The 232,459-nt window shown below is 48.3% G+C and overlaps 10 protein-coding genes, 1 long non-coding RNA gene and 1 other non-coding gene across 27 annotated transcripts; 7 read left to right on the plus strand and 5 right to left on the minus strand.

The window, feature by feature from the left end:
- Positions 1-15,832: 15,832 nt before the first annotated feature.
- Positions 15,833-15,939, minus strand: LOC111766668 (U6 spliceosomal RNA). The gene has a single exon (XR_002798643.1). It is a non-coding gene; the product is annotated as a U6 spliceosomal RNA (small nuclear RNA).
- Positions 15,940-34,355: 18,416 nt separating this feature from the next.
- SEMA4B (semaphorin 4B) lies at positions 34,356-58,028 on the plus strand. 2 transcript variants are annotated; one of them, XM_058294694.2, is made up of 14 exons: positions 34,356-34,559; positions 47,847-48,010; positions 48,155-48,217; positions 49,771-49,869; positions 50,439-50,550; positions 50,779-50,892; positions 51,021-51,172; positions 52,458-52,639; positions 52,737-52,887; positions 53,814-54,024; positions 54,110-54,225; positions 54,426-54,592; positions 56,044-56,129; positions 56,337-58,028. In XM_058294694.2, the coding sequence occupies exons 1-14, from the start codon at positions 34,463-34,465 to the stop codon at positions 57,077-57,079; spliced, it is 2,457 nt and encodes an 818-aa protein (XP_058150677.1). In that variant the 5' UTR covers positions 34,356-34,462; the 3' UTR covers positions 57,080-58,028. The 2 variants fall into 2 exon arrangements, with proteins under 2 accessions (XP_058150677.1, XP_058150680.1); XM_058294697.2 differs by lacking the exon at positions 34,356-34,559 and adding an exon at positions 42,850-42,959.
- A 508-nt stretch (positions 58,029-58,536) lies between these two features.
- Positions 58,537-62,148, minus strand: CIB1 (calcium and integrin binding 1). Its single transcript, XM_004468895.5, has 7 exons — positions 61,991-62,148; positions 61,869-61,903; positions 60,293-60,401; positions 59,493-59,643; positions 59,231-59,349; positions 59,061-59,149; positions 58,537-58,794 (listed from the first exon to the last, which is right to left on the minus strand). The coding sequence occupies exons 1-7, from the start codon at positions 62,039-62,041 to the stop codon at positions 58,773-58,775; spliced, it is 576 nt and encodes a 191-aa protein (XP_004468952.1). The 5' UTR covers positions 62,042-62,148; the 3' UTR covers positions 58,537-58,772.
- A 227-nt stretch (positions 62,149-62,375) lies between these two features.
- Positions 62,376-71,557, plus strand: GDPGP1 (GDP-D-glucose phosphorylase 1). 2 transcript variants are annotated; one of them, XR_009185220.2, is made up of 3 exons: positions 62,376-62,653; positions 69,518-70,811; positions 70,904-71,557. XR_009185220.2 is itself a non-coding variant. In XM_058294698.2 (2 exons), the coding sequence occupies exon 2, from the start codon at positions 69,527-69,529 to the stop codon at positions 70,682-70,684; it is 1,158 nt and encodes a 385-aa protein (XP_058150681.1). In that variant the 5' UTR covers positions 62,376-62,653; positions 69,518-69,526; the 3' UTR covers positions 70,685-70,863. The 2 variants fall into 2 exon arrangements, 1 of the variants encoding a protein (XP_058150681.1); XM_058294698.2 differs by lacking the exon at positions 70,904-71,557 and having other exon boundaries at positions 69,518-70,863.
- A 1,970-nt stretch (positions 71,558-73,527) lies between these two features.
- Positions 73,528-84,937, plus strand: TTLL13 (tubulin tyrosine ligase like 13). 4 transcript variants are annotated; one of them, XM_058294699.2, is made up of 15 exons: positions 73,528-73,721; positions 74,199-74,469; positions 75,267-75,307; positions 76,036-76,154; positions 77,453-77,583; positions 77,861-78,017; positions 78,351-78,494; positions 78,855-78,940; positions 79,242-79,473; positions 79,883-80,067; positions 81,316-81,501; positions 81,806-81,983; positions 82,712-82,891; positions 83,473-83,791; positions 84,152-84,937. In XM_058294699.2, exons 2-15 carry the CDS (start codon positions 74,207-74,209, stop codon positions 84,406-84,408), a joined length of 2,478 nt encoding a protein of 825 aa, XP_058150682.1. In that variant the 5' UTR covers positions 73,528-73,721; positions 74,199-74,206; the 3' UTR covers positions 84,409-84,937. The 4 variants fall into 4 exon arrangements, with proteins under 4 accessions (XP_058150682.1, XP_058150683.1, XP_012384603.1 ...); XM_058294700.2 differs by having other exon boundaries at positions 74,385-74,469; XM_012529149.3 differs by lacking the exon at positions 73,528-73,721 and having other exon boundaries at positions 73,733-74,469.
- A 195-nt stretch (positions 84,938-85,132) lies between these two features.
- On the plus strand, positions 85,133-89,986 carry NGRN (neugrin, neurite outgrowth associated). The gene is made up of 3 exons (XM_058294703.2): positions 85,133-85,366; positions 85,777-85,887; positions 88,886-89,986. Exons 1-3 carry the CDS (start codon positions 85,203-85,205, stop codon positions 89,496-89,498), a joined length of 888 nt encoding a protein of 295 aa, XP_058150686.1. The 5' UTR covers positions 85,133-85,202; the 3' UTR covers positions 89,499-89,986.
- A 6,442-nt stretch (positions 89,987-96,428) lies between these two features.
- VPS33B (VPS33B late endosome and lysosome associated) lies at positions 96,429-118,407 on the plus strand. 2 transcript variants are annotated; one of them, XM_058294704.1, is made up of 23 exons: positions 96,429-96,878; positions 101,465-101,545; positions 102,280-102,341; positions 103,603-103,652; positions 105,574-105,641; positions 108,476-108,521; positions 109,528-109,622; positions 109,925-110,029; positions 110,445-110,541; positions 110,748-110,825; positions 111,038-111,111; positions 111,377-111,463; positions 111,645-111,735; positions 112,211-112,285; positions 112,525-112,589; positions 112,717-112,771; positions 113,755-113,801; positions 114,714-114,846; positions 115,957-116,030; positions 117,216-117,317; positions 117,508-117,583; positions 117,677-117,793; positions 118,060-118,407. In XM_058294704.1, exons 1-23 carry the CDS (start codon positions 96,783-96,785, stop codon positions 118,137-118,139), a joined length of 1,854 nt encoding a protein of 617 aa, XP_058150687.1. In that variant the 5' UTR covers positions 96,429-96,782; the 3' UTR covers positions 118,140-118,407. The 2 variants fall into 2 exon arrangements, with proteins under 2 accessions (XP_058150687.1, XP_058150688.1); XM_058294705.2 differs by lacking the exon at positions 96,429-96,878 and having other exon boundaries at positions 108,476-108,537.
- On the minus strand, positions 112,733-131,768 carry LOC131278058 (uncharacterized). Its single transcript, XR_009185222.2, has 3 exons — positions 131,541-131,768; positions 128,666-128,796; positions 112,733-112,813 (listed from the first exon to the last, which is right to left on the minus strand). It is a non-coding gene; the product is annotated as an uncharacterized lncRNA (long non-coding RNA).
- A 226-nt stretch (positions 131,769-131,994) lies between these two features.
- PRC1 (protein regulator of cytokinesis 1) lies at positions 131,995-177,909 on the plus strand. Of its 5 annotated transcripts, none has more exons than XM_023584957.3 (15): positions 132,134-132,256; positions 136,774-136,906; positions 140,103-140,225; positions 141,713-141,946; positions 142,029-142,199; positions 148,764-148,913; positions 150,482-150,629; positions 161,704-161,840; positions 163,707-163,802; positions 164,939-165,085; positions 165,301-165,411; positions 171,481-171,591; positions 172,347-172,446; positions 172,852-172,893; positions 174,480-177,909. In XM_023584957.3, exons 1-14 carry the CDS (start codon positions 132,246-132,248, stop codon positions 172,869-172,871), a joined length of 1,692 nt encoding a protein of 563 aa, XP_023440725.2. In that variant the 5' UTR covers positions 132,134-132,245; the 3' UTR covers positions 172,872-172,893; positions 174,480-177,909. The 5 variants fall into 5 exon arrangements, with proteins under 5 accessions (XP_004479687.2, XP_023440725.2, XP_004479684.2 ...); XM_004479627.5 differs by having other exon boundaries at positions 132,143-132,256; positions 172,347-172,523; positions 174,480-177,407; XM_004479630.5 differs by lacking the exon at positions 172,852-172,893 and having other exon boundaries at positions 131,995-132,256.
- Positions 177,910-202,263: 24,354 nt separating this feature from the next.
- RCCD1 (RCC1 domain containing 1) lies at positions 202,264-208,465 on the minus strand. Of its 3 annotated transcripts, none has more exons than XR_009185223.2 (9): positions 207,821-208,465; positions 206,756-207,062; positions 206,248-206,614; positions 206,043-206,164; positions 204,560-204,658; positions 204,067-204,237; positions 203,546-203,575; positions 202,722-203,186; positions 202,264-202,609 (listed from the first exon to the last, which is right to left on the minus strand). XR_009185223.2 is itself a non-coding variant. In XM_004479624.4 (9 exons), exons 2-8 carry the CDS (start codon positions 206,928-206,930, stop codon positions 202,993-202,995), a joined length of 1,158 nt encoding a protein of 385 aa, XP_004479681.2. In that variant the 5' UTR covers positions 206,931-207,062; positions 207,821-208,465; the 3' UTR covers positions 202,264-202,881; positions 202,969-202,992. The 3 variants fall into 3 exon arrangements, 2 of the variants coding, with proteins under 2 accessions (XP_004479681.2, XP_012375535.2); XM_004479624.4 differs by having other exon boundaries at positions 202,264-202,881; positions 202,969-203,186; XM_012520081.4 differs by having other exon boundaries at positions 202,264-203,186.
- Positions 208,466-208,895: 430 nt separating this feature from the next.
- UNC45A (unc-45 myosin chaperone A) lies at positions 208,896-223,075 on the minus strand. Of its 4 annotated transcripts, none has more exons than XM_004479622.5 (23): positions 222,939-223,075; positions 221,962-222,112; positions 221,534-221,744; positions 220,817-221,152; positions 220,433-220,594; positions 220,172-220,208; positions 219,720-219,895; positions 218,005-218,097; positions 217,336-217,503; positions 216,388-216,556; positions 215,916-216,086; positions 215,008-215,179; positions 214,104-214,404; positions 213,165-213,259; positions 212,752-212,893; positions 212,226-212,366; positions 211,894-212,021; positions 211,640-211,706; positions 211,174-211,287; positions 210,845-210,960; positions 209,913-210,030; positions 209,646-209,801; positions 208,896-209,503 (listed from the first exon to the last, which is right to left on the minus strand). In XM_004479622.5, exons 4-23 carry the CDS (start codon positions 220,820-220,822, stop codon positions 209,246-209,248), a joined length of 2,790 nt encoding a protein of 929 aa, XP_004479679.2. In that variant the 5' UTR covers positions 220,823-221,152; positions 221,534-221,744; positions 221,962-222,112; positions 222,939-223,075; the 3' UTR covers positions 208,896-209,245. The 4 variants fall into 4 exon arrangements, with proteins under 4 accessions (XP_004479679.2, XP_071070475.1, XP_004479678.2 ...); XM_071214374.1 differs by having other exon boundaries at positions 219,720-220,038; XM_004479621.5 differs by lacking the exons at positions 221,534-221,744; positions 221,962-222,112; positions 222,939-223,075 and having other exon boundaries at positions 220,772-220,856.
- Positions 223,076-223,698: 623 nt separating this feature from the next.
- Positions 223,699-225,520, plus strand: HDDC3 (HD domain containing 3). The gene is made up of 4 exons (XM_004479619.5): positions 223,699-223,829; positions 224,128-224,183; positions 224,296-224,536; positions 225,236-225,520. The coding sequence occupies exons 1-4, from the start codon at positions 223,718-223,720 to the stop codon at positions 225,364-225,366; spliced, it is 540 nt and encodes a 179-aa protein (XP_004479676.1). The 5' UTR covers positions 223,699-223,717; the 3' UTR covers positions 225,367-225,520.
- Positions 225,521-232,459: the final 6,939 nt, after the last annotated feature.

A 232,459-nucleotide genomic window follows, 5' to 3' on the forward strand; every position in this document is an offset into this window, starting at 1 on the left:
GTTCCTGGGCACGTAGCCTTTTCAAAAGAGGAGGCGTTCCTCTAAATGAGCTCCAGAGCTCCGGCAGGAGGTAACATTGTGCCTACTTAGCGAATGAGGAAACGGAGGCTCACAGGTGGTTACCTGCCCAAGGTCACAGAGCTACAGCAGGTGGGGAGGAGATCGCGAGGCATCCGTGCTTTGGCATCCATGTGCCAGAGGCTCTGCGGGCGAAGACTTGCAGCCCTTTGAGGTCAGAATTGGAAGACAAGCTCACTGAGGTTAAATGCCTTGCCCAAGGTCCCTGGGGCCAGCAGGGCTGGGATCTGTTGTTTTCAAGACCCGTGCTGTTTCCCCTTCTTCACACCATGTGCCCTGCTCGCTTGACCTCTTGGGGCCTCCATTTCGTCACCTGTAAAATGGGAAGGATAATGCCACCCAGCTCAGGTGTCTGTCTGGAGGGCTAAATGACAGGACACCTGGTACCGGGAAGTAAGAGCCCCCGAGTGGGCGCTATTGTCGTTGTTGTTGTCATCATAACACCACGAGACCTCCCTCGGGGCCACTCCCCTGCTGCAGGAGAACCAGATCCCGTGGGAGCGCCTTCCTGGCCCAGGCGCGGGAGGCCGCAGGGGCCTGGGAAAGTTGGGGAGGAGGATAAAGCGAACAAAGGCTCCAGGTGCTGGGCCCGGCTTTGCCTGGCGAGAGGCCCGTTTCCTGCTCGATCAGGTTGCTCTTGGCTGCTGGGCTGGGGGAGCTGCCCCCTCCCTGCCCCTGCTGGGCGAGGGCTGAGGCCTGGGCCTGGTGACAGTTTCCTCTCCAGAGCCCAGTGTGAGGGTCTCCCTGGCTGAAGCAGGGAGCCCTGGGACCCTGGGAAGAGCCCGTCCTGGGCTCTGCGGGGCAGCGAGCCACCTCCCACCCGCCTCTGGCGACTGATGAGTAAAACCCTGGCCAGGTCTGGAAATTCTCTGGAGCCCCCGACGCGGCCTGCGGGAGACGCAACTGCAGAGCCAGCGGCGGGTGGTCTGCATCGCGCTCCCCGGATTCCGCCTCCCCTCCAAGCCCGCCTGCCCTGCCCACCCGCCTCTCCCACAGCTCCTTTCGGTGGCTTGAACCTGAGTTTCACCTCAGGGCTGTCGCCTTGTCCTGAAGCACGTCCCTCCGGGTCTTCTCATGATGGCTCCTCGTCGTTCTTGTCAGTGTTCAGGTGCTGCCTTCTCTGGCCCCCTCTAAACCAGCCCTCGTCCTGCTCCACCAGCTCGTTTCATTTCACTCAGGGCTCTTCCCGCTCTCGGAAGCTGGCTTATTTGTCTCCCTTTCACTCATCTGCCTCCCTCGGCCCGAATCTAGGTGCCCTAAGGACAGGGCCCTCCTCTGTCTCTTCCCTCAGTTTCCCCAGAACCTCAGGGGCTCTCTCTAGGTCTCCCACCCTACACGACCCACCTCTGATGGAGGGTCTCCGAGGTCGTCTCCCATCATGCCTTTCTGCAGCCGGCTGGAGCTGCCACGAGGCGGCTTGGCGGGTGTGAGACACTTTCCTTTCCAAAGCACTTTCACACGTGGGGCCTCGTCTGAGCCTCTTGCTAACCTGGTGTGACAGGTAGGACGGGGTGAAAAGCTCTGTTTTATAGATGAGAAATTGAGGCACCCGGAAGTGCTAGCAGCCTGCCTAAGGTCATCGGCGTCATAGGTACAGAACCAGGACTAGGACTAGAGTTTTAGGAAGCGGTTTCCAGAACTATGTCGGACATGTGAATGTCTGAGAGAAAACCCACATATCAAACCCATTTTTCGACCCTTGGGTCCTGTTAGAGACTTGCAGATATTGAGAAGCTTTGCTGTGGCCACCAGCCACCCATGGACATTTCAGCTGTGGCTGTGATTACTCAAGAGACTACAGGTTATTTTCAAAAGTTGGGGGCAGTAGAAGGAAATGAGGGAATGGACTTCTGATGTCTGACGTTCTTTTCTGCTCTACGTTTTTCCAGGGCTCTCTGATGTGCTACTTTAAGTCTCCTCCAGGAAAACTCAAGTTCTTGCCCCCTTTGAGGACTGGGAAGGGTGGGTTTCCAGCGGTGCCTCTCCATCGCACAGCACTTTGCTCTTTTCATGAATATTCACCTGCAGGTGAGGCCCGGACATGCAAAAGGAGCCGCCCACCCAGGGAGGGGGCAGAGGCAGGTGTAGGGCTCATCTGGTCCGACTCAAGCAGGGGGCCCTGGATGTGACATCCCTTGCACCTGCACGAAAGATGGAGCTCTGCATGGCCTAAGTGTTAAAACCGTAATGCCATCTTCCCGTGCTCTTATTAAACACATTAGGAGCTCGGTAAGCCCTTGCCACAGTCTTCTGCTAGACCTTTCAGCAGGAGAGGGAGAGCGCGGCTATGGACTGCACCCATGTGAGGCCAGGGCCCCTCCTAATGGGCGCACAAACCTGTATTTGCTGATAACTTGGTAAATATGCCTGCGGGTGGGTGCAGGCGTGTGCAGGGCAAGTCTGCAAGCACAGATTCCAGCGCCAACAGTGGCCTATGGGTGGATGGCCTAGGGGGTCATTTCTACTCTCCTCTGTTTACTCTGAGGTGGTATCTGAATTTTTCCTTTATAATCAGAAAAAAAAAAAAAGAAACCATTTTCCTTTTGAAAAGGAATCGAGGAGCAGTTATTTCTGAATAGAACTAAGAGAGTGGCCAGAGATCCTGATACATATATGAGACCAGAACCTTCAGCCAAATCGCTCTGGGGCTGTCAGTCAAGTGGACCGGGTCAGCCCCCCCGGGCCCTCTCCTTGGGGGCATACAAACTGTCAAGGCCACGGAGGACTAAGTCGACATCTTCCAGTGAGTCAAGGCCAAAATTACCATCCTCTTGGCACCCTCTTTGAACCACTCTCGTCTTTCCCAGGATCCTAGCAATTAGGGTCACGAGCCCCTCCCTAAGATTGTGTGGTGCGGGCAGGAAACCGAGAAGTGAAATGCCCTGTTCATGGGTGACGGCGAGTGAGTCAGAATTAACTCAGGGCCCTGCATTCGATCTGCCCGAAGCCCGAGAGTCAGGCTCGTCCAGCCCGGAGCTGCGTGTGTCGTCGCGCTTCCTCGCCCGCTCTTCCGGGGCCCGGCTCCAGCCGAGGGGCTCACACGCGCAGACACAAGCCTCCTCATCCGTGTATCCTGGGAAGGGTTCGGGCGGGCTTGGCTTAGTCATCCATCCACGGGGGAGTGCACAGCGCTCTGGCGTGTAAGCTCAGGCTGTAATTTCCTAGTTATGGACCCAAACAGGGAAAATAAATACCCGTGCTTCCTTTCCCGTAAATGTGTCACTAGACTGGCCGTAGCTGAGAGCGGTGACCCGATATACTACCCAGAAACAGCTGACACGCCTGTCAAGAGTGGTCCGTGTCGTACATTATGGTATATCCAGAGAACAGACTACTCTGCAGCTGTTAAAAAGAAAGGAGCGCATCTACGTAAAGTAACATAAGAAATTGTCAGCTTTAAGAGGAGGAGGGAAGTTGTGTAGCAGCATATCTATTGTGCTCCCAATTGTGTGAATGCGTGACTTTTATTTTAACAATTAAAAAATAAATTTTGGGAAGCGGACTTGGCCCAGTGGTCAGGGCGTCCGTCTACCACATGGGAGGTCCACGGTTCAAATCCGGGCCTCCTTGACCCATGTGGACCTGGCCCACGGGCAGTGCTGATGTGTGCAAGGAGTGCCGTGCCACGCAGGGGTGTCCCCCGCATAGGGGACCCCCACGCGCAAGGAGCGTGCCCCGTAAGGAGAGCCGCACAGCGCGAGAGAAAGTGCAGCCTGAGGCCCAGGAATGGCGCCGCACACACGGAGAGCTGACACAGGAAGATGACGCAACAAAATGAGACACAGATTCCAGGTGCCACTGACAACAATACAAGTGGACACAGAAGAACATACACAGTGAATGGACACAGAGAGCAGACGACGGGGTGGGGGAAGGGAAGAGAAATAAATAAAAACTAAATCTCAAAAACAAAAACAAAAACATAAGAGGCTCCCATATACCACACTCCCCAACCCCACTCCTCTGTTTGTTTTGTTTTGTTTTCTCTGTTTGTTTTCATTGTTGTTTTTAGGAGGCACTGGGAACTGAACCCAGGACCTCCCATGTAGAAGCAGGTGCTCAACCGCTTGAGCCACATCCGCTTCCTTCCCAATAATGCACTCCTTGCACGCAGCAGTACTGCACTGGGCCAGCTCACCACACGGGTCAGGACCTCCTATATGGTAAGCAGATGCTCTATCCATTGAGCCAAATCTGCTTCCCTCAATAATGTTCTGATATCGGCTTTGGAATAAGGGAGACCTAGGTTTGAATCCCAAATAGGTTATTTATCTACTGTGTTCCCCAAGACTCCCCAACTCTTGGTTTCCTCAACTGTAAAATGAGGCAAATATTAATCCTACTTCTTGGATATGGGAATTAAATAATATAACATAAGGGAAATATTCAGTAAGCAGTAGCTTATAAGAACAATCAACAATAATGCAAAAATACAAAAATACTGACATCTAACTAGGAAATAAAGAGTGCTCGAGGGTAGTTATTTAGAGGGATGGAGGTTGGAGTATACGAAGAAATAGCCCTCTCCATCAATCAGAGTTTTCTAGGCAATTTCCGGCCCATTCTCTCGTCTGCCAGAGCCCAGGGTGTAACGTGGGGTGAGAGAAAGGGTCCTGCCAACGGCAGGCAATAGCTGCCTGCTGAGGTGAAGCTGGGTGGGTAGGAAGCAACCTTTTCAGCAGAGCCCGGCCCCCTCCACCCCTCCCTCTGTCTTCCAGAGCTGAGTGTCCTGTGGAGGAGAAGCTTCCCGGTAAGGAAGGACCAGTCTGCAAAGATGAGTATGTTTTGTTGTTTTTTAGGAAGTACTGGAGATTGAACCCAGGACCTCGTACATGGGAAGCAGGTGCTCAACCACTTGAGCTCTATCCCTCCAGTATGTTTTAAGATGGCAGTCATCACGGCCTTTCTAGAGGACAATCTGGCAGTATGGGTCAAAAGCCTTAGAAATGTGCACACCCTTTGATCAACATTTTCGGGATATTCAGGGTTTTATCCTATGAAAATAATAGAAGAAGTAAAAAAACACATATTTTTATTGCTCAAAATAATGGAAAAATTGAAAACCTAAATGTCCAGCCATAGGCAGTTAAACAAACAACTCTAGATGTGAAAGGATATAAATTGTTTATTGAAACTTTAAATAGAAAAGAGCAATATGTATGTAAAAGCATATCTATCCTATGACCTCGCTGTTGAAAAGGTATATAAGTATTTACTTTATATACCCTGAAAGTATGGCAGGATAAACACCAGCATATTAGCCGCTTATTAACACCAAGGGGTAGGAATATGAATTTTTTTCCTTTGTACCTACCAGAATTTTCAAATATTTCTACAAAGAACATGATTGAGTAATAAAACACAAAGGTGGTTTAAATGTCTTCTACTACCTTTTACTATCTTTTTAAAAATGGATTGTATGCTTTATCAAAATGTATCAATAAAATGGATTTGTTGGGAAGCAGCTGTGACTCAATCAATTGGGCTCCCGTCTACCATATGGGAGGCCCTGGGTTCACGTCCCAGGGCCTCCTTGTGAAGGCAGGCTCGCCCGCAAGTGCTACGGAGAGCGGACTTAGCAAGGTGACGCAACAAAAAGGGAGACAAGTAAAAACACAGAAGAGTGCCCAGTGAATGGACACAGAGAACAGACAACAAGCAAGCTGAAGGGAGGGCAGGAATAAATAAAAAAGTAAAAATAAAACGCATACACATAGAAGAACACACAGTGAATGGACACAGAGATCAGACAGCAAGCAAACCGTAAGGGCGGGAATAAAAAATAATAATAGGGAAACGGACTTTGGCCCAGTGGTTAGGGCGTCCGTCTACCATATGGGAGGTCCGCGGTTCAAACCCCGGGCCTCCTCGACCCGTGTGGAGCTGGCCATGCGCAGCGCTGATGCGCGCAAGGAGTGCTGTGCCACGCAAGGGTGTCCCCCGCGTGGGGGAGCCCCCATGCGCAAGGAGTGTGCCCGTGAGGAGAGCCGCCCAGCGTGAAAAGAGGGTGCAGCCTGCCCAGGAATGGCGCCGCCCACACTTCCCGTGCCGCTGTCGACAACAGAAGCGGACAAAGAAACAAAAGCAGACAAAGAAACAAGACGCAACAAATAGACACCAAGAACAGACAACCGGGGGGGGGGGGGGGAATTAAATAAATAAATCTTTAAAAATAATAATAATAATAATAATAAAATGGATTTGTTTTTTAAAAAAAATCCTGCAACACAAGATTGATGCTTAAGTTTGTTCTCTGTTTGGTGTTGAAAGGCAGCTCCTTTTCTCACCTCCAGCCTGCTATGCTTTTTACTGTCTTACCCATCCGCATTATAAGTGCTTATCTACCGGCAAGTAGAGGGGTCTGGGCTGGAGACTAAGAATCAGGAAATCCTGGTTTGTGCTGTGACCTTGGGCCGGCACCCAGGGTGAAGTGTTTGCACCCACTTTTCAAGGATGGAAACAAAAGCCCAGCAGAGACCCCTGAGTGCCCAAGACCCCCGCTCACAGAGCCAGGGCCGGGTGTACGTGGCTTTCCCGAACCCAGGTCCACGGGTTCCGCACCGTGGCAGAGCCTCATCTCGAGGACAGGGTTGGCCTGCAGCCCCTTCCAGCTGTTCCCCGTGTCCCCAGGAAGTGTCCCCCCACCCCCACCCGCCCCATGTGCGTCGCTGGTGCGCCCGCAGGCCCCGGCAGTTGGCGCGTGCACCCCATCTGTGGGCCGCCAGCCTCCCCCGGGGCCGCTGGGGCTCCGGGCTTGGGGTTCTGAGAAGTCGGGCCTGCTCCCGGCCATCAGGCAAGCGGGGCTGGGGGTGCGCTTTGGCCGGGCCTCTGGCCGGGTGCCTGCAGAACCAGGCGAGAACTGCCCACGAGAGCTGGCCGGGTGCCGAGAACGCCTTGTCTTTCCTTGAAACAGACACAGGCTGTCTGTTGAGATTCTGGAAACATCTGACCTTTCGCAGAGCATCTCAAGTGCGGTTGGGGAGGGCCAGAGGACGCTCCCAGCCTTCTGTGAATGGTTTAACCCCTTCCACGCACCCCTGAACCAAGAGATGGTCCCTTCCCAAGCATCTAGCAAGGTCTGTTTTAACCTGCCAGTTAGCGGGAGAGGTTATGTCCTGCCTGGAGGCGGCTACAGACACTGAGAGCAGAGACCTCCTGCATCGTTTTCTCTGAACCCCGTCTCTTGGGCAGCAGGCCCCCAGCAGCCGGGTGGGGGACCTGAGAGGAGGGGAGGGGCTGAAAGGAGAAAGAAGAGGCCAGCTCGGCCGGGCCTGCCCCTGAAGGACTGAGTCTGCTGCAGGGTCGGGGACTGGCTCCTTGGATCCAGTAATTCCTTCCTTCAGTCGTTCAACAGATGCTTCCAGGACACCTCCTCAGTGCCAGGCATGGTGCCAGTGAAGTCTGATGGGGGAGCAGACTCTGATGAAATAATTACAAGCATAAATGTAAAATTACCGCAGGGCCGAGGGCTGTGGAGGAGGGCGGAGCGAGCCCCTAGGGGTGCTTCGAATTAGTTAAATTGGATTTTAAATTTGGGTGGAGGTCAGGTGCTCCACAAAGGGGAGGTGAGACCCTAAGGTGGGAGATGGCAGTGGTGAGCTTATCGCAGGGGAGTAGCTGTGGGTTTGGGTGAGGAGTGTGGGTGGTGTGGGTGCTGGCGGTTTCCCGTTTGGGTTCTGGGGGAGTTGATGCCCCAGGGCTGGAAAGCTGCTTATTAACTAGGCCAAAGTTCAGCGTTGAGGCAAGTGGCTTGGCCCAAGCAAGATGGATGCTGAGGCAGCACAAAAAATGTTTTGTCATAACAGGGGATTTAATTTAGAAGAGTCAGGGAAGGAGAGCGGATGTTTGAGCTGGAACCTAAAGCTTTGCGACTCAGACATGGAGGGCAGCACCTGTACTGGGTAGAAGCTTGTGAGAAATGCAGATTCTTAGGCCCCACTCCAGACTTGCTACATCTAAATCACTCTCAGGTGATTGCACATTAACACGTAATGGGGGGAAGCGGACTTGGCCCAGTGGTTAGAGTGTCCGCTTACCACATGGGAGGTCTGCGGTTCAAACCCGGGGCCTCCTGACCCGGTGCTGCCAATAAGGATAGAAGCGGTCACAGAAGAACACCCAGCGAGTGGACACAGAGAGCAGACAACTGGGGAGGGGGGAAGGGGAGAGAAATAAATAATAAATAAATCTTTAAAAAAAACCCAAAAACTTGTAATGGGGAAGTGGATTTGTCATTTCCGCCTACCATATGGGAGGTCCAGGGTTCAAACCCGGGGCCTCCTTGACCCGCGAGGAGCTGGCCCACGCGCAGTGCTGCTGCGCGCAAGGAGTGCCCTGCCACGCAGGGGTGTCCCCGCGTAGGGGAGCCCCACGCGCAAGGAGTGCACCCCGTAAGGAGAGCCGCCCAGCGCGAAAGAAAGTGCAGCCTGTGCAGGAATGGCGCTGCACACACGGAGACCTGATGCAGCAAGAAGCCGCAACGAAAAGAGACACAGATCCCCAGTGCCGCTGACAAGAATGCAGGCAGACACAGAAGAACACGCAGTGAATGGACACAGAGAGCAGACAATGGCGGGGAGGGGAGAGATAAATAAAAAATAAAAATAAACATGTAATGGATGCACTTGAAGGTTTGAGAAGTAGTGCTAAGGATCTAACCAGGAGCAATCAACCCAGCAGAAGCTTCAAATTGGAAGAGAGCATTCCAGGCAAGAACCCTGGGTAGGAAGGCGCTTGGATCAGGATGGGGAGTCAAGGAATATGTATTTGTGCAAGTGTGTGCATATGTGAGTGTGTGCGTATGGGTTAATTTTCATTTGTTTTTATTTTTTGAGGTACTGGGGTCGGGGGTTGAACCCAGGATCTCATATGGGGGAAGCCAGGACTCAGCCACCGAACCACATTGGCTCCCTCTATGTTTAAATGGGAGACATGAGCTTGCTTAAAAATCTTCTAGGTATATTTTTTAATGTAATATTTTGTGTGATCTATGCAACTTAAAAAAAAAAAGACAATTTTAAAAATTTGCAAAAAAAAGAAAATTTGCTATAAAAAAAAGGCAAAGAACAAAGATTAAAATGCCAAATATAGACAGAAAAAGAAAAAAAAGCTTCTAGGAATAAGGAAGGCAAGAGTGAGTGGGTGTTTGGAAACAGATGTGGCTCCACTAATTGGGCTCCCGTCTACCATATAGGAGGTCCAAGGTTTGATGCCCAGGACCTCCTGGTGAGGGCAAGCTGGCCCACACGGAGTGCTGGTCCACGCAGGAATGCCGCCCTGAGCAGGAGCGCCACCCTGCGTGGGAATGCCGCCCAGCATGGAAAAGTCGCCCCGTGCAGGGCAATGCAGAGAGCTGGTGCAGCAAGATGATGCAGCAAGAGACACAGAAGAGAGAAAATAAGAAGACATAGCAGAACAGAGAGCAGAGGTGGCACAAGAGAGTAATTGCCTCTCCCATTCAGGAAGCTCCCAGGATCGGTTCCCAGAGCCACCTAATGAGAATACAAGCAGACACAGAAGAACACACAGCGAATGGACACAGAGAGCCGATGATGGCGGGAATGGGGGGGGGCGGTAAATTTAAAAAAAAAAAAGATTGAGTGGGTGCCACGGCACACACGCCAATACCACCACTACCTTTCCTATGGACTACACTGGGTCTCTCACAGAGCAGGTAGGAAAAGATAAGAAAGGCCCATCTGAAGGCTTCCGTTAACTGTGCAAAGAAAAGGGAGGGGCGGTAGACCTGGGGAGAAAGGACGAATCTTAAGAGATCTGTTGCAGAGAGGGGTAGAGAGAGGGGACCAGTGGAACGAGGACAGCCAGGTGGTGTTGAGGGAACTTCAGAGGCTGCTGACATGGATCTGCTGTGGAACCTTCTGCTTTCAGTGACTTCCAGCCACTGCTCTGGGGTCACTGAGCTCATCCAGAGCTTTTGCCAGAGGGTGAAAACACAGCAGAAAGTTGAGGAAACTGAGGACTCAGATTGTTGAAATGATGAGTCCTGGAGTCTAAGTTGGGTAAGGAGAGAATGAGGAAAGGAGAAGGCTAATGGATTGGGAGAAGGTGGAGTGGTCAGTGAGCTGGAGATACTGGTGAGGTCCACGGAGGGTCAGAGGGAGCATGTGAATGAGGCGGCTGGAAGGAGGGGAGATGGTGGGCAGAGAGCGGTGCCTGAATTAGGGGCTTGGAGACCCAGCTGTTCCTGGTACTAAAATGGGGGTGGAGGAGGTCATCGGAGTTCCTCGAGGCCCGAAGCTGGCCATACCCTCCACATGGACAGTGCCAGGGCTGCGGATGGAAAGAAACACTGCAAGGCGCAGGCCAGACACTCTCGTCAATACAGGGCTTTGGCCAGGAGGTGGGTGGACAACCTCGGGTTTTCAGAAGAGGATGAAGGAGTAACGATTCCAAGAGATACTGGGGACGTGACCATAAAGTGGGTGGAAGAGCCCCGCGTCCAGGGAGACTTGAGGAAGGCAAGGAAGGGTGGGCCAGAAGCAAGGAAGTTCAGGGTGTCAAGGCCAAGGTCAGTGGGGTAGAGCATAAAATCAAGAAGGGTGAAGGGTTTCGGCATACGGCAGATGTTCTCTAAGTGTGGTCCTCTGATCACACTGGGAATTTGTCAGAAATGCAGATCCTCAGTCCTCACCCCTGACCTACTGAATCAAGGGCAGGGCCCAGCAATCTGCTTTAACAAGGCTTTCAGGTGATCCTAATGACATTTTTAAATTTAAGATTTATTTATTTATTCCCTCACCACCTTGTTTTGTACTCGCTGTCTGCCCTCTGTGTCCATTCGCTGCATGTTCTTCTGTGTCTGCTTGTCTTCTATTTAGGTGACCAATCCTGGGACCTTCTGGAGTGGGAGAGAGGCACTCAATCTCTTGTGCCACCTCAGCTCCCTGGTCTGCTGCATCTCTTATTGTCTCTTTGCTGTGTCTCTTTTTGTTGCATCATTGCACTGTGCCAGCTTTCCATGCAGGCCAGCACATCCCACAGGCCAGCACTCCTGCATGGGCAGCTCACCATGAGGGCCAGCTTGCCTTCACCAGGAGGCCCTGGGAATCAAACCCTGGACCTCTCATATGGTAGATGGAAGCCCAATTGCTTGAGCCACATCCACTTCCTGAAATGATCTTTTATATAGCAAATCACAAAGAATCCACAAGAAAGCTACTAGAATTAATAAACAAATTCAGCAATGTTACAGGTCCAAGATAAACACACAGAAGACACTTGGATTGCTATACATCAATAATGAACAATCTGAAAAGGAAATCAAGAAAATAATTCCATTTATATAGCATCTAAAAGAATAAAATACCTAAGAATAAATTTACCCAAAGAGGTGAAAGTGTTGTACACTTTCTACAAAGTATTGCTGAAAGAAATTAAAGACTTAAATAAGTGGCAATACATTCTGTGTTAATGGATTGGAAGACTTAAAATTGTTTAGATGTTAATACTACCTAAATTCAATGTAATCCCTAGAAAAATTCCATCAGTCTTTGGTGCAGACACAGAAAAACTGATCCTCAAAATCATATGGAATTGCAAGGGTCCCCAAATAGCCAAATTAATTCTTGAAGAAGAAGAACAATTAGGGGGAGAGGAGGTGGCTCAAGTGATTGGCTACTTCCACACGGGATGGTCCTGGGTTTGGTTCCCGGTGACTCCTGAGGAGGAGATGAGACACAGAGAGCACATAGGGAGCACAAACAATGAGGAGGGGGAATAAATAATAAAAACAAAAAGGCATCTTTCATAAAAAAAGAACAATTGGGGGACTCACACTTCCTGTAGTAAATTCAAATTTTACTACAAAGCTACAGTAATTAAAACACTGTGGTGGAAGTGGACTTGGCCCAATGGCTAGGACCTCCGTCTACCACATGGGAGGTCCGTGGTTCAAACCCCGGGCCTCCTTGACCCGTGTGGAGCTGGCCCATGCACAGTGCTGATGCGCGTAAGGAGTGCCCTGCCACACAGGGGTAGGCGCGTATGGGAGCCCCACACGCAAGGAGTGCTCCCCATAAGGAGAGCCGCCCAGCGCGAAAGAAAGTGCAGCCTGCCCAGGAATGGCGCCGCACACACGGAGAGCTGACACAACAAGATGATGCAACAAAAAGAGACACAGATTCCCAGTGCTGCTGATAAGGATAGAAGCAGTCACAGAAGAACACGCAGGGAATGGACACAGAGAGGACAACTGGGGGCGGGGGGAGAAATTAAAAAAAAAAAAACACTGTGGAAAAAGATTTTTTTTTTAAACTAAAAAGAAAAAAAGAAAAAAACACTGTGAGGAGGCAGATGTGCCTCAAGCAATTGAGCTCCTGCCTACCACATGAGAGGTCCGTGGTTCAGTTCCCAATGCCTCCTAAAGAAGTCAGCGAGCTGGTGCGAAGGGCAGGCGCAGCAAGCTGATGCAGCAAGAGACACAGGAAGAAGAACATGAGAGCGACAATAAAGCAGGGAATGGAGGTGGCTCAAGGGATTAGGCATCTCCCTCCCATATTGGATGGATCCAGGTTCAGTTCCTGATACCTCCTAAAAATGAAACACAAACAGACACAGCAAGTGCAAACAACAAGGGGATGGAGAGAAACAATAAAATAAATGACTCTTTAATGAAACAAAACAAAGCACTGTGGTACTGGCATAAAGATAGACATATAGACCAATGGAATAGAACTGAGAGTCCAGAGTTAAATCCGCACATTTGGAGCCAGTTGATTTCCCTTTTTTTTTTTTTTCATAATGCATGCATTTAGAAATCATTTTTACAAAAAACAAAGATGATTTTTTTTTTTAGAAAAAATGCCATATTTTAATACAAAATCACCAAAAAAATCATGATGAGAGGAGACTTGATACGCCACACCTCTGGGGGCAGGCCCCAGGCTAATTGGAAATAAACACAGACCTCCCTGTGACCTGTCCCCACAAAGACAGGGCCAGCTTATGTAAGGCAAGGATGAACACACACATGTATACACGCACATGCTGTCGAACAAGCATTTAACGTGGTTTTCCTGTGTTTTCCTCAGCTCAAAGAAATCTCACCTCACCACCCCAAGACGGTTGTCAGCTCCTTGCTGTTTTGCTTTTTTTTTTCTTCTCTCATTGTTGGTTTTTTCTTTAGGAGGCACCAAGAACCAAACCCAGAACCTCCTACGTGGGGCTTAACTGCTTGAGCCACGTCCGCTCCCAAAGAAATTCTGGTTCTAAAAGTATTTCATGTTTAACATCCTACATAGGGAATATCATGAAGCAGGAGTTTAAATTTTCCTGGGAGCTGTTAATTGAAAGTATAAAATACATTTTGTAATTTTTTGTGTAAAATCCACATATACACAGAAGTTGTTATAAAGTGCTTACTGTTTAATTGTAATATTACAATTATTTTTCCAAGAAGCTTTATACAGCATATTTACATTATGAGAGAGGACTATAAACTTTTGCTTACTCATGGGAGCTCTAGAGTACGCTATCTGTAGATTTTGAGTTTTCTTTTCACTGTGAAAGTGCTCCCTGACTAAAGAAAAGCCCCAGCAGGTACACTGTTATCCATTCAGCCAGATGATTTTCAACAAGGTACCAAGTCCATTCAATGGGGAAAGAATAGCTTCTTCAACAAAAGGTGCTGGGACACCTGGAAATCCACATGCAAAAGAATGAACACAGTCCCTATAGGCAAAATATAATTTTGTAACCATATACAAAACTTAATTGAAAATGGATCAACAACCTAAATATAAGAGCTAATACTATAAAACTCTTACAAGAAAACATAGGGAAATACCTGCAGGATCTCATAGTAGGCAATGGATTTTTAGATTTTATAACAAAGGCATAAGCAACAAAGAAAAAATAGATAAAATAAATTTCATCAAAATAAAAAACCTTGTGCATCAAAGGACATTATCAAGAAAGTGAAAAGACAACCTATAGAATGGGAGAAAATATTTGGGAACCATATATATGATAAGCATTTAATATCCAGAATATGTAAAGAATTCCTACAACTCAACATCAAAAAGACAGCCCCCCCCCCAAAAAAAATGGGCCAAGTATTTAATGGATATTTCTGCAAATAAGATATTCAAATGGCTAATAATTACATGTAAACATGCTGAACATCATCCATTAAGGAAATTCAAATTAAAACTACAATGAGGGGAAGTGGCTGTGGCTCAATCAGTTGGGCTCCCACCTACCATATGGGAGGCCCTGGGTTCGCGTCCCGGGGCCTCCTTGTGAAGGCAGGATGGCCTGCACACCATGGAGAGCTGCCGGCCCAGGCACTGCGGAGTCCTACCTGGCCCACAAGTGCCACAGAGAACCTTTTCAGCAAGGTGACACAACAAAAAGGGAGACAAGCAAAACACGCAGAAGAGCGTGCAGTGAACAGACACAGAGAGCAAACAGCAAGCAAGCTGCAAGGGGGTGGGGGAAATAAATTTAAAAAATAAAAATACAGACACAGAAGAATGCATAGAGAATGGACACAGAGAGCAGACAGCATGCAAAAAAGCCACAAGGGGGGGATAAAAAAAAAACCTACAATGAGATACCACTTCATGCCTACTAGGATGGCTATTATTAGCAAAACTGAAAACAGCAGGTGTTGGTGAGGATGTAGAGAAAGAGCAACCCTCACACATTGTCGGTGGCAAGCAAAAATGGTACAGCCACTGTGAAAAAGTTTGGTGGCTCCTCAGAAATAGAATTACCATATGACCAGGCACTTCCATTCCTAAGTATATGTGAAAGAATTGAAAGCAGGGACTCAGGCAGATATCTGTACACCAATGTTCATCACAGCATTATTCACAGCAGCCAAAAGGTGGCAGCAACAGCCCAAGTGCCATTCATCAAGTGGTGGATGGATAAACAAAATGTGGTATATCCATACAGTGGAATGTTACTCAGCTGTAAAAAGAAGGGAAGTGCTACAGCACAGATGAACTTTGATGACTTCCCATCGAGTGAAAGAAGCCAGACACAAAAGGACAAATATTGCATGATTTCTCTTGTATGAAATTCTTAGAATAAGCAAATTTAGGGAGACAGAAAGCAGAATAGTGCTTACCAAGGGTGGGAGGGAGGGGGAGATGGGGAATGATTGTCAAATGATATGAGGTTCGTTTCAAGATGATGAAAATAGTCTGCAAATAGTGGTGAAAGTTGCACAGTATTGTCAACGTAATTAATATCAGAGAATCGTCTGCTTAAAATGGTTAAAATGATGTTTATGTTATATATATATTTTTTACCACAATTAAGAATAAATAATTACTTTTTGAAAAGGAATGGTTGACTCTCAACTCTCAAAAACATGCTTTTAAAAAAACATTGTGCTTTGTGAAAGAAGTGAGACACAGAGTACATATTGTATGATTCCATGTATAAGAATTTTTAGAACAGGCAAAAGTAATCTGTAGGGACAGAAATCACTGGTGATTGAAGGGGGGTCAAGAGATGCCTGAAACTGACTGCAAAGGGCACGGGGATTTTCTTGGGGGGAATGGAAATGTTTTTATCTTGATTGGGATTGAATTTTTTTGCAATTTTTTTTTATTTTTAAAGAAGATTTAGATTACGTAAATGTTACATAAAAAATGTAGGGGATTCCCATATCCCCACTCCCTCCTCCTCCCACCCTTTCCCACATTAACAACATCCTTCATTAGTGTGGTACATTTGTTACAATTGATAAACCCATATTGAAGCACTGCCACTAACCGTGGACTACAGTGTACATTACTTCACGAATTTGCGTGTCATCCTTGCGCAGGGGCCATGCTAATCTTCTTTGAATCATTCCAATTTTAGTATATGTGCTGCCGGAGCGAGCACTACAGTTTACATTATAGTTTACACTTTGTCCCACACAATTTTGTAAATTATGACAAAGTATACAATGGTCTATATCTGTCAGAGTCGCAGGCCCGAAGGGTATCGGGAATGAAAGACAAAGAGAGATTGGGATCAGGGGATCTGAGAGCACTGAAGCCTGAAGCTCATCAGACAACTTTACTGTTTACAAAAGGCTCTTTATAGACCCCAGGGTACGTGCCTACAAGCAGGACCACTGTAGCCTACTGTACCATTAAGCATAAACATAGCGAACCTACGTGACATTAAGGAGCAACCCATATTAACTATTAGCATTACCCATAGTTTAAGGAATTTAAAAAATCTTATCTTAAGGTACAAAAATCTTATCTTATCTAAGTGTTCTATCCACTACAAAAGGTATGTGCTCATCTTTTCTTTCAGCCTTGAACAACTTCATCCCGTTTGCCCAGAACTCTTAATTACCACATTCCTTAGGTTGCAAGCATAGCCATGGAGACAGCATGTCTCTCTTTGACAGGCCACTGTGCCTCAGTTTCCAACATATATCCATCACTGCAATGTCATGCAGGACAAATCCAATGTCCCAAAAATGCCCCCATATTACACCTATTCTTCCCTCTTCCTTCCCTCAGAACTTCTGGTGCCACTGCCTCCACGTCAATGATAAGGGTTCTTCCATTGCTAGAATAATAATAAGTTTATAGTGGAATAATAGTAAATCTACTTTAGTCCACTGCTCATACCCCAATCTTGAGGATTTTGGGATGGTGACACCCACTCTGCTTCTAACTGAGGGGGAGCTTAGATCTCATGGGGCAGATGGATGGACTATCTTGCTTGCTGTTGCAGACTCTCTGTTCCTTGGGATGGGTGTTGTCCATCATCATCTCCTTGTCCTGGGTGAGGCCAATGAACTGGAGAGTAGGTGTTGCAACTCTGTTGAGGTTCAGGGCTCAACTGGCACATGGACGGACAAAAAATTTAAGTGTCTGGAACATACAATTATCAAGTATAGTGCTAATTATAGGTTCAAATAAAAGGGGCAGAAGAGCATGTATAGGAATCTATTGTATTTAGAGATGTACGTATTTGTCAAAACCCCTTGAAATGTGCACTTAAAATGTGTTGATACATGTAAAGTGTACCTTGATAAAAATGATTTTAAAAACAACAATTTGTTATAACTATATTAGGTTGGAAAAAGTGACAAATGAGTAATGACAAAGGTTGGCAAGGTACAGGACCCATACCTGGTGAGCATATGGCAGGCTGCCTGCCATCCAGCAATTCATCTCCTGGGAATAATGCAAAGAAATTCTCACACTGGCCCACAGTGGAGAGAGGCATTGCCAGGTTATCTATGGGGAGGAGTTGAAGGCAATTTCAGTGTCCATTCCTGGGGGAGTAGGAGGGTAAAATGTGGTGGCTGCCCTGCTTTGGAGTACCCGGCAGAAGCTGGAAGCAGCAAATTGGATGTATCCAGAACGGCATGGATGGGTCTGTGGAATGAAAAACTAAGAAACAAATTGCCTCTTATGTAAATTAAAAATATAAAACAAACAATCGAATCAGAAAACAAGCCAAAGACATGAACAGACATTTCACCAAAGACATTATATAGATGGCAAACAAGCACATGAAAAAGATGCTCAACCCCATTAGCCATTGGGAAATGCAAATTAAAACCTCAAGAGCTATCACTAGACACCTTTCAGAACAGCTAAAATTTTAAAAAACCAGCAATAATACCAGATGTTGCCAAGGATGCAGAGAAACTAGATCTTGGACACATTGCTGGTGGGATGGAAAATGGTCAGCCACCCTGGAAAATTGTGTGGTGGTTTCTTATAAAACTAAGCATGCACTTACCTTAAGACCCAGCAATTGTAGCCTTGGGGCATACATCCCAAAGAAATGAAAACTTAGGTTCACACCAAAACCTGTCCATAAATGTTCATAGCTTTATTTTTAATAGTGAAAAACCAGAAACAAACTAAATATCCCTCAGTGAATAGTTAAATTCTGCTCTGACCATACGGTGGAATACCATGCAGCTTTAAAAGAGAAAGAACTTTTTTAAAAAAATGTCTGTCCCCCAAGATGGACCCCTGTCTGCTCATCATCTGCTTGTTGTCCACTCGTTGTCTGCTCATCATCTCCTCTCGGAGTCTCCAGGAACAGAACCTGGGGCCTCTCATGTGGGAGGCAGGCACCCAACTGCTTGAGCCATATCTGCTCCCTGAGAAAGAACTATTGATATATACGGAAACCTGGATGTATCTCCAGGGCATTAGCCTTAGTGGAAAAAAAAAAATTTAATTTCAAAAAGTTATATACTGTATGATTCATTTACATAACATTCTGGAAATGACAACTGTGGAGATGGAGAAGAGATTAGTGGTTGCAGGCGACGGGAAGAGGGATGGGGCGGGGAGCATGTGGGGAGCACCTGGGGGTCCCTCTGTGGAGATGGGACAGCTCGATCGTGACAGTGGTGTTACTTACACGAATCTATGCATGGGATCAAGTTCCATAGAACTATACACACACAGAAATGAGTACATGTAAAAACTAGTGAGAATGGAATGCGGTGTGTTAACAGGATTGCACCAGTGTCATTTTCCTGGTTCTGACCCTGTACGACAGTTATAGGAGATGTCTTCGTTGGGAGAAGCTGGGTGAAGGGGCCACAGGACATTATGTACAATTTTTTTTTTTTTTGCAACTTCCTATGAGTACAACTATTTCAAAACCTTAAAAAGTTTAAAATTACATGCATACAATTCTTTTTTTCATTAAAAATTTTTGATGTATATAATTCATACATGAACATACATAAACAATAAGTGCATAGTAAAAGTTGTATATTTACAAAACAAACATACATAACATCATACAGGGCTCCCGCCCTACCACCAATACCTTGCATTGTTCTGAAACATTTGTTACAAATTATGAAAGCATATCAAATGATTACTACTAACTATCGTCTATATCTTCTTACATTTGGTGTCTTTTCCCCCAACCCTCATTATTGTTTGTTGTTATTGTTTATAAACTACACAATTGATCTAAAGCGTACAACCAATGGCATTTGGTATAAATACAGTATTGTGCATTCATCAATTCAATCAATATTAGAGCATTTTCTTTACTATGAAAAAAGGGTAAAAAAGAAACAAACCACTATCATACCCACGTTTGCACTATATGTATACAATTCTGCAATGCACGTTTTACAAGAATGCGTGCGACACAAGCGTGCATATAAAACACCTTAAAAGGGTCGCCTCTGGGGGGAGAGGGAGAATGAGAACAAAAGGAAATAAACTTCTATGTCAGTCAAGACCTGCGCAGACCCACGATGCTAATTTGCTATGAACTGATTAACCGCAACCTCTCTGCACCCAAGGTCTGAAAGAGAGGAAAGGGTGTGTGTGGTGAGGGGTGGGGGTGGGGGTGGGGTCCACATACTGCCGGTTTTTAATGACATGAAAGATTTCTCGTGTTTTCAATAGAGGGCTGGAAGAAGGCTGGAGGCAGGGAGGGAAAGGGGGGTGGGAGAAGAAGGAAGGAAGGAGGACGGAGAGGAAGAAGAGGGGAGAGAAGGCTATGGAGAGCATCCTTCTCCCACGGGCTCTGGGCTGGGGACCAAGTGGGTGACCCTGCCCAGGCCTCTGGAGCTCTGAGGCCTACAGGGCAGGCCTGGGTTCCTGCAGCTAGGAGCAGGCCGCGGGCGGCAGGACACTCTTGTGTTCTTGTGTGCTGGGAACTTGGAAGTGCTGATTTTTAGCCTAACTGCCCCCTCTCCCCACCCACTGGGTCGGGGGGCCTAGGGCTGGGTGACCTTGAGCAAGACCCCTAGTTTAGGTGTCTTCGGTGTCCTTAGCAAGCAATGCCACCCCTTTCCCCTCTCCCCCAGCACTGTTTGGAAGGCAGGGCTAATAAAACCATCGAATGATTTTTCAAGGCATTGTGCAGGTGGAGTGTGCTATCTTAGCTATAACAGCAGTTATACCAACAGTAAATAACAGCAGTAAATACCAACTGGATGACTGTGAGGAGGAAGGAAGAAAACAAGAAACAACATAAAATAATTGAGAAAGTATGCAAGGGTTTGTTGACAAGGATGCTCATCTGGACATTTCTTACGATAATGGACAACTTGAGCGTCCAATAGTAAACACTTGGTTAAAAACAGGTGCTGCCCATCCATTTGCCCTTTGGGATGGAGAGGCATCCCTACCCAATTAGAGGGGGATAATTGGAAGACCCCTCTCTAGGAGAGGTGGAGTGGGCCTTACCATCCCAGGATCCTCGGGACTGGGGAATGAACCATGGACTAAAGTAGACTTACTGGTATTCTACTATAGACTTGTGATTCTATGAATGGAAGAAATTCTATCACTGATGTGGAGGCAGTGGCCCACTGGAGGGTCTGAGAGCAGGGAGAGGGAAAAACAGGTGTAATGCGGGGGCATTTTCAGGACTTGGAATTGACCTGAATGACATTGCAATGACAGATACAGGCCATGATGTATCTTGCAATAACATACAGAATTGGGTGGGAGAGTGTAAACTACAATGTAAACTGTAATCCATGCTTGGTGGCAGTGCTCCAGAATGCGTTCATCAATTGCAATGCATGTACCACATTAATGAGGGATGCCGTTAATGTGGGGAAGCGTGGGAGATGTGGGGTGAGGGGCGTAGGGGAATCCCCTATATTTTTTACGTAACATTTATGTAACCTAAGTATCTTTAAAAAAAAGTTAGAAAAAAAAAAACGGGCACTGCCTTCTGGAATACATTAAAAGTATGTAAGGATTTGTATTATGGAAAAAGTTTTGATAATATTGTCCCAGGTAAAAGTTACATGGGTGTTTTTTGTTTTTTTTTTTTAAAGATTTATTTATTTATTTAATTTCCCCCCCCCTCCCCTGGTTGTCTGTTCTTGGTGTCTATTTGTTGCGTCTTGTTTCTTTGTTTGCTTTTGTTTCTTTGTCCGCTTCTGTTGTCGTCAGCGGCGCGGGAAGTGTGGGCGGCGCCATTCCTGGGCAGGCTGCTCTTTCTTTTCACGCGGGGCGGCTTTCCTCACGGGCGCACTCCTTGCGTGTGGGGCTCCCCTACGCGGGGGACACCCTGCGTGGCAGGGCACTCCTTGCGCGCATCAGCACTGCGCATGGCCAGCTCCACACGGGTCGAGGAGGCCCAGGGTTTGAACCACGGACCTCCCATATGGTAGACGGACACCCTAACCACTGGGCCAAAGTCCGTTTCCCTACATGGGTGTTTTTTTGTAAAATATGTAAGTATATAACTATGCAGAGGGAAGAGACAGGAAGATATTTACCAAAATACTAACACTGGTTTCAGTTTTTGTGAGCTTTACTACCTGTAAATTATATCTCAATAAAAACAAAATTTCAACAAAGATTAACAGGGGTGGTCGGTGGGCAAGAAGAAATTATGGGAATATTTTTCATTGTGGTTTTCTGCGTTTGCCAATTTTTCTGCCATTAACATGCATTACTTCTGTAGGCAGAAAACAAAATGACTTTTTTTTTCCCCTTCTTTTTATGGAGGAGCATTGCCTGGAGGGGCTGCAGGGGAACGCGTGAGCGGTTAGGCCTGGCGGGGTAAAAGGCTGCGCCCTTCGGCTTCTGGCTCCTCCAGCCCCCCCTGACCAGCTCCGGCCAGTTCGGCCAGTTCCACGCCCAGAACCGGTTGTTTCAGGCACCGCCCTGAAAAAGCTGCTTTCCTGGAAGAGAGGAGAGCCCGGACGCCTGGGCGGGAGGCGTGGGCCAAGGTCACTCGATAAACGCGAGTTCTTATCACCGTAGCTCACTCCTCCTGACCCAGGCCTTCTTTTCCTTTTACTCTGGCAGCGCCGCCCGCTGCAGGGTCAGGGACACGGTGAGCGGCGTTGCCGGCGACGGGGCTGTCGTCGCAGCGTGGGCTCTGCTCGGCCCCTTCCCTGGCCTCCTCCCGCGACAACCCATGCACCGTCCCTGGGCGCTGCCCAGGTGCCAGGTGTGGCCTCGCGACTGCGCGTCTCAGCACGACGCCGTGAGGGCCTGGGGCCCGCTCGGCAGAGGCGTGACTCGAGGCTCCCGGAGGCCCAGGCCTGGCGGCGGGCAGCCGGGCGGCCAGGTGGCGGGGCCGCGGAGCTCAGAGGCCGGGGCCCCGCTAGGGGACCCCCCGCGGCGGCGAGGCCGAGCCTCCGAGCCCCCGGGGGGCAGGTCCCCGACTGCCGGGGGGTGGCAGCGCCTTCCCGAGCCGCGGTCGGCGCCCCGGGGGCTGAGGGCGCTCCCGCCGCTTCCCAGAAACGCGGGCAGCGCGGGGCGGGGCTTGGCCGCGGCCCCGCATTTCCGGGGACGTCGCGTCGGGCCGAAGGTGTTCGCGGGGACGCTCGGGTCCCCAGGGAGGGCGCCGGGCCGGCCTCGCCGCGTGGGGGGGGGGGGCGCGCCCGCGGGCCGCGCCAGGAAGCGGGGGCCGCGCGGGGGTGGCCGCGCCGTGGGCGGTGGCCGCGTGCGGGCGGTGACTCAACTCCAGGTAGGCGCGACGCGGGGCGGGAGCCGCGGCGGCGGGAGGCCGAGGAGGCCGCGGGGGCGGACGCCGCCACACCTCCCGCCCGGCCCCTCTCCCGAGGGGGCGCCACCTGCACGCTCCGATGGGCACCGGCGTCCACCACGGGGGGAGCGTGTTGCCATGGCAGCGCCAGGGGCTGGGCCCACGTTCCCATGGCAACCGGGGGCCTGGGTGCCGGATCGTTGGGGCGGCTTCTTCTGTACACTCAGCCCGGGAGCCGAGAGGCTGGAATCTCGCCCCGGAGAGCGCAGTCACTTGGGATTTGGGAAGGGCCTGGGTGCCTTAGAACCGTGGAGTGTATGACCTTGGAGTTGGGCCCTTTGTCATGTTCTCTTTCTTCCCTGTGCGCGACAGCGTGGACGTAGGGGCTGGGAGGGTAAGGAAGCCGGGGGTCCTGGGCGTGAGGTGCTGCTTGCTGGGTGGTGGGAGGCGGCTACTTTTGTCAGAAAGACCCCCAGCCCTTGGTCACTTCGGGAAGGTCATCCACCTCTGCTCACATTCCTCACCTGTAATGTAAGTGTGTCCTTGGCGTAAGAATCATGGGATTCTTGTAAGGGTTGAATGACGTCAAGACTGAGAAAAAAAACTTTTTGCTGTAGATGCTCTGAAACGGGGAGAGATTTAGAAATCACCTGTTTCCCTCTGCTCCCCACCCCCCTCATTTTCATAGATGAGGAAACCGGATCCAGAAAGGTTAAATCACTTCCCAAGGTGACACAGTGAGTGGGTGGGAAGGTCAGGCTTTGAACCTAGTCTCCTGAATCCCGGGCCACCCTCTTTCCTTCGGTGATTATTGTTACTGAAGCTCGGGGACATCTGGGAAATCTCTTTACAGCGGGGTCAAGCTGTCGGTGACAGGTGAAGGCTGGAGCCTTGGGGAGAGCTGAAAGAACCTCTCTCCAGGTTGTGTAGGTCCAGTGCCCTGGGGCCCTTGCTTTAATGAAGTATCTGATAGGATTGCCCTAAACAAATCCCCAGGGGCCAAGCATTCAGCAGCTCTCCAACTTACATCTCTTCTGAAGCCAACAAAGCCACTGAGACTGGAGCTGGGTGATCAGAAGACGGGAGCTGCCCTGGAATAGAGAAGTGTGGCTCCAGTCCTCCTCCTTGGAGTGAGGTCCCTTTTCCTTTGGAAAGGATAAAGGGAAGGTGGGTGCAGTTGGGGGAAAAAAAAGATCCGGAAAGAAACCCTTGAATGAATCATTTGGAAAGGATTTGAGACAGTAAGCTAGATCAGAAAACTCGTTTATTCACTTAGTAAACATTTGCTGGGTATCTGTTGGTTCCCAACTCTGCGCTGGGTGCTGGGAATTACAAACCTGGCCCCTGCCTGCCGTGGAGCTTGAAGAACGGAAGAGGAGAGAGACCTATGGGTAGACAAGTGTTCTTCTACAGTGTAATGAGTGTCTTCGTGGAAGTCTAAGTGCGGAGGGAGCCCAGAGGGGCAGGCCCGGGAATCAGTTGAGAACAGCATGATTCTTGCTGGGGCAGACTGGGAGCATTTCTGGTGCTCTGCCAGGTTGGTCCTGGCCACTGCTTTTTCTGGAGACCAAGGCGTGGGTGCCTGGAAATGTCTAAGGAAAGGCAGGCGAGGATGGGTATTCCCTGGAAAGAAGAGGTCGGGGATCCTGATGCACTGAAAGCTCTGCGAAGCAGGGACCGAGACTGTTTCCTTCAGCTAACACCATGCTTAGCGGGCAGCAAGTGCACAAGAAGTGTTTGTTAAGTGAATGAAAGAAGGATGGGAGGAGGGAAGAAGGGGAGGCAGGGAGGGACGGCAGTTTATACAACTTGAGAAAAAATGCTGGTTGAAATTGACTCTAGGTAGAATAACTGCTTGGGTCCTGGAGTCAGCAGATCTGGCTTCTGGGCCTAGCCCTGACTTGACCTCCTGTGTGACCTTAGCAAGTCCCTGAACCTCTCTCTGTCTTAGTTTCTCACCTATGACGTGGGAGTATAATTCTTTTCTTGCTCTGTTGTGAGAATTAGGATTGAGGATTGATGATTGATGGTAAAAAGCTCAGCATAGTGCTCTGCTTATAGTAAGTGCTCAAAAAACGTTAGTCATGCAAATGTCAACGTCATGGCGTTTGCCAAATAGTTTGTGTCAAGGTTATAAATCTGTTCTAAAATAAGATGTTTCTTTTTACCTGATAAAGGCTAATTTTCCTCCAAGTTACCTGTGTCTACAGACTAACTCATCTTAAAGAAATGGTCTTCACTTTTCTTGGAATCTAGGGTTTTTTTTGTTTGTTTGTTTGTTTTTTTAAGGTACTGGGGATTGAACCCAGGATCTCATATGTGGGAAGATGGCACCAAACCACCGAGCCACACTGGCTCCCCGGAGTTTTTGTTTTTTGTGTTTTTTTTTTCATTTGTTTGCTTTTTTTTTTTCAGAGGCACTGGGAACTTAACCAGGGACCTCCCATGGGAAATAGGTGCTTAACTGCTTGAGCCTCATCTGCACCTTAGGATCTTTTTGAAATCAGATGAAATTCTGCTCTGTCTCTCTAGAAATGACACCTCATTTTTAAAGCCCATTGTGCTCCACTGCTCATAGGCTGTAGTGAAAGAACTAAGGCAGCATTCGGAGAAGAGTCTGGAAGGAGCAAGGTCAGGCAGGCCCAGGGGGGCTGCTCCCTTTCAGGGGGCTTGTGGGGTCCCTGGCGAACCACATGGTAGTGAGAGCTGGAGATGAATCTGTGTAACTGGGTGGGCGAGGCTCGTGTCCAAGCCCCTTAGACCCCCCTGCCCTGCTGGGGTCACGCTGGGGACACTGGGAGCCTCATGGACTCTTAGTGCTCCCGGCGTGACGTCCTCCAGCACAGCCTGCATTCACCGTGCCCAGTGGCGCTGCCAGAGGTCATGGAGCCTGGGTGGCTGGTAGGAGAGACCCTGGCCTGGCTCTCTGTCAGTGTTTCCTCCTGGTGCCACCGCTTTGGGGCGGGATGGGTGGTGCGTTGCTCCCCCCACCCCGGCAAAGCAGGGTGGTAGTGCAGCCTTTGGAGTCACAGTTAGCACTGGCAGCCCATCTACTCCATCCCCTGCCACCTTAGTGGGCACACCCTTCCGAGAACCAAAACCAAGGCTCCTCCTGGGAGAAAGAGTGGCAGCCACCTGGTGACCTGAGGTGACTTGGGAAACTTTCGAGCCAGAGAGCTGCTCTCCCTAGGAGGGGAGAAATAAGGGGAGTCCTTTGGGGCCCTGGAAAGGAGGGCTGGTTTCCTGGGGTGGAGGGGGGCCCTGCCCTGGCCTTCTTTCCCTTCTTGGGGCAATGGCCAGGGGTCTGGGCTCGGAGTGGGATTTAAGGGCAAATGGGTGGCCGATGGCAAGACAGATTTCTGTCGTCTTGGGGTCTTGGGAATGGAGGGGCCTCAAGCTAAACTAGAAGCTCATCCCTGTCTCCTAGACGCCCCCTGCCTCTCCCCTCCCCTAGCTTAGAGCACCTGTGGGTGACTACAGTGGTTTCAGAGCAGGAAAGGGAGGGACTGAGCAGCCGTTGGTGCTCCTTCAGGGACACCGGCTGGGCCAATTGCCCAGGTACCTGTGCCCTTTTCGGCAAGTGGACCTGCAGGCCCAGGGGAGCAGGGAGCCACGGTGGCAACTTCTCCTGCCATGTCGGGGCAGGGCCAGGTTGGGTCCTGCTGTTGCACCACAGCCCTGTGGGGGGGTGGGGGGGTGGGGGGGTGGGATCCGCTCCCAGGGAGCGGCCAGCTCAGGCCCCAACAGGCCCTGGCAGGGGTGGCGCTGGGGTGGGTGGCAGTCTCCTTGCCACAGCGGGCGCACCCGGGGCCTGGGCAGGGCAGTCCCTGCAAGAACTGCCACCTCAGCACCGGGCTTGCAGGAGGCAGCTGAGCCGAGGTGAGACCCCGGAAGGGGGCCCTCTGGGCTGAGCATCTAAAAGATGGTTAGAGCGGCTGAGGCCACGACACGGGGCAGCTTTCCGCCAGGGGAGGTGAACCGCTCGTCATCTAAGGGCATGGCCTGGTTCGTGGCGCATTGACTGCATGGCAGGCGCTGTGCGGCTCCACGGCACCATCTCATTGTTTCTTACAACAGCCCCAATGAGGACTTAGCCTTCCCTTCTCCTGCATCGGGAAGCTGAAGTTAGGAGCCATTGAGGGACTTACTCCCAGGCCACTAAAGAACTGGTGGTGCTAAGATTCCTTTTGAAGAAGCACCCGCGGGAGTAACCACTGGGCTCTCCCCACTGGCAGGAGCAAGAAAAATACGGGAGCACTGGAGGGGATGTGGTGTGAGGGACAGAGGAGGCCACTGGCATTTATTGCCAGTTCTCGGGTCAAAGGTGCCCACAAGCTCCCGAGGCTGTGGTAGTGCTGACTGGGTGAATGCCCTCTGCCACACCGGGCACTGCCCTGTGGGAGCTCCTCGCCCCCAGCACCTGCAGCCATTGGCTGATCTAAAAGTACACACAGGGTGTGCCAGCTGGTGTCACTTCCTCTTTAAAATATCCTGCTGTTGCCCCTGAGCTGCTCCCGCCCCCCCGAGGAGGAGACACCAGCAGCCAGCGTGCCCAGCCAGGGCAGGGTGGGGAGTGCAGCTGCAGCTTGGCATGAGCCAGGGAGGAGGGCTCCGGGCTACGAGGGGATGGTGGCAGGGGGCCAAGGCCTGGGGAGCTGGGCTGGAGCCAGTGCGCGTAGGGAGGCCTGGCTGGGCAGAGTCTGCCTTGGGGAGGAGCTCGGGTCCTATCCCAGGAGGGGGCAGATGGGACCTTTGGTTTCCAGCTCCACTGGGCTTGGCAGGAGGGTGGGGCAGGGGGCCCCTCCCACCGAGCCAGCAGACTAAGCTGCGACTTCCTGGGCAGACTAGTGGGGAGCTGGAGAGCCAGGTCCCCCCAGTGGGAATCAGAGCAGACAGCCTGGCGGGGGGCTGCCCGCTGGGGGCCGTGCCCAAGGCCGCGGCCTGCCTGCCCCTGAGCCAGGCCAGTCCTGGGAATGCCTGATGAGTATTGATTACATCGCACTGGCGGCTGCACTGCGGCACTTGCCCGGCCTTCTCCCTTTGTGCGCATCAGGGCATATGTGTTCATTTGCGGTACAGTCTTAGTGACGCTTTGCTTTATTTCCTCTTTTTCTTGTAGCCTTTCTCTCTCTTCACTCCCTCTTCTGTGGGTCCTCTCATTTCCCCCCCTTTTTCTTCTTCCAGCTGTTCTTTTCCTTTTGACCTTCCCCCCCCCCCCATAATAATGGGTTTATGATATACATTTACATACAGAAAAATACACAGCTGGATAAACCCTAACAACTGTGTGTACCTGGGTGACCCACAGCCAGATCAAGGTAGAGAGATATTCCCATCAGCCCTGAACGTTTCCCCACCTGCCCACAAGGCGTGCACTCACGGGCCTTCCCCTCACCATAGAGCCCTTCCGTTTCGGCCTCTTTGCACTGCATTCCCATGCACCTTTTCCTTCTCATTTTTTTGTTTTCATCCTTCAGCTACATGCGTGTGTGTACGTGAGAGGGGCGCTTTAGAGGGCGGTGAGGATGGGGAGGAAGGGCCAGAGCTGTGTGGCTGGCATAGACGGGAAGGGTTGTGGACTTGAGGCCTGCATCTTGCTGGAGGAAACACTGCTTTTCTCTTTGTCTCTTTTTTGGTACTCTCTTTCTATGCCACTCCCCGAAATCTCCATAAACGCCAGAACCTTCTGGGTGAGAGAGCCTTGCCTCCATCAGAGAGTGGCAGAGGGGAGCAGGAGACTTCACTGGCTTGGTGTTTAGTTTGTCACAGGCTGCCAATGCAATATACCAGAAATGTGCTGGCTGTTAGGGAAATTAATTAGGTTAAATTCCTATTACAGTTCTGAGGCCTGAAAGTGCCCAAATCAAGCCATCATCAAGAGATGCTAAAAAGAGAGAGAGAGATGCTGTCTCACCACGTTGCAGCTGTGAGCAATCTGGCACATTGTGGCTTCTGCAGATGCTTTCTTTCCACCATGGGTAATCAGGCACATGGCAGGGCAAAATGCCGGTGCCCTCGGCCCTCCCTTCTCTTCCGGGCTTCATCTCTTCGGCTTCCAGCTGCCCCGCGGGCCCAGCTCTCAGGGACCCCTTTCTGTGCATCTGTGCGCCACTGATTCCAGCCTCTGGGTGCTGGGACCTCTCCTTCGGTCTCTGAGGCTCTTTTTCTGTGTGTGGCTTTCTGTCCTCCCTTTGTAAAGGACTCCAGTAGGAGGATTAAGACTCACCCTGAATGAGGTGGGTCAGATCTTAACATCCCACTTGCCAAAAGGTCCTCCTTCCAAAGGGGCCACACCTACAAGGCATGGATTAATTTAAGAGCATACTTTTCTGGGGTCTGTACAGGTTCAAACCATCATACTTGGGAACCACACTTTAGCCACAGGAAGCCAGCTCCAATGAGATTTTTTTTCTCTGTTGTCCCCCTTTTTTTTGCCCTCCTCCCTGCTGTGTCCGCCCCCGCCCCCCAGTCTGGGGAAAACAATTTAGCACCCTGAAGGAAGACAGTGAAATGCATGAGGCCGAAGCTACTGTGCTGGGGCAGGGACTGGGTACTCTCTCCAGGTGAACAGTTGGCTCTATTTTGTCAGCCCCCCGGAGCGCCTACTGGAGTGAAGGCGGAAGAGCTGCCACTGCTCCCGAGGGGCTTGCCGCGCAGTTGGCACCCGACACGCTCGAAGCATTTGAGCAGCAGTGAGCAGGATATAATTAACTGCCAAGCAAGGATGCATCAGCCCCTGCCACTTCTCCTCGGGGATGAATCCAGAGTTAGAGACAAGCCAGGGGTTGCCAAGACACGAGGCCAAACCAACCTCACTGCCTTTTTGGGAACTACCCAATGGGAAAATCCATGCACTCTGTAAATACTAATTAATTGAGAATATACTGCACATGCTAGGTGTTCTAGTAGCAGAAGATAGATGGAATTGCTGAAGTTGATGCCTGAATTTCAACAAGATTTATTGCAAAATTTTTCATAATATTATTGATAACAGAGCAGTATAGGCTGAACAGTATTGTTGGGGGGCACATAGGTAGTTCCTCAACTTACAAAGGATATTGATGGGTTTTAACCCTGTCAGAGGTCTCTTGTGGGATACCATCGGGCTCTGTGTATGACCATATTCTTACCCAATCTTTTTTCCCAAGTGAAGAACTGAAAGAATAGTACAGGGAAGCGGATTTGGCTCAACTGGTAGAGCGTCTGCCTACCACATGGGAGGTCCAAGGTTTAAACCCAGGGCCTCCTGACCAGTGTGGTGAGCTGGCCCACATGCAGTGCTGATGCGCACAAGGAGTGCTGTGCCATGCAGGGGTGTCCCCTGCGTAGGGGAGCCCCATGCACAAGGAGTGTGCCCCTCGAGAGCTACCCATGTGAAAACGCAGCCTACCCAGGAGTGGCGCCACACATACAGAGAGCTGATGGAGCAAGATGATACAACAAAAAGAGAGACAGATTCCTGGTGTCGCTGACAAGAATGCACGTGGACACAGAACAACACACCACGAATGGACACAGAGAGCAGACAACTGAGGGGGGAAGGGGAGAGAAATAAATATAAAAAAGAAAGAATAGCACAATAACACACATAACTCTTACCTATATCAACCACTTGTTTAAAATTTCACAGTTGTGGTCACGTGCTTGCTCACTCTCTTTAATAATACATACTTGTGGTTTTTTGTTTTTTTTTTTCTTGAGGTACCAGGGCCAGGGATTGAACCCAGACCTTGTGTGTGGGAAGCCAGCGCTCAAAAACCCCCGAGCCACATCGGTTCCCCTGCATTGTGTTTTTTGTTTGTTTGCTTATATTTTTATTTTTAGGAGGCAGTGGGAACCAAACCTGGGACCTCCTGTGTGTAAAGCAGGTGCTTAACCACTTGCCACATCTTCTCCCCCACACATTGGTTTTAACTGAACCACTTGAAAATAATGTTGTATACACCATGACACTTGACTCTGAAAAACTTAATGGGCATCTCCTTTTAAGGACAAGGGGATACTCCTACAATCACTATACCATTGTCACTTAGTATGTAGTCTATATTTATTTATTTTGCAGGATTCATTCAAGATTCACACATTACGTTTGAGTCTTTTTAGTCTCTTAACCTGTCCCTTTTTGCCTTTCACCACACTGACTCTTGTGACGAGTCCACGACTAGTAGTTTTATAGAATGCTCATCATGCTGGGTACGTCTGATCGTGTCCTCATGATTACCTCTGGTTTCAACACTTACCCCCCCATGGCTCCTTTGCCTGTTTGCTTGTTTTTTGCTTGTTTGTGCTTGTTGTCTGTTATTTTTCACTCATTGTTTTGGCTTCATAACTTTTGACAAGAAAGCCACAAGGGTTGTGATGTTATATACTTCTGCTCACAGTACATCAAGAGGTGAATGATGCCAGGTTGTCCTTTACTGGTGACACTGCTATTGATCACGTGGTTATGATGATGGCCACCAGATCTTCCCCATAGAGAGACATTTTCCCCTCTGACATTACTAGGTCATCTGTGAGTGAGACTTTGAGATCATGTTAAAATCTAAATTTCCTAACACTCTTTTACCCAATGGTTTTAGCATTCATTGATGATCCTTGCTTGGATCTATTATTACATTATGGGTTGGAGAACGGTGATTTTCTTCTATATTTATTAGCCAGAATTTTTCTGTAAAGGAAAAGCTTCCCTACGTCTTCTCTTTCTCTCTCTGAGTTGCACCCTGGACTCATGGATGGTTTTTCATTTGATGCGTTAGAATCTGTTACTTAATCATTCTTTGTGATGCTCAGACTGTCCCAAGCTTGGCCTTTAATCTGGCTCCTATGTCCTTTGACATGACCCCGTTTGTCTTCGATCACTTCCTTGTTTTCTGGTCCGACAATGTGTCCCAGGCAGGCCTTGAACTTTTCCTGCCATTTCCCAAAAGAGTTCTTGTCCGTTTCATTGGAGAGTGCTATTTAGAACCAGCTGCTGGGCTGCTCACCCAATATTTTTAGCAATGACTTGAGTAAAGGCATAAGAAATGTTTATCAAGTTCACAGACTACCGAAGACCTGGAGGGAAGGCCAAATGTATGATAATAGAATCAATATTTAGAATGAACTCAAGGAGATGAAATCTGGACCCAACCGAAAAGATTTAAAAGAGATAAATATGAAGTCCTGTGCTTAGGTTAGAAAAGCTAATTGTATAATTTCAGGTTTGGGTGACCTATTTACTGGAAGATAGGCAAGATTAAAAAAACTAGCTTTGGTTGTCATTGAACATGAGCCAGCATTGTTCTGTGACTGTTAGGCTCTACCCATTCTTTCATTAATTCAGCCAGTACTTGCTGAGGGACTACCATGTACCAGACACTGTTCTAGAGCCTTAAGATATGTAAGTTAGTAAACCAGACATCCCTCTTGTGTAGACATTCTGGCATGTGTTTGTGTGAAGCAGACAATAAAGAAAAATGACGGTAAATGAGCAAATCATATAGTATGTTGGAAGATAAGGAGTGCTTTGAAAAAAAAACAGCTCACGGTAAGGGGACTATTCGGCGTGTTTCATATACTTCAAGAAGGTGGTATTTGAACAGAGATTTGACAGGAGTGAGGGACTCAGCCTTGTGGATAGCTGGTGGAAGAATATTCCAGACAGACCAGTGCAAAACCCTAAAACAAGGGAGTGCTGTTTTCTTTTAATTTATTTAGAAGGTACCAGGGCTGAACCTGGGCCCTTGTATATGAGAGGCAGGCACTCAACCACTGAGCTACACTTGCCTCTCTGTCTTCGAATTATTTTGAGTGTGCCTGGAGTGGAGTGAGGAAGGGGAGAGGAGAGGCTGTGCATGACCAAAGGCATTTAGACCATTACAAGGTCTTTGGCTTTTGTTCTGAGTGAGTTGGGGACCCACTGGAGGGTTTTGAGCAGAGCGCCACAACCTTTCATTCTAAAAGCCCCACTCTGGTTGCTGTGTTGCGAACAGACTGTAGGGCAGCGAGCATGGAAGAGTGCCCTGGCAGTCATCGGGAGGAGGAGGGTGGTGACCGGGTCCTAGGGCCGTAGTAAGTGCTTTGATTCAGACTTGCTGGTGGCCCAGGTTGTAAGGGTTGAGAAGAGAGGAGTCAAGGTTTTCAGCCTGAGCAGTGTAAGGATGGATTTGCCATTAAATGAGATGGGGAAGGCTGTAGATGGAGCATGTTTCCTCCTTCCTCCCCCCCTCCCTCCATCTTTTGCTCCCTCTCTCTCCCTTTCTTTTTGGCGGGGAGCATCAAGGACTCAGTTTTGGACCTGTCGGGTTTGAGATGCCTGTCAGCCAGCCATGGAGAAATGCCGAGGCCGTTGGCAGTTCAAGGACAGAGGTCCCAGCTGCAGGTGGAAGCTTGGGCATCAGCAGCTGCAGGTGGATGGCAACCATCAAAAGAAGTAAAGCCCCCAAGACCTGGGTCATGCTATAGCTATGGGTCCTTGGAGCTGCCTGCCTCGCGGATGGAAATGTGTGGAGGCCTGGAGCCCCTTGAAGAGAGCACGTGCATGGGATGGTGTCAGGATGGCGGGGGTACTGCAGTCATGGGAGCGTGAGGAAGCCTGGCTGGAGAGAGGAAGCCCAGGACCCCAGGCGTGCTGTGCCCGCCCCCTGCGGGGGAGGATGCGGCAGACCCCAGCAGTGGGGAGGGGAGCAAAGGGAAGTTGCTCTGAGGTTGCTGATTGGCCAGGAGGAGGAGAGGGGGAAGAGTAGTGTTCCTGCAACTGGAGCTGGTTCTTGGAGAAGTGGTCCTCACTGTTGTGGAATTGATTACAGAGGTTTTTTTTTTTTTAATTCCAGCTACGGGAGGAATTACATTCACACTTAGGAAAAGTTGAAACAGGTTCCCCAAAATTAACTTATTCTTTTTGTGATCATCGCAATTTCTTTTCTTTCCCCCCTTTTTTTCCTTTTCTTTTCCCTCCCTCCCTTCATCGATGCTGCTGATGATCCATTAAACTGATTTCAGAACCTACTAAAGGGTCCAGTCTGCAATTTGAAATTTCTGGTCTCAGCAGAACCCGGCTTCCCCCCCACCGCCCCTTCCCCGGTGGGGACGTAAGGAACCTTTCTCAGTGCAGGCCTCCAGAATTCCGTCCTGTCCCCTGCTCAGCCACCTGCAGACCTTGGGGAGGGTCTCTTCCTCTTGGCAGTTAACCCCATAGGCTGATCTTGACACCCCCAGGTTCTGCTTGGCTGAGGACCCTGCGGGGTACGTAGATGAGCGCTGAGCCTGTCCTGAACACCCAGCCAAGCTCTGGGTTGGCGTGACCCTGTAGAAATTAGCCTTAGAAGCAAGCAGCTCGAGAGTTCATTTGGTCACCAAGTGGGTGCCAAGTGGGTGGCAGGGGGGGGGGGCTCTACAAAGGGAGGAGAACAAGGCCCCACCTGCACTAGGCGCCCAGTGGAGAGACCCACGCTTGTCCCCCAATGCACGGGCGGACTGAAGGCCCCCGAGGGGCCGGAAGGGACCCTGGCCGGCGGCGGTGGGCGGGCCCGAGGTGGGGGCGGGGAGCTGCGGCTCGGCGTCCCCCTCTCCCCGCGCCCGCCGAGGCTGGCGATTTACGGGCTGAGTGCCCTGCAGGCGCACCCTGCGCCCGGGAAGGGGGAGGGGGCGGGCGCGCAGGGCGGGCGCAGGGCCAGGAGGGGCAGGGCCCAGCCGACTTCCTCCTCCCGCCCCTCCTCGGCCTGCAGAGGGGCCGCCGCGCGGACGAGCCGCAGCCGAGCCAGCGGAGCGGGGCGCCGGAGCGCGGGGCCGGGGGCTGCCATCGCCTCCCACGTGACTGACCGCGCCTCCTGCCCCTCTCCCCCAGGGCCGGAGGCAGAGCCGGGGGCGGGGCCGCAGCCGCAGCCCCGAGGAGAGCGGAGCCACCTGAGCCGCCTGAGCCGCCGCTGGAGGACGCCCCGGGTCGCCGCTGCCGGAGGGGCTCGCCGCGATGGGCCGGGGGAGCGCGGGGCCGCCGCTGCTCCTGCTGCTGCTGCTGCTGCCGCCGCCCGCGCGGGCGCTCGTCCCCCGCATCAGCCTGCCGCTCGGTGAGTGCCGGGGCCACCCCGCGGGCCGGGCTCGGGGGTAGGGAGGGCGGCTGCCGACGCGCGGGTGCCGCGGTGGCGGTGACAAAGGAGGGAGGGGAGGGGGCTTGTCGCAGGCCAAGGGTCCATTAGGACCCTCGGCTTTTCAGAGCGCCGCAAGGAGGGAGGGAGGGAGCCTGCGGGGCCACCGGCCCCTTTCTTCCACTCGCTTTCGGGGCGGGGAGGGGGTCCGCCGCGCCCCCTTGGAGGGTGCCCTTTGGACGGTGGCGGGGCAGCCGGGCGCTGGCCCCCGTGGGCCCGCCCGCCCGTTGCTTGTGTTCGATGCTGATCCGAGCCGGCCCAGTGCGGCCCCCGGGGGCGGCGCGGGCGGCGGGGGCCGTGCCTGCTGCCCCATAAACCCTGGGCTGTTGGTATTCCCGGCAAGTCGCGGCAGGGCCCTGGGAGCCGCGGCAGGGCCACAGCCAGTCCTCCCTCCCGCGCCTCCGCTCTGGCTGGCGCAACCCCAGGCCCCGACACCGCAACCCCAGGCCCCGACACCGCAGGACGCGGCAGGACCTCCAGACGGGCCCCCAGATAGGGCGCCTGGCGCTCACCTCTGCTTGCGCGCACCCCTCCCTTTCCAGCTCCGCTCTCCCCTCTCCTGCCGCCCCTTTCACCTGGTTCCTTATCCGGCCCTTCCCAGGTCCTTCAGCTTTGGAATTAGAGAGGCTTGGATCCCAAGCCCATTTCTCCTCCTGGGCTGATACCTCTTTTCCCCGAGCCTCAGTTTCTTCATCTGCAAAATGGGCAGAGTCACAGATACCTTTCAAGGCTGTCTTGGGATGTGGTGAAACTACACATAAGGTGTGTTACTTGGGCATAAGGTGTACAGGTGCCCAACACACGTACCCAAGCCGGTGGTTGGTTGGTTACGCTGTATGAATTAGGATAAAGGATGGCTAAATTAGAGGTTACAGACGGAAACTGTACCAGACTCCTTTCTTCTTAGAGCATCCCCACCCCTAAAAGCACCCCATTTACAAGAGGAGAGAGGAGCAGAATCAGCATTTTAAGGCAGGGCTCTACTGGAGCCTGAGAACCCCACCTGCAGTATTGCAGGATGGAACTGAAATGACCTGGGTTCAAGTCCTGCCCTGCCGCTTAGTAACTATGTGACCTTGAGCAAGTTATGTAACTTCGCTGGGCCTTGGTTTCCTCCTCTGTAAAAGAGGGGTAATAATAGCACCTCCCTCAAGGATTAAGTGGGTTCGTGTTTGAAAAGTCCCTAGGACAGGACTCCAGGTGCAGAGAGGCTCCTGGTGTCAGCTCTCGCTGTTGTTATGGGCTGAGCACAGGCTTCTCTTCGCCCCTGCTCCCCTCTCCCCTGCACACCTTGCACAGTGCTGGCATGATCCCTCCTTGGCAGGGGCAGTGCCCAGAGCCCCTTGGGCGCTCCGGGAAGGGAGGGTAAACAGGTGTTTCCGGACCCAGGCCTGCTACCTTGCTATTTTTCCTGTTGTGGCCACAGCCCCTTTGCTCTCTGTGTTGGGAGAAGGTGGCACGAGGTGGGGACAGGTGCTCTGTTGGACTCCACTTCGGGCCTGGGAAGCCAGGCTAGCTCATGGGGCTCTGTCAAACAATGGGTTTTGTGCCCAACGCTAGAACTGGATGGGGGCACTCGTGGGGCGCCTGGAAGCGGGGAGCCGGGAGGAGGTCCACATGACAGCTAGAACATTGGGTTGTTGCCCACACAGCTCAAGACCTGGCCCACCCCCAAAGTCATGGCTGTCCCCAGGCCACAGCCCAGGCTTCCGGGTGCACACTAGTCGCCCCGCGCGGGCCACCTGCTTCACCCGTCAGGGCTGCCACGCTCGTCAGAGGTGCCCGGTCAGGGGGGCTGAAAGGGAGTCCATGCTCTGCTTGCTAAGCTGTGCACCCTAGAGAAAAAGGCCCTGCCCGCTCTGTCCTTGGGGCTGGGTCCACTTGGAGGGGACCCCTTTATCCCATCCCATCCCATTGAGGCCCCAACATAGGCTGGCTGCACGTGGACACCTGCACTTGGGAGCACACGTCCACACTTTGCCGAGCTGCCGCACACCCGGGAGTGCTCGCCTCACTGGCTCCCCCAGGCCCCGGTACCCACCTCCCCTCCTTCCGGCTGGCTGGGCGCCCCAGAAGGGAGCGCCGCCGGGCTCACCCTCTGGCACAGCCTAAGGCGGCTTCTTGCCTTTTCCCCAGGGGCTCGTTAGTCGTTCCTGGCAGCGTGCCTACTTTGCTGCCCCGTGGTGGCCCTGGGATGCCGGGACCCTTCCCTCCCAGCACAGGGACAGAGGCGTGGAGTGGGAGACCACGCCCCCTTTCCTGCCACCCTGCCCACCCCTACTAATCTCCCACCCCAGCCTCCCAAGGGCCCAGATGGACAGTGAGCCATGGCTGTGGTTTAAAACAAAATCCCTGGAGGCCTCGGGTCCAGTTTACTTGCCGCCTGGGGTCCTTCACCGGGAAGGTTCCAGTGGATAAGGGGCAGATTCCTGGGGCTCTCAGGAAGGGGTCCCCTACTGTGATGTCACCCAGTGGCCGGTGGGGAAGGGAGGATGGGGAGTCACTGAGGGCTCCACGGTCAGCAGGGCGAGCAGGGTCCTTAAGAAGTTACTAGTCCCTGTCCAAGGACTCCGTCAAAGAGGCCTTCGGGGTTCAGGTTCTGTGCCGCTGGAAACCGGGCTGCCTGGGGTTCCGGGACCGACGTGTCAGCAGGATGGGGCACAACGAGCATGCTGAGTGGAAACCCCGGGCTGGGTGCGTGAGCCCCGAGGCCCAGTGCCCTCCAGCCTGGCCATGCGCAAAGCAGCAAAACAAACCTGCTCCTTTGGCTCACCCGAGTTTTCTACGGGTCCCCTTATTTGGACAAATAAAGGGAGTTATGAATCCCCCCTGCCCCGGGAGTGCCTGGCTGGAAAGCTCTGGACACAGTGTTTCTGAAGCAGATTGGAAATAAATCTGCAGGCCTGCAAACAAAGCCCCGTGGAGTAGAGAGAGCGGGCACGCCCCCGGGGTCCTGGCTGCCCGAGAGGCCACTGGGAATCTCTTCCCACCTGGTTCTTGGCCTCCCTCCTCTACAGAACCTCAGCGGACCTGAGCCCTCGCCCAGCCCTTCTGAGCAGCCTGGGAAGGGCTCGGCCGTGGGGCGCCAGTGGACCTGGCTGCCACAGCCACTCGCCGCACGACCCGGGCAAGCCACCTGCCTCCCCCGAGCCCGTTTCCACGTTGGCAAGAGGGGAGCAAGAGCAGGACCCAGTTCCCAGGGTTTGGGGAGGATTCCTTGGAATAATGTATGCGAGGTGTTTGGCATGGTGCCTGGCACGTGCCCGTCCCCAGAGCCGGGCAGCAGCCTCGGTGCCGCAGTGGTGGAAATTCCCCACCAGCCTTGTTCTGTGAGGTTCTTTGCAGCAGTTTGGTGTGCTGGCTGTATGGGGGCTCTCTGCCAGGTGTGAGGTGTGGGGTGCCAAGACCTGGCCCCTGCCAGCCAGGGCTGCCCACCATGCTCAGCTCCGGGAGGCACCATTCACAGTGTGTGCCAGTGAACGGAGGGGTGCTCAGCCCACCCTGCACTCCGCCAAGGGCTGATTCCAGGGCATCCCCGGGGGTCCTGCTTCATCGAGCCCGTTGTTTTTTTTTTAAAGCTTTCCTGCTGCAGCCCTTTCTTCTGCCCTGAGAACCTCCTCTGCTTGGGGCTGGCCCGTGCCCCTCGCTGCTGCTTCTCTCTGCCCTTTGCATGCCCACATCCAGCTGGGTGTTGAAATGCCAGCCCAGGGAAGCTCTAAGCTTGTACAACCCAGCCCTTCGGGGGTGCATCTGGATGCACCTGCACGCTCCCTTCCAGGCAAGGGAGACGGGGTGGCACGGTGCCTGGGCTCGGGTCATGCCGTCCGCTGCTCCTTCCTGCGTCCCCGTAGGACCTGGGCTCGAATCGGTGGAGAGGCAGGTATGGGGCCCGAGAGGCCTCCCCGGGCCGAGAAGCCCCGGAACCTGCCGCCCGGCAGGTCGGCTCTGGGGGCGGCTGCCCGCTTGGGAGTCCCTCTCCAGCTGCTGTGGCCTGGCTAGCCCTCCCTTCTCTTCTCCGAGCATTCTGACCTCCCTGCCCTGGCAGCACTTCCGGCTGCGCAGGGGAGGCAGTGTCATCCACAGGGGTAGCGGTCTGGGGACAGATACCTGAGGTCCTGTGAGGCCCACCCCACCTCCTGCCGTTCTCGGCACAAGCCTGTCCTCTGCTCCTAGCCCTGCTGGGTCTTGGTCGCTCTTTAGCCACCGCTCCTGGGTGACCATCTCCACCGCAGGGCAGGAGCCAGCCCTCCAGCTCACCAGCGGCACAGCTGGGACCGTCAGGTTTGCTCCCAGCAGTCAGGGGGAAGGCGAGGGGAATTAGCAGGTGAAGCGCTGCGGGAGCAGCAGGCTTTCCACGTGGACCGTCCGCCTGGCGGGTGGAATTACTCCCCAGGACAGATGAGATAGCCGAGGTTCAGAGAGGTCACCTATTTTGTTCAAGTCACACAGCCCCACCTGCCAAGCCTGTGATCTTCCCTCTTCTCCGTGGGAACTCTCTTTGCTACGCTCAGGGGTCCCGAGACCCCCCTCCCGGCAGCCTCGTGGGATTCAGAGGGGTGGGGGTCTGTGGTGAGGGCACAGTAGCTCGTAGACAGAAACCCCTCATTCTACCGTGACTCCCGAAGAGGGGCCCCATCACCTGACCCGCCTCCTCTCGGCCTCCCCTCGCCCTTCTCTGGGGGAGGCGCTAACAGGAAGAGGGACGCAAACCACCCATCACGGATCGTCCCCGGCCCCCCGGGTGCCAGGCGCTGTCCCCGGGTGTGGAGGTGGCCCTGGCCCATTGTGTACAGGAGAGGAACTGAGGCTCCGAGCAGCAGCGAGTGCTCAGGGCCCCACGCTGGAAAGGTCGGGGACCAAGCTCGGGCCCCAGCACCGTGCCTCTAGCCAGCTGCCTCCCGCTACACCCGCGGAATGTCCAAAAGAAGCAAATGGCCACTCGGCCCTGGAATAACTGACAGGCTGCGTGTTTCTCTTTGGTAAAGGAGTCTATCGCCCTGGACAGGGCTAGGATCCAGGCGAGGGCCCTGACGGGGAGGAGAGCAGGATCGTGGGGTACGGGGGACCGAGGGCCAGCACAGGCTTGCAAACCGGGGTCACTGGGCCAGGTCGAGCCTGGAGGTGTATTTATTTGGCCTCCTTGTGTTTTAGAAAGGTTTTAGTTAGCTGCTGCTATGTAGAACTTGAGGAAATTATATGTAAAAATCCAGAGCTTCTGGGCTCTCTCAAGACCTGGCAAGGCCAGGCTCCCATTCCAGGTAGCAGCAGGCGACTGGAGCTAAGCCTTCAGAGGGGCCTCCTGGCTCCCGGCGGCTGCACCCCACCCGCCCTCATCCCTTGCTTCCCTGCAGACTTGGGTTTGTGAGTCAGGCCTGACTGCTGGATATTACGCAGGGAAAGCATGCTGCTCACCTTGCACGTGGACAAGGTCCCGAGCCAGAGCAGGGAGGAAGGGAGGCGAGGGCGAGGTGAGGGCCGTGGCTGGGGGTGAGCAGAGCTCCACGCTGCCTTCTGCTCCATCGTTTGGTCCTCCTGGCAACCCTTCGAGGCCCTGTCTCAGAGAGGGCAGGCAACGTGTCCAGGGTTGCACAGCTGATCGGTGCTAAGTCCCGAGTCCCACACAGGTCTTGTGACTCCCCATCCAGTGCCCTTTCTGGTTCCTCTGGCTTGCCTCCTCTCTCCCTGCAGCGCTTCTTTCCGGGTTTCGCACTTCTGTCTCTGGACCCAGGGATTCCAGCATGGAGCATTGAGCACCTGGGGAGGGCTCGGCGTGGGCACAGTGCCTCACAGACACGCTCTTGCAAGCATGACAGCTTCGGGACCCCCAGACACCCCCTTTGCACCTGGGCCCCTCCCTGGACCTGAAGCAGGGGCTTAGGACTTGGTCATTTATGCAATCAGCAGATGCTTACTGAGCAACTTCTTGAAACTCACCTGACCAGGCGACACAGATATGGATATGGAAAGGAGGCAGAGGGGAGCTCTCATCCTGGTGGCAGAGATGGGTGGGGGGAGCCTGTCCTCTTCAAACAGTGCGGCCAGCGAGAGCTGGGAACTGGGAATAATGGGAGCGCAGAGAAGAGGCCCTCGCCCGGTGGGGATTCAGGAAGGCTTCCTGGAGGAGGCGAAAGCAAGCTGACTCTCCGAGGATGAGTGGGAGTTAGTCAAAAGGAAGGGCATCTGGGCTGGGGAGCTGCCTGAGCAGGGACCTGGAGATGAGGAATAGCATGGTGTGCCCCTCCCGGAGGGGAGGAGGATGTGACAAGGGACGGAGAGCCAGGAGCTTGCACAGTGGGGCGCCATCGAGGCTTTGTAGGGGAGAGGGGCAGTTCCCAGATGGCCCTGTGGCTGCGTGGAGGCAGGGGCCTGCTGGGACGTTCAGGGCTGGGGCGGGGAGAGTGAGGGGATGGGTTTGGAAATACTGAGGAAGGACGTTGGCAGCATTTGGTTATGGGTCGGATGTCTGTGGGTGGGGACGTGTGACCCGCAGGTTTCCAGGTGGGTGAGTGGTACCCCACAGAGACGTGAGACCAGCCAAGGGGTGGGTCGGGGGCGGTGCTGGGGCCTGCCACGCAGGGTTGACTGGTGCGTGGGAGGAAGGCCTGCTCGTGGGGGCCATTGAAGCGATGGGCCAAGGGCAGACCCAGGGGTCAGGAACATTCAAGAGCAAGTCCTTGGGATTCTGAAGCCTGGGCCCGGGTAGCCCAGGTTCACGTCCATGCCCACGCTGGGCGACTGCCCCGGTGCGCTTGCCTGGAAAGTGGGGATGACCCTTAGCCCGTGTAAAGTGCCTCGGAAGCGCTGCGTCCGGTTAGCTTTCAGAGCGGTGGAGGCCCGGAGGGGACTCTGGGGGCACCGAGACCTACAGGACAGAGGACCCCTGCAGGCAGCGATGGAGGCCGCACCCCTGGCGCCTGCGATTTGGCAGTTGGGCGAGTCCCCCGCCATGGCGGAGCTGACCCTGCTGAGCTCGGGGCTGGCGGAGGCACACGCCACCGTTCTCTCCCCGCCCCGTTGTCTGCTCTCCGTGTCCATTCACTGTGTGTTCTTCTGTGTCCACTTGCATTCTTGTCAGTGGCACTGGGAATCTGTGATTCTTTTCGTTGCGTCATCTTGCTGCGTCAGCTCTCCGTGTGTGCGGCGCCACTCCTGGGCAGGCTGCACTTTTTTCACGCAGGGCGGCTCTCCTTTCGGGGAGCACTCCTTGCGCGTGGGGCTCCCCTACGTGGGGGACACCCCTGCGTGGCAGGGCACTCCTTGTGCATGTCAGCACTGCACGTGGGCCAGCTCCACCCGGGTCAGGAGGCCCTGGGTTTGATTTGAACCTTGGACCTCCCATGTGGTAGGCGGACGCTCTATCAGTTGAGCCACGTCCGCTTCCCCCACCGTTCTCTCTGGGAGTTGGATGAGGAAGGGGACGGGGAGGGTGGACGTGAAGGAAAAGGCCGCTTTCTGGGCGGTGGAGAGAGGGCTGACACAGGATTCCAACTCTCAGAATTGGGGGCCGGCGAGAAGTTGAGGCCGCTTATGCCCGATGGCCCTGATTTCCTCAGAGAAAGGGGAGGCCTCTGTTGAGAGGAGAAAGGCCTCAGGAGAGGAGCTGTTGGGGAACAGTCACCCCGAGCAGAGGGACAGAGGACCGTGGTCGTGGGGGGGGGGCGGGCTCGGAGGGGGGCATTCTGCACAGGTTCCCCGCTGGGGGCTCTGTGGGGCGGGGGGCGGCGGGGGGCTCTGGCAGGGCTCTGGCCTGCCCCTGGGGCCGCGGCCAGGTGGGAGGCAGGCTCTCCCCGGTGCGCGCCCTCCGGCCTGGGGTCCTTCGCCCATTCGCTTCTTGGTCACCTCGGTCCAGGGGAAGGCTTTTGGCCCGCAGCCCCACCCTCCTCCACGAGGGCGACCCTTCCCTGCCCGAGGACTCTGCCCCGGCGCTGGCCTGGTGGCAGCAGCGTCTGGCCCGCGGCTCGGTCCTCACGCCGGGCTGGGCTGTAGGAGGGCAGGACGTGCGTCCAGGTCACCGCCCCGCCCCGGTTTGCTGCTGATGACTGCTGAGTCGGCGCTCGGCCCCGGAGGCGGGGCTCTGGCTGGTGACCTGGCACGACAACTGGGGAAGCGCTCAGCAACACCTGGGGAAGCGCTCAGCGGGGTCTCTCGAGGGACCTGCCGGGCCCCAGCCCCGCTCTGGGGACCTGAGTGGAGCTGAGGGACAGAGCGGCTGCCGGCCACCCCTCGGCACCAGGCCACCTAGCCTGCCCTGACTGCTCAGGGTGGCTGGCGTTTCCTGCCCCGTCCTGCTGGGGCCTGCGGAGAGGGGGATGTCCGGGCCAGGTCAGCGTCTCGCGGTGGTGCCCGGAGCCCCGGGGTGGGGAGAAAGGCCGGGTGCGGCCCTGAGTCACGCCTGCCACATCTCCTGCCTGGCCGGGGTGGGGACCGCCTGGGGTGGGGAGAGCCTGAGCCCTGTTCCTGTCTCACCTCAGAGAGCCCCGGCTTCCGGCTGAGTCACAGGGAAGGGGAGAAGGCCTTGAGGCTGGGGGCTGAGTGGTGCCCGCGTCACTTCCTGTCGAAAGCCCCGGGCCTGGGGCTCGGGCTGGGGCCATGGGGCCTGCAGGGGCCCTGGCAGCCTCGCCCGACAGGCCCTGTCCTAGGAGGCCCGGTGCCAGGGCAGCCCCTAGCCGACCCCCACCCCGCCCCCGTGGGGGTCGCTCTGGCCCTCGGGGCGCACTGGCCTGGAGAAACCATGGGTCAGGCCTGTCCGGAGAGGCTGGTTTCATCTCCAGCGGGACATCCGGCCCCAGCCTCAGGCAGGCCCTGCTCTCTCCAACTGACCCTCTGGGGAGCGGCACAGAGAACAAGGTCAAGGCCCCGAGGTTGACCAGCAGTGACAGATGCCGAGTGCAGGGCTCCCCAACTCCCCTGCCTCCAAATGGCAGCAGGAGTGAACATGCAAGCACGGACAAGCCCTGCGGCCTGGCTTGCGCGCACACGTGCACCTCGACAGGCTCGGGCAGGCCTCGGCACAGACGGCCGTGCTCACACTCAGGGTGGGGGTGCCCTGGGCCCCTGGGCCTCCCGGCAGGGCCACCAGGCAGCACAGACCCAACTCCTGCAGGCCTCAAACACACGCCCCTGCCTCTGGCCACGAGACCCCCCTGCGAGCGGGCACAGGGGTAGTTAGAGTCACCCGGAGTAGCCATAAGGACGAGGGAGGCCCGGCTCCTCCGAGCCGCCCTGTTCCACTGACAGCACTCGCCGGGCTGGATTTTCCTGCAGGGCTTTGGGGTTGTTTTTTTATTTTGTTCCACTTGCCCGACTGTTGACTGTGTGCCAGGCAGCACGCGCGCGCTAGAATAATATGTGCACAGTTGTTGGGAGCAAAGCTGCCAGTCTACGTGGGTTATTATGTAAAATATTATTTACATTCTTAATCTCACTTCTCTTGACAGCCAGCTAAGCTGAGGTGCTATCATTACCCCCATTTTGCAGATAAGGAAAGTGAGGAGCAGAGAGGTTGAGTGACTTCTTGTGCCGGGGGCTCACGGCTGGCGAGGGGCAGAGGCAGGACTGGAACCCAGCTCTCTGCTCGCCTCCTCTCTCTCTCTGGCTCACCCAGGGGGAAGGCGGGTCCACCGACCAGGCCCGGGGAAGCGCACGAGGGAGGGCCTTGTGGGCCAGGATGCCATGGCTTTGAATCCGAGGGGACTCTGGGCAGAGGAACGAGGGCATGTGTGGAGGGGGCTGCCCACAGGGAGCACCTGGCCTGCGGAATCCCTGGCACTTCTCGGAGGCCCATGAGCCCCCCTCTTGCCCCCGGCCTAGCAGGAGGAGGCCCCGGGGGTTCCTGACAGCTGGCTTGTTTGGAGGGCTGGTGGGGCGGGGTGGCTCCTGGGCAGGCTTCCGTCCCCTCTCCCAGGCCTGATGGGGCTGGGCTGCCAGCTGGGGCTTACCTCTGACCTTTGGCATCTCTGTATCCGGACAGGTTTCTGGAGCGGCCTCCCTCTCAGACGTACAGAGCCCGCCCAGACAGCAGTGCCCCCTTCCCTGCGGGCAGATAAGCACTGGCACATGGGAGCCAGCCCGCACGCTCAGAAGTTCTCGTGGGAGGGACGCCAAAGCTAAGGAGGGCCTGCGCTGTTGGCCCGGGTCTCCCTGACTGCGCGCAAGGCTCCCGTGGGCTTTTTACTTTATTTTACTGGCCTTGGGGTATGCCGGGGAGAACCGCGGCTCCGCGAGGCGAGGGTCCCCGAGCTGCCCTCAGGAAGGGCTCGGGCTGCACTTCTCAGCGTGGTCTCTGGACCGCCTGCCTCGGAGTCGCCCCGGGAACCTGGGGCACCCCGGCGCCTCCCGTTCCCAGGCCTCCTCTCACACCTGCGGCACCAGGTGTGCTGGCCTCCATGCCAGCTTGTCTGCTCTCTGGAAGTTGCTTAAGCTCGCGGAAGCCCCATTTCCTCAGCTGTGAACTGGGGATAATAATAGCACCCGCTTCCCGGGGTAGCTGCGGGGATGCAAGGAGTTAGGACCATCTCTGACGGCACCATCCCAGGAGAGGGGCTGCCCCGGGCGGTGGCTCCTCCTGGAGCAGCTCACCAGGAGATCAGGCTGCTTGTTCCCGAGGACCCGGTGGCTCACGGCATAAAGTGCAAGCAATGCACTTGGGCCCCATGTTTCGGGGAAATTTCTGGTCTGGACAAAGTGGCGGGTTAGTGCTGGGATTTTCCTTGGGCCTCCGTGTGAGGGGTTAGGAATTGGGGGCAGAAGACCTGGAGGCTGGAGTGGCTCTGAGTTAGGAGTTAAAAGAGGCTCTTTACCTCCTCCAGATCACAGCTGTCCTAGGGAAGTAAGCTCATAAAAAGCCTGGATGTGGGAAGCAGGTGTGGCTCAATTGGTAGAGCGTCCGCCTACCATATAGGAGATCCAGGGTTCAAACCCAGGGCCTCCTGGCCCATGTGGTGAGCTGGCCCACACGCAATGCCGATGTGTGCAAGGAGTGCTGTGCCACACAGGGCTGTCCCCTGTTAGGGGAGCCCTGTGTGAAAAAAGCACAGCCTGCCGAGGAGTGGCATCACACATAGGGAGTGCGCCCCGCAAGGAGAGCCACCCCACACAAAAAAAGTGCAGCCTGCCCAGGAGTGGCGCTGTACACACAGCTGTTGCAGCAAGATGACGCAACAAAAAGAGACACAGATTCCTGGTGCCACTGACAGGAATGAGCAGACAAAGAACACACAGTTAATGGACAGAGAGAGCAGACAATGGCGGAGGCAGGGGAGGAAGGGGAAAGAAATAAATATATCTTAAAAAAAAAAAAAAGCCTAATGTGTTCCTGCTCGCTCAGGTAGTGAAGACAAGGTAACTTCATTTACCTTTTCTCTTTGGCCACTGGGAGGCTCAGAGCTAACTGTGCAGGCAGGCCACCACTAGTGACTATGAGGACCTTATGGCCTGCTTGTGTGAATCTGTTCTTCCTTTCTGGTTTAGATGTTTTCTTCAGATTTGGTTTTATCCCTGCCTCTGATTTCAGTGTTTCTATTTCGTCACTTTCTTTTCTATGTGATTTCCTCGTCCTTTGTGGAACCAGGCTGGGGGTATGTAATCCACTTGACATGTAAACACACATGAAGCTGTCTTTCTAACTGCTTTTTGGCATGTTGCCTTTTTCGCTGCTTCTGCTTCAAGAGGCTGCGCCTGTGCACCTGGTCATCTCCCACTGGTCAGTGAGGATGTGCCTGAGGCTACCGCTGGCGTGGCTGCTTCCTGCTTGATTTTCTTTTCTCATCAGCCGCTTGAAATTTTTAAAATAATGTCTCTCCAAACTCATTCATCACCCAAAGCACCAATAGGGGATCGGTGGACATGTTTCCTTCTTTTTTTGTTCTTCCTTCCAGCTTCTCTCTTTTGCGTTAGACAAGTAGAACCTGCATATTGTGGAAAATCCAAAAATGATGGCAAATGAAAAGGGAAAATTTGTAATTCTCCCAGGGAAAATTGCTTTTCCACATGTCATGGTTCAGCCCTCTGGATTTTTTCCTATGCTTATATTTTCCCAAAGAAAATAGAATCTGTTTTATAAATTTCATTTTCACTTAGCGGTACATAATAAATATCTTTCCTTGTTTTTTCATATTTGACAGCAATAAAAGATTTTAAAAATTTATACCAAAGATCCTGGCACATGGTTAATATTTTTTTTAAGTATATTAAAAAATTGTGCTTACTGTGCAAAGCAGCAACTGCCGCCATCTCCCCCAGCCCCAGGCCTGATTGTTTAAACGGGGAAACTGTCTACTGCTTGGAGTTTTTGTTCTAGAGTGGTTTCCTGCACATAGTTAAATAAAATGCTAAGCCCACTGTTTCTTGGCTTGTCGACTTTAGACATAACTTGACTTGCTGCTGAGAAGAATGAGGCTTTCTACCGCTTACACTGCCCAAATAACGCGCTTCTATTTCTTGTTCCATGACCATGGGCAGTCACTCGTGGCCTTCACTCAGTTGGGGATAATGGAGATTCCACTGTTTTCTTCGCCACCGCCCCCCCATCACCGTGACTGCCTCTTGTACCTGAGCGCTTCCGAGGTGGAGGGTGATAACCTCTCCATTCTGCTTAGTGACCGCAAGGCCTCCATGAGGGACTGGGTGGCGCTAGAAAGGGGAGACCATGCCCGCCGCTGGCACCGCGCTGCCGATGGAAATGGTCCTCACAGCAGGGCCAAGGAACGGGCTGCGCTTACATCTACTTCTCTTTGGTTCTAAAGCCACTCGAAGGAGGGTGTTAAATTTATTTTCCTTTCTTGTATTCTGTTATGTTCTCAAAACCCATCAGGTTTGTTTTTTTTTTTAGTTTGCTTTGTATTTTGACCGTGCCTTTCGTACACAGCTTTGTTTGCTTGTTTTTCTGGAGCTTCTAATGCATTGTCATTTTTACCAGCTGCGCTGTATGCAATCGAATGGAGTATCATCATTTATTTTCACCCAATCCTCTCTGGTTGGGTACCTCATTGGCTTCCAAATTTTCACGAGTACGAACGGCGCTGTAATGAATGTTCTTGCGCCTTCGTTTCTTATATACTGCTTGAGAGGCCAGCGTTTCTGGCCTGTTCCCCCGGCCCCCCAGCCCCTTGTCACCAACCACCTTGCTGACCTCCCCAATTCTAGAGGTTGGTACAAGAGGCTTCTCACGGGCGGATGGCCCCCAGGTGAAGTCCATCTTCCTCTCTCCAGGCTCTGAGGAGCGGCCGTCCCGCAGATTTGAAGCCGAAAACGTCTCCAACTACACGGCCCTTCTGCTGAGCGGGGATGGCAAGACTCTGTATGTGGGCGCCCGAGAGACCCTTTTTGCCCTCAACAGCAGCCTCAGCTTCCTGCCAGGAGGGCAGTACCAGGAGGTGAGCAGGGCGGCCCAGGGCCATCCGGGCTGGGCACAGAAGCAGGAAGCCTGACCCGGACTGAGCCCGACGCGCACGGGGCAGAGAGGCTCGGCGAGGCCTCCACCCCCCTTGCACACGTACCCTCCCCGTTCTCGTTCCCAGCTTCAGTGGCGCGCAGATGCCGACAGGAAGCAGCAGTGCAGCTTCAAGGGCAAGGACCCCCAGGTGAGCACCCCCTGGAGGCCTCCTGGGCCGTGGCAGGGAGGGAGGTGAGGTGGTGGGCCTGGGCCCAGGCTGGAGGCAGGAGGCGGGAGCAGTCGCAGCCAGGTGTGGCGGGAAAGGCACGGGCTTCCGAGGTGGCCAGAGCTGGGTTTGAACCCCAGCCCTGTACTTATCACTCACCCCTGTGACCTTGAGCAAGTGATTCGCCTCTCGGAGCCTTAGTGCCCCTGCCCGAAACCCGGGGGTGATGACACTTGGCTCCAGGACTTGCTGTGAGGGCTAGATGGACCAAGGGGTGTGAGGCACCTGGTGCATATTGAATGCCGAGTCAGTGTCCGCTTCCTGCCTGGGCAGCACGGGGTGGGAAGTTGTGTCCCGCTGCAGAGGGGACTGATGTGGCAGGCCTGGTGGAACCTGGTCAGGTGTTGGTTGGGTCGTGGCCGGTTCTGGTCCAGCCCCGGCTTCCTGAGGACTCTCCACCCTGCGCAGAGGCCTCCAGTCCTGAGCGCAGCAGCTGGCAGCTAAGGGAGGGGGCAGGAGCCCTGGGCTCGGGGTCAGGACTTAGGTTTGCACCCGACTGCCCGATTTGCCATTCCCGGATTCACAAATACTTTTTAAGCCCTAGCTCGGCCCAGATGCTTTTAGGCACCTGAGGTACCGTGTGTGTGGGGGGAACCAGACGGAAACCAGTCGGTTTAAAAGGTGGTCAGGTACACTTCGTCAGAGTGACCCCTGCGCGCAGATGAGGAGGAGAGGGATTGACCACGGGACTTGGAGAAGGAACAGGGCTTTGGGCTCCGTCTGAATGAGGCCCGTGGGGACCGAGCAGAGGGTGACGGGCCTGATCCGGGCTTTGGAAGGACGGCTCTGCTGCAGGGGTGAATGGCCTCCACAGAGGGGGACGGGGGCAGGGGGACCCCCTGAGGACCGGGAGGTGATGGGGGCTCAGGCCAGGGTGGCCTCAATAAAGGGAGCGAGGAATGGTCCGAGTGGGGGGCCGGGCTGAAGAGGGAGCGGCAGGGTCGGGAGGAAGGGGTCCAGGTTTTCCACCCGGGAGCTGAGGGGGTGGAGGGGCTGCGAGGGAAGGCGCAGGAGCAGGCCTGGAAGCTGGGTGGAGGCCAGTCAGACACCCTGGGGGTTGATGCCCGAGGCCAGGAACTGGGGGGGGGCAGGGCTGAGGTGCCCCCACCCCCGGTGCCCCCACCCCATGCTGTGGCATCCTCCCCCAAAGTCGGTTGGGAGGGACCAGGGATTCGGAAGAGGACCCTGGGGGAGCCAAGGCAGCCCGCTGGGTGAGATTGTCCCCTCCCCCCTAGGACCGAAGAAATGTTTGCAAACCACAGAACTGGTTCCTAGGGACCCCCCCGCCCCAGCGCACGGCCTGCGGCCCTCTGTCGACGCTGCCCGGCGGAGGCACCCAGATTCCCCTTTACTGGGTACTTGAAGGCTCCACTGGGCAGCGGCTGCAGGACCAGCTCGGGCCTAGCAGGAGGGCTCGGGGGTGCCCCCTGGTGGCGTGCTCGGACCTGGGCCCTGACGGCCTCTCCTTCCCCCAGCGTGACTGTCAAAACTACGTCAAGATCCTCCTGCCACTCAACAGCAGCCATCTCTTCACCTGTGGCACGGGGGCCTTCAGCCCCGTTTGCACCTACATCGTGAGTGTCTCCCCTGGGAACTGCCCTTCTTCCCGCCCTGGGGTGCTGCTCTCCAGCCCTGAGCATCGGTGGCCGTCAGGGCCAGGGGGCAGCTTCGAGGCGCACTGGGCCTAGAGCCCTGAGGCCATCACTCCAACCCCCAACCCTGGCCGGGCAGTGGGGCCAGTCACAGGGGAAGAGGGCACATGAGATCACCTGGGACAAAGGTCCTAGAGGCCCACGCCCTGCCACCGCCCTCTGCTTCCTCCAGCTGTCCCAGTGCACACACCCTTACAGAGGGTGGCCTTTGGGGGCTGGGCCCCAGAGCACCAGCTCTGGAGTCAGGCGGGCCTGGGTTGGCCTGCCTGGTGGCTCCTGTCACCTTCCTAAGCCTCGCCGCCTCTGTCAGACATGGCTAATGGGGACCCTGCGATGGACACTGGCGGGGAGGAGGGCTGTGGCCGTTGGCTCACGGTCACCTTGCCTGCCCCGGCAGGGCGGCCTCCTCTGGCCCTCCTGTCCCACCTGCGCCCACCCCTCGTTCCCGGGTGTGCCCCTCAGCTCACCTGCTCCCTGTCTGCGCCCTGCAGAACATGGAGAACTTCAGTCTGGCCCAGGACAAGGCGGGGAATGTCCTTCTGGAAGATGGGAAGGGCCGTTGTCCCTTTGACCCAAATTTCAAGTCCACGGCCCTGGTGGTTGGTGAGTGTTGGGAGTAGGGTGGGTGGCAGGGTGGGCCCTGGGCTGGAGCTGGGGGCCTCCACCAGATGCTGATTCCCAGGGCCTGTGTGGCCCCCAGGTCTGGCTTTTCCCATTTCCTGTTCCCTCCCCTCCCCGGGTGAGATGTGGGCAGTGCTAGGGTCGCTCAGGCCCTGAGCGGGGAGAGGGGCCGTGCCACGGGCCACTCCCAAGGGAATGTTCTCCTGGCAGATGGGGAGCTCTATACTGGCACGGTCAGCAGCTTCCAGGGGAACGACCCCGCCATCTCCCGGAGCCACAGCCCCCGGCCCACCAAGACGGAGGGCTCTCTCAACTGGCTGCAAGGTGGAGTCCTCCCCCGGGCAGTGCCCGGCCCGTGCCCTTGGCCGTGACGGGAGCTCTGGGGGAGGGGGCATTCTCCCCCAGACCCGGATGGGACTCCGGGGCTGACTCTGTCCCCCGGGGTCCCGCAGACCCAGCCTTTGTGGCCTCGGCCTACATCCCCGAGAGCCTGGGCAGCCTGCACGGCGACGATGACAAGATCTACTTCTTCTTCAGTGAGACCGGCCAGGAGTTCGAGTTCTTCGAGAACACCATCGTGTCCCGCATTGCGCGCATCTGCAAGGTGAGGGGCGGGCTGCCGCGTGGGCACCCGCAGACACTGGGGGCTGCAGATCCGCACCTCCCCTGCCCTCCCAGGGGAAGAGCTCGGCTGCAGGCTTTGCTCTCTCTCTTTCTAAATGAAAATACCCCTCATTATGTTTTTTTACTTCAAACATGAGAAAATACAGAAGAGCACACACACAAATCACCTACAAGGGGGAAAGGCCGTGTGGCAGCGTGATTAAGGGCCCAGATTCTGGAGGCCTGCTGCACGTGTGACCTTGGGCATTCCCTTTCCCCTCTGCTGAAGAGCTCCCTCATCTGTTACATGGGAAAAACGACGATATTCATCTCGCAGCTTAAATCAGTTCACCCACGTATCGCTTATAGAAATGTAGTAGGCAATACCTAAAAGGTTGACACTTAGTGTGAAAATCCCATTGCAAGAGGTGACCACTTGTTTTATTTTTAATTTTTTAAAGATTTATTCTTTATTTGTATCTCTCCCCTTCCTAGCCCTCCCCGACCCCAGTTGTCTGCTCTCTGTGTCCATTTGCTGTGTGTTCTTCTGTGTCTGTTTATATTCTTGTCAGTGGCACCGGGAATCTGTGTCTCTTTTATTTTGTTGTTGCATCATCTCGCTGCATCAGCTTTCCATGTGTGCGGTGCCATTCCTGGGCAGGCTGCACTTTTTTCGTGCTGGGCGGCTCTCCTTACAGGGCGCACTCCTTGTGCATGGGGCTCCCCTATGCGGGGGACACCCCTGCATGGCAGGGCACTCCTTGTGCGCATCAGCACTGGCGATGGGCCAGCTCACGCCACACAGGTCAGAAGGCCCTGGGTTTGAACCCTGGACCTCCCATGTGGTAGGCAGATGCCCTATCCATTGAGCCAAATCTGCTTCCCACCGCTTGTTTTATATTCCTTGCTTATCTTTTTACATATTTGTATTATTAAAAGTAACACGACAGTAGCTCTATCATTTTTTAATTACTTGCATGCCTGAGTTGTTGTGGGGCTCTCTAGCTTCCCTTCTTCACTCAGCAGTAAGCCATGGACATTCCCTTCTTCACTCAGCAGTAAGCCATGGACACCTCTCCCTGTTGTCCCTGGCCCCTTCAGCCACAGTAAGGAATGTGCTGGCATTTGCTCGCACAGCCTCCTGGGGACCGGCGCTCGCCTCCGCGTTTCCTTGCTTTTCCGTGTCGCTCGGTGCTGACTTTGGCTCGCACTGCATTCCTGAAGTCGCCTCAGCGCCCTCTGAGGACACTGGCTCACGCCTAAGCCCAGCCTCTCGCTCCCTGCAGGGTGATGAGGGCGGCGAGCGGGTGCTGCAGCAGCGCTGGACGTCCTTCCTGAAGGCCCAGCTGCTGTGCTCCCGGCCCGACGACGGCTTCCCGTTCAACGTGCTGCAGGACGTGTTCACCCTGAGCCCCAGCCCCCAGGACTGGCACGACACCCTCTTCTACGGGGTCTTCACTTCCCAGTGGTGGGTCCCCTGGCCCCGCGGGGGCTGGGAGCGAGACGGGTGGCCGGCCGTGGGGGCGCCTCGGGGCTCGCGGGCTGATCCGGCCCTTTCCTGGCAGGCAAAGGGGGGCCACGGAGGGCTCCGCCGTCTGTGTCTTCTCCATGAAGGACGTGCAGAGGGCCTTCGACGGCCTGTACAAGGAGGTGAACCGCGAGACGCAGCAGTGGCACACCATGACGCAGCTGGTGCCTACGCCCCGGCCTGGAGCGGTGGGCATTCCTTTCTGCACCCAGGGGTGGGCGGGAAAGATGGGCCCCCACACCGGGACGGAGGCTGACTGGCCGTGGGCAGGTCACTTGGCTTCTCGGAATCTGTTTTCTCATCTCTCCCGCGGGGCCATGAGCCGGGGCCTGCTTGTCTTGCCGGGCTCGAAGCAACCCTTCCCGCCCGCCTGGGGCCGGGCAGCCCCCGCAGTGTCTGTCCGTGCAGCCCTCTCCCCCACACAACCCCGAGCTCCTTGAGGACAGGGGCTGGGTCTCACCTAACTCCCGAGTCCATGGCCGTCACAGGGTCTTTCCTTCCAGCCTAAGGGGCTCCCCCAAAAGCAGACCTGGAGACAAGGATGGAGTGATCCCCAGAAGTAGTGTGAGGGGACAGAAAAATGCAGGGGGGGAGAAGAGCAAAGAAAGGCGTGGCAACCAGCGCTCAGGCCCGCTCGGGACCCCTGAGACCACGGGGCACATCTCAAAATTGCCCCCTGGGTGTTGTCACCGACTCCCGGCCGAGGGTCACTCAGTTTGTCGCAGCTTCGGCTCCCACAGAGAACTCCCTCAGGCAGACGCAGGAAGCCCCGGGCAGGAGTGGGCCCTCCTGGGGACGGGGCAGCAACAGTGCCCGCCACACCAGGACGCTTCGGTCAGCCAGGCTCCCTGAACATCCGGGGAGAGGGTGCCACGGCAATGGGAAGCGTGCTCTTGGGTCTCCGGGCCGGGGGTGGGGTGAGCACGGAGGAGGCATGGCCAGGAGCCGGGGCAGCTGGAGGCCTAGGCTTGCCCACGTGCCACGCCTTGGCCTTGGGCCTCCAGACGGGCTCCCGAGGGTGGGCACACGCCCCTGCTGTCCAGCGGGAGGCAGGGCCCCCGCCTGCTTGCTGCCCTGGACGGTGCTCCCCTCACACTGCCGCCTTCTCCCTCAGTGCATCACCAACAGCGCTCGGGAGAGGAGGATCAACTCGTCCCTGCAGCTCCCGGACCGCGTGCTGAACTTCCTCAAGAACCACTTCCTGATGGACGGGCAGGTCCGCAGCCACCTGCTGCTCTCCCAGCCGCGGGCCCGCTACCAGCGCGTGGCCGTGCACCGAGTGCGCGGCCTACACCGCACCTACGACGTCCTCTTCCTGGGCACTGGTGGGTGCCGACAGTGGGGCGGGCTTGGGGGCGGCGGGGGTCTGCTGCAGCGTGGGCGGCCTGCTGAGCCCTGTCTGCGCTCCAGGTGATGGCCGGCTGCACAAGGCGGTGGGTGTGGGCTCCAGGGTGCACATCATCGAGGAGCTCCAGATCTTCTCCCCAGGACAGCCCGTGCAGAACCTGCTTCTGGATGCCGACAGGGTGAGCGGGCGGAGGCCAAGCACCGGGTGCCCCTTCGTTATTGCCAAGCAGTCCCCGCTCAGCCCAGCAGGATGGAAAAGCCACAGGCTCTAGGCTCCGTACCCCCATGAGCTATCAGAAAGTGGGGGTGCCTGGGAGTGGGAGCGGTGGCCCGCGAGCAGGTGCTCCGGGCCCCTCAGCCCCGGTGTCTGGCTCTGCAGGGGCTTCTGTATGCCGCCTCGTACTCGGGCATCATCCAGGTGCCTGTGGCCAACTGCAGCCTGTACCAGAGCTGTGGGGACTGCCTCCTCGCCCGGGACCCCTACTGCGCTTGGAGCGGCTCTGGCTGCACCCACGTCAGCCTCTACCAGACTGAGCTGGCCTCCAGGTGAGAGCTCCCCCAGGCCCCCTCCCACCCACCTGTCCCCACGCACGTGGCCCTGGACGCCTTCCCCGGGCCTCCCGGGATCCCCCCAGGCCTCAGTGAGGTCCACGGCCTCGGCTACCTAACGGGCTGCCCTTCTTAAGCTCCAAGGAGAGTGGCTCGGGCTGAGGATAGCGCAGCGTCGTGCACGTGATTAGCACCGCTGAAAGGGTCGGTTTGCCTTACTCATCTGTAAAGCGGGACACGAGGAGGCCAAGGGTGGACTGTCGCAGTTCTGAAATGTGAATGTCTAAGTAACCAAAAGTAAGGGCTTCGGAATAGCCCATTAAAATTGTTTTCAGAATAATCTATTTGAAATGTAAAGTGTTCACATAGAAAACTTAGAAAATAGGCATAAGAAAATAAAAAGGAGCAGGTGTAGCTCAGTGGTTGAGTGCCTGCTTTGCATGTACAAGGTCCTGGGTTCAATCTCTGGTTATCTCCTAAAATAAAACAATAACAACAAAACCCTAATGCTACCATCCAGGGAGAATCACAGATTTTGAGATTTTGGTATACATCATCTCAGATTTTTCTCATGTGTAAAATATATAAAAATATATATATTTTAAATAAAGATGATCTCTGTCCCATTTGTAGTATGCTGGCTTCACTTAAGGATATACCTAGTGCCGATTTTGTATTTCAAAAAACCAGGCATGGGAAGCGGATGTGGCTCAGGCAATTGGGCTCCCACCTACCACATGGGAGGTCCTGGGATCAGTTTCTGGTGCCTCCTGGAGAAGGCAAACTGGTGCGGCACGCAGGTGCGGTGTGCTGATTCAACTAGATGACGCAGCAAAAGAGACACAAAGAGGAAAGAGTGAGAGATCACCTGAGGAGGCTCAGGTGATCAAGCACCTCTCTTCCACATGGGAGGTCCGGGGTTCAGTTCCTGGTGCCTCCTAAAGAAAAGACAGCAGACAGAGAGCACACAGCAAATGGATAGAGAGAGCAGGCAGCAACTACAAAGGAGGGGGGAAGGCTGAAAAAATAAACCTTAAAAAAACACAACAAAACCACGTTTGAGTATACATAGGTATGTCTGGAGAGTTTACCCCAGGAAGCTTCGTTGTGGCGGTCCCTGTGTGGTAGGATTATATGTGGTTTCTGCGGTGGTTTTATCTTTTGTGCTTAGTCGGGTTTTCCAAGATTACTGTGTGCACCAAAACTTTCATTCTTTATTAAACAAATCAGTGCACATGCATGACTTTACACGTATAGATCCAGCAAGCCTTCCAGGCTTTTCTAAGCACACATAGTAACTTTATTTGAAGCCAGAAATGCACAGAGAGAAGAGGTGCCGATTTAAACCCTGCAGGGGTGAGAGAGCAGCCCAGGGCAGCCCCTTGCAGGACTGGTGACTGCGGGCCAGGGGCCTTCCTGGCTTATTCCAGACTCTCTTTGGTCCTCAGGCCGTGGGTCCAGGACATCGAGGGGACCAGTGCCAAGGACCTTTGCAATGTTTCCTCCATCCCACCCCAGATTTTTGTACCAACAGGTAAGGTGCTCATGAAGGCGTGGAGGAGGGGCCTGGGGGTGCATCTGCTTGCAGCGCTTCCGAGCCCGGGTGGGCGTAAATGCGTTTTCTGAAGCAGGGCCCAGGGCAGGGAGCCTCAGGCGGTCCTAGGGGTCCCCAGACAGAGGCGGGCGGCCCCCGGCCCTGGTGGACACTAGCCGCCTTCAGCCATGCTGCTTCCATCCGCAGGGGAGAAACCGTGCGAGCACTTCCAGTTCCACCCCAACACCATGAACACCCTGGCCTGCCCGCTTCTCTCCAACCTGGCGAGCCGCCTCTGGCTGCACAACGGGGCCCCCGTCAATGCCTCGGCCTCCTACCGCGTGCTGCCCACGGGGGACCTGCTGCTGGTGGGCAGCCAGCAGGGCCTGGGGGTGTTCCAGTGCTGGTCCCTGGAGTTTGGCTTCCGGCAGCTGGTGGCCAGCTACTGCCCCGAGGAGGTGGAGGAGGAGGCGGTGGCCAGCGCAGGCCGGGGCGCCAGCGTACCCGTCATCATCAACACGTCGCGTGTGAGCGCGCCGGCCGGCGGCAAGGCCAGCTGGGGCGCCGGCAAGTCCTACTGGAATGAGTTCGTGGTGATGTGTGTGCTGTTTGGGCTCGCCGTGGTGCTTCTGGCTTTATTCTTCCTCTACCGGCACCGGGACGGCATGAAAGTCTTCCTGAAGCAGGGGGAGTGTGCCAGCGTACACCCCAAGACCCGGCCTGTGGTGCTGCCGCCCGAGACCCGGCCGCTCAACGGCGTGAGCCCTGCCAGCGTCCCGCTGGACCACCGAGGCTACCAGGCCCTGTCCGACAGCCCGCCGGGGCCGCGGGTCTTCACCGAGTCAGAGAAGAGGCCGCTCAGCGTCCAGGACAGCTACGTGGAAGTGTCCCCCGTGTGCCCCCGGCCCCGGGTCCGCCTGGGCTCTGAGATTCGGGACTCCGTGGTGTGAGAGCGAATTTCTAGAGGAGGCCACCCTGACTTCAAGGGCTCTGAGTGCTCAGAGGGGCCGCTGGACCTGCGCTCCCCGTCCGATGCCGGCCAGACCTCAGGCGCAACCTGGTGCTCTTGAGCCCACGAGAGGCCCCAGCAAGCCAGGCGACCATGGCTCGGGGGTCCGGGCTGAGGGACGCCTCGGTCTGGGGCCCAGGGGCCTGCCGGGTGGGCAGAACAGTGCTCCTTAGAGAAACTGAGCCCTTTGTTTCAGAACACAAGTAAAATGTGAAATGAGGGACAGTGAAGAGTGCCGCGCAGGCAGCCGCTCCAAGGCATGGGCTCCTGGCCTCTACTCGCGCCCGGGGCGCATGTGGACTTGTCCAGAGTGGTTGCTGCAGACAGAGTTGGAAATCCCTCACCAGCTAGCCTCTTCCACCTCCCATCTTATCCTACTGCCACAGGCAACCCCTCTGCAGAGCCAGAGCCAGCTCGGGCCTCTCGGCTGCTCCTTGGGCCCTGCCAGCTGAGCATGTCCTCGTGGTCATCGTCACACCTCCTCGGAGCGCAGGGCGAGGCTGGCACCACGGCCCTCACCAGGCCTGGGCTTGGGTCTGCCACCTGGATCTCTGCGCCTGTATCAGGCTGTGGCCACAGTGTCTGGGCCTCGTGAGCCCAGGAGGGGCTTTGTGGCATGACGCTCACCTTCCCCCCGGACTGCAGGGAAGACACTGCTGCCTTCCTCAGGCCAGCCCACAGCGGCCCACCTCACCATGCGTCTCCCCCCAGCTCCGCCTGAGAACAGTGCCCTTCCCAGGCCCCATGCACCCTCACCCCTTGGCACCTCCAACCTAAGGGATAGTAACACTGCCCAATGGCCCTGAACTTACATGGGTTTTTATATTGTTTTTTTTAAATAAGATGCACTTTAATTTTTTTTTTTTTTAATAAAATCTGAAGATACGGAATCTAATTGTGGTCCTTCTTTCTAAAGGACTGCTGCTTTCTCCCTTGTCTGTTGGTCTGGCTCTGAATTCTGGGTGGTGCCAAGCCTCCTCTTTCCAGGGGCTTGGGAGCCAGAGCTTGGCCAACTACATCTCCCAGAGGCACCTGATTCTGAAGGTGGGAGGGGTGGCAGGGTCGCGCCCAGGGGATTCCTTGGTCTACCTCAGTCTCCTCTCTCCACCCTTCAGTTCAGCAGGGATAAGAGGACACCTATTTTTTTTTTAACTCTTAAAAACTTTCGTGTTTAAATTGTCATAGAGCAAAACTGACTTTGTTTTCTTTCGGTATACAGTTCTGTAGTCTCTGCACCTGGGGAAGTGCACGGAACCACCCCCGCAGTCAGGATCCAGAGCAGTTCCATCCCACGTGCCATCCCTCTGCTGTCACCCCCGTGGGGCAGTGGGGACCAGCTCCTTTACACCTCACCCCCTGCCAAGATGAGCAACAGTGTTTCCAGTGTCACACACAAGGTCAAAACTTGTCAACCTTTATTACTGATTAGTAGAAACAAACAGCAATGACAATGGCAGCGAGCAGGGGAGAGCCGTGCCACGGAGGGCCCTCCCTGTCCGTGGGCACAACTGCGCGGTGCCAGCTCCAGGCTGGGCCAGCTTGGCCGGCCCTGGCAGGGCAGGCGTAACCTCGGCCACGGCTCAGCAGTGGGACCGTTCCTGGACAGGGTGCTGGGACCACCTGCTGTGGCCCTGTCACAGGACAATCTTAAAAGAGCTGAATGGGAGAAGAGTGGGTTGGGTTTTCTGCTGGAAAAGGGGGTAGGGACTCAACCCAAATGTCCCCGCCTCTCCCCGAAGGCCCTTGTTTGGAATGGGCTTGTTCCTCGACCATCTTCTGGAAGAAGAGCTACCCTGAGACATTCAGAGGAAGCAGGGGGCTTTCCTCTCCTTGGCCTCCACCCCCCAGCAATGTCCTAGACCCAGAGGTAGCAGATGGGGACCTCCAGTAAACGGAGGGATGAAAGGGGCCCACCGTCCTACCTGGCGAAGTCCGGTGACCGGGAGATGACATGCTGGAACTCAGAGAGGTTGATGGTCCCATCCCTATCAATGTCGGACTCTTCCAGGATCTGCTTGGGAGAGGACAGCTTCAGGCCCAGGCCCGGCACCTTCCCACCCAGCCCTCTGCCCGGCCGGGGCCGGCTGCTCACGTTGTCGATGAGCTGCTTCATCTCTGAAGTACTGAGCCGGGTGTCCTCGCCCTCGCCCGTCAGGCAGTTCACCAGCTGGCTCAAGTCCTCTCTGTTCAAGGTTCCGTCGTCATCGAAGTCTAGAGAGCAGGCACAGGAGGCCAAGAAGCACACAGCGGAGGTGAGCTCCGAAGCTGTGCGATGGCCCCTACTTGCCCAGCCGTGTCCCCCACAGGGCCCGTGTGGGAAGGGTGGCGACCCCCAAGCGCCCCCCGGGCCTCACCAAAGATGCGGAAGGCGTAGTGGGACTTGATGTCCGGGGTCGCGGTGTCACTGAACACACTGAGGAGGTCCAGGAAGTCCTCGAAGCTCAGACTGTCTCTGCTTGGGGACGTGGAGAAGACCCTGCAGATTCGCTCCTTGAAGGGGTTGGCCTAGGCGAGGGAGCCTTCTGTGAACCCCGGGGCCCAGGAGGCAGCCTGGGGCACACGTTCATCAGGCCCTACTGGGAACTGGGGGAGCAGGTCACAGTCCCAGCCCGTGAGCGTGAACGATCAGTGCTTTGGCCAGCATGGAGAGCTGGGAGGGCACAGGAGGGCCACCCAACCCAGCTGGCTGACAGGGACGGCTTCCCGAGAGTGTTTAACCCAAAGGCAGGTCACGTGCAGTGTTGGTCAGGGAGGCATCCTGAGCACAGGGAACAAGGGCTGGTTATTTTAAAACATGTTTAACTGAATACCTGTTGCCTTAGAGTTACTGGGCCAGGCCCTTCGCATAGTAATTTTCACAGCAGCCCTATGGAGTGGCAATCGGCCTCCGGACAGCATTTCTCAAACTTTAATCAGGGAAATTGACTCGACTTCAAGGACAAAATTTCTTTGAACCTCTTAGAATGTGTCCTAGAACCCCAGTTTGAGAACAATTCTACCAGGTCATTTGGTAAAGCCCTTGCCCCAGGACGTTTGGGCTAAACAGAAAAAAAAAACAGAATGGCGACCAATGATCTCAAGCAGCAAGTGGCAGGAAAGTATTAGTGGAGCAGAGGGACTGAGGGTGTGCGTGGAGGGGATAGGAGGCCGGCACCTTGAGCTCTGGAAGACTGAGGATCTGCTGGAAGGACACTCGTGCCTGCAGTGACTCCTCCACGCTCCGATGTTCCTGGGGAAGCAGCTCACAAAAGCGCTTGTGGGCTCTGGCAGAGATGGGGGAGTGTTGGCAAGCTCAAGCAATCACAGCCTTTCTGTGCATGTAACAATCCCCGGGCCTTGCCTCGCTACCAAACTATAAACCAGGTCAAGAGCTAGGTCAGGGAAGCGGACGTGGCTCTATGGATAGGGCGTCCACCTACCACACGGGAGTTCCAGGGTTCAAAACCCGGGGCCTCCTTGACCCGTGTGATGAGCTGGTCCACACGCAGCACTGACACACGCAAGGAGTGCCATGCCCTGCGTAGGGGAGCCCCACGTGCAAGGAGTATGCCCCATAAGGAGAAACGCCGGCGTGAAAAAAGTGCAGCCTGCCCAGGAGTGGCGCTGCACACACCGAGGGCTGATGCAACAAGATGACACAACAACAACAAAAAAAGAGACACAGATTCCTGGTGCCGCTGACAAGATTTCGAGCAGACATAGAAGAACACACACCGAATGGACACAGAGAGCAGACAACTGGGGGGCGGGGGGGGGGGAGGGAAATATAAATCTTTAAAAAAAAAAAAAGAGCTAAGTCACATACACAGAACTTTTGAGGGTAACCCAGCAAGGCTGGACGCTTGGTTGGTAGGTGCTTGGTAGAGCAGAAGATGGCACAGGCACTGTGCTGGGCACATCTTTGGTACAAGACGGAAGCCAGTCTTGAGATGGCTATTTACAGAGGGCCTTGTGTTGGCCAGGCGCTGGGCTGGGCACTGGTTCTAGAGATGCCCGAGGGACAGGCAGCCCGGGGTAGCCCAGAATAACAGCAGAAAAGAGCAGAACAGAGACCGACCTCACTGTCGCTTTCACTCGAGGGATCCCTGGCACCTCAAAGCCTTCTTCCCAGCAGCTCCCCTGAACCATCTCCTCCTCAGCCTCCCACCACCTCCTTCCCACTGGGAGTATGTCTGCCAAGGGAACCCCGGGAATCTCATCCCTCAGGTGCCCGGGCCCACATGAAAGCTGACACGAGGCTAGAAAACGGGGTTAGAGACTGAAGCCAACCCCCTTCTCAGTGAAGTCTTCCGCCAGTTACCCAACTTCTCGCTGTCTCCACGTCTCAGTACCTCCCCAGTGGGGACTAAGGTGACACAGGCCACCCCATGGCGCATTTCCCGGCGCTCAACAAGCGTTAACGGTCACTCTACTATTCGGGTGAAGTTGGGGGGAGAAGGAGCCAGGCTCTCCCCAGGCTTCTTCGGTTTCACCAACGGCCCAAGGCGGCTGAAAGCCGGGGCGCCCCCTTCGGGCCGGGCAGGCCGGGAGCCCGGCGCGTGGCGCGCAGGGTCAAAGGACGCGCGGCGGGTCCCGGGGGTGGGGGGGGGAGGGCGTGCCCGGGGCCCCGGTTCCGGCCGCGCGCGCCGCGCCCTCCCTCGCGGGCCCCAGCGCGCCCACCCGGAAGCCCGCGCCCCCGAGCCGTCCCCTTATGTCCCCGAGGCGGGCGCCGCGTCCGGGGCGGCACTTACAGGAGGATCTCCTGCTTGGTCAGGAACGTCAGGTCCTGGAAAGCAAAGCCATGGGGTTCAGCGGCCGCCGCAGGCCGAGGCCGCCCCCGCCGCCCCCCGCCGCCCCCCGCCGCCCCGCGCACCTGGTACTCAGCCAGCAGCTCCTTAGACAGGCGACTGCCCGAGCCCCCCATCGCCGCGCGCCGCGCTCCGCCAACTCGGCTCGGGACTCCGGCAACTTTCTCACTTCCGCCCTCGGGCCGCGTCCCCGCCCCGTCCCCGCGGCAACCGCGCCAGGGGCCTCCGCCCCGGGGCCCGCCCCTCCTGAGAGCGCCCCGGCGCGGGCGGCCGCTTCAGGGGCCGCCTCCCGGCTCCCGGGCGTCCCTGGCGGGCCGGAGGCGGGGCCCGGGGCGGGGCCGGACGCTCCGGGGCGGGGCCCAGGCGGCACGGTCCCGCCTCCAGGGTGGGCGGGGCGGCCCCGCCGCGTGCGTGCGTGCTGCGCATGCGGCCCCGGCGCCGCGTCCTCGCTGCGGACCCGGTAGCGGCGGCCGAGGGGGTCTCGCGGGCCGGCTGCCGGGTCTGCCGCGGGTGGCGGCGGCCCTGGGCAGGCTCGGGTAAGGGGGCACCTGGGAAGGCCCTGGAGCCAGGGGACTCGGGAAACCTCGAGACTCCCCGAGTGGCCGAGCCGCCGTGCCCGCCTCGCCGGGCCTTCGCCTCCTCTTCCTGGAGGACCATCGCTTTGCTGCCGTTTACGAGGCCACTGAAGGCCAAGGGTTGTGCATAGGATCTCACAACAGCTCTGCAAGGTGGGTTGCTACTTCAGAGACTTGGCATTTAGAGAGCGACCCGGCGTTTAGAGACGTCGCCCCGGGGCACGGCTCTCCCCACTCTTCTCCTCAGTCCAGCAGTCTGCTTTCCTCCGAGTCTACCCTACCCTCAGGCCTTGAGCTACCGAGCGGTAGGGACCCAGGCCCACCTGTTTGCCCCTTGGGTTGGCCCAGAGGAGGCGCGCAGTGATTATTTATCGGATGAATAATGAATGAATGGCTTAACAAACGAACCTGCACTACTCCAAAGGCGAGGATGCTAAGGTGCGGAGAGGAAGAGGTGGCAGGTGGAATTATGTTTGGTTCGTCCAATTCATTCTGCTTGATGATCTTTGTAAAATCTAACCCTGTACCTGTCGATCTCAGTTTAAAACCATTAAGTGGTTAAAAACCCAAATCCTGACCCTCTGTTATCTGAATTCTGCACTCTCCCCTGGGTTGTGTTACATCCCCCAGGCGCTCTTCTCTCTTCCTCTTCCTGGCTTTTCTCCAAGCCTCACGCATTTGCGATACCTCGTTCTCCTTTGCCTACGCGTTTTCTTCCCAGACCCTTTTCCCCTCTCCTTAATACTTACCGCCTGTATCCATCCTTAAGTTTAAGCATTTTGTCCTCAGGGAAGCCTGTCCCCACTCCCTAGACTAGATTGGGAATCTAATTTACGCTTTGCAGAGTACCCTGTGCTTCTCATTGACAGCACGTTTCATGTTTGCAATTTATATATATTGGCGTAATGATTAGATTAATGTCTTTCCCCGAGTAACCTGCAAGCCGGACAAGGAGCTATAAGAACCATTATTCCCAGGACCTGATAAGTTGTTGAGCAAACGTTTGCTGAATGACCGAGGTTGTTCCCAGCATTGCTCATAAGGCAGATAGCTGAGAATGACTCCAGGAAGACTCAACTATGTCAGCACACAGTGAGTGCTGCTGGAGAAATAGCCCGCTCTAAGAAAGTGGGGCGATGCAGAGTTCCGGGCACACCAAAACCACTCAAGGTGAAAGGGGCGTTTAGTTCCAGGGAGACATAACCTATTATTTGTCTCGGACAGGAGGCCCTTTCTGTAGAAAAAGGGTGGTCCTCATTTCGTCAAAGGGGAGGCAGAGCGTAAAAAAGCTGTCATGGGACTGAGGAGGGTGTGTGGTGGGCAGTCAAGGCAAAGATCCAGACTGCAGGGTAGCCCATATCCTTCTGATGACCGTGTGGGAACTGGCCTTGTGGCCTGGTTCCCGGCCGTGATGTGGATCTATCGCAGTTGGCTCGAATCCTTTTTCAGAGGACAGCCTTGTGATGGTAATTTTGCTCCTTGGTAGATTTTTGTACAGAGGAAGGTCTGTCCTGACCAGCCAGCAAGAATGTTTTGCACTGTGCGGCACGTTTCTTCATTGTAAATTATTAAATCGGAATTTGGGATCATTTGGCAGTCCCTGGTGAATCTGGTTAGCATATTGTTCCTTCCAGCACCTGATCAACTTTAAGATACAGTGATAAAACTGAGGTTCTGTTCTGCTTTGAAAAATAAGTTCTCAGGCTGTTTGTTGTGAATGTTTTATTTCATGGGTTTGATTTTTTAAATGTTTATTGGTTCTATTTTTGCCAGAGTACCAACTCTTGGATTTGTGAGATAATTCCACTTTTTGTTTGTTTGTTTTCTTAGACAATTTTTTTGCTGCTAGTAATACTATTTCTTCTTGTTTTCCTTGGGACGTTAGATAGATTGATCACACAGATTTCTCTGAGGAGGTAACATTTATCTGAGACCTGAAGGAGCCAGCCAAGTGAAGAAACTCTGGGGAAAGAGTATGTTAGGCAGAAACAACAGAAGGCACCGAGGCTCGGGCAAGAAGAAGCTTAGTAGGAAGCTTAGGAAGAGCGAGGAGCAGAGTGGGCAGGAGAAAGAGTGGGGTTTTAGTCTCCTGGCTGCTCTAGCAGATCCCATGAAAGGGGTTGACTTAAACAAGAGGAATGTATTAGCTTACTGTTTTGAAGCTAAAAGAAAGTCTAAATCAAGCCCTCATCAAAGTGATGCTTTCTCTTCAAAGGCTGTGGCACTCTAGACAGGGGCTGGTGATCCTTGGCTCCTCCGTCACCATGGCACATGGTGGCATCTCCTGGCTTCTCCCATCTCTTCAGGTTCCATTGATGTAGCTTCTGGCTTCCTCTGGCTTTTTCTCTCTGTCTGGATTTCATTCCACTTATAAAGCACTCCAGTAATAGGATTAAGATCCATCCTGAGGTGAGTTACACTTTAAGTAGTCTCATCAAAATAGCCTACTTGGGGAGCAGGTGTAGCTCAGTGGTTGAGCACCTGCTTCACATGTATGAGGTCCTGGGTTCAATCCCCGGTACCCCCTAAAAAAAAAAAAAAAAGACAATGTCCTACTTACAATGGGTTCACACCCACAGGAATGTATTTTTAAAAAAATTTTTTTGGCTTTTATAATGGGGATTTATTAGATTAAAAGCTTATAGTTCTGGGGCTATGAATATGTCCAAATCAAGGCATCAAGGGAAACTCTCTCCCTGAAGGTCAGCTGCTGGATCCTGGACTCCTGCCATGTGGTAGGACACAATGGCAGCTCGGTTGGTGTCTGCCTTCTCATCCGGGATCACGTTCTACCCGAGCTCAGCTGTGGGTGATCAGGCACATGGCAGAGTCCACTCACTCTTTTCTTACCTTTGGTCTCATTATTTCAGCAGTGGGCTGCTCCATCTGTGGCTTTTCCCTCTTCTGAGTTCATCAACATCTGGATGCTTCTCTCTGTCACTGCAGCTTTATTCCTCTATTTATAAAGGATGCCAATAAGAGGATTAAGACCTACTCTGGGTCACACTCTACTGGAGCAGTCTAATCAAATGACTCTGAGCTGATCTAATCTAATCAAAGGTTCACAATAGTTTCAATTTAAGAACATGGTTTTCTGGGGTCCACATAAAAGACTCAAACCAACACAATATTGTTAACCAAACCACCGACTTTCTTTGAATTTCACCAGTTTTTCTACTGAGGTTCTTTGCTCTGGCCAAGGGTCCCATGTTGCATTGAGTTGTCATGTCTCCTCAGGCTCATCCAGTTTGTGAAAGTCTATCAGTCTTTTCTCACTTTTTATGACTGTTTCAGTCTGCTGGGCTGCTGAAATGTAATACATCAGAATGTATTAAATTTAAGAACATGTTTTTCTGGAGCACATAACAGCCTTAAACCACCACAAGTGGTATGAGAGGAGAAGCCTCTCCTGAGACCTCAAAGACATGGTAAATAATTGGACTTTATTCTAAGGTGTCAAAGCCCCACAGCTAGTGACTTTTAGAGCCAGAATTCAAACAGCTTGTCAGCCTCCAAAGCCTAATCTCTCTTCTTTCTCCTGGGATGATGAAACCCACCCCACAGGCCAGTTAGGAGAGTTACCCGAGTGGACTTGGAAAGCACCCAGCCCCTGCCTGGCACAAGGTAGATGTGCAACCCGTGTACTCTTTCTCCTAGTTTTCCTAGGAAGGTTTGTTTCAGTCTGCTAAAAGTTTCTGGGAGCAATATGCCAGAAATGGATTGTCTTTTACAATGGGGATTTATTAGGTTAAAAGCTTACAGTTCTGAGATTATGAAACTATCAAAATCAAGATATCATCAGGAGAGCCTTTCTCCCCAAGCTGCAGCTGTGGGCAGTCAGGCATGTGGTAGCATCTGCTCATCTCTCCCTTCTCGCCTCTCCCCTTTCCCCTTTCTCCTTTCCCCTCTTTCCTTTTTCCTCTCCCCTCTCGATTCTCCCCTCTCCCTCTGCCTCTTTGCTTTCAGCTTCTGGCTAAAGTGGCTTCCTCTCAGCCTCTGGCTCCTGGAGCCTTCTCTCAGCTCTTGTGTTCCTCTCTGCAGCTTTTTTCCTATTTCTATAGCTTTTTATTCCTCCGTTTATAATGAACTCAAATAAGAGGATTAAGACCTACCCTGATTCACACAATCTAATCAGAGGCCCCTATCTGAAGTAATTTAATCAAAAGGTCCCAACTGGGGATTGGATGTGGCTCAAACAGTTGAGTGCCTGCTTCCCACATGGGAACCAGATTCAGTTCTGGTGCCTCCTGAAAAAGCAAAGACAAACAACAAGCAAAAGAAATGGAAAAACAAACGCAGCAGAGCCAATGTGACTCAGTGGTTGAGTGCTAGCTTCTCACATATTGTTGTAGCAGAGAGAAGTCAGGTGATCATGGTACTGAAGGCCCGAAGTGAGGATCTGAGAAGGAAGGAAGAGAAGGAAGAAAGATTTATTAACAGCCGGCGGGGCTCAGCACACTTCTGCCCTAATAAAAACCGAGCCCCAAATAGGATTTTTGAGTTCCTTTTATACAGAGGATGTAGGAGTGGGGAGTCAAATGGTGCTTTTATGCAAAAGGACTTTCTTTGTTAGTTTCTTAGAGTTTTAAGTGTTTGAGTATCAGATAGGTCTTGAATTAACATACACTATCTGCATCCTCCTTGAATATCCAAAGCCTGTAGAGCCTGTATCACTTAATTGGCTTTCCAGGCATACTTGGTTATAGAATAAGTTTGAATTTGTGCGTAGGCCATATTAATGAGGTCCTGGGTTCAGTCCTCAGTCTGGTACCTCAAAAAAAAAAAAAAAAAAAGGAGGGGTCCCACCTACAATAGGTTTACAGTCACAGGACTGGATTAGCTTTAAGAACAGGATTTCTGGGCTCCATAAAAACTTCAACCTGCCACAAGGTTCAATCCGGTTATGTGGTCTCTACTAACTTTTTCACTTTTAAAAAATGCCCTCTTTATTCCTAGGTAATCCTTTTTTGTTTTCTAGTTGACTTTAATATTAATATGACCATACCTACTTTCTATTTATGCTTGTTTGATTGGCACATCTTTGCTCATACTTTTAGCCTTTCTGGTCCTGAGTCCTAATCACCTCATCTAGCCCTTGACTTTAAATATTATTGTTGACTTCCAAATTTGTACCTAGCCCAGACCTGACCCTTGATCTCTAGGCTTGACTATCCAACTGCCGGCACCACCTCTCTTCTTGGATATCCAGAGCATCTCAAATTTAGTAATCAAAATTGAACTCTCGGGAAACGGACTTTGGCCCAGTGGTTAGGGCGTCCGTCTACCACATGGGAGGTCCGCGGTTCAATCCCCGGGCCTCCTTGACCCGTGTGGAGCTGGCCCATGCGCAGTGCTGATGCGCGCAAGGAGTGCCGTGCTACACAGGGGTGTCCCCCGCGTAGGGGAGCCCCACGCGCAAGGAGTGCACCCATAAGGAGAGCCGCCCAGCGCGAAGGAGGGAGCAGCCTGCCCAGGAATGGAGCCGCCCACACTTCCCGTGCCGCTGACGACAATAGAAGCGGACAAAGAAAGAAGACGCAGCAAAAAGACACAGAAAACAGACAACCGGGGGAGGGGAGGGGAATTAAATAAATAAAAATAAATCTTTAAAAAAAAAAAATTGAACTCTCGATTTCCCTTCTCCTCTAGGCCCTTCTGATCCCACCTCCCTGGCTTCCCTATCTTTAATGCCACACCACAGTCCGCCTAGTTCCTAAAGATTAGTCACCTTGAGTTCTCTTTGTCTTCCCTTCAGTCCCTATAGTCATTATGCCAGCGGACCCCCTAAAACATATATTTTGGTTTGGCCTCTAAAACATAACCTGGATCCCCCTGCCCATGGCCACCCCTCCCCCTCCCTCACCACGCCTTCTCCCCCACCCTCCCACTTGCTTGCCTTTGAGGTTTCTATTTCTTGTGCGTGCCTGTGTCCAGCTGGTGTACGACAAAGGTTTCCTTGAGTGCCCAGAGCTCACACACTTAAAAAAAAAAAAAAACAAGAAAAGCAAACACCTTTCTCAGTCTTTGCAGATTGACCTGTGTGAGTGCTCTCCTGCAGGGTTTATGCATACAATGAGTTTAGAGAATAGCTCCAGGCTAAAACCTAGGGGCCTCTCTCAATCTTTCTGCCCTTGCCTCTTGTTTTAAGGATGTGCTTGGAAAGGGATGCAAATGTCCCTTCCTACCTAGGAACAGTTTCCTCATGGCCCCAGGCATTGTCCTGCAGATCCTGCAGTCCCTTGCCCCAGGCAGCCAGGACTTGACTGCTCGCCTATAGCATTCTGTAGCAGAGTTCTGGGAGCTGCCTTCTCTATGCAGGGCAAGTCCTGAGGCATCAAGCCTAAGACTACCTAAAGACTGAACTATCATAGTTCAGGTTCAGTTTTTCAGGCTGCCAGCAGGCAGATGATGCCAAATACACATACTCCCAGGACGAGCACAAGGGTCCATCTGCTCCCTCTGGAACCAGGACCAGGAACCTGCACTGGGAGTACAGGCCAGCTCCATTGTGAGGCAGTGAGAGGTGGGGGCTAAAGGAAAAAAAAAACATGGGTGCAAAGGTGTATTTACAGAATGTTCATCACAACGTTGTGTAGAATAGTATGGAATTGGCAACAACCTATATGTACAACAATTGAAGATTGGCTAAAAAAATCAAGGTTTCTCTATGTATGAAAACGAGACTAAATGTAAATCATGATTTTTCCCCAGGTGCTGGAAGAAGGGTTGTATTTTATCTTTATTTTTTTCCTCCATTAGAAAGTTTATTCAATCAATATATATGTAATTTTTATAAAGAAAACAGACAATATATGTTTTTAAGCCACCAGAAATGTCGTATGCTTATCTGCAGGTGATAGAATTACAAGGAACTTTGTATTTTCTAAATATTTTAACAAAGCCATCTACTACTTTTGTAGTCAGAAAAAAAAGTTAAGGTTATGTGAGAAAAAGATAAATAAAACCTCTAGAAATGGGATAGCCTCGTGTAGTTTTCACCTCTTACCATCATTTCAGGTCAACCCCATGGCCATTCCACATGACACAAGTGAAGCTCCCTATTTGCTACCTCCGGACGAGGACTGGGAAGGGCGAGGCGTTCCTGACTTCATCTATGGGCAGGAGGAGCTCATGGCAGGAGGGGTTCAGTGGCCCAGGACTGCATCGGGCGCCCCGGCGGCCTGCCTGCCACTGTCTCGCTTTGACTCTGCGCTCTGCTCTGCCTGGAGGCAGCGGATGGAGCTGGGACTGTTCCGTTACCGCCTCGGGGACCTGCAGACCCAAACCCTGCCTGGTGCTGTGGGCTTCGTGGCTCAGCTCAATGTGGAGCGAGGTGTGCAGAGGCGGCGCCCCCAGAACATCGGGAGCGTGAGGCAGGCCTTTGACCCGGCACAGTTTAACTTCAACAAGATCCAGCCAGGAGAAGTCCTCTTCCGTTTGCACCGGGAGCCGGGTCTCCCTGGCGCCCTCCAGCAAGAGGACATCCTTGTGGTGATCAACGTCAGCCCCCTGGAGTGGGGACACGTGCTGCTGGTGCCCGAGCCCAGCCACGGGCTCCCCCAGCGCCTGCTGCCAGGTGCGCTGCGGGCGGGAGTCGAGGCCGTGCTGCTGAGCTCACACCCGGGCTTCCGCGTCGGCTTCAACAGCCTGGGTGGCTTGGCCTCAGTGAATCACCTGCACCTGCATGGCTATTACCTGGCCCACAGACTGCCTGTGGAGGGGGCCCCAAGTGAGCCCCTGGACCCTGGGGGCCACCTGCATCTGCTCCGGGCCCTCCCAGCTCCCGGCTTCCTCTTTTACACCAGCGGTCCAGGGCCTGGCTTGGAATCCTTGATAACCAGGGTATGTCGGGCCACTGACTACCTGATCGACCGTGAGATCGCACACAACTTGTTTGTGACCCGGGGGGCCCCACCTGGAAAGGCAGCACCTTCCTCAGCCCTCACAGGGGTCCGAGTCATCCTCTGGGCCCGGAAGTCGAGCTTTGGGATCAAGGAAGGCGAGGCTTTCAATGTTGCCCTCTGCGAGCTCGCCGGCCACCTCCCTGTGAAAACGTCCCATGACTTCAGCACCCTGACAGAGGCGGCTGCCCTGACCCTCATTCGGGACTGTCTGCTGCCTCCCGCCCAGGCAGAAGAGGTGCAGGCAGCCCTGGTGGCTCTGGCGGCCCAGGATGAGCAGTAATCCTTGCAGCAGTATTTATTTTCTAGCTCATCTCAGTCCTTTTCCAGACAGCTGTCCATAATGGTCCTCTGGACATTTTCACGAGTGCCTTCTCATCGGTCTCAGCTTAGAGCGAGGGAGAGAACTGGTAAGTGGTATGTTCATTGGAAAGAGACCTTGGAATAAATGGAATGAATGAACCCTCATGGATGTATTTACTGCTTCTCACCTTTCTTCTAGGACTCACCCTAAGGATGTTAATCCTGGTGTTAAGAGTTCCCTAGGGGGAAACGGACTTTGGCCCAGTGGTTAGGGCGTCCGTCTACCACATGGGAGGCCCGTGGTTCAATCCCCGGGCCTCCTTGACCCGTGTGGAGCTGGCCCATGCGCAGTGCTGATGCGCGCAAGGAGTGCCGCGCCATGCAGAGTGTCCCCCGCGTAGGGGAGCCCCACGCGCAAGGAGTGCGCCCATAAGGAGAGCCGCCCAGCGCGAAGGAGGGAGCAGCCTGCCCAGGAATGGCGCCGCCCACACTTCCCGTGCCGCTGACGACAACAACAGAAGCGAAACAAGAAACAAGACGCAGCAAAAAGACACAGAAAACAGACAACCGGGGGAGGGGAGGGGAATTAAAGAAATAAAAATAAATCTTTAAAAAAAAAAAAAAAAAAAAGAGTTTCCTAGGACTGCTCTAACAAATACCAAGTCCCCCTTTTTGGGGGACACAGTTCAACTCATAACATTGTGAGAATTAGATACTCTTGGCTCTGAAGAATATGGTGTTGAACAGACTTTTTTTCTTCCTTTGATGTCAAGTCCTAGGAAGGGGCTAGTTTATTACATGCCACCGGCATGTGTGCCCCCCTTGCTCTGCTCTCCCTTTGCCCACCACTGCTTTTTATTTTTTTGTCCCTTCCTCACATTCTACCCTGTCCTGTCCCAGGTGCCCTATTTATATCACATTTTTCACCTACCTGACCACCTTGAGTTTTCCTCCAGCCCCCAACACTGAGATGAGTGCTCTTCACCTCATCTCAGGTGAAAACAAGGGAGTCTTCACAACTTTAAAGGTGCAGGGCCTCTTAATACCCCCATTTATCAAATGAGATGGAGGCTGATGATAATCACTGCTCACAGGCTTGGGTCAGAGGGGGCTCTGGGAACTGAATGAGCAGACCCAGAAGTAGGTACTGCCAGCTGAGGAGGCTTTCTTCTCCTCCCACCGTGAGGGCCTTGGCCCTGGCTTAAGCCCCCAGTAGTTGGCACTCTGTGCCCACGCCTGTATGAAGTGTTTATGTAGAATTTTAATCAGAGATTTTTTTTTATCCCAAAGATGTTAACAAAGCCTCATTGGAATTAGGCAGAGTATGCACCTATAATCCACTTTATAAGAAAAGCAGTCTTAACAGTTTATCAGAATTTTTTTGTCACTCTCAAGTTTTTAGCAAGTTGCAGTCATTTTAGCTTAATGTCCCTTCTGGAAGGATTTGTTATATACAAGCTCCAAAAACATGGCTTTATTTTTTGAAGGGAGTGCAGGTGACCATTGCAACATGTGTGTCCAAAGCGATGAGCCTAAATAAGAGGGTCATCTCAGTTTCTCCCTAGGACTCGTTAAGAGGAAAGCCTTCCCTGGCCCAAATAAGTTTTCCCATAACTGAAGAGGAAGAAGTCAAATGGGTTTTCTTCATGGGGGTACTTCTCATCCATTTAGATGTTTTATGGATCTTTTAAGACTGGGATTTGGACTATAGCTTTTTCTAGGCTTATGTATGGAACACTTAGGGAGCCTAAGTGTTCAAAGCTGGCTTTGTTATTGGGGCTCTCAATTGTTATTGAGTAACAATAACAAAGCAGGGTTGGATGTGCTGACCCAACTCAGGGCCTCTCCACCTCTCTTTGCATTGGGATATGGACCTCTTAATAGAGGGCCTCATATGCTAAGAGGTTTAGGACTTGATCTAATGGGAAACCTTGAAGAGTTTTAAGTTTGGGAAAAACAGATTTGCATTTTAGGAAGAGTACTCAAGTTGCAATGGGTGGAGGGTGGATAGATGGATCAAGAAAGGAAAAATAGAATTGAGGGTCCAATTAAGAGGCTGCTGAATGGTGGCAATTCAGGCAAGAAATGATGGCCTGGAACACTAAATATTTGCTGAAAGAATGAAAATTTGAGTATAATACGCTGAAGGAAGTTCAAAAAGGCTATGGATTAGGACATATCCTTTTTGTTTAAAGGAGGGAAATTTTTAAAATGCTCTCCGAACTTGGCCACACAGGATAAGCTTAAGGTGACAAGTTGCGCTGAGTATGGTGAAGGTGAAGAAGAGAAGTCAGGCAAGTGGATGGGTATCAGGAAGAGTAGATAGTAGTAATTAAGGAATGTCTTAGCCCACCAGGGTGAACGCCTGAGACACACGCGTTCTAATTGCGAGTGCAGACTGTGCTCAACGCACGGTTATAGAAAAATTGAAAGGCAATCAGATATTTGTTCCGGACACAGATGTGGCCGAATTCTGGGCGTTGCCCGTGGGTCAAGGAAGCGTGGGGGGTGGGGTGGAACGGGCGTCAGCGCAGAAGGACTACTAGTCCCACCATGCACCGTGTGGACAGTGGAGGACTCCCGCCCCGAGGGCCGACCTGGTTTGCTCTGGCAAGGCCAACCGGGGGAAGCGAATGTTTTCGGGCCCCGCCCAAGATGGCCACCGCGGACGCCTGAGTGGGTGTGGTTCGGGGAGGCCCCTCCCCCAGAACGCTTCCCCAATGGGGGCCGCTCTCGTGTCCATGGCGACGGCGGCGGCGGCGGCTGCCGGCTTGGTTAAGGAGGCGCCGCCGCCGCCGCGGTCTCCAAGCTAGGAGCGAGTCCTGGGGGGAGCGGGCTCCCCCTGGTGATTGGCGGGGACAGCGCGTACTGTGGCGTTAGGAGGCGGTCCCGGACGCCTAGCGACGCCTGGGAAGGAGCAGTAGCTGGCGAAGGGTGGACACGAGCGACGAGATGAGCCCAGCCCCAGGCCGCTAGGGGCGGACCCAGTAGTCCCTCCGCTCTCCTCGGAACCTCCGGTGGGCAGTGTCCACCTTGAGCTCCCACTCTGCTGTCAGAGCCCAAGGGGTCTTAACCATCGGGTGCCTTGCCCCAGTGTGTACACGTGGAGAAATTGAGTCCTGGGACAGGGAAAGGGCCGGCTTAGGGGACCTTTGGCCTTCAGCTCTGTGAAAAGGCTCCCAGCCCTTCCACTTTCCTTTTAGCAACCAAAGTCTTGGTCCCTGCCAGCCCCACCCAGCTCCTGCATGCACCCCAATGTGTCGTATGGAGTGATCCTGGTTTGATGGGGCTCCTGATTTGAAATCCACATCTCAGACAGGCATCCCACAATCCCTCTGTTTGGAAACATCCCATTCTGCAGTGGGATTGTTCTTTTCCCACGGGGCGGCAATATTCCCTTGTAACACCATGAAGGTTGAGAGGATTCCTGCAGACCTCCCCCAGCCCTCGAGGGAACTCTGATACACATTTCACTCCCACCCACTCTCCCTCAGAATCTAAGATGGAGCCGAGTACCTGTAAAACCAGTGAATCAGAAGAAGACTATGTTGAGGAGGAGGAATCTGAGGGGGAGTGTGCTAAAGAGGAAGCTGCCATCCCTTCTACTAATCCTTCTCAGGAGGCAGTCTCAAAGGCTGACTATAAGGCATTTGGGAATGGGGTTCCCTTATTCATTGTAGCCAAGAAAATTCCAAAGAAAATCATCGCCCCAACTGACGCAGAGGACTTAGAAGTTGGGAGGAGAAAGAGAAGGCGGAAACGCAGGTAACCATTCCCTGGACCCCTCACCTGTCTTGCTCCAGAGCGGTGCCTTGACCTCTTTTCAGCAGTTGAGGCGCCTGGTGTCCAAGATCCTCCCTTTATTTTATTTTAGGTGTTTTTTTTTTTAATTCTTTTCTTTTTAAAAGATATATAGATCACACAAAATGTTACATTAAAAAATATGAGGTTCCCATATACCCCACCCCCCACCCCCCTACTCCTCCCACATCAACAACCTCTTTCATCAGTGTGACACATTGATAGCATTTGGTGCACACATTTTGCAGCACTGCTACGCAGCATGGATTATAGTTTACATTGTAGTTTACACTCTCCCCCAGTCCATTCAGTGGGTTATGGCAGGATATATAATGTCCAGCATCTTTCCCTGCAATACTATCCAGGATAACTCCAAGTCCCGCCCCCATATCATAACTCTTCTTTCCTCTCCCTGCCCTTAGCAACTCCCGTGGCCACTGTCTCCACATCAGTGATAGAATTTTTTCCATTGCTAGAGTCAAGATCCTCTCTTTAGCCTACAAAAGAAGGCAGGGACTGTGAGACCTTCGTTAACCTTTTGGTACGACAAAAAATTCAGAACCGTTTGGGTTGTCTCAGTTTGGAATTTTCTTTCAGCCTGTTTATATCGACCTGGTTTTTCAGTGGCTTCTGGAGAAAATGAATTGTGGTATATCGAACTTGCTGGGTGTCTCTTCATCTGAGTGCCTGGCAACTCAGACAACTCCAGAGTTTGTCCTTCCCTCCCACTCTGCCTGATTTCTGCTCTTCCTCCATTCCAGACCCCTGGCCATCAACCTGACCAACTGCAAGTACGAGAGTGGTAAGCACTTAGCTCGACTCCCACACCACCGTGCACAAGGGGCACCTACACCGCCTCTCGCTCAGGATGGCACCCCACTCAGGCTCCCAGACCTGGATCTTGTCCAGCAAACAAGGACCCATAACCTGTACTGACTGAGTGTCCTGGGTGTCCGCTGGATCACCTACTGGCAACTGAGACATCACTGTTCCAGTTAGTCTCAGTGGTAGATAGGGAGTCACCACAGTTAGCTAATAAGAATAAAAAAATTAAGCCGGGAGTCACTGTGCCCCACCCTTCCCATATTTTACCAGAGATGAGGTGAGACCAGGTTAAGTTTTTTTCAAGGAAGCTTTGAGGGGCCTCTGCAGTTTTTTTTTTTTTTTAATCACCACTAACTCAGCCATCTCCTTCCTCTTCTCTTACCTCTACTGGCAACTCTGTAAAGGGCCATGCAGAGTGTGAGCCTTCCCTAGGGGCAGTTCTGCAGGCCAGAAACAGTTCTGATTGAGAGATAGGGAGAAAACCAGAGCTGAGAGAGCCAAGAGCCAGGCTCTAGTTTTCTCTGCCACAGATTTTGGAAGGGCCCCAACAGCCTCGTGAACTTGGAATTAACTGCAGAGCTGAGGTAAGAACTGCCTCCTCCTCAGCCTGCCCTCCCTCAGGTCTGTTCCTTACCTGACCCAGCTGCAGTTCCAGGGCTTGCTGCTGCTGTCCAGGCTGGTCCACTGACCTCCCTGTCTCTACAGTGCGCCGGGCAGCCCAAATGTGTGGCCTGAAGGAGGTGGGAGAGGATGAGGAGTGGACTGTGTACTGGACGGACTGCTCAGTCTCACTGGAACGAGTCATGGAAATGAAGAGGTTTCAGGTACCAGGATCCTAAAGGGCCTAAGGGCACAGAACGACCATTTCCAGCTCTCCTGCCCAGACGCCAAGGCTGCCCCTCAGCACCCCTTTGCAACTCTGTGCAGAGTGGGAGAGCCCACGGTCTTCTGCTCCAATGGAAATCCTTTCCTCTTGGGTCTCAGGAGCTTCTGTTACCTGAAGGAAGTGTCTGGTGGGCAGACCCTATCTCATTACTTGCTCTTTGCCTGGAAGCATCTGTACCCAGTGGGCCCCTCCAAGGCAAGTGGGCCACTAACAGCAGGGCTAGCTCAGTGATCTAGCCTTCTACGCTTGGCCAGCATTCCACATCAAGAGACATTTGGGGTCCTGCCTGGCAGCAAGTCAGGAAATAAGGACCAGGGTCCACAAGAAGACTAGAGCTTCCTCATGTTATTTTATTATCCTCTAATTGGGTCTTTGTGGTGACCAGCAATAAGATAGTTGAAAATGGCCCATAGGCTTCCTTTGGGGGAGGCCAGAAAGGGAGTTGAGATTGTAACCTGTTCCTTTACTAGTCTTGGGAAAGGAGCCTGAGAGAGAAAGCAGGTGCTAGAGATTTCCAAGAGGCTTCAAAGAAGGGGCATGCAGGGAGCAGGTGTAAGATAAGAATAACAGTAAATAACAGCATTTATGGAGTATCTTCCTGAGACACTTAGGTGCTTTTATGCTCTTACCTCATTAAACCCTCAAAAGCAATCCTGAGTGGCAGATAGCTCTTTGCTACAGAAGAGGAAACTGAGGTTCAAAACTGCCAAGTTCACACGATAGCGTGCAGAGAGCCCATGAGAGAGCACCTCCTTATCACATGCCTCCCAGTGAGCTGCATGAGCAGGCTGCCACAGGAATGCCATGCCCTCTGCAGGTGCTAGAGCAGTGCATTCCCTGGCATGGGTTCTGTGTTTCCTTTTCTCTTTTGAATCTTTTGGGAAATGGTCTCTCATTACCTGCTTCATGCTCTCACACACTAGTTACCTCATGGGCACAGGGGTGCTATGAGGTGGTGCTATAAAGTGCTAGAAGGCACAGTCCTGGCTAGCATACACCCCTTCTCGGTGCCTTTCACCTACCCTCAGTGCATGTATGTGCTGGGTAGAGGACAAGGAGGGGGTTCTCACCTGCTTTAGGGAATCCCCCATCTCACCCTTGGCGTCCAGTGCTTACCACCATTGTGGCTTTGACCTTAACCCTCCCAATCTTCCTCCACATCGTGGGATGGATGCCCAGGCTCCAGGAATTGCTACTAACTCTGGGGAGTAGAAAAACCAACTGGCTCTGTTTCAGAAAATCAACCACTTCCCTGGCATGACAGAAATCTGCCGCAAAGATCTGCTGGCTCGGAACCTCAACCGCATGCAGAAACTCTATCCCACTGAGTACAACATCTTCCCCCGCACCTGGTGCCTCCCTGCAGAGTGAGTGAGCCGGGCTCCAGGTGTGAAGATACTTGGGCCCGGGGCGGGGTTCAAGAGAAAGATAGCTACATGAATTTTCTCCAGACTCTGGCCTTGTGATCTAGGAATGTCTCAGAGGGAACGAAGTGGAACAAGAGTATCACCTGCTCAATGAAAAGTGGGTCTGAGATCAAGTGCTCCAGGAAGAGCAAAGAATAGATAGCAGGAGGAACTCCATAGGGCCCTGGGACAACCATGATGCACAGAAACATACTGACCAGCCCTTCTCTGCACATAGCTATGGGGACTTCCAGTCCTATGGTCGTCAGAGAAAAACACGCACTTACATCTGCAAGCCAGACAGCGGCTGTCAGGGACGTGGCATCTTCATCACCCGAAATCCTCGGGACATCAAGCCAGGAGAGCATATGATCTGCCAGCAATACATCTCCAAGGTGAAGGGTGCCTCGGGACATCAGGTCTCTCCCAAAGCCAAGGAGGAAGCTGGCTTTAGACCCCTCCCCTTCTTGCAAACCTCAGAGCCAGCCCACCTGAATTTGAATCTCAGCTTTCTCACTTCCTAGATTCGTGACCTTGGGCAAGCTTCTTCCCCTTCTTGTGCCTCAGTTCCCTCATTTGTTGCATTGGAATAATTGTAACTACTTTATACAGTTATTGTGAAAATTAAGAATTATTATATATTTAAAGCACTACAACAGTGCATGGCACACAGTAAGCACTTCAAGTGTGTTAATACTATTACTCCCTATGGATTTGTGTGGTCCCAGCCCTTCCTCATTGATGGCTTCAAGTTTGACATGCGAATCTATGTCCTGCTCACGTCCTGTGACCCTCTTCGGATCTTCATGTATGAGGAGGGCCTTGCTCGCTTTGCCACCATGCCTTATGTGGAGCCCAGTCATAGTAATCTGGTAAGCAGGCCAGCCGGCGGCCCTGGGGGCAGGGTGACACCCTCTTCTCTCCCATTGCCACGAGAGCTAAGGTTCTATAGAGAGGCTGGTCACTGTCACCTGTGGATGAGGAAAGAAGCCAGTGAGAAAGCCTGAGCACCCGGCAGTGAGGAGAGCACGTGGTGGGTGGTGAATGAGGAAAGGTCATCACCTGGAGAAACCCCGCACATCCTCTTCTCCAGTTATTTCACGGCCGAGAGGGACCGAGAGGGACTGGAGACAAGCAATCCTGGGGAGGGAAGGGTAATGAAAGGGCAACTAAGGGCTGGGGAGCAGTGTGCATGGAAGCAGTCTGAGGCTGCAGGGCCACTCTCTTCTCAGGAGGACGTGTGCATGCACCTGACCAACTATGCGATCAACAAACACAATGAGAATTTTGTCCGCGATGATGCTGTGGGCAGTAAGAGGTACTCCCTACTCTTGCTTCCTCTGTCCTTTGGCCCCACATTCTCAGCAAGCCCATGAGCTGGCTGTTGAGGCTGGTTGCCCAGGGGAACTCACCCTTTACAGACCCTTGTCCTGTGCCTGACCTTCAAATACACTCCCACATCCCACCCTGATGAGTAAACTCTGCTCCAAGCTGCTAGTAGTCCTTGGAAGCACAAGGGCCTGAGGCCCAGAATTAGGATTAGTGTTAGGGAGCCTCCTGCCTTTAGCAGGCCCCGCTGGCATAGAAATTGGTCTTTGTCTGAGCACTGGGCCTCACAGGAAGCTGTCGACACTCAATGCCTGGCTGCGAGAGCATAGCTACGACCCCCGAAATCTGTGGGGGAACATCGAGGACATCATCATCAAAACCATCATCTCAGCCCATTCTGTTCTTCGCCACAACTACCGAACCTGTTTCCCCCAATATCTAAGTGGAGGTACATGTGCCTGTTTTGAGATCCTTGGTTTTGACATCTTGCTGGACCACAAGCTGAAGCCCTGGCTACTGGAGGTGAGGCTTATCTCCTGGGTTTTGCAAAACCAAGGCCTGGAGGCCTCCCTGAGCAGGACACCCAGGATAGGAGTGCGCTTGGGTGGTGGAATAAACAATGGGGCGTGGGAGCCCTGGGGTGGGTGGGCTTGGGGGCTGACCAGCAAAAGGAACAAGATGTCTATGCTTTTGACCTGCTGAGTCAAATCTTGGTGGTCTCGGGGCTTTACCACAGGAATACAGGTGTTGGATCCTGAGTGTTCCTAATGTAAGTGTTGTCTTTTAGGACGCTCTCTCTGCAGCGGCAGGCTGTCTAATTTGCCCTCACCAGCCTGTGCACTGGTGGGCCTTAGAGCATCTCTTCTTGATTCTCCAGTTAGGCCTGCTCAGGTGGTCTAGGCAGGGAGTGGGTAATGACTCCTCCTGGCAGGTAAACCACTCTCCAAGCTTCACCACGGACTCACGCCTCGATCGCGAAGTGAAGGATGCGCTTCTTTGTGATGCCATGACCCTTGTCAACCTCCGGGGCTGTGACAAAAGGAAGGTGATCGAGGAAGACAAGCGGCGAGTAAAGGAGAGGCTATTCCAGTGCCACCAACAGCCACGAGAAGCCAGGTGCTCCTGGCGTCTGACGTGTGTTTAGTTGTGTAACTCTGTCTTTTTCATTATTACTCTCCTGAGAGTAAAAGTTCTCTGGTGGAGGAGAAGGGCTGGATCTGATTGGCTGTTTAAAAAGCTGGGTTTTGTATCTTTTTTGTACACATAATACATTCCCATGGTTCAAAATCAAAAGATACAGGGAATACGTACTCTTCCACCCCTCTCCTCAGCCACCTGTTTTTTTCTCCCTGGAACCAATCAGTGTTCCCAGTGTTATATACATACTTTCAGAAACATCTAATTCACATATATACACCTATTTATAAAAACGATTTTTCTCCCTTTGCCTGCCCCTGCCCCCAGACAGTTGCATAATTTACACATTGTTCTGCACCCTGTTTGGCAATATATTTTAGAACTATTTTCATGTGTGGTTTGATTTGTACAAAAATAGATTAAGTCAGGCATTGATTATTGTTTTCATTGACATGGGTTACAAACATGGTAAAAAAAAAATAATTAGAGTAGATTTAGGACTATGCCTATAACAACATCCCACTTGCATTCTTATATGCAGGGACAGTGTGTATTTGAATCACTATAATAGCCTTAGGGCCTGGCATACAGTTGACACTCAGATGTGTGTGGAATGAATGGGAGTGAAGTATAATTTTAAATACCCTGGGCATTCACATGAGTGTCATGAATAATGTCTTTCAACAGGGGATTAAAAAAAGCTGAAAACTACTGAACTAAAGAAACAAAAATACAATGATACACTAGGATACTAGGCAGTCGTTTAAAAATGCTGTTATGTGATCCCATTTTCATGGAGGGAGGAAGGAAGAGGCAAAGCCGATTTCAGCTCAGGAGGTCCTGCCCTAGGGACCTGGAGCCCATGCGCATAACTAATATGGTATTTATGTACTGAGATTAGGGGAGATTTTTATGTTCTTTTCACTCTTTTAAGTTTTTTGTAATGAATATAGTATGGGCTACTCATAATCAGAAACCTAAAAGAGTGTGATAACCTGGAGTGCTAACTTATTAAAGGACTCTCTGCACTGAAGGTGAAAATCCTATTTCTGGGAGGGAACCCTCTTCTCATAGCTATACACACAGTGGGCTGGCCAAAGATGGGCTTGGCAGCTTTTACCAGGTGGGTGGAGGCCTGGCAGGAGCTTCTCCAGGCCTCATCCAGCCTTCCTTTCCCTACTGAAGTCTCACATCCTCCTCTGACTCACCCTGAGCTTGGTTCTACAGGCGAGAACAAATTGAGTCGTCCCATGCAGCAATGCGGGACCAGGAACGATATGAGGATTCCCATTTGGGGGGATACCGGCGCATCTATCCGGGCCCTGATATGGAGAAGTACACACCCTTCTTCAAGCACAATGGCTCCCTCTTCCAGGAGACTGCCGCTTCCAAGGCCAGAGAGGAGTGTGCCAGGTACTCAGTGCCAGGACCTGGGCTGGGAAACCCTGTATTCTCTCTGGACACTTGGGTGGGGGTGAATCCTGAAGCTGACTTGCTCCCCAGCAGGGTGGAGAGGAAGCAAGACACTTGAGGAAAGAGGACTGGAGTTATAAATTCTGAAATTCTTAATGACTCTTTCAGCTTAGTAGGTTTCCCTTATTCCTCTCCCATGGGCTCCAAGAACAGATCATAATTTCCTCCTCTTTCCCCATTTTCCCTAAACCCCCTTCTCCCCAACACAATTTCTCCAGTGTCTGAAGCTGCTGTGTCTTGCCAGGCAGCAACTGGAAGAGATCCGCCTTAAGCAGGAACAGCAAGAGGCCTCAGGCAATAAGAAGCGAAAGGAAAACAAGGACCAGAACCAGGGTGAATCAGCTGGGGAGAAGAGCCGATGCAGGGCAGTGCCCCGGGGCCTTTCCACCCACTTGGCTTACAGGAACCATCCTGCGAAAGAGGTGTCAGCTTTGCGGCTCTTACCTTCCTGCAAGAAAATGGGTTGGGACCAGGGAAGGGAATCTCTGCTATCCCTTCCTTCCCTTGCACAAGAGAGTGGAGTTGTTTTTTTTTTTAAGATATATTTTTTATTTTTTTCTCTTCCCTCACCCCCCCGCCATTGTCTGCTCTTTCTGTGTCCATTCGCTGTGTATTCTTCTGTGTCCACTTGTATTCTTGTCCGCAGCACTTGGAATCTGTGTCTCTTTTTGTTGCATTATCTTGCTGCATCAGCTCTCCATGTGTGCGTGCCACTCCTGGGCAGGCTGCATTTTTTCACACAGGGTGGCTCTTACAGGGCGCACTCCTTGCGTGCAGGGCTTCCCTACGTGGGGGACACCCCTGCATGGCACTCCTTGCGCGCATCAGCACTGCGCATGGGCCAGCTCATCACACGGGTCAGGAGGCCCTGAGTTTGAACCCTGGACCTCCCATATGGTAGGCAGACACTCTATCATTTGAGCCAAGTCCAATTCCCAAGAGAGGAGTTCTTAATCAGCAGATTGAATCTGACCGTGTAGAAGAGGAGGTGAGTGAATGGCTAACAAAGGGTCAAAAGGAGCAGAGAATGGATGATGTGGAGCCTCACACTAGGGTCAGGGAGCGGATGGAGGTAGAGTGGGTAGAAGTCCTGCAGCCATCCTTGGCTCATTCTTGGAGATCTTGCATTTATTTCTCATGTACCTTGTAGCTGCTACCAGTACACCTGGACACCATGCACCCTCAAGATATTGTGGAAGAGGAGGAGCTGGAGCGGATGAAGGCCCTGCTGCAAAGGGAGAATCTTATCCGCAGCCTGGGCATTGTAGAGCAACTCACTGGCCTGCTGCACCCCAACCACCGGGGCCAGCAAAAACTCCAAGAGTGTCGGGTGAGGATCCTTACACAGCCTCCACAAAACAAGGGAACAAGCTGTGATACCGGCACATGGTGGTGGTCACAGCACAGGAGGCTAATGTGATGGTATCTGGCAGTGGAACCCGGGAAAGTAGTTTATGCTGGGCCTTGGGAGCGGGTCTGTTGGTTCTGTTTGCATCTGATCCCAAGTGCTCTTGTTTTTGGTAATGACATCCAGCAAAGTGCAGCTCCCAACCTTCTCACTTGTAAGAGACTTGCTCTCTATATTCCTGTCTCAGAATAACCCAAAACTCATGACTGACAAATAATAAGGCCACCATTACACAGTGGCTTCTGTGTAATCTCTACCTACCACTGCCAGTGTCCTGCTCTAATGGGAGACAAGCAAACAGTCTTGGGCCAACAAAACAGCTGCAGCATTCACTAATCCCTAAACTAATACTGTTTGGGGTACTCTGTTCTTGTTGAGCCTCAAAGGAGTAACTGGGTTAAATAACAGCTACAGCCTAGAAGAGATTTTTTAATTACCTATTTCTTCCAACACTCCGTCCAGCCTCACAAGAAATATGGTAAGGGACTGCTCTTCTCCTCTAGCCTAGATTTCAACAGGACGGGCTGGGAAGTCAAGAAATGCAATCTGTGAGTCTGGTCCCATTGGTGCTCCTGAGAGGGGCCACCACAGAGCAGGGCCAGCCTACTTTCCTGCATCCAGTTCAGCCCTACGAACTTAGTCCCAGGATCTTAGAGCCACTGCCAAGCATGAATGTCGCAATTCCACATCATTCCGGGTGCCACCTACAGCCCAAGAACTTCAACTGGATAGGAGATTCATCACTCAATGGCCCCTGTTCGCTGTCAATGAAGAAATCTGGGAGGTGCTATTTTTCCAGTGCCAGATTCAGGTTCACTAGCCGTAAGTATACCAAGCCAGCTTTGGTCACTTTGACCTGTATAAATCCCCAGTAACAAATATTGCAGCCAGCACACTCCCAAAAGATAGTGTGACATGTCCAGAAGTGTGGAAAGAGAGGAGGTAGCAGACCCATTTACTTGCCTCCTATGTCCTCGACCCTGGTGACAGAAGCGGGAGAAACAGTCCCAGCACACAACAAACCTAACAGGGAAATGGACAAATAAACCCGCCAATCACAGTACAATGTGGTAAAGATGCTGGAGGGAAGCAAAGCCAGTGCTATTAGTGAGGCCAGACTTGGGGAAGAGGTGAGGCAAATCTGTGAGTACCAACTCAGGGACACCCATGTTTCCACTACAGAAGGCCAAGCCAGGAGAAGACTAGAAGCCATAAACCGAACCCTGGCTGGATCAGTGCCACCCTCTTTAACCCCAAATCAGGGCTATCTTCTGCAGCCAGAAAGATTGGAAAGCGGCTCATGGACTGGCTGCACCTTGCCCTCCATGGTCAACTCTGAGCACAGAGCAGCCAAGGCCCGGGACCTCACCCTCTGCCCTGCCTCTGCACCTCTGCTCCTACGTTCCAGCACGCTCCTCAACATCAGCCACCACAGGTAAAAGGAGGAAGGGGCCCCAGCACTCAACCTCTCCTGTTGAAACCCCTCAGGCTGCAAACGGCCAGGGCCTTCCATCTTTGCTAAATGAAACACTGCCACCAAGCTCCAGTCTGAGAAGCCCTGGCCGGGAACCCTGTTAGTATAAGGCAAGAACACAAAGACACAAGAATTCCTCAACACCCTATGATTATCTGGGGATTGGTAAAGACTAAAAGATGATGAGAAGCCGGGACCGGCCGTGTACTCTTCTCGGCCCTTCAAGACTTAACTCGGGCTTACCGCGAGGTGAGGGGTCTGAAGCCTGATCGGAGACCGGGGCTGGAGCTCATCCCGGCGACAAGGAGTCCCTTTCCAGAGCCGGGTGCTCAAGGCACGGGACTATCGCGGTCTGGAGGAGACCGCCGAGGGGTCGCCCTTGCCCGCCCCTGTAACGGAGACAGGTCAGCCTGGGCGGCCGCTGAGGCGAAAGGGCGGCTCATAGCAATTGAACCCGTCTTTTTATTAAAGTTCTCTTCCGTTTTCTAGCTTAATCCTGTACCTTATTCCGGCCCGCGCATTTCAGAGAAGCCCTCTCCCCACCCAGCGCTGTGAAGTGTGGGCCGCAGAAACTGTTCCAGCGCAGATAATCCGGCGCTCGCGGCGACTCCAGAAACCAGCACGCCGACGCGACTTCCGGGCCCACCCCCGCGCTCCCGGGCCCGCCCCTTCCGCTCCGGCCCCGCCCCTTCCGCTCCGGCCCCGCCCTCGGTCCCTGGCTGCCGCGTTGCGCGCTACAGAAGGCGTATTCTCGGCGTCATGGCGTTTGCTCTGGTCCTGTCTCTGAGTGGGCGTGTTCGGGCTGCTGTCACTCGCTGTGGGGTCGCGACTCGGGGGTTAGCGGGCCCGGGGCCTATAGGCCGCGAGCCGGACCCCGATTCTGACTGGGAGCCGGAGGAGCGGGAGCTGCAGGAAGTGGAGAGGTACCGGCTCCTTCCCGGGCCCTCCGCCTGAAGCGGGGTCTCGCGCCCCGGCGCTCAAGGCCGCGCGCCCCCTTGGCGCCGGGCGTCCTGCCGCCGCATTTCAGCGGCCCTTGTTTCTTCCCATTCGTCGTCGGGGGCGCAGGGACGGTGTTCAGCTCCCTTGGGACCCCAGGTCCCTTCTTTCGTGACGTATTTCATCGCCCGTGTAGAGAGTTCGGCGTGCGTTCGGGTCGCTATTGTTGGTGTTAGATTTCTGGGGGCGGTGTGCAGAGCAAGCCTTCGACTGGCCGACGGGGCCCGAGGGCCTTTGCTAACGAAAAGAGCCTGGGAGCTCTGAGATTTAGCCCGAGGTTCTTCAACCACCCGTCTTGCTTCCACGCATGGCCTTTGCCATTGGTTCTCGCCCCCAGCGCCCTGAAAAGACAGAAAAAAGCAATGCGGTTCCAGAAAATTCGGAGGCAAATGGAGAAGCCTGGTGCCCCGCCCAGGACCCTGACCTGGGAAGCTATGGAGCAGATCCGGTAAGACTCTTGGTACCCCGTGCGGATGTGCCGTGATGAGAAGGGAATACTGGGGCCTAGAATATGGGTTTGATTATCTGGGGATTGGTAAAGACTAAAATTTTTATCGTGGAACTTTTCTGACCGAAAAGTAGAGTAATGTAACGAATCTCCTTAAACCCGCCATCCAGACTTAACATGTTTTTTTTGCATTATAATACGTTTGTTTCATTTTGGCTGGAAAAAAAAATTTTTTTTTTTTTTGAGGTGCCGGGGCCAGTGATTGAACCCGGGAGAAGCCGGACATTAATCGCTGAGCCACATTGTCTCCCCTGATTTGGTTATTCTGTTTGTTTGCTGTTTGTTTTTTTGTTTTTAGGAGGAACCAGGACAACCCAGGACCTCCCATGTGGGGAGCAGGCGCTCAACCTCTTGTGCCATATCTGCTTCCTTGAAATTTTTAAACAGTAAATTATAGACATCCTCTCAATAGTACGTCGTGATGTTCTTAACCTAAGATCTATGGCTGGAGTGAATTTTTCTGAAGAATAGAGCCATAACTTAGAAAATCTTAAGGGATCATTTTTTTAAATTTTGAAGTTTTTTTTTTTTTTTAGTAGATATATGGTTGAAAATAAGCAATATAATATGGCAAACACATTGAGAAGTGTTTACACCCTTCACTCTCCACTATTATTTTTAGTAGTCTTTTCTGTCTTCCAGGTTTCCTTTTACAAATCAGGCATATATGAATATAGATTATAGTCACCTCTTTAATTGCAAACAATAACATACTGTTCTACTTTTTGCTTTTCTCTTTTCCCACTTAATATATCCTATCAATTTTTCCATTTTAGAAGAGAGAGCTCCTCATTCTTTCTTATAGATGTAACCACAGCTTATTTAACCAGTCTTTTATGATGGGAATGTGTTCCCACTCTTTTTTTTTTTAATGTCCCTCTCTACTTCCTCAGGGACCTACATCATCTGTTAACTTAAGGCCATCTCTTAATTTTTTGTTCCCAGTTGACTCCCAGGCTGTCTTATCTGCCTTTTTTTTTTTTTTTTAAGCCACTGCAATAAAACTGCTCTATACACAAATCCGTCAGTGACTTCCTTGGTTTTACACTCAACTGATGCTCTGTGGTCTTATTTTCTTTCCATTTTTAAAAAGATACTTATATTACATCCTTAGTCTTTATCCTCAATATTTCTGTAGCATATGACCTTATAGACTACTTTCTTGAAATTCCTTTGACTCCAGGGTACCTCTCTATTCTGATTTTCCTTCTTCGTAAGGCTGCTTTTCTCAGTCTCCTTCCTGGGCTCCCCTTCTTTCTCCTCTGTCTTAAGTATTGTTTTTAGAGTTGTGTTTTAGAGCTTCTTATCTCACTGAATACTTGACTGTGAAGTGCCAGCCACTCACATGGCTTCAAACCACCCTGTTGGCTTATGGCTTGCATATCTATCATCCTCAATCCACATTTTTCTTCTAAACTCTAGATCTGTATATTAATTTGCATCAGACATTTGTTTGGATATCACACAGGTTCTCAAATTCAGCATTTATTAAAAACAACAACAGAAAACCTCTAAAATCCTGAATGCGGGATTTGAGATTTTGTCCAGCAGTAGAACCTAACAGGTTCTATTATTTGACCTTCCTGAAATTTTTTTTCTTAAAGATTTATTTCTCTCCCCTTCCCCCGTTGTCTGTTCTCTGTGTCCATTTGCTTTGTGTTCTTCTGTGTCCACTTGCACTCTCCAAAGCACCAGGAGTCTGTCTCTTTGTTGCGTCATCTTGCTGCATCAGCTTTCCGTGTATGGGGTGGCTCTCCTTGCAGGCACATTCCTTGTGCATGGGGCTCCCCTCCGTGGGGGACACCCCTGCATGGCCTAGTATTCCTTGTGCCCATCAGCACTGTGCGTGGGCCAGTTCACCACCTGGGTCAGGAGGCCCTGGGTTTGAACCCTGGACCTCCCATATGGTAGGCAGACGCTTTATCAGTTGAGCCAAATCTGCTTCCCTTATTACTTCTTTTCATGCTTTTAGATCAGTTCTAGCTTGGACTTCTCCCCCTCCCCCTCCTACACTCCATTCTTCTCTTGTACATGGGAAGCAGGCACTCAACCACAACTACATCCAGTCTCCTAGCTTGGACTTACTGAAGCAATCTCTCGAAACAAGCTTTTTTTTTTTTTTTTTTTGGTAAGATTTATTTATCCCCTCCTTCCCCTCCCCTGCTGTTTTTGCTGTCTCTGTCCATTCACTGTGTGTTCTTCTGTATCTATTTCTCTTTTTGTCTTGTCTTCTCATCTTTTCTCCTCTAGGATTCACAGGGATTCAATCCCAGGGACCCCTATCGTGGAGGGAAGCTCCCTGTCAGCTGTGCTACCTCAGTTATTGGTTTCTGCTCCACTTCACCTTGACTCTCCCCTTTGCCTCTCTTTTTGTTATGTTGTCATCTTGCTGCATGACTCACTTGCGCAGGCATTGGCTCACTATGTGGGCAGTCGGCTCACTGTGTGGGCACTTGGCTCACCACACAGGCACTGGCTCGCCACGGAGGCACACTTTCTCTTCTTTTTCACCAGGAAGCCCCCGGGATCGAACCCGGGTCCTCCCATGTGGTAAGCAGAAGTCCTATCACTTGAGCCACATCTGCTTCCCTGGACCAAATTTTGAGTGTTGTGATTGCCTGTCCCTGGGTCTCCCTCCTGGGTGCTCTCACAGCTTCACAGTGTCATTGTATGTTAATATACCTGTCTGTACCACCAAATTGTGTGTTCCTTGAAGGGAAGGACAGTCCTCATGCATCTCTGACCTGGTGTACAGCAGGAAGAGTTTAGTTAATGTGACCTGACTGAGTGGTTGGGTGTTGCTGTTGGCCCACAAGAATGGAACATGGCCATTTGGCTGGCACAAGCCCTTTTCTTTTCATTATTTATCACTAGTATTATCTGTTAGCTCTTCTGATACGAGATTTCCTCACCATCTGAAAACCTCCTTTTCCTATAGGTATTTACATAAGGAATTTGCAGAGTCCTGGTCAGTTCCCAGATTGGCTGAAGGCTTTAATGTCAGCACTGATGTGATCCGAAGGGTTTTAAAAAGCAAGTTTCTACCCACGTTGGAGCAGAAACTGAAGCAAGATCAAAAAGTCCTAAAGAAAGCTGGACTCCCCTCTTCATGCCAGCAGCTCCAGGCCTCTGGGAATAACTTGAAGCCGCTGTCTGTGGGCCACTCTGCTTCAGGCTCTTTGGTGATGCCAGGGGATGAAACCTCATCCAAAGGCCAATGTCATAGCACAGCTTTGAAAACGATAGAGTCCAACACTCACAGGAGAAATACATCAATGAGAAAGAAGGGAATGAACAAAGGAATCCAGGGCCTGGAGCAAGAGAGCTTTGTTCCTGTAGCTGCCGCCCCACCTCACCACAGGGAGCTGCAGAAGTACTCCACTGGCAATTGTGAGGGTACTGGAGGAATTAAAAATGTTTTATTGCCAAGTGATGAGAAGCCAGAGGAATTGAGGGCAGGGGAGCCAGGTGACCAGAACTTCAGCAGCAAAGTAGTTCAGAGGGGGCGAGAGTTCTTTGACAGCAACGGGAACTTTCTATACAGAATTTGAGCCAAGGCCTAGCTTGTGAAGGTCCCATATGAAGCACAGCTGGGCAACTATATTTGGAGCTACCTGGATTTCTGCTTATGGATTAGCCACCTTAGAATGGCAAGGATGATGGGCCTGGAATGTGGGAGGGAAGGAGCTACTTGCACTTGAATCTGATAAAGGGCAGTATACTTCACACTGTGAATATGCAAATAGGCAGGCTAAAGGTCAGGCTGGATACATTCTTTTCTTGGAGTTCCCAGAGCACAGCTCAGATCTGACCCACTGTGGATCATCAGCATTCCCCTTTTTGCTTGGACTCTCTGTTGAAAACCAACCCCTGTTGCATGTATTATTGTGAGTTTCTGTGATACTTGCAGTATATTTTTGTGAGGAGATAAAAAGTTTGCTTTTTGACCTCAGTTCCTTCTTGATTAATGAACACCAACAGTTCTTGAACTGCTTAGTCAATTGTTCTCCTTATGTGCAAAATAAAGTATAATGTAGCAGATTGTTGTTTGGTGCTCTCTGGGGTGGGAGGGTTTACCTGTGACCCTGGAGAGTGGGTGGGAAGGGAAGAAGTAGAGGAGTCCTTGTCATTAAACAGTGAAAGAGAAATGGGGCCAGAGGAATCTCCAGCAAACCCCCCTGGAGATCTTCCTGCCCCATGAGGGATTTTGACAACTAAAAACAGGCCTTTTAGTTGCTGGGGCTCTGAAAAAGATTAGAGAGTGGGAATTTGACAAAAAAATTCAGAGCAACACTGCATGGCATTTTAGAGATACTTTTATTAAAACTGGAGCATCTGGTCATGCATAGATATCTAATAGAATGAGATGTATGCAAGCAACAAGGCCCAATAGCAGTTTTCAGCCAACTTTGATTTTAACAACTTACCAGCAAAAGTGGATACTCTGAATTTAAATAAGTGTAGGCTATAAAAACTAATGAAAGCACATTCCAACCTGTCTTTCACACTCTGCTCATTCTTTTACATGTGTGTAGTACATGTAGAACAACTGCCTGGGTAGGATTGACCTTGCCCCCCCTCCCCCCCCCCCCCCCGCCCCCCGCCCCAGGCATTCCTTCCCTGGAACTCTGGAAGCAAACTGAGCTTTCTCTGCTGTAACCTCCAGTGCTGCTGCCCTGAGTGTATCTTGTTTTGAGGAAAGCACATACTTGTATGTTTTCCCAAAATGTGTAAGCAACCTGTGGTATTCAGCCACCTTTGTCCCCCAGCCCTGTCTAATTTAAAGATTGGTTGCCATAGGTGCAGTGAACTTGCTGTCTGACTGATAGGTAGCCACGGCTCTCTGCGAGTTCCCCTAATAGGTGCTGAGACTGATCGCCTTGACATTTAGTGTCTCTGGAATCTCAACAGGCCCCATTGTGGGGTGGTTTGGGGCAGGTCCAAATGGGTCTCCCTGTTTCATTTCTGGGGGAAAATCTTGCTGGTTCAACAGGATGCAACACAAATATTAATAGAAGTTGCAATATTGATTACAGTTAACTTGAGCATTTTGTTAGGTATATAAACGACAAGGCCCTTTCACATGCCAGTCAAAGTTTTAGAAATCTAGATGCTGGTAATAGAATAGTGGAGGCATAAGACTAGGACCCAAGTTCTCACTGCTTGGTAACTATATTGTAGTTTTTATTAAAAGCTTACCAATATATATTTTTATATATTTATGTAATTTGCCATTGAACTTTTTAATTGTTTAAGAGGTATAAGATGATACTTAATGTTTTAAATTCACATTACTAACTCCTGCAAATCATCTGATCATGCCCTACCAGTGGGTTGTGGATGCCTATGTTCTTAAAATTCAGACGTGCTTTCCATACCTACCATCCCATTACTCTCTCAACCTTTTATCCGTTCTTGCAACATATCAACAAAGGTTTTTGCATTTGCTGCTGCTTTGTCCTCAGATTTTCACATGGCTGGCTCCTTGTCATTCAGGTCTCAGATCAAATGTCAGTTCCTTCGAGGCCTTCCTACAGCAGCTCCCTTCATGTTCTTACTATCACTACATCCTGTTTAACTTTCCTGCAGTGTCTGAAGTTATATTATTGTATTGATTCCAAAACCCGCCTGACTCCATGTGAATGTAGAACCCATGTGGCAGGAGACCTGTCTGTTCATTGCTGTCGTCCCAGCGCCTACCATACTTGGTCTCATTATCAGTTAAGAAACGATGGGGAACTGCATACCAGCCATCAGCGATGGCAAAAAGCCCAACACGGTGCTGGCAGAAAGCCCTGCCTTTTACTTTTCCCCCAGTCTCTCATCCAGATCTCCAGCCAACAAGATACCTAAGTTCTCTCCAGGCTGTCCCATTCCTGCTCTATTCTGTAAGTATGTCTCAGATCCTAACCTGCTAGCCTCATGGTGTAGGTGACTGCTCTCCACCCCACCCCTGCCTGGGAGGCTGGAATGAGGGTGGGGGCTTCATCTAGCTCTCTGTTCCACAGGGTTGGGGGCACAGGACTCCACAGGCTCTTCCTCAGGCAGTCTTGTTTCATGACATGATGAAGGACATTTACATCACACTACATGAGGTGGAGCTGCACTTTGTGGCACAGGTGAAGAGTCTGGTGAAGGAGGCAACAAACAATATTCTGCCTAAACTGGAGAGGTAGCAGCTGCAGGTGAAGCAGGGGCCCCAGAACAACCTTGGGGCCAAGTTCAAGAAGCTGGTAAACTGTACAACTAAAGGGACGTAAGTCCCTGTGCCCTGGAGGCGATATGCTTCATTCGTGTGCTTTAGTCAGGGAGGAAAACCCACCATCTCAGGGCAATCTCTATTTCTCGGTGCAGCCACAGTTAAGCTAACTATGGGTGGGGGAAGGTTCAGTACAAAATACTTGATGAATTCTTGAAGCCCAGTAGGAGCACAGGTTTTGTTGTTTGTTTAACCTTGTAGTACAGAATTTTCAACATATAAAAACAGAATATTGTAATGGCAATGAACTGTTTACTCATCTTCCAGTTCTAACAAATAGCCAATTTTTTCATTTATTATCCTGCATACTTGCCCCTCTTCTCCCCACTAGATTATTTTAAAGTAAATTCCAGAAATCATATTAATTCATCAGTAACAACTTAAGTATGTATCTCTTAAGAGGTAACCTTAAGATTTTAACCTTAAGATTTTTAGTAATTTTTAAAAATCAGCTGTGGGAAGCAGACTTGGCCCATTGGATAGGGCATCTGCCTACCACATAGGAGGTCCGTGGTTCAAACCCTGGGCCTCCTTGACCCGTGTGGGGCTGGCCCATGCGCAGTGCTGATGCATGTAAGGAGTGCCCTGCCACATGGGGTGTCCCCTGAGTAGGGAAGCCCCACGCTCAAGGAGTGCACCCTGTAAGGAGAGCCACCCAGCGTGAAAGGAAGTGCAGCCTGCCCAGGAATGGTGCCGCACACACGGAGAGCTGACACAACAAGATGATGCAACAAAAAGAAACACAGATTTCCGGTACTGCTGGTAAGGATAGAAGCAGTCACAGAAGAACACCCAGAGAATGGACACAGAGAGCAGACAACTGGGGGGGGTGAGAAATAAATAAAAAATAAATCTTAAAAAAAAAAAATCAACTCTTGTAGTATTCTCTAGTCATTTCACAAATTTTTTTTTCTTCTTTTTGATTTACTGGGGCTTGAACCCAAGACCTTGTGAGTTGAAGGAAGCTGGTGCTTAACCACTGAACCACATCAGCTCCCAAGTTGGATTTTTGGTTTGTTTGCTTGTTTGTTTTTGTTTTTAGGAGGAACCAGGGACTGAAACTAGGACCACCCGTGTGGGAAGCAGGCGCTCAACCACTTGAGCCACATCTGCTTACCCACAAATGATTCTTATAGATGATTTATTTGAATTGGGATACAAAGTCCACACATTGCATTTCGTTGATACTTCCCTTAAATCTCTTTTATTCTAAAGCAGTTTGCCAGGAAGTGGTTGTGGCTCAAATGATAGAGCATCTGCCTACCATATGGAGGGTCCAGGGTTCGACACCCAGGGCCTCCTGACCCATGTGGAGCTGGCCCACTCGCAGTGCTGCCATGCACGAGGAGTGCCCTGCCATGCAGGGGTGTCCCCTGCATAGGGATGCCCCACGTGCAAGGAGTGTGTCCCGCAAGGAAAGTCGCCCCATGCAAAAAAGCACAGCCTGCCCAGGAGTGGTGCCGTGCACACGGAGAACTCATACAGCAAGATGCTGCAACAACAAAAAAAAGTGACACAGTTTCCTGGTGCTGCATGACAAGAATTCAAGTGGACACAGAAGAACACAGCAAATGGATACAGAGGGCAGACAACGGGGGGAAGGGGAGAGAAATAAAAATAAATCTTTTTTAAAAAAGCTGTTTCCCCTCCTATTTTCCCTTTGTCATTTATTTTTTTAAGAAAAAGTCAGGTCATTTGTCCCATATAATTTCCCACATTTTGGATTTGGCATATTTCTTCTCTGTGATGTCTTTTAACACATCTGTTTTAGTTTGCCAAAGGGCTGCTGATGCCAAGTACCAGAAATCTATTAGCTTTTATAATGGGGACTTATTTGGGGTAAAAGCTTACAGTTCTAAGGCTATGAAATGTCCATATCAAGGCATCAGTGGAGATGCTTTCTCACCAAAGTTAGCTTCGTTGATCCTGGCATTGTTGCCATGTGGTGACCGAGGTCTCAGCCTTCCCCTCCAGAATCTACTGCTGTCTCTTGGAGTTCAGCTGTGAGCATCAGGCATAGGGCTTGTCTCTTTCTGGGCTTCAGTTATTTGAGTCTCAGGGACTTCTGTCTTTCTGCAGTCCTCTCTCTCACATGGTAGAATCACATACAGCAGCTCCCTTTTCTGGTGTCTGTTTCTCTGTGTTTCCCTTTATATCAGTCCCAGCAAAAGGGTGGAGACCCTACTGATATAATCCAGCTAAATGGACCTCTCACCCACAGGAATGGATTAGTTTAAAACATAATCTTTTGCTTTTTGGTATTCACAAAATTCAAACTGTCACCTCCACCTCTGAATCCCAAAAAGATATAGACTTTCCATATGCAAAATACATTAATTACATCACAATATTTCATTTCAGTAGCAACGCTAAGTACAAAATCTCATAGAAATCAATTATAGGGGCTGGGGGGTATATGGAGAATCCATATTTTTTTCATGTAACATTAAATAAAATCAATCAATCAATTATAGTCATGCAGTTTGTCTTGGGGTAACATTCCCCTCTGGCTGTAGACCTATGAAACTTAGAAACAAAAGATCTACTTCCAATATACAAAGGAGGGACATACATAGGATAAACATTTGCATTATCATAAGGAGAATTTGGGAGGGAAAAAGGTGTCATGGATCTGCAACAGTACTGAAAACCTGCAGGGCATGCTCCATTAGATTTTAAAGTCTGAGAGTCATCCTTAAAATGATGTTTTTTCCTTCTCCTTGGGGCTTCATGGGGGCCCACCCTTTCCACCGGGTTGCCCAATGGTCAATTTCTTGGTTCCACCCTTGTCAAGCACCTGGGTGGTGATGGAGCTGAGCTCCAAACTTCACCCTCCAAGAACACTGAACTGATGGCCACATTTTCCCCAGTCTCTGGGGGACAGTATAAACCCTGTTAGTATAGTGAGGTGGTGGCAACATTCTCCTTAATCTCTGACATACAGGCCCAACCTGCTCAGAATAGTGGGGTGGTGACCTGACTCTCCCCAACCTATGGGAAAAGGCCCACCCCTCTCAGAGCAGTGGGGTGGCGACCTAACTCTCCCCAACCACCCAGGAATGCACTTCACTCTCTCTGTAGCCTGGGGTGGCCAGATTCTCTCTGAACAATGGCTGGAAGATCCACCCTTTTCAAATGCCGGGGCAAACTCACCCTTTCTGCACACATAGGTGGGGTCCCTCTCTTGGCCTGAGGAGATGTCTTAATTCCAGACCTCAACTTACACGATTCTCCTCTTGGAGCCATTTTTCCTTTAATTTCTCCCCTCCCTGTCCCTTTTAGTCCGGGCTGACAGTGGTTTAATTCATACAGATCTTGGAAGAAAGCTCTTTATATTTCTTGTAAACTTGTAGTTAGATCTTGAGGTTTGACCAGGTTTTAATTTTTGGTAATGGGTGATGCTCTGTACTTCCTGTTCATCTCACCAGGAGACAATGATGTGATGTTACTATTGATCAGTGATTCAGGTATTGTCAGCCTAAACCATCCAATGTCTCTCACAACCTTTTTTCAAATTTACGAGCTTTTTTTCAAACACAAGGTAGATAGAGATCATTACCACTATCCCCCAAATCTCCTCATTTCTCTTCCCAGTCAATTTCCATCCCATTTTTTTAAATCATAGATTTCCAGTTCTAGAACTTTATATAAAAGGCATCATACTGCATGTACTCCTGTGTTTGGCTTCTTTCATTTATTTGTTGTTTTCATTGTATGAATATGCCACGGTATATCCATTTTCCTGGATCCGAAGGGCATTGATAAGCTACAACTCCTGTATTCTAAGGTAGCAACTGGCCGGACCCAGCTCTCCCATTGGCTCCTTACGTGATCTTCTTCCCTTGTCTCCCACCTCTCCCCCTGCTCCTTTATTTCTAAGTGTCTCTCCTCTCGCCGCTCCGCTCCTGCCTCGAAGCCAGGGAGCACCTAGCTCGTGGTTAATTTGTGGAGATTTGACGGACAGCCAAGATTCCCAGCGATTAGTATCTTCCAGACTCCAACTTGGTTTCGCCCAGTGTTCGAAGTTCTTGGAAGTTGAGCAAGTGCCCACCCTCGCTTCGTTGAGCTAGGAGAATTAGTGTACCGTTAAAAATTAGTTTACTGTGTAATCATTCTACCACAGGAAAACTCCCTTCTGACCAGCAACTGGACTGGAAAGTTGCCGCGTTCCTCCCGTTTAGTAGTGTCCCTTCCAGGACGCCGTCCCCCTTCCCAGTACGCTAAGCGCTGGTCGAGCCAAAGGAACTTCCGGGAGTTCTCGGAAGTCGCTTCTCTTTGTAACAAGAGGTAGGGTCTTTCTTCCCAAACACCGTCAAGTCTCGGAGGGTGTAGACCTGGATCCTGCTGGCTGGCGGAGTGGGTCAGGGCCGCTCCGTTGGGGCATGGTGGCTGCTGATCCGAGACGAGGGTCCCTCCAGGCTGCGGCTGTCTAGCCGGGAAGTGACCATTTACCCCTCGAGTGCAAGAGAGGAGCCCCACCGGAGCCCCACCGGAGGCTCTTCGGAAGTCCTTGCCGGTCCGGAAGAGTGGCCACTCTGCGCGTGTCCTGGACTCTGCAGGCCAGGTGACTGCTGCTATGGCTTTTCCCCATCGGCCAGACGCCCCTGAGCTACCTGATTTCTCCATACTCAAGAGGCTGGCTAGAGACCAGCTCATATATCTGCTGGAGCAGGTCAGTGCCCATAATTCCTGGGATCTTTACTGCAGCAATAATTTTGCACCCACAGGATCCATGTTTCTTCGTTGCCTGTTGCTCTTAATCTTTTTCTTGGCCCTTGTGTTGCTCTTGGAGCTTCTGCGGCAGATCGAAAATGGAGCACTCTGCGTGGAAAACCAGAGAGCAGTAAGAGCTGCTTGGCCCTTGGCCAGAGAGTTAATGGAAATCTCTCTCTCTCTTTTTTTTTTCCTATAGGCAAGAGAAAACACCAGTCATTCATTCAGTGGAGTGCTTAGCACTGTGCAATTCACTGGGGTTGGAACTATGGTAAAGGTGTTTACTTTGCCATTACGGATCTTCTAAGCTAGTAGGAAACATGAAACACAAATTACCACATACAAGATATCATGTAGTGAATCAGTCATGACCAGGGTGCCTGAGAAGTTCAGAATGAGCAATCATTGCTACCTGGGTAATGCAAGAGTTTCAAGGAAATGGAGTGTGAAGAAGAAGCATATTTTCCTTGGAGAGGGGGAGCGTGTTCCAAGTAGAGAGACTGGTGGGAGCAAAGTTGAACCAGGCAAGAACAGGGCATGTTCAGGGAAGAGAGTGGTCAGAAGTTAAATGGTAGGTATTAGACAGCTTCTGAATTCAGCCCCTCCCCATTTGTGACATGATATAATACTTGAAGATGATTTTTAACAGCAATGTGTGACATTGGGGAAATGGGCATCAAGAAGGCCAGATAGGAGATTATAGATCAGACAGCAGTGATGAAGGCCCATACAAAACTGGTGGCAGCTAGAATGGAAAGCAAATGATGGATTTTTAAGGTGTGGTGAAAGAATACTCATAGACTTGGTGATTGGTTGTAAAGGTTTATTGAGCAAAGCAATCCAGACACAAAAGGACAAATACTGTATGGTTGCATTGCTATGAACCAGATATATTGTGTAACATATTGTATGATTTAAAAAATATGTATATGTATCCAGTATTTTTAATGGAGAAACGTATATTTTTATTTCAAGTATGTTTTCTTTTTATTTTTAAATTATTAAATATCTATATTTTCAATTATTAAATGACAAGATAAAGTTTTAAAAAAAGGTTGAGCTAAATGTTAGATTTTTCAACCTGGGTAATTAGGAAAATAATACTGCTACTATAATTATAGTGGATTAATTGTATAGTTATTTGCTTAATGTCCATGTTCCCCATTAGATTGGAAGCTCCATGAGGACAGGGAATGTGTCTGTTTTGATCAACACTGTGTACCCAGCAAGTATGTAGCTTAGAGTCGACATGTGTTCAATAAATATTTGTTGAATGAATACTGAATGGAAATTTAAAAAAAAAATTAGAAAGAGAAATGGGTTTGGTAGAGGAAGTTGATTAGTTTGGGTTTACATAGGGTAAAGTAAAGATGCCAGTGGGAGATGCAATTCATAATATCCAGTGGATAGAAATGTAATACTCTGAAGCTCCATCATTAGGACTAGGATAAAAATGGAGATTAAGAGTTCCTTCAAGGAACCTCACGGGATCAGGAACCATATTTTATTTCTCTTTTATATGCCTCCATTGTCCTTACACAGTGATTTGCACATAAAAAACATTCCACAAATGTCTGAAGAATTGAATAGAGGTGCTTATTAAAGACCCTAAAGCAGGTGAGAGCAACATGAAAGAGAAGAGATGACCCAAGGGACAGAAACTTGATAAATGGAGGTAGATGAGGAGAAGGAGCCAGCAAGGGTGACTTAACATGGACAAAGTGGATTTCAGTGGTTATATCCTCTCCAGACCAACTTGTCTGACTTAATTCTTTTTTTTTTTTTTTTTTTAATTTTTTTATTTTTTATTGACTTTGTAATAATATTACATTAAAAATATATATGTGAGGTCCCATTCAACCCCACCCCCCACCCCCCCTCTCCCCCCCCCCAACAACACTCGTTCCCATCATCATGACACATCCATTGGATTTGGTAAGTACATCTTTGGGCACCTCTGCACCTCATATACATTGGTTCACATCATGGCCTATACTCTCCTCTATTCCATCATGTAGGCCCTGTGAGGATTTACAATGTCCGGTGATTACCTCTGAAGCACCATCCAGGGCAGCTCCATGTCCCGAAGACACCTCCACCTCTCATCTCTTCCTGCCTTTCCCCATACCCTTTGTCCATTATGTCCACTTTTCCCAATCCAATGCCACCTCTTCTATGTGGACACTGGATTGGTTGTGTCCATTGCACCTTTATGTCAAGAGGAGGCTCAGATTCCACCTGGATGCTGGATGCTGACTTAATTCTTGTTATGGGCACTGCTTTTCAGACTTGAAACCTGAGAATATTTGGCGCTCCTGCCATCTCATACTTCACTGGACCAGTTACTAAGCCCTATGGATTCTTCCTTATACGCAATTTAAAAAAACAAGTTATAAAATAACACTTCCCTATTATAAAAAATGTGAAAGATAAAGGAAAGTATAAAGAAAACAAATGACATATAACCCTATCATTAGATATCTAATGATAGGTTATAAGTCATTTCCTTCAGGTATTTTTAAAAATTATATTACAAAATATCCTAAATTTACTAAAAACTCATTGACTTGTATACTTAAAAAAAGTAAATTATATGACTTATAAAATATATCCCAATAAAGTTAGTTAAAAACAAAAAACAATTTGTATTACACATTCCATATATCTCTTATATAATCTACTTTTTTTTCACCCCACTGCCAGTCTATTTCAGGTCCTCATTCATTGTCACATGTTTGGGCTGTTTGGACTGTTGTATTAACCCTATAAGTGGACTTCCTGCCTCCAATTTCTCATGCCTCCAATCCATCTGATCCACAATTGGCCAGGTTCATCTAACTCAAAAATGCACAGCTGGGGAGCAGGTGTAGCTCAGTGGTTGAATGCCTGCTTCCCACGTATGAAGTCCTGGGTTCATTCTCTGGTACCTCCTCAAAAAAAAAGCACAGCTGATTGGGATGCTTCAGCACACAGAAGCACGAAAGCTGTCCAATTTTCCCTGGTCCATAGCAGATCAAGTGCAACCTGAAATTTGGGGTCCTCTACACTCCAATCCTAGCCTACTGTTTCAGCCTTCTTCCCCCATTCTCCTACATCAACGTCGGTACTATTAACAGTTTGAGCCAGACAATTCTTTATTGTACAGGTCTGTTCTGTGTATTATAGGATTTTTAACAGCATCCTTAGCCTCTACCCACTAGATGCCAGTAAAACACACAAACACCCGTTATGACAATCAGAAATAACATATCAGGGAAGTGGATTTGGCTCAACAGATAGAGTGTCCGCCTTCCATATGGGAGGCCCAGGGTTCAAACCCAAGACCTTCTGACCCATGTGGTGAGCTGGCCCACACGCAGTGCTGATGCGCGCAAGGAGTGCCGTGCCACGCAGGGGTGTCCCCCGCATAGGGGAGCCCCACACACAAGGAGTGTACCCTGTAAGGAGAGCCACCCCATGCGAAAAGAGTGCAGCCTGCCCAGGAGTGGCGCCGCACACACACAGAGAGCTGACGCAGCAAGATGATGCAGCAAAAAGACAGATTCCTGGAGCTGCTGACAAGAATCCGAGTGGACACAAAAGAACACACACAGCAAATGGACACAGAGAGCAGACAACTGGGGGAGGGGGTGAAAGGGGAGATAGATAGACAGACAGACAGACAGACAGACAGACAGACAGACAGATAGATAGATAGATAGATAGATAGATAGATAGATAGATCTTAAAAAGAAACATGTTCAGATAATGTCAGATGTCCCCTTGGTGGCAAAATTGCCCCTGGTTGAGAACTACTGCCTTATGCGTACCTCATGTATCAGCCAAACTGAATTGCTTGTTCTTCCCTTACTATTTCGCCTATTCTCTTTCCTTGATTGCCCTTTAAGTATATTCCTGTCCACACCCTATGCATTTGTCAAAGCCTAGTTGAAAGGAAATTTCCAATGGTTTCCCCTTCCCTGCTACTGGATGTGACTTTTCCTTCCTCCAAACAGATAAGAGAGGAATGTTAAGAGTGATGATACAGGAAGCAGATGTCAGGGATTGTGGGGTAGGTGATAGAGAAGGTGAGGGTTGTCCTGGGTTTTCTGTGTTGAGCATATGTTATTTCTGTAATTAGAAGAACAGTGCTATTTTAAAAGCTGTTGAGCAGTTAGTTGAGTTTCATGGTAGAATTTCATTTTGTTTGATTTAGTTAGCAGGAGACCAGGGATTCTTGGGAGGCTGAGAGAAGGAGGCACTGGAGAGGAGGAACAATGATGTAGAACAAGGCCACAAGCAAACTGGAAGATTAAGTGACAGTTACAGGTGGAGGAGTGAACCTTAGAAAGAAGGAGGAAATTTCTTTCCACTGATAAAGAAATGAGAAGACAATAGAGATGAATATACAGAAAAATGTCAACTAGGGATGTGGATAATAAATAAGGTCCTGGGCTTGATGCCTTGTGACCTTCCATCTCAGACACTGTGGTTCTTCTAAATGACTTCCCAGTTGAGGGAGCTTGTGTGACCTCTGACTGATCCTATATACTGTGTATCCTTCAGCTTCCTGGAAAAAAGGACTTGTTCATCGAGGCAGATCTGATGAGCCCTTTGGATCGAATTGCCAATGTCTCTATCCTGAAGGTAACTGCCTCCTTTCCCAGGTGTATTCACACACCTTTTTTCTTTTGATGGACAGCACAGATTACTAGTTAGCTGAATTGGGTGGACAAAAGGGAATTGAGGGAAGCGGACTTGGCCCAATGGATAGGGTGTCCGCCTACCACATGGGAGGTCCACGGTTCAAACCCTGGGCCTCCTTGGCCCGTGTGGAGCTGGCCCATGTGCAGTGCTTATGCGCACAAGGAGTGCCCTGCCACACAGCGGTGTCCCCCGCATAGGGGAGCCCCACGTGCAAGGAGTGCGCCCTGTAAGGAGAGCCGCCCAGTGCGAAAGAAAGTGCAGCCTGCCTAGGAATGGCGCTGCACACACGGAGAGCTGATGCAGCAAGAAGACACAAAAAAAAGAAACACAGATTCCTGGTGCCGCTGATAAGGATAGAAGCGGTCACAGAAGAACACAGCTAATGGACACAGAGAGCACACAGCTGGGGGTGGGAGAAGGGGAGAGAAATAAATAAAAAATAAATCTTAAAAAAAAAAAGAAATTGATGCTGTTGGGGTGATTTTGTGTTGTTTTTATTTTTGGTGTCCCTATTGATAGTTTGAGGAAGATTCAGTGGGTTGGTTGTCAGCGGCAGTTTGATTCCTAGAATTAGTATAAATAGGATGCCTTTATAGAAGCCCCCTATTTTTGTGTCTTGCTTTGTGCTTTTCGTGCACTCTTATGCATATTGTCTTGTTGGAATTTCTCTGTAGCAACACGAAGTGGACAAGCTGTACAAGGTGGAAAACAAGCCAGTCCTTAGCTCCAGTGAACAGTGAGTGTCTGGGAGGTCCCTGCACATTTGCCTTGATCTGTATCTTGGCTCAGATCTGTTTTCACGGTGCTGGTGATGTAGTTTAAGCCCCTGAACTTTACAATTTCCTGCCTACATTATTGCTTTCGCCTCTTAATTGATCTTCCTTTCTGCAGTTTCTTCTACCCTTGTCCTCTTGCCTCTCTAATTTACCATCTATAACCAGATTCATCTTTTTTTATCTTTTTATATTTTTCAAATTCAAATAATATATACCCTCTGTAGCAGTTTGATATGGTTATAAATTCCAAAAATAGATACTGGATTATGTTTGTAATCTGGTCTGTACCTGGGCGTGACTGAGTTATGGGCAACATCATTAGGGCATTGGGTTCCAGCCCCTTGGTGGGTGGGAACTCACGGATGAAAGGCATGGCACAGGACAGAGCGGGGGGTTCTTAATGTTGGAGTTTTGATGTTGGGGTTTGATGCTGAAACTGGAGCCCTGGGGAAAGAGACAGAGCCATTTGCCTGATAGTCTATAGCTGATTTTGTGGAGAGAGGCATAGCCTAGAGAGCCTCATAGTCTACAGCTGACCTTGTGGAGAAAACAAAGCTGAGCCCAGAGGAACCCAGGAAGCCTGAACCCTCGCAATTGTTGGCAGCCATCTTGCTCCAACATGTGAAAATAGACTTTGGTGAGGGAAGTAACTTATGCTTTATGGCCTGGTATCTGTAAGCTCCTACCCCAAGTAAATACCCTTTATAAAAACCAACCAATTTCTGGTATTTTGCATCAGCACCCCTTTGGCCGACTAATACACCCTCTCTTAGAAAAAATTTACCTTTGATACATAGAGCTTACACCCATGAAAAATATATCCATGAACCGTAATTTTAAAATTTTTATTTTACATTACTTTCTTATATTGCTTTTTAACACTCAATTGTTGCTATGTATGTGCATCTTATTTTGTTTATTCGATTATAAATTGTTTGAGAGCAGGGACTTCTGGGACCACCATAGGGCCAATAAACGCTCCCAGCTCACCACTGTATGTCTCTTGCGTTTAAGGAGTGTATTCTGTGGTCTGTATTTGGTAGATCAAGAAAGCTGGCAAAGCTTCAGGTAAGATGAGAACTGTAGACCCTGACATAAAAAGAAAATAGTAAAAGAGTTGGTATTGTTTCACTGTCTTCCAAGCCGCTACCTCTATCAGCAACTGCATGATTTTCACCCCTGGGTTGTTGGTTTTTCTTTTCCTTCTTCTCTGTCCCATAGATTATGTTTCTTGGTCAGACCACGCATCAGGAATATGCGATACATTGCCAGTGAGTATGCCATGGAACTACACTGTAACCTAGGACCTGGGAAAGATGTGTAAGCTTTAAGCATCTTGGCTGTAAGGACTTTTCTTTCCCTCCCTCCCTCTCTCTCTTCCTTCCTTTACATTTTTTTTTCATTAGAGAAGTGTAGGTTTACAGAAGAATCATGTAAAAAATGCACAGTTCCTATATACCTTTCCTATTATTAACACATTTACATTAGTGTGGTATCGTTGTTACAATTGATGAATGAATATTGTACTATAATTATAGCCCATAGTTTTTATTAGGGTATATTTTTCTCCCCAATACCACCCTATTATTAATACCTTGCATTAGTGTGGTACATTTGTTATAATTCATGAAAGAACATTTTTATAACTGTACAATTAACTACAGTCCATTGTTTTTCTTTTAAGATTTATTTATTTATTTAAACCCCCCCCCCGTTGTCTGTTCTCTGTTCTGTGTCTATTTGCTGCGTCTTGTTTCTTTGTCCGTACAGTCCATTGTTTACAATAGGATTCACTGTGTCGTACAGTCCTATGATTATCTTTTAATTTTTATTCTAGTTATATATATATATATATATGACCTAAAATTTCCCTTTTTAGCCACATTTACATATATAATCCAGTGCCGTTAATTACACTCAATGTTGTGCAACCATTACGACCATCCATTTCCAAAACTTTACAATCAACCCAAAAAGAAATTCTGTACAAATTAAGCATTAGCTCCCCATTCCTTATCCTCACCCTAGCCCCTGGTAAACATATTCTAGATTCTGACTCTATGGGTTTGCTTATTCTTTTTTTTTTTTAATAATTTATTTATTCTTTCCTGCCTCCACCCCCACCCCCGCCCTGCTGTTTTTTGCTGTCTGTGTCCATTCACTATGTGATCTTCTGCATCTCTTTCTCTCTTTTTGTCTTCTTTCTTCATCTTTCTCCTCTAGGATTCACTGGGATTCAATCCTGGGGACCTCTGATGTGAAAAAGAGATTCCCTGTCAATTGCACCACCTTAGTTGCTGGTCTCTGCTGCACTTCACCTTGACTCTCCCCTTCTTCTCTCTTTTGTTGCATCATCATCTTACTGTGTGACTCACTTGCGTGGGCACTGGCTCCCCTTGTGGGCACTAGCTCGCTCTGTGGGCACTGGCTCCCCATGCGGGCACGCATGCGAGCACTTGGCTTCCCACGCAGGCACTCATGCAGGCACTCAGCTCGCCACGTGGGCACTGGCTCACCACACGGGCACTCACATGAGCACTTGGCTCACTACGCAGTCACTTGCACGGGCACTCGGATCAGTGCATGGGCACTTGGTTTGCCATGTAGGCACTCGTGGGCACTCGGCACCCACATGGGCACTCAGCTCACTGCGCGGGCACTTGGCTTACCAGGCAGGCACTCAGTTCACCGCGTGGGCACTTGGCTCACCACACAGGCACTGGCTCGCTGTGCAGGCACGCTTTCTCTTCTTCTTTTTCACCAGGAGGCCCCAGGGATCGAACCCGGGTCCTCCCATATGGTAGGCAGAGGCTTTATCACTTGAGCCACATCTGCTTCCCAGTTTGCTTATTCTAATTCTAATTCTTTCATATCAGTGAAATCATATAATTTTTGTCCTTTTGGGTCTAGCTTATTTCACTCAACATTTTGTTATCCAATCATTGGCTGATGGACTTTTGGGTTGCTTCCATCTTTTGGCAATTGTGAATAATGCCACTATGAGCATCAGTGTGAAAAAATCTGTTCAGGTCCCTGCTTTCAATTCTTTTGGGTATATATCTAGAAGCGGGATTGTGGGGTCATATAGTAATTCTATACTTAACTTTCTAAGGAACTGCCAAACTGTCATACCATTCTTAGAGGATAATAAATGGCTTGTGGCTTTTTGGGTTGTATTCCTTCTGTTTATAGATCTTGTCAATGCTGACAAATTGGCTGGCCGTACTCGAAAATACAAAGTGATCTTCAGCCCTCAGAAGGTGAGTATGGATCCTAATGGGAGTGGAATAAGGTAGAACAGGATTGAGGACTGGAAAGGGGTTAGGAATGAACATCTATAACTCCTTTAGAGCAAATTTTATGACTAAAAAAGTATGTCATTATCCTTTCACTAATGTATTCCTGGTTGTTTAGCAGAGAATTTGTCATCACATTGACTCTAGGTAAAAAGGTATTGTGGAATTGTGAAAGGTAGTGAAAAGATTCATATTCTTGAAGTAAAATCGGCTGTGTCCCTTCTAACACAGATTCCTATATACCAGTGTTGTACGATGTTATGGTTTTTCAAGGACTTTCCCCCTGTATAAGGAATTTGTTAATAGTATAATAAATCATCACCACATACACACAACTGTAGTCACTCAGGGATGTGGCTGAGATGCGCCTGGCTTTCTAGAAGCATACCAACATATTTTGGAAAAGCCTTTTCTTAACCAAGAAAGGAACATTAGAGACCATTTTCCTCCACCCCAGCTTTCAGCAGATGAGGAAACTGAAGCCCATGGTAACACAGAGAGTAAGCATAGCCAGTAATTATCTGGTGATCCATTAAAGTGTCTTACTTTCTTTTTTTAAAAAAAAGATTTATTTATTTATTTATCCCCACCCCTGCCCGGGTTGTCTGTTCTCTGTGTCTGTTTGCTGCATCTTCTTTGTCCGCTTCTGTTGTCAGCGGCTTGCAGGATGAATAGGATTCTTGCTGGGTAACAGTCAAGTAAGGAGCACACGGCATTAACCCTGCACATCTCAGAGTTGTTTCATAGTGCCTGAAGCAGGTAATGCTTATAAAACACTAAGCCCAACCACTAGCACATATTAAGTGCCTAATTAACTTTTGTCATCATCAGAAGTAGGTACCTCACCTTTCTTCCTTATTACCTCTAAATAGTTAACCCTTTTCCTCGTTATCTCAAAAGAGGAGAAGATACTGGCCTCCTTTCTAAGATCAGCTGTTTCTCCCATGCTCTTGGTCCATCTCTTCCTACCTTCTCCACTATCTTGCTTCATCAGGTATATTCTTCCTCTTCTGTATTCACCCATGTCTATCCCTTCTAAATGATTTTTCCCCTTTCTTTATCTCTCTCCCTATCAAAGCATCTCCTTTCTTTGATGACCAGGCTTCTGTGAAGAATTATCTGCAATCTCTGCTTCTGCTTCCTCACCTCTACTTCATCTTCTTTATTTATTTAGTTTTATTGTGCTAACATACATATATATAATAACATAAAATTTGCTGTTTTAACCATTTTAAGGGTATTATTCAGAGGAATTAATTACATTTACATATTGTGCTACCATCACCACCATCCCTTACTAAAACTTTTTCATCACCCGAAACAGAAACTCTACACTCATTAAGCAATAGCTCCCCATTGCCCCCTCCCCCCTCAGCCCCTGGTAACCTCTAATCTACTTACAGAAAGTAGATCTACATGTTTATCCTAGATATTTCACATAAGTGGAATCATACAATATTTGTCCTTTTGTGCCTGGCTTATTTCATTCAGCATGTTTTCAGCGTTCATTCATGTTGCAGCATGTATTAGAACATTCCTTTTTAGGGCTGAGTAATATTCCATTGTATGTATTTACCTTTTTTTTTTCTAAGATTTATTTTGTATTTATTTCTCTCCCCTTCCCCCCCCAGTTGTCTGCTCTCTGTGTCCATCTCTGTGTATGTTCTTCTGTGATCGCTTCTATCCTTATCAGTGGCACTGGGAATCTGTTTCTTTTTGTTGCGTCATCTTGTTGTGTCAGCTCTCCGTGTGTGTGGCATCTTTCTTGGGCAGGCTGCACTTTCTTTCGTGCTGGGTGGCTCTCCTTATGGGATGCACTCCTTGCGCGTGGGGCTCCCCTAGGCGGGGGACACCCCTGCGTGGCAGGGCACTTGTTGCGTGCATCAGCACTGCGCATGGGCCAGCCCCACATGGGTCAAGGAGGCCCGGGGTTTGAACCGCTGACCTCCCATGTGGTAGGCGGACGCCCTATCCATTGGGCCAAGTCAGCTTCCCTATTTACCATATTTTGTTTATCCATTCATCTGGTCACCTTCATCCTGTCATCCCATCTCCCTAAGATCTCTGTTGTCAACTCCAGTGATGTTTATTTAACACTTATCTTAACTTCTCAGGTATTTGACAGCATTGTGCATTCCTCCTTGAAACTCTAACCTTCCCTGACATTAGAGGTGCTACTTTCTCCTGCATTTCTAAGTGTTTTCTGTTTTCTTTATCAGGTCTTGCACTGTGTACCCCTTTAGTTTTGGGCTTCCCTGGGGCCCTGTCCTTAGCTTACTTCTTACTCTGTGTTCTTTTCTCTTGGTCACATTATTTACTACAACTATGACATATGCCAAGGACTCTCAGGGCTGTATCTCCTGACCTCCTTCCTGGGACCAGTTTTTCCAGAGGTCCCACAGACATGTCCTAAATGGGACTCATTGTCTCTCCACCACTGCTCTTTACCTCCTTCCTTCCCTTCTCCACTGTTTTCTACAGCACATTTCTGCTCTTCCTCCCATCTCTGTCTGCAAGACTCATCCTTCAAAGACAGCTGAAAGACCTCCTTTTAAAGCTTGTCCAGTTTCTTAGGGAGGAAAAAGCAATTGACTCAGTAAATAAAATGGAAGAAAAGGAAAATAAAATGCTGGGCTAGACACGTCAGGCAGTCCTTTGGAGTGCTAAGAGGCTGGATTCTCTTGTCTTTTCACTGGGTCCAATAATTGTTATGTTCTCATGAGTGACTATAGAGGATGCCAGAGAAATGTACAACATAAAAAGGGGTAGTTACTAATCAGCGTCCTTTTCTCTTTCAGTTTTATGCATGTGAGATGGTGCTTGAGGAAGAGGGAATCTATGGAGGTGAGAGGAGATGAATGTGAGTGGAAAGGGAGAGAAAACATATGGGAAGAAGGAAATCCCTGAGAATGGGGATAGGATTGGAATGCCAAATTAGAACATTAATGGGATAGTAAGAAAAAGATAGCAGAGCCTTATAGTTGGGAATGACCAACTGCTGTGTTCTTACCTTCTAAGACCCCCACAGGAAAGAATTGTGCCTTCCCTCTTCCATGCATTCCTCACTCCATTCCCCATGAAATGGCGCTGATCATGGTACTCCCTGCTCAAAACCCTGGGCATAGAGCTGGACTCCTCATCATGGCCTCCTACAGCTACAGCCTGCCCCTTTCCTATCTCTTTAGCTTCATCATATGCTGCTCCTTTTCCTTGACTCACTACCTTCTAGCTACATGGACTCGGCACATACAATTCCTGCTGCTTGGAATTCCCCCAGCCTACAACTTTTTTGCCTACCCACATCTTATTCAAGTTTTAAGTTTAAATGTCACTTCTTTAGGGAAGTCTTTCCTCTATCCCTATTTGAGTTAGATCCCTATCATATTTGTGCTTACATTTATCATTTTACTTCTTTGGAACATAATTGTAGTTGTTTGTGTAATAATTTGTCTAGTGTGTATCTCCCCCACTAGATTGTAAGCTCCAGGAGAGTGGAAGTGTGTCCATTTTGTTCACCACTGTATCGCCAGTGCTTAGCAGAGTGCCTGCACATATTGGGCATTTGTTACATGTCTGTCGAATAATGAAATAATGAATGAATGATTCCTCAGCACTGTTGGTCAGCCCTCTCATAAAATCGCATCATCTGTCACATTGTGTCAAAGGCTGTTGTGTATACATCTCCTTTCATTGTCAGACTGTGAGCTCCTTAAGAGCATCCAGTGCTTAGTGTAGAACCCGGTGTAATGGCAGGCACTCAAATACTGGTTGCATGACTGTGGGGGACCTTCCCTGTTCGTGTGGAGCCAAGCGCCTTCTGCAGGGAGGCTGATGCTCTCTCGACTTTCAGATGTGAGCTGTGATGAATGGGCCTTCTCCTTGCTGCCTCTTGATGTGGATCTGCTGAGCATGGAGCTACCAGAATTTTTCAGGGACTACTTCCTGGTGAATGCAGGGCCCTTGGGTCTTGGCATCAAGGGAGGGGGAAAAACAAAGTTGACTGGGCTCAGAAATACTGCTTTAACCTTTTTTTCAACACATAGAACTTATCGTGATCAGTTGTGGATTTGGTGATTGAGTGCTACAGATGGATGTTCATGAGACTTCCTTTGGGGCCAATCAAAATGAGTTCTTTCAAATATTCCCCAGACCCTCCCTTCCTGCTCTAGGGCTTCTAAGGCTAGCCACTCTCCAGATGGACCTGTGGGGTTGATCCATGTTCTTTGTGGCCCATGTGGGCCCTGCAGGAAGGAGATCAGCGATGGATCAACACTGTGGCACAGGCCTTGCACCTTCTCAGCACTCTCTATGGATCCTTTCCTAACTGCTATGGAATTGGTAGATGTGCCAAGGTAGGAGCACTAGCAGTTCTCTTGTCCTGATATCTCCCATTTCACCTGCTCTGTGCCTGCCAAAGATTGTCCTTTGTCCACAGGTATATCCTTTATCTTGCCTTTCTTTTTCTAGAAAAGTTCCTCAGAGAGCTAATAGACAAGAGCCAGGCTCTCCTGGGTAGTGTTTCTAAATTTCTCTTTTTTTCCTGAATCTTCCTTGAGATTTGGGAGCAGGATAATGCTGCTGCTTCAATGGAATGGGGGTGGGTGGGGGTAAGAGCAGTAAGAGCAGAGGTGAGTAGAATAGCTGAATAGTGTTATTACCTCTCCTTTTGGGAGCAAGAAGGGTCACATGGATGGGGTTGGCTTTTGTAGACACTAGATTGAAGTAGGGACCTATATACAAGGTTGAGAATTTCTTGGGCCCTGACAGATGTCTTACGAGTTGTGGAGAACACTGGAGGAGGAGGAGGATGGTGAAACCAAGGGCCGAAGGCCAGAAATTGGACATGTCTTTCTCCTGGACAGAGGTAAATTATGCCCAGCACTACTCTCATCTTTGGTCCCTGGAAGTCATGGGAATATGGAAAATAGAATGGCAAAGGTAGGATCCTAAAGTTAGGGTTGCGAATCCTAATGCACTTGGGCCCTGTGGAAGGTACTTGAGCTGATACCGAGCAAGCTGGGTGGAAGGCGGGGCAGGGAGAACCTTCACACATGGGGATTTGGGTTTCAGACATGGACTTTGTGACGGCACTTTGCTCCCAAGTGGTTTATGAGGGCCTGGTGGATGACACCTTCCGCATCAAGTGTGGTAAGTGCCATGGCTTCTCAGCAAGAGGAAAGGCCATCAGCTGGTGGTGCCTCCCGTAGGGAGCAAGGATGGTGGGGGAGACGCAGACTTTTACGTGAGCTGCTGGCTTTTTAGGTAGATAGTTTTGGGGACCTTTAATGGCAGTTCAGGAAAAAATGGGAGAGGAAAGGCCTCACTGGAGATCCTGATAGCCATCCCATCTGCTCTCAAAGGCAGTGTTGACTTTGGCCCAGAAGTCACATCCTCTGAGAAGAGCCTGAAGGTGCTACTCAACGCTGAGGACAAGGTGAGGCTGTGGTGCTAGCTGTGGATTTTCCCAGGGGCGTCCAAGTGGGATGGGAGGGTGAGTCCAGGGGAGACAGCTTTCCTCACCAGTTAATACAGTACCCCAGAGTGCACAGAGAGTACTAGACACATGGTAATATGAGCTCAGCTTTCTTTGTACTTCTGTTAGAACAGGGAGCACTCTTGTACTATTGTATGTGCCAATCAGGTAGGAAAGAGCAAGTTACGGTCCTGATGTCATTTTGCCTGTCTTGTTTCCCTCATAGGTGTTTAATGAGATTCGTAATGAGCACTTCTCCAATGTCTTTAGCTTCTTGAGCCAGAAGGCCCGGAATTTGCAGGCCCAGTATGATGTGAGGCTCCAAGCCCTGGATTCCGTTTTGTTTTTCTCAGTCACTTCCCACGGCGGCTGTCCTTTGGCTTCCCTTCTGATACTATAATAGGCCCTTGTCTCTTCCCTTGGATGGGTGGGAACTGAGGGAGGGTGGTGGTCTCATGTCACAAGGGGCTGACCTTGTGGGGACTTCCGTGCAGCGCCGGAGAGGCATGGACATCAAGCAGATGAAGGACTTCGTGTCCCAGGAGCTCAAGGGCCTGAAGCAGGAGCACCGCTTGCTGAGTCTCCGTAGGTTTCAGCTTGAGGGGAAGGTAAAGGGAATTGAATCTGCCTCCCTTGGGAATGCTACAGACAAACATCGCCTCCGATGAGGAGAGCCCTATTCTTCCTTGGTTTAAAGTGGGAAGGAGCACTTACAGATTTTGCCTTAAGAAATTTTTTTAAAATTAATTAATTTATTTTCTTTTATTTCCTATCTGGTTGTGTCATCGTCTTTCTGGCGTGTCACTTTGCCACGCGGAGGACCTGCACCTCTCCGCGCTGTGGGGGGGCCTGCGCCTCTCTGTGCCACAAAGGTCTGGGACAGCTTTTTTCTTTTTTTTACCAGGAGGTCCCGGGGATTGAACCCTGGTCCTTCATATGGTAAATGGGAGCTCAGTTGCTTAGCCACAGCCACTTTCCGGTTTTCATTCTTCTAAACACAAAAAAGGAACATCCTTCGAGAACCAGAAATATGTCAATTCCCTCTTTGTCCTACCTGCAGATATTGGGGCCTGTGAATCCATCATGAAGAAGAAAACTAAGCAGGATTTCCAGGAGCTAATCAAGACTGAACATGGTATTTCAGCAGTCTTGCTATGCTCTTCAGGCTCTACTTTCCTGGCTCCCAGCACCATCCTACCCTTAGAAGATGCTCTCTGGCTCTTTCTAGCTGCCACTGTGAGAGGTCCTGGGGGTCCCTTATCTTACCTGGTTACCCCAAGGATGGAGAAAGATGCGTAGGCAGACTCCTGCTAGCATAGATGGCAGCAGCTGAGCTGATTCCCCAGTAACAGGCTCCCCTCTGATGACTCACAGCGCTGCTGGAGGGGTTCAGCATCCGGGAGAGCACCAACTACATTGAAGAGCACATCGACCGGCAGGTGAGCCTGTGGGGGGCCAGCGGGGGGTTTGGGGGATGGTGTTGGGAGGTGGTATCCGCCTCAGCAGAAGGAAGAGAAAAGAACATGTGTTACGAACCTTGCATTCTCAGTGACTCTCCCTGTACAGGTGTCACCTATAGAAAGCCTTCGCCTCATGTGCCTTTTGTCCATCACTGAGAACGGTGAGCTCCAGGGATCAAAGATGAGACATTGGGAAATTATATCTTGTGGATAGAAGAAATAATTTTGAGAGACAGGAGCAAATATATTAGCAAACAGAATGTTTTTCTGTAATCTCATTGATTCTTTTCCTTAAAAAATAAGGCAGTTTTTGTTTTGAGTGAAACATCATCAGGTCATAGGGTAATTAATTGTCCCAGCCCTAAGCAGGACCACATCCAAGCCATCCCAGAACAATGCCTGTGAAATCTTAGACTGCAGAGGTGGAGAGCTGAGTGGCATTTTTCTCATCATTTTCCGGCCTCCTATCTTAAACAAGACACATTCCAGGAAAAAGGGACCACCAACTAATTTCATAAGCATTCCTAAAAGCCTAGATTCTGCAGCCTTCTATGGGAACTTGTTTTTACTGTTGAAATCTTCCAGTTGGTGAATATTCTTTAATGTTACCTTCTACTCAGAGAAGTATTTTGTTTTTTCTAAATCCCTTCATTTACTCCAAAGCCCATTTCTTCCTACTCCAATGGAGGAAAACAAACAAACAAACATCTGATTGCACTTTTGAAACTCATTTAGACACTTTTCCTATTGGTTTTCCCCTCCATGGCTGTAAAGCAGTTTCAAGCAGAACAGCCCCTTAGCTGGGAAGAAATGCACAAGAAGTCCCTTCTCCTGCTGCTGCTGCATGCCTCCCACTGCCTCTGTGGTTAGCGTGAGTTTCAGTGTCCCTTGCTCAGCACCCTCGTAGTCAGGGTTCTTCCTTGGAGCTCTCAGGCCCCAGCATTATCTTTCAGTAAGCAAGCCTAAATTTAGGTCTCAGTTTAGAATCACTTGTGTATGATACAAAGTTAACATAATACTAAATCCTTCCTCCTGAGTAAGGGTATTTTTTTGGAGGGGGGTTGTTGGTTGGTTTGGCTGCACATTTTATGGTTCCTCATCTAGCTTCTTTCCCATTAACCCATCCTATTTCCCTCAATCTCAGGCTTGATCCCTAAGGATTATCGATCTCTGAAAACCCAGTATCTGCAGGTAAGGCCTGGAAAATGTATCCTTGAAGGAACGTGGTGGAGAGTGATGATTGGACATTTTTGAAAGTGTCAAAAGAAGAGGTCCCTTTTTCTGTTCTCATCACCATCCTGTTCCCATTCTAGGCCCCCTCTTAGAGAAACGGGCTAGTCACTGTTCAGGATGCCAGAGAGTTCCCATTGCCCTTGTCTCACTCATTCCCCTCTCATGGCAAGTGCTGGTCAGTGCTGAGAGTACTAAACCATTCTGCCCAGCTGTAGGAGTTTTTACCCCTGGGAATCTCCCTCTCATTCTAGAATCTTGTGAGGCTTGATATCTAGGATTCTTTCCTAAAATTTTTTATTGCGGTAACATATATGCAAGATAACATTTCCCATTTTAATGGCTTTTGAGCATACAGTTCAGGGGTGTTAGTCACATTCACAGTGGAGCACTGCCATCACCACCCTCTGTTACCCAAACTTTCCCATCACCCCAAACAGAAACTTGGTGCCATTAAGCACTGACTTCTCTTTCCCTACCCCCACCCTGCCCCTGCTACCCGATGATTTTCTTTCTGCATTTCTTAACCTGCATGTTCTAGTTATTTCATTATTAGTGAGATCACATGATATTTGTCCTGGTGTCTGGCTTATTTCACTCAGCATGACAGCTAGTGTATTGATACAGCTTTCCATCTGGGTCTTTCTCAAGTCTTACTTCATCCATGAAACTTTCCCCACTATCCTTACATCCATGGATTTCTGTATTTAATTTGCTTTTTATTTTTCTTTGGTGTTTGGTTATTCTGGTATGAAAATCTGTCCCCAAAATGTATGAGTGAGCCTAGACAGCATAACCCTCTCCCCTACCTTCACATCACCTCACAGACCCTTAGTGGGTGCCCAGTAAATACCTGAATTGCATTTTCTTCAGAGCTACGGCCCTGAGCACCTGCTAACCTTCTCCAATCTACGGCGAGCTGGGCTTCTAACAGAGCAGGCCCCAGGGGATACCCTCACAGCAGTGGAGAGTAAAGTGAGCAAGCTGGTGACAGACAAGGCTGCAGGTGAGCTGGGAGCACAGGTACTCCCCTTCCCCCAAGTACCTCATTGTTCCCTCTTATCTCAATAAAGGAAGATGAGAAGGAGCTGGGCAAGGAGAATGTGATTCCTTACTTTAGCAGTTTGATATTATTGATGAATTCCAAAAAGAAATATTGGATTTTGTTTGTAAACTGGTCTTTTCTTCTGGGCCTATGAGATTATACTGGATTCAGAAGTTTACTTGATTAAGTAGTCATGTAAACCTCTTGTGCCAGTAGGGCATTCAGTCCCCGCCCCTTTGTGGGTGGGGACTCACAGATAAAAGGCATGACAAAGGACAGAGTTGAGGGTTTTTGATGTTGGAGTTTTGATGTTGGAGTTTGATGCTGGAGCCCCAGGAAGTAAGCACACAGAGGAAAGAGAAGCAAGCCCCAGGAAAAGTAGAACACAGGAAGCCTGAATCCTTGCAGACGTCAGCACCCATCTTGCTCCAAATAGACTTTGGTGAGGGAAGTCACTTATGCTTTATGGCCTGGTGTCTGTAAGCTCCTACCCCAAATAAATACGCTTTATAAAAACCAACCAATTCCTGGTATTTTGCATCAGCACTCCTTTGGCTGACTAATACACTTACTGTTAGTGTCATTATCATTGCTGCTTCTGCCAATAAGAGCAGTTTCCACTTATTGAACACTTACCATGTGCTCAGCCATAAAGGTAGTCCTTTAGATAGTTTCTCATTTAATCCTCACAAAGACTCCCATTTTACAGATGAGGAAACTGAGGCTTAGAGAGCTTAGGTACTTATCCAAGGTCTCTCCAGTAGTAAGTCAGATTTGAACCCAGGTTAGTTAGACTAAGAAGTCCAAACACTTAACCCATAAACTAGTCACTTGGTAGACTGCATTTAGTAGGTAGCTGGTATCCTATGGGGGGAGAAGAGTGTGGGTGGGGAGAGAAGTAGTGAATGTCTTGATCATTCCAGAGAATTGCAGGGGAAGGGTTTTGAGGGTATCTTTAGATGTGACAGGTCCTACGGTTTGAGGATGTCCTCTCATTTCCAATGACTTGCCTATGGCAGTATCACGAATCCATAGACTTCAGATGAAACCTACCACAGATTTCTTCCCCAGGAAAGATTACTGATGCCTTCAGTTCTCTGGCCAAGAGGAGCAATTTTCGTGCCATCAGCAAAAAACTGAATTTGGTATGTGGAACAGGGATGGATAGGGGAGGCAGTGGTTAAAGTTTTTTGTTTTTAAATTTATTTCCCCCCACCCCACCTGCCCCCCCAGTTGTCTGTACTCTGTCCATTTGCTGTGTGTTCTGTGTCTGCTTCTATTATCAGCGGCACAGGGAATCTGTGTCTCTTTTTGTTGCGTCATCTTGTTGCGTCAGCTCTCCGTGTGTGTGGCGTCAATCCTGGCCAGCCTGAACTTTCTTTCGCGTTAGGCGGCTCTCCTTACGGGGCGCACTCCTTGCGTGTGGGGCTCCCCTATGCGGGGAGACACCCCTGCGTGGCAGAGCACTCCTTGCACGCATCAGCACTGTGCATGGGCCAGCTCCACACGGGTCAAGGAGGCCCTGGGTTTGAACCCTGGACCTCCCATGTGGTAGGCTGACGCTCTATCCATTTAGCCAGGTCCACTTCCCTCATTCATTTTATAAACACATCATGAGGGAAGCGGACTTGGCCAGTGGTTAGGGCATCCGCCTACCATATGGGAGTTTGCAGTTCAAACCCAGGGCCTCTTTGACCCGTGTGGAGCTGGCCCATGCACAGTGCTGATGCGTGCAAGGAGTGCCCTGCCACGCAGGGGTGTCCCCCGCGTAGGGGAGCCCCATGCGCAAGGAGTGTGCCCCATAAGGAGAGCCGCCCAGCATGAAAGAAAGTTCAGCCTGCCCAGGAATGGTGCCGCACACACGGAGAGCTGACGCAACAAGATGACGCAGCAAAAAGAAGCAGATTCCCGGTGCCGCTGATAAGGATAGAAACGGTCACAGAAGAACACACACTGAATGGACACAGAGAGCAGACAACTGCGGGGGTGGGAGGGGGGAGGGGAGAAATAAAAAAGAAATCTTAAAAAAAATTTATTAAAAAAAAAACCAAACACATCATGAGCACCTACCAATGCCAGAAAATATGCTAAGTGCTGCCTCAGTGATAGAACTGTTCATATCACTGAAGGATTGGGAGCCCCTTCATAGGAGGCTCAGGGGCTCAATCAAGAGAACCACCAGTACTGAAGAGGAGGTTAATCTTTGGTTATGGATTTTTTTTCAGTGCTATTGCTGGTTCTTTCTTTAATTGAAATAAGAATTTTTCTTGTGGATAAACCACCTGTATCTGTGTTGTCCCTTGCCTAATGTAGCACTGTTCACATTCTAGATCCCACGTGTGGATGGCGAGTATGACCTCAAAGTGCCACGGGACATGGCTTATGTCTTCAGTGGTGCTTATGTTCCTCTCGGGTGCCGAATCATTGAGCAGGTGAGAACAAGTGACCTTGCTCCCATCCATGTTTCACTTTCCATTCTCTTGATCCCTGCGTGGCTGGCCTACCCCAACCTTTTACTACCCTCATAACCAGCAAGAAAAGTGATGGTCTGGTTCCTGCGACCTTTCTTTCCTAAGCCTCATGCTGCCTGTGGACTTGACACTGGTGCTTGCATCTTCCCAGGTGCTGGAGCGACGGAGCTGGCAAGGCCTTGATGAAGTGGTTCGGCTGCTCAACTGCAGTGAGTGTGCATTCACAGGTACGTGGCACTGACAGGTGAGCGCAGGGTGACAAGGAGAGATGGGCTCGATGCATGTCAGTGAAGAGTTGAGCCCAGTCTGATGCCTCACAGACACGACCAAGGAAGTCCCGTCTTCCAGTGAGTCCCTGCGCCTCATCTTGGTGGTGTTCTTGGGTGGTTGCACATTCTCTGAGATCTCCGCCCTCCGGTTCCTGGGCAGAGAGAAAGGTAAGCGAGGACAGAAAGGTGAGCACTAACCTGCCTGGCACTGGGGAGAAGGCTTTCCTCCTGGCCTCTGGGTGCCACTTGTCATAGCCTTGTGTTGGACGGCTGGAGTGGGGATCCCAAAGGCATGACACTGATGGCTGTGTCTGTACCCTGGTCGTCTGGTCCATCAGAGGACTGTGGAACAGGAGGGGCTTGATTTGATTACTGTTGGGGACTTATGATATGCTCTGTCCCTTGTCCTGTTGCGCTTGCGCTTGACCTCATAGGGTACAGGTTCATTTTTCTGACGACGGCAGTCACCAATAGTGCTCGCCTTATGGAGGCCATGAGTGAGGTGAAAGCCTGAAGTTTTTCTGACCAGCGTTGAAGTCTTCCCTCAAACTGGGACACAGAAGTTCAGTATCAACTACCCTGCTATGAGCCGGGGAGCCTGGAACTTATACGGGGTTTGGAGTGTATCTGAGAAGAGTGTTCACCTCCTGCGTCCAGGATATTTCCAGTTTTGTTTTTATGAAGTACAACCCATGCTGATAAGACAAGAGGGAGGAAAAGAGGTAGCTTTGCTAAATTCTGTCTGATATCATTGTAAATAAAGCTTGTACTTTCAAATGTAATGTTTGTAACTCTGGGCATGCACTTTTCCTTTTATCAGGGAAGGCACAGTAGGGATTTACATAGGACTCACATGCTCCATGGCATGCACACTGTAGCGGCTCTGGACCTGGTCTGGCTCTTCTTGTGTAAGTCCCTAAACTGCGCCATACCAGAAGTTCCTTACCATCAAGGGAAAGGGGTAGATTCAATGATCAGCAAGCATTCTTCCAATTCTAAAATTCTATGATTGATGACACTTTAGAGAAAGTGAGTTTGTTATTGTTATTGGAACTTAAGGAGGAACTTTAATTTTAAGCTTTGTGTTTCTTATTGCAGAATGACAGGTTGTGTCCCTGTGAGAACAATTGCCTGCACCTGCAAACAGGCACTTCTGTAAAGACTGCCCATGCCTTTCTGACTGCTGATTCCAGGGTCTTTCTTTTTCTCTACCTTTTTAAAACTTATGAAATATAACCACATATATTCATGGTCTCCTTTTAATCCTAGACTAGTGTGATCTCACTAATGACTGTCTTTTTATTTATGTATTTATTTATTTATTTCGCCCACTCCCTTACTGTTTTTCACTTGCTGAGTCTGTTCATCTTGTTTCTTTAGGAGGCTCTGGGAGCCAAACCCTGAGACCTCTAATGTGGGAGGGAGGTGTCTAATCACTTGAGCCATCTCTGCTTCCTGCTTTGTTGTGTCTCTCATTGTTTTTCCTCTCCACATCCCTTGTTGCATCAGCTTGTTGTGCCTGCCCGTTGCACCAGCTTGCTGTCTTCTTTAGGAGGCATCAGGATCCAATAGCGACCTCCCATGTGGTAGGCCGGAGCCTGGTCACCTGAGCCATGTCTGCTTCCCTGTTTTTTCCTTCTTTACATTCTTTTTTCTTCAGCTTCCACAACACTCTTTTTCTTCCTCTGACATCTCCGTCGTTCTACATTTGTCTCCTTTGAGTACTTCCAATATCTGCTCCTCTTTTCTCTGGGAATAAGCTTAATAAAAAGCACTTATGACCAGTCAGTTTTGTCTAAGTGCAAAACTATATGTATGCATGTATACTGGATAAAAATGTCCTTCACAAAATACTGTCAGATTAACTCGAATGTTTTTAACTGCCTCCTCCAATTAGTAATTGAGACATGCAAACAACCATTACAGTTTTTCCTTCTAGGTTATTTTTTTGTGATAAAATGAACATAACATAAAAATTAACATTTTAACCATTTTTAAGGGTGCAGTTCCGTTGATTAAATACATTCAAAGTGTTGTACGGCCATCACCACTATTTCCAGAACTTTTCCATCACCCCAAGGAGAAATACTGTACATTAGGTAATAACTCCCCAATTCCTCTAGAACTGCCTCCTCCCACCCCCAGCCCCACCCCCAGGTAACCTCTAGTCTACTTTCTGTCCCAACAAATTTGCCTATTCTAGATTTTTTAAGGTTTATTTATTTATTTATCTTCCCATCCCCCCCCCGCCCCAGTTGTCTGTTCTCTGTGTCTATTTGCTGCATGTTCTTCTTTGTCCTCTTCTGTTGTTGTCAGCGGCACGGGAATCTGTGTTTCTTTTTGTTGCATCACCTTGCTGTATTAGCTCTCCTTGTGTGCGGTGCCATTCCTGGGGAGGCTGAACTTTCTTTCGCGCTGGGCAGCTCTCCTTAAGGGGCGCACTCCTTGCGCGTGGGGCTCCCCTACGTGGGGGACACCCCAGCGTGGCACAGCACTCCTTGTGCACTTCAGCTCTGCACATGGGCCAGCTCCACACGGGTCAAGGAGGCCCGGGGTTTAAACTGGACCTACCATGTGGTAGATGGATGCCCTAACTACTGGGCCAATTCCGCTTCCCTATTCTAGATTATTTCATGTAAGTGGAATCATACAAGTATTTGTCCTTTTGTGTCTGGCTTATTCCATTTAGCAGGTTTTCGAGGTTTATCCATGTTATAGCAGAGCCTCATTTCTTTTTGTGGCTGAATAATTTATCTTTGAATGGATATACCACATTTTGTTTACTCATTCATCTGTTGATGAACACTTGAGTTATTGTCACCTTTTGGCTATCGGGCATAATGCTGCTATGGACATTTGTGTACAAGTATCCATTTTACTCCCTGTTTCCAATTCTTTGGGTTATATTCCTAGGGGTGGAATTAATTAATAAGTCATATGATAATTCTGTTTAACTTTTTTAGGAACCACCAAACTATTTTCCATAATCCTGCATCATTTTACGTTCCTACCAGCAATGCCTGAGGGTTCCAGTTTCTCCACGTGCTTACCAATACTTATTTTTGTTTTTTCGTTTTTTTTAATAACCATCTTAGTGAGTGTGAAGTAGTATCTCATTTTCATTTGTATTTCCGTGATGATTGATCATGTTGAGCATCTTTTCATAGGCTTTTTGGTCATTTATATGTCTTCTCTGAACCATTACAATTTTTTTTTTTTTTTGCTTAAACAATGGAAATTTATTGGCTCAGTTTTGAGTCTATGAGAACTCTAAAACTGAGGCATCAAATGACACTTTCTTCTCAAAGACTGTAATATTCTGGTGCTGACTGGCCAGCAATCCTTAGCATTCCTTGGCTTCTGGTCACATGAGATGTCCTCTCTTTTTTCCACTGGGATCCATTGACTTCCAGCTTCTGGCTCCTTCCCTTGGCTCTCTCTCTCTCTGTCTGGCTTCTAGTTTCTTTTCTTCATGAGGACTCCGGTAATCAGAATTAAGACACAACTTCATTCAGTTTAGGCACACCTTAACTTAAAATAGCATCTTCCAAGGAAAGAGGTTCAGTAATGAGGCTTAGTCTTCAAGATTTGTCTTTGTCTCATCAGTGCTTTCCAAAGCCCTTTTAACTGCTGCCATTAAAAGCACCAGTCACCACAGAGTTACCCGAATCCGGGCTCCATGTCAGTAGGAACCTGCCTGGCCTTTGCTGCCTCACCACCTTGATCCTGAACCATTACAATTTGATCTTGCTTGGTTACTGGGATTTTTTTTTTCCATCAGTTAGACTATTTTGCAATGCCTTATGTAACAAAATAGCAGTTCAGATATATTGAAAACAAAATCAAAATGAAAGTCTTTTCTGTTAAAATCTTAGAAAAAAAGAAAATTACTATGGGGCTGACCATTAAAGATTGATAACATTTGAATTACTTCACAAACTTAATCATTTGAAAATGTCAAGGCCTAACCAAGCAAGCAAGCAAACCAAAAAACTCTGTCACAGAAATAATTTTTCAGGTGTATTAAACATTTATGATGTTACCTTTCAAATGTAGTTTAATGACACTTTTAATTATTTTATATAGTATATAAGATGAAAAGGAAAAGTAGATCTTTCTTTTATGTGTGATGCAAACACAATTTTTCATCTTCAGTAGTTCCAATGAAAGGCTGACATGAAAGTAAAGTCTTTCATTTGTAAGCAGAAATAGGTCTATAAAAGAAATATCAGTTTCTGCCCACAATGCAACAGTCTTTCTACTTCTAATTAACCGTAAATAAAACCCATACCCCCAAAATTCTTACCCTTTATTAAAAGTTGTGTGGTATGATCGAGAAGAAATGAAGTTCTTTCAGTCATTTTGTAAAATAATAATCAGTTCACAAAACACTTGCCTCTTGGTAAAACCAGCAACCCTAAGATAAAAACCTTTATTTCAAGTCTCTATGCAGGTTAGTTTGCTATGAGGTATGAAAGAGGAAGGAAAAAAAAATGATTTTTAAAAGTGCAAAGAGGGACCAATATTGGTTGTGTAATAGAAGGGCACATCCAGGCACCTGAAACTTCAGCCCACTTGCTCTTCCAAAGGACAGTCAGTCAGAGCTTTAGTGTGGCCACGGCAGTATGACACTCCTGATCCCTGCAACCCCATGTGTCGGTTTCCTAGAAATCAGGAGATTTGTGCAGATAAAGGGAGCCAGCAAGAGAATGAAAACACTTCTAGTTATTTTTTCTAAAATATGAGTGTCTATGTCACTCTCAAGGATAAAAAGGTTTTGATGCCTCCCTATTGAGCATGTGCCGTATCATGGCCCACAAAGCTTTTACCTGGCCCTAACCTATTCCCCAGCCTGATGCCTCCCTTCCTTTAGGCACTTGTCACATCTTTTCCACCTTATCCCTTTCTTTATTCTGTTTCCCCTCTGGCCTGCCTTTCCTCTCTTTTTCTCCTTGCTGAACTCATACTCCTTTCAAGGCTCAAATCAACTGTCACCCCTAGAAGTTATCTTTTTCCTCCTCCAGATAAGAATTACGTTTTATCTTCTGGACTCTTATTTATTATTATTTCTCTCCCCTCCCCCCCCTCCCCGTTGTCTGCTCTCTGTGTCCATTCACTGTGTGTTCTTCTGTGTCCGCTTGTATTCTTGTCAGAAGCACTGGGAAACTGTCGCTTTTTTTGTTGTTGCATCATCTTGCTGCATCAGCTCTCCATGTGTGCAGCAGCCACTCCTGGGCAGGCTGCAATTTTGTCCTGCAGGGTGCACTCCTTACATGTGGGGCTCCTCTACACAGGGGACACCCCTGCATGGCATGGCACTCCTTGTATGCAGCAGTACTGCGCATGGGCCAGCTCACCACATGGGGTCAGGAGGCCCTAGGTTTCAACCCTGGACCTCCCATGTGTTAGGTGGATGTTCTGTCCATTGAACCAAATCTGCTTCCCTCTTCTGAACTCTTATACCACTTATTATATCCCCTTTATTGTATCATATATCACATGATTTGTCTTTTACCACCACTAGTAGGTGAGCTGCTTCAGAGCAGGGATAAAAACCCACCAGCACAATTCCTGGCATATTATACGCACTCAGAAAACATGTTAAGTGACTAGATGGAGTTAAACTGAGTAAGGACAAGTGGCTTGTGTTAAAACTTAGCTCCCACTGCAGGAAAGTTGGGTGACTGGGAAGTTTTATTACAGTATTTTGGAAAATTTCTGCCTGAAGGGTATCGGGAATGAAACAAAGAGAGAAGGGATCAGGACGTCTATGAGTAGAGACTCATCAGACAACTTTATTAACTACAGGTGGCATTATATATACTTAAGCTACCATGAGAACAAGCAATAACATGTAGCTACACATTAATACTACTCATAAACAAAAGGGGCTTACAGATCGTATCTCTGAGTACAAAGTCTTGGTGTTCTTTTAAGCTATAAAGCGTGTTTGCTCATTTTTCTTTTTGCCTGTGACAGCTTCATCCTGTTTACCCAAAATGCTTAACTGCCGCATTCCTTAGGTTATAAGCGTAGTTGTGGAAACAGCGCGTCTCTACTTGTGAGACCATTATGTTCTTTGTTTCCAACATTTCCCCCCTTTTGTTTTAGTCGAGGTGACTGTGCCTGTCTTAGGTTGCTCTTCTCTAAGAGTCTTACCTGTCATTGACTACCAGCCAAGCTCTTCGACTTGGGGAAATTACTAAAGTGCTTTTGTCAGCACCAGATTATTTGCATGTCCCATAGATGCTACGCTTTGCCATTTTTTTCTAAAACACTGCCCAACACAGGCGAAAATTATGAGCAAAACTATGAATATTATCAACCCTATTCCTAACGCTGACAAGAAATGTTATGATTTCCACATAATTAACTGCGTTAAATTTTGTAATATGTGAAATCATATATGAAAAAATATCTGGGAAGCGGACTTGGCCCAGTGGTTAGGGCATCTGTCTACCACATGGGAGGTCTGTGGTTCAAACCCCGGAACTCCCTGACCCGTGTGGAGCTAGCCTGTGCGCAGTGCTGATGCGCGCAAAGAGTGCCCTGCCACGCAGGGGTGTCCCCCGCGTAGGGGAGCCCCGCGCGCAAGGAGTGCACCCGTAAGGAGAGCCGCCCAGCGCGAAAGAAAGTGCAGCCTGCCCAGGAATGGCGCCGCCCACAGTTCCTGTGCCGCTGAAGACAACAGAAGCGGACAAAGAAACAAGACGCAGCAAATAGACACAGAGAACAGACAACTGTGGGAGGGGGGGGAATTAAATAAATAAATAAATCTTTAAAAAAAAAACTTTATCATTTGCCACATGTATTTGATTGTGAGGCATCTCCAATATTTTCTTTTGTAATTCAATTATTTCTAGAGAAATGTTATTCCTATGGCCTATTAAATGATTTTTAATCTTCTCCCACTTTATAGCTGAAGAATTGTATGCAAGCAGAGTTATACAGAAATTACTCTCATTCCAATCACACCTTAATCCTCTTAACAGATTTAAATTATACATTGATCTCCAATATGCAGCACAGCTGATTCCAAGTCATTTACTCGATTATTTAAAAGTTCGTGTCATCCACGGGTATTCAAGTTCTGCTTCTTCTTGCCATCGTTATTGTTTCTCCATCCTGTAATGCACTTTCTGATAGACAAGTATACAAGGTACCATTTTCGTAAAATAATGAATCATTCTTAAAAGTTATTTACCACTTATGAAAACAAATGGATCTCTAACACAGGCTTTAAAATGATACATTTGATTAATGGTCAAATACTATCCTGTATTATTTTTAATTCCCCACTATATATATGTAGGGGCAATTCCAAGAAATATTTTCCACACATTCTTCTGTATATTATGACTAAAAGTGTCATTAGTTCAAGGAACCGGTATCCATTTTCCTTTGTATTTTCACATAATAGATTTATTAGTAACTATAGTTCGTTCATTTGTAGACCATGAAAAAGGATGTTGCATATTACTGATTACCTGACTTTTATTATTAAGTTCATACTAAGCAAATCTGTTGTTGCTATTACTGGGAGTCCCCATAGGAGCACTGTCCCAAACTATTCCATAGGAATTATTAAAAATGACAGATCCTCTCTCTCTATGCCATTCCTGCCATCTATCTTTCTCTCCAGGTTCGCGGGGGGGGGGGGGGGGGGGCAACTATAATTTTGTGACATGTTTGGAGAAGAATTATATGAAGGAAATATTGTAAACAATTTGGTACCATTAGCTTTCATAATTACCATAGTGTGATTTTGTTTTTACATACAGGGAGGTCTTATTCTTATATACAGTGGTCTGTGATCAAAAGGAAGGGTAAGATTATATATTTTCTTCCTTTCATCAGGTTTTAAAGGTAGTCTATCATCTATAGGTCTAGGAAACATATACGTTTTATTCAAAAATATAGGAAATGATGGATCCCTCCATGTTAGAGCACGTATTAGAGGTGGATTAGGAATGTATGCCCAATAAGTATGGTTTTCACCTGTGTGGTCCAAGGTTACCGTGAGAGGAAGAACCATCATCAAAGCCCTATTCCTTTTCTTCTGTCCATGGTTTAATCCGTCGAGCTGGCAGCCAAGTTCCCCGTTTTGTGTAATGACAAGAGCATATCCTCGCCCCCATATTTTAATTTTCCCTTTTTTCCAAATGTTAGTCAGTATGTCTTTCCAGTATATTGGCTGATATTCAGCTGGATCACACAATGCCTTTTCTTTATTCAAAGCATAGTGCCATTCAGCAGGTGTTATCAAATCATATACATTGAGAAAGTTTAAAGTTAATAGAGCTTTTGCCAATTGGTCCTTTGGTACTATAATACCAGCATCTTCCCCATTTTGTTTTAGTAACATTTGCTTAAGGGTATGATGCCACTGTTTAACTATAGCTTGACCTGTAGGATTATAAGGAATTCCTGTGACATGAACAATGGAATATTTAGAGCAAAATATTGCAAATTGTATGCCTGAATAAGCCAGACCATTATCAGTTTTGATTTGTACAGGGCAATCCCATGACTGTAAAGGAAGACCACAAATGTGAACGAACATGACACAATTTTTCCCCACTGTGCGCTGTAGCTCAGAGCAAATGAGAATAAGTGTCAATACAAACATGAACAAATAATATTGAGAAGCTCTTTAAAAGTTTGCAGGACCATAAGAACAGCTGATAATTCTGTACGTTGTGCAGAAGTATACGGGGTTTGCCAAACCTTTTTTGTAAGGGGAGTGACAAGCCGCTTTACCTTTGCTACTCCCATCTGTGAAAATGTTAAGTGCATTCTCAATTGGAAATGATTTAACTATTTTTGGTAAAATCCAAGTTGTTCTCTGTAAGAATGTTAACAACTTAGAGGTGGGGTAATGGTTATCAGTAATTCCCTGAAAATCGCTAATAGCAATTTGCCATTGTGTATTTGTAGCATAAAGATGTTTAGTTTCATCATTAGACAGGCTGCATTTATTTGATCAGGATCAGTCCCATTAAGTTGCATGAACCGTAGCTGGCCTTTAGGAAGGACAGAAATAAATTTCTGTAAAGATGTTTGCATTTTTAAAATTATTATTAGGAATAAATATCCATTCCAAAATGCCATCTTGCCAAAATAAGGCAGTTGGAGATTGTGGATAGAAAAGATAACCAAATATATAGTTTTCTCAGTCTATTTGCGTTAATTGTCCCTGCAAAATCTGTTCTTCAGTACGATTTAATTCTTCCTCCCACCCTGAGGATAGTTTCTGTGGAAGGTAAGTCAACAGCAGAACTCCCCTGAGTAGCTGCTCTTAATTCGGAAACTGGGATGTATGCTGCTGACCATTGCTGACTGGGTATTTGTCTTATAAGCTTATATTTTTTGTCTGAGGGAGTTGAGGTAGGCCGGTAGAGCGGTTTCCCAAAGGTGAAATAGGAGAGCCATTTTTATGGAATTTTGATTTACATGCATTAGCCCAATGAAAACCTTTCTGACAAACAGGGCATACTTTGGAAGGAGTCTTTCTCCCACCATTCTTTTGTGGCTGGGCGAAATACGCCCTGCAATCCTTTTGAAAATGACTTGTCTTGCCACACTTAAAGCAATTCCTTTTCTTTGCCTGGGGCTTATGAGTGCTTTTCATGGCCGCAGCCAATACTGCCATCTGATGTGTGGTGGAACCTATATACTGACAAGCCTTGATATAGTCCTGTACGGAACCTCCTGCTGCCTTCATAGGTCGAATAGCTTTTTTGCATTCACTATTTGCTTGATCAAAGGCAAGAGGTAACAAAATCAGATTCCGTGCTTCTGGAATTTCAGTAGTTTTCTGGATGATATTAGTTAGTCTGGCAATAAATTCAACATATGGTTCATTCACCCCCTGTATAACCTTCGCAAATGATTGAGTGGGCTTTCCCGGAGCTGTTATTCTCCTCCATGCTGCCAGACATACATTCACACTTGTAAAACTGCAGCATCATCATATTGCATCTGTCTAGCCACTCCAGTCCAAGCCCCTTTTCCTAGCAATTGTTCAGCAGAAATAAGCACAGGTGGATTTTGATTAACATTAAGCCAAGTGATCATATTGGCTTCATCTGTCCACCATGTTTTAAATTGTAAAAATTCTGCCGGATTTATCACAGTGCAAGCCAACATTTCCCAATCCCAAGGAATTAATCTATCTACCTGAGCGATGCCTTGAACTAAACCAAACACATATGGAGAATTAACCCCATATTGAGTACAAGCCTGTTTTAAATATTTCAGTTGTTTAAAAGGTATTGTTTCATGATGAAACTCAACACCTCCTTGAGGATTATTTTTATCTGGTGGTACAGGATGTAATGTTACGGGAAAAGCAGATAATAACTGCATGGCTTCGGGGTCCCCCTGTCGGATCCCTGCAATAAACAGCGCATCAAAGGTGTTTGAGGAGCTGGGTTGGGAACAACAATCTTATTAACATAAGGCAAAGCATTGGAAGCGTCTGAAAACACTCCTAATTTAGGCTCAGGAATAGTAGGTGCAGTGGGTTGTACTGGATACGTATATGACATCTCATTAGGACAAATCATTGATTTTTTTTTCAAGAAAGGGATTGGTGTCCGGATGAGGTAAAAAACCAGAAGGTTCGTCATCATCCTCAGGCTCCTGCTTCTGTTCAGATTCACTTTCTTTCTGCTCTGATTTATTTATTCGTTTAGAGAATATAGTAATTGCATCTTCCTCATCTTCTGTAAAGGGTCTAGAGCTGCTGCTATCTGATGACACAAAGCCCATACTGATAATGGAATAGATTCTCCCTTTTGATATGCTCTATGTAAAGCTTTCATTACACATTTCCACTGTTTCAAATTTAAAACGTTATGATCTCGTGGCTGGAACCAGTAACAGTGTTTCTGAACCAGCTCGGAAGGCTCTGGCAATTCTGAAGTTTTTACAGGCACCACAGTAGTTGTTAGTAAGGTTTTTAGGACCTGAGAATATTCTTCCAAACATCCCGGTTGATTACCCATTACCCTGATGATCCACAGAAATGTTACTTACCAAAAGACTCCAGTCAAACTTCTTTGGACGATATTTACGACTCTTGCCGGGGTCCTTTCCACTGGTTCCTCAATACTGTATGGAAGACACTTCTTCGAGCCCCACGTTGGGTGCCAGATATTGGAAAATTCCTGCCCGAAGGGTATCAGGAATGAAACAGAAGGGGTCAGGGCATCTGTGAGTAGAGACTCATCAGACAACTTTATTAGCTACAGGTGGCATTATATATACTTAAGCTACTGTGAGATCATATCTCTGAGTACAAAGTCTTGGTGTTCTTTTAAGCTATAAAGCGTGTTTGCTCATTTTTCTTTTTGCCTGTGACAGCTTCATCCTGTTTACCCAAAATGCTTAACTGCCGCATTCCTTAGGTTAAAAGCGTAGTTATGGGAACAGCACATCTCTACTTGTAAGACCATTATGTTCTTTGTTTCCAACACAGTAAAAGCTGTAAAAGAGCCAAATACAAAGGGAAAATTTTAGCTTGTATATTTGTTACTAAAATGAGAAAAAAGCTAAACATTGATTTCCAAAAAAGTTTTTAAAAAAGGGTCATATACACACGTTACACAGTTTTACATGTTGAGTATAAGCTCTGAATGGTTATTTTCCAATCGTTCTATGACTTTTTTAAAACAAATCAATTTTATTGATACATAACAATTCATCCAAAGTGCACAACCAGTGGTTTTTGGCACAATCACATAGTTATGCATTCATCACCTCAATCATCATTATAGCATTTTCATTATTTAAATACAATGAAATTTTTAAAAAATGAAGAAAATCCATTACCTCTCAATCTGTCTATGCTTCCCCTGCTCTGCACAGCTCCCTTTTCTGGCTATTCTTTTTTTCAGTTAGGCCAGTAATTTATTAAGGTAGTGGAGGGATGAAAAATGGGAGAAAATAACATCATGGGTCCCAGGAAGAGAGGAAGGGGCTGAAAATTGATAAAGCAGGCTGATTTGCAGTACAGATTATAAATGCCCAGGTTTTACTTGGGTATTGATCCAGGCAGGGACAAAGAAGTCCTTTCAGGCTATTCTTGCACAATTTTTTTTCTCTATATAAATTTATTTATATTGACATATAAATGGAATCATACAATATCTGTAACTTAATATTGTTATTTTTCAGTTGTAATCACAAGTGTGACTCAAACAAAGAAATGCCACTCTTTGCTTGTGAATCAGAGGTTTGAAAGTATCTTGCCGAGGGTAAAATGAGGAAAGTTACTCTTCCTGCGAGTCTTGGTGGAGAAAGTAAATTTATAGGAGCGTTAGAATCATTTCTACTCCATGATTCACTTCTAGGCGTCAACTGTAAGAAAATGCCACACAAAGATTTATGTATGAAGATATTTAGCCTAGCATTATAAACATTACTTTAAAAAAATTACAATCTAAACATCCATCATTAGCAGAATAGTTGAATTATGGGGTATCTACACAGCAGGATATTACACAACCATTAAGTCATGGGGGGGGGAATTGCTACATATAAGCACTCACGAAGGGAGGACAGGCTCAGCGGGAAAAGGAGATGCAAAACTAGTTTGTCACCTGCGAGTTTTAAAAACATTTTGTTATAGACCAGCGATATTGACCAGACTCAGACTCTGAATAAAGTTCCAATTGAGAACTTTATTAGCCACGCAGCGACTGCCTCTCCTACGCAGAGGGGAGAGCAGCCCCGAGTCGCGGGGGGAGTTTGCTTATATAGGTTTCTAGGTTCAGTGTGGGGGTCAATAGTTCAGCAAGCAAGCACGTACAGAAGCAGGCACGTACAGAAGCAGGTGTTTGCAGTTAATCAAGTGCTGGGAATTCTATCAGGGGAGATAAGTGGTTGGGGAGTTTTTTGTTATTTATAAGGGCCTGAGTCAAGTTGGTCTAGGGGCTGACGACACTTTCCACAGGAGGCGGCCTTGAGATAAGGTTTTACAGTCGAGCAAGCTCGTTACAGAAGTGAGATATAGGTGGTTAGGGGGCTGTGGAATTTTCCTCTCGGGTGGGGGTGGTCACAGGCTTCTACTTCTCCACAATTTTTATAACAACTATATAAGCCCACGTAATTTGAAAGAAGACCAAGTCCAGGGGAGCTCTTTCCTTCACATACCAACCGCGTGTGTAAGGGGATTTGAATCTCTGGACTGACAATGTGATAGCCAGATCCTGAGCCTCAACAGACTCCAGCACCTACAATCTGATTTATTGGACTTACCACACTCAGCTAAGATGGAGGTGAAGGACAACCACCACACCATGGAGCCTAGAGTGATTACAACTGAAAATGGGAGGATTGCATCCAGCATCCAGGTGGAATCTGAGCCTCCTCTTGACATAAAGGTGCAATGGACACAACCAATCCAGTGTCCACATAGAAGAGGTGGCATTGGATTGGGAAAAGTGGACATAATGGACAAAGGGTATGGGGAAAGGCAGGAAGAGATGAGAGGTGGAGGCGTCTTCGGGACATGGAGCTGCCCTGGATGGTGCTTCAGAGGTAATCACCGGACATTGTAAATCCTCACAGGGCCTACATGATGGAATAGAGGAGAGTATGGGCCATGATGTGAACCAATGTATATGAGGTGCAGAGGTGCCCAAAGATGTACTTACCAAATCCAATGGATGTGTCATGATGATGGGAACGAGTGTTGTTGGGGGGGGGGGGAGAGGGGGGGTGGGAGGGTGGGGTTGAATGGGACCTCACATATATATTTTTAATGTAATATTATTACAAAGTCAATAAAAAATAAAAAAATTAAAAAAAAAAAAAAAAAAATAGTGATTTGGACAAGCCACCATAAAACGGGGCTAACTCTTAACAGGAATATTGTGATTAAATGGGATGATTTATTTAGAAAAAGTACCAGGCCCGTGAGCAGGTCTCAGTGTTCACTCTCTTCCCATTTAATACTTCGGTTCCTACATCTGAGGAGATTCCCAGGCTCGCTGAAGTTAAAGAATTCCGCCGCTAAGGCTTCTTTTTACTGGCCACTTCCCGCGGCCGCGAGCTGGGAGGGCGTTAGCGCGACCCGTCGCAAAGGCCGGGAGGACCGGCAGCCGTGGCGCTCCAGATTCCTTTCCGGCGGCCTCCAGGCAGCGGCACGCACTTACTACGAAAACTGCGCGCAACCGGCGAGGGCTTCGAGCTCGCCTTGGGATCCGGCGGGACGAGCCCCAGCAGGCGGTAGTAACGGGCGCTACCGGACGCATGCGCAGACGGCTACTCCCAGCCACTGCCCGCGCCCCAGCGCTCGCCCCGCCCCAGCGCTCGCCCGGCCCCGCGCGCTCGCCCCAGCCCCAGCCTGGCGCGCCGGGATCAGACTGCGCACGCGCGGCCCGCCGCCGGCGGGGCGAGGCGAAGGCGGGGCCCGGCGACGAGCGACGGGCCCCGGCACCAATTGCCTGGCTGCTCCGCCTCGGGGCTAGTTTTGAAATTCCGCGGGGCTCAACGGCTCGCGGAGCGGCGGCGGCCGGGAGTGAGATCGTAGGTGTTTGCTGCTGGTCGCTGCGTTCTGGCCCTTGTGGAGTGGGTCGGGGGCCTCGACACCCGGCCGCTTGGAGCGTCAGCCATGAGGAGAAGGTTTGTGTTGCGGGGTCGTGGGAGGCGGCGACGCTGGTCTGCGTGCGGGTCCCGTGCGGGTCCGAGAATCCTCCCTTGGCCCGGGGCACGACTGGGCAGAACCCGAGGCGGCGATGCGGGCGAGCCGGGCGCGGACCTCCCTGCAGGCCCGACGCCGCGTAGGGCCCGAGAGCAGGGGACCCGGAGACGAGGTGGGCTCGGTCTGTCAGGCCGGAGGGCCCCCCGCCCGTGCCCGGCGCTGGACCCCCAGCCCGCAGTCCCCGCCGGCCGTGCCCCAGGTGCTGCTCCTTGGCACTTGCGGTCGTGGCTTCACGTTTGCATTTAGTAGAGCCGTGAGGGTTTTTGTACGTTTGTTTGGAGCTGTTCTGTGTATCTGGGCTGGAGGATTAACATTTTACTTGAACTGGAAAAATGGCTCGGCTTCCGTGCAAAGTTTAAAAAATACTCCAATTATGGAATTCTTTTCCGGCAGTTTAACAGCTCGCGGGGGTAGTGCTGGGAAAGGAGTGTCCGACCTGAAATCCGGCCCGCAGGCGGGGCACTGCTGCTTTCCAGCCTTGTGATTTTAGGCAAGATGTTGAAAGTCAGTTTGCTCACCTCTAAAATAGTATCAGCGCAAAGGACTTTTGTCTTCAGGGCTGTAGATAGAAATGTTAATCTTCTGGAAGTAGCAGGTGAATTATTGTGAAGATTCAATATTAAATGATTTGTAGTTAATAGTCAAATTGGTTGCTTAGAGGCTTCCTAGGTTTTCGTTCCATGATTACTAATTCCCACAGGTCTTTTTCAAATGCTTGCCCTGGGAGCAATGAGAACGGAGTGCAAATTAAATTACTGTGGATTAAGCTAGTAATGCATTCCTAGGACTAGTGAAAACTTCAGTGACTTTGATTGTAAACTCTATTACAAGTCCAATGAGTTTATGGATTGTTAGGCACCTTCTGCTTTCAAGAGCGTGAATGAAGGGGGAGAAAAGCTTTTTAAGAGTTCACTTTAGTTTCAGGTTGACAGAATTATGTCTTTCAAACAGCAACTGGAATTAATGTACCAACATCAGATTTGGGGGTAAGCTGGATTTCAGGTATTCATATTTAGAAAGGACCACGAGAAATAGGCCTCAAAAATATGTTTCTCAGATGGTCACAAAATCTATTATGGCATTGATACATGCAACAGATTGTACAGGAGTTGATTAACAAAGGTTCTTCTCTGGAGGACTGTTTAGGGAACAATAGAATAGGGGATCAGATGAAGCCAGCCTGGAGGTATGAAATAATTTAGAGGACATTTGTGATCTTCTCCAGTCCAGTGACTTACATTCAAGAGACTGAAAGAATTGTGTCGTCCCCCTCTTTTTTTACCTTTGTGTCTTTGGGTGTTATTCTTGTAGGCACCTTCGGTTTTTCAGTGATGATTTGCTCCTTTTACAGAACAACCTGAAAACATTAGCAAGACAGTATATAATTTTACCATGTTTATTGTTCACAGTGATTGCTCTAAGATGTCATAAGATCATACAAATTGGGAAACAGACTTGGCCCAGTGGTTAGGGCGTCCGTCTACCACATGGGAGGTCCGCGGTTCAAACCCTGGGTCTCCTTGACCCGTGTGGAGCTGGCCATGCGCAGTGCTGATGTGCGCAAGGAGTGCCGTGCCACGCAGGGGTGTCGCCCGCGTAGGGGAGCCCCACACGCAAGGAGTGCGCCCCGTAAGGAAAGCCGCCCAGCGCGAAAGAAAGTGCAGCCTGCCCAGGAATGGCGCCGCCCACACTTCCCGTGCTGTTGGTGACAACAGAGGCGGACAAAGAAACAGGACAAAGAAACAAGACGCAGCAGATAGACACAGAGAACAGACAACCAGGGAAGGGGGGGGAATTAAATAAATAAATAAATCTTAAAAAAAAAAGTACAATTCAGTTGTTTAAAAAAAAATCATACAAATTATTTGAAATGCCAGGTTATTCATTCAGAATTCTTGAATGTTTACTATATGTAACGTACCATTCTAAGTGCTGAGGATACAGGACTGAACAATTGACTTCCCTGCCCTCATGGAGTTTACATTTTAAAAGCAAAAGAAAGGTAATAAGTAAATCTTCTATTAAGTGGTGATAAGTGCTATGGAGAGAAATCCAGTAGAGAAGGAGAATAACTGTGCCCATTGTGCCATACATTTTATTTAAAAAATGATCACTTTACTTTTTGGAAGTGTTACAGAGCTACCTATTTGTGAGGATCTGAGAGCACATAAACTCTGAAGACCGCCAGAACTTAGAAGCATAGTGAGCCTTTGGCAGGAATTCAGAACCATTCATTTTGCATTTATTGAACAACTGCTGTGGCCTAGGATCTGGTAAAATGAAGACAGATAAGATGTGGTGATCCCTGCCATTGAGCTTATGGCCTACCTGGGGATGGGTGTGGGGGTTGATGAGTACAGGGTCTTCACAGGAAGTGGTGGCTGAGGGTAGTCCAGGTGGAAGGAACTGAATGTGCAGAAACATGGAATCATCAGAAAATGAGAGCCACACATGGTTTGATGAGGGGCACGAAGTTCAGTTTGACTTGAGTTTTAGGGAGTGAAGTGTGGGAAGGGTTAAGAGACAAACCTAAAATTTGGAGTTTTCTCAGAAAGTTAAATAAATAAAGATTTACCATATGACCCAGGAAGCCCCTGCTAGGTATTTATATACCCAAAATGTTCATAAACAGGGACTCAGACAGATATTTGTGCACCAGTGTTCATCACAGCCTCACAATACCCAAAAAGTGGGAACAACCTAAGTGTCTATCAACAGATAAATGGAAAAGCAAAATGCATATACATACAATGGAATATTATTCAGCCATAAAAAAGAATGAAGTACTGATATCTGCCAAATATAGATGAACCTTGAAGACATCATACACAAAAGGACAAATATTATATGATTTCATATATATGAAATACCTGGAATAAGCAAATTCATAGAGACAGAAAGTAGATTATAGGGCTCCAGGGGCTGGGAGTGGGTGGGTGGGAAGAAATGGGAAGTTATTACTTAATTGGTACAGATATGTTTCTATTTGGGGTGATGAAAAAGTTTTGATAATGGATGGTGGTGATGGTAACACAATATTGTGAATGTAATTATGCTATTGAATTGTGCACAAGAAAGTAGTTAAAATAGAAAATTTAGTGTTGTATCTATGTTACCACAATAAAAATTTGAAAAAAAAGAAAAAAGGGAGAAAGACAAACCTGGAAAGAAATCTTATAAGACCTTTGCTTGGAAGATGGTTGAACTGTGTTGTTTCCTGAGGCAGGGGGTTACTTAGGCAGTGATCTGGTTAGAGTTGTTTTCAGGAGAACCTAATTGTCCTGTGAAGACTGGGTGGGAGGGAGCCGGCCAGTTCCACGCTGAGGAAGGCTCTAGGGCGTGCCCTGCCTAATCCTTTTTATTTTTTTCTCCCCTTCCCCACGCTTTTTTTTTCTTTTACCTCTTTTTAAGATTTGAGGTATACTTTACATACAGTAAAATGGGCTCATTTTATATGTATAGTTTGAATTTTTGGTACTTGTATATATTTATATAATTTCCAACATGATCACTATATAGAACCATTTTATTACCCTCAAAAGTTTCCTTGTACTCTATCTCCTCCCCTAATCCTAGGTAACCTAATTTTGCTTTCTTTCTCTTTTTTGTACCTTTGCCTTGTCTAGAATTTCATAAAATGAGATCATGTAGTATGCAGTCTTTTGTGTTTGACCTCTTTTCACTTAGCATCATGTTTTCACTTTTCACTTCAGTATGTTTTTCAGATTTACACATGTTGTGTATAGTTCATTCATTCATTTTCAGTGCTGTTTTTTTCTATTTTAAGAATAATATTACTTATCCATTCTGATGATGGGCATCTAGGTTTCTACTTTTAAGCAATTCTGAATAGTGCTGCTTTGACCAATCTTGTACATGTCTTTGGTGAACACTTATCTATATGCATTTTTGCTTAGAAGTAGAACTCCTGGGTTCAGCCTTGGTAGATACAACCTTGTACCAGTTTTACTCCCATTAGCAGTGTAGGAAAGTTCCAGTTTTCTGTATCCTCACCAACAGTTTAAGTTGCTTGTATTTTAATTTTAGCTACTTTTTTTGGGTTAACAGATGTAATTTAAGAATAAAAAGTGATAACTTCTCACTTGCAAACTCTTGTGTTAGATGGGAATTTTGTCTTTTTTTTTTTTATGAAAGCATTTATAATTCTTTATTGTAATGCCATAGTTAGAGTCACTGTTGAAAGTCCAGATTCTGAATATTATTTAGAAGTTGAAATTCCATAATGTAATTAATGTGATACTGCATTTTGCTTTGGTAGTGTTGGGGCACTTGGGGGGAGAAGGGAAGGTGAATTAAGCCTGTGAATGCTTGTTTTCAATTTTCTTTTTAACTTGACTAGTTTATTTAGTTTCTATAAAAACTACCTTTTGTGGCTGGATGCAGTGGCCAATGTAACTGGCCTGTTTTTGTTTTTCAGTGAGATTCTGGCCGAGGAGTCCATTGTATGTCTCCAGAAAGCCCTGAATCACCTTCGGGAAATATGGGAATTAATTGGGATTCCAGAGGATCAGCGGTTACAAAGAACAGAGGTTGTAAAGAAGCATATCAAAGTGAGTTGAATAGTACAAGTCTCTGCACTGGGACCAGGGGTAAGGATGTTGAAGTCTCATCTGAGAGAGCACAAAGAACTCAAATTTTGATCACCAGGATAAGCTGTTCCCTTTGTTTTGTTTTGCTTGCTTTTTTTCTTAAGAAGCTTTAGATTACATAAATGTTACATGAAAACTATAGGGATCTATGTATCTTTAAAAAATATAAAATAAAAATGGTAAAAAGAAAAAAAAAACTATAGGGGAGGGGAACAGATGTGGCTCAAGGGATTGAGCGCCTGCTTCCCACATGGAAGGTCCTGGGTTTGTTTTCTGGTGCCTCCTAAAAAAAAAAACCAGTAAGCAAACAAATGAAAAAACCAACTCAGGGGAGCGGATGTAGCTCAGTGGTTGAGTGCTTCATGTATACGAGATCCCAGGTTCAATCCCCGGCCCTGGTACCTCAAAAAAAAAGGGGGGGGGTAGGGGATTTCCATATACCCCACTCCTTCCCCCTCCCACTTTCCCCCCCATTAACAATATCTTTTGTTGTTATTGTTTGTTGAGGAGGAATGGAAGATTGAACCCTAGACCTCGTACATGGGAAGGAGGTGCTCAACCACTGAGCTACGCCCACTCCCCAACATCTTTTATTAGCGTGGTACATTTGTTAACAGTTGATGAACACATATTGAAGAATTACTCCGAAGCATGGTTTTTAGTTTACATTATGGTTTACACTTTGTACTGCACAATTTTATAGGTTTTGACAAAATGTATAATGGCCTGTATCTGTCATTGGGGTATCATGCAGAACAATTCCCATGTCCTCATTCTCTCTCCCTCCTCTCAGAACCTCTGGTGACCACTATCTTTATATCAAGTTTTAAGTTCTTCCATTACTATAATAATAATAAGTCTACTTTAGCTCATAGTTGCATTATGGTTGTTTTTTCTCAGTCTTGAGGATTTGGGGATGTTGATGCCCACTCTGCTTCTGATTGAGACGGGGCTTAGATCCCATGGGGCAGGTGGATGGAGCTGTCTTGCTTGCAGATGTAAATACTCTCTGTTTTTTTTGGGGGGATGGGCATTGTCTATCATCGTCCTTTTGTTGTCTGGTGTGAATCCTATGAACCAGACAGTAGATGTTGACTGCAACTCTGCTGAGATTCAGGTCTCAACTGGCATATGAAAAGCTGAAAGATTTGTCTCTGGGATATGTATATCCCAGGGGTGTGCATGCGTGTATGTATTTTTTTTTTCCCTCTTGTTTGTTGTCTGCTTGTTTTTTCTTTAGGATACACTGGAAACTGGATGCTCACTGCTTGAGCCACATCTCCCTGCTCTGTTGTTTTTTTGTTTTTTGGGGGTTTTTTTTGGTGTGTGCTAGTTGTCTGCTCATTTTTTTGCTTGTTGGTTGTTGTTGTGTTTTTGCTCATTGTCTGCTTGGTGTTTTTTGCTCATTGTTTGTCTTCTTCAGGTGGCACCAGAAACTGAACCTGGGACTTCCCATGTAGGAGGCAGGAGCCAACTGCTTGAACCTTATCCACTCCCCAGGGTCATATGTTTAGTGGGCATAGTGCTAATTATAGGTTCAAATAAAAGGGGCAGAAGAACCGTGTGTAGGACAATTATAAATTAGTCTAACTGATACATTGGGGAGATAGGTTATCATATATTCCAAGGTAAGGCCCAGCAACAGGGTGCTGATTTCTTGGGATTGTCTGCCCTGAGTATAATGTCTAGATGTCTCTAGAGCCCTCAGGAGCAGCCCAGCTTGAGGCATTGTTTACTGTGGCAGTCAGTGAGATCCTCCTGAGACATGCATAAGTGTAACCTCTGGAACGACCTCCCAGCTCACTTTGAAATCTCTTAGCCATTAAAAGTCATTTCCTCCTTTTGGTCTAGGTCTTTTTCCAAATGCATTGCTAGTTGACTTGGCAATAACTCCTTGTTGCCAGGGAGGCTCATCCCCAGGAGTCATGTCCCATGCTGAGGGGGAAGGTAGTGAGTTTATATGCTGAGTTTGGCTTAGAAAGAGGCCACATTTGTGCAACAAGGAGGCTTTCAGGAGATAACTCTTAGGCAATATATGTTACTAGGCTAAGTTTCAATTTCATAAGAACACGGTTCATAATATATACATGCATCCATACCAACTGCCTAGTCTCTCCTTTGCTGGGCACTGCCCCTGTACTCTAGAGATTCTTATCACTCTGTTTGAGATTGTAGTAGGATTCCTCAGGATGGGAATTCAATATTCTGTTGGTTATTGTGTGGGTTTACACCTACTTTGACAACACGCCATGACCTCATGAACATACTCATATTCCATAGAGGTATGCCCCAGGTGTACCCCTCCCCTTATTCTCCATCCCAGTAATCCTCTCCTGCCACAGTTGCAACCCTTCTGCTATCCAAAACCTCCCCCAAAAACAAAGCCAAAAGAAATTTAATAATAAATAAACTAAATAGAAAAATAAAATATTTTTCACATTGTACCTTTCTTCACTGTAAGATCCGTTATCTTTTTTTTTTTAAGGTTTTTTTTTTTTATTTCTCTCCCCTTCCCCCTCATTGTCTGCTCTCTGTGTCCATTCGCTGTGTGTTCTTCTGCGTCTGCTTGCATTATCCTGCGGCACTGGGAAACTGCATCTCTTTTTTTTTGTTGTTGCGTCATTTTGCTGCATCAGCTCTCTGTATATGCCGTGCCACTCCTGGGCGGGCTGCGCTTTTTTCACAGGGGGCCACTCTCCTCGCGGGGTGCTCTCCTTGCACGTGGGGCTCCCTTATGTGGGGGCGCCCCTGCATGGCATGGCGTTCCTTGCGCACAACAGCACTGCATGTGGGCCAGCTCACCATACGGGTCAGGAGATCCTGGATATAGAACCCTGGACCCTCCATATGGTAGACAGACAGTCTATCAGTTGAGCCATGTCTGCTTCCCAAGATCTGTTATCTTTTATGTATATTGACAATTTCCCCCAGTGTCTTAATTTTTTCCCCCTCTTTATTTTCCAAGAAGCGTTAGATTATAGGAAAGTCACATAGAAAATATAGGGAATTCCCATATACCCTCCTCCCCTGCCGTTTTGCTTTATTTTTAAGTACCTTCTTGAAATTATGAGCGTTTGAGTATTGTTGCTTTTGGATTTTGTTTCTTTTTCCTCCTTGGCCCCAAACTTTTATGAAATTATTCTGTCCCTTGCTGTAGGACCTCCTGGATATGATGATTGCTGAAGAGGAAAGCCTGAAGGAAAGGCTTATCAAAAGCATATCCATCTGTCAAAAAGAGCTGAATACCCTCTGCAGTGAGTTACATGTTGAGCCATTTCAGGTACACTTGGCAGCCTGTAGGGTTTTGGGGGATCCTGTGTGAGTCTGTGATTTAGGAAGGAGCTTTGACTTGGAGCTGCAAAGGAATGTTTTCCTTGAGGGTGTGGTGGGATGTTGGATATGAAATGTGGGGAAGACTTGCTGATTAATTAGTTCAGGCAGAGTAATTTTCACATATGTGAAGAATTGCTATGTTTAGAGGGAATCAGCTAATAGGATGACAGTGCTTTGATCAGAAATAAGCTTCATCTCACTGTCAATTTGTTTTGCTTTGTAGGGCATGCATACATATATATATAGGAAAAGCTAGGCAAAGATGGTACAATGCTGTACTTTTTCTGAAAGAAAATGAAGAGATACCCAGGAAGCAAGTGACTAGTAAGAAGAAGGAAAGTTACCAAAAAAACTAGTGTTTGTTAGTATCTTCATACCCAGAAGCTGCATGTCACCAAATTAGCCAAAATGGCTAATTCAGAAGAAATGTCTCAAAAGTTGGATTATTGGGAAAGAATAAGCAGCTTGAGTATGCCATGATTATTTGTGTATATAGCTGAAGGACTACTGTATTGTGGCTCCAGGCAAGTCAGGGACTTGAATCAGGACATCAGCAAGGATGAAATGATAAACAAATGAGGACCCAAAATATAGCTTTGATTCGAACCATAAAAACAGTTGAGGATCATAAAAATTAGGACAAATGTGAAGCTTAGAAAAATAATTAGAATAGACATGAGTGCAGGGACAAATAACGATGGCAGGTATTATACTGGTAAGATTCTTAGGTCCTTTTCCCTGGTCATTGGAAGAATTCTCTGGGTTCTTCTGGAACCAGGTCCAGCCAGATGGAGTCAGCCTAGGAGGGAGACCTCCTTTAAAAGGTTGATAATTCATTCCTGGCAGCCTAGAGCAGTCAGGCAGACCAGGAAATCAGGACAGTTTCCAAAATCAACTGAAAATATATACATATAGTTGATCTTGGGCCGCTGGTTTTCCTTTCTCTCATCTTTTTAACTTTCAGTGTGAAATTGCGTGAGAGTTAGGTATACAGTGGTGCATTTCCTTTAAATTACACAATAGTTTCTCATTCACCAATGTTGAATAAATTTTGTCAATTTATAGAACATATATCTGCCACCTTTTTTTCCCTCTTTTTAACAGAGAAGGTTCTAAAGTAGACAAGGGACTACTAGATTGAATTTTATTAGTAAGGTGATGTTCTTAGGATTATTAGGATGAGCCTTTAATTATGTAAAGCAAGTTTTCCAACCAATTATCACCTCTTGCAAAAATGCATTGGTACCTGTTCTTCTTTTCCTATTGGAGACCTTTTTTAGGGGACCCTTTTCATGCCATTGTCTGTTAACCATGAGCTGACTTATTTGTAAGTTTAATTGAAAATCTGAGATTCTTGCCCTCTCCCATCATCCTTTTCTTCCTTTGAAGAAGTTCCCTTCGAATATTACAGCAATGATACATTGTCCTATGTAGGAAGAAGGAGAGACAACCATCTTGCAACTAGAAAAGGATTTGCGCACTCAGGTGGAATTAATGCGAAAACAGAAGAAAGAGAGAAAACAGGAATTGAAACTACTTCAAGAACAAGATCAAGAACTGTGTGAAATTCTTTGCATGCCCCAGTATAAAATTGACGCTGCCTCAGTTCCCACCTTGGAAGAACTGAACCAGTTCAGACAACATGTTGCAACTTTGAGGGAAACAAAGGTATATTCCCTGCCTTCATATTATATTCCTAAAAGTCAGTTTGGCTTTCCTGTACCTATCTTGTAATTTCTTTGTTTTATAGGCATCTAGACATGAGGAGTTTGTTAACATAAAGAGACAGATCATACTGTGTATGGAAGAATTAGAACACACCCCAGACACAAGTTTTGAAAAAGATGTAGTGTGTGAAGATGAAGATGCCTTTTGTTTATCTTTGGAGAATATTGCAACACTACAAAAGTTGCTACGACAGGTAATGTCTTCTTGAATTATGGTCTGGGATCTCCATGGTACCTGGCAATTTGAAAAAACTGGTAGTTTTCTTCTCTCTTAAGTAAGTTAAGGGTATGAGTGAAGATAAAGATAGTAATATATAATATAAGACCTTGGGTTGTGTGTGTGTGTTTTGTGAAGTGAAACAAACTTTAATTTAAAGAAATAAGTGAGACCACTCTTGATGGCATTTCATATCAGTCCACATTCAAATTCATCACTCATCTGAAAAATTTTAAATTTTTGTATGGTACTTTTGACTTCCTACTTTATCTGTTTATCTTTTAGAAAAGTTGAATATTCACATCAGAAGATCTATACATCTAGAATTATCTGAATGGCAAATAGATGCTAAACTATTTTGTCCCCCTTAATACTGCTACCTTTTTTCCCCTTTGCCTGCCATCTTTTATTTTTGTTTGTATTTTTTCTTTTTAAGCAGTTTTATAGACATATAGTCACATACCACACAATTTATCCAAAGTGTATAATCAGTGGCTTTTAGTATAATCACAATGTTGTGCATTCATCACCACAGAAAATTTTAGAACTGTTTCATTACTTCAAAAAGAAAAACCCCACACCCATTAGCAGTCACCTCTCAATCCCTCTGTCCTTCTCCAGCCCTATATAACAACTATTCTAATTTTATCTTTTTTTTTAAACAAATCAATTTTATTGATACATGTCAATAGCATACAATTCATCCAGAGTGAAAAATCAGTGGTATTCAGCACAATCACGTAGTTGTGCATTCAACACCTCATCTTTATAAATTGCTTTATATTTACATTTTATATAAATAGAATCATACAATGTGTAGTACTTTGCATCTGATTTCTTTCACCTAACATAGTTTTTTCCTTTTTTTTTGTCTGATACATCTTATATTAACATGTACTAGTACAGATTCAAAGAAAAAGTCTTATATATGTAATTTTACCCATATTCATATTTCATATGTGGTTTTACTATGCTATATAGTCCCATGTTACATTTTTCAGCTTTTCTTTTAGTAACATACCTGACCTTAGACCTTCCCTTTAAACTTCATACCCACATAATAGTACTGCTAGTTTACAAACATATGTTGTGCTTTCACCTTTTTTATTCATTTCCAAAGATTAATGCATCCTTTTTACCAATTCTTACAAGTTAACCCTCAGCTTTCCATTCTCCAAACTCTCTTTTCTGGTGACCCAGATTCAAGTTATTAACTCCATGAGATTAAACAAAATATATTTAGTACATCATAATGCAATCATACAGTATTTGTCCTTTTGTGTCTGGCTTTCTTCACTCAACATGATATCCTCCAGGTTCATCCATGTTGTCATAGGCTTTCTGACTTAATTTTCTTCTTAGCGCATAATATTCCATCATGTGAATACACCACAGTTTGTTTATCCATTCGTTGGTTGATGGACAGCTAGGTTGTTTCCATCTTTTGGCAGTTGTGAATAATGTCACTATGAACGTAAGTGTGCAAATGTCTGTCTGTATCACTGCTCTCAGTTCTTCTAGGTGTATACCCAGTAGTGTTATTGCCAGGTCTCATGGCAAATCTAAATTCAATTCTTTAAGAACTGCCGAACAGTCCTCCACAGTGGCTGTACCATTCTGCATCCCCACCAATAGTGAATAAGTGTTCCTATCTCTCCACATCCTCTTCAACACTTGTAGTTCTCTATCTTTTTAAGGGGTTGGTGATTGAACCCCAGACCTCATATGTGGAAAGCTGGTGCTCAACTACTGAGCTACATCAACTCCCCTCAGTTGGTTTTTTCATTTGTTGTCCTGTTGTCTTGAGGTACCAGGGACCGAACCTGGGACCTCCCATGTGGGAAGCAGGTGTTCAACTGCTTGAGCCATATCTGCTCCCTCTGTGTCTTTTTTTTTTTTTTTAACATTTATTCTTATTTGTTTATTCCGCCCCCATTGCCACTTGCATTCGCTGTCTGTGTCCATTCAGTGTATGTCTTCTGTGTCTGCTTGTCTTTTCTTCTTGTCTTCTCTTTAGGAGGCACTGGGAACCAATCCTGGGACCTTGCAGCATGGTAGAGAGGCACTCAATGGCTTGAGCCACCTCAGCTCCCTGGTTTGTTGTGGCTCTCATTGTCTTTTTCCTATGTGTTGTGCTTTTTTTTTTTTTTTGCATCAACTCACTGTGTGGGCCAGCTCACCATCACTAGGAGGCCCTGGGAACTAAACCCAGGACCTCCCATATGGTAGACAAGAGCCCAATTGCTTGAGCCACATCCATTTCCCTCTCTCTGTCTTTTTAAAAGAGTGACCTTTTCTAATAGCTGTGAAATGATATTTCATTGTAGCTTTGATTTGCTTTTCACTAATTGCTAGTGATGTTGAACATTTTCATGTGTTTTTTTGCCATGTGTATTTCTTTTATGGATAGATGTCTATTAAGTCTTTTGCCCATTATTTAATTGGGTTGTTTGTCTTTTTACTGTTGAATTATAGAATCTCTTTGTATAACATGGATATTAAGCCCTTATCAGACCTATGATTTCCAAATATTTTCCCCCCTTGAGTCGGCTACCTTTTCATCCTTTTGACAAAGTCCTTGAGGTGCAAAAATGTTTAGTTTTGGTGAAACGGATGTGGCTCAAGCAGTTGGGCTCCTGTTTACGATATAGGAGGTCCAAGGTTTGAAGGCAAACTAGCCCACACACCAAACTGGCCCACATGGAGTGCTACCCCATGTGGGAATGCTACCCTGTGCAGGAGTGCCAGCCAGTGTGGAGAGCTGGCATGGAGAGATGACGCAACAAGAGACACAGAGGAGAGAAAATAAGAAGATATAGCAGATCAGGGAGCTGAGGTGGTGTAAGAGAATGATTGCCTCTCTCCCACTCCAGACAGTCCCAGGATCAGTTTGAGGAGCTGCCTAATGAGAATACAAGCAGACACAGAAAAAACACATAGCGAATGGACACAGAGAACAGACAGTTGGAGGGGTGAGGGGAAGCAATTGAATCTTTTTTTAAAAAAGTGTTTCGTTTTGAGGAGGTCCTATTTATCTATTTTTTCTTTTTCACTCATGTTTCTTGTAAGGCCCAAGAAACCACCACTATTACAAGGTCTTTCAGACATTTCCTTACATTTTCTTCTAGTAGTTTTATGCTCCTGACTTTCCTATTTAGGTCTTTGATCCATTTTGAGTTGATTCTTGTATAGGGAGTGAGATATGGGCCCTCTTCCATTCTTTTGGTTATAGATATCCAGTTCTCCCAACACCATTTGTTGAAGAGACTGTTTTGTCCCATTAACATGGCTTTGGAAGGTTTGTCAAAAACCAGTTGGCCATAGAGTGATGGTTTATTTCTCAACTCTCAATTCTATTCCACTGGTGATGAGTCTGTCTTTATGTCAATACCAGCCTGTTTTGACCACTATAGCTTTATAATATGTTTCAAGGTCAGGCAGTGAAATTCTTCCCATGTTGCTCTTTTTTTCAGAATGGTTTTGGCTGTTTGGGTGCATTTCCCCTTCCAAATGAATTTAGTTATTGCCTTTTCTATTTCTGTAAAGTAAGCTGTTGGAATTTTGATTGGTATTGCATTGAATATATAAATCAGTTTAGGTAGGACTGACATCTTCACGATATTTAGTCTTGTAATCTATGAACACAGAATGTCTTCATTTGTTTAGGTCTTTTAAATTTCTTTTACTGTTGTTTTGTAGGTTTCTGCATATACATCCTATACTTCTCTGATTAAATTGATTCCTAGGTATTTGAGTCTTCTTATTACTATTGTGAATGGAATTTTTCCCCCTGATTTCCTCCTCAGATTGTTCATTACTGGTGTATAGAAACACTACTGATTTTTGTATGTTGATCTTATATCCTGCCACTTGGCTGAACTCGTTTATTAGCCCTAGTAGATATTTCAGAATTTTTTTAATATAGGATCCTGTCATCTGTGAAAAGTGAGAGTTTTACTTCCTCTTCCTATTTGGATGCCTTAATTTTTTTTCCCTTGTCTTAATTGCTCTAGCTAGAACTTCTAGTACAATGTTGAATAACAATGGAGACAGTGGGCATCCTTGTTTTGATCATGATCTTTGAGGGAAAGCTTTCAACCTTTCCCCATTGAGTACGATGTTAGCTGTGGGTTTTTCATATATGCCTTTTATCATATTGAGGAATTTTTCTCCTATTCTTATCTTTTGAGGTGTTTTTATCCAAAAAAGGATGCTGGATTTTGTCAAATGCCTTTTCTGCATTGATCGAGTTGATCATGTGTTTTTTTTCCCTTCAGTTTGTTAATGTGGTATATTATGTTGATTGATTTTCGTATGATGATCCTGCCTTGCATACCAGGAAGAAATCACACTTGGTCATGATGTATAAGTCATTTAATAATGCTTTTGGAGATTTGGAAGTATTTTGTTGAGAATTTATGCTTTTATGTTCATTAGAGAGATTGGTCTATAATTTTCTTTTCTTGTAATATCTTTATCTGGCTTTGGTATTAGGGTGTTGGTGGCTCCATAAAATGTGTTAGGTAATTTTCCCTCTTCAGTTTTTTGGGAGAGTTTAAACAGGATTGGTGTAAATTCTTTTTGAAATGCTTTGTAGAATTCAACTGTAAGCCGTCTGGTCCTGGACTTTTCTTTATTGGGAGATTTTTGATGACAGATTCAATTTCTTTAAATGTGATTAGTTTGTTATGTTCTTATATTTCTTGCAACGTCAGTGTAGGTTGTTTGTGTGTTTCTAGGAATCTGTCTAGGTTGTCTAGTTTGTGGGCATACAGTTTCTCATATCCTTTTATCCTTTTCTGTGGGATCAGTTGTAACTTTGCCACTTTCATTTCTGAACTTATTTATTTGCATCTTCTCTTTTTCTTTATTAGTTTAGCTAGGGGTTTGACATTTTTATTGATCTTCTCAAAGAACTACCAGCCTTTGATTTTGTTGATTTTCTCTATTATTTTTTTATTTTATATTATTTCTGTCTTTTCTCTTTTTTTGTTTACAATTTCACCTATTTCTGCTGTAACCTTTCTTTCTTCTGCTTGCTTTGAGAATGGTTTGCTGTTCTTTTTCTAGTTTCTCCAGCTCTTAAGGTAGATCTTTGATTTTAGCTCTTTCTTTTCTTTTTAAAAAATTTTTTAATTTTTAAAGAAGCTTTAGATTACATAAATGTTACATTAAAAATGGAAGAAAGTGTTTCACTGATGTAGAGACAGTGGTCACAGGAGTTGCTGAGGGCAGGGAGAGGGAAGAAGATGTGTGATGAGAGTGGAACTTGGAGTTTTCCTGAATGATATTGCAGGGACAGATGCAGGGCATTATATATCCTGCCATTACCCACTGAATGAACCAGGAGAAAGTGTAAACTACAATGTAAACTATAATCCATGCTGTGTAGCGGTGCTCCAAAATGTATTCACCAAATGTGATGAATGTGCCACACTGATGAAAGAAGTTATTGATGTGGGAGGAGTGGAGGGGGTGAGGGGTCGGGTACATGGGAACCTCTTATATTTTTAATGTAACATTTTGTGGATCTATGTATCTTTAAAAAAAAAAAAAGATTAAAAAATTGGAAAGAATTCCCATATGCCCCATTCCCTCCCCCTTTCTTTTTAAATATATTTAGGGCTGTACATTTTCCTCTCAGGACTGGCTTCACTGTATCCTATAAGTTCTCCCATCTTTCCCAGAGGCCCCCTCCCATTTCTTGGGTAGGACATTCCACTCTCCTCTGTGTCCTCAACAACCAGTCTTGATGAGTAGGGAGGGGGATTGAGAGGGTCGGATCTCTTTGGTCCTGTGCCAGCTTCTAAAACAAACAGCGGTACAGCTCCACTGGCCTGGAAGGGATCATGGGGCTCAGCAGACCAAATTTGTTTGCAAAAAGCTGAATCACCCTTACGCAGCATCGCTCTCCTGTTTCCTTGAGAGGTGGATCCCTGTGGCCCCCTCTGTAACCACTTCCCAGAAGCTGGGGAATTCAAAGTTGTCTGTTGGCGGAGGTGGGCAGGGCAGGGCACTGCAGCTGCCGCTGCAGCTTCTACTCACAGTGTTTCTGTTGAGAGTCTTTTCCTGTGCCCCTCTCTCTTCAGGGTGGTGTCCTAAACCCTAGGACATTTTTTTTTCAGGCCCTTTCTACCTGTCCTCTAGCTATTTTTCTGGCTCAGGTCTCTAATCCACCATCTTGCCAGAAGTTTTTTTGTTTTGTTTTGTTTTTTTAAAGAGAAAATTTAAATGTAGTTCTGAGATTATGAAATTGAAATTTTGAATGAAATAATATTATTGGTTTACATTAGCCTAGTGTTTAATTGGAAAAAAAAAATTTTGAATTTAACATTTGAATCCCAGCTCTTTAGGGTCTGAGACCCTAACATAATGACAGCCATACATTTGGTATTTGGGAATTATGAAAACACACCTCTTCTCTCTCTTGTGAAAGTGCTTTCTCTCTGTGTGGGTCCAGACATTTCTTTGTGGGGGGCCAGAAAGCCTTCTCTCTGCTGCTGTCCTTGCCGTGAGTAACCACTAGCTTTCTCTCCTGCAGCTGGAAACACAAAAGTCACAAAATGAAGCTGTGTGTGAGGGGTTGCGTGCTCAGATCTGTGAGCTCTGGGATAGATTGCAAATACCTGCTGAAGAGAGAGAAGCAGTGGCCACAATTATGACTGGGTCAAAGGCAAAGGTCAAGCAAGCGGTAAGAAACCAGTAGTCATCAGCTCGTTGTTATTCTCTTTTTTTTAACTCCTCCACCACCATCACCCCCACTGGGAGATGGCTCCCTTGTCTGTTTGCTCATTGTTTTGTTTTGTTCTGTTTTTTTTCTCATTTCTTCTTCCGGAGGCACCGGGAACTAAATCCAGGAGTGGGAGGCAGGCACCTAAGTGTTTGAGCAACATCCACTGCCTGCTTGTTTTTGTTTTTGCTCACTCTCTGCTATTTGGGGTTTTTTTTGCCCCTTATTATCTGCTTGTTGGTTTTTTCCTTGTTGTCTGCTCATTGTTTTTTTTTTCTCATTGCCTGTTCATTTTATGCTTGTCTTCTTTAGGAGGCACCAGGAACTGAACCTGGGACCTCCCATGTGGGACATGGGAGCCCAACTGCCTGAGCCACTCCACTCCCTCATTAGTCTTCTAAGAGCATCTTTGTATGAAGTGTGATGTTTTTACCAGTTTTTGTCTTGGGCAGGTCTATTTTTCTTCTATTATTTATTTTTTTTGGGTGGCAATCTATTTTTAAGATAAGCATCAGAAAAGGGTGGCTGTAGCCTGTGCATTCATCTTTTATCGTTTGTATTTGCTCCCTAGATTTCTGACTCCTATAATATTATCCTAGAGAGTATTGATTAACCTCTGTGCCTTTGTTTTGTAATTTTATTAAAAGTGAGAAAACTTTTGCAGAGCTAAGGTGAATGTAAAAGAATACAAGTACTTTTTTTTCTGGGACCAGGGATTGACCCCCTCACCACATATGTGGGAAGCTGGTGCTTAACGATTGAGCTACACTGGCTTCCCCAAGGTGGTTTTTTTGTTTGTTTTGTTTTTAGAAGGTCCCAGTTATCTAACCTGGGACCTTATACATGGGAAGAAGGCACTCAACTACTGAGCCATATCTGCTCCCCTGAGTTGCTTTTATTGTTTGTTTGGTTGTTGTTTATTGTTTGTTTTTGTTGTAGTTTTTTCTTATTTTTTTTATTGTCTTTTTTATTTTTTCAAGATACATAGATCACACAAAATGTTTTTTTTAAATGAGGCATGGGAACCGAATCCAGGACCTCTCCCATGTGAGTCAGGCACTCATCTGCTTGAGCCACATCTGCTCCCCTACAAGGACTTTTTCTTTTTAAAGACTGATTGATTGATTTCTCTGCCCCCACCCCCCCACACAGTTGTCTGCTCTCTGTCCATTCACTGTGTGTTCTTCTGCATCTCCTTGCATTGTCTGGCAGCACTGGGAAACTGTGTCTTTTTTGTTGTTGTTGCTTCATCTTACGTCAGCTCTCTGTGTGTGTGACACCACTCCTGGGTAGGCTGTGGTTTTTTCACGCTGGGCAGCTCTCCTTGCAGGGTGCACTCCTTGTGCGTGCCCCTACATGGCACAGTACTCGTTGCATGCGGAAGCACTGTGCGTGGGCCAACTCACCACACAGGTCAGGAGGCCCTGGGGATCAAACCCTGGACCCTCCATATGGTAGACAGACGCTCTATCAGTTGAGCCATGTCCGCTTCCCCCAGCAAGTACTTTTAACAGGTCTCTTCTTTTCAGCTTCAACTGGAAGTCCATCGGTTGGAAGAACTGAAGATGCAAAATATGAAGAAAGTGATTGAGGCAATTCGAGTGGAGCTGGCTCAGTACTGGGACCAGTGTTTTTACAGCCAGGAGCAGAGACAAGCTTTTACCCCTTACTATGCTGGTTAGTACAGAAGTGGTGGTCTTCAGGTGGCCTGCTCATGTGTCTTTTACAAGCCCAATCATCAGGAGAATTTCCTCTTCTGAACAGATATAGCCATCTTTTCAAGTCCTTCAGGATAAATTGCCACCCCTGAAGAAATAAGCTTATACAAATGCTTTTGGGAAATATGGGGTATCTTGCTTTCTCAAGCAGTATGTCACTATAGCCTGTAGCTGTGAAGGTCAAGTTTATCAGGTGCCTACTCTACACCAGGTGCAATCACTCGTGTCATGAGATTAGGACACTAACTGTTGAGCAACTTAACCCAGAGGCACACAGCAGGTAAATGGCACAGCCCAAGTTTGAGCCAAGGGTGTCTGATCCCCTTCAGCTCACCAGAATTCTAGTCTGACTTGAACTGAATATAAAACAAGTCTATTTTAACTAAATTCAACAATTTTTGGGGACATTTTCTGTGTCCCACCCCCCTCTGTTGGCTGGGCAGGTTGGAAAGGAAGACTAAGAAAGAACCCTAAGACAAGATAAGACATGACACAAACTTATGAGAATGTTATTATTTTTCATCTGCACCCTAGTCTACTACTAGTCCCCAGGCCCCCCAAGCTTGAGTTTGGTTTTTTTTTTTTTGGTAGTGTCTTCAGTAATCAAATACATAGAGTAATGTCATTTTGCTCCACGTTTAATAGAAGACTGAGGAATATAGCGCCCCCTTAGTCATTCTGACCCGGCACTAGCATCTCCACAGGTTTTGTTCATTGTTCTCCCCTGTTGCAGCGTGTGCAGTATTTTGTTTATTTTTAATTAGAAAAGTTGTAAGTTTATAGAAAAATGTAGAAAATAGAATATTCCAATATACCCACCCATCCCCCATTATTAACAATTTTGCATTAACATGGTACCTTTATTACAAATGATAAAAGAATATTACAATTATACTATTAACTATGAACCAGAGTTGGCATTAGGGTGTATTTTTTTCCCTCAATGTACTACCCTATTATTAACACCTTGCATTATTGTGGTACATTTGTTAAAATTTATGAAAAAACATTTTTATGATTGTAATATTAACTATAGTATTTTGTTTACAATAGGATTCACTGCACTGTACAGTCCTATGTTTTACTTTTTAATTTTTATTCTAGTAATATATATATATGACCTAAAATTTCCCTTTACCACATTCACATAAATAACTCACTACTGTTAATTATACTCACAATGTTGTGCTTTCATCACCACCATCCATTTCCAAAACTTTACAGTCAACCCAAATAAAAAGTTTGTACAATTTAAGTATTAACTCCCTATTCCTTATCCCCTAGCCGAGCCCCTGGTAACCTACATTTTGGAGTCTGAGTTTGCTTATTCTAACTATTTCTTCTTTTTTTTTTTTAAGGTTTATTTTTTATTTATTTCTCTCCCCTTCCTTCCACCCCTCCCCTCCCCCCACTGTCTTCTCTCTGTGTCCATTTGCTGTGTGTTTCTTCTGTGTCCACTTGTATTCTTGTCAACGGCACTGGGAATCTGTGTCTTTTTTGTTGTTGCGTCATCTTGCTGAGTCAGCTCTCCATGTGTGCGGCGCCACTCCTGGGCAGGCTGCACTTTCTTCACACAGGGTGGCTCTTCTTTCAGGGGTGCACTCTTTGAGCGTGGGGCTCCCCTATGTGGGGGACACCCCCGCATAGCACTCCCTGTGCGCATCAGTACAGCACATGGGCGAGCTCACCACACGGGTCAGGAGGCCTTGGATTTGAACCCTGGGCCTCCCATATGGTAGGTGGATGCTTTATCAGTTGAGCCAAATCCGCTTCCCTATTCTAACTATTTCATATCAGTGAGATCATAAAATATTTGTCCTTTTGTGTCTAGCTTATTTCACTCAACATATGTCTTCAGGGTTCATCCATGTTATCGGATGAATCAGAACTTCATTTCTTGTTAATGCTGAATAGTGTTCCATAGTATATATGTACCATATTTCATTATCCCTTCATCTGTTGATGGACATTTAGGTTGCTTCCATCTTCTGGCAATTGTGAATTGGTGTGCAAATATCTGTTCACGTTCCTACTTCCAGTTCTTTTGGGCATATACTTAGTAGCAGGATTGGCAGATCTAAGGTAGTTCTATACTTAGTTTTCTGAGGAACTGCTAAAGAGTCTTCCACAGTGGCTACGCCATTTTATATTCCCACCAGCAATGAATGAGTGTTCCTATTTCTCCACATCCTTTCCAATACTTGTAATTTTTTTTTATAGTAGCCATTCTTGTGGATATGAAATGATACCTTATTGGGGTTCTCACTTGCATTCCCTAATAGCTAATGATGTTGGGCATCTTTTTATGTGATTTTTCACCATTTGTATATCCTCTTTGGAGAAATATCTGTTCAAGTGTTTTGCCCATTTTTAAATTGTCTTTTTTTTTTTTTAAGATTTTATTTATTTCTCTCCTCCCCCTTCCCCACCCCTCAGTTGTCTGCTCTCTGTGTCTATTCGCTGTGTGTTCTTCTGTGACCGCTTCTATCCTTAGCAGCAGCACCAGGAATCTGTGTTTCTTTTTGTTGTGTCATCCTGTTGTGTCAGCTCCCCATGTGTGCGGCGCCATTCTTGGGCAGGCTGCGCATTCTTTCACGCTGGGCTGCTCTCCTTACAGGGCGCACTCCTTGTGCATGGGGCTCTCCTACGCGGGGGACACCCCTGAGTGGCATGGCACTCCTGCACGCATCAGCACTGTGCATGGGCCAGCTCCACACAGGTCTAGGAGGCCCCGGGTTTGAACTGCGGACCTCCCACGTGGTAGGCCCTATCCATTGGACCAAGTCCACTTTCCTATGTGTCTGTTAAGTGTAGTTTATCATATTATTCAAGTTCTCTGTTTCCTTATTGATATTCTGTCTAGATAGTCTATTGATGAGAGTAGTATATTGAAATCTCGAACTATTATTGTAGAGATATCTATTTCTCCCTTCATTTTTGCCTGTGTTTGCCTCATGTATTTTGGGGCACTCTGGTTAGGTGCATAAACATTTCTGGTTGTTATTTCCTCTTGGTTGATTGGCCCTTTTATCAATATATAGTGCCCATCTTTGTCTCTTGTAACAGCTTTTGACTTAAAGTCTGTTTTGTCTGATAATAGTTGTATTAGTCAGCCACAGTGGTGCTGATGTAAGATACCAGAAATCGGTTGGTTTTTATAAAGGGTATTTATTTGGGGTAGATGCTTAAAGTTATCATGCCATAAAGCATAAGTCACTTCCCTCACCAAAGTCTATTGCCACTTATTGGAGCAAGATGACTTCCAACATCTGCCAGGGTTCTGGCTTCCTGGGTTCCTCTCTTTCCGGCGCTTGCTTCTTTCCAGGCTCAGGGTTCCTCTCTTTCTCGGACTCTAGCTCAAGACTCCAGCATCAAAACTCCAACTCTGTCCTTTGCCATGTCTTTTATCAGTGAGTCCCACCCACTAAGGAGCAGGGACTCAATACCTTACTGACATGGCCCAATCAAAGCCCTAATCACAATTCATTTATGTCCAGGTACCAGACTAATTTACAAACATAATCCAATATCTATTTTTGGAATTCATGAACCATATCAAATTGCTACAATAGTATAGCTACCCCAGCCCTTTTTTTGGTTACTATTTCCATGTAATACCTTTTCCATCATTTCACTTTCAATCTTTTTGTGTCCTTGAATTTAAGACGAGTCTCTTGTAAACAACATAGTTGAATAATACTTTTATATCCATTCTGCCAGTCTGTGTCTTTGGATAACAGAAGGTAATCCATGAACATTCAGTGTCATTACTGTAAAGGGAGTATTTACTTCAGCCATTTTATCCTTTAGTTTTTATATCACTTTTTTTTTTTTTCCGCGTTTCTTTTCCTTAATTGCACCTTCTTTTTCTGTATAGTTGATCTGTTGTGATATTTCTGAGTGACCCCTTTCTCATTTCTGGCTCTGTATATATTTTATATATTTTCTTCATGGTTTGGGGTTTGTATTACACAACCAGCATCTTTAGGTTACTAATATGAAAAGATAGCAACTGGGCTACATACATGTTCTCTGCTCCCATTCATATCCGTCTGTTTCCCTTCTTTATGTTGTTTTTGGCCCACATTACCTTTTTATATTTTGAATGTCCATTAATAGGAAATAGTCCTTTTTCTCGTTGAGTTTTATTCTGCCTCTTACAGGAATTAGGCAGTAGAGTTGTATATGGAGGCTAGAGTGCAAATGGTTTTTGCATTTACTTTTTTAGTTACCTCTACTGAAGCTCTTCATTTCTTCACACTACTCCAAGCCACTCTCTCCTGTCTTTTCCTTTCAACCTACAGAACTCCCTATAGTAATTCTTGTAGGGCAGGTCTTTCGTTGCCAAACCCTCTCAGTTTCCATTTATCCGTGAATATTTTAAAATAGCCCTCATTTTTGAAGGACAATTTTGCCGAACAAAGAACTTTGGGTTGGCAATTTTTCTCTTTTGGTATCTTAAAGATATCAATATACCGTTGCCTTCTTTTCTTTATGGTTTCTGGTAAGAAATTGGCCCTTAGTCTCATGGAGGATCCCTTGTATGTGACGAATTGATTTTCTCTTGCTGCTTTCAGAATGTTCTCTTTATCTTTGGCATTTGACATTCCGATTAGTATGTGTCTTCCAGTAGGTCTATTAGGGTTTATTCTGTTAAGTCTCTATTTTTTCCCTTCCCTCTCTCCCACCCTTGCTGTTTTTGCTGTCTGTGTCTATTTGCCATGCGTTCTTCGGTATCTTTTTCTCGTTTTGTCTTCTCTTCTTGTTTTTCTCCTCTAGGATTCACTGGGATTCGATCCTGGGGAGGGACCTCTGATGTGGAGAGAGGTTCCCTGTTACTTGTACCAACTCATTTCCTGGTCTCTGTTGCACTTCACCTTGACTCTCCCCTTTGTCTCTCTTTTGTTTCATTATCATCTTGCTGTGTGACTCACTTGCGCAGGCACTGGCTCACTGCATGGGCACTTGTGTGGGCACTCAGCTTGCCACGTGGGCAGCCACGTAGGCACTCGGCTCACTGTGCAGGCACACTTCCCCTTTTTCTTTTTTACCGGGAGGCCCCAGGGATCAAACCTGGGTCCTTCCATATGGTAGGTGGAAGCCTTATTGTTTGAGCCACATCCTCTTCCCTTAAGTTTCTTTTTGAACTTTCCAATTTCTCTTTATGCTCATAGTTGTCTTCTTAATATCCTTTAGCTCTATATTTCCCTTCATCTTTTTTTTTTAACTATAATTTTTAAAAAGATTTATTTATTCTCACACACATCCTTCCCCTGCTGTTTTGTGCTCACTGTCTGCTTTCTGTGTACATTCACTGTATGTTCTTCTGTTTCTGCTTGTCTTCTCTTTAGGTGACACCAGGAACTGATCCTGGGACCTTTTAGAGTGGGAGAGAGCAATCTCTTGCGCCACTTCAGCTCCCTGTTCTGATAAATCTCTTTTTATCTCTGTGTCTCTGTTTGTTGCATCATCTTGCTGTGCCAGCTCTCCTGTGCAGGTTAGCTTCCTTTCATCAAGAGGCCCTGGGAATCAAGCCCTGGACCTCCCATATGGTAGATGGGAGTTTAATCGCTTGAGCCACATCCACTTACCCCCTTCATCTTCTTAAATTGATTTCGGAGATTTGTTTGAACTTCTTTGATTAGTTGTTCCAAACTCCGTGTCTCTTCTGAAGTTTTAATTTGTTTACTTGACTGAGCTATATCTTCCTGTTTCTTATTAGTTGGTTTGTAATGTTTTGCTAATACCTAAGCATCTGATTATTTTGATGTGTTAACTCCAAAGGTCAGTTTCTCCCTCTTGTCTAGGGTTTATTGTTGTTTTATTTTTTAAAGATTTATTTACTTTGTTTCCCTTCCCCACCGCTGTCTACTCTCTGTGTCCAGTCGCTGCATGTTCTTCTGCATCCACTTGTATTATCAGGCAGCACCAGGAACTGCGTTTCTTTTTATTTTTATTTTTGCATCATCTTCCTGAGTCAGCGCTCCATTTGTGCGGCGCCACTCCTAGGTGGGCTGTGCTTTTTTCATACAGGGTGGCTCTCCTTGCAGGGGGTGCACTCCTTGCATATGGGACTTCCCTATGCGGGGGCGCCGCTGCATAACATGGCACTTCTTGCGTGTGGCAGCACTGTGCATGGGCCAGCTTACCACACGGGTCAGGAAGCCGTGGGTATCAAACCCTGGACCCTCCATATGGTACGTGGATGCTCTATCAATTGAGCCATATCCACTTCCCTAGGGTTTTATTGTTGATTGGCTCTGTGTTAAGGCTCTTCTTTGAGTCTAACTTATCCTGGACTTTTAGAGTAGCCTGTATTTCTCTCTTTAGATTTTCTCGGCTCTTTTTCATCTGATTCTTGCCCTGGGTATGTGGTACAATTTTTTTCTCTTTTTCCCCCCTCCCCACCTCCCCCAGTTATCTGCTCTCTTGTGTCCATTTGCTGTGTGTTCTTCTGTGACCGCTTCTATCCTTATCAGCAGTACTGGGAATCTGTGTTTCTTTCTGTTGCGTCATCTTGTTGTGTCAGCTCTCTGTGTGTGTGGTGCCATTCTTGGACAGGCTGCGCTTTCTTTCACGCTGGGTGGCTCTCCTTACAGGGTGCACTCCTTGTCTGTGGGGCTCCCCTACACGGGGGACACCCCTGCGTGGCACGGCACTCCTTGCCCGCATCAGCACTGTGCGTGGGCCAGGTCCACATGGGTCAAGGAGGCCCGGGTTTGAACCGCGGACCTCCCATGTGGTAGACGGATGCCCTATCCATTGGGCCAAGTCTGCTTCCCCTGGTACAATTTTTTAAGACTGCAATTTTTGTGGACTTATCTAACCTCTAGGGGAAGGCTTCCTTTCCCTCCTCCTTCTCTGGGAATCTTGATCTGTTCTCTTTGTTTCTGTGAAGAATTTTCTCCCCAGTTCCTATGATGCATTTAAATTCTCTCCCTCACTCAGTGTCCCTTTTTCCTTATACTTTTTAGTTCTGGAATCCATCCTGTCTTATACAAGTTCAGCCCCCACCCCTACCCCATTCCCTCTCTCCCACCCCATAAGATTTTCCTGCCTCTGGTTTCTTCTCTGTTAGCATGTCCTGCCCCAGGGAGCCAGCAGGGGTCAATCCAAGGAGGTCCACATTCCATTTAGGTGGACCAGCCAACAAAGACTGGATTCAGGTGCGCATCTGTTGCCAGCAGTTCTGCAGCGTCTCTTATACGGCCCCCCTACACACCAGAGCACTTCTGTATCAGCATTCCTCAGTTCCTTTTGTTGTGCCCTCTATGGACTTGGGTCCCTGTGCCTGAATCTACCTGGGTTCTAACCTGCTGCTGGGAGTGGCTCTGTGGTCTCCACCTGTGGCAAGAGAACCGCAGGCCGTGCTGCCTCTGTGTGTCTCCTGATGGAGTTGGGGTCTAGGACTAAAATCTCCACTGATTTTGGAGATTATTTTTCTCTTTCTTTGATTCAGCATTTGTGGAGTTCTTCTTCAGTCTCTGTTGTCCTCCAGAGTTCCAAGCAAGTGGGATTTGTCTTATTACTAGTTGGTGCTGGGGGTGGACTTTTCCAGGGAATGTCTTATGTCACCATGTTGATGGCATCACCCTGCATATGCATTTAATAGAGGAATTTTATGATATTAAGTATCAAGAGTCTAGGGTAGGGAAGCAGATGTGGCTAAAGTGATTGAGTTCCTACCTACCACATGGGAGGTCCAAGGTTCGGTTCCCGGTGCCTCCTAAAGAAGACAAGCAAGACAGTGAGCTGATGCGATGGACAGGCGTGGCAAGCTGATGCAACAAGCTGATGAAACGAGACATAAGGAGGAAAACATAATGAAAGACACCACAAACCTGGGAGCAGAGGTGGCTCAAGCGATTAGATACCTCCCTCCCACATCAGACATCCCAGGTTTGGTCCCTGATACCGCCTAGAAAAAAACGAGGAAGGTGAACAAACAGTAAATGCAAACAACGAGGGGGTGGGGAGAAATAAATAAAATCTTAAAAAAGAAAAAGTCTAGGGTATATTATTTGTGTAGAGAAGGGAGAGAACAAAAAGCCTGAAAGAAGGATGACTGTTAAGATTTGTGCTTTAGGGAACTGGATGTGGCTCGACAGTTGGACGCCCGCCTACCACATGGACAGTCCCGCATTCAGTTCCTGGTGTCTCCTAAAGAAGATGAGCAAGATAATGGGGTGGTGTGGCAAGATGATGCAGCAAGATGATACAGCGAAAAGGCACAATGAGAGATGCAAGAAGCAGGGAGTGGAGGTGGTTCAAGTGATTGGGTGCCTCCCTCCCACATGGGAGGTCCCAAGTTCAGTTCCTGGTGCCTCCTACAAAGAGGATGAACACACAATGAACAGATACAGAGAGCAGACAGCAAGCACAAACAACGAGAGGGAAGAGAAATAATAAATCTTTTTAAAAAGTTGTGCTTTAGATAATAAGACTCATAGCTAACATTTATTGAGCGCTTGCTATGTACCATGTGTGTTTCTATATGTTATATATGTTAATCATTTAATCTACACAACAGTCCTATAAGATGTGTACTAACATTGGATATTATTATCCCCAGATTTGGTGGTGGTAGGATGAGGTGAGGTCTCGTATGTTAGACCTCATGTTGAGTGAAATAAGCCAGACGCAAAAGGACAGTGTGTGATCTCACTGATTTGAAGCAATCAATAAGCAAATTCATAGAGTCAGAACCGGGAATGCAATCAACAGCACTGAAGTATGTATCTGAATATGACTGGAAGGGGTAATGTTAGATTGTTTATATGGTAATAGAATTTTTAAAAATATTCTTGGAACTACACTACACAAACAGTGAACCGTAAACTAAACCATGGACTTTAATTAATAGTACAAGTATAAAAATGTGCTATCTTCAGTTGTAACAAATGTCCACTTCAATGTATGGTGTTGGTAGTAGGGTGGTACATGGGAATCCTGTATTTTATGCATGCTTGTTCTATAAGCCCATACTTTCTCTAAGAAAGGGAAAAAGGGGGCAGGGGAGACTTGAATTTTTACCCTATAGGGCACATGTTCTGGAAGCCCACATTTAGGCTTTGGGGTCTGTGGACCTCCTACAGTCTTGAAAAATTGTACATGTGTACAAGTGCATTCAGGTGTGTTTTTCTGTGGTACCAGAGTCTTAGCTTTCAGTGAGTTCTCAGGCATCATGGAGCAGGAAAGTGCTGCTAAAAGAACCACTTAAAAAAAGTTGCAAAATAATAGTTCCTATATACTCTTCACTTAGCTTTCCCTGATAGCCATAGTATAAGTAGTAAAACTAGAAAATTAATTTTTATTAAAATATTATTAACTAATATGCAGATGTTATTCAAATTGTTCCTGTTTGCTTACTGCTCTCCAGGATTCCACACTGCATTTAGTTGTCAGGTTTCCTTAATCTCCTCTAATCTTTGACCATTTCTCAGTCTTTGTTTTCCTGTCTTGACATTGACACTTATGAACAGTTGTATTATAGAATGTCCCTCAATTTGGACTTGTTTGATATTTTCTCATAATAAACTAAGTTTATGCAATTTTTCAAGATTACCACAGAAGTAATTATCATAAGATTACCGTATAAGTGATGTCATGCCCTTCCTGGTTGGGTCATATCAAGGTACATGATATTGCTGTGTCTTATTACTAGTGATGATAACTTTGATCACATGGTTAATTAAGATGTCTGCTAGGTTCTTCCAGTGTAATTACAGTTTTTTCCTTTTCAAATTAATAAGTATCTTGTGGGAAGTTACTGTGAGACAGTTAAGTATCATTCTTGTCATCCTTACACACTAGTCCTTCATGGTTCTTCCTGCAAGTTACTTTTATAGTGCTTGTCTAATGGTGACTTTCTATTTCCCTCATTTATTTATTCATATATTATGGTCCCATGAATATTTTATTCTACAGATTCTAAGACATTACTATCATTATTTAGTTGTTTGCTCATAATATTCCCCCACCCCTTTTAGAGTGCCTTTAAGTTGACTCCTGTGTACTGACATGCTCTCATCTTTTTGTTGTTGTTGCAGTACCATGGGCTGGGTATTGAACTTGGGACCTTGTATGTGAGAAGTCAGCACTCAACCACTGAGCCACGTCGGCTCTCTTGTGTTGGTTTCTTCATTTATTTTGCTTGTTTGTTTTTAGGAGGTACTGGAAACCAAATCCGAGACCTCTCATGTGGGAAGTAGGTGCTCAGCTGCTTGAACCACACTGCTCCCTCTCATATTTTGAGCACTTCCATACTTTCTGGAACCACAAGATGTTCTAAGCTCACTTTGTATTTTCTTTTTTTTTTTTTTAGATTTATTTTATTTATTTCTCTCCCCTCCCCCCCTATTGTCTGCTCTCTGTGTCCATTCCCTGTGTTTTCTTCTACGTCCACTTGCATTGCCTGGTGGCACTGGAAAACTGCATCTCTTTTGTTGCATCATCTTTGCTGCATCAGCTCTCCGTGTGTGTGCGGCACCACTCCTGAGTGGGCTGTGCTTTTTTCATGTGGGGCGGCTCTTCTTGTGGGGCATACTCCTTGCGCTTGGGGCACCCCTACGTGGGGGCGCCCCTGCGTGTCACAGCACTCCTTCTGCACAGCAGCACTGCGCGTGGCAGGAGGCCCTGGGGATTGAACCCTGGACTCTCCATATGGTAGGCAGATGCTCTATCAGTTGAGCCGTGTTTGCTTCCCTCGGCTGACAGAGCTAGGAAATGCATGTGTATAATAATGTATATAAATACATGTCTGTACTTGTCTGTATTTGTGTGTGTGTGTGTTTGTCTATACTGTGAGTGCATACTGATACCTCCAAATCCAATCTGATACTATGGAATTCATTCTAGCCTCCTTTCCTTATTTGTAACTTCTTTGATGGTGAGAGGTTTGACTTTCATTTTCCACAGTATACATACTTGTGTCATTTTTATTACTAGGAAGAAAAATTTACTTCAGTTTTGGAGATTTGGGGATACTAAACACTAGAACAATTTGTTTTAACCTCTGGGCCTGTATCTCACAGAGGACTATACAGAAAATCTGCTCCAGCTGCATGATGCCGAAATTGTGCGGTTAAAACACTACTATGAAGTTCACAAAGAACTCTTTGAAGGTGTTCACAAGTGGGAAGAAAGCTGGAAGCTTTTCTTGGACTTTGAGGTACTGCTCTAGCTTTTGTCTTTTCGTTTCCTCTAGAGTAAAATAAAGTATCAAGACAGTATGATCTGTGCAGAATCATCAAGTCTGGTTTCCTTTGCTCTTTATCATATTTTTGAAACCCTGACTTTATTACTAAGTCCGTCTGAATTACTGCTAACCTGTCTTTTTTTTTTGTTAATGTTATATACAGGGGGAAAAAAAAAAAAAATATATATATATATATATAGGGACACATGACCGAAAGAAACAAAATTAATGGCTTAAGTAAGGTAGTGGTTTCTTGTATAAATGAAGTCCAGAGGTAGGCAGTCTGGGACAGGTGTGGCAGTCCCACACAGTCAGCAGGTCCGGTTCTCTTGGCTCATCACTCTGCCGCCGCTAAGGGAAGGACCTCATCCTACGTCCAAGATGGCTGCTACAGCGCCTGCCATAACAGCGACTTTTCCAGCAGCACGATGGAGAAAAGAAAAAAGAAGGCCTTGTCCCCTCCCCTTTAAGGACTCTGCCCAGGACCTTTTTATAGCATCTCTGCTTCCCTGCCACAGCTGCCTGGGAATCTGATAGAACTGCTGCACCAGAGAATTTTGTGTTTTATCACTAAGGAGAGAAGAATGATTGTTGGGGCAGGCAACTAACATTCTCTACCCTTCGAAATTTTGCTGTTTCCTTATAAAATTTCCTGGGTATTGGGGTGTACTTTGATGTTCTGAATTCCTTTCTTTTTCTGATATAGATTTAGTGCAGACAGGGTACCCCAGAGCTCAGGGCTGAGACGAGGGTGAGGTCAGCAAGTCACCCAGCGCGCTCGGTTTAAGGAGACTCATTCTCAGGTCCGTGCTGGCCCTGCTAGAGCTCGAGGTGACTGTTAGACCATCTTCAGTTCAACTCCTTCAAGCTTACAGGGGCGGAAAAATAGGACTTGGAAGTGGAGAAAACTGAGTGAGATCTTATGGCTTTTTAAAAACAGGTGAACTAATCCTTAGTCAATCCTAAATTTCCAGTTGAAAGCAAGTAGGAAGAGTAGCAAACATCAGTGAAGAGCAGGGGATGTGGGAAGAGGTTTGATTAATCAAACCTCGTTGACATCATTATTCAAGAAAAAATAAGAAACGAATTACCATCCCCTCTAGTTATTGTATTATAGGCAGTCAGCAGTCAAGCAGTCTGGAAGGGAAAGATAATTTCTTTTAAAAGTTTGAACTACAAATTGTTAATGTTTCCAAACTTTTCTGATTATCTCTGATTTTGAGTGTATACAGCTAATTTATTTTTATTTATAAATTATATACTTGGGCTACTTTTCTGATATGTTATATGCATAATAGAATAAAAAAGCTAAAAAGAATAAGAAATTTATTTAGCATTTTACATTTTTTAAAGCCACTGGTCCATTTTGTAGATTAATTTAATGAACATCAGATATCTGCAAATCCTTTAAATAGGCACACTTAGACTACATGGTGCCTCTATTTGCCAGAAGTAAGTGGGCAAGGAGGGGTGCCACCCCAAGGCCTCTTAGTGCAGACCTTCCACACTTGCCTCTGCCTGCTCATCCCCCATAAGTGCCCAGTAACTTCTGACATCTGAACCAAGGAAGGAGCAGTACATGGTGATTCAATAGGAAAGCCTGGTTTATTTTTTAGATAAAAAAGGAAGCAGTAGTTTCCTGGATGATCTCATGTGGTTCTGGAGTGCCCACATCCCACTCCCCCGCCTTTGAATGCAATCATTTTTCATCACTGATAGTGAAAGGGAATGCAAACTCTCCTTAATGATATGTATCATATTATGAGAGCAAGGAATCTCAATGGAAATCATTTGTCCACCATCCTGGGTTTTACTCTAATTAAAATGTATTTTTTGCAGAGAAAAGCTTCAGATCCAAGTCGGTTTACAAATCGTGGGGGAAATCTTTTAAAAGAAGAAAAGCAACGAGCCAAGCTCCAAAAAACACTCCCTAAGGTAGTATTATTGTTAAGAGTTCTTGGCATTTGTCCACAAGAGATGTCACTTTTGTGTATCGCTTGCTTTTGATCGTATTGCCCTCAGGCTGTCTTCCCTTCCAAAGTAGGCAGGAAGTACCTATGCTAGTCTTCCTGACATAGGCAACTGGGTATCAAGGCAAGCTTTTGGGACAGTGCTGGGAACTTCACACTCTTCTATATCTTAATAATAATGTTAGGGAAACAAATGTGGCTTAAGTGATAGAGCTTCTGCCTACCATATGGGAGGACCTGGATTCGATTCCTGGGGCCTCCTGGTGAAAAAGAAGAAGAGAAAGCATACCTGCGCGGCAAGCCAGTGCCCACATGAGTGCCCGCGCAGTGAGCCAGTGCTCTGCACAAGTGAGTCATGTAGCAAGATGATGACGCATCAAAAGAGAGACGGGGAGAGTCAAGGTGAAGTGCAGCAGAGACCAGGAACTGAGGTAGTGCAATTGACAGGGAACCTGTCTCCCCATCAGAGGTCTCCAGGATCAAATACCAGTGATTCCTAGAGGAAAGAAGATGAGAAGAGAAGACAACACAGACAGCAAAAACAGCAGGGCAGAAGGAGAGGAAGGGGGGAAAATAAATGTCTTTAAAAAATATTAATAATGTTAGCATTTATTGAGCTGAGTTCCAGGTACCGTTCCAGAGAGCTTTACATTTATTAATGCATTTAAGCCTCACAATACCCCCATGAAGTTGGCATTATTATTTTCTTTTTTATAGATGAGGAAACTGAGGCACTGAGATATTAACTAACTTGCCCGCTTTTCAGGGCCAGTTAAAGCGGTAGACTGTAGATTGGAAGCCTGATGGTATGATTCCGTAGTCCATGCACTTCACACACTGCCTCTTTAATGTTAGTGATCTTCACCAGTGCTGACTCCAACTTTAGGCTCCAAAACTTTAGTGGTTAAACTGGCTTCCCACCCTTTTCCACCCTCGTGTTCTGTGAAGGAAGCACACCTAGGCTCTGATTTCCCTGTACCCACTTGGATCCCGGTATCTGAAGTTCTGGGGAGAGAGGAGTCATTTTTGAGGAGAAACATTTCATTTCGGCGGCACACCACACAGTGGAAGGAACTAACATGTCTTTGTTTCTGGTCTCAGCTGGAAGAAGAGTTGAGGACTCGAATTGACATGTGGGAACAGGAGCATTCAAAGGCGTTTGTGGTGAATGGGCAGAAATTCATGGAGTATGTGACAGAACAATGGGAGATGCATCGTTTGGAGAAAGAGAGAGCCAAGCAGGAAAGAGTAAGTGTGAATACAAATTGGAAAGAGAGGACGACCATAATTTGAGCAGCCTGAGTCCCTGCCTGGTACCAGGGATGGTTGAAGAAGAAGTGACCCACGGCAGCTCATTTTAGCTCTGGGTACTGGGACTTGGCACTAGATTTCTGGCCCTGCTCCTGCTCCCATCCCAGAGCTGCCTTCTTACTGGGATTTTCACTGTTGCTTCCTTCACACAGCAACTAAAGAACAAGAAGCAGACAGAGACGGAGATGCTCTACGGTAGTGCTCCCCGCACACCCAGCAAGCGGCGAGGACTGACGCCCGGCACACCAGGCAAAGTTCGCAAGGTAAACACGACGCTTTGTGAGCCACTGTTTACAGAGGAGTGTTGGGGCTGGGGGTTGGCCATCTCCAACCTTCTGTTTTGGGAAAGGATTTTCCTGGCCTTCCGAGTCCATTTGAGAGTGTGAAATGAACACTGCAGTTAGTCCCGAGTAGCGGCTTGACAGCCAGAGTCAAGGAGAAGCCGTTTGATGTGTGCTAGTTGTTGAGTCCTTGGATCAAACTAAGTTTACTAATTGCCAAAATTCTGTGATGATAAACTCTTCCGAGGTTCATCATCCTGTAATTTAATACTCCCTAGTCTACAGAGCAGGAGGTTGGGAGATAACTTTTTTCTTTCTGATAAATGAAGTGAAACATCATTTGCCTTCTCTTTCCCCAGCCTTTTTTTTTTTTTTTTTTTTTAAATATTTATTTATTTATTTTAGTTAGACCCGTAAAAAGAATTTACTTGGGCAATAGGGGAAAGAACAGAGCTCGTTGAGAAATGAGAAAGCCAGACGGAAATACACACCAAGATGTGGTGCAGACCACTCTAGGCAGAGAGCAGGCTCTGCCTCGTGTGGGTACCTTTTGACTGTGCATCATTCCTCCCCCTTGCTAATGCTAAGGGGAAGGGCCCCAGTGGCTATTGGCTACCCCACCTATGGTGGGGCCAATGGTGAGGCCTTTTTGGAATATCCGGGGCCAGGGGGAGGTCCTGAAAAGAGAAACTGGGACCTCACTCAAGGTCCCAGCGAGATCCTGCAGCCATGTTGCCTGTTGGCCACGTGGCTCATCATCCCTCGTTTCCCTGTACTCTACCTGCCTCAACTCCCCCCTCAGAGAGTTCACGCCCCTGTTCTTAAGTGGGTGCTGAGGGGCGATGATCATTCTTCTGTAGTTACTTCCTGCTGGGTAGGGCAGTAGTCCTTGCCTGACAGGGTATAAGCCTTTCTGGCTATTCTATTGAGGTTGAGGGAAGAGGGGTCCAACACTGTGATTGGAACTGGCTGAAATTCCTGTGTGACTAATATCTTGTTTTGGGAGGTGTTGTTCTGGAAGTAATAAAATTAGTTAACATTTTGAAGATATATGGCCCCACTGAAAGGATAAAGAATATGGTGGTAAGTGGGTCCAAGACCATAAGAGTGAGAAAGGCCAGGTGCCTTCAGAGGCTGCTTCCCCCTGAAGTTGGTGGACTTCAACTTGCAGGTTTTAAATGCTGTTTAGGACTATTCCAGAGTGATTTATATAGAAACAGCAGTTTTCTTGAGAAATAGGCATGTCTCCTCCGCTGTGCTGCTGTTAGCATGTTTATGACTATGGTTTTGCAATACTATAGCAGCAAGAGTTTGTTTGCTGTTTTAGGGCTTCTAAGGGACAGCTAGTTTCTTCGATGCTTAGTTAGCTTTATGGAGAGAGTATGATAGGTAATGGAGTTTGGTATAAATTGCCAATCCTAGTTTTCTTGGTGGTGGTTATGTTAGGACAGCTAGCGAAGAGGGGGATAGTTACTATATAGGGAGAAACTACAGGGAATGAAAACAGACCAGATTTCTTAAGGGGTGTCTGGCTGAATTATTTTTATTTATGCCCCCCCCTTCATTGTTTGCACTCGGTTTCTGCTCTCTGTTTCCGTTTGCTGTGTGCTTTTTCGTCTTCTCTTTAGGAGGCACGAGAGATGCTCAATTACTGGAGCCACCTCCGCTCCCTACTTTGTTATGTCTCTCATTGTGTTTCCTCTTTGTGTCTCCTTGTTGCATCTTCTTGTTGCATTAGCTCACTTCACCAGCCCATCATACCAGGTCACTGTCTTGCTTGTCTTCTCCAGGAGGCACTGGGAACCAAACCTGGACCTCCTATGTGGTAGGCAGGGGCTCAAAATCACTTTTTTCCCCACTCTAATCCATATTTTATTCCTCTATCCTGAGGACCCTGCGATGGTGATGCCCGCTCTGCCTCTCAAATGAGAGGGGGCTTCAATCCCACATAGCTGGACAATGGGACTCAACATCATTTGTAATGCCACAACTCTGGGAGAAGCAGTAAGACTATCTGATGGTTTTCCTGCTTTTTTAAAGCCTTTTAAAATAATGAATTTTTACAAAGCAGAGATAATATTTATTTTCTGCCCCCTTTCCCTACTTGAAATTGGTTGTGATTTTTCTTTTTTTTCTTTTTAAAGATGTACTTTTATTTATTTCTCTCCCTTTACCCCCATCCTACCCCAGTTGTCTGTTCTCTGTGTCCATTAGCTGTGTGTTCTTCTGTGTCCATTTCTATTCTTGTCAGCGGCACCAGGAATCTGTGTTTCTTTTTATTGCATCATCTTGCTACATCAGCTCTCCGTGCATGAGCAGGCTGAACTTTCTTTCGTGCTGGGCAGCTTTCCTTATGGGGCGCACTCCTTGCGCGTGGGGCTCCCCTATGCAGGGACACCCCTGTGTGGCACGGCACTCCTTGCGCGCATCAGCACTGTGCATGGGCCAGTGCGCCACACAGGTCAAAGAGGCCCTGGGTTTAAACTGTGGACCTCCCATATGATAGGTGGACACTGTCAGTTGAGCCAAATCCACTTCCCTTGAGTACATAATTTTTAATAGCATGTACATTCTACTCTCTTGACATACCGTCATTTATTAAACTAGTTCCCTACTTGAATTTAAGAAGTTAACTTTTTTAATTTTGGAAATAATGTGATGAACTTTTAAAAACATACATAAGAACACTAAGATTCAGTTCTAGAAGGGTTTGTTTCAACTCAAACATTGAGTGCCTCTGTGCTAGATGTTAAGAATACAAAGGTAAATGAGACAGCCCTTGCTCTCAAGAATGCTAATATTTCAATATTTCTGAAGTTATTGAACTGTTTCTTGGCTGCCTTATCACTCAGGTTGTGATCATGATTAATGTTCAGATGGCTTCATGACTGATTTGCTCTTTTGCTTTGCATCAGTTAGATAAGTATCCTATCTAGAAAACAGAGTTAGTAGTACTTCTGCCTTCTAGACAGGGTGGTTGTGACTGTTGCGTTACAAAGTCCGTGAATGTGTTTAAATATTAGTACAGCACTGTCTGCTCTGAGTGCCCATCTCTCCTAGTGGGATAAGGAGAAAAGCAACCAGACATGATTCAAGGGCGTGCACAGCATTTCTCAGTTGGCCGTGTCACAGCAGGTCACTTTGCTTTGTCTCGTGGGAGGGCTTCCCAGAGGTGCGCATGCTTTGGGGAGCTGACGTGGATTGGGCTACAACCCATTTTCAGAACCTGACGGGAGCACTGAGGGCAACTGCATGGTCAGTTTTCAGTTTTATTTCCACTAGTGTTCTCCTACTTTTGGCAAATAATGGGAAAAAAACAAATACATGAAAAGTAAATCATCTTTTCTTTCCATATGAAACAATTATGTTAAGTCCTAATTTAAAGCTCTGTCCTCAAGTCTTCCTGCCGTCTGCCCTACCTCAAAGTGACCATGTTAACATGGTGCATGTCATTACTAAATGTGAGCATCATGTGTGCATTTTTTCTCCCTATTTCCATATGCTGTATTTTAACATATCTGACATAAACATATACATTTATAAAACATATATATATTCATGAACTAGAGCTGTCCTATCCATTTTGGTCTACAGCCTGCTTTTTTAACATAATTATGTATCATGGGCATTTTTTCCAGGTTAGTGTATAGTGACCATCTTTTTTCTGAAGTATTTTGTTTTCGTTGTTGTTTTTATTTATTTCTCCCCACCCCTTTGTTGTTTGCACTTGCTTTGTCTGTTCATTGGTGTGCTTGTCTTTTAGGAGGCACTGAGAACCGAACCTGGGACCTTCCATGTGGGAGGGAGGCACTCAGTCGATTGAGCCACCTCTGCTCCCTACTTTGTTGTATCTCTCATTATGTTTTCCTCCTTGTGTCTCTCTTGTCAGCTCGCTGTCTTGCTCATCTTTTTCAGGAGGCACTGGCAACAAATCCAGGACCTCCATGTTTTAGGTGGGAGCTCAGCCACTTGAACCACATCTGCTTCCCTTTTAAAGAAAATCCCAGATGTCATTTCATTCTTTAATTTAATGCATCATTCATAACTGACATTTTTTTATAAAACCACTATATCATTACTAATTATATTAAAATTAGCAATAATTCCTGGAAAGATTGGTTTTACCTTTTCATCACTTACATTAAGCCATTCTTTTTTTCTTTCCAGTATTGAGTGAGTTCATTTATTTGCCAAGAAATATGTCCAATAATGGGGTCTGAAAAATGGAATATCTTCCCTGTCCTTAAAAAGCTAATCTAGCTGTTTAGGGTACATATTGACTGAGAACATTTTATAGTTGTTTACAAAGTTGTAACAGAAATGGAAATACTAGACAACCAAGATTTAGGGAGGGAGTGGATGTGGCTCAAGTGGTTGAGCGCTGGCTTCCCACACGAGGTCCCGGCTCAATCCCTGACCCCCAGCACCTCCAAAAAAAAAGATTCAGACTGAGACTTGCCTAAAGATGTCTCGTAAATATTATAGGGAGTCTTTATATGTTCTAGATATTACTCCTTTGTCAGTTGTATTACAAATAGCTTTCCCAGGGAAACGGACTTGGCCCAGAGGTTAGGGCGTCCGTCTACCACATGGGAGGTCCCCGGTTCAAACCCAGGGCCTCCTTGACCCGTGTGCAGCTGGCCCATGCGCAGTGCTGATGCGCGCAAGGAGTGCCGTGCCATGCACGGGTGTCCCCCGCGTAGGGGAGCCCCACGCGTAAGGAGTGCGCCCCATAAGGAGAGCCGCCCAGCGCTAAAAGAAAGTGCAGCCTGCCTAGGAATGACGCCGCCCACACTTCCTGTGCCACTGACGACAACAGAAGCGGACAAAGAAACAAGACACAGCAAAAAGACACAGAAAACAGACAACCGGGGGAGGGGAGGGGAATTAAATAAATAAAAATAAATCTTAAAAAAAAAAAAAAGACACAGCAAATAGACACAGAGAATAGACAACCAGGGGAGGGGGGGGGGATTAAATAAATAAATCTTTAAAAACAAACAAACAAACAAACAAACAAAAAAAACAAATAGCTTTCCCAGTGTTTATATTTTTCTTGTGCAACTTGCCCTTTTACTCTGATGTTTTATTAACAGAAAGGTCTTAATTTTAATAAAAACATTTTTCATCTTTTTTCTTTATGGCTTATACTTCCTCTGCCTTGACCAAAGTCAGATATTTTCCTATATGATATTCCTATCTTGCCTCCTGTATTGAATAGTTTCTCTTTTCCCGTTTTTTAATCTACTTAAAATTGTTATTTTTCACTCCAACAATTTTTTCTACTTTATTGACATTCAGTAAATGGCACGTATTTAAAATGTACACTTTCATAAATTTTGACATATGATACATCAATTAAATGAGCATCATAATTAAGATAATGAACACAGCACCCCCAGTTTCCTCATGCTCCTTTGTATTCCCTCCTTACCATGCCCATGGCCCCCAACCAAAGATTTGCTCTTTCTCACTGCAGAGTAGTTTGCATTTTCTAAATTGTTATATATATGAAATCTCAGTATATAGTGTATTTGTCTGGTTTCTTTGATTTAGCGTAATGTTTTTGAGATTGATCTATGTTGTGATATTTGTTGTTTTATTAAACAATAAAACAATACCCCATTGTATGAATATACCACAATCTGTTTTCCATTCACCTGTTGATGAACACTTGGATTATTTCCATGTTTCCATACAGATAAAGCTGCTATGAACATTTGTGCCTAAGTCTTTGTTATGGACTATGATGCTTTAATTTCTCCTGGGTAAATACCTAGGAGTGGAATGGCTGGGTCGTATGATAGGTGTAAGTTTAACTTCTAAGAAACAAAGTGGCTGTACCATTTTACAGCCCTGTCTGCTAGATGGAAGTAGGTTTTGAAAAGTTTTCACAGGTTTCCTTAAACATATTAGACATGGCAGACTCTCTACCATGTAAACTCATCTTTCATGGACCGTTTCCCATACTCATTTCTCTGTTGGGCAGAGATGGGTTGCTGGAATTGCTGAGGATATTCTCACATTAGTAATCTCTGTTCTTCTCCCTAGCTGAACACTACCACCATCTCCAATGCTACAGCCAATAGCAGCATTCGGCCTGTCTTTGGGGGAACAATCTACCGCTCCCCTGTGTCTCGACTTCCACCTTCTGGCAGCAAGGTTAGTAAACTGTGTAAATACATCCCCAATTATTGCCCTAGCCTTTCTACCCAGAGGCCCCACCTACTTGTTCCAATTTCTAAGATCCCTGATTCAGTTAATCCTATTGCCGAGAGGTGACAGATGTAAGGTATCTTTAGATGAGGGTCAAAAAACTACATGAGAGAAAGGAGAATGGTCAACCTGAGTCCAATGGTACAGTGGGAAGGACTTTAATGTGACGGGGAAAATGAAGACCAGACGGTGGCCCCATAGGCTGAGCTCAAGGCCCAGTCTTCAGTGGTGCTGTGCTAGTTCACTGCACATTGGTTCCATCTCGGTGACACTGGATCACTAGGTGTATATACTCAGGAGAGGCGCGGGCATATGTGCATGAATGGGCTCAGTGTTTCAGAGATGTTATAGACTGTGCTCAGGATGGGTGTTCTCTAAAGCATTTCAAGTGGTTGAGCACCGGCTTCCCATGTATGAGGTCCTGGGTTCAATCCCCAGTAACTCCTCATATATACATTTTTTATGTTTAATCCTATTTATTTACTTATTGTTTTTAAAGGAGGTACCGGAGTTTGAACCCAGGACCTCATACATGGGGAGCAGGTGCTCAACCACTGAGCTATACTCGCTCCCCTCATATATTGTTTTAAACCAAAAGTATAGGATTACAGAGACACAAATAATATAAAGATGGTGCCAGCCTTTTACCACTTTGTGGTTTCTTGCAGTCATTATAAGGATAATCTATCTTTTCTCTGTAGCCGGTTGTCACGTCCACCTGTTCGGGGAAAAAAACACCCCGCGCCATGAGGCATGGAGCCAACAAGGAGAACATGGAGCTCAATGGCAGCATCCTGAGCGGTGGGTACCCTGACTCGGCCCCCCTCCGGCGCAACTTCAGCATTAATTCTGTTGCCAGCACCTATTCTGAGTTTGCGGTAATTCACCTTTTCTAATAAATATCTACCAGTCTCTGGGGAGCACACAGTTGGGGCAGAGTGGGGATCTTCCCAAGGGCACCCAGGCTGATGGGCAGTTATCCTGGAGGCTGAGAATCCCTTTCCTGCCTTGACAATGGTGGGGGTGGGGGTGGTTAAGGGAGCTGGATCGGAAGTTGGGGAAGGAAATGGGCGGCAGCAACTAGGCGTTTAGCCTGGATCCTTCTGCTTAAGATAGACCATTCCCTGGCCGCAGGAGGTGACCCTCTAGTCACTACCCTGGTGCTCTCCTGGTGGAGTTCTTGGTAATTGTCTTCTTTGTTCTTAGAAGGATCCATCCCTCTCTGACAGCTCCACTGTTGGGCTTCAGGTCTGTATGGCAACCCCTGCATGTCCCAAGTCCCTTTTCCAAACTGATCTGTCATCTGCTGGCTTCATTCTCATTTGGGCAAAAGTCTATGCTAACCAGTAATCTCAACTGTATTATAACAGATTCTTTTTCACAAAGGTGCCAGGAATCTGCTACAGACATCAAAAATGTCATCTAGTTTTAAGTTCCCAACCAACTCACTAACCTGCTGACTAATAAGAAAACTTGTTCAGACTTGAATTGGATTCTCAGCCCTGCCTAAAATCAGGCAGTTTTTTTTTTCAATCCTGTTACTTCACAACAGAAAACCTTCCCTTTCCCCTCCCCCAGCTGTGCTCTCAAAGGCCTGCAATGTGCTGGGAATAGTAGAGGCCTTGTCATGTGGGGAGCTGGGGAGGGAGCCCCGGCTGTGTGCTGCCTTTGATGAGGTTCTTGGCCTGCATGCTGATTGTTTCCTGGAGTATATGCCTTACTAACTCTCAGGGCTGAATCACCAGCTCTCTGCACTCTGTGCCAGCCAGGGCTCGTTTCATCACCTTCAGATTTCTACCACACTGAGCTGCTGAAGCATGTGGCATGACACCAGAAGAAAGTAAACTTTTTCCAGAATGTTCTTCAGCTTCCAGTAACCCACTCCCTATTTACTAACACTTCACTGCAGTAACCTTTACTCAACAACCTGTGGTCTCTCCTCCCTGTCTGTCCTCTATTGAGAGACGAGGCTGCCCCTTGCCTTTGATGGGGTATTGATTAAAGTCCAGGGGGCTACCTCTCGTTGCTGCAGTGACAGGGAGAACGGGACAGTTGCCTAAGGCTGTAAATAATTTTGAGTACTGAAGCTAGTCTCATATCCTGGCAGTTTTGTTTTGTTTTCCAAATTACTTGACTGGTGGTTCTACCTGTAGCAGTGGCTATGCATCACTCTGGCAAGTTGATAGCTGCTTTCTCTTTTTTTACTTGCTCAGTCAAGCACATTTCATCCACCTGGGCCTTAATTAAATGTGCCTGCCTGTCTCTTTGGCTAGTCCTAGGCAGCCTCATCTGGTTTTGGTGGCTGCGGCTGGTAGACTTCCAGGCAGCCCTGAAGCCAGCAGACTAACCTCTACTACCAGCTCTCACTCTCAGCAGTTCATTCATGCTTTACAGTCTGCTCTACACCATGTGCTCCAGCATGAGATAAATCACCAGCAGGTTACAAGGCCCTCAGCCCCAGGGATTGGTAGATATGTGGCCTGGCCCGTTGTTCTAAAAGGGCTTAAGAGACCAAAGCTTGTTGCCTACCCAGCTTGACAACTTGGAGAATAGCTTTGTGAAGCATAATAAGGGATTTCTCATTTGTGAGGTTTTAACAAAACGTCCTAAGGGAAGGGAAGGGGCCAGGGGCGTTTTGCACACGTGCTCGGTCCATCCTAACAGAATGGTGCTCAGATCACCTCCCCTTCTAACACAGCTTGTGCTCAGCTGGGGACCTCTGTCTCAAGAAACATCCCTCAGAAGACCTTCTGCTGACACTTAACCACGCTTAGAAGGGAGGGGCCTGCATGATAGGGGCAGTACTGCCACTGATGTTATTTATTTTTCAACAGCGAGAACTTTCAAAGGCTTCCAAATCTGATGCTACTCCTCGAATCCTCAATTCAACCAACATCCAGTCCTGAGAGGCCCTCATCAGCCAGCCAGCTGTGGCTTCTTGTGCCTTGACTGGACCTAATTATATGGGAGTGGCTTTCATTATTCTTCACTTTAGGTTTGCTTGAAAGCCTGGATGGCTTCCAAGACATGGGCTTAACTTAAGAGAGATGAATGAGCATTACATCATTTGCTCAGTGGGTCCTTAAAGACTTGGTTTTATTTTGACTCAAGAAATACATTAAAGTTTGTTTTATATCAGTAAATGCAAATTTTAGCATGTGGGGGACCTATTTTCTCTATCCACCCCAGAATTCCAACTTGCTAAAATGTGATCAAGGACTTATTTTTTGTGTAGGAAAATGATAGACTGCCCATCCTTGGGGTATGGGACATGAGGTAATTCTTGCTTGTTATACTTGGAATTAACAATTAAGATCTTTTCAATTTAGGAATGTTCAGTTAATGCTATAGCTCTGTTAGCTTTGCTCTCACCTGAAGGCCTGTGCCTGCCACACAGGGCAGCCCTCCTCATGAGCCTGGATGTGTGTGTCAGAAACTCAGTAGCCTGATCTACTGCCAAAGAAGTGACAGGGAGGCTGGGGGCCCCGTTGTTAAATTGTGTACAGTTCTGTTGTTTAGTGCAATGCCCTTTGTGGGGCTGTGTGTATGTACACACATGCTTGTCTCAACTCTTTCTGTAGAATTTTTCTCTGGTCCAGTCCCCCCAACCTTGTGCCCACTCGGCCTGAGTTCTCCCCGCTGCAGCTGCTATTTCTGCCGTGGAGATTTGGAACTTTGCACATGTCAGTGCTAGGGAGGTGCTTCTGTTAGAGCTTCCACAATGCGGCTCCTTCTTTCTCTACTCAATCACTACTGCTCTCCCCAAAGCACCGTTATTTATTCGTACTCTGTCTGCCTGCACTAAAACTCGGGCCACACGGTAAATGGTTCTCAAGAGCTTACCTGTGTGCACTTGGTCTGTGGCAAGTCATACGTAGACATGTCTTGTTTTTAAAATATAAATATATTGTTAAAAATAAATTAAAATGTGTGTACTTATGTTTCAAAAAGATGTATTGTGGTGGATTTCATTTTTTTTTTCAAATCACTTTCAATTGGTTTGGTTTGTTAAACAGAGACTTAAAAGGATAAAGGGCTGAGTTAATATTGAGACACTTCTTAGTTCATTGCTATTTGTCATATTAACAGGAATAGCTTTCCTGACATTTTTTTTTCTTTAAAAAGCTTTATTGAGGAATGATTTACATAGATAACTGCACATTTAGTGTACACGTCATTAAAATTTGACATTATATACACCCATGAGACTATCATTCCCTCCCCCAAATTTCCTTCTGCCCCTTTGTAATCCCTCTTCTCACTGCCACCCATCAAGCAACTGCTGATCTGCTTTCCACCACCCAGATTCATTTGCATTTTCTAAAGTTTTATATAGATAGAATCATACAATGTGTGCTCTTTGGTCTGGCTTCTTTCACTATTTCATTATTTTTGAGATTCATCCATATTGTTGCTCCTACCCATAGTTCATTCATTTTTATTGCTCAGTAGTTTTCTGTTTGTAGATATGGTGTGATGGTTAAGTTCATGCACCAGCTTGGCAAGGTTATGGTGCCCGGTTGTTTGGTCAAGCAAGCCTGACTCTTACTATGAGGATATTTTGTGGATTAAATCATCAGTAAGTTGATTGCATCTGTGGCTGATCACACCTGCAATCAACATTGAAAAAAGTCTGTCCAATCAGTTGAAGGCCTTAAAAGGAGAAGTGATGATTTCAGCAGTCAGAAGAATTTCCATCCCTACTTAGCCAACCAACTTCTGGTGAATTTATCAAAAACCTTCATCAGAGTTCCCAGCTTGTGGCCTGCCCTGTGGAATTTGGACTTGCCTATCCCCACAGTTCATGTAAGCCAATTCCTCTACTAAAATCTCAGAATATTTACATTTTGGTTCTGTTTCCCTAGAGAAACCTGGCTAATATATATACATATACCAGGGTTTGCTAATTCACCTATTATAAATAGGTTTTGGCTATTACATATAAAGCTACCAAGACCATTCATGTAAGTCTTTGTATTGATATATTTTTTCTTTAGGGTAAGTAACTAGGAGTCTAATGGCTGGATCACATAATAGGTGTATATATTTGAGAAAACTGACAAGCTGTTTTCCAAAGTGGCTGCCCCATTTTACATTCCCACCAGTAATGTATGAGAATTCCAGTTTCTCCATATCCTCGCCAGCACTTGGTATGGTCAGTCTTCATAACTTTAGTCATATAATTGGATGTGACCTTGCATCTCATTGTGGTTTTAACTTGCACTTCTGAGTTGACTAATGATGTTGAGTATCTTTTCATATGACTGTTTGCCATCCTATCTTTTTTGGTGAATTATCTTCTGTTCAACTCTTTTGCTTTTTTTTCAGAGGTACTAGGGCCAGAGATTGAACCCAGGACCTCGTATGTGGGAAGCCAGCGCTCAACCACTGGGCTACGCCGGCTCCTGGTTTTCTTTGTTTTTAGGAGGCACTGGGAACTGGGACCTCCCATTTGGGAAACAGACACTCAACTGCTTGAGCCACATTGGCAACCCTTGCCTATTTTTAAAATTTGTTGTTTGTTTTCTTAATTGAATGTTGAGAGTTCACTATGTATTGTAGATACGAGTCCTTTATCGTGTACTGCACTAGCATTCTTAAAAAAAAAAAAAAGTACTTACCTTAATTAAAATGTGATCCAGAGACACAAAGTGAGGACACACTGGTAGACTTGCTTGATGCAAGGTTGCCACAAACCTTCAATTTGTAAAAATTTGGTATCTGTGATGCATAATAAACTGCAATTAAATGAAGTATACCTATATATACTTTGCAAAGATTTATTCCCATAAATCTGTGACTTATTCTTTCTCTTATCTGGTTGTTTTGAAAAGTAGTATACTTTTGGTAATGTAGCTTCCATGTTGTAGCTAGGAAATCTTTGCCTAACCCAAGATCATAGTGGTTTTGTCCTATACGTTTTTTTTACATTTATGTCTGATCCATTTTGAATCTGTGTGTATATGTGTGGGTATAAAGCACGAAGTATGGATTTAAGATCCTTTTTCTCTCCCCCCACTGATGTCAACTTCAGAAACATTAGTTGAAAAGGCTTTCTTTTCTCTCCTAGACTGTCTTTGCACTTTTGTCAAAAATCAGTTAGGGGAGTGGAGGTGGCTCAAGCAATTAGGCACCTCCCTCCCTCATGGGAGGCCCCAATTTTGGTTCCTGGTGCCTCCTAAAATGATGATGAACAGAAAGCAAGCACAAAACAATGAGGGCAGGGGGGGGGTAAAATAATAAAAATAAATCTTTAAAAAAAAATCAGTTGGGGAGCAGATGTGGCTCAAGTGGTTTAGCACCTGCTTCCCACATTAGCAGTCCTGGGTTCAGTTCCTGGTGCCTTCTAAAAACAAGGGGAAAAAAACAATTTGCCAGCTTCCCACTTACAAGGTCCCTGGGTTCAATCCCTGGACTTGCTATATTAAAAAAAAAAAATTTCCAGTTATCCAGCAGATCAGGTGTAGCTCAGTGGTTGAGCTCCTGCTTCACATGTATAAAATCCCAGGTTCAATCCCTGATATCTCCTAAAAAAAATCAGTTATCCAAATAAGTGTTGATTTATTGGTGTACTCTTTTTTGTTCCATTTTGTTCTGTCTTTATTCAAATAATATACTTATTTGATTATTGTAAATTTATAATAATTCTGAAACCAAGTAGTGTGAATCCTCCAACTTTTGTACTTGTAAAAGTTTTGGCTGTTTTAGGCCCTTTACATTTCCATAGAATTTCTACCCAAAAATGATGCTGCATTTTGACTGTTTTGATTGTTTTGAATCTATAGATTAATTTGGGAAGAAGTGACACCGTAACAATATTGAGTCTAATCCATTAACAAGGCATCTCTGTCCAGTTATTTAGATTCTCTTTAATTTCTCTCAGCATATTGTATAGTTTTCAGTAAACAGATTTTTCACATCTTTGTCAGATTTATCCTTAAGTATTTCATACTTTTCGATGCCACTGTAAATGGTATTGGTTTTTTAATTCCCACTTATTGAAAATTGCATATTGATCTAGTCTCCAGCAATCTTGCTAAACTCATTATTTCCCAGTAGCTTTTTTTCTAGTTTTCATTGAGGTGTTTTTTTTTTGTTTTTTTTTTTTTTAAAGATTTATTTATTTATTTAATTCCCCCCGCTCCCCTGGTTGTCTGTTCTTGGTGTCTATTTGCTGCGTCTTGTTTCTTTGTCCGCTTCTGTTGTCGTCAGCGGCACGGGAAGTGTGGGCAGCGCCATTCCTGGGCAGGCTGCTCTTTCTTTTCACGCTGGGCGGCTTTCCTCACGGGCGCACTCCTTGCACGTGGGGCTCCCCCACGCGGGGGACACCCTTGCGTGGCAAGGCACTCCTTGCGCGCATCAGCACTGCGCATGGCCAGCTCCACACGGGTCGAGGAGGCCCGGGGTTTGAACCGCGGACCTCCCATATGGTAGACGGACGCCCTAACCACTGGGCCAAAGTCCGTTTCCCTCATTGAGGTTTTATACCTAGAGAGTGATGTCATCTGTGAAGATAGTTTTACTTCTTCCTGTTGAATCTGTCTTTTAATTCTTTTTCTTGTCTAATTGCCCTGACTTGAATTTCCAATACAATGCTGAATAGAAGTGATAAGAGCAGATATCACTATGTGCTACATGATCTTAGGGAGAAAGCATTTAGTCTTTCACCATTATGTATAATGTATTCTATAGGTTTTTCATATGGGCCTTTTATCAGGTTGAGGAAGTTCTCTTCCATCCTAGTTGGCTTAGAGTTTTTATCAGGATTAATGTTAGATTTTCTCAAATGCTTCTTTTGTATCTATAGGGATAATTTTTTTTTTTAAATTTAAGTTTGTTAATATGGGGATGTACATTTTAAAATATTAATCCAACCCTGTATTCCTGGGGTAAATTTCAGTTGGTCATGATATATTGTCACTTTCATAGATAACTGGGTATTATTTCTTAACATTGTGTTTAGAGCATTGCATCTATCTTGATGGGAGATAAATGTTCTGTAGTTTTTGTTCCCAGTAATGATGTTATTGGTTTTGTTATCAGAGTATGCTGGCCTCACAGAATAAATTGGGAAATCTTTCCTCCTCTTTAGATTTTTTGGAAGAGTATATCTTCCTTAAATGTTTAGTAGAATGTACCAGTGCAACCGGCTGAGCCTTGAGTGTGGGAAAGTTTCTAACTCTAATTTCAGTTTAATAGATACGGGGCTATTCAGGTTATCCATTTCTTTTTTTTTAATTAGAAAAGTTGTAGATTTATAGAAAAATCAAGCATAAAATAGAGTTACCATATTAACAATCCCCCACCCCCATTAGCAACACCTTGCATTAGTGTGGTACATTTGTTACAATTGATAGAAGAACATTTTTATACTTAGAATATTAACTACAGTCCATGGTTTACATTAGGGTTCACTGTGTTGTACAACCCAGTGGGTTTTTTTTAATATTCTAGTAACACGTACAACCTAAAATTTCCCCTTTGAACTCCTATTTCAATGTTTTTAATTTAGGTTAACAATGTTGTGCTACTAACACCACCATGCATTACCTAAACTCTTCTATTACCCCACACAGAAGCTCAATACAATTAAAGCATTAACTCATCATTTTCTAGCCCAGCCCCTGGTAACCTATATTCTAGTTTCTAACTCTTTGAATTGGCTTATACTAATTATTTTCTATCAGTGAGATCATACAATATTTGTCCTATTGTGTCTGGCTTGGTTCACTGAACACGATGTCTTCAAAGTTCATCCATGTTTTCACATGAATCAGAACTTTATTCCATTTTTTAAATCAAGATTCATTTATTATTGCCCTCTGCTTAACACTTGCTGTCTGCTCTCTGTGTCCATTCACTGCGCATTTTTCTGTATCTACTTGTCTTCTTGTCTTCTCGTCTTCTCTTCAGGAGGCACCAGGAACCGATCCCAGGACCTTCCAACATGGGAGAGGCACTCGATCGCCCGAGCCACTCTAGCTCCCTGGTTTGTTGTGTCTCGTCTTTCCTCTGTATTTCTTTTTTGTTGCACCAGCTCTGTGTGCCATGCAGGCCAGTTCACTTTCACCAAGGGGCCTCAGGTAGCAAACCCAGGACCTCCCAATGTGTAGCAGCTTGATATAGTTATGAATTCCAAAAATAGATACTGGATTATATTTGTAAACTGGTCTGTACCTGGGCATGATTAAATTATGATTAGGGCTTTGATTGGGCCACTGTCAGTAGGATGTTGAGTCCCCGCCTCTTGGTGGGTGGAAACTCACAGATAAAAGACATGGCAAAAGAAGAGAGTTGAAGATTTTGATGGAATTTTGATGTTGGAGTTTGATGCTGAAGTCTTAAGCTGGAGCCCTGGGAAGAAAGCACACAAAGGAAAGAGAAGCAAGCCCCAGAAGAGAGGAACCCTGAGCCCAAAGAGAAGCAAGACCCAGGAAGAGAAGAACCCAGTAGCCTGAACCCTGGCAGACGTCAGCAACCATCTTACTCTAACATGTGAAAATAGACTTTGGTGAGGGAAGTAACTTACACTTTATGGCCTGGTAGCTGTAAACTTCTACTCCAAATACCCTTTGTAAAAGCCAACAGATTTCCAGTATTTTGCATCAGCACCCCTTTGACTAATACAATATGGTAGATGGGAGCCCAGCTGCTTGAGCCACATCCACTTCCCTCATTTCTTTAGGAGGCACTAGGAACTGAACCGGGACCCAATTGCCTGAGCCACCTATATTCCCTGCTTTGTTGTGTCTCTCACTGTGCTTTTCTTTTTGTGTCTCTTGTTGCATCACCTTGCTGTGCCTACCCATAGGGCCAGCTTGCGTTCTTCTTTAGGAGGCACCAGGAACCAAACTAGGGACTCCCCCCACCCCACCCCTGTTTGGTAGGCAGGAGCCCAATCGCTGAAACCATATCCGCTTCCCTGTAATATGCTTTATTTTTTAAAATTTTTTTATGGTAGGCGGAGGCCTTATCACTTTTTTTTTTTTTTAAGGTTTATTTATTTCTCTCCACCACCCCCCCCCATGCCCCACCCCAGTTGTCTGTTTTCTGTGTCTATTTGCTGCATCGTCTTCTTTGTCCGCTGCTGTTGTCATCAGCGGCACGGGAATCTGTGTTTCTTTTTGTTGCTCATCTTGTGTCAGCTCTCCATGTGTGCGGCACCATTCCTGGGCAGGCTGTTCTTTCTTTCGCACTGGGCGGCTCTCCTTATGGGGCACACTCCTTGTGTGGGGGGCTCCCCTATGCGGGGGACACCCCTGTGTGGCACGGCACTCCTTGCGTGCGTCAGCACTGCGCATGGCCAGCTCCACATGGGTCAAGGAGGCCCGGGGTTTGAACCGCGGACCTCCCATGTGGTAGACAGACGCCCTATCCATTGGGCCAAGTCTGCTTCCCTGTAATATGCTTTAAAGCAGGATTTCTTAACCTTTTTTCTTCCACAGATCCCTTTGCCAGTCAGTGAAAAAACCACAGACCCTTTACTAAGTCCGAACTATAGTGTGTATTATTTAATATATCACATCCACACCAACATGTCCCCACAAGAATAATGTTTTTTGGAATTTCAAGTCAAGCTCACAGACCCCTTGTTAAGAATCCCTGCTTTAAAGTCAGCTACTGTGAGTCCTCCAACTTTGTTCTTTTTTTTTCAAGATGGCTTTGGCTATTCAGGACACCTTACCCTTCTGTATAAATGTGATAGTTGGCTTTTCAATTTCTACAAAGAAGGCTGTTAGAATTCTCAATAGAATTGCTTTGACTCTTTAAACCACTTTGCGTAGAAATGACACTTTAACAGTATTTGGTTTTCTAATCCATGAACACAGAATATCCTCTTTATTTAGGTTGCCTTTGTTTTCTTCTAGCAGTGTTTTATAGTTTTCTGTGTATAAGTTTCCTACATCCTTGGTTAGATTTATTCCTAGATATTTGATTTTTTTAGTTGCTATTGTAAATGGAGTTTTCTTCCTTGATTATCTTCTTCAAATTATTCATTACTATAATTTATAGAAACACTGTTGATTTTGATAATCTTGGGCACCACCACTTTGCTGAACTCATTAGCACGAGGAGCTTTGTTGTGGACTTTTCAGGATTTTCTGTATTTAGGATCATGTCTTCTGCGTATCCATTTCTTTTTATTATTATTATTTATTTATTTCCCCCTCCCCCCCATTGTCTGCTCTCTATGTCCACTCACTGTGTGTTGTTCTGTGTCCACTTGTATTCTTGTCAGCAGCATTGGGAAACTGCATCTCTTCTTTGTTGTGTCATCTTGCTGTGTCAGCTCTGTGTGTGCAGTACCACTCCTAGGCCGGTTGCACTTTTTTCATGCTGGGCAGCTCTCCTTACAGGGCACACTCCTTGCTGGTGGGACTCCTCTACGCAGGGGACATCCTGCATGGCGTGGCACTCCCTGTGTGCATCAGCACTGCGCATGGGCCAGCTTCCACATAGGTCAGGAGGCCCTGGGTTTGAACCCTGGACCTCCCATGTAGTAGGCGGACGCTCTGTCAGTTGAGCCAAATCCGCTTCCCTGCATATCCATTTCTTAAGTGAGGTTCGGTAGTTTGTGTCTTTCATGGAATATGTTTTTATCTAAGTTGTTTAATTTATTGTAAGTTCATATTTATTGTCCATTTAGTATTTATAGAGTGTATAATGATGTCACCTCTTTCATTCTTGCTTGATACTGGTTATTTAGTCTTTTTTTAATTTCCCCTGACCAGAGGTTTAGCAGTTTCATTGGTCACCACAAAGTACCAGATTTGGGGTTCATTGATTTTTCTCTCTTTGTTTTGTATTACACTGATTGCCCCTTTATCTTTTTTGTTTCCTTTCTCTTGATTTCCTTTCTCTGGATTTAATTTGTTCTTTATCTGGTTTAAGGACAACTTTCTTCTTTTTTCATGTAGGCATTCTATGCTGTAAATTTCCCCTTAAGTACTCCTTTGGCAAGATTGTACTAATGCTGATATATTTTGTTTTCACTTTCATTTAGTTCAAAATAATTGCCAATTCTTCATTGATCCAATTAATTGAATTATTTGAATTTGTGTTATTTAGATTCCAGCTCTGGGATTTTCCAGATATCTTTCTGTTACAGATTTCTAAAAAGGATAACTGAATGCTTAAATAAAAATAATGTTTTGTGGGATTTATAACATAGGAAATTAAAGTGCATAAAGCAATTTCAAAGAGTCGATTTTTAAACTATATGTGATCTGGTATAATATCATTTTTAGGTAGACTGTGAGATGATAAAGATGTATACTTGAATAAGCATTTCTCCAAATAGGATATACAAATGGCCAGAAAGTATATGAAAAGATGTTCAGCATCACTAGCCATCAGGGAAATGCAAACCAAAATCACAATGAATTACTAGTTCACACCCATTAGAATGGCTGCTATTGTAAGAGGAAAACAAGTATTGGAGAGGATACGAAGAAACAGGAGTGCAAATTCGTTGCTTGTAGTACTGTTAAATGGTATACAGCCCCTGTGGAAGACGGTTGGGCCTTTCTTCAGAAAGCAAAGTATAGAATTATCATATGACCTGGTAATCCCACTACTATATATATATACACACACACACACACACACACGCAAAAAAAAAATGGCAAGCAGAGACTTAAGAGATATTTGTACACTGATGTTCCTAGTGACAATATTCACAATTGCTGTAAGATAGAAGCACCCCAAGTGTCCACGAACCGATGAATGGATAAACAAAATGCGGAACACAAGTCTGTGTTAGTTTCATGGCTGTTCAAAAAAATGCCATGAAATGAGTCGTGAGTGAAATAAGCCAGACACAAAAGGACAGATAGGGTATGATCTCACTGTTTGGAAACAACTGGAATAAGCAAACTCAGAGTCAAAATCTAGAATAGAGATTACCAGGGGTTAGCTTGGAGGTGGGGAATGGGGGTTAATGCTTAAAATGTACAGCATTTCTATTAGTGTTGATTGTAAAGGTTTGTAATGGATGATGGTAATAGTACAATATTACCAATGTAATTAACAGTACTGCATTATATATGTAAATAATGGACTATATCTAATAGTAAAAATGTTCTTTCATGAATTATATAAAATTAATAAAAAATGAATGCAGTTACAGACCAATATCCTCTATGACTATGTGCAGAAATACTCAACAAAATACTAGCAAATCAAATCCCATAACTCATTAAAAGAATTGTATACCATAATCAAATGGGATTTATTCCAGTTATGCAAGGATGATTCACCATAGGAAAATATATCAATGTAATATGCCACATTAACAGAACAAAGAAGAAAAAAAAACATGGCCATCTCAATTGATAAAAACACTTAGAACATCCTTGATAAAAACACTCAGAACACTAGAAATAGTAGGAAATTTCCTCTATATGATAAAGGACATATATGAAAAACCCAAAGCTAATGTCATACTCAATGGTATAAAACTGTAAACTTCCCTGTAAGATCTGGAACAAGACAAGGGTACCTACTGTCACTATTACTCAACATTGCACTGGAAGTTCTAGCCAGATCCATTAGGCAAGATAAAGAATAAAAGACATTCAAATTGGAGAGAGAAGTAAAATTTTCACTACTTGCAGATGACATGATCCTATATATAGAACGTCCCTAAATATCAAAGATACTAGAGCTAATACATGTATTTTCATCAAAGTGGTGCAGTACAAGATCAGCATGCAAAGTCAGTAGTCTTTCTATGTACACTATTATCAATCTGAAGAGGAAATTTTTAAAATTCCACTGAATTGCAACTAAAAGGACCAAAATCTAGGAATAAACCAAGGACCTGAAGGGCATGCTACAAAACATTGCTAAAAGAAATCAAAGAAGATCTAAATAAAGGGACAGTCCATCCTCATATTTTGGAAGACTAAATATTATCAAGGTGCCAACTCTACCCAAAACAATTTAGAAATTCAATGCAATCCCAATCAAGTATTCAACAGCCTTCTTTGTAGAAATGGAAAAGCCAATCATTAAATTTATTAATACATGGAAGGAAAAAAAATTTACATGGAAGGCTAAGGGACCCTGAATAGACAAAACCATCTTGAAGAAAAACAAAATTGAATGAGTCAAAATGTCCCAATTTTAAAACTTATACAAAGCTACTGTAGTGAAAACAGCACAGTATTGGCACAAGGACAGATATTTAGACCAATGGATTCGAACTGAAAGTTTGTTTAGAAATAAACCTTAACATTTATGGACATTTTTTTTTAAGGAGGCACTGGAGTTTGAACCCAGGACCTTGTACATGGGAAGCAGGCACTCAAACCACTGAGCTACACCTGCTCCCCACCATCAATTGATTTTTAGCCAGTGTGCCATATCCAGGAAGCAGACATGGCTCAACTAAGTGTCCATCTACTATATGGAGGGTCCTGGGTTCAATCTCCAGGGCCTCCTGACGCATGTGGTGAGCTGGCCCACACGCAGTGCTGCCGTGTGCAAGGAGTACTATGCCATGCAGGGGCGCCCCCACATAGAGGTGTTGGAGATTTGGGCCTGAAGGGTATCGGAAATGAAGACAGAGAAAGAGAGAATGAAACAAAGAGAAAGAGCTGGGAGTAGGGGGTTCTGTGAGTAGAGAATCATCAGACAACTTTATTGTTTACAAGGGGCTCTTTATATACCCCATTCTACGTGAGAACAAGCAGCAACATGCAGTTAACTAGTAGCATTACTCATGATCTAAGGAACTCAAAAAATCTTAAGGTACAAAGTATAAGTGTTCTATCTAACTACAAAGTGTATGTGCTCATCTTTTCTTTCAGCCTGTAACAGCTTCATCCTGTCTGCTCGAAACTCTTAATTGCCGTATTCCTTAGGTTGCAAGCTCCTTAGGTTGCAAGTGTAGCCATGGAATCAGCACGTCTCTACTTGTGAGACCACTATGCCTCAGTTTCCAAAAAGGGGTGCCCCACATGCAAGGAGTGCATCCTGTAAGGAGAGCCACCCCGTGTGAAAAAATCGCAGCCCGCCCAGGAGTGTCACCGCACACATGGAAAGCTGATGCAGCAAGATGACCCAACAAAAAAGAGATGCAGTTTCCCAGTGCTGCCAGATAATTCAAACAGCTGCAGAAGAACACAGCGAATGGACACAGAGAGCAGAAAACGGGGGAAGGGGAGAGAAATAAATAAATCTTTTTTTAAAAAAGTGCCATATCCACTCAACTGGGAAAATATAGTCTCTTCAAAAAATGGTGCTGGGAGAATTGGATATCAATATGCAAAAGAATGAAGGTAACCCCCCCTCTCACACCATATACAAAAATCAACTCAAAATGGACCACAGATCTAAATATATATAAGAACCAGAACTATAAAACTCCTACAATAACACACTGGGAAGCATCTTCATAGCCCTGTCTGCAAGGTCTAGACAATGGTTTCTTACATTCTTACATAAAAATTATGAGCAGCAAGAGATAAAGATAAATGGGACTTCATCAAAAATAAAAACTTCTGTGCATTAAAGGACTACATCAAAAAAGTACAAAGAAAACTTATAGAATGGGAGAAAATATTTGGAAATCACATATCTGATAAGAGTTTAACTTCCAGAATCAATAAAGAAATCCTAGAACAACAAAAAGACAATGTAGGGAAGCAGCTGTGGCTCAATCAGCCGGGCTCCTGTCTACCACATGGGAGGCCCTGGGTTGCGTCCCGGGGCCTCCTTGTGAAGACAGGCTCGCCCTCACGCTGTGGACCACCGCCCAGCCCACAGACACTGCAGGTGTGGCAGAAAGCTGACTCAGCAAGGCAACGCAACAAAAAGAAGGGAGACAAGCGAGAACACAGAAGAGCCTGCAGCGACTGGACACAGAAAGAGCAGGGGGGAAGGGGAAATAAATAAATAAAGACACACAAGAATGTACAGTGAATGGACATGGAGAGCAGACGGCGCACAAAAAGCTGCAAGGGAAGGGGAGTTTAAAAAAACAATGCAATAAAAAATAGTCAAAAGATTCAAATATAAAAGGTAACCACACAAGGCAGATCTCGCTCTGCCTAGAGATTCCCAAACCAAATTGATGTGTATTTCTGTCCTCTCCCATTTCTCAGTTCTATTCTTCCCTCCCCCCCTGATTTCCCAACAAATTATTTTTACTGGTCTAACTTAAATAAAAAAAAGATTTGGATAGACATTTCTCCAAAAAAGACATAAAAATGGCCATAAAGCACATGAAAAGATGCTCAACATCATTAGCCATTAGGGAAATGAAAAATCAAAACCACAGTGAGATAATACTTCATGCCCACTATTTAATAAAGCAAAAAATACCAAGAGTTGGAGAGGACATGGAGAAAGAAGAACACTCATTTATTAGTGGGTGGGAATATAAAATGATGCAGCCTCTGTGGACAATAATTTGGTGGTTCCTCAGAAAGTTAAGTATGGAATTACCTTAATATGACCTGGCAATCCCACTTCTAGATACATACTCAATTTGCACATGTTCACAGCAGCATTCACAAAAGATATAAGCCATTCACATGTCCATCAACAGATAACTGGATAAACAAAATGTGAATACACAACACAGTGGACTATTACGCAGTGATGAAAAGGAATGCAGTTCTGATACATGCACCAACTTCGAAGACATTGTATTGAGTGAAACAAGCCATAAACAAAAAGACAAATATTGTGTGATCTCACCAATATGAAACAATTAGAATAAGCCCTAGTCAGAAACCTCAGTACAAGTTACCATGGGCTGGGGAGGGCTAAGGAAGGGAGAGGTAAAGCTTAATTGGTACAGAATTTCTGCTGGGGTTGATAGAAAAGGTGTGGTAATGGATGACGGTGATGATTGCACAACACTGACGGTAATTAACACCACTGAAGTTATATCTGAGTGTGGTTACAAGGGGGAAATTTTAGGCTGTATATATATATTGCTGAAGGAGATACTACTTCATACCCACTAGAATGTTTGTGTGTGTTTTTTTTTTTATTTGTTTTGAGGTACTTGGGTTTGAACCTGTGACCTTGTACATGAGAAGCAGGAACTCAACCACTCAGCTACACCCGGCTCTCCAGAATAGCTATTTTAAAAATGGAAAATATATTTGCTGGAGATAGCAAGAAATGGGAACCATAGCTGGTGGGAATGTAACATGGTACAGCCACTATGGAAAACAGTTTGGTGATTCCTCAGAAAGTTAAATACAGAATTATTTTATGACCTAGAAATCCTACTTCTAAATATATATCCCCCCAAAAAAAGAAATAAATAAATACCCAGAAGAATTCAAAGGAAGATCTGAATAGATACCTGTGCATTAGATATTGATAGTAGCATTATTCCCAGTAGTCAAAAGGGTCCATCAGCAGATGAATGGGTAACCAAACTTTATATACACACAGGAATATTGTTCAGCTGAAAAAAGCAATGAAGTTCTGATACATGTTAAAAAAAAAATGGATGAACCTTGAAGATATCATGATGAGTAAAGTTAAGCTAGATCAGACTAAAGAACAAATATTGTGTGATCTCATTTATATGAAATAACTAGGATATGCAAATTCATGGAGCCAGAACATAGGTACAGGCTACCAGGGGAGCGGATGGGGGTGGGGAATGGGGAGTTAGTGTTTAAAGGGCACAGAGTTCTATTTGGAATCACAGAAAGCTTGCTAATAGGTGCTGGGGATGGTAGCACCACATTATGAATGTATTTACCACCACTTTAATTGTATTCTGGAATTGGCTCGAGTGGGACATTTATGTTGTATATGTGTTACCATGATAAAAATTCAAATAAACAGAACTGCATAACACAGACTGAACCCTAATATAAACTATGGACTTTAGTTATTTATAATTATTGTTCAGCAATAATAATGTACTATACTAATGCAAAATGTTAATAATAGCAGAACTGTGAGGTGGTGAGTATATGGGCCCTCTATACCTTCTACATAATTATTTTGTAAACCTATCACTGCTCTAAAAAAGAGTATATCAAGAAAAAAAATAATCCAAGTAAGGCAGAAAAAGAAAGAAAATGGAATGAAGATAGATGAAAGTAGAAAACAGCAAGATCAAAGACTCAAATCTAACCATAACAATCACAGTAAACATATATAAACATCCCAATGAACAGTGTCAGACTGAATGAGAAAGCAAGACCCAATTATACTCCACCTCCAAGAAACACACTTTAAATACAAAGGAACAGGCTGAAAGAAAAGGGATGTATGAAGATACAATATGCGTACATTAGTTAAGAGGAAGCTGGAGTGGCTATATTAATATCTGACTAAGTAGATAGCAGGAATAAAGAAGGTGGGGTCAGTTAAAAGAACCCAATCCTCGTTTTTTTTTTAAATTGAGGTAAAATTCACACACTCTAAAATGAACTGTTTTAATGTGCATTTCACTCAATGTTTATAACCATTGCTTCTTCGCAGTTCCAATCATTTTCATCACAAAAAGAAACCCTTTACCCTTTACCTCTGTATTAGTCAGCCAAAGGGGTGCTGATGCAAAATACCAGAAATCGGTTGGTTTTTATAAAGGGTATTTATTTGGGATAGTTGCTTACAGATACCAGGCCATAAGGCATAAGTTCCTTCCCTCACCAAAGTCTATTTTCACGTTGGAGCAAGATGGCTGCCAGCATCTGCGAGGGCTCAGGCTTCCTGGGTTCCTCCGGGCTCAGCGCCTGTTTCCTCCACAAGGTCAGCTGTAGACTATGAGGCTCTCTAGGCTTTGCCTGTTTCCACAAGGTCAGCTGTAGACTATCAGCTGACTATCGGCTCTCTCTCTCTCCCTGGGGCTCCAGCTTCAGCATCAAACTCCAACATCAAAACTCCAACATTAAAAGCCCTAACTTTAAGAATCCCTCCAACTCTGCCCTTTGCCATGCCTTTTATCTGTGAGTCCCCACCCACCAAAGCACGGGGACTCAAGCCAGTATAATCTCATATGCCCAAAGGAAAAGATCAATTTATAAACATAATCCAACATTTCTTTTTGGAATTCATCAATAATACCAAACTGCCACAACCCTCTAGGCAGTCCCTTCCAATCTGCCCTTCCTCCCAGTTCCTAGCAACCCCTAATCTGCTTTATGTCTGTGCACTTACCTATCCTATTTCACATAAATGGAACCATACACGTGACCTCGCGAGCCCCCTTCCCTCACTGAGTGTGGAGGGTGCAGGGCTAGCACCGCCCACAAATACAGCCTGTGCGCAGGCCCGGGCGGCCAGCCCCACGGGATGAAACAGCCCCCAGTAGGTCAGGGCGCTGCTGGCGCATTCCTTCCGCTGCCCTGAGCACGTGGAAACATTCTCTGGAGACCCTTTCATTCTGGGGGGCATGGTTATGACTTCCAGCTCACAGGCCAGTGGGATCTGTGCCTGGAGGGGAGGCAGCGGGGGTCCCCCACCAGAGCAGGACACGGACACAGAGGCTGCCGTGTGTAGAACCCTCCTGGCGTGGGCCGTGGGCGGACACCGCGGGCTCAGGGGAGCCAATGCGCACTAGAGCCGCGGGCTTGGCTCTGCCTCTCCCCTGTGTGAGCCAGACATCTTGCCATCACAGCCTGGGAGTTGTGCTCTTGCTGGGGACCCTGGCGCCTGTGCTGGAGTGGGCTGGCATCTCTTTAGGTGGCTCTCCTGCGGACAGCATAACGTTTTTGAGATTCATCATGTTGTACTATGTATCTCTACTCCATACTTTTTATGGCTGACTATTCTAACGAGTTTTCTTTTTTTTAAAGATTTATTTTTTATTTATTTCTCAACACCCCCCCCCCCCCCGGTGACTTTTCTCTGTGTCCATTCACTGTGCATTCTTCTTCGTCCACTTGCATTATCAGGCAGCACTGGGAAACTGCCTGCATCTCTTTTTTGTTGCGTCATCTTGCTGCATCAGCTCTCCATGTGTGTGCAGTGCCTCTCCTGGGTGGGCTGTGCTTTTTTTTTTTCCATGCGGGGCAGCTCTCCTTGTGGGGTGCACTCCTTGCACGTAGGGTACCCCTACGCGGGGGCGCCCCCGTGTGGCACAGCACTCCTTGCGTGCGGCAGCACTGCACATGGGTCAGCTCCACATAGGTCAGGAGGCCCTTGGGATCGGACCCTGGACCCGCCGTATGGTAAAGTGACGCTCTATCAGTTGAGTCATGCCTGCTTCCCTCTAACGAGCGCTTAAAATTAAGATGATAATCTGATTAAAAACTGGGCAAAAGGAGCAGATGTGGCTCACGTTGTTGGGCACTTGCCTCCCACATGGGAGGTCCTGGGTTTGGTTCCCAGCGCCTCCTGAGGAAGCTCAGTACACAGATGAGGGAGCCATGGGGGGGGGGGTGCGTTAAAAAACTGGGCAAAGAAGTTAACAGACAATTCATTAAAAAATTATAAAATAACCCTTAAATATAATTAAAGATGCTCAACCTTATAAAAAGAAATGCAAACTAAAACTACACTGAAATACCATTTCTCACCTATCAGATTGGCAAAAATGTAAAAATATATTTAATGAGGTTGTGAGCAAGCAGATCTCATAAACTGCTGGTGAGAATATAAATTGGAAAATCTGGCCATATCCAATAAAGGTACTACTAAAGCATTTTGCTTTTAAGCTTGCAATCCTACTCCAGGAATTTGCCCTGAGATATTTCAACAATTTGAAAATACATAGGCATACACTTATTATGCACTAATTGTAATTGCGAAATATTGTAAACGATTTATATGCTTGTACATATGAGAATGGTTAATGGCTGAAGCAGCTGTGGTATATCCACAAAATGGATGTCTATGAACAGATAAGGAATGACTTCTAGCACATATAACGAAGTGACAAAGGCAAGTAAAAAAGGGAATAATATATTATCTTTTCCGTAATAAAATAAGAAAATAAATGTGTATCTGTATATTGGTACTAAAAGAATGGATAACCCAGAGACCAGTGCAGTTTGTCACCTGCAGTGGGGGCTGGATATGGTGAGCTGAACGGTGTACCCCAGTGTGGACACCTTGACCGCGTTCTGGTAGGTATGGACCCACTGTAAATGAGATCTCTTAAAACAGTGCTTCATTTAAGGTGTGGCCCAAATGAATCAGATTGGGCTTTAATCCAGATTACTGGAGTCCTTTACAAGTAGAGTGAAAAGTCAGACAGGGAAGCCACAGGGAAAAGCCAGAAGCCGAAGTCAATATAACCTGGATGAGAAAGAAGACATCACCATGTGCAATGCCATGTGTGACAGTTAGTCTATTGTGTCAACTCGGCCAGGAAATTGCCTCTGTTGTTTGGTCAAGCAAGCACTGGGCTAATTTAATCCAAGGACATTTATGGACTTTAGTCATCAGTAAATTGATTTCCTAGATGGCTGATCACATCTACAGTCAACCAAGGAGATTGCCATCAGCAATGAGTGATGTTTTATCCAATCAGTTGAATGCCTTCAAAGGGGAAATGGGGAAGCGGATGTGGTGCAAGCAATTGGGCACCTGCCTAACATGTGGGAGGCCCTAGATTCAGTTTCCAGTGCATCTTAAAGAAGATAATCAAGACAGTAAGCTGAGGCGATGGGCTGGCATGGTGAGATAATGCAACGAAGAAACACAATGAGGAAACACAATGAGAGACAAAACAAGCATGGAGTGGGTATGGCTCAAGGAATTAGGAGCCTCCTTCCTACACGGGAGATCTCAGGTTCAGTTCCTGGTGCCTTCTAAAAAGATGAGCAGGGAAGCGGATTTGGCCTAATGGATAGGGCATCTGTCTACCACATGGGAGGTCCAAGGTTCAAACCCCGGGCCTCTTGACCCGAGTGATGAGCTGGTTCACTTGCAGTGCTGATGCGCACAAGGAGTGCCCTGCCTCACATGGGTGTCCCCGACGTAGGGGAACCCCACACGCAAGGAGTGCACCCTGTCAGGAGAGCCACCCAGCATGGAAAAAAGTGCAGCCTGCCCAGGAGTGGCACCGCACACACGGAGAGCTGACATAGCAAGTTGACGCAACCAAAAGAGACATGGATTTCTGTGCCACTGACAAGAATACAAGCGTGAACACACAGGGAAAGGACACAGAGAGCAGACAACTGCGTGGGAGGGGCAGGGAAGGGGAGAGAAAAAAAATGGTTTGGGGGATATTACTACCAACACCACTGAGATAAAAAGGACTATAAAAGGATACCATGGGGAAACAGCTATGGCTCAAGCAATTGAGCTCCGGTTTACCATACAGAAGACCCGGGTTCGATCCTGGTACCTCCTGGTTAAAAAAGAAAAGAAAAAAGGCGTCCCAGACCTGCGCAGTAGGGCACAGGCCCCCACACAGTGAAACAACGCACCAAAAAAGATGATGATGCAACCAGATGGCGAGGGAAAAGGATACCATGAACTGCAGGCCAATAAACTGGCATAACCTAGATGACATGGTCAAAGTTTTAGAAACACAGAAACTACCTACATTGACTCAAGAAGAAAGAGAAGGTCTCAACAAATACTACTTGTAAAGAAAGTGAATCAGTATTCAAAAACCTCCCAGCAAAGAAAAATCCAGACCAGATGGCTTCCCAAGGGAATTCTATCAAATATTCCCCAAGAAGGCTAAGTTCCAATTCTGCTCAAACTCTTCTAAAAACTTGAAGAGGTGGGAAGATTCCCTAATTCATTCTACGAGGCCACCACTACTCTCATAACAAAGCCAAAAAAGATACGAGTAAATAATACTACAACCGAAACCTCTTATAAATATAGATGCAAAAATCCTCAACAAACTATTAGCAAACCAAATCCAACAGCATATCAAAAGAATTATATGCCATGATCAAGTGGGATTTAGTCCTGGTATGCACAGTTGGTTCAACATAAGGAAGCCAATCAATGTAATATATCACATTAACAGAATGAAAGAAAAAAACACACATGATCATCTCGATGCAGAAAAGGCATTTAACAAAATTCAGCCCCCTTCCTTGATAAAAACACTTAGAACACTAGGAATAGTAGAAAACTTCCTCAACGTGATAAAGGACATATATGAAAAACTGACAACTAACATCATACTCAGTGGTGAAATACTGAAAACTTTCCCTCCAAGGCCTGGAACAAGACAAGGATGCCCACTGTCACTGTTATTCAATATTGTACTGAAAATTCTAGCCAGAGCAGTTTGGCAAGAAATAGAAACAAAAAGGCATACAAATTGAAAAGCAAGAAGGAAAATTAACCCTACTCACAGATGGCATGATCCTATACATAGAAATTCCAGAAATATCTACAAACAGCTAATAAATGAATTCAGGAAAGTGGCAGGCTACAAGATGAATACATAAAAATCAATGATGTTTCTACACATCAGCAATGAACAACGTGAATAGGAAATCAAGAAAGCAATTCCATTTATAATAGCACCTACAATAAAATCCCTATGAAGAATTTTAACCAAGGTGGTGAAAGACTTGTATACTGAAAACTACAAAATACTTCTTAAAAACATTAAGGACGACTTGAATAAATGTTAAGAAATCCCATGTGCATGACTGGGAAGACTTGGTATTGTTAAGCTGTCAATACTATTTAAAGCTATGTATACACTTAATGCAATCCCTATGAAAAAATTCTTGCAGTCTTTTTTCTTTTTTTGCAGAAACAGAAAAACTGATGTTCAAATTCATATGGAAACACAGGGAGCTCCAAATAGCCAAAACGATCCTGACAAGGAAGAACAAAGTTGGAGGGCTTACACTTCCTGATTCAAAACTTATTACAAAGCTACAGTAATCAAAAGAGGGTGGTAGGGAAGTGGATGTGACTCAAGTGATCGAGCCCCTTCCTACTACATGGGAGGTCCGTGATTCAGTGGCTGGTGCCTCCTAAAGAAGACAGCAAGCTGGCACGACAAGCTAATGCAACAAGATGAAAAAAGAGACACAGGAGGAAGAGCATAATGAGAGATGCGACAAAGCTGGGAACAGAGGTGGCTTAAGCGATTAGGTGCCTCCCTCCCACATCGGAGGTCCCGGGTTCAGTTCCCAATGCCTCCTAAAGAAACAAAGATGATGAACAGGGAAGTGGATATAACTCAACTGATAAGAGTGTCCGCTGACCATATAGGAGGTCCAGGGTTCAAACCCAGGGCCTCCTGACTCGTGTGATGAGCTGGTCCACACACAGTGCTGATGCACGCAAAGAGTGCCGTGCCACGCGGGGGTGTCCCCCACGTAGGGGAGTCCCATGCGCAAGGAGTGTGCCCTACAAGGAGAGCTGCCCTGCATGAAAAAGCACATCCTGCCCAGGAGTGGTGCCACACACATGGAGAGCTGATACAGCAAGATGACGCAACAAAAAGAGACACAGATCCCCAGTGCCGCTGACAAGAATGCAAGCAGACACAGAACACACAGCGAATGGACACAGAGAGCAGACAATGGGTGTGGGGAGAAATAAAAAATAAATCTTAAAAAAAAAAGATGAATAAACATTGCAAGTACAAACAATCAGGGAGTGGAGAGAGATAAATAAATAAATCTTGAAGGAAAAAAAAAAGTGTAGCACTAGCACAAGGATATATTTATAGGCCAATAGACCAGAACCGGGAGCACAGAAATTAACCCACACATCTATGTCCAAATGATTTTTGCAGGGTTGTCAAGTCCACTGTTGGGGAAAGAATAATCTTTTCAACAAAAAGCTGGGAAAACTGGATAGCCACATGTAAAAAATGGTATTATGACCTAATACCATATACAAAAATTAACTCAAAATGGATCAATGACCTAAATATAAAATAAAAAATTATAGAACTCAGAGAAGAAAACATAGGGAAATATCTTCAGGACTTTTCCTTAGGTGGTGGGTTCTTAGAGTTTATACCAAAAGTGTGAACCAAAATAAATTGGACTTCATAAAAATTAAAAACTTTTGTGCCAAAGACATTATCAAGAAGGTGAAAAGACAACCAACAGAGAGTAAATATTTGGAAACCATATGTCTGATAACAGTGTAATAGTCAGAATATATAAACAACCCTTACCAGTAAAAAACAAAAAGACAACCCAATTTAAAAATGGGCAATGGTTTGAGTAGATGTTTCTCCAAAGAAGGTATCTAAATGGCCAACAAACATATGAAAAGCAGCTTAACATTGTTACCTATTAGAGAAATGCAAATCAAAACTACAATGAAATACCACCTCACATATACTAGGATAAATATTATTCACCAAATCGAAAAGAACAAATGTTGTCAAGGATGTGGAGAAACTGGAACCCTCAGGCACTGCTGTGGGAATGTAAAATGGTTCATCCATTGGGGAATTCAGTGCAGTGCTTCCTCAGGAACTTAAAAGGAATTACTATATGACCCCACAATTCCACATCTATGTATCTACCCAGAGAACCGCAACCAGGGAACTGAACAGGTATCTGTACACCAATGTTCAGTGCGGCATTATTGACTATAGCCAAAAGGCAGAAGCAACGTAAATGTCCATCAACAGATGACTTGAAAAACAAAATGCAGTATATATTTACAATGGAATAGTATTTGGCTGTACAAAAGGAATAAGGCTAAGACCAATAAGGAAGGATGGTCCAACAATGAACCCTTGATGCCAATGACTATGCTTGTGAGCCTGTGTACCTGAAATAAGAACTAGGCCTAGAGCTGCAGGGTACCTAAGAGTTACCTCCTGGGAGCCTCCATGTTCCTTAAATGTGGCCTGTCTCGAAGCCAAACTCAGCATGTAAATGCATTGCCTTCCCCCCAGTGAGGGACATGACTCCCAGGGATAAGCCTCCCTGGCACCGAGGAATTACTACCAAGGGAAAGCTGATGATGTGGCTGGAAAACGACCTTGAATAAAAGGGTCAACTCAGACCAGCAGAATATCTCAGCCTACATGTAATATCAGGAGTTAAAAATGCTTTTTGACCTTGAAAAAAAGGGGGAAATGGAAAGGACAAATAAGTTTATATGACTATGAGCCTCCAAAAAAGAGCTGGGAGGTCATCAGAGGGGTCGCCCTTATGCACACCTCAACAGAGTCCCAGAGGCAGGTAAAGTAGATACAACCCCAGGTATTGGTTCTTGTGAGGGCTACAGAGACCCACAGGTTCTATGGTCATAGCAGATGGAGTTCAGTGCCATGTCAGTTGGCCCTACTTTGGAGTTTGTGTTCCTGAGTGTGATGGAATTGGACTCAGATGTGATCTTTGTTCACAAGTCTCTCCTGTCACTTTTACCTGACCTGTGGTTGGCACTGGGGTTTAGTGTATACTCAGGGGACCTGAATCTCTGGCCTGTCCATATGATAGCCAGGCCCTGAGCCTCAACAGACTTGCATCTCCTATCCTCTGGTTTATTGGACTTACTCCAGCCAGCTAACAGGGAGGTGAAGAAGGTCAACCACCACACCAGGAAGCCAAGAGTGCCTACAACTGCAAACAGGAGAATTGCATCCAGCATCCATGTGGAATCTAAGCACCCTCTCGATACGGAGATGGAGTGGACATAGCCATCCCAGGGTCCACAGAATGAAGGAGTGGAGTATGGATTGGAGTGGACTTGCTGAGGCTCTACACTGGAATTGTTGTGATTAGTAATGGAAGTAAATGTGGCATTGAGGTGGAGAAAGTGGCTTTGATGGCTGCTGGGGGTGGGGAGTGGGAAGGAGATGTAATGTGGGGGCATTTTCAGGACTTGGAATTGTCCAAGGTGGTAATGTGGGGACAGTTACTGGACATTGTGTGTCCTCCCATAGCCCACTGGATGGACTGGGGGAGAGTGTAAACTTAAATGTGGACCATTGGCCATGTGATGAAGCAGTGCTCAGAGACGTGTTCACCGAGTGCAGTGAGTGTCCCATGCTGTTGGAGGAGGTTGTTGTGGGAGGAGTGGGGTGAGGGGAGTGGGGAGGTATATGGAGGCCTCATATTTTTTTTTAATGTAACATTAAAAAATAAAGAAAAAAAATTTTTTAAAAAGGAATAAGGTTTGATACATGCTATGTAATGGTTAGGCTAATGTGTCAACTCGGCCAGGTAATGGTGCCCAGTTGTTTGGTCAAGGAAATATTGGGCTATCTGTAATACAAGGGCACTTCATGGACTTTAATCACCAGTGAGCTGATTTCATGGACGGCTGGTTACATCTACAATCAGCTGAAGAGATTGCCATCAACAATGAATGATATATCATCCAATCAGTTGAAGGCCATAAAAGAAAGGATTTCAGCATTCAGAGAGAGAATTCCCATCCCTACTTCAGGCAGTTGCATCTCCTGGGAACTCATCAAGGACCTTCATCGGAGCCCTGGTTTGCAGCCTGCCCTGTGGAATTTGGACTTGTGCATCCCCACGGTCGCGGGAGACAATTTTATAGAATCTCATACTTTTTACAGGTAGCTCTTGTCAGTTTTGTTTCCCTAGAGAACCCTAATACATGCTACTACACAGATCAACCCTGAAGACATCATTTTTTTTTTTTTTAAGATTTATTTATTTATTTAATTCCCCCCCCTCCCCTGGTTGTCTGTTCTTGGTGTCTATTTGCTGCGTCTTGTTTCTTTGTCCGCTTCTGTTGTCGTCAGCGGCACGGGAAGTGTGGGCGGCGCCATTCCTGGGCAGGCTGCTCTTTCTTTTCACGCTGGGCGGCTCTCCTCACGGGCGCACTCCTTGCGCGTGGGGCTCCCCCACGCGGGGGACACCCTTGCGTGGCACGGCACTCCTTGCGCGCATCAGCACTGCACGTGGGCCAGCTCCACACGGGTCAAGGAGGCCCGGGGTTTGAACCGTGGACCTCCCATATGATAGACGGACGCCCTAACCACTGGGCCAAAGTCCGTTTCCCTGAAGACATCATTTTGAGTGAATAAGTAAGAAACAAATGGACAGATATTGAGCCCACTTAAATGAAACAACTAGAATATACAGACAGATAGAAAGTACCAGTTTCTAGGATGAGAGGGGACGAGGGCTTTGGGGAATTAAGGCACAGTGGGTGTAGGGTTTCTGTTTGGGGGAAGGGAAAGTCCTGGTCATGAATGGTTCTGAAGGGAGCACACATTGTGAACATGATGAATCCCACTGAATGGTGTGCTTGGAGTAGTTGAGACAAGTGCTATTGTATATGTGTTTCTACTAAAAGAGAGATTAATAAGACAATGACAATTAAATGCAATACATGACCCCGGTTGTATCTAATAATGGAAGAGAAAATTCCCAGGACATTCTTGGGACATATGAAAAACTTGGAATCTAGACTATAAGCTTTATATCAATGTTAAATCTCCTAAGCTTGTGAACTCTAATTAATGGTAGTTATGTAAGAGAATACCCTTGTTCTTAAGAAATATGCATGGCAGTATTGTATGTTCAGAAGCATATGTATATAATCTAGAGTGTAATCTATTCTCAAGTGTTTAGAAAACAGAAAGAAAAATAAGGACATGGATGGATAAATAGAATGATGTGGCAAATGTTAAAAGCTGATGGATCTGGGCATCTGGGTCTGGGGGTAGACTGGAGTTCTCTGTATGGGTTTTGCATTATTTTTGCAACTGTATTGTAAGTTTGAAAATTTTCACAATAAAAAGTTAAAAACCACAAGGAAATATTGAGGATATATTTCAGATTTTAAAATACTAGAGATATAAGATAACTTAATGTAATTCATAATTCAGGAGTTTCTTTTGCTATAAAAAGACATTATTGGGAAGTGGACGTGGCTCAACTGATAGAGCGTCCATCTACATATGGAGGGTCCAGGGTTCAAACCCAGGGCCTCCTGACCTGTGTGGTGAGCTGGCCCACCCACAGTGCTGCCACATGCAAGGAGTGCTGTACCACACAGGGCCACCCCAGCGTAGGGTGCCCCACATGCAAGGAGTAGCACCCCGTGAAGAGAGCCGCCCCACATGAAAAAAGCACAGCCTGCCCAGGAGTGGCACCTGCACACATGGAGAACTGATGCAGCAAGATGTTTGAACAAAAAAGAGACGCAGTTTCCCAGTGCCACCGGATAATGCAAGTGGACGAAGAATGCACAGCAAATGGACACAGAGAGCAGACAACAAGTGGGAGGGGGAGAGAAATAAATAAAATAAATCTTTAAAAATAAATAAGTAAATAAAAGACATTATTGAAGAGCAGATGTAGCTCAAGTGGTTGAGTGCCTGCTTCCCAGTATGAGGTCCCAGGTTGGATTCCCAGCACCTCTTAAAAAACAATTGAAAAAAAAAAAATTTCATTGGGGAGCAGGTGTAGCTCAGTGGTTGGGCGCCTGCTTCCCAAGTACAAGGTCCCAGTACCGCCTAAAAAAAAGATATTATTGGGGAAACAGATGTGTCTCAAGCAATTGGGCTCCCGTCTACCATATAGGAGGTCCAGGGTTCGATACCCAGGGCCTCCTGGTGAAGGCGAGCTGGCCCATGTGGTGAACTGGCCCACGCGGAGTGCTGCCCTGCGCAGGAGTGCTGGCCCACGTGGAGAGATGATGCAGCAAGATGACTCAACAAAAAGAGACACAGAGGAGAGACTATAAGAGACACAACAGACCAGGGAGCTGAGCTGGCGCAATAGAGTGATCGCCTCTCTCCCATTCTGGAAGATCCCAGGATCGGTTCCTGGAGCCGCCTAATGAGAATACAAGCAGACACAGAAGAACACACACGAATGGACAGAGAGAGCAGACAAGTGGGGGGGGGGGCAGAAATAAATAAATAAATGTTTAAAAAAAAAGACGTTGAACAACTGTAGATTCTGAACAGTCTGTAGATTAAATAATAGTAATGTACTAATGTTACTTTGCTAATTTTTGTTAACTGTATTATGGTTATATAAGAAAAATGTTATTTTTAGGAAATATACACTGAACTATTTAGGGGTAAAGGGACATCTTATAGAAAACAGAAGGAAAAAAGTAAGAGAATCTCATAGATCTCATAGTGGGGAAAAGCTTCTTAAATCTCCCCCAACCATCTCTCTCTCTCACATACACAAATTTACCATAAAGGAAAGTAATGATAAAGTTGACTACGCTAAAATGGCAGAAAACATTCTGAACACATAACTAACAAAAGACTTGTATCTAAAATATTTAAAGGAGCCAAATCACTAAGAAAAAAATTTAAAAGGTCCAAAATCTTCAACAGCTACTCCATGACAGAAAAACTCCAAATGGCCAATTCAATGAAAAGCTGCTGAACCTCATTAATATTTAGGGCTTTGCAAATTAAACCACACGTACCTGATATTTGTAACACAGTAAATCCCAGTTACCTAGTAAAGTTAAAAACTCTCTTGACCCCCCAGTTCTACTCTGACTCTACTGCAGAGGAGCTAGCGCACATGTGCCCAGAAGTGTAGAAGCAGGCCTATGGGCAGCGACAAAAACTAGAACCAATAAACATGATCGTCAAAACGATACTTAGAGGGAGTACCATACAATAAAAATTCTGGACAGTCTATTAGATTACAATTCTGAACAATCTCTTAAATTACATAATAGAAGTGTATCAATATTAATTTTACACTGGGGAAAGAAAGGAGACACAGAATGAGGTCATTTAACTAAAGTTCAAAAGCAGATGCTCAACTACACTTTTTTTTTTTTAAAGATTTATTTTTATTTATTTAATTCCCCTCCCCTCCCCCGGTTGTCTGTTTTCTGTGTCTTTTTCCTGCGTCTTGTTTCTTTGTCCGCTTCTGTTGTCGTCAACGGCTCGGGAAGTGTGGGCGGCGCCATTCCTGGGCAGGCTGCTCCCTCCTTCACGCTGGGTAGCTTTCCTCACGGGCGCACTCCTTGCGCGTGGGGCTCCCCAACGCGGGGGACACCCCTGTGTGGCACGGCACTCCTTGCGCGCATCAGCACTGCTTGAACCGCGGGCCTCCCATGTGGTAGACGGACGCCCTAACCACTGGGCCAAAGTCCGTTTCCCTCAACTACACTGTTGAAGAATTCATACGAGAGGGCTCACAGTGTCCGTGAGAGACAGAAGTGAGTGCCTAAAGGAAGGGACCCCCGCGGCTCCCGCTCTTGGCTGCACACCAGTCACCTACTCTTGTCCAGGCCTGCAACCAAGGCTTCTGATGTAACGTCTGGGTGTCTGGCCTTGGCGCTGGAGTTGTCTAGGCTCTCCAGGTGTTTCTAACGTGCAGAGTTGAGGGCGTGAAGATGAGGAGGGACACTGCGGGGTGCTGGCAGTATTTTCTCCCTGAGCTGAGTGAATTTCAGCGTGTTCACTTGAAATTTATTGTATAGGCTTTTCTTTATAGTTCATAATTAACAAGAAATACATATACATACAGTTCACTCAGACTTGTCCTTGGGTTAATTTAGGCTCGGCAGCCCCGAGAGAGAGAGAGAGGTCCGATGGGCTCCGCGCTGCTCAACGGCACACACGTAGGTGCTCCAGGGGCCGCAGGTCACAGCCGCCACGCGGAGCTGCTGATCGACGAAGAAGTCCACACGGCGGGGGCGATCCGAGCTGGTCGTGTCCTTGTGGCCGAGCTGCCCGTACTTACCTGGAGGGAAACGAGCCCCTCTGCCGTCCCCCCGCTGTGCTGACGGGGCGTGCCCTCCACTCCGCTGAGTCTGCTCTGGGCCGCGAGCCCAGCGGCACCAGCCTCCAGCAAGCGCTCCCAGGCCTTTCTGCTCCCGAGGGAGCTGCTCCGAGCAGGGACTTCTGTTTCCCCCTTTCCTCTACCCAGGGCCAGAACCGCCCCCCCAGATGTCTTATAAATGCTGGCTGAGTAAAGGCAAGCAGCCTTCCAGAAAAGCAGGAGCCCACCCACTCCTGCCACGTGCCTGGCAGTGGCCCCTGTCCTCCAGTCCTGCTTTCTCCCCTCAGTTTCAGCATCACAAAAGCAACCCCTTTACTTACCCCAGCCCCAGGTGTAGAGCTCCCCGGTGCCTGCAACCAAAAGGACAGTGAGTGCTGTCATCGCCACCCTCTGGCCAGGCATTTGTCTAGCAAATCACTCAGGCCCTGGCCTGGCATAAACCACAGCCAGGAGCGGACAATCCTTTGCTTGATGGAGAGCAACGGATGCTCTCTTTTTAACTAACCACATTGGATGTGGTGAAAGATCCAGCTTGAAAAAGAAGTTTACCTTCCCAGGGGTCAGCTGGCCTGAGAGGGGGAGTCTTCAGAGCTGGGCTGGGCAGGCCCTGCTGGCAGGTGAAGGGGCTGCTGCTGTGGCAGGAACACGCCTGCCAGGGCCTCCCAGGCCCCGGGGCCCCGGTTCAAGCCATCGGGAGGTGGGACTTTATTTACCGAGGGAGCCGGCCACTCAGTCTATGTCAAAGCCACTTGAGAGCCTAGTGTTTAGTGGACTGCACCCCTGCCCACACCTCCCAGGGGGACAGCGGAGTGGCACGCTCTCCTGCCCCGGCCCGACTCACGTGTCACCACAGCCGTGTGCCGGGAGCCGCAGCTGGCCTTGGCGGCCTCTGAGTCCAGGGGGAGATCCAGTAAGGCTGGCAAGGGCTGGACGGCTATGAAGGGGGCTGGGGCCCCGTCCTCACCCCCCGCTGCTCCCCTCGCTGCAGAGCCATCCTCACTCAGTCCAGTGGCTTCAGAGTAAACAAAAGCGACAGCTGTGGTGGTTGACATTGAGCACCGCTCTAACCCCTACCTGCATGTGAACTCGTTCTCTCCCCACTGCAGCTCTGCCCCGAACAATAGTATCTAGCTCTGCGCTGCTCTTCCCAACCCCCGCATCCCACGGGAAGTGCGGGGCTGAGAGGTTTGTGAGAGCGGGAGTGCCAGGGTGGCCTAAGGAGCTGAGGGCCGCAGCTATCCTGGGGCCACAGCGTCATGGTGTCCTTCTGTGCAGAATCAGGAGTGACAGCAGTCGCAGGGAGGAGGCTGTGGAAGTCAGCGGGTCACCCTCACCTTCCCCTGTGCCCGGCTGCACATCCCCCGCCAGGCTCCGGGCGGGCAGGGCCAGCTGCCCCGACTCGTTCCAGCCCCAGGAGTAGAGATCCCCAGTCTCTGAAAGAGAACGGGAGCCCATGAGACAGACCACGCGGCGCCTGCACCTGCCTTCGCCACACCCCTGCCTGCCCAGCTCAGCCTCTGCCCCAGCTGCTTGTCCCAGCAGGTCCCTCCCTCTCCCTCTCGTGCCTTCAGGCCACCCTTAAGTCCTCGCGAGCCCCTCCTCTCCTTTCAATCTTTTTTTTCGCTAAATTGCTACACACACACACACACACACACACATACACACACGCAGACTTCTGAAATGTATCTCCAGAGGCTCCAAAGGGCTCCCTCCCTTCTTCGAGCCCCCCCGCAGTGGCCCTGGGAGGGCGCCCTCTGCAGCTCTCACCTCACCTGAGACCTGCCTGGGCAGCGGCCACTCGCCAACAACTCCCCAGTGCTTACGCAGCGCCTCACCTGTGCCGGCGCCTTCTGCACTTTTCAAACACACTCATTTCACTCTCACGGCAGCTCTACAGGCGTTACCTGACGACGTCCCCATTTTACACAGCATCCCCGTTTTATTCATGAGAAAACCGAGGCAGAGAAAGGTTAAGGATCCTGCAAAAGGTCACTGGGGACAGAGCAACATTCTGAATCCAAAGAGTCTGGTTTTTGCATCTGTCCTTCGACCTCTCTGCAGGGCCTCAAACTCCTTCTGGGTCTTAAGGGGGAGACTGCTCGACAGGCTGCCCAGCCCCTCCTCTCCGCAGCCATCCCGGGTTCTCGAGCCTGGCTGCCCGCCCTGGCTGCCCACCCTGGCTGCCCACCCAGGCCGTTCATGAGCCTCTGAGGCGGCGGGCAGGGGCAGGGAAGGTCCCTGGTGAATCTGAGTGGCGGCCACCTTGAGGGCTCTAGACTGCTCCAGAGGCGGGTCCCCGCAGAGGCCGCCTGCTCAGCGCCACCGAAACGCGGGGCCCCAGAAGGCACAGCTCCAGCGGTTCCTCCAACAGCCTCGGAAGCGGCTGCACCTGGCTCGGCTGCCAGGCAGCAAATTCAGCGCATCCTGAAGGAAGCTCCTCGTTCTGGTCGGAGCTCCCCAGCAGCTCACGCTTATCACCGTCATCCTCCTTGGGGGTGGTGGCATGTCCACTGGGTGCCACCCAGCATGGCCAGCTGCACTCCTGCTGCCTCTCCTGTCCATTTCCCTCAGCTCGGCTGCCCGCCTCACCCTTCTAGAAGGACAGCCCTGGCTGGGGCAGATGGACGGGTGGGGTAGTGAGGCTGGGAGCAGAGAGGCGACGACTGCAACAGCCTGGGTGCACGGGGTGACAGTGGTGGCAGAGGGGATGTGTCCCAGGGGCCTGGGCTGATTCGAGTCGGCTGAGCTTGGAAGGAGGCCTGGCTAGAGCACCGGCCAAAACCAGAAGAGACGCAGAAAAGTTAGGGGGTCACTCACCGCTCACACACACGGAGTGCCAGCCGCCTGCTGCCACCTCAGCCACTGGCAGGCCCTGCAGCGCTTCCAACAGCCTGGGCTCAGCCTCCGCCTCCAGGGTCCCGTGGCCCAGCTGTCCGTGCCTAAGCCAGGGAGACCCTCGTCGGCTACACCCTCAGCACCCGCGCGGCCCGGGCTCCGGCCCACCCCGTGCCTCCGCACTCACCTGCCCCCGCCCCAGGAGAAGACCTGGCCCGCCGCGTCCAGCAGCAGCGCGTGCTCGGCGCCCAGCTCCAGCTGGCGCGCCCGCAGCCCGGGGCCCAGGGGCCGGTGGAAGGGCGGCCGCGGGCTCACGTAGGCGTCGCCGCCGGGCAGCAGGGGCAGCGGGGCCGGCGCCCCCGCGGCGGTGCCCTCCACGGCCCGGCACCAGAGGGGCGGCCCGCGCAGCGCCGAGCCGGGCGCCCAGGCCTGCAGCTCCTCGGCGCGCCCCGGCGCCGCGCGCCGCACCACGAGGAGCGCCTCCGAGGCCCACGCGTCCCGGCAGCCGTCGGCCGCGCCGCTCGCCGAGCCCGACAGCGCCACGAGGCCTCCACCTGCGGCGGGAGGGGGCGGGCTGGGGAGGGGCCGGGGCCGGCCTTGGGGCGGAGGGGGGTCTCGAGGGGCCTGGGGGTCAGGGTGGGAGGGCTACCCTAGGCGGCAAGAAGGGGCTGGGAGGGGGGCCGCGGGGCGCTTACGGGTCACGCAGGCGGTGTAGCTCCAGCTGGCGCTCACGCGGCAGATGTCGCCGCCCGCGCCCGGCGTCCCCAGCGGCTCGGGGCTGTGCACCTGGCGCCCGCGCCCCGAGCCTAGCGCCTGCCCGAAGCCGCAGAAGCCGAAGCCGTACCAGGTCCCTGGGCGCGCCTCGGCCATGCCCGGGCGGCGCTCCGTGCTGGCCTCCGCCTCGGCTGGGGTGGCCCGCGGGGTCCGGACTGGGCGCTAGAAAAGCCCGCTGGGTGGTGGCACTGGCAAGGCTCTGGCCTTCAGGGGTGGCAGCTGCGTTACCTGTAAAAAGGGGAGAATGCCACCCTCCTAAGCAGAGGGCTCGCCGTCGCCAGGCCGTGAACACCCGCTGCGGTCGAGGCTCCGCTGAGGTCCTACCCGATTTAGGAAGAAGATTCTCCACTGGCTGGAGTGGGGCACTTTCTCTGTCGCCCCCTTTTGGCTCAAGCTCAGCGCACCACAAGAAGTGCCCCCGGGAGAGCTCTACCGGCCTCCCCCTTGGGGACTGCACTGGGCTGAGACTCCCTTCCTGCTCCAACACCGCCAGCACCTAAGCCCGGTATCCCACGCAATCTCGGAGGCTAATTATAACCGCAGCATTTTACCAAGGAGCAAGCTGAGACTCCCAGAGTAAGTAACACAATCACACCGCCTGGACGAAGAGGGGCAGAGGGCTGGACTCCACATACAGTGCTCCTTCCCCTAGACGGGGGAAAGCAGCAGAGCGTTTGCGGGGCAGGACCATGCGCAGGTTAGCAACCGGCCCGAGTTGGCATGTCTGTCTCCGCAGCCAGCGCTGGCTTCGTGTCCTTGGCCAAGCTGGTTTCTTTAGTAAGGGCTGGGGGTGTTAACTGTACCTACGTGACAGAGTTCAGTGCCCGCCCAAACCACGACAGCCCCTGGGACTGCCTCCTGGCATCCAGAGCCCTATCTAGTCCCTAATTCCTTCAACAAGCATTTACTGAGCCTTGCTCTGGACAGGTGAGAAGGATGGATGTCTGCCCCAAGCAGCTCACTCTTCAGTGCGGAGACACACGCACCTAAAATCTGGTGCCTACAACAGCAACGCCACCTCCTCCGGACCCTTGTTTGGCTTGATGGGAATTTCACGGGCCTTTAGAAGCTTTGAAGGCAGATCCTCAGTCTTCCCTGCGAACCAGGCTACCAGGCCTGAGCTCCCAACCGGGGGCCTCTGACCTTGCTCCTGATCCGGCCTTCCACCTCCTAAAAGCGCCCTTCCGGGGTGGAGGGACGCCGGGGCGCAGAGCCGCTGTCTCGGGACCGGGTCGCCCCGCCCAGCACCCGAGCGGCCCCCGCGAGGAAGGGAGAAGAGGTTTGAGAGCCCGCGCCCCGGGCGAGGCAGCCCATTGGCTACAGCAGCCTCCCTCGGGCCAATCGGGGGCGAGGGCGGCGACGTCACCGGCGCGGCGCGGCGCGCGAGCGCCAGGGACACCTCCGGGCCTCGGCGCCCGGGGCGGGTTCTCCAGGCCCAGCCGGGCCGCCTGGGCGCCGGGGCCCACGCTCGGCCGTAGTGGCCTCGCCCGTGGGATGGGGCGAAAGCTGCCCTGAGCGCGGGTCCGGGGGACACGGAGCTCGGCTCTGCCGACACCGCATTCGGACTAGAGCCGCGTAGGGTACTCCTGGAGACCCGAGCTGAGCGGAGGCGCCGCTGGCCCGGCGGCGGCTCCCTACCGGGCGCACGGGGTTGACGCTTAAGCAGGAAGCAGCGCCCCATTGGCCCGGGGCCTGCCACTCATCTCCGCCCACCCAATGAGCTTCGGGCGACTTGGCCCTCAGCGCGGAAACAGGCTGTGAGCCGACCCTTCCCCGCGGGGGGCGGGGCCCAGCCTTCTGCCAACCCAGTTCACTCCGCGGGGAAAACCACGGTTTTTCCCACGGCAGGCGAATAGGAAGATGCCCCGGGCGCCACGGGGGAGGGGGGAGAAGGAATGATTAAAAAAAAAAAAAGGCAACTGAGTGGGGAAGCCACTGGATTCTTTCCCTCGTGGTGGCTCTGCTGCTGCAGTAAAACTCTGTGCACTCATCCGTGCCCAGCTCCTACGCCAGACACCCCAGCCCACGGCCAGTCCTCCTGGCCCAGTAACAGGGCACACATTTGAGTTCCACACTTTTTTATTAGGGGAAGGGGCGGTCCTGCTGGCAGGCCTAGGCGGTGCTCCTAGCTGGTGAGCTGCTCCACGTGCCATTCCCAGGGCTGGGGAATCCCCAGGCCGAGCTGAGGGCATCTTCCCCATCCCCAGCTACCTACAGTAGTCGTACAGGAAAAGGGCCCGCTGGGTGAGGACAGAGGCTGGCAGAGCAGGGCTGTGTGGCTGAACGTGGCCGACTCAGAGCAGAGAGCAGCTGGGGCAGACAGGCTAGAGTGCTCGGTGTCCCGGACCCCAAGAGCCCAAGTGGCTGGCCTCGCGCCCCGTGCTGTGGCAATAAGGGCACGGGGCAGCCCTTCACTCTCCATCCTGGCTGGGTTTGATGAGCCCGTATTCCACTGCTTTCCCCAGGCACGCTGCAGCTGCACTTTGGATGGGGCCCGCCTCGCCCTTTGCCAGCACTGACAGGATCTCCAGCACCTCACTCTCCATCAGGGTGACGGCAGTCTCCCTCGAGGCCTCCATCATGTTCAGCACCACCACGGCGCCCCGGTGCTGGAGCTCCGGGTTGGAGCTCAGAAGCAGGGCCTGCAGGATCTCCAGCCAGTGAGTGGTCTGCAAGGGACAGGGCAGGTGTGACCAGCAAGCAAGAGGTTCCACCCAGCAGGGAGCGCACACCCACTGGGACTCCTCCCCACCAATGCCACCATGCTGGGGACTTCTGGCCCCTCCCCCACCAGCCAGGCAAGGCGCTGACCACTTGGGAGATGCGGCTGCACAGTGAGGGCCGCATGGAGGTCAGCATGGCCAGGCCCCCGGCAGCCGCCCGCCGCAGCAGCTCATCGTCCTCTCCACTGTACAGCACGAGCAGCTTCAGCCGGTCATTGCCTGTGGCTTCAAACAAGTCCTGCACCTGCGGCAACAAGGGGAGGGAGTGGGCCAAGTCAGCTGGGGCCAAGGCCCGGCCTGGGCACAGGTACCTCCACATCGCTGCCCACCACAGCTGCCTGGGGCCAGCACTCACCTCCTTGCTCATGGCCAAGTTACACATGCACTCTGTGGCTGCCCGGCGGATCATCTCATGCTCCTCAAACATGTAGCCCTCGATCATGGGCACAGCCTTCTCCTTCAGAATCTTCTGCCTGCAGAGCCAGGGTGGGTGGGTCGGCATCCCCGGAGACACTGCGTCCACCTCCTCCAACTTCCCACAACCCCATAAAATCCAGCCCTGGGCCAGGAACTTCCTTTGACAATGTCTAAGGGGCCAGGACCCTGCCATCCCAGTATGAACTGCAGTGGTTTCCAGCCACCTGCCAGGCCCAGGAGGTAGCAGGGACCTGGAAATGCTCTACCCAGGGGTTAGGAGACCAGGTAGCAGTGACGCTAATATCCTAACATTTGAGCATTTAGCCTGACCCGGGCACATGGGTTAGATTACGAGCCAGGTGCAAGTGCAGGTGTGATTATCATCACTACGGTGCAGGAGAGAAAAGCGAGGCTGTGAGTGGTCAGTGATGTGCCCAGGGCACAATTAGGACTAAAGCCAATATGTACTGGGCACATTGCTGGCGACCCAGCACCTCACTAGTAAGCATGTCTTCACCTATTTTTTCATTTAATTCTCTTCTCCATGAGATAGGTACTATAATCATCCCCATCTCACCAAGGGGGAAACCGAGAAATTAACTTGCTTGAGGTTACACTAGTAACCAGTGAAGCCAGAATTTGAACTCTGGCCATCTGACTCCAAAGCTGTGCTTTTAATCCCCAATGCTGTGTAGCCTCGTGGGATCCTGCACAGTTAAACCTCTCTGAGCCTGTCTCCTCATCCTATGATACAGAAGAGTCACTGCGGACACAAAGAAGCCAGGGACTGAAGAGTGCTTTCTAAACTATCAAGTGCTTTACTGAATGTGGTCCAAATGCAGACGCCCCGCCACATCCTGACGGACTTACCGGAGCCTCTCGCTGATCCCCGCCAGGTTCGTTAGGGCCATGAGCGCCTCGAAGTTCTGCAGGCCTGAGCAGTTGAGGTGCAACAGGGAGACAAGGGGCCGGACCACCTCATAGATCTGCAACAGGGTCCCCGCCATCAGGGCTCTGTGCCCTTAGCCCCCACCCACCCCACAGGTGGGGTCCACCCACTGAGCGCGCTGTCCTCCCCAGCCTGAGGCGCAGCAAAGCTGCCACTTCCTGCCTGTCCCAGGGAGGAGCCACAGCCCAGCCCAGAGACTGGCAGGACCCCGTGGGTGTGAGGAGAGGCCAGGGCTGGGGGGGATACACACCCGCTCGCCGGGGAAGGTCATCTCTGGGTTGGAGGTGATGGTGAGCTTGGCAAGGGCCTGGGCTGCCTTTGTCTGCCCCACATCAGTGCCTTCCAGGGCAAGCGGGAGCAGAGCCTGGAGGAACAAGCCCGTCAGGGCCCAGGCCGGGGAGCGGGACCCCACCCAGCAGGCCCTGAGCCCTGCTTGTGCCGCCTCTGTCTCCTCAGGCTGAGACTCCCTGCTTAGACCCTCGCCCCCGAGTTCTCTCACGAGCTTCCTGAAACACCTACTGGGGATTAGACACGGACTAGAGAGGAAAACACAGGCCTTACTAGGCGCGAAGTGCCTGGTTTAGCGTCCCACCCTGCTGGTCATTAATGACGCTTTCCCGCCCCACAGCCACCACGACCACGGCAGTAGCAGCCACTGAGTCACTTTTCACAGACTCAAGGCTCAGCCACCAGGAAGGAGTCACGAAACAGCTTACCTTGCCCCCTCCCTGAGCAACCACGGTGCCTCGGTCCTCCACCTCTTCCACCAACGCCAGGAAGACCCTGGGGGGCAGGGGGAAGAGGTCGGAGGTGGGCGGGCGGGCCAGGGCTCTGGCGGCAAACACTGCGCTGCGGGCCCCGGCAGAGGGGGGCAGCCGCGGGGTGCCGCTCCACCTCACCCCGCCCGCGCGCGGCCCCACACCAGGACCCGTCCCTCTGCGGCCCGCGGCTGAGCGGTGGGCAAGGGCACCTGGAGAGCAGCTCTCTGCAGGAGTTCGTCAGCACGGGGCTCTCGGTCTTGACCATGCAAGTCAAGGCCGACACCACGCCGGCCACCAGCAGCTTCTTCACCCGAGCCTGCACGAAGCTCGGCTTGTCCTGGGGAAAGGGGCGGCTCAGCAGAGGGGCTGCGGCGCCCAGGCCGGGAAGGGGCCCTCCTCCTGGCACAAGTGCTAGGCTTGGAAACACCAGCCAAGGCAAAGGGACATACACCTGCTCAGGCTGGAGGCACGTCTGCTGTGGGCACCCGGCTCACCTGGTGGCAGTGACAGGAATGCCCCGCGCCTTCCGGGGCCCCCTCACCTTGGGGTGCTGCTCAGGGACGTGCTGCTTGGCATACTTGGCTAGCTCCACCAGCTTCGGGTCGGGCTCCTCATAGTCATAGCTGTTGGTGCAGTTCACCAGTGCCGAGGCCACCGCAAAGAGCACCGACCGCTCCTCCGACTGCAGAGTCAGAAGGGCACTCAGCGGGCCCAGCAGACGGCAGGGGACCCCCGCAGCCGGTGGCAGAGGCTCCGAGGCCAGGAGCCGCGTTCTAGCCCCAGCTGACCGCTCAGGCAACCCAGGGACCTCCACAGCAGCCAGCCCGGCCCAGCCCTCAGAACGCACAGCCTTGGCCTTCTGGACTTCCCCTGAGAGGTGGTCGTTTCTGACGCTGCCAGGCAGGTCAGCAAGCACAGGCCAGAGTGGCCACTCAGGCTACCAGTCCTCCCCCCGGGGGTTTCCAGGAAAAGCTGCAAGAGCCCCTGGCCAAGCCGGGTTAGGAAAGCCTGGGAAGCTCTACTGCTAGGTGGCGTCCCCAGGGTGCGCGCAGGGGCCCCGGAGCTACCCTGCTGAGCTGGAACAGAGCCTTCAGGGCAGCTGCATCCTCCACAAACTCTTCCTTCACATCGGCATCAAAGGTGAGGTAAGCCAGGCCCTCCACGGCCCAGCGCCGGGTGCTCGCGTCGATCTGGTCGTTGCACAGCCACCTGGGATATGGCGGGTAGTGGACAACCATCAGGATGGGGGGAGGGGGTGGCGGGGCAGGAAGGGGCACCCCAGGACCAAAGGGGAAAGCCAGGGGTGGGGGCACCCAGCCTCAAAACATGGGAGCAGTTCCCGTGCCAGGACGCAGGAGCGGCCCCCGCCTGAGGCAGAGCGCAGCGCAGTGAGAAGTCACGGGAGGCCACCCTCCACAGACCCTCCTCTCCCAAGACCTGCCCGACAGGCGGGGAACCACGGCCCTACCCAACAACTCACTTACGACACTGCTTGGCCAGTTTGAGGGTGGAGCCTTCGGCAAACTGCTTCATGCTAAAGTCCGTCCCTCCGGCCGAGCCGAGCTTACAGAGGCCCTGGAGGGAGAGCGAGGGGCAGCTGCCGGGCCTCTGGGGGTAAGGGCGGGAGCTGGGCCTCTCCACCTGGCTGGCTCCCTCCCTGGCACCAGGCAGTCCCCATACCACCAGCTCCCAGGGCTGCGGGCCTGACCCCTGCAGGCCCAGCCTTCCCACAGAGCCCCTCTGAGCAGCCTCCACACACCATCATCTTCTCCCCGGCTCCTCACTGCCTCCACAGGGACGGCATGTGCTGCTCCGCTGCTGGAGACGGAGTCAGGACCCACAAAGGCACGTGTGTGCCCAGCTCTGTCCTGCGGGGTGGACCCCTGGAGCGGACCTTTGGCTGCCTCAGCCAGCCCGGGTCTGAGCCCTCCTACTAGAGGACTCACAGGGAAGGCCACAGAGAAAAGTCACGACAGAAGAAAGAGGTTGTAAATCAATGGACACCAAAAGAGAAAGAAGACTCCGCCACGTGCACTGTCATCTGACAGAAAAGCTAGGGAGCGAGGGTCGCTGGCAGCCAGGCCCAGAACGACACCATCTTCGTGGAGAAAGCACCGCCTTGCTGAGGCCTCCGTTTTGGACTTCTCAGCCTCAAAAACGTGAGCCCAGAGATTCCTGCTGTTAAGCCAGCCCCCTGAATGGCATTTGTCTCAGCAGCTGGGAAGCGAAAACACCTGCAGTGCCAGGTGTCCTCTTGGATAGCGCATGTCTCCCTGACTGTTAGCCCTGCAGTGGAAGGACCAGGCCCCATGCCTTTGGCCCTGCCAAACCCCGAACAGCCTGAAAATTCACCGAGAGTGCGCTGGGGCTGCACCCCGAGGCCCCGTGGGCTGGTCCCCCTGCCTGGCTGCCCACTTACCACCAGGGCCCGGATGCGGATGCTGTCCTTCTCGCTGCGCTTGTACAGGTCCTTTAGCAGCGAGACGCCATTGGCGGTGATGAAGGAGGCGCGCTTGGCCTTGCCGGCTGCGTGGATCAGGGCCTCCACGGCCACCAGCTGCTCTTCCTCCTGCTCAGAGGCACACAGGGCAATCACGCTCTCCATGACACCACTCAGCTCCAGGGCCCGGTTGCCAGCCTCACTTGGGCCCTGCAGGAGGCAGGACACCGTCTGGATGGCCCGCAGCTTCCCGGCCAGCCCTTGGCCCTCAAACCAGCTCCTAAGGGGCACAGGGTGACAGCTGTCATGCCAAGGCCAGCCAAGAAGGACCACCCTGCCCTCCATGCCCCTCCACTAGCAGGCTCCCGCACTACTTGAGCAGGAGCAGCAAGAAAAACTGCCAGTGAGATAAAGGCTGGGACATTCCAACCGGGCAACGAATGCCAGTGTTCCCTGCCTGGGCTTCCATTCGCACCTTCCTTGAGGACATACCATCCAACACAGGCTCCCCACTTTCTCTCACTCACACCGCCCTGCTGATTTCCTTTCCTGTACTCCTTATGATCTCAAGTTGTTTTATTTTTTATAGCTTATCAGCTATTTTCCCCTCGGGCTGCAGGCCCCGTGCTGTCACGTTTCACTGCTGTTGGCACACAGACACACAAGCACAGTTATGTGCCTGGTGATGTCTGCTGAGAAGAAATTCCCTGGCTGAGGTCACTCTGAACGTGAAGTGGGCTTCAGGATCACTTCCTCTAGCCCCTGCCTGTCCTCCCCAAGACTCTTCTCCTTGTTGAACAGCGTTTGTTGCTGAACCTCCTCGTGGACTCAGAACCGTTTTGTTGGAAGCCCTGGCAACGGGAGGTGGAGAGGACACCCTTACTTAATGTAGTTTTCACAGAGCCGGTGGAAATTCTCCCTCTCGGCGTCACACTTCAGGTCATCGAAGAGCTTGCTGAGCAGGATGGAGGCACTCATGCGGCTGTTCGCTGTCACCGCAAGCTCCCCGGGCGGGTCCTGCACAGAGCCCCCCACCTCCAGAATCTTTTTCAGACCTGAAAAGACACCCTCGTTAGCCAATATAACCTCAATTCTAATCCCTCCAGGTAGAAGGGAAGTGGTTTCCTGGGAGAGGCACAGAAAGCAGAACTCCCTCCGGTTAGCTAAGAAAGTTACACGAGTCCACGCGACTGCGCTGCGGGCGGGAGGCACAGAGCACTTGGCCGGAGGCGGGACGTGGAGAGGCGCACACTGCGGGAGGCAGCGGGGGGCCAGGGGAGGACTCGGAGGGGAGGTCTGCGTCCCTTCCCTGGCCTTGGAGCTTCCTCAACTGCCAAATGAAGAGGGAAATAATAGCCGCACCTCGTAGGAAGAAGAGGAGGTGCGGGAAAGCGCCCCACAGGTGTGCTCAGGCAAAGCCTTTTGCAAAAGTTTCATCTTTTGGGGAAAAAAGAGAAATGTGAATTTATCTAGTGAACTTGAGTTGTTTTTTCCTCAGTAGAGAGTCAGTCACTTCTCTAGTGATGCATGCTCGTGGACAAAAACTTCAGATCCAGAAAGCTGAGGGAGCCTCTCCGACTTGGAGCTGACCCCTGCCGACCTGCGCGCAGGCTTATTTACCCGCTCCGCTGGGCTGGGGCTAACTGAGCACCCTCAGGGCACAGAGGCGGTTCCGTCAGACCCACGTCTGGCTTCACTTGCTGCGCTGCTCGTCACTTCTGGGGATAAGGAGGCCTCAGCCTCCCAAGTGAGACAAGACACAGATACTCTCTTTAAAACCGCGTCACCTACCGTGGTCAATAACCCAGAGGGTGAGGCCGTTGTTGGGGTCCTTAGGAGACTTGCGGGGCACCATTTTAATCAGGAGGGTCAGGGCATTGTCGCGGCCTTGGCCTGACACCCCCACCTCTGTCAGGAGCTCCAAAAGGTTGCTGATGAGGACCTTCAGCTCCCGGGCGGGGTCTGCCAACAAGAAGGTAGTTGTAGGCTCGGCGGTGGCCCAGCCCGGGTGTGACCCATCAACTTCCCCAGGAGGGCAGGGAGAGGTGGGGACGCGGGGCCTGGCATCCAGGCTCTGGGCTGCGCTCTGGCCTTCCCCCAGACGCCCTGATTGCTTAGAATTCAGCATTAGGAACTGTCACCAAAACTCATTCCTAATAACCTGCAGCTGCGAGTCCGGCCCCCAAAGAGCTGGCCGGGCTGGGTCAGCCCCATCGCCCCACGGCAGCCACGCCCACAGGCCCCCAGAGCCGCCTGCACTCACCCACGATGACCGCGCCTTCCTTCCCTTGGAAGCCTTTCTTGACGCCTTCCTTGAGGGCATCGAACATCACCTGCAGCAGGTGGCAGGCGGCCAGGGACACCGCCTGGTTGTCCACACCAAGGATGGAGACCGCGCGCCGAGTTCCCAGCACACTCAGGGCTGCCACTGTCTGGGGTGGGCGAGCGTGACAGGGGCCTCCTGTTAGTGCAGGGCAGCCACGGAAGATTCCTCACCCCGAGTGAGTGAGTGTGGTCAAGAAGTAAGCAAACTCTGGGTGGAAGGACCACTTCTGGTGGCCTATCTGAGGGTATGGTGGGTAGTGTCAGGATTCCCTTGCTGGAAAGCCTTCTTAAAGGAAACACCCCAGGGGAGCCACCGCCACCTCTCCTCTCCTTGGGGAGAGACTGTTCTTTGTCAACCATTCTACGCTGGGAAACCCAATCCATGCTGGGAATCATCTCAAGGCCAAGCCCTAAGTATGATGTCACTGTCTCAGTGATAAAAGATACCGTGGGTGACACTGCTGATGACGTTATTCACTAGGAGAACCCCCCTCTAGGAGAAATGCCAGTCAGATCCTGGAAGCAAGGACAGATCCTTTTTCTGGGCCACGTGCCTGCTTTGGCCATTCGGAAGCTGAATTGAGTCAGTGACCAGGTGTCTCCGTGAGGTGGCTGCAGGAAAGCCCAGGCTCACACGTGGAAGCTGGCCCAAAGCAAGTGTTCAGGTGGTCAGGGGCCTGTTCTGGCTCTTTCCTGGACCCACTTCATCCCAAACCATGTTCGTCTTTTTTTGTGCCATTTTTATTTTTCCTCCCTTGTTAGAGGTCTCCTTGTACCCTGCCTTAAGTTCTTCTTGGAATAAGATGAGGGGTAGAAGCCTGGCTGGCTGCTTTTCGGTTTCGATGGATAGGCTGCTGAGGCAGGGCTAGAGCCCCACCCCACCTACCCGTGACTGGTGCTCAGAGCAGATGCCGACTAGAGTGCGCAGAGCCGCCAGCATCAGGTCGGGCTCCCCTGTGTCCAGCAGGCGTTGTAAGAGCTGAACCCCATTGTTCCGGAAGATCTTCTCAGCTCCGGCATCCTCCCGGGCCAGCACCACCAGGTTCTGAGAAGCCTGTGTCAAAGGAAGCACGTTATAACACAGATACAGCACAGGGCAGGGCAGGCAGAAGACGTGAGCTCTGGACCTCATCGCTTCCACTTAGCAGCTGAATGACCTTGGCTGTGAACCTAATCTCTCTGAACCTCAGTGTCCTCTTCTTTATGTACAGGGAACAGCTTCCTCCCAGGGTTAATGGTCACCGTAAATGGGGTCCTGATCCCCAGCAAAGCCCCATGGGCAGGGACAGCACCTCAGTCACCTGTTTGCCCAGCCCTGGCAGAGGACCCAGCTAGCAAGGTGTCCTGCCAACATCAGTCCTCTGTCCCTGGTTTGCATGAAGGCCCCAGACCCTCAGGGCGCCCATGCAGGGCCTGTGTGCCCAGCTGTACATTTTGAGGAACAGCACACAGCAGACCAGGCGAGCAGGGCTTCTGAGGCCAACATGGTTGAATAGGAAGGCTACTCTGGATGGGCAGCTCCAGTGGGCATTCAGGCTCAGTTCAGGGCCTATACCTTTTGCTTTTTCTCCGTGCCTTTCTCTTCTGGGTCCAGTAGTATCTGAAACATCTGTTCCACTTTGGCATCCGTCGAGGACATGTATCGGACCTATGACAGACCACCAAAGCATGGAAGAAATCACCTCTTTTGGAGAGAGACTACACATTCCCTGTTTGCTCTTTCCAGCTTCTCCTGGGACCACTCTGGGAGGTGCAGCAAGGATGCCTGGGCTCAGGGCTAGCATCATGCAGACTTGAGCAGGAAAGAGACTCGCCTGGCAGCTCCTCCTGAGCTTCCCGGGCCTGTTTTCCCCTCAGAATTCCCATTTTGACAGTTTTCAAAATAACCTGTTGATCAAGATCACCTTAAGCCCACTCTTCCCCCAGGGCCCTGAACATGGGATGGCACATGCCTAGCACGTGTCACCTCCCTCCCCTCTTGTATCCAAGGGTGATATCACTCATCAGCCATGACATGTTCTCTTGCTAAGCCCAGACAACCTGCTTCCTAATTCTCAACAGAGGGCTCTAGGCAGCCACTGCCAATCAAAAAGAGTTGGCACCAAGAGGAAAACTATTTATCTTCCCAGGCCTCAACATTTCAACAGGGCATTTGTCATCACATTACTTGCCTCTACCTTGTACCATTTTAACAGCAAATGATCTGATTAATTCAAGCTTGGTTATATGTCATCATGGTCCCTGGATTCTTTCCTTTTCAATAACCTTTAATCATACTACACAGATATTGCCTCTTTATAAAAAAGTACAGAAGAGGTAAAGTCTTCTTTGAAAAGACTTCTCAATCCCATACCTTCCCCCAGGGATCGCACTATTATCATTTCGTTGTTTACCTTGTAAAACAATTTTCTTCATATTTACATACCCGAGTGTACCCACAGAAAACACAATATTGTTCTGGGTATGTCTGTGTGTGGGTGGGAGTATTTTAATATAACTTATATCATCCTACACTTATTAACGTAAAATTGACCTTTTTGATTCAATAAGGGTCAGCCTTCCACATCAATGCTTGTAGCTCGGGGAGGAGATGTGGCTCAAGTGGCTGAGCGCCTGCTTCCCACATATGAGGTCCCAGGTCCAATCCCTGGTACCTCCTAAAAACAAATAAATCAACAAAAGAAACCAACTCTCATTGGAAAGCAGATGTAGCTCAGTGGCTGAGCGCCTGCTTCCCATGTACGAGGTCCTGGGTTCAATCCCTGGTACCCCCTCAAAAAAACACAAAAACAACTTGTGGCTCTACCTCGTCTTGTTGACCATTACATAGGTATCTGCAGTAAGGACATCACCCCGTTTATTTAGGCCTTCCCATATTGCTGGGTAAATTCCAATTTTTCACTGATACAAGCCTGGACATGCCCACTTGTGCCACAGGCAAGACTGCTGTAGGACAGGCAGCAAGCAGCACAGGTCACACTTGTTTGAAATTCTAAAAGATATGCTCGAGCACTCTCTAACAGCTGTACCAATTTATAGACCCTCTGGCAGTCATGAGAGCATCTGTATCCCCCAGCCTCACTCCTTAAGTATCTGCCTCCCTTCTTTCAGCAAAGCGTGCAAACCAGAACAAACCAGTACATTGTTGAGCATCTTTCTATAAGCTTATTTGCTATTAGCATCTCCTTGCCAGGAACTACCCGTTTCCACCTTTGACTCAGATCCCTTTACCGGTGTCCTCCTACCATAGGCTCGCGGTCACTTGCATACCTTCTCCTGAATCTGGCCCCCAACGCTCCGCAAGGCCTCCTGGAAAACTTTGTTCTTGGGCTCCAGGCTCACACATCTCTGCAGGTCAAGGACAGCCTGGTCGAGGCGGCCCAGCTTCTCTAGGGCTTGGCTCCGCCGGTAAAGTGCTTTGACATCCCCACCGTCCTTTTCAATGGCTGAGCACAAACAGGAGCTCTGTCAGCACCCATGAGGCCACCGTCTCCAGGCAAGAGCAGGAGGGACAGATCTCCAGGGCCAGAGAAAGGAGGGGGAACGGATGCGGGGCTCGGTACTTCAGCCTCAGAAAAGGTGAGGGTAGCTGCAGAAAAGGAAATGCCCCAGAAGTGGGAAAGAAGGCAGATGTGTTTCAGGGGCCAAAGGAGAAGAAGGTGATGGTGCGATGCCCACCATAGAAGCCCCACAGATCCACGCAAGGGTCCACATTCCCCTACCTTTGGATGCCTCCTTTTCTGCTTGGCTGTAATCTTCCTGTAAGAGAAAGAACAAGAGCCTGAGGCGCTGCTCGTCTCCTTTCCCAAGGTAACAGAGGGACTCTTGATTCCTCAGTCATCTGATCCCCACCATCCTGAGACCCAAAAGACATCTGAAAAGTGGGTGGCCTGGAAGCTGAAGAGCCAGCTGGGCTCCGGCGGCGCTGACACGGGCAAGCCGGGGACCTGGCAGACCAGGGGATGGGCGTCCGCCTCCCTCACCAGCTTGAGGTGGCAGGCGGCCCGGTTCCGGTGCAGAATGGCCTCATCCTGGGGAGCCGCGCCCATATCCAGGGCCTGGGTGTAAGCCGTCAGGGCGCCTTCGTAGTCTCCGCATTTGAACAGCTCGTTGCCCTCCTTCCGCAGCTGCTCCACCGAGCTGGCCTGCGGGGGAAAAAGGGGGTGGACACGTCGGGGTGGGCGCAGGGCACAGCCGAGGAGCTAGGGGCAGAGGAGGCTGGGGGTCGGGGGCGAGTCTCACGGAGAATCAAGATTGGGGAGAAGGTGGGGAATGGTCAGGGCAGATGCGAAGCGGGATGGCGCCGGGGGACGGGGACACACCCCGGGGACGGCGGGCCCGGGCTCGGGGGCCCCAGGACCACTCACAGTCATCGCGTAGCAGGCGTCCCGTGCCCGCGCAGGCGCAGTTTCTGGGGAGGGGCGGCCCGGGGCTCTGGAATCCCTCCAGGCTGGGGAGAGCCGGAAGAGGCGGGGCAGAAGAGAGCCGGAAGGGGCGGGGCGCCGGACTCAGCTCGGCGGGCGCAGGGAAGCCGGGGGCGCGCTTAGGCTCTTCCAACGGGGACCAGCAGGGGGCGCGCAGCCGAGGACCACGCAGGGGTCCGTCGCCGGCCCCGACCACAGCAGAAATGCACCAGGTCTAGGGTTATTAGGGCCACGAGCAGCAGACCGTAGAGCCCCAGCGCTAGCAGCGGGCCGGGGCCCCTGTGGAAGAGGGGAGAGTCTCAGGGGTCCCGGGTAAATGTAGACATTCTTGCACACAAACGTTTGTATACAAATTCAGGGGGCTCACAGGTACCCTGCAACCATCCGTGGACACACTCAGAATTAAAAACTCCTACTGTCAAGTGTGTAATCATCGGGCTACAAGACCCTCTGTCTTGACCCTCGCCCCCATCACTTTTGGTGGCGCCATTATCGGCCTTCACGTCATCGTTTGTAATCATGGATTTAAGTGACCTTCTGTTTAACGTCTGTTAAGCTACAAGCCTTCCACTCCGGAATTTAGGAACACAATCCCAGATACCGAAACACCCTGCCGGTGTCCGCGTGGTTCTGGGCTGCTCCCCCAGCCGGCGGTCTCACCTGAAGATGGGCGGGGGTGGCAAGGCAGACAGGTTGACTCGGTACAGGGCCTCAAATTCAGCCCGGGAGCAGCAGGAGCCCCCCGCCGCCTGCAGATGGCAGCAGTAGGCTTCCTCTGCGGTGTCAGAGAGCCGGGGACAGAAGAAGCCAGGGTAGTGGCGGCCATCAGCCAACCGCGTGGTCTGGCACAAGTGGGGGTGGTGGGCCAGTGCTGAAGAGAGGGGCGCCGGAGTCAGAGACAGGCAAGGGTGGTGGGCCCATAGCCCACCCCACCCCTTCGGGAGAGTGAAAGGGACTGGCCAGTCCCAGAAGCCCCTTTCCTCCTCATACCCACCAGCTCTCCAGTACAGCCCAATCTACCTGCTGAGAGAGTGAGGGATGCTCGGGGAGGGGGGTGGGGGGAGGGGGAGGGGCAGGAAGTGCTGTACCTGAGAGAGAGGTCGGCTGGGCAAGAGTCACCTGGCTGACGAAGAGCAGTAGCCCCAAGGACAGGCCTGTTAGCAGGGGGCCTGGCCTCCTTCTCCGGAAGCCCATGGGAAGTCACCTCTACCTTAGCCCTGGTTCTAGGAACCCCCATGGCTGCAGACAGTGAGGAAATAAAAGGGTTCAGGCACCGATAACACAAACCTGAAGCTTCTCTGTCACAGGCCTCTAGAGCAGGGGTTCTTAACCTTTTTTGTTCCACGGACCCCTGTGCCAGTCAGGTGAAAACCACAGACCCCTTCTCAGAATGTAGCGATATTGAATAAATATCGCACACCTGCACCAACACGTCCCCACAAGAAAAACGTTTTTTTAAAATTTTCAGTCCAAGTTCACAGACCCTCTTGGTTAAGAACCTCTGCTCTAGAGAGAGACAGAAGGAAAACGTGGGGGCTGTAGCGCCAAGCTGTCGAAGGCTTTCTGAGCTGAAGGGGGAAAGTCTCAGAGCACATGAGGAGGGATGAGAGAAAAGTTGAGCCATTAGCCTGAAGAAGAGACATTTAGAGCCAATAGGTTTCTTCCCACCCATTCTCCAACATCCAGGCTGCCGTGAAAGCCCTGGGAATTCTGCCCCTTCCATTTCAGGCCACAGAGACCTCGGTTCCAAGTGTTTGGAGCTTTTTCTCCCAAACTCCACTAGTAGCAACTACCAAGACTAGCTGAAAACCAAGAGCGGGTCTTTTTTTGTTGATTTCCCCCTGAGCCCTCACCTGTCCCATCTCCCAGCCAAAACATAAAAGCTATCTGCCTGGAGTGCGCTTAGCAACTAGCCAACCCCATCTCACACAAAGCTCTTCGGGGGTCTCCAGGTCTCTTTTACCCCTGACACCTCATAGCTGGCGTCCACTGAGATAGGGAATTTCTCCAGAAGGCTCCGAGCTCATCCGCCAGCAGCATTAAGTGTTGTTGTTCCAGGACTCACCCAGCCTGACAACATCATGCTCCCAGAACCGCAGTGGCAACACTCATCACCCTCAGGGACCACACCACTCGTCACGCCTGGGGACCGAGGCAGGAGCCTTATGGCACAAGAAAGCACAGCAAATTTCATCCCAGCATCTGAGAGCAAAGAAAACAGTTTCTGCAGAATGTCACCGCTCACTGGGAACCTAAATCTGAAGCAATTAGGCAGGGCTTCCAAGGGTAGGATCCAGTTTTTCCAAGAACAGGCACTAGCGTGTACGCGTCCCAAGGGAAGCCCCGGGGCCCAGAGCCACCAGGCCCATTCCTGCAGGGAGAACTGGGTTCAGAGCCTTTTGAGGGTTTTCCGGGCCCTGCCAGGTTGAAGATGGTCTTTGCACAGGATGGGGAGGGGGCCTGTCCTGGGAGAAGCACCCTCTGACCTTGAGGTTAGGTGAAGTACCTTTCCTCCAAGACAGCATGGGCCCCTGTGCCTTCCTGCCCTGGACCCGGTCACTGTGGCCACTGTCTGTCCCCCTCTCCCGAGACGGTGGGCTTTCCGAGAACTGGGGTGATCTTGCACCCCCAGCGCCCAGCAGAGCGCACGAAACCAGGAGCGGCGATACAGAGGGCAGCTCCCCACCCGCAGGCCTCTGAGTCCCGGATCTCGGTCCCCTTGGGGCCCGGGCTCGGGCGGGCAGCAGCTACCTGGGCCTAAGGGACGTCGCCCTGCCCCGGGCCTCCGCGGCGCCAGGGGGCGCTGTGAACTCCCCCCACCCTCCCGGCCCGGATCCCCCCGCGATGGCGTCCGAGGTGGCGCAGCTGCTGGAGGCGGTTGACTTCGCGGCTCGCAAGCACCGACGGCAGCGGCGGAAGGACCCCGAGGGGACGCCCTACATCAACCACCCTATCGGTGGGCGCGCCGGCCGGGGGGGACACCCGCCGCGGCGCCGGGGTGGGGCTGGGGGGCGGGGACGAGGAAGGGGACGCGGGTGTCCCGCATCTGCTGAGCGCCTACCCTGTACCAGGTTTTGTCGCTCGAGAGCCCGTCGACGCTCACGATAACCCAGTGCGCTGGGTGTGATTGTCCCAAAGAGGGCGAGGGACTTGCCCAAGGCCACTAAGCTAAGCGGGGAGCCGCCTGATTGAGTGCCAAACCCAGCACGCGCCCTCGGGGCCCTCCGTCTGACGCCCTTGCTTTGCCCGGTCAGGTGTGGCTCGGATCCTGACCCATGAGGCGGGCGTCACGGACCTCGTGGTGTTACAGGTAACTTCACGCCCCCGCCGCCGGGAGGCTGGGGGTGCGGGTCAGGGACCCCGCTCAGCTCTGGGGCACCCCTTGGCTGGTGTCACAGGGCTGAAGGTGGCCCTGTCCCCAGGCTGCCCTGCTCCACGACACAGTGGAGGACACAGACACCACCCTGGAGGAGGTGGAGCTGCACTTCGGGGCGCAGGTGCGGCACCTGGTGGAGGAGGTGACAGATGATAAGACTCTGTCCAAGCTGGAGAGGAAGCGGCTGCAGGTGGAGCAGGCACCCCACAGCAGCCCCGGGGCCAAACTAGTGAAGCTGGCAGACAAGCTGTACAATCTGAGGGACCTGAATCGCTGCACCCCAAAGGGTATGCTCCCCGGCCCGCTCTGAAGGAGGGGTGTCTGCCTTCTGGAAGCACAAGTTGGTCAGCTCCCCTGAAAAAAGCCCAGACCACAGGTTCTTAAGGGGTCTGCAAGCTTGAATTGGAAGAAAAAATCAATTTATTTTTTTTCTGACCTCTCACTGAAATCTAGCATTTCCTTCACTTGTGAATGTATGCAGTAAATTACAGGTAGTGTTCATTTCATATCACATTACAGTTGTTGCATATCTTGAAAAATCACTTATGCTCATCCATACTTTGAAATTTTATGGTAGGTGTTAGATCCGACGCTAGTTGAGTGTCATAAAAGTGTCTGCTGCTACATTCTTAGAAGAGGTCTGTGGTTTTCACCTGACTGGCAGATGGGTCCATGGGACAAAAAAGGTTAAAAACCCCTGGCCTCAAATACAAAAAAAAAAAGAGAAAGTGAAAAAAATTTTTGAAAAAAAAAAAAAGAACCCCTGGCCTAGACTTTCTTGTTAATCCCCCAAAATAATCCTATTAGGCTGCTCTTTAATCCTCTTTCATGAGGCCTAAGTAGATAGTTGAGCCAGGGGGAGTGTTGAGGACCAATCATCCCATCAGTAGCTCACTGCACACTGCACGGAGGTCCTACAGGAAGTGCGCGAAAGCCAGTGCTGTCCTTGGCACCGCACGCGCAGCTCTCTGTCCACTTCTGTGCAGGATGGACAGAGCGTCGCGTCCAGGAATACTTCAAGTGGGCAGCGCAGGTGGTGAAGGGGCTTCAGGGAACAAACCGGCCGCTGGAAGAGGCCCTAAAGCAGCTGTTCGAGGAGCGAGGGCTGACGCTCTGAGCAGTGCTTGGAGCCCTCAGCTGGCAGCCTCCAGCCTTGCCCAGGCCATGGGCCGATTCCTACTCCAGCCTTTCAGTGCCTCTGAGCTCCTGCTTCGCCCAGCCCAGAGACCAAAAACTGTCGCCTTTTCTCACCCTGAATGTCTCCCACCAACGAAGCCGAGCCCTGGACCGACACGCCTCATCCCTTTCTAACGTACTCACTGCCCTGGTCCGGGCCTTGGGTCTGTTGGCTTCTTTGCACGGTGGGATCTCTGGCCTCTTGGGGACTTGGGCTTGTATAAATACTAGTTTATCCGTCGTTATGGAGAATAAAGCATTTTGGGTAAAAATTTAAGTCGCTGCTGCTCCTTCTCGGCCTCTCGGAGGGGGGGCCAGTAGTGGGGACGCCAGCCAGGATTGTGGGCGTCAGCAGGGTTGGGTCCCAGTTGTGTGTCCACTGGGCAGATTGGGGGCCTCAAACTTTCTGAACCTGGCTTAGGTTATGTGAATCTGCCCAGGAGACACTGACACGTAGCTTCCACTATAAGTGGTAGTAGCCTTCCCCGCGAGATGGGGATGTAGTGAAAAGGACTGCCACCCTCTTATTGGCAACCTTGCTGGGCAACAGAGGGCCCCCAGCAGCAAAGTGATAGGGCTGTAGGGGGCTGCGGGCTCCCTGTGCTCCAGAGTGGAAACTTGCCCAGGTTCACGGCTGCCCTCTCCACCCTCTCAGATTGTGGGTGTCTTTCGTTGCTAAGTGACAAGAACTCCCAGGCATCCTCTGGAAGTGGCCCTGGGGTGTTGCCGCCCTTGGCGCCCAGTGGAAAGTGGAGACTATACTTCAGTAATTCAATAATTGCTTGTTTGTGTTTTTTTTTTGTATTTCCAGGAGCTCCAATTTAAAAAATCATACCTACCCCTTCTCACTCATTGCAAGAAATGAGTTTCTTCATTTAGCTTTTTGGCAATTCTAAGCAAATATTTTTTTTCCTTATGACTTGGAAATGCTTTTAAGCAAGGTAAGTTGTTTTCCCGATTAAAAAAATTATATGGCTTATTATAGAAAATAATTTCTTATCCTAGAACACTAGGTACTCTAGCCTGTTACAACAAACATCAGTTGTGAGATAAAATTATATGAGGTCCCATTCAACCCCACCACCCCCACCCCACCACTCCCCCCGCCAGCAACACTCACTCCCTTCATCATGACACATCCATTGCATTTGGTAAGTACATCTCTGGGCATCTCTGCACCTCATGGTCAGTGGTCCACATCATGGCCCATACTCTCCCACATTCCATCCAATGGGCCCTGGAAGGATTTACAGTGTCCGGTGATTGCCCCTGAAGCACCACCCAGGGCAACTCCAAGTCCCAAAGGCGCCTCCACATCTCATCTCTTCTTGCCATTCCCCATATCCATCAGCCACCATGTCCACTTTTCCCATTCCAATGCCACCTTTTCTCTGTGGGCCTTGGATTGGTTATGTCCGTTGCACCTCTATGTCAGGAGGAGGCTCAGATTCCACATGGATACTGGATGCACTCCTCCTGCTTTCAGTTGTAGGTACTCTAGGCTCCATGGTGTGGTGGTTGTCCTTCTTCAACTCCATCTTAGCTGTGAGGTGAGTCCAATAGATCAGATTGTAGGAGCTGGAGTCTGTTGACGCTCAGGGCCTGGCTATCCTATTGTCAGTCCAGAGATTCAAATCCCCTAAATATATCTTAAACCCCAACACCAACTACAATTCCAGTAAAGTAGGATGAAAGTCTTATGAAAAGAGATCCCATCTGAGTCCAGTTCCATCACGCAGAAACACCAGCTCCAAAGAAGGGCCATCTGACATGGCAGTGAACCCCGTCTGCCATGACCATAGAACCCGTGGGTCTCTTTAGCCCTCAAAGGAACCAACACCTGGGGATTGCATCCATTCCATCTGTCTCCCAGACTCTGCTCAGCTGTGCACAGGGGCAATCCTTCTGACAGCCTCCAGACTCTTTTTTAGAGACTCGTAGCCATATAAACTCATTTCTGCTTTCCATTTCCCCCTTACATTAGGTCAAACAGCATTTTAAAATCATGTTATTATATGTAGACAGGGATATTCTGCTGATCCGCATTGAACCTTTAATTCAAGGTCATTTTCTAGTTCCACCTTCAGCTGGTATTTGGTAGTGATCCCTTGGTGCCAGGGAGGCTCATCCCCGGGTGTCATGTCCCACACTGGGGGGAATGCACTGCATCTACATGCTGAGTTTGGCTTCGAGACTGGCCACATTTGAGTAACATGAAGCTGTCAGGAGGAAATTCCCAGGCACAGTGCTGCTCTAGGCCTTGTTCTTATTTCAGGCACATAGGCTCACAAGCATAGTCATTAGTATCATGCTCTCTCTGTTGGACCCTCATTCCTACCGACCGTTGCACCTGGGGGATTGCCGCTGTTCCCCTAGGGACCACGACAGGGCACCTCCGGCCAGGAACTCAGTACCCCCCCAGCTGTAGTTTTTAATTGTTGCCACTATGAGTATATCCAAACATTACCATGGAACCTGGACATATGCCCTGTACAGCTCCCTGTCAGCCATATATCACCTGTTGATAGTATCCTATACCAGTATTCCTCCACTGCCATTGTTGAACCACTCTGTGATCCAAAACTTCCTGAAAATTGAAGCCCAATATAATGTCAGGTTCCCTTACTAGTAAGATGGCATATAGCGATGGGTTTAAAGGTTAGATATAGAATACGTGTTGACTTGGAGAAATTCTACATCCTATCTTTTTCTTTTTTTTTTTTTCCCCCTAATTATTGAACTTCTCTTCACAAGGGCCCTAGTCCACAGTAATTCATATATACAATATACAGTACTCCCCCACATCTACCATTAAACCTTTTCCCTTCCACAGCGATATTTTTATAACTTATTCATATCATATTTACTTAAAGTGATGTACAGACTCTGAGACAATAGCTTTCAAACAAGGTGACATCCGTGCTTACATTGTGTTCCATACTTTAGGATATACAGTTTTCTAAATTTTTAGTTATCCTATGTTTTACATTGTGGTTTACTTTATTAGTCTGTCGTCCCCTATATGTTTATGGTGTAATATTACATGTTTTATATCCATCCTTGTGTACTCTCGTGAAACTCCTCCCTTACCCCACATTTACTTTGGTTCCACACATTTAACATCCATTTTCCCATCCCCTTGGTGCCCACAGCGACAGCCAACCTCCATTTCCCGAGGAGCCCTGTACAGAGAAACTTGCAACAGTGTTCAGGGCCTAACTTGCTCAACTACCCCAATGCCCTGGGAGCCACCCTTTCTCTCGAGAGATACAGTTCCCTCTATCTGATGGCATTAGTCCTCCCCAGGATGTGGGTCCACCCCCACTCTCATTACTTGGGTCTCTACCCAATGGTACCACCCACTCTGGCAAAATGAGCATTCAGACATTCCCCAGGAGCCCGTCTCGCATCCAACTATCCCCTCCGAGCATCCTAAACAGGCAACCCTCTTAATTATATTTTGATACGATTTTCTCAGCATTTTACTCTCGACCAACACCTGACACTCTCCTATGTTCGTATGCTACCCCTCCCTCCCCCCACTTTTGGGCAATATTACCCATCCGCCCATCCCCAGCCCCCCTCAAACCCGCAAAGCCCCACCCAAAGGCAACCCCTTACCCCCATTTTATCTCTTCTTTGTGTTCATACTTAGCGCCAGCTCATCATAAATTCCACCCCTGCAGACGTCGGCTCACATCCTTCCTCCACCCCCCGATTTCCTGTAAGCCTATCATTCAGTCTCTAGCTCTCTGAGGCAGTTTTCTTATATCATATCATTGAGTTCATGTAGTATTTGTCCTTCAATGCCTGGGTTGCTTCACTCAACATAAGGTTCTCAAGATTCATCCATGTTATCACGTGTGTTTGTAGTGTATTTGTTCTTACAGCCGAGTAGTATTCCATTGTGTGTATATACCACATTTTATTGATCCACTCATCTGTTGATGGGCATTTGGGTTGATTCCAACTTTTGGCCATAGTGAACAATGCTGCTATGAACATTGGTGTACATATATCGGTTTGTGTCCTTGTTTTCAGTTCTGCTGGTATTGCTGGGTTATATGGCAAATCTATGGTTAGTTTTTTGAGAAACCGCCAAACTGTCCCCCAGAATGGTTGGATCCTTCTGCATTCCCACCAGCAATGGATGAGTGTTCCCCTTTCTTGACATCCTCTCCAGCATTTGTATTCTTCTGTTTTTTTCATAGCTGCCAATCTTATGGGAGTAAGATGGTATCTCATTGTAGTTTTGATTTGCATTTCCCTGATAGCTAGAGATTTGGAGCATTTTTTCATGTGCTTTTTAGCCATTTGTATTTTTTCTTTGGAGAAGTGTCTGTTTAAATATTTTTCCCATTTTTTAAATGGGTTGTTTATCTTTTTATTTTCAAGATATAGGAGTTCTTTATATATGCAAGTTATAAGTTTCTTATCAGATATATGGTTGCCAAATATTTTCTCCCACTGTGTTGGCTCCCTTTTTACTTTCTTGGCAAATGCCTTTGAGGTGCAGAAGGATTTAATTTTGAGGAAGTCCCATTTATCTATTAGTTCTTTTGCTGCTCGCGCTTTTGGTGTGATATTCATGAATCCATTTCCTATTACAAGGTCCTATAGATGTTTCCCTACACTGCTTTCCAAGGTTTTTATGGTCTTGGCTCTTATATTTAGGTCTTTGATCCATCTTGAGTTGATCTTTGTATAGGGTGTGAAATGGTAATCCTCTTTCATTCTTCTACATATGGCTATCCAGTTCTCCAGGCACCATTTGTTGAATAGGCCACTCTCTCCCAGTTGAGAGGGTCTGATGGCTTTATCGAATACTATATGGCTATATATGTGAGGTTCTATATCTGAGCTTTCAATTCGATTCCATTGGTCTGTGTGTCTCTCCTTATGCCAATACCATGCTGTTTTCACTACTGTAGCTTTGTAGTATGTTTTGAAGTCAGGTTGTGTGATTCCTCCAATTTCGTTTTTCTTTTTCAGTATGTCTTTGGGTATTCGGGGTCTCTTTCCTTTCCAAATAAATTTCATAGTTAAGTTTTTCTAGTTCCTTAAAGAAGGCTGTGTTGATTTTTATTGGGATTGCATTGAATGTGTAGATCAGTTTTGGTAGGATAGACATCTTAATAATATCCAGTCTTCCTATCCATGAACAAGGAATATTCTTCCATTTATTTAGGTCTTCTTTGATTTCCTTGAACAGTCTTGTATAGTTCTCGGTGTATAAGTTTTTTACCTCTTTAGTTAAATTTATTCCTAAGTATTTGATTTTTTTATTTACTATTGTGAATGGTATTTGTTTCTTGATTTCCTCCTGATCTTGCTCATTATTGGTGTACAGAAATGCTACTATTTTTGCGCATTGATCTTATAACCTGCGACTTTACTAAACTCATTTATGAGTTCTAGAAGCTTTGTTATAGATCTCTCAGGGTTTTCTATGTATAGGATCATGTCATCTGCAAATAGTGAAATTTTGACTTCTTCCTTTCAGATTGGAATGCCTTTATATCTGGTTTTTGCCTCAGTGCTCGAGCAAGTACTTCTAAGACAATGTTAAATAGGAGCGGAGACAATGGGCATCCTTGTCTTGTTCCTGAGTTTAGAGGGAAGGATTTTAGGATGTCTCCATTGTAAACAATGTTGGCTTAGGTTTTTTGTATATACTCTTTATCATGTTCAAAAAATTTCCTTGTATTCCAATCTTTTGGAGTGTTTTTATCAAGAAAGGGTGCTGTATTTTGTCAAATGCTTTTTCTGTATCTATAGATATAATCATGTGATTTTTTTCCTTCAATCTGTTTATATGGTGTATTACGTTGATTGATTTTCTTATGTTGAACCATCCTTGCATACCTGGAATAAATCCCACTTGGTCGTGGTGTATAATTCGTTTAATGTGTTGTTGGATACGATTAGCAAGTATTTTGTTAAGTATTTTTGCGTCTAGGTTCATTAGAGAAATTGGTCTGTAATTTTCCTTTCTTGTGGTATCTTTGTTTGGCTTTGGTACTAGGGTAATGTTGGCATCATAGAAGGAGTTTGGCAGTGTTCCTTCTGTTTCGATTTTTTGGAATAGTTTCAGCAGGATTGGTGTTAGTTCTTTCCGGAATGTTTTGTAGAATTCACCTGTGAAGCTGTCTGGCCCTGGGCTCTTCTTAGTTGGAAGATTTTTAATGACTGATTCTATCTCTCTGCTTGTGATTGGTTTGTTAAGATCATCAATTTCTTCTTTCGTCAATATGGGTTGCTTATTTGTTTCTAGGAATTTGTCCATTTCCTCTAAATTGTCATTTTTGTTGGAATATAGTTTTTCAAAGTATCCTCTTATGATAGTCTTTATTTCTGTGGGGTCAGTGGTGTTATCTCCTTTCTCATTTCTTATTTTGTGTATTTGCATCTTCTCTCTTTTTTTCTTTGTTAGTCTCACTAAAGGTTTGTCAATTTTGTTGATCTTCTCAAAAAACCAGCTCTTGGTCTTGTTTATCTTTTCAAGTGCTTTCTTATTTTCTATTTCATTTAGTTCTGCTCTTATCTTTGTTATTTCCTTCCTTCTTCTTCCTGTTGGGTTACTTTGTTGTTGTTGTTCTAATTCCTTCAAATGTGCAGTTAGTTCTTCAATTTTTGCTCTTTCTTCTTTTTTGATATATGAATTTATGGCTATAAATTTCCCTCTCAGTACTGCTTTTGCTGCATCCCATACATTTTGGTATGTTGTGTTATCATTATCATTTGTTTCAAGGTAGTCATTGATTTCTTTTGATATTTCCTCTTTGACCCACTGTTTTTCTAAGTGAGATGTTTTAAATTGTATTACACTGTATAAAATTGCTGGGTTTTGTGTGTGTACAGTAAAAATCCAACATTGGCAATTTCATACAGCTCAGCCAATAATGAAGTATCAGAGTTTGTGAATAATTTGTTTTAAGGGAAACGGACTTTGGCCCAGTGGTTAGGGCGTCCGTCTACCACATGGGAGGTCCGCGGTTCAAGCCCCAGGCCTCCTTGACCCGTGTGGAGCTGGC

The sequence above is a fragment of the Dasypus novemcinctus genome, chromosome 3 (genome assembly GCF_030445035.2).
Source record: "Dasypus novemcinctus isolate mDasNov1 chromosome 3, mDasNov1.1.hap2, whole genome shotgun sequence".
Classification (NCBI taxonomy): Eukaryota; Metazoa; Chordata; class Mammalia; order Cingulata; family Dasypodidae; genus Dasypus; species Dasypus novemcinctus.

Excerpts from the sequence above, each read along its gene's own strand:
- SEMA4B (XM_058294694.2), top strand. The coding sequence starts at position 34,463 with ATGGGCCGGGGGAGCGCGGGGCCGCCGCTGCTCCTGCTGCTGCTGCTG. Across the intron at positions 50,893-51,020 it reads CTCTCTCAACTGGCTGCAAG|ACCCAGCCTTTGTGGCCTCG; the intron begins GTGGAGTCCTCC and ends GGGGTCCCGCAG. Across the intron at positions 54,025-54,109 it reads CGTCCTCTTCCTGGGCACTG|GTGATGGCCGGCTGCACAAG; the intron begins GTGGGTGCCGAC and ends TCTGCGCTCCAG.
- CIB1 (XM_004468895.5), bottom strand. The coding sequence starts at position 62,041 with ATGGGGGGCTCGGGCAGTCGCCTGTCTAAGGAGCTGCTGGCTGAGTAC. Across the intron at positions 59,644-60,292 it reads TCAGTCTTCCAGAGCTCAAG|GCCAACCCCTTCAAGGAGCG; the intron begins GTGCCGGCCTCC and ends TCCCTCGCCTAG. Across the intron at positions 59,350-59,492 it reads CTACGCCTTCCGCATCTTTG|ACTTCGATGACGACGGAACC; the intron begins GTGAGGCCCGGG and ends CCTGCTCTCTAG.
- GDPGP1 (XM_058294698.2), top strand. The coding sequence starts at position 69,527 with ATGGCCATTCCACATGACACAAGTGAAGCTCCCTATTTGCTACCTCCG.
- TTLL13 (XM_058294699.2), top strand. The coding sequence starts at position 74,207 with ATGGAGCCGAGTACCTGTAAAACCAGTGAATCAGAAGAAGACTATGTT. Across the intron at positions 74,470-75,266 it reads AAGAGAAGGCGGAAACGCAG|ACCCCTGGCCATCAACCTGA; the intron begins GTAACCATTCCC and ends CCTCCATTCCAG. Across the intron at positions 75,308-76,035 it reads CAACTGCAAGTACGAGAGTG|TGCGCCGGGCAGCCCAAATG; the intron begins GTAAGCACTTAG and ends CTGTCTCTACAG.
- NGRN (XM_058294703.2), top strand. The coding sequence starts at position 85,203 with ATGGCGTTTGCTCTGGTCCTGTCTCTGAGTGGGCGTGTTCGGGCTGCT. Across the intron at positions 85,367-85,776 it reads GAGCTGCAGGAAGTGGAGAG|CGCCCTGAAAAGACAGAAAA; the intron begins GTACCGGCTCCT and ends TCTCGCCCCCAG. Across the intron at positions 85,888-88,885 it reads GAAGCTATGGAGCAGATCCG|GTATTTACATAAGGAATTTG; the intron begins GTAAGACTCTTG and ends CTTTTCCTATAG.
- VPS33B (XM_058294704.1), top strand. The coding sequence starts at position 96,783 with ATGGCTTTTCCCCATCGGCCAGACGCCCCTGAGCTACCTGATTTCTCC. Across the intron at positions 96,879-101,464 it reads TCATATATCTGCTGGAGCAG|CTTCCTGGAAAAAAGGACTT; the intron begins GTCAGTGCCCAT and ends TGTATCCTTCAG. Across the intron at positions 108,522-109,527 it reads GGAAGAGGGAATCTATGGAG|ATGTGAGCTGTGATGAATGG; the intron begins GTGAGAGGAGAT and ends CTCGACTTTCAG.
- PRC1 (XM_058294707.2), top strand. Across the intron at positions 141,947-142,028 it reads CAACTTTGAGGGAAACAAAG|GCATCTAGACATGAGGAGTT; the intron begins GTATATTCCCTG and ends TTTGTTTTATAG. Across the intron at positions 171,592-172,346 it reads TTCCACCTTCTGGCAGCAAG|CCGGTTGTCACGTCCACCTG; the intron begins GTTAGTAAACTG and ends TTTTCTCTGTAG.
- RCCD1 (XM_004479624.4), bottom strand. The coding sequence starts at position 206,930 with ATGGCCGAGGCGCGCCCAGGGACCTGGTACGGCTTCGGCTTCTGCGGC. Across the intron at positions 203,576-204,066 it reads GCACACGGCTGTGGTGACAC|GCACCGGGGAGCTCTACACC; the intron begins GTGAGTCGGGCC and ends TTTTGGTTGCAG. Across the intron at positions 203,187-203,545 it reads GCTCTACACCTGGGGCTGGG|GTAAGTACGGGCAGCTCGGC; the intron begins GTAAGTAAAGGG and ends GTTTCCCTCCAG.
- UNC45A (XM_004479621.5), bottom strand. The coding sequence starts at position 220,822 with ATGACTGTGAGTGGTCCTGGGGCCCCCGAGCCCGGGCCCGCCGTCCCC. Across the intron at positions 213,260-214,103 it reads TCCGCATCCGGGCCCTGGTG|GGCCTCTGTAAGCTCGGCTC; the intron begins GTAAGTGGGCAG and ends CTCTCCCTCCAG. Across the intron at positions 211,288-211,639 it reads TTGCTCAGGGAGGGGGCAAG|GCTCTGCTCCCGCTTGCCCT; the intron begins GTAAGCTGTTTC and ends TTGTTCCTCCAG.
- HDDC3 (XM_004479619.5), top strand. The coding sequence starts at position 223,718 with ATGGCGTCCGAGGTGGCGCAGCTGCTGGAGGCGGTTGACTTCGCGGCT. Across the intron at positions 224,184-224,295 it reads CGGACCTCGTGGTGTTACAG|GCTGCCCTGCTCCACGACAC; the intron begins GTAACTTCACGC and ends CCCTGTCCCCAG. Across the intron at positions 224,537-225,235 it reads GAATCGCTGCACCCCAAAGG|GATGGACAGAGCGTCGCGTC; the intron begins GTATGCTCCCCG and ends ACTTCTGTGCAG.